This window comes from Dermacentor albipictus, unplaced genomic scaffold (assembly GCF_038994185.2).
Source record: "Dermacentor albipictus isolate Rhodes 1998 colony unplaced genomic scaffold, USDA_Dalb.pri_finalv2 scaffold_105, whole genome shotgun sequence".
NCBI lineage: Eukaryota > Metazoa > Arthropoda > Arachnida > Ixodida > Ixodidae > Dermacentor > Dermacentor albipictus.
Window position 1 is genome coordinate 1 of NW_027225659.1, and position 236,000 is coordinate 236,000.

At 46.7% G+C, this 236,000-nt stretch overlaps 1 protein-coding gene and 1 long non-coding RNA gene across 3 annotated transcripts; one reads left to right on the top strand and one right to left on the bottom strand.

Moving 5' to 3' along the window:
* The first annotated feature begins 24,770 nt into the window (after positions 1-24,770).
* Positions 24,771-229,906, top strand: LOC139053376 (uncharacterized). The gene is made up of 3 exons (XR_011510446.1): positions 24,771-24,857; positions 150,532-150,598; positions 229,773-229,906. It is a non-coding gene; the product is annotated as an uncharacterized lncRNA (long non-coding RNA).
* LOC139053375 (uncharacterized) lies at positions 46,117-50,369 on the bottom strand. 2 transcript variants are annotated; one of them, XM_070530386.1, is made up of 2 exons: positions 48,902-50,369; positions 46,117-47,840 (listed from the first exon to the last, which is right to left on the bottom strand). In XM_070530386.1, exons 1-2 carry the CDS (start codon positions 50,211-50,213, stop codon positions 47,524-47,526), a joined length of 1,629 nt encoding a protein of 542 aa, XP_070386487.1. In that variant the 5' UTR covers positions 50,214-50,369; the 3' UTR covers positions 46,117-47,523. The 2 variants fall into 2 exon arrangements, with proteins under 2 accessions (XP_070386487.1, XP_070386488.1); XM_070530387.1 differs by having other exon boundaries at positions 46,121-47,840; positions 49,916-50,369.
* Positions 229,907-236,000: the final 6,094 nt, after the last annotated feature.

The window sequence follows — 236,000 nt, forward strand, 5'->3', positions numbered from 1 at the left end:
GCAGAACAATATTTAAACACTATTTAATTTACACTACCCAAAATATTGGTATAGGTGCTCAAGAAGGTTATGTAGGTCTGTGCAACATCTTCAGAACTTTCTTTCAAATCTATTTATTGTATATTCCTCATACATGTCAGACAAAGTGCTATAAGTGCTTCGGAATATTTCGGAAGAGGTCGCATCAAAGAAGAAATGTTGCTCTGTACAGCGTCTTCAGAAAAATATTTAAATTTTTTGTTGTACGTTCCCCACAAATATCTAATAACAGCTCTAAGTGCTTGGCATAGCTCCATAGTTGCTGGCGCAAAAAAGTAATATACAAATGTGCAACGTCATGTTCTGAACTTTACTTCAAAACTGTATTGTATATTCCTCGTAGATATTTCAAAAACAGCTACAGGTTCTTAAACATAGCTGTAAAGATGTTGGCTAAAACAAGCAATGTATGTATGTGCAGTACCATGTTCTGAACAATATTTCAAAAGAAATTATTGTGTCTTCCTCATAAAAATTGGAATAAGAGCTATAATGCTTGGGCTTAGCTTTAAAGGGATTTCCTCAAAGAAGTTACATGGCTCTCTGAAACAGCCTCTCGAGAAAATTATGTGAGGAGTTTTATGGCAAAAACACTATAAGTACCTGTATAGTTTCTTTAAATCTTGGGCATACCTTTAAAGGTGTTGGCTCAAGTAATTATGGTAGGTCTCTGCAATGCCATGTTCAGAACAATATTTCAAGACAATTTATTGCATATTCCTAATCAACATCGGAATAAGAGCTCAAACGCTTGGGCGTAGTTTTAAAGGGTTTTCCTCAAAGAAAATACGTACCCCTGTGCAACAAACTCTGGTGAAAATATTTCAAAAGTTCTTATTGTATATTCGCGATAAATATGTGAATAATATCTATAAGTGCTTGGCCATAGCTCTGAAGGTGCTGGCTGAAAGAAATAATGAAGCTACCTGCAACAACTTCTGAATAATAATTGAAAACTATTTGCTGTATACTCCCCATGAATATCTGAAAAAAATCTATAACTGCTTGGACACAGCTTTAAAGGCATTGATTTAAAAAGGTATGTAGGACTGTAGGCCTGTTCAAAATATTATTTAAAATCAATTTATTTTACATTATCCACAAGTATGGGAATAGGCACTATAAGTGCTGAGTCGTAGCTCAAGAGCGGTTGCTTAAAAACGCAATGTAGCTCGGTGCAACAACATGTTGAAAACATGATTTCAAGCTACTTAGTGCAAATTCCCACTAAATATCTGAATAAGAGCTATGGATGCTTGGGCATAGCTCTAAAGGCATTGCCTCAAAGAAATAAACTAAGTCTGTGCAACAGCATCTTCAGAATATTATTTTAAAATTATTTGTTACCTAATACCCTAAATATCGAAAGAAGCTATACGTGCTTGGGCGTAAATCTACAGAGTTCACCTAAAAAATTAACGTAGTTGTGCACAAGCACTTTAGAACATTATTTCAAAACTATTTATTTTATATTCCACATAAATATTGGAATATGTCGTATAAGTGCTTGGGCATAATTATAAAGGGTTTCCTTCAATGGAGTGATTAGGCAATGTGCAAAACATCTTCAGAATATTATTTCAAAGCCATCTAGTGTGTATTCCTCATGAATATCACAATAGGAACTGTAAGTGCGTGTGCAAAGTTCTAAACGCATTGCATGAAGATAGTTTTCTAGTTCTGCGAAACATCTTCAGAACGTTATTTTAAATTATATAATTGCATATCCACGATAAATACATGAAAAAAGCCCTATAGGTGCTTGGACATAACTCTGAAGGCGTTAGCTCAAAGAAGTAATCCAGGTCTGTGCAAAAGAATTTGGAGAACGCTACATCAAAAATATTTGTTGCATATTTGCCATAAATATCTGAAATAAGTTTTGGGGCTGCGGCATAGCTGTAAAAGTACTGACTCAATAAAAAATGCAATTGTTGGTAACGCCAACTTGAGAAAAATACTTCAAAACTATAAATTTTAAATTCCCCATTAATATCTGAATAAGAGATATATATGCTTGGGTGAAGATATAAAGGTATTGGCACAAAGAAATATTGTAGCTTTATGCAACACCATCTCGTAAAACTACTTATTGAATATTCGCCATACGTATGTGAATAAGAGGTATACCTGCTTGGCCAGAGCTCTAAAAATGTTGCTTAACAAACTAATGTAGCTCTGTCCAACGGCATCTTCGGAACTTCATTTAAAACCTATCCAATGTAACTTCTCAATAAATAACTGAAAAAGAGCTATACATGTTTGGAATTAGCTCTGAAGGCGTTGGCTCAAATATGTAATGTAGCCCTGTACAATGACACCTTCGGAACTGTACTTCCAAAATATTTATTGTATATTCACCATTAACAACTAATAAAGAGTATAGCTCCTCTGGCATAGCTTTAGAGGCGTTGGTGGAAAGAAGTATTGCAGCTCTGTAAAACAGCATCTGCAGAACAACATTTCAAAAGTATTTTTGTTTACTCACCAAAATATCAGAACAGGCGCTACCGGTTCTGGGACGTAGCTCAAAATTGTTTGCCCCAAGGAAGTAATGTAGCTATAAACGACATTTTCAAAAAAAAATATTTCAAACTATTTAGTGTGTGTTCCCTACAAATACCTAAACAAGAACTATACATGCTGGCCAATTTCATTCCTAATGTGTTGACTGAAAGAATCAATGTGCTTTGAGCGACACCACGTTGAGTACAATTTTTCAAAACTATCTGTTGTGTATTCGCCATATATATCTGAATACAAGCTATAGTTGATATGGAATAGCTCTAGAGATGCTCACTCAAGCAAATAGAACTACTTTGTACCACACCATATAGAGAAAAATATTTCAAACCTACTTATTGCATATTCGTGATATTTATCTAAATAAGAGCTGTAGCTGCTTGGGAAAAGCTCCAGAGGTATCGCCACAACGAGGTCATGTAGCTCTTTACACAAACATTTTAAGAACAATATTTCCAAACTAATGCTTTTGTAATCTCTATAAATACACATTTATGAAGTAAATGGCTTGAGGTATAGCACTACATATCCTTGGTCAAAAAAATATCGTGACTGTGTACAGCACCATCTCGAGAACATTGTGTATGTATTGAGAACATTGAGAGCATGTATTGAATATTCGCCATAGATATCTCAATAGTAGCTATAACTGCTTGGACACACACCTAAAGGTGTTGGCTCAATGAAGTAATGTAACACGGTGCAACGCCACCTTCGGAACATTATTTCAAAGTTATGTATTGTACAATCCCCATAAATATCTGAAAAAGCGCTATAGGTGCTTGGACATAGCCGAAAAGGTGTTGGCTCAAAGAAGTTTTGTACCTTTGTAGAGCAGCATTTTCACAACAATATATCAAAATAATTTATTAATTAATTTTAATGCTTAGGTACAGCTCTAAATGCATTTGCTCAAAGAAGTAAAATAGGTGCGTGCAACAGCATCTTGACAAAATCATTTGAAAAAGCATTTAAACTATTTATTTATCTTTCCCATAAATATCTAAATAAGAGCTGTATTTTCTTGGTTATAGCTCTAAAGATGTTTACTCAAACTAATAATGCAGCTCTATACAACATCACATCAGGAACAATATTTCAAAACTATATGTTGTATGTTCACCCTTAATATCGGAAAAAGACCCATAGGTGCTTTAGCATAGGTCTAAATTCGTTGGTGCAAGGAAGTAAGGTACGTCTTTGCAACAGCATCTTCAGAACATTATTTGAAATGTATTTATTGTATACTCCTAATGAATACTGGAATAAGAGTTATAATTGTGTGGGCATATTCCTAAAAGGGTTGCCAGACAAAAAGTAATGTAGCTGTGCAAAATAACACCTTCACAAGATTATTTAAAAATATATTTATTGTATATTCACCATAAATATCTGAAGAAGAGGTATGGATGCTCGGGCATACTTGTAAAGGTGCTGACTGAACGAAATAAAGTTGCTGTGTGTAACGCCACCTTGAGAACAATATTTCAAAAATAACAATTTTAAAATCTCCATAAGTATCTGCATAAGAGCTATAGATGTTTGTGCATACCTCTAAAGGCGCTCCACAAAGAAATATTGCACCTTTGTACAACACCATCTCGAGCCTGTCATTTCAAAGCTATCTATTGAATTTTCGCAATACAGATCTGAATAAGGGCTATAAGTGCTTGACCATAGCTCTCAAGATGTCGCCTTAACCAAGTTTTGTAGCTCGGTGCAACTGCATCGTAGGAACATCATTTGAAACCCACTTAATGTGTCTTTATAAATACCCAAAAAAGAGCTATAGCTCCTTCGGCATAGCTTTAGAGCTGTTGGCGCAAAGACGTAATGCAGTTCTGTACAACTGTATCCTCGGAACATTATTTCAAAAGTATGTATTGCATATTCACCACAAATGTCGGTATAGGAGCTATAGGTACTGCGGCGTAGCTCAAGAGTGGCTGCCTAAAAGAAGTAATGTAGTTACGTACAACAACATTTTCAGAGCCAAATTTCAAACTACTTATTGTATTTTCCCTCTAAATATCTGAGCAAGAGCTATAGGTGCTTGCGGATTGCTCTAAAAGTGCTTACTCAAAGAAATAATGTAGCTCTGTGCAACTCAGTCTTGAGAACGACATTTCCAAACCATTCATTCAATCAATAAAATAAATATGTGAATAACAGCTATCGGTGCTTGGGCATAGCATCAAAGGTGCTGGCTCAAAGAAATTATGAGGCCCTGAAAAACACCATCCTCGGAAAAGAATTCAAAACTATTTATTGCATTCACCATATATATCGGAATAACAGCGATAGCTACTTGAGCATAGCTCTAACGATGCTCACTCTAAGAAATAAACTAGCTCTGTGAGCGCCAACCTAAGAAAAATACTTCAAAAATATTTCTTCCATATTCTGATAAATATCCTAATAAGAGCTATAGATACTAGCGCATATCTATAAAGAATGCTCAGCCAAAGAGAAATGTGGCTTTATGCATCGCTACCTTGACAACAATATTTCAAAACTAAGGATTTTATAACTTCCATAAATATCTTAACAAGCACTATAGTCTTGGGTATTGTTCTAAAGATGGTTGCTTAAGGAATTGATGCAGCTCTCTGCAGCATCAAGCCGAGAAATCATTTCAAAACTATTTATTGAATATCCACCATGCATATCTGAATGTGTGCTATAACTGTTTGGGCCTAGCTCTAAAGGCATTGACTCAAAGATGTAATGTAGCTCTGTGCAACAGCATCTTCAGAACATTATTTCAATCTTTTTTCATTGTACTTAAGCCATAAATATCTGAGTAAGAGTTATGGGTGATTTGCCTTACATATGAAGGTGTTGACTCAAAGAAGTAATTTGGGAAATATTTAAAACGTTTAAATATTTTAAATCTATTTATGCTGTGTGCCCCACATATATCGGAATGAGAACTTCAGGTGCTTGCGGTAGTTCTGAAAGTGTTTTGTCAAAAATTATCTCTGTACAACTACATCATCAGAAGATAATTACAAAATGATAGTATATTGTTACGAGGATGTTAGGAGTATATACATATCGTATATACAATATATATGCATGATGAGTCAAGGTAGACAAGATAGCGGACAACCAACAACAAGCAGCAGCCAGCGCCTCGCGATCTTCTTCCTCGGTCTTCTTTCATCCTTCCGTAACAGGATCCCCAGGTGGTAAAGCGCCGTCTCGGTGCATGGTAGGCGAAGAAATGAGAGCGAAGTATGGCTTCAGTCGCGAAACGTGCACGACGTCAACAGGCGTCACACTTGATGGTGCATCAAACTGTAGCGGCGAACTCTCGTAATTTACGTCTTTAACTTGACATAGGACTTCCTAAGGCCCTGTGTAGCCAGAGAGAAGCTTCTGAGAGAGGCCATCCCGATGAAATGTTGACAAAAGCAGCACCCAAGCACGTGGCGCGAACTTGGCATCGCGATGGAAGCACTGATAACACTGCTTTTGTATATGCTGTGAGGGTAATAAGCGAGATCGGGCGACATGATGTGCCATATAAGCGCGATCAATGACTTCACGGGCGTACTCATAACAACATGTGGCACAGAATGGCAAATGGCAATGTGGGGGTCGCGACCATACAAAATATAATAGGGTGAATATCCTGCGGTGTCATGTCGGGACGAGTAATGCGCGAACATCACGTAGGCCAGCATGGTGTCCCACTCACGGTTATCGTTGGAGACGTACATCGACAGCATCTCTGTGATTGTTGGGTTGACACATTCCGTAAGAGCGTTCATTTGTGCGTGGTAGGTGGTGGACAGCTTGTGCTCAGTAGCGCAAGAGCGGTGGAGGTCATCGACAACTCCAGACAAGAACCAGCAGCCGCGTTGTGCAAGTAGCGGTCCAGGCGCACCAAGATGGAGAATAACGTCATAAAGGAGAAAATCGGAGACGTCGGTTGCGCAACTAATCGGTAACGCCTTTGTTGTAGCGCAGCGTGTCGCGTATTCAGTAGCAACGGTGATCCACTTATTCCCTCTAATCGTCGTCAGTAAAGGGCCAAGCAAGTAAACGCCTACGAGAAAGCACGGTTCAAAAGAAACTTCAATTGATAGAGTCGTCCGACAAGTGGCAGGGGAGGTTTCTTCCGGTGCTCACACAATACGCAAGTTACAACATAGCAACGCACGGAGTGGTCCCGCATCGTACGCGCTAGTATGTACACAAAACTCCAAGGTGTCCCGCCGTCGGTGCATGATGAAGTTGTTCGAGAGCGACGGATCGCAGATGACGAGGAAGGACAAGGAGTGACTCAGGGTCGTCAGGAGCCTTATTGCAGTCGTAGAGGATGCCGCCGTCCAGCACGAACTTGCGGCAAGTCTTGTCAGTGCTACCAGACTGCACTCCGGCGACGATGGACTGTAAGGACTCGTCGCGTTGTTGTTCAGCTCGCATGTTGGTCATGTTAGTAAAAGGCATCACGCAGGTCAGCAGATTATGCGCAGCAGGACCAGTGGGATCTACGGGCTGACGAGTGAGCTCGTCAGCATCCTTGCGGAGGCGTCCAGTTTAGTAAGTGACAATAAATGACAATTCCTGCGGCAGTAAAACCCAGCGACCAAGCCGTCCAGTCGGGCCCCGAAGGGAAGACAGCCAGCAGAGTGCGTGGTGGTCTTTGACGACCGAAAACGTGAGGCCCTACAAATAGGGCCGGAACTTGGCGATAGCCCAAACTAAAGCCAAGCACTCCCGCTCGGTAATGGAGTAACTTCTCTCGGCAAGTGACAACAGGCACCTGGCGTAAGCTATCACGCACTCGGTACCATTATGTTGTTGGGCGAGAGGAGCGCCTATGTCATGGCCGCTTGCGTCAATGAGGACTTCAGTTAGTGCCGATGGATCAAAGGGGGCAAGTATGAGAGGGGGGTTCAGAAACCCGCGGAGGGCGGCGAACGATTGAGCCTTCTCCGGGTCCCGTGAGAATGGCGTGTTTTTCTTTAGAAGATCTGTCAGAGGCCGAGCAACGTCGGCAACGTTTTTATCAAAATGACAAAAGTCAGAACACATGCCAACAAAGCAGCACTTGTCAGAAGCAGAATGTAGCCCAGGGAAACTGCATACGGCGCGAACCTTTTCCGGGTCTGGTTGAACACCGGATCTGTCAACCAGGTGTCCCAACACTGTGATCACATGGCACCCGAATTGAAATTTCGTGGAGTTCAATTGGAGGGCGGCTTTTCAGAAGACCGCCATAATGGCAGCCAGTCCATTAATGTGGCTGCCGAGCGTGGGAGGAAAACTACAACTTCGTCAAGGTAACAAAGACAGGTGGTCCATTTGTAGCCTCGAAGAAGAGAATCCATCATATGTTCAAATGCCGCAGGAGCATTGCATATGCCAAATAGTATGCCTTTGAACTGATATAAGCCATCCGTGATGATGAAGGCCGTCTTCTCACCGTCCATTTCATCAACTGAAATCTCCCAGTAGCCGCATCGAAGATCGATGGGCGAGAAGTATTTAGCTCCGTGCAAGCAATCAAAGGCTTCCTCGATGCGTGGTAGTGGGTAGTAAAGTACCAAGTACCTAAATTCTTTTTCACAAGGATGACAGGTGAAGCCGAAGGGCTGGCTGATGGCTCGATGACCCCTTTGCGGATTATTTTGTCCACTTCGTATTGGATGACTTGACGTTCAGCATGAGATAGACGATAGGGGTGCCGACAAATAGGATTCATGTCTCCAGTGCTTTTACGGTGGTGAATAACAGATGTTTGATGGCCTGTCGCCAAAATCAAAGATCTCCAAGTAAGATTTAAGCAGGCCACGTATGTCCGTGGCCTGTGCCGAGGTGAGGACAGGTGCAATCATTTTAGCGAGGTCATCCGTTAAGGAACCAGAGCTGCGAGCTGTAATTGGTACAAATATAATACTCTCGGCATTCAAACACTCTATGTCAAATTCGGAGCCATTACAAACGCTGGCCAAGAACATGCCGGTTGGAATCACTTGAGGGTAAAGGCTGAAATTCAGCAGTGGTAGAATGGCGTCGTCATTACTAACCGTGACCAGCGTACGCGGTACAACAACATCCCGGTTCTAAAGCACGTCGATGATGGGGCGAAGCACATATTCACCATCAGGAACCTGTGGCTGAGTGGTCAAGGGGACGTAAGTAACTGCCTAAGGTGACAGACGCACATCGTGAAATGACCACAAGTGGGTGGGGTGGAGCTCGAAGCATCGGCGAGTTGAGGCAGTTCTAACTGAAGAATGCCGGTCGTGCAGTCAACGAGAGCAGAATGAGTGGATAAAAAGTCTAATCCAAACGTAACGTCATGTTGGCAGTTGTCGATCACAGCAAACATAGCACAAGTAGGGTGGTCGACTATACTTAAACGCGCAGTACACATTCCAAGAACAACTACCACGCCACCGTTGGTCACACAAATCACTCGGGCAGCTGCTGGGGCGAGGTCCTTCTTTAAACGTCTACGTAAGCTAGCAGTCATCAAAGAAACGTGGGTTCAAATGTCGACTAGTGCTTGGACAGGTACGCCGTCTATTTTAATGCCAATTACTCTTCTGCTTGAGGACACAGACCGAGGATTTGCTGCAGTAGTAGGCAATGCAGCACCGTCTCCAAGGGCTGGGTTTCTAAGTTTTCCGAAATGTTGCGCCCAAAAACCACAAGGGATGAAAGGCGACGTGGCTGTGGAGAACGGGAAGATGGGCGACGTGTTTGCGGTGAGCGCGACTGCCGTCCTCGCACCGATGGTGAGCCACTGTACTACCTGTTCCTAGCAGAGTTGTGGGCGCTGTGGGACTGGGCCGTGGGCGAAATATTGCGTGCATTTCCACTAAAACGGCTGAGGATGCACTGTGCGCGAGGTGTTGAAGTTCATGAGCTGCGACAGTATCAGGTGACATGAACAATGCGGTGACAAGTGAACATGTCGGCTGGTCGTCCGCAGTTCTCCACTCAGTAGGGTTGAGATAACGCAGAGAGAAAAGTCGGAGTGGAGCGAAAATAGAAGATGGGCGCTCGGTAGCTCTGGGATTGGCGACAGCACAGACAGGATGCAATCCAATGTTTTCAAGTTCCTGGCGAACAATGGCTTGTACGAGGTGAACTGACAAAGTGGTAGCATCAGGGCTACGCGAACCGCAAGCTGCAGGTGCCATAGCTTCCAGTTCACATCGAACGATTCGCACCACATCATCTGATGGTGAAGCACGCTGTTGCGCGGGTTTATCTGCGCACTTGGACTTCGTGGCTGCATTGGGGAGTGTGACGAATGTTTGCAAGACGCGTCGGCTTTTTGCCTGCTCGTACCGCCGGCACTTTACATGAAGAGATCAGCGGTAGAACAGCTTTTGCACATGAGCAGATTATAGAACTCGTCGGCAATGTCCTTAAGCACGTGCCCGAGCTTTTCAACTTCTGTCATATCGCGATCGGCTTTACGACAAGGTGCCTGCACTTCTTGGATGTGCGAGACATATGACTCCGTGGGGGATTGGGCACGGGAAGCTAGTTCCTGCTTTGCGGCAATTTTATGACCGGCTGGTTTTCCAAACAACTCTGTCAACTTCTCTTTGCGTTGGTCCCAGGTGGTGAGCTCCTCTTCGTGGTATTCGTACCACGCCTTTGCCATGCCTATTAGGTAGAACAACAGGTTGGCTAGCATAAGCGTAGGGCCCCATCTGTTGATCCCACTCATTCCTTGATACATCACCCCCCCTCTTCAACGCCATCGCCATCGGTCCCGCAGAAAGTGCGAGGATCCTTCTTTTGTACAACAACCGAACGTTGGAGGCGGCAACGACATCGATCCCGCATGCTCACCGTCATATGTGATGCGGACGGTGATGCGACGTCCACTGTGGAGCTCCGTTTCCAGCCGTGCTACCCCGCATCACCCACCAATGTGTTACGGGGATGTTAGGAGTATATAAAGACTGCATTTACAATATATGTATACCGGGTGAGTCAGCGCAGACAAGATAGCTGACCACCAACAACCAGCAGCAGCCAGGGTCTCGCGATCTTCTTCCTGTGTCTTCTTTCATTCTTCCATAACAATATCACACATAAGTATCTGAATAACAGCCATGGGTGCTTCCCCATAGATCTATGTTTGTTGGCTCAAGAAACTAATGCAGCTCTGTGCAACAGCATCTTCTAAACAATATTTGAAAATAAGGTATTGTATATTCGCCATAAGTATCTCAAAAAGAGCTCTAAGTGCTTGGGCGTTGCTTCAAAGGAGTTGCCTGAAAGAAGTAATGTAGCTCTGTGAAACAACGTATTCGGAACATTATTTTCAAAATATTTATTGTATCTTCTCCGATGATACCCTAATATGAGCTACAGTAGGTTGGGCATTACTCTAAAGGTGAGAAATTATGTAGCTCTGTCCAACACCATCTCGGTAACATGATGTCAAATCTATTATTTCATATTCGCCATAAGTATCAGAATAGTAGCTATAAGTGCTTGGGCGTAGCTCTAAAAGGGTTGCCTAAAGATCTAATGTATTTATGCACACCATCAGAGCACCATTTCGTCACTATTTATTGTATAGTCCTCAGAAATATGCTATAAGAGCTACAGGAGCTGCGGTATCTGCGGAGCTGCGGTAGCTCAAGGTGCTGACTCAAAGAAATATTGTCGCTCTGGGCAACACCATGCTTAGATTTTTTTTCAAAATTATTTATTGCATAATGTGCACAACTATCTGAATAAGAGCGATAGCTGCTTGGGCATACCTCTTAAGATGCTCCCTGAAAAAATAAAGTAGCTGTGTGCAAGAGCACCTTGAAAACAGTATTAGAAAGCTATTGCTTTTATAATCCTCATAAATTTCTCAGTAAGAGCTATTGTTACTTGGCCATAGCTCTTGAGTAGCTGTTCAAAGAAGTAATATAGCTATGGTGTAACAGCATCTGTAGAAGCATCATTAAACTATATTTTTTGTAAGTTGCTTAAAAAATAACTGGATAAGAAATCTAGGTGCTCAGGCTTAGCTCTACAGGTGCTGACTGTGAATAATGTAGGTCTGGGCCACACCATAGGGAGGACAACATTTCGCATCTAATGATTGTATAATCAATCTAAATATCAGAATAACAGCTATAAGTGCTTGGGCATAGTTTTATAGCGGTTGCCTCAAAGGAATAATGTAGCTCTCTAAAACAACAATTTGAGAAGATCAGTTCCAAAGATTTTTTGTATATACCCCATAAATGTCTAAAAAAGACGTATACGTGCTTGGACTTAGATCACAAGACGGTGGCTGAAAGAAGTAATGCAGGACTGTTTAAGAGCATCTTCAGAACATAATTTCAAAACTACATATTGTATATTCCCCAGAAATATATGAATAAGAGATATAGTGGCTAGGCAACAGCCCTATAGGTGTTTGCTCAAATGAGTAATTTAGCTCTGTGAAACAGCATCTTTTACACACAACTTCAAAACAATTTACTGTATATTCGCCAGAGGTATCTCAATAAGAGCTATAGGCACTTGGGCGTTGTTCTGAAGGGGTTGCCTCGAAAAGCAATGCAGCTCTGTAGAACGACTAATTCAGAACATTATTTCAAAACTATGTATATTATATTCTCCATAAATATATGAATGAGAGATATAATAGCTTTGGCATTGCTCTTAATATGCTGAATCAAAGAAGAAAGGTAGCTCTGCGCGACACCAACTCCATACCATTATTTCAAAGTACTTTTTGTATATTCGCCATATGTTTCTGAATAAGTGATATGTGCTCGGGCGTTGCCCTAAAGTGTTTGCCTCGAGGATGTTGTGTATTTATATAGAACAATATATTCATAACAATATTTCGAAATATTTTTTTCATTCCTTATAAATAAAGTAATAACAGTTATAGAAGCTGGAGTATTGCCCTAAATGTGCTGACCTAAAGGAATAGTGTATCTCTGGGCAAATCCATATTGACAAACTACTTCAAAATTATTTATTGAATATTAGCGATAAATATCAGAATAAGACTAATAGCTGCTTGGGCGTAGCTCTTTAAGCTTCACTCAAAGCTTCACTCTGCAATGGCAACTTGAGAACATTGTTGGAAAACTATTCATATCATAAACCACCCAAATATCAGAATAATAGCTATTGGTGCTTGGCCATAACTCTTGTGGTACAGCATCTTGAAAACTATTTTTGAAAACTATTTGTGTATGTTGTTAAAATATCTGAGCCACACCATCGTGAGAGCATAATTTCAAAAATATTCGTTATAGGATCCCTATATATATCCGAATAAGAGCCATAAGGGCATGGGCATGGATATAAATGTGTGGACTCAAAGAAAAACTCTCCTCTGTGCAACATTATCTTCACAACAATATTTAAAAGAATTTATTGTATATTTTCCAAAAATATGCTAATAAGAGCTATCGAAGCTTGGGTATTTCTCTAAAGGCATTGGCACAAAGGAGTTATGGAGGTCCGTGCAACAGCATCTCCACAACCATATTTTGAAGCTATTTATTTTATATTTACGAGAAATATTGAAATACAAGTTATAAGTGCTGGGACGTAGTTGAAAGGTGGTGTCCTCTAAGAAGTAGTGTATCTCGGTACAACAACATAAATGTGTGAATAAGGGCTATAGTTGCTTGGGTATACCTGTAATATTGTTGACTTAAAGAAGTATTCCAGCTCTGCGGTACACTATCTTGAGAACAATATTTCAAAACTATTTATAGTATATTCCCCATAAATATCTGAATAAGAGGTATATGTGCTTGGCCATAGTTCTAAAGCTGCAGACCCAAACAACTTATGCTGCTCTTCAAAAGACCATCTTCAGTAAATAATTCCAAAACTATTCATTCTAAAATTGGCACAGATATTTGAATAAGAGCTACAATTCTAAAGGTGCTGAGTATAAGAAATATTGTAGCTGTGAACTACACCATGTTGAAAACAATATTTCGAAAGCTTTTATTGCAAATTCCCCATAAATATTGTCTAAAGCAATATGCGCTTGGGCATAGCTCTAAAGGTGCTGATTCAAAGAACTTATGTACCTGAGTGCAATGCCGTCTTGAGAATATTATTTCAACACTATTCATTCAAGAATTCCAATATATATCTGAATAAGTGCTGTAGTGCTAGGGCATACCTCCAAAGCATTGGCTCAAAGAACTAGTGTAGCTCTGAGCCACATCTTGAGAACATTATTTCGAGTTTCTTTATTCTCTATTTCCCATATATAACAGAATATGCATTACAGGTGCTACGGCATAGCTCTAAATGTGTTGGCCCAAGGAACTAATGTAGCTCTGTGCAACCGTACCTTCAGAACAATATTTCTACACAGTTCATTGTATATTCCCATTGTATATTCCCAAGCTTGGGCATAGCTCTGAAGGTGCTAACTCAAAGATGTATTGTAGAGCTGCGGTACACCATGTTGGGATCATTATTTCAGAACAATTCGTTTTATATTACTCATAGCCATAGCCACAAGGTTGGAATCATTCAGAGCCGCACCAGAACCTGTAACGAATCATTCATTCCTAGGACCTCTCAGGAATGGAACCACCTTCCCGGCGCAGTTGTCGCAATCAAGGACAACTCAAAGTTTCGTTCGGCGTTAACAGACATCATTACTCCCGGATGCAATTAACTAACCACATTTGTTGTTTATTGCTGCTTTGTTTATTTATTTGTGTATATTTTTTTACCCACTCCCCTCTGTAATACTTCGGTCTTGAGGGTACAATAAAATAAAATAAATAGATAAATAAATGTGTGAATCAGATCTATAGGCGCTTAGGCATATCTCTAATGCCCTCGGCTCGAAGAAGCAATGCAGCTCTCTGCAATTACATCTTGACATAATTATTTCGAAAGTATTATATTGTCGCGTAGAAGTGACGTTGAATAATACAGCGGCAGAATTTATGCGCGAAACTAAATCTTTATTGGGCGAACTTCTGCCCTCAAGGTCATTTTGCACTTAAAGGACAATGACAGCGGCAAACACAGCCGGCAATCATGGGAAATTTTATCAGTGGGTCCAGCGCGTCGGCTTTTATACAGCAGTCGTCAATTGTTCCAGAGTAATCGCTGGCACCGGCGTGCCTCGCACAAAGTTCCACACTATTCGCGCCACGCATACATGGAATTAGATTGCAATAGGTTCGGTGACACAGCTGATGCAACCAGCGATAACATTGCAGAAACTTCCAGCACATGAAGGCGCGTTGTGCGCTTTTCGGTGACATTTACTCGGCGGTAAAACGTGGTCACCCGATAAAGAAGTACGCGTGTCGATTGCCCCACTCTTAAGAAGCATTAACACAATGCTGGAAACAGACGAAAGTAACAAACAAAAACATTCGTAGCAAAGAAACATCAAATTAAGGAAGTTAGCCAGCGGGCGTAAAATCGCTTAAAGCCTGTTTCATATGATGCAATTTTCATCGCACCGGAAGTGCGATTCCCGTCGTTTGCGATGAAAATCGCAGTTGCAGTGGTGACCCCGCGATTTTCGGCTGCGACCAACCGGCTGGTCGCACAGTCGCACCGTCGTACCGATCACTGCGAGTTTCCGTCGAAATGGCGCGGAGAGCAGTCAACGGAGCTATTTCGCCGGTTTGCTTTGGAAAATGGCGTCTTGCACGACAAGTGTAATGCGCAGAGACGTGGATCGTTGGATTCGGTAGGTACGCGAAGGGAGAATAAAAGGCTTGCACCGCACATTGCATTCTCCGATTGATATGCGTTTGTTGACACGCTACACAGCAAATGAAGTGCATTTTCACATTTGCTTCGTTCGCCTTTGCGAGTTGTCAGTGCTAGGAGGCGTTCGATCCCCAGCAGACGACGAGGTCGTCACAATTTCCTTTTGTTGAGCAGCATGCAAAAATCGCGCTTACGGAGCCGCTTGAATTATTTGAACCTTGGCAAGGGCAAATGACAGGACACCAAAGTACCCGAAGTTTCAACACTGCGCTGAACGCGCTACCGTTCAGGTGCATTGTCTTGTCGGTTTTCAAGCATGAATTTCCCGATGCATCTTGAAAGCTTATCTTGCCTCTTATTAAATTTTACAGAGGAAAAGTGTACGCTATCGTAATGAATTTGCTACAATAGCATTAAATCCGTGGCTTGAATAAAATAATACATGCACGGTAAGTTGCACCTCTTCTCTGGAGATTTTTTTCTTTTTGCACAGAAACCAATAAACATTGACTCTGTTGAGGACTTTGTATCCCCACTGCATCTGTATGAACACTTGCTCTAAAGGTAATTAAGTGTACAGCTAGTAGATTAAGTAAATTGCTTGCTATAGTGGTGCAGTGACAACGTACCCTCCTGCACAATCATGTAGAACTCATGAAACAATCCGAAAAGCAGGCAAACGGCCTGTTCTTGTGGGGATAAAACAGTATAAAACGACACGCTCAAGAAAAGTAAATCACAGCTGTGCAGTGAACTCAGCCAGTACAAGCAGTTCTTGCACGTTCCCAGCTGATCAAGTGTGCAGAAACATTCATGCCTTACATGTTTCTAGTAAGTTTCTAATAAGTTTGTGATCACATATATTAGTGTGTAAACTCATATAACGATATCCGATGCGATTACTATATTTATAAGTAATGAAATACCATGCTACTTGCAAGAACATATATCACTCGAATATCTTAGAACAAATTTCTGCATTTCAACTATACACAATATGTGGTTTATTCAACAAAAGGCCGCAAACTGGGCTTTTTTGCAATGAAAAACTTATTCCAAAGTTTACTTACATACACGCAAGAAAAAACTTATAGACAAATATTGTTCTTCAGTTTGTTCACCTGCCACTACGGCTATAACATTCTGCTGCTAACACAAGGCGAAGGGTTGATTTGCCAGTCATGGAAGTGGCATTTCGATGGGAGTCATAGGTGAAAAAAAAAAGTTCGTGCACTTAGATTTAGTTCACCCTTTATTGAACCCTTACAATTCAAGATACTATTGCATAGGGGGGCATGCTTATGCAAAATCTAACACGCAAAAGGCCGAATTGTAAAAGAACCATCTTTCGTGATAATTCAAGTGTGTAAATATTCATTGCATCAATATGTATTGTTCAACAGCACTGCACAAATAAGCATGATCAGATATTGCAAGTACTCTGTCAGGAAGCTGGTTTTTCAGATGTATGAATGTCAAGGCATGAATGCTCTTACTACGTCACACACATAGCACAAAGAAAACATTTTTCAAGAGTTGTCCCTTCGGGCAGATATCAGTGGGCCATAAGCAGCAGAAACATTATTGCAGGACATTGTGTAATACCGCTTATGAAAGAATGAAGAGGGTGAAGAGGCTTTTAACAGCAGTACCTCATGCTGCTCTATTAAGAGGAACGATGAGCAAAAGCATTTCTGGTAGAGCACTTCAACAGTAACTTTATGAAAGACAGAAAATTCCAGGTGAGGGTTGGAGGTACATTTCGCCCACACCACACCAACAACACGGGCATACTACAGCCTATAGTGTATTACAGTCTACGGGAAAGCTATCTTATATAGAAATAAAGAATGATGCAACAAGCCCTCGACAACACTGCAGACTTTCTTGGCCAGTCTGGCCTCTCACTTTCTGAGAAGTTAGCTCATATCAACGTCAGAAAAAAAGAAAGACTAGAATTAAGAACTACCCTAGATTGCACATTGTGATCCACATAGCTGGACAAATATGCCCGCAAGTCAACATCCATAAATCCTCAGCTAGTGTAAGCCCATGACAATTATGCAATGCCTGGATGTAACTTCCACACCTGGTGAAAAGAATAATCTCGAAATAATGGGGGTGGACGAGAGGATACTATAGAAAACACAGATGCTGTGCTTGTGTCCAAGGTATGGTACGGTATGAATTACCAGCAGCACACAAAAAACACAACTCATAGAATACAGGCATCGGGTAAGTAACAACAGGTCTTTCCAACTTTACCATGTTTGAAGACCTCTACGGGAAAGAGCTAATGAACAAGCACCTAGACAGAGTAGAGTTGCAGCCTGCAGCACAAATTCTTTGTCTCAAGAGCTCAGAACCTCGTCCCAAGATACCATGCCAGGTAGCATATGAGATGCAAAGACGACTACCCCTCCCTTCAGAAACACAACCTCGGGAGTACCGGAACTTGAAACACAACTGGCCCATACCATGAAATATGGGGGCAAACAATTAGGCCAGGAGACTACATGCAACTGCCAAACACACAGAGGAGGTTGCTAATCATGAAGATGCGAGCAAACATAAGGCACATATAGTACACTGATTGGGCAATAGCAGTGTAATAGTAGTATGACACTACACAAAACTAAACCCCATATAAGTGAGTACCATTCCAGGTCATCCTACACCTAGAAAAGCTGAAAGGAAAGCAATCAAAGCAGCACTTGTAGTGCAGATTACACCCTGCACAACACCCTGCATGGATTCACCAGAAACTGTCTGGGCCTGCACATCACTCAAGATTGTCAGGAAAATCAGGAGATTGACACGCGACTTCCAAGCACATGGCCAGGAATTAAATTACAGGATACATAGCCATGCAGACATCCCAGGACACAAGCGAGCTTATATGCCCGACATAACAACTGAAAACTGGTTGAGTTTGTGTGTATTCATTATTAACTAAAGTGCAACAGATAGACAACAGACAAGAACGAAGCGCTCTGTGTGTTCACTTCGTTCCTGTCCATCGCATTTCTGTTGCACTATAGTTAATGAATTCAGAAGGCTGCACAGGAGAAGAATGATACCTCTGCCCAAAGGCTCGATCTCACATCCAAATCCAAGCGTGTGCACACACACACACACACAAATGTTGCAAGAGTGCATAGCATGAAGCAGTATCAACAGGATGACACTAGATATGGATGAGGACTAACTTTCAACTAAGGTTCACTTGTAAAAATGTGGCGTGTTATATAAATTACCAGAAAAAAAAGGACGATGAGAAAAACGAGAACAAGGTGAAAGCATGAGCCAACGTTTCGACAAGTGGACTTGTCTTCTTCAAGGTCCACTTGTGGGAACGTTGGCTCCTACTTTCACCTTGTTCTGATGTTGCTCATCGTCTTGAATTTCTCTCCTGCCTTCCCCGAGTTTTTCCCGAAAAAGAAAGACATCTTTGAAGGATAGGCAAAAGTTGGTGCTTGATACAGCCAAACCTAAATAAAAATGCTACAGAAAGAAAATAGAGAAAAATTATAAGTGCACGAAAAAATCCTTACAATTGCCAATCCTGCATGCCAGCACCTTTCAGGAAACACTGTTATTCCAATAGACAGACTGACAGCTTGCTTATGCAAGCACATTCTTCCAGTTCCATGCCAGTGGGAAAAAAATGAGTTTCCTGGAAGGTAGCCACATGCACACGTGGTGGTCACAATGTTTTTTTCCCTGAAATTGTATATCTATATGTATTTTCTCTCTTTCCTGCTTTTATGTTTGGTTTTTATGTTTGGGTTTTATGTTGGTTGACATTTCTGGTGGATGTGCTGGGTAAGGTCGATGTTAAGATCTCTAGAGCATACCCAAGACCTAAGCCCGGTGAGTAGTTCAGCCGAGCTTAACCCTGTGCACGTACGTAGCAGCCGACGTGTCCAGGGACTCCAGCCACAGCACGGTCTGCTACCCGAACGAACTAGAATGACGAACCAACCACCTCCCGCCACTCCTGCAGCATCACACGTTGTTGTCAATCACATCCGGACGCCGAATCTGTTCCACGGAAGTGCTTCAGAGGATGCCGACGACTGGCTTGACCATTTTGACCGGGTTGCCAACCTCAACGACTGGAACCACGAGGGTAAGCTACGCTACGTGTACTTCGCTTTTCAGGATTCCGCGAAAACATGGTTTGAGAACCACGAGGTGACACTCACGTCATGGGAAGAATTTCGTAGGCAGTTCCTCAATGCCTTCGCCAGGGCGGACAGGAAGGAGAGGGTGGAGTTAGCGTTGGAGGCAAGAATTCAAGGCCCGAATGAGCGAGTGACGGCGTACGTAGAAGACATGAATCGGCTTTTCAGACGTGCGGACACTTCTATGAGTGAAACAAAAAGGTGCGCCATCCCATGCGCGGCGTCAAAGAGGAAATCTTTGCTGGCCTAATTCGAAATCCGCCGACGACACTTGCTGAGTTCCATGACGAAACCACTACTATGGAAAAGGCCCTTCAACAGCGGGCGAGTCAAAACGACCGCGACACCGTGATTTCCAAGGAGCTATCTGCCGTTACCCTCGGTAACGACGTTGGCGCCTTGCGAGAACTCATCAGGGCTGTCGTCAAGGAGGAACTGCAGAAGATGCAAATGACCACTTCCCCTGTGGGACAACTTTCCATTGCGGAAATGGTGCGCGCCGAGGTCCGACAGGCCGTCCATGTTCCTGGACAGTACGAGGCACCACAGCAGGTACCGCACGCCGAAATGAGCTACGCTGAAGCAGTACGCCGTCCGCCACCCTCAAGTGCGTGCAGCATGGTACACCTAACTCAACAAATGGACGTAAGCTTCAGGCCGCCTCGCAGCCCACCGCACATCACCGAAGCAAGGACTAGGAAGAGCGACGTCTGGCGCACCACAGACAACAAACCCCTTGGTTTTCATTGTGGCGAAGCTGGGTACATCTACAGAATGTGTCCTTATCGTCATGTGGGGCTTCGTGGATTCTCGCCGAATGCATTTCGTCCACGACCTGGTGAGCGGCCGCCGGAAATAGAGAGTTTCGTCGAAAATCGTCGCAATTTTGATCAGCAATGGCCGGAGCCCCATTAGTCGTCTCCTGCTCGTTACAGGTCACCATCCCTAAGCCAAGCCTTTACTCGCGGCGCTCTGAGACGCCGCTCGCCTAGCCCGGCGGGTCAGAAAAACTGAGTTCTGCGACCTCCGGAGGTAAGGCCGCTGACGACGACCGTACACAATATTCTCCACTACGACGACAACGACGAAAACAGAACGACGCAGACGTACAGACGGAGTCGAACGCCTTACGAGAGGTAGTAACGTCGAACATTCCCGTCACCATAGACGACGAAGAAATAACGGCGTTAATCGACACTGGTGCGGACACCTCAGTTATGAGCATGGACCTTACCTGCAAGCTGAAGAAAGTTTCTGCCGAGTAGACAGCGTCGCAGATTCGAACTGCAGGAGGACATCTGCTAACCCCGGTAGGAAGATGCACAGCGCGAGTGAGCATTCGTGGCTTTATGTACCTCGGAGATTTCGTTATCCTCCCAAGCTGCTCGGGGGACCTAATTCCAGGAATGGACTTTCTGCAGGCTAATGGAGCTGTGATCAACTAACAAATGTCACGGGTAACGTTTTCGACGGCGCAGGCCTTAGCAGGGAGCAGCACTGACGACACGTATGTCAACGTCTTGAGGATTGTTGACGAGAACATCACGGTGCCGCCAAGGAGCAGCGTATTGACCTTCGTTACCTGCGACGCATTCGACGGCTATGAGGGTATTGCCGAAGCAAATACTCGCTGCTGCTCGAAAAACACATCTGCATCGCCCGGGGCCTTGTTCGAATACAGCATAAGTGCTCGCAAGTTTTGTTGACAAACTTTAGCCATGAATATCAGCACGCCCCTCAAGGCACAGCTGTGGCACTCCTGAGCAAAATTGCTGACTTCTCCGATATCCGCGCGTTACAAGTGACTTCACCGGACGCAACAACTCACGCCAGCCTGAATACCCGCGTCCACATTAATGCTGACTTAGCAGATGTCCAGAAGGATGAGCTGCTGGGCCTAGTGACAGAATTCTCCGGCTGTTTTTCCACGGAATCCAAAGTCCAGCGCACTTCCGTTACGCAACATCGGATAGTTAAAGAGGAGTCGGCGTGGACTGTTTGTCAGCATCCGTATCGCGTGTCACCTATGGAGCGGGAGGCGATTAGGCGTCAAGTTCAAGAAATGCTCAATGATGACGTCATCCAGCCGTCGACAAGTCCGTGGGCATCGCCTGTCGTACTAGTAAAAAAGAAAGACAACGCACTCCGCTTTTACGTTGACTACAGACGGCTTACCCGAGTCACGAAACGCTACGTTTATCCCCTGCCACGGATCGATGATGCTTTGGACCGTCTGCGTCATGCTCAGTTCTTTACTTCCTTAGATCTAAAGTCAGGCTACTGGCAAATTGAAGTGGATGAGCGTGACCGTGAAAAAACCGCCTTCGTGACTTCCGATGGGCTGTACGAATTTAAAGTGCTGCCTTTCGGTCTCTGTTCCGCTCCCGCTACGTTCCAACGAATGATGGACACTGTACTCATTGGAATAAAGTGGCAGATGTGTCTAGTGTACCTAGACGACGTTGTTGTGTTTTCCAGCACGTTCGATGAACATCTCGCCCGGCTACGAAGTGTCCTTACCGCAAAACGCAAGGCCAACCTCACCATCAAGCCTGAAAAATGTTACTTTGGCTTCCAGGAACTCAAGTTTCTAGGCCACGTGGTCAGCTCCCAAGGAGTACGACAAGACCCAGAAAAACTTGCTGCCATTGCCGAGTTTCCTCATCCTAAAGACAAAAAAGCTGTTCAGCGGTTTCTGGGCCTCTGCGCTTACTACCGTCGTTTCGTTGAAGGCTTCTCAAGGATTGCTGAACCACTCACGAGACTGACACGACAAGATGTGTCCTTTGCGTGGACGGAAGACCAAGATCAGGCCTTCACCGAATGGCGTAAACGCCTTCAATCCGCTGCAGTGCTGGCGCATTTTGATGACTCAGCGGTAACTGAAATACACACCGACGCCCGCAACGTATGACTCGGGGCCATTCTGGTTCAATGGCAAGATGGCGCAGGACGTGTTATTGCGTATGCCAGTCGTAGTCTGACAAAAGCAGAAGCTAATTATTCAACGACCGAAAAAGAATGCTTAGCAGTCGTGCGACCTTACTTATACAGCCGGCCATTTCGAGCGATCAGTGATCACCACTCGCTCTGCTGGCTTGCCAATCTACGAGACCCGTCAGGTCGCCTCGCTCGTTGGAGCCTCCGCCTCCAGGAATACGACATAACTGTTGTCTACAGATCCTGCCATAAGCATAGCGACGCTGACTGCTTGTCACGATCTTCTATTCCCTTGACATGCTCCGACTTGGAGCTAGATTTGCAGTTGCTTGGTGTCGTTGACGTTGAGCTGCTTCCAGTCATCCGATATCTCGAGGGAGCTGACGTTGTTGTCCCACGCTCATTTTCACGAGGATTTACGTCGTACTGCCTGCGAAACGATGTCCTGTACGGGAAAAATTTCGAGAACAGCCAGGAAACGTTGCTTCTCCTCGTTCCGACGGCACTGCGCAAGGAAGTTTTACAGGAGTGTCACGACGATCCCTGTGCCGCCACTTAGGCTTCGCGAAGACATTAGCGCGCATATGGCAAAAATACTATTGGCCACACCTATTTTCGTCGGTTCAGCGCTATGTGCGAACATGCCGTGACTGTCAGAGGCGTAAAGTTCCACCCGTCAAGCCTGCCGGCCTCCTTCAGCCTTTGGATCCGCCTCCGGCGCCGTTCCAGCAAGTGGGAATGGACCTTCTTGGGCCGTTCCCCGTGTCCTCCTTGCAAAATAAGTGGATAATCGTGGCAACTGACTATTTAACTCGCTATGCGGAGATGAAAGCTGTGCCGCGGGGAACTGCTGCTGAAGTCGCCAGCTTCTTCGTCCGCAACATTGTGCTTCGCCACGGTGCACCCGCTGTACTCATTACTGACCGCGGTGCAGCGTTTGCAGCGGAGTTTTTGCAACAAGTCGTCACACTGACGCACACCGACCACCGAAAGACCACAGCCTATCATCCCCAAACTAATGGCTTAACAGAGCGCCTAAACACAACATTAGCCGACATGCTCTCCATATACATTGATGTGGAACAGAAAACATGGGATGAAATTTTGCCATACGTCACGTTTGCTTACAATACCGCTGTGCAAGAGATCACCGAGTTTACACCATTTGAGCTTGTTTAAGGACGTCGCGTTACAGCCCCCTTAGACGCCATGCTCCCGGTAGACCACGGAACCACAAGGAGTGACAACACTGATGATTTCGTCGAGAAAGCCGAGGAAGCTCGCCAGCTTGCTCGGAATCGCATCCGCACCCAGCAGAATACCAACGCCTACCGTTGCAACCGGACCCGACGGAATGTCCACTACTTACCAGGCGACCGCGTGTCGGTGTGGACACCTATCCGACACCGTTGGCTCTCAGAGAAATTGTTGCGCCACTACTTCGGCCCTTAGGAAGTTGCACGCCGCCTCAGTGATGTGAACTACGAGGTGGTGCCTCAAACCTCTGATCCTGGTTCGAACCCACGCCGTCCCCGTGCTGAAGTCGTCCACGTAGTACGGATGATGTCGTACTACACACGCCAAGGCTAAGCAACCCCCACAAACCGCTTCAGCATTGGGTACAGTCCTGTATGTTTTTTTTTGTCTTTTCATAGTGGCACTCTTGCCCATAGTGCGCGCCCGCTGCCCTTGAAGCGACCGGGCCGGTTGCTTTTGAGAGGGGAGCAATGACGCGAAATAAGTTTGCACGTGCTGACACGGGACCCTTAAGGCGAGAACGACGAAGTACGTCGTTGCGCGCAGGCTCTCCGAGGACCAGCCATCACTACAGGCAGACATTTTTTTGCCAATCTGTATTTTGCCAAACTGCTTTAGTTGTAATAGCTGGGTGACAATATATAGAAATGCACATCTCGTTATGTAATACAGCTTCATTTGCTACACATTTTATTAACTGGCAAACATTAGGTGTATTTCTTATGGTTCATTTTCCTATTACCATCAATCTGTTTGCTTAATAACGATATATTTTACTGATGACTTTGATACGAGAAGTTTCACATTGTTTATTGCAGACATTATAAGCAGGTATTCTGCGAGTAAAAGCAGAGCCTTTCTCTTCGTTTCATTCATGGGCAAAAATGGACATAACAAACCATTCGCTATATTATGATGGATATTATGGCCAAGTTCTTATTTCATTGAGCATTTTTATTTGACAACTTGCAACAACTTAGATTCTACAAAAGATGTTTAAAGTTTAGTAAAACCATAGCGTTCGCCGCTAACATCAATGACCTATTGTTCCCATATTTATGTCACTTACTATATAAATGCGGAAGCGTTATATCCTTCAGATCTCTCTATCTTGCAAAAGCTATGCAGCCAGCATGTGCCCTGTTTTTGATGTGCCTGCTGCCTATCGTCCCGCCAGTCACATCGGTAAACTACTCGGTAAGAGTGGTGACAGCGGTCTTTTATTTTTTCAGTTAAATTTATAGGTTCTTATTGCCAAATAGACCCATCTTGCAGCACGCATCTTGCTTTCTTTCTACATTTGAAAAAATATATTAGGTATGGGGCTCTGCATTTCGTGGCAGCTCATCCTTATACTTAGATTCCAAGCATTTATAAAAACCGAACTATAAGAACTTTTGTATAAGGTTTACCGGGATATAACTTTAAATCTTTATAACTTTATATAACTTTATATAACCTACGTAGCTCAGTGCTCTTCGCAGAAGGCTTGGCAAGGTCCCATTTCATACTCTCTATATGTTTCTCTACGTTGGGCTGCTTTCGTTTGAGGCTTCCGGACTGCATATCTATTTTTGGGAACTGGGGGCTCTACATTTCGCGTCGTAGGAAGCAGGAATGTGGTGGAATGAACATCATTAAACGTATGCAACTCAGCATTGCGCAAGAACTGCAGCAGTCTCTCGTCAAGCTTGATGCTCACAACAGAATATGTGTATTCGTACGCAACAGTTATAGCCCGAATCCATCGAAGAAGTACTTCCTACTCCCGCGGTTAAGTTACACACAAGGAAGCAACACATGATGGAATGATGGTGCGTGTTTTCGTTGGTGGTTATGTTTCAATAATTAGTCAAGAGCACTCGTATCGAATGGAGCGGGTACATGTGTTTCAGATGAAGTACACCGTCAAACCCGTTGGTCTCCTTTGCCATTGAAACATTTCCTACCATATTCTTTCCTCCACTGCAAAACATCACTCAAATGTTAGGAATGGCAGAGCCTCCAGATCTTTCGTAAAATTAATAAAAATTTTCCTCCTTCTGGGAGGTTCACTAAAATAAGCAAGCCAGTACAAATTTTCACTGTTATAATGTTTCCTGCTGTACTAACTGCCTTTATTACATCGTGTTTCACTTGCAGTTGAAGTAGTAATGTAGTAGGCATTTTTGTTTTCTAGGTAAGAGAAGATTTAAAATAGGCGATGAGATACACTCATGAAGGTGACTCGTTCACCACGTGAGGAACCGGGTACATCTGCGAAAACAAAACAGTGACGCTATGAAATAATATTCTCGCTAGACATTTCGCCGATTACATGTCGGCGAAGTGTTGGAGTTTTCTTTTTGTTGATAGGTCTGTAATACCATGGGGGGAGGTCGTTTTTGGCATACTATTGCAAGGCTGTGCAACAAATAGCGATGTAACTGCCGATATCGCGATATTTTGCGATAGCTAATTTTGGCTACTAGTCTTACTATCGTTACAACATTGCTTAGTCATATATTTTACCTTAGGCCACAATGTGACAAAAGGAACATAGTAGAAGAATATGAATTTTTGCACGTCACGTAGTTCCTGTGACAAGAGAATGGATACGATGTTGAAGACAAACGCACAAGTACACATCCATGAGGAATTGCACCGTTTGATGCAGATGTCTCACCGCCTCTTCACTAGAATACACTGAGAATGTCCTTGACTGTGAAAATGAACGCACAAATTCTGTTACATTGAGAGGGAAGTTTATTATTTGCACGTTCAGAAAAACATTCTCCGGTTCGATGTGGTCACGCGCTGTTGCGAGTTTAGTAGCAGGAAATCATAACTTTAAAGCGATGACTGCGTAACATCATCTACTCAAATTAAACCTACAGTCCTCTACGCCTAAGTGCTGCTTAAAACGAAGCTTAACGTAGTCATTTTTGTTACGATGTTCAAGGCGCTGCGATAGGCTACTGTTTAGCATCTACCGAAAGAACTTATCATCATCATCAGCAGCAGCAGCCTGGTTACGCCCACTGCAGGGCAAAGGCCTCTCCCATACTTCTCCAACAACCCCGGTCATGTGCTAATTGTGGCCATGCCGTTCCTGCAAACTTCTTAATCTTATCCGCCCACCTAACTTTCTGCCACCCCCTGCTACACTTCCCTTCCCTTGGGATCCACTCCGTAACCCTTAATGACCATCGGTTATCTTCCGTCCTCATTAAATGTCCTGCCCATGCCCATTTCTTTTTCTTGATTTCAACTAAGATGTCATTAACTCGCGTTTGTTCCCTCACCCAATCTACTCTTTCCTTATCCCTTAACGCTACACCTATCATTATTCTTTCCATAGCTCGTTGCGTCGTCCTCAATTTGATTAGAACCCTTTTCATAAGCCTCCAGGTTTCTGCCCCGTGGGTGAGTACTGGTAAGACGCAGCGATTATATAGTGTTCTCTTGAGGGATAATGGAAACCTGCTGTTCATGATCTGAGAATGCCTACCAAACGCACCCCAGCCCATTCTTATTCTTCTGATTATTTCCGTCTCATGATCCGGATCCGCCGTCACTACCTGCCCTAAGTAGATGTATTCCCTTACGACTTCCAGTGCCTCACTGCCTATTGTGAATTGCTGCTCTCTTCCGAGACTGTTAAACATTACTTTAGTTTTCTGCAGATTAATTTTTAGACCCACTCTTCTGCTTTGCCTCTCCAGGTCAATGAGCATGCATTGCAATTGGTGCCCTGAGTTACTAAGCAAGGCGATATCATCAGTGAATCGCAAGTTGCTAAGGTATTCTCCATCAAATTTTATCCCCAATTCTTCCCACTTCAACTCTCTGAATACCTCCTGTAAACATGCGTTGAATAGCATTGGAGAGATCGTATCTCCCTGTCTGACGCCTTTCATTATTGGGATTTTGTTGCTTTCTTTGTGGAGGACTACGGTGGCTGTGGAGCCGCTATAGATATCTTCCAGTACTTTTGCACATGGCTCATCTACACCCTGATTCCGTAATGCCTCCATGACTGCTGAGGTTTCGGCAGAATCAAATGCTTTCTCGTAATCAATGAAATCTATATATAAGGGTTGGTTATATTCCACACATTTCTCTATCACCTAATTGATAGTGTGAATATGATCTATTGTTGAGTAGACTTTACGGAATCCTACCTGCTCCTTTGCTTGACAGAAGTCTGAGGTGTTCCTGATTCTATTTGCGATTACCTTAGTAAATAGTTTGTAGGCAACGCACAGTAAGCTGATCGGTCTATAATTGTTCATGTCTTTGGCGTCCCCTTTCTTATGGATTAGGATTATGTTAGCGTTCTTCCAAGATTCCGGTACGCTCGAGGTCATGAGGCATTGCGTATACAGGGTGGCCAGTTTCTCTAGAACAATCTGTCCACCATCCTTCAACAAATCTGCTGTTACCTGATCCTCCCCAGCTGCCTTCCCCCTTTTCATATCTCCCAAGGCTTTCTTTACTTCTTCCGGCGTTACCTTTGGGATTTCGAAGTCCTCTAGACTATTTTCTCTTCCATTATTACCGTGGGTGCCACTGGTGCTGTATAAATCTCTTTAGAACTCCTCAGCCACTTGAACTATCTCATCCATATTAGTAATGATATTGCCGGCTTTGTTTCTTAACGCATACATCTGATTCTTGGCAATTCCTAATTTCTTCTTCAGTGTTTTTTCGCTTCCTCCGTTCCTGAGAGCATGTTCAATTCTATCCATATTATACTTCCTTATGTCAGCTGTCTTAAGCTTGTTGATTAACTTCGAAAGTTCTGCCAGTTCTATTCTAGCTGTAGGGTTAGAGGCTTTCATACATTGACGTTTCTTGATCAGATCTTTCGTTTCCTGCGATAGTTTGCCGGTATCCTGCCTAACGGAGTTTCCACCGACTTCCATTGCGCACTCCTTAATGATGCCCACAAGGTTGCCGTTCATCGCTTCAACAATAAGGTCCTCTTCCTGAGTTAAAGCCGAATACCTGTTCTGTAGCTTGATCTGGAATTCCTCTATTTTCCCTCGTACCGCTAACTCATTAATCGGCTTCTTAGGTACCAGTTTCTTCCGTTCCCTTCTCAGTTCTAGGCTAATTCAAGTTCTTACCATCCTGTGGTCACTGCAGCGCACCTTGCCGAGCACGTCCACATCTTGTATGATGTGAACGTGTAAAGAGCTTATATATCGCTCCTTAGCGAGATTGGCCGGCGACACATAAAGCTTGTAGCTAGTTTGTAGGTTTCTAGAATCAGTACGGCAAATGATTGGTTCCATTCTGCTGTAATATTATGTTCGATCCATACATCACATATAGTCAACAGTAGCGCCTAAACGGTAGTCCCTTGTATATTCTTAAGGAGCAGCTCAAAAGGAGTGATATTCACCCAACAACGGAGCTGATGCTCCTTTCTTCAATAGCTAAAATGAGCTCAATATTCGCAAAAGGATTACGGATGCTCTTTGTGCCTGTTACCAGTTTAGCATTTAGATAAACCGGAAGCTTGACTTATTTTGCAATGAAATTGCCCAGGAAATTTACGCGAAGTGTCGACAAAACCGGAAGCGCTTTATTGTTATGCAAGGGAACAATAAAATGACGACAGTGTATAAATTGGCGTAAATAACTTACTTTCATCAAGAGAGACCCAGTCTCGAAAACATTTGATACTCAACCAGCGGGGTCATGAGAGTTGGTTTTAAAACATTTCACTCCTGCTTTTACAAGATCCCGAAGTGTTCAAGCGCTGGAAGTCTCACCTTTATGATTAACCATGAAAGGAAGTAAGGCGTGCAGACGCGTACACGAGGAAACCAGACAACCCAAATGCCAACTAAAATCTGAAATGGCCCACCGTGACGGAAAAAGCGCTGACACAAAATTTATCGTTTCTGTTCTTGTGTCCGTGAGTGCACACCTTACCTTCATTCACAATGAATCCATACCAAGGAGCTAAAGTTTCTGTCATTCTACAAAAAACTCAAAGCTCGCCATCGCGACACTTCGATCAATAACTCAGAAGCTTTTGTCCTATAGCGGAGGACTGATTGCAGCATTCGAAAAAAAAAACCGTTTGGAATAGCTTTACGTTATAGTGTCCCAGTGTCAGCAAAGACAATAGCCAAGACAGCAGCACATCGGACTTTACTCGTAGCCGCTGGAAATCGCCCCTTGCAGGCGCAGTCAAACGTCACACATGCTGCTACCGTGGACTAACCTCAGCAGCTGACGCCACGGACGAGCGTGGGCCTCACCAACTCACGCAACCCTGCATCCCCCTCCCACCCCTCAAAAGCGCAATGAGATAACTCACGGAGCAGCGGGTGTCGTGGCCGCCCCAGCTCAGCGTGTGCGCAGGCAGTTTCAGTTTCCACAGGCCCCGCACACTCTCACGTTCAACAAATGGCTACAGAGGGCGAAAAAACCGACCGCGCGGCACTGCTAAAGAAACAGGCATGGTACACCAATTAAAAAGGCTCCCCCTTGAGCACATTATCTCCCACTAGAGGCGCCGTAGTAAGCGCAATTTTAACCTACAAAGTTTCTTCAACAGTAAACGAAGCGTTTTTATTACATGATAACGACTACAAAATTATAATTCCTAGTTTTACATTCTACTTTTCATTACCAACTTTGTTGTATTTTGTCATTTTAAACGCAAACTAGCGTTCAGCATCATCGACCTCCCACGTGACCTCTGGCCTGGACTTAAAATTTTTACAGGTACGTTCGCGTGCAAGGCAGGTACGGATTCCTTGGTTCGTACATTGGTTGGTTATTTTGTGCTAACGCCAGTTTATTGTGCTTCGATATCTCGCGTTATTTAACTTGGGGTGTAAGCCCGAAAGCTAGGTTTCAGTCGTAAGCCATTTGGAACGCGTCTGCATCAAAATGGGAGCCGGGTCCGGCTGCGTCTGGGGACAGCAATACCGGTGAGTCGTTTAACATCGCTTCTTCAATGGCTGTGTAATTTATTCGTCTCATTATCTTACAGGCGGAGGCAAGTATACGAACTAGATGCTGAATTGCATATGGGCAGTCAGGACCGTCCGTTGTTGTTTCTGAAATAAACATTCAGTTGCGAGGCCACCATTATATATACATTCACGAAAGAGAACGATATCGAAACGCGCGTCACATTTTTCATCTCGTTGTAGCCGTAGCCATAAGTGACTGAGTTGCCTTATCAATATATATATTTTTTTCGGGTCCACCGGCAACTTCTTTTGTTCACAGAACCGAATAACCTTTTGATAAAGTGAACCTAAAGTACTGAATTTAATGTATTAAACAGTTGCACACATGATAATTCACCCATATTTCGTACCTGTTGGTTCGAAATGTTCTTGCTGTTCAGTTTGGCCTACCTCAGGACATTTATTTTTGCTGTAGTGAAGTGGTGCATCACGTTCATGCACAAAAAGAATTCACCATTTCTAATAGCTTCATGTCTTTTATCTATTTGCTCGGAAAATCAGCAGTGTGATCTCTTCTAGTGTATAAACGAGCGCACAAATGTTATTTGTGATCTTAATAATACTTAACCTGTTGACATGCATTGTAGTTACGCAGACCTCAATTTTACGGAGAGTAACCATATTTATTTACCATGCTGCTTAGGCACCCTAGAACAAACAGTGTACATATGCATGTGTTCTGTAGTCACAAACCATTGCAATGTATATGTCGCACCTTTTCACATTTTATATTGCAAAATTGTGCTTATTCAATTTCTAATGCAGTCAAAATTTCTGTTCCAGGCATGCAGTAATGAGGATGGCACCAGTATAAAGCAACACACTCCATGCTCTAAAAAGAAGCTGCTGCTGGCTACAACAAGGTCATTGTGTGGACTTTTGCTTCTACTACAAGGTAAACAACACCTGGTTGAGAAATATATATGCTTGATATATGCTGTATTGCCTTGCTAGTATTGAGTTACATGTGATTTGTTTGTATCAGATGATACGAACGTTTGCTCATGTTTACAGTTCAGCATAATTGGTTCGAATATGAAAGAAAACACTACATGAGTTTGTATAATCTCTGCTGTATCTCTGGTTTCATTGTTCTGCCCCAACACAGTATGTGCCAAATACATCTTGGTCACCACGGGAACCCCCACCTACACCAACAGGAAGGGGCTGGAGCTTAATTCGCAAGACCACGAACAAAGAAGCCATTCCAAATGGTATTTCGATGAGATATCAAGTCTACGGACGACTGTTTCAAGAGTGAAAAGAGCCGACGCCATCACTGCACCAGCGCGGATATTGGCCGAGTCATCCAGGTACATCAACAACAAAAATTATTTGTCTTCAGATGTACCTGCAACCTCTGAACAAGCACCGACGATGCTGGCTAAGAGTGTTCTGTCAGCTTGCCCTTCCTTAGTAAGCTTCCTGGCCTTGCCAATTCGTGCCAAGTATACTTTTGTTTCAATTAATGCAAGCTTCTTTCATTCCACATTTTTGCTAGAGATCATTCCTATTCCTCATCCAAACATTAAAGGTCAACCGATTCTTTGCTCATACTTAATACCAGTCACTGCCTAGAAGCATAACATATCTGTAGCAGTACATTGTATTGTATGCTGCCATGTGCAATTCCTCTCCTGAAATAGCTAATGCGGCATTGGCGTGTGTCTTGCATTAACCTTTACACTGTGTGCTATGTAGCATTTAACTTTTTTTAATGTTTTTGGCTTTCAGTGCTTTAAAGGCAGGGTGGCTTCTTTCTTGAATGCAAGCTTTCTCATTCCCATATTGAATTCCTAGTTTCATTCAGGATTGCTATTCTTGCTCCATAGCCTGTGTTTTTGTGCAAGCTACATTGAAGTGATTGATTGCAGAATCTAGTTTCGCTGCTGTCTGACTTGGTACTTGTTACCATGTTACGTTTCTCATAAGTGGGAGCCTGGTCAGTTGCATTGGGAAACAGTTTCTCGAGGCAAGCACCTGCTCCTATAGTCCGCACAGTGACATAGACTGCGAATTTACACGCGCCGTGGTTGGTGCTCCCCTTTCCATCCTTTCCTGCTGTTGCCGTGTACAAATTTTGCTTGTGGCCTTCCTGAGCCATAATTTGGCATCAACGGAGACTGTCATCACATGGTTCTAAGTGTATGAAGTGTATATTCACATGCGTGGAAAGGCCTGGAAAAGTGGCTGCAAAATGGTGATGTCCCAATACCAACCATGTCCATATATATCGAGAATGTGGGGGACCAAGTGTGAATTACACATAAGTGGCATGCAAAAGAACAAAAAGAAACATGCTGGTTGGAAAGGCGGTAACGCTAAAATTCCTGGCACTCCATGTCGCTGTGTTGGCTGTGGCAGCAGATGCTTGCGTCACCCGATTGCTTCGGAATACAAGTTGCCCATATTCAGCGCCCACTGTCGGTGCAAATACGTGGGACACACTGTCCAATCTGCTTGCGCTGCTGGTTGTTGCTTTTTACCAGACTGCTGTGTGCGACGAAGGCAAGCACTATGCCTACAGTCGGACGGCTGAATGTGCCGCAAGCAACCCGTGTGCGTGTATGCTCACTGTTGTCATGTAGATAGTAGCCAATGTATAATCCCAATGTATAGATTGCGCGTTATGTTAGAGTATGCTGAAGTGATCAGATTGCAGAATCTTGTTTCAATGTTGCCCACTTGGTCATGGTTGCCATGTTACATTTCTGGGATGTGGCAGCCTGTTCAGTTGCATTGCCCACGGCCTCTCGAGGTAAGCACCTGCTTCTGCAGTCCGCACAGTGACACAAACTCCCTATTTACATGTACTGCCATTGGTGCTCCCTGTTTGTCCTTTCCTGCTGCAGCCATGGGTAAAGTGTGCTTGTGGCCTTCTTTGGCCGTGATTTGGCGTGAACAGAGGCTATCATACATAATTACATGGTTTGAAGCGTATGAAGTTGATATCCACATAGGTGGAAAGGCCTGTAAAAGTGGCTGCGAAATGGTGATGCCCACGAAACAGACCACAACCATATTGAGAGCAGGTGGGGCACCAAGTGTAAGCGACATATTAGCGGCCACCGAAAGAACAAAATGAAACGTGCATGTAGGACAGGAGGTAACGCTAGGATGCCGGGTAGTTCATGTCGCTGTGTTGGCTATGGCAGCTGGTGCCTGCGTCACCCGATTGATTCGCAGTGCAAGTTACGGCGGCTGTCAGTGCAAACAGGTGGGGCACTGTCCAATCTGCTTGTGCTGCTGATTGACACTCGTTACTAGACCACCATGTGCGATATAGGCAAGCACTGTGCCTGAAATCGGATAGCTGAATGTGCTGTAAGTGACCTGTAGTGCGTGAATGCCCACTGTCGTCATGTGGATCTTAGCCAATGTACAGTGTATTGTCTGAACCTTATGCGGTGATTGAATACAGAGTCTAATTTGATAATGGTCGCCATGTTATGTTTCTACGATGTGGCGACCTGGTCAGCTGCACGGGCAACAGTCTCCCGAGGTAAACATCTGCTCCTGCAGTCCAGACAGTGACAAGGACTCCCAATTTATATGCAGCGTAATTGGTGCTCTCCCCGTTCGACATTTCCTGCTGCAGCCGCCGGCAAATTATGCTTGTGGGCCTTTATCGGCCGTGGTGTGGCGTGAGCGGAGACCAGCACATGTTATTACATGGTCCGAAGATGATAGCCACATCAGTGGAAAGGCCTGCAAGAGTGGCTGCAAAATGGTGATGCCCATATTGAGAATGTGGGGCACCATGAGTTACACATTAGCGGCCCCCGAAAGAGCAAAAAGAAACGTGCAGGTTGTAAAGGCGGGAACGCTAAAATGCCGTTTAGTCCATGTCGCTGTGTTGGTTGCGGCAGCAGATGCCTTCAGTCACCCGAGTGCTTCGCAGTGCAAGTTACGGCGACTGTCGATGCAAACAGGTGGTGTACTGCCCAATTTGCTTGCGCAGCTGATTGTCGCTGGTTACCAGATCGCCATGTGCGACGACAAAAGTGAGCAGTTTACGAGATCGCGTTAATGGTTTCAGCGCATCTCGCCATGCAAATTTTATTTCTGATCTTGTATGAGAAGGTGCACTGCTTTGCTTCTGCCAATAAAGTCGCACGTCCTGTTCACTCACTTGTGGCTCGTTTATATGGGCGTCAGTAGAGGCTCTTTGGTCTCCTGGCCATTAAAACGCGGCAGCTGCGGCATGCCGCAAAGCCAGCGAGGCGAGCACGGCACGTACCCAGCGCCCAGCGTACACCAGCCACCGGTATAAAGCGGCCATATTGGATATTGCACTTAAAAAAAAAAGACATTTCCGCTGGTTGGATGGATGGATGTTATGAGCGTCCCCTTTGGATCGGGGTGGTGGGTTGCGCCACCAAGCTCTTGCTACTATACTGCCTAATGTTCTACCTAGGTTAAACAATGAAAAAAGACACAAAAAAACACTATGAACTACCACGCCCAAATTTTCTGATCCCCTATTGCGAACTGTGCTTTTGTACGTGCCCGTCTTTTGTCCTTTCCCTACTTTTCTTCCACCAAACCTCCAGTCGCCTCTTACTAATGTCTATCGCAGACATGTTTGCTTTACCACTGCTCCCTCTGAACCCAAGGGCTTCAAGGAGGCCAGTGGTGCCTAAATCGACTGCTGGGTAGACGTCTTCACATTCTAATAAAACATGCTCCATAGTTTCCCTCGCTTTACCACAGCAAGCACATGCTTCTTCTTCCTTCTTATATCTCGCTTTATAGGTGCGTGTTCTAAGGCATCCTGATCTCGCTTGGAAAAGTAATGAGCTTCCCTTTGAGTTATAAATGGTTTCATTCCTGACTCCGCTTCCTGTTTAAGTAGCGCCATCTGTCGGGCCCCCCGCTAACTTCCATGCGCTGCCGCTTCTTATTTTCGAACCACTGTGGAAGGTAAAGTTTCCCTTCTCTAAAGTTGTTTCTTTATTCTAAGCTTTCCATCCTCTTCCACTTTCTACCTCGTGCTTTCCCTGCAGCCGCCTCCTCCATTTTCCTACTCACGCGCTCTGCTTTCATGTACGGCTGAAGTCCGCGTTCATATACGGCAGTGCTCCGTGTTCTGCGCTCCACGCTTGAAAAAATGGAAGTGGACGAGCCACGCATTGGTGTAGGGCATATAACAAGTGGACCATGTGATTTATGAAACCGAGGCCAAGGGAAGTAAGTGCCACCGGCAGAACGAATGTCGGTGAGGAGATGAAATAAGGAAATTTGCAGAGGCAATCTGGAATCACCTAGCACAAGACCGGGTTATTGGAGATCGTTTGGAGAGACTTTCGTCTAGCAACACACATACAGATGGTGGTGGTGATGAATATAGACTCTACTGTAGCGCTCTCACAGTTCGACACATATTGTTCATTGTGCATTATTCGCCATTTATTTCGTGTTCTTATACTTCATGATAAATTTTCCTAATAATTACAAGGAGGGTATTCAAACATAGCGTCCAATTTCTACTTGCTGCTTGGGCTGCAGTGAGCGAAACAATTTAGGCGCCATTTATTTTTCTTACTTGCAGAAGTTAACGAACATATATAATAAAACAATAACGGGCATGCTATTTTGGTATACCTAACGGCGCTTATGTTCGGTTTTCTGATACTCTATAAGATTATCAGCTTTTTGTGTTCCTTGACATAATTTTCTGTTGAATAGGACTTTATTTATTTATTTATGCAGTTTACCCTACAGGCTCGGAGGAGCATTGGGTGGGGGGTTACAGAAAAATGACAAATATTTATCGCAGAAAGGGGAACTAGATAGTAAAGAAACAAATAAGGTTGTGCATTGGGAAAGAAAAAAACACTAGTAAACGTTGGACGAAACATACAAATTGAAGGGGATGCAATGGATAACAAATTCGGAAAATGGTACAAAGGCGAATACAATACAAAGCTCTACAACATAGTCAAGCGAACATGTGAAGTTCGAAATGTTCACGAAATTAGCAAGGATGCTTTATTGAGACCATATTATGTGGAAGGCTATTCCATAGTGCGATGGCGCGTGGTAATGCAGTGTTATTGATTGACGGTTTGCGGCAGAAAATGCTCCTGAAACTGAGATGATTATGAAGTCGTGTAGATGTGCGAGCAGGAATTTCCAGCGACAAACGCCTGGACCACGAGTTATGGTAGTATGTAAGAATGAGGCATAGAAGATCAATAGAGCAGCGGGAATCCAAGTGAGGCTGGGGAACATCGCGTTTAATATGGGTAATGCTAGATTGACGACTGCAGTTAGAAGTTATAAAGTGGGCAGCATGGTTTTGGATGGATTCTAATATATCTATTAGGGATTGTTGAGGAGGAGAACAGATCGATGAAGGATATTCAAGTTGAGAGTGTTCAAAAGTTTGATAGGCCTGTTGACGGATGGTAGATCGCGAAAGGTGGAGATAACGACGTAAAAATCCTAAAGTACTTGTGGCTTTAGCGCGTATCTTCTCGATGTGAAAGCTCCAGGCAAGATTAGTACTAAAATAAACGCCAAAATATTTGTAAGTAGAGTCACGAGGAACTTCCAACGAGTAGATTTTGTAAGAAAACTTAGGATATTATTTCATACGAGTGAAAGAAAGCACACAGCACTTAGATCTGTTACGTGTCATCTGCCAACAGTTGCACCACTGATGAACTAAGCGAAAGTCATTTTGCGAAGTCAGATGATCATCATGACAGTTAAAAGTTCTGTAAATTACGCAATCATGCTCGAAAAGTCGTATGCAGGAGGAAATGTTGCTCGGAAAACCCTTGACAATAATTAGGAAAAGAAGATGGCCCGAAACGCACATAAATGTCAATATTGACACGTGTACTTATCTTTATCGGGCGACCACGTTTAGCCGCCTAACAAATGTTATCGCAGAGCGCGGGACGCGCTTGCATGTATCCGAACTTTCTGGAAAGTTATCGATGCTTCTATCCGCTGTCTGTTGTCGCCGAACCTTGTGTTATTTGATTTCATCGCTTGACGCGAATGGTGTAGAACATTGTAGAAGGCATGCGGGTCCCAACGATTAGTCTGGAACATTCGATGACTGCTGTATAAAAGCCGACGCGCTTGACCCGCTGATGAGACTTTCGACGATCGCCGACCGTGTTCGCCGCTATCGTTTTGCTATAAGTGTAGCCTGTTTTGTGGGCACTGGTTCGCCCAATAAAAGTTAGTTTTGTCGTTCACAGTATCGCTACTGTGTTATTCACCGTCACGACCACGTGACATTTGGTGGAGGTGCTTGTGCGTTCATGTACCGAACGCCCCCGCAAAGCCGCGATCCAAGCCCGAAGCCCAAGGACAAAACCAACGTCGCCCAAGACCAGCGAGCTAGCCGCCGGCTGCAAGGACTGCCCCCAGAGCACGGACTCCTACCTGACACGAGCAGGAAGATTGCCACCAAGTCCTCCTCAATGGCAGCCCCAGCATCCCCCGTCGTGCTGCAGCAGCCCAGGGAGCCCCCCACGTTCCGCGGTTCAACATTCGAGGACCCGGAAACCTGGCTCGAGACGTACGAGGGGGTCGCTGCATTTAACAGCTGGAACAGCGACGACAAACTGCGACATGTCTTCTTCGCATTGGAAGACGCTGCCAGGACGTGGTTCGAGAACAGAGAAGCCACGTTAACGACCTGGGACCTTTTCCGAAGCGGCTTCCTGCATACATTCACAAGCGTCGTACGACGAGAACGAGCCCAAGTACTACTGGAAACCCGAGTGCAGCTGCCCAACGAGACCACCACGATTTTTACAGAAGAAATGCGCCGCCTATTCCGCCACGCCGACCCGGAAATGTCCGAGGAAAAGAAAGTCCGGCTACTAATGCGTGGTGTTAAGGAGGAACTTTTCGCCGGTATGGTACGAAACCCACCGAAGACTGTCGACGAGTTTCTTCGCGAGGCCACTAGCATCGAGAAGACACTCGAGATGCGAAACCGGCAATTCGACCGCCGCACCAACGCTACAAACTATGCCGGAGTTCAATCACTGGCCTCCAAAGACCTGCGCGAGGCTATCAGGGCAGTCGTACGAGAGGAGCTTCAGAAGATCTTCCCGTCGTCGCAGCCTCAAGGGGCCTCGATCGCTGACATCATCAAAGATGAGGTTCAGCGGTCGCTTGGAGTTCCGGAGGTGCAACCTCAATTACCGCAACCCCAACCCGAAGCGATGACCTACGCCGCCGTCGTACGCCGTCAAGGCCCTTCTCAGCGACCACGCCAGGGCCCTGCAACGACGCAATTCCGTCGTCCGCCGCCACCGCCGACAGCGCGCCCACCCGTCGCCCAGCGGAGCTACCCGAGGAAGACCGACGTTTGGCGCGCTCCTGACCACCGCCCGCTCTGCTACCACTGCGGGGAAGCGGGTCACGTATACCGCCGATGCCCATACCGGGAGATGGGACTGCGAGGTTTCGGCGTTAACGCGCCGCGGCCACAGATTGGCGAACGACCTCGCGATATCGCCGACAACCTCGCCGCCACTCAGTGGAGCCATCGACGAGCTTCCCGTTCGCCGTCACCAGGTCGCTACCTGTCGCCGCAGCGACGACCATACACTGGCCCAGCCCGCGGCCGGTCCGTCAGCCCATATCCGGAAAACTAAAAGCAGCAACCGATGGAGGTGCGGTTGCTGTTCGTCGAACTGACGAAGATCCTCCGCCGCCGACGAAGACGACGAAGCAACCATCTCGACGACCTAATGACGACACGCAGCCGTCCCGACAAAGTCGGGAAGCCAAGGCTACACCGACGAAAGACGACATGACGACGCGACGTTCAAGCTTCCGTTTAACACGACGCAGCCGTGATCCGACGCCAAGACCCAACTGCAACGCCAGACAAAGAACCACCGACCTCGACGTGCTTCTCGACGGACACGCAGTCACCGCCTTAGTCGACACAGGGGCTCATTACTCCGTCATGAGTGGACACATCGCCGCCCAGTTGAAGAAAGTTAAGACTACGTGGGAAGGCCCTCAAATTCGTACCGCCGGAGGACACCTCATAACGCCGACTGGAATGTGCACGGCAAGAATTACCATTCACGACCGGACTTACCCTGTCACCTTCGTTATCCTCCAACAGTGTTCACGCGACGTCATTCTCGGCATGGACTTCCTCAGCCTCCGACGACGCTTCGTCGAGTACCAGCCCGGCGACCGTGTTTGGGTATGGACCCCTATACGCCGACGAGGACTGAGCGAGAAGCTATTGCGCCGCTATTTCGGACCTTACAAGGTCATTCGACGTATTGGCGCACTGGACTATGAGGTCGTGCCAGACGGCATCTCGCATTCACAGCGGCGCCGCGCACGACCTGAAGTGGTCCACGTGGTGCGTCTTCAACCGTTTTACGGACGCTAACGAACTTCCCTTATTTTGTTGTTTTCATTGCTACGAGTGCTTATTTATTACTTTCGTTTGTTTGCAGCATCGGGTCGATGCTTTTTAAGAGGGGGGTAATGACACGTGTACTTATCTTTATCGGGCGACCACGTTTAGCCGCCTAACAAATGTTATCGCAGAGCGGGGGACGCGCTTGCATGTATCCGAACTTTCTGGAAAGTTATCGATGCTTCTATCCGCTGTCTGGTGTCGCCGAACCTTGTGTTATTTGATTTCATCGCTTGACGCGAATGGTGTAGAACATTGTAGAAGGCATGCGGGTCCCAACGATTAGTCTGGAACATTCGATGACTGCTGTATAAAAGCCGACGCGCTTGACCCGCTGATGAGACTTTCGACGATCGCCGACCGTGTTCGCCGCTATCGTTGTGCTATAAGTGTAGCCTGTTTTGTGGGCACTGGCTCGCCCAATAAAAGTTAGTTTTGTCGTTCACAGTATCGCTACTGTGTTATTCACCGTCACGACCACGTGACAATATTAACAAATCAAATCTATGCTTGTATCTCGCTCTCTAAGTGGCAGTACTAACGCACTTTCTTATTTATTCAGTGGTGCGAGACCATACTTTAATGGCTGCTACAAGTATCTTGGGCTTTATATTGCCAAAAGCTTTCTATAAAAAAGGTGCACAACGACTACGTGAATAAAAATTCCAACCGTGCCCTACGGTACTTACACCGCAACTTTATAACTGTTCTAAGTAAACATTAACTAAACTTCTGCGATACACTTCTTCGCTTAAAACTCGAATGTGCTTCGGAATTCCTGGAACCTTCTCAAAGTACTCAAATGCAACTCAATAAAAGTGTTCAGAACCGCTATTATTGTTCAATATTGCCACGTGCGTTTATTTCAGCTTCTAGCGACGCGAGGTACGCAGCTCCCGTCGCTGCGACGCGACCGGCGTCGCTGCGACGCGACCGGCGTCGCTGCGCCGCAGGCGGCGTCGCTTGACGAGTTTCGATCATGCACGCGAAACGTATAAATGCGGGACCAGCGCCTGTGCTGGCTCTGTCTGACGAACGCCCCAGACGTGCTTGCTGCTTTCGCCGTCACCGCGTTGTTCACTTGATTTCGGGCACAAGTTCGCCCATTAAACTCTTTTTACATCTAACCTCGACGCAGTGTTCCTTTCTGTCTGCCTGCGTGCCAGGTAGCTCACCGTGACCTACGTGACATTTTGGTGGAGGTGTGGGGTACGAAGATGTACAAGATTGGCTGGAACGTTACGAACGAGTTGCAACCTTCAACAAGTGGTCTGACGAAGACAAACTTTGGAACGTCTTCTTCTCTCTCGAAGACTCTGCTAGAACCTGGTACGAGAACCAGGAGCTGTCCCTGACAACGTGGGAGGCTTTGGAGAGGCACTTATCTGCAACTTTCGCAAGTATTCTGCTCAAAGAACGAGCTGAGGCCTTGCTTCAAACTCGCCAGCAGCATCCAAACGAGTCCGTAACTGTCTTTGCGGAAGAAATGCAAAAGCTCTTCCGCCACGCGGATGCCAACATGACTGAAGACAAGAAGCTTGAGTACCTTATGAGGGCCGTCATGGAGCAACTTTTCGTTGCTCTCATTCGCAACCCGCCGAGGACCGTCGCCGAATGGATTAGCGAAGCGGCCACTATCGAGAAGACGCTCGAGCTACGCGCAAAGCAATACGACCGCAACTTACGCACTCCTCCGTGAGACTGCGACGACTCCCGAAGTACCTCCGCAGTGGCCCTTCGAGATACCATCCGTGCCATCGTGCGCGACGAGCTGCGCAAGTTGCTACCGGGTCCGCAACCACAAATATCCTCGCTCGCCGACATTGTAAGGGACGAGGTACAACAAGCGCTGGGCACACTCGATCCTGCCGAAACGGCGCCAACCATATCGCCACCTTGCCAGGAGCCACGCGTTTCAACTTACGCCGCCGCTCTGCAAAGCCAAGAGAGGCCGACCAGCTGGCGACGGGAAACGTACGCGCCACCTCAACGCAGCCAAGCCTACCCGCCACCGCCGCGTCCGCAGCAGGCCGTCCGCTCAAACACGTTTCGGCAAACCACCACGAGGAAGACTGACATCTGGAGAACCCCAGATCGACGACCGCTTTGTTTTCACTGTGGTGAAGCCGGCCACATCCTTCGAGATTGCCCCCCTACCGTCAGATGGGCCTCCGCGGGTACAACATCGACGCCCCACGACCTCTTCCTGGCCAACGGGCTCGAGAAATTGAAGCCTATCTTCGAGCGACCGAAGATGCCGCCCCACGTCGTTTCAGGTCCCCTTCACCCTACCCACGCCGTTCGTCTTCGCCGTACCCAGGACACGCGAGGGAGAGGTCACTGAGCCCTCGTAGGGGAAACTAAAGCCAGCGACGTCAGGAGGTGACGCCGCTCTCGAGCGAAGACCGAAAAACCCTCCTACAACCACGACGCATTCCGCCGCTTCGACGCATTCCGACGCCTCGTTGCATTCCGACAACAAGACGCGACCCGACGCACCGACGCCACAAAACACGAAGCCGCAACCCGACACCACAAATTCGATGACGCGGCTGAAGGCCACAACAGCACGTTGCCGCGAGGCTTCCACCCGACGCAGCCGCGACCGTGCGAAGCGACAGACCGCACAGTCGGTGACCGATCGACATCGAACACCAAGTGCCGACTTACAAGTTTACAAGTGCAACCACATTCAGTGGTTGCACTCGTCGACACCGGGGCCGACTACTCCGTCGTTAGTGGACGATTTTTGTCACAACTCAAGAAAGTCAAAACCGCATGGGAAGGTCCTCAAATACACACCGCAGGAGGCCACCTCATAACCCCGACGGGACGATGCACTGCGCGAGTGGCTGTTCACGGTCATACCTACCATGCGAACTTCATCATCCTACAGCACTGCTCTCGCGACGTAATCCTCGGGATGGACTTCCTGAACGAAAACGGTGCGGTGGTCGACCTGCAGACGAAAACCACAACACTGACGACAAAACGGTCAGAAAGAATGCAAAGCAATCATCATCGCGCCACGTTCACCATCCTCGACGAACAAGTGAGCTACCCGCCAAATGCTGGCGTCATCGCACTCGTCGAAACAGACGCACCCTCAAGCGGCGATGCGATTGTCGAAGCGAACTTGCAGCTGCTTCTGGATCGCCAAATTTGCCTCGCACGTGGTGTCGTCCACCTGCGTGAAGGCAAAGCGGCTGTGCTAATAACCAATTTCAGCACGGAACACAAGCACCTCAACAGGAGTACGACGGTCACTTTCTTGGAAGAGTTCGCCGAAATAAGCGACGCATTAGCGCTCTCCGAGTCGTCCCATGAGGCGTCGTCGACGGTGGCTGATGAGGTGAGCTTCGACATTAATGCCTCCCTGCCTCAACAAAAGCAAGAAAAGCTACGTCGCCTTCCTCTGCGATATTCCGAATGTTTTTCTAAGTCGTCGAGGATCCGGCAAACGGACATAGCGAAGCATCGCATTATAACCGATGAATCGACTCGTCCCGTCCGCCGAAGTCCCTCCTCGTTTCAGCGCGAGAACTTGAAACAATCAAGACACAAGTTGAAGAAATGCTTCGCGACGACGTCATTCAGCCGTCCAAGAGCCCGTGGTCTTCCCCGGTGGTGCTTGTAAGGAAGAAAGACGGTACCCTACGATTTTGCGTCGATTATGGGCGTCTCAACAGCGTCACAAAAAAAAGACGTCTACCCGCTTCCGAGAATCGACGACACGTTAGATCGACTGTGCGGTGCCAAGTATTTTTCGTCGATGGACCTCCGCAGCGGCTACTGGCAGATCGAGATCGATGAAAGGGACCATGAGAAGACTGCCTTCATCACGCCGGACGGTCTTTATGAATTTAAAGTCGTGTCATTTGGACTATGCTCAGCGCCGGCGACATTTCAGCGTGTCATGGACACCGTGTTGTCTGGGCTGAAATGGCAGATATGCCTCGTATATCTCGACGACGTAGTCGTTTTCGCATCCACCTTCGACGAGCACCTTAATAGGCTGGAGACCGTGCTAGAGGCAATTAGGGTGTCGGGACTCACTCTGAAACCAGAGAAATGTCCTTTCGCCTACGAAGAGCTCCTGTTCCTCGGTCACGTAGTTAATCGCGAAGGCGTGCGTCCGCACCCCAAAAAGACGGCAGCCATCGAAAGTTTCCCGATACCTCGTGACAAGAAAGCTGTCCGTAGATTTTTGGGGCTCTGTGCGTATTACAGGCGTTTTGTCCGAGATTTCTCTCGAATTGCAGAGCCTCTCACTCGCCTTACGAAAGCCGACGCACAGTTCACATGGAAGAAGCCCCAAGAAGACGCTTTTCGCGAACTTCAACGACGCTTGCAGTCACAGCCCGTACTCGGCCATTTCGACGAGAGCGCTGACATCGAGATCCACATGGATGCAAGCGGCATAGGACTCGGTGCTGTGTTGATTCAAAAGAAGAACGGCCTGGAGCGAGCCATCGCCTACGCGAGCAGATCACTGTCGAAAGCCGAATTGAACTATTCGACGACCGAAAAGGAATGCCTCGCTGTCGTCTGGGCGGTCACAAAATTTTGGCCGTACCTTTACGGGAAGCACTTCAAGGTTGTCAGTGACCACCACGCTCTGTGCTGGCTCGCTAACCTGAAAGACCCGTCAGGTCGCCTCGCTCGTTGAAGCCTGCGACTACAGGAGTTCGACGTCACCGTCGTGTATAAGTCGGGCCGAAAGCACACAGACGCCGACTGCCTTTCGAGAGCCCCTGTTGAATCCGCCCCGACCCCTGACGATGACGACGATGCCTTCCTTGGGCCCATAAGCTCTAACACCTTCGCACAAGATCAAATAAATTAATTAAATTATGGGGTTTTACGTGCCAAAACCACATTCTGATTATGAGGCACGCCGTAGTGGAGGACTCTGGAAATTTCGATCACCTGGGGTTCTTTAACGTGCACCTAAATCTAAGTACACGGGTGTTTTCGCATTTCGCCCCCATCTAAATGCGGCCGCCGTGCACAAGATCAACGTGCCGATCCTGATCTACGCTGTGTGGTTCAATATCTCGAAGGGAAGACCGATTCAGTGCCAAAGGCATTCAGACGCGCGCTTTCATCGCTATGCCTGCGCGACAATGGGCTTGTGAGAAAGAACTTCACGCCGTACAAAGCGGCATATCTACTCATCGTGCCAGCCAAGCTAAGGCAAGAGATTTTAGAAGCGTCTCACGATGAGGCGACAGCAGGACATCTGGGATTCACTCGAACTCTCAGAAGAATTCAAGAAAAATACTACTGGCCGGCCCTGAACGCAGACGTCGCACGCTACGTGAAAAGCCGCCGAGATTGCCAACGTCGGAAAACACCGCCTACAAGGCCAGCCGGCCTCCTGCGACCAATAGAGCCACCATGGAAACCATTCCAGCAGATAGGCATGGATTTGCTTGGCCCCTTCCCGACGTGTACTTGCGGGAACAGGTGGATAGTGGTAGCAACGGACTATCTGACGCGCTATGCCGAGACAGCGGCGTTAGCATCGGGAAATGCAATCGAGGTCGGCAGATGCCTCTTAAAGAACATCGTTCTCCGTCATGGTGCACCCGAGGTCCTTATTACAGACAGAGGTACGGCATTCACAGCTGAACTTACGCAACACATTCTGCACTTGAGCCACACGAGCCATCGGCGCACTACAGCGTACCACCCGCAGACAAACGGCCTTACGGAGCGTTTAAATAAAACACTCGCCGACATGCTCGCCATGTATGTCGACGCCGGGCACAAGACGTGGGACTAAATCCTTCCGTACGTGACGTTTGCCTTCAACACCGCGCCACAGGAGACAACGCAGAAGACGCCATTCGAGCTTGTCTTCGGTCGCCAAGTCGCCACGATGCTTGATGTGATGTTGCCTCATGTTGAAAACGACAGCATCCATGCAGACGTTGCCGGCTTCCTTCAACGTGCCGAGGAAGCTCGTCAGCTAGCCCGAATGCGTATTAAACACTGCGCTTGACGCAGGCGAAGCAGACACACGCTGACAAGCTGGAAGAATGGGCGTTTATTTGCAGTGTACGTCGGAATATAAAGACAGGTTAAGGAAGGAGGGGAAGGGAAAGTAAGTAAGCAAACATAAGATAGGCAACGAGATTGGCACGTGTAGCTGCAGACTTCAACTGCGAAATGATAAGAACACTGCAGTTATAAAATTTCTCCATCAATAATACTGAAGACGCTGCACAGGTCTGCGCTCTCGTGTTGAGCGCCGGAGTTCCGTGGCCACTGTAGGTTCACCGTTTGTCTCATGTGGTCCCAGGGGTAGGGGTGATGACTGACGCTGTGGTGGTGACGTTTCACGAGTGTCGGCTGTTGCCTTTGGCTTTGCTCCGAAAGTTTCTTCCGGGGTTCTCGAGATGGACGAGCTTTCACTCTCCTTGTGGCCTTTGGTAGCTGTTGGGTCTTTCCTTGTGTGAACTTGATCAATGTGTCGCCGAACGAGGCCCTCAGGCGTTTCCACTGTCACCATCCTAGCTCCGTCTGCTGACTTTACCGTGCCCGTTTTCCACGTATCACCTTTACCAAAGTTACGGACGTAAACATTTGTGTCTGGTGCAAGAGTCCAGTCATCCGATGTTCCCGATCTTTCTGCAACCAAAGGAGGAAGACATGTGTCGAGGCGGGACCGGATTTGGTAGCCAAGAAGAAGTTCCGAAGGAGATTTGCCCGATGCAAGGGGTGTTCTCCGGTAGTTGAAAAGTAGTCTGCAAAGGCAATCTTCTAATCTGCCCTGGTTCATCTTCTTCAGCCCATCTTTAACAGTTCGGACGGCTCTCTCTGCTAGGCCATTCGACTGTGGATGAAACGCAGCTGTGCGCAGGTGGGTTATGGTATTGTTTTTCGCGAAATCAGCAAATTCTTGGCTAGTGAACTGCGTCCCATTATCTGAAACAATGGTGCGAGGGATGCCGAACCTGCTAAAGAGGCTGCGCAGGCAAGTAATAGTCGAAGATGTGGTCGCCTGTTTCATTGGTATGGCCTCAATCCATTTTCTGTGAGCATCTACGAGAACAAGGATCATGTTTCCTTTGAGAGGCCCCGCGAAATCTAGATTCACTCTTGACCAGTTCTCCTGGCAGGTCGGCCAGTTAACTGGCGGAGCAGATGCCGGCATTGGTCGATTTTGGATGCAGCTTGTGCACCCCGCTGACAGTTGTTCTATGTCGTGGTCCATTCCTGGCCACCAAAAAGCTGACCGAGCGATTGATTTCATCGCCGATGATCCTTGATGTGTCTCGTGCAACATGTGCAACATTCTATGTTGCGCGTTAACTGGAATGACAACTCTATGGCCCCAATACAGCAAGCGGTGGGCCAATGACGGTTCCTGTTTGCGGTCGTAAAAGGGGAGTAAGCTTCGTTCTAATGCTTTAGAGCTTGGAGGCCACCCGTCTCTTGTGTACTTCACGACCTTTTAAAGTACTGCGTCACCTGCTGTCAGCGCCTGCAGTTCTTCTACCGAGACCGGCCCCTCCTGGACACATGCGAGTGCCAGAACGTAGTCAGGTGGCTCCCCTTCCGTGGTTGGCTCCAATGTTTCTTGTGGCAACCTACTAAGTGCGTCCGAGTTCAGGAGCTGCTTGCCTGGTGAATACTGTAACTTGTAGCGAAATCCTCCCAAATACAGCGCCCAGCGCTGTATGCGAGCAGCAGCCAGAGGTGGAGTGGGCCGATCCGGTCTCAGCAGGCCCAGGAGCGGCTGATGATCTGTGACCAGGATGAATTCTCGGCCTAGAAGATAATCACGAAACTTCATTACTCCCAATACGAGGGCCAGTGCTTCACGTTCAAGTTGCGAATAATTTTTTTCTGCTTTCGACAATGTCCTTGAACGAAATCCGATAGGCTTGTTGACGTTCCCTTTCGTGTGAAAAAGCACTGCGCCGATACCTTTTTGCGATGCGCCGCACTCTAGTTTCAGCGGTTGTGAAGGGTCGAAGTGAACCAACACACCTGCTTGCTTCAAACACCGTTTTGCTTTATCGAACGCCGTTTGTTGCTCTTGTTCCCAGAGCCAATGTCTGTTCTTTTCCAGCAGCCGATACAGTGGAGCGAGCAGAGACGATATGTTCGGCAAAAACTTCGCGTAGAAAGTGATCATGCCAAGAAAAGAACGAAGCTCAGCTAGATTTCTCGGGCTAGGTGCTTCTGTGATAGCTTCGACATTCTTTTCTATTGGGTGCAACCCTTGCTGATCGATTCGATGGCCCAGATATGTAACGGATGCTTGCCGAAATTTGCATTTGTCGAGGCGCAATTAACACCATTCTCGCGGAAACGCTGTAGAACGGCTTTTAGCACGTCGTCACTTGCTGCTCTTTCGGACACCAAGACATCGTCCAGATAAGCTTGCGCGCCTGATAAGCCTTGTAGAATTGTTTCCATTCTGCGTTGAAAAATGGCTGGCGCAGAGGCAATGCCGAAAGGTAATCTGTTGTAGCAGAAAAGACCTTTATGCGTGTTAAGCACGCATAACTGGCGCGATGCCTCATCGAGAGGGACTTGGTTATATGCGTCACGTAAATCTAGTGTACTGAAATGTTTTCCACCGCTTAAGGACGCGAACATGTCATTGATTACCGGCAATGGGTACTGCTCCAGCTCGCATGCCGAATTTAAAGTGACTTTGAAGTCGCCACAAATTCTAACGGTGCCGTCCTTTTTAAGGACGGGTACAATGGGCGTAGCCCACTCGGAATGCGGCACTGGTGACGAGACGCCTAATGCCACGAGCATATCAAGCTCTTCAGATACCTTGTCGCGTAGAGCGAAGGGAATAGATCGGGCCTTACAGAACTTGGGCGTGGCTCCCTCCTTCAGCTGTAGGTGTGCCGCGGGTCCATTAATGAGGCCCAGCTCCGAGCTGAAAACATCTGGAAACTCGGCAAACACGTCAGCAGTGACCTGCGTTGTGGTAGACGGCTGTGTGGTCAGCGGCTTGGCTGAGAGGCTGAGGACAGGGGAGCCTGCGTCGCTCAGAAGGGAAATTAGGTCTCGACCCCATAAACTTGGACCGGGGCAATCTAGCACCACCAATGTGCATTCCACAGTTGTACTGTCATACGACACCGGCAAGAGGAGCTCTCCACAAACTGGCAATTTTCCGAGGTAGCATGATAACTTAGTACGTGAAGGCCGTAGCGAAGGCCAAGTGTTTTCGTGCTGCTCAAAAAGCTGTCGGGACACGACGCAGACCGGGGAACCCGTATCGACAATCATTGATACGTCCACACCTCCCCATGTGAAGGTACATCGCATTGGGGGTTTCACATTTACCTCCTGCGTCGATTTTAGCGTCCAAATATGCATGCTATCCTCTATGTCTTCATCTGCCTCCCCATCCTTAACAACCAGTACCCTGCCACGGAATCCCCGGGCTCCTTCTCTAGTTCGAGATCTTGCGCTTTCTTCGTTCCCGCATTTTACTGCTAGGTGACCACGTCGACCGCAGTGATAACAACGAGCATTACTCCAACGGCAGGCATTACTGTTGTGCTTTATGCTGCCACAACGCCCACATTCGGCCAGTACCTCTTTCGTTGAGGCTGACTGCGCCTTAATTTTAAGCACCACCGACGTGTCTGCGGCCATTTTATTGGCGTCCTTATCTGCAGCTTCAGCCGACAGTGCCATTGTTTCAGCTTCCTCTACGGACAGATCTTTCTTTGTCAGGAGTTGTTTCTGCAGTGCATTCGATCTTATGTCGCACACAATTCTATCCCGTAGCATTCGGTCGAGCATGGTACCGAAATTGCAGTTGTCCGCAATTCGAAGAATTTCGGTAATGAATTCTTGAACAGACTCACCGTCAAGCTGGCAGCGGTTGAAGAAGCGGAATCTTTCGGTAATCTCATGCCGTTTGGGATCAAAAAACTCGTCCAAGACTTTCACGACGTCTTCGTACTCCAAAGAATTCGGCTTCTTCGGCGCTACTCTTCCTGCTAATATTTGAACGGTGCGCGTGCTTAAAGCTGCCACCAAAAGCGCCCGTTTCTTTGCAGATTCCTTCACGCCCGTCGCCTCAAAGTATGCCTCTGCCTTGATAACATAGGCCTTCCAGTTGTCTCTTTCGTCGTCGAAGTCGGGCAGTTGCTGGTGTGCCATCGTCGAGTCGTCGCTCCGTAGCGTAGCTGCCGTCCTGTGCTTCAACGTTTTGCCAGGGGTTTTTCTTTCCGTTTCTCGTCGCCACTGTTACATCGTAGGTCGGACACTGCGCTTGACGCAGGCGAAGCAGACACACGCTGACAAGCTGAAAGAATGGGCGTTTATTTGCAGTGTACGTCGGAATATAAAGACAGGTTAAGGAAGGAGGGGAAGGGAAAGTAAGTAAGCAAACATAAGATAGGCAACCAGATTGGCACGTGTAGCTGCAGACTTCAACTGCGAAATGATAAGAACACTGCAGTTATAACAGTGTCCAACACACATGCAGTCAGATTACGTAAAGTTGGGTCACAGACAGTGGATGGAGCCATCGATAACGTTCCAGAAACTTCCAACACATGCAAGGCGCGTCCTGCGCTGTGCGATAACATTTGGTAGGTGGTGAAACGTGTCGCCCGATGAAGACAAGTACACGTGTCAATATGCATTTTAGAGTAATTCATCTGAATCTTCTGGTTTGTTTTGTGCTGGTGTTGAACCTTTCTAAGTTTCGAATGTCCCATTGCACGCATTCGGTCATTCAGCATAACAGCAGAAGTTTCGCTCTACATAAATCACAACAGTCATTTTAAAATTGATAATGTACTGGTGCGTTTTAGCTGAACATTAGGCTAAGCAACTAGACACAGTCAGTATTAGTACCGCCATTCAAATCCAATGTTTACGCATCTTTTGATTTGTTTTATACTTGTTCTGGAGCTTCATTAACTTTCGAATGTCCATTGCAGACATTTGATCATTCAGCATAACAGCAGACACTTTGCACTACATAAATCACAACATTCACTTTAGAATAATTATTGTTGTGGTGCGTGCAAGCAGAAAATTAGTCTCCGCACTACAGGCAGTCAGTATTGGTTCCGTGCTTCCAAACCAGTGTTTAAACATCTCTTGATTTGTATATATACTTGTTTAGAAGTTTTTCACTTCCGAATATTCATTGCGTACGTTTGGTCTCTTAGCATAACAGCAAGCATTTTGTTCCTGATAACTCACAAGATTCATTTTAGAATAGTTATTGTAGTGGTACAGGTAGGCAGAAAATTCGTCTGCACAGCAACGACAGTCAATATTAGTACCGCCCTTCAACATCAGTGTTTACATGTCTTTTCTTTTGATTTGTTTGTATATTAGGTTTGAACTTTCAAAACTTTCGAATGTCCATTCGCAACACTTGGTCATTCCTCATGCCAACACACTTTTTCCTCTACATATCTCACAACATACATTTTAGGATAATTATTGTAGTGGTGCGTATAGGCTGAAAATTAGTCTAAGCAACTATAGTCAGTCATTATTACTACCACCTTATACATCTATGTTGGTACACTTATGATTTTTAATATACTTCTTTTGAACCTTCGAATGTCCACTACCCACGATTATTCATTCCGTATACCAGCAGACCTTTTTCTCTACATACCTCACAACATACATAATAGAATGCATTTTTTTAATGGTGTGTTTAAGCTGAAAAATAGGCCTACGCCCTAGTGACAGTGAGTATTAGTACCGCACTTCAACACCAGAGCTTAAATAGCTTCAGATTTTGTTTATACTTTCTTGCAACATTTTTAGCTTTCGAATATCCGTTGCACACGGCTGTTCATTCAAGATACCAGCAGACATTTTGCTCTACACAAATCCGAACATTCATTTTAGAATAATTTTTGTAGTGTTGAGTACAAGCTGAAAGTTAGGCTAAGCAACTAGAGACAGTCAGGGTTAGTACCGTGCTTCCAAACCAGTGTTAAAACATGTTTTGATTTGCTTTTACACTTCTTTGGGACATTTTTCTTTTTACTTTCAAATGTCCATTAGGCACGTTTCGCCATTCAACAAAGCAGCAGACATTTTCCTCTATATACCACACAACATGCATTTTATCATTTTTTACTAGTACGTATAAGCTGAAAAATACTCTAACCAACTAGAGACAGCCAGTATTGTAGTACCTTCAGCATCACTGCTTATACACTTTTGAGTTGTTTTTACACTTACTTGGAACATTTGTTACTTCTCAATGTCCATTATGCATGTTGGCTATTCAACAAGACAGCAGAAATTTTTCTCTACACAACTCACAACATTCTGTTTAGAATAATTATTTTAGTGGTGCGCACAAGCTGAAAATTTGTCAATGCACTAGAGACAGTCAGCATAAGTACCGCGCCTCATATTCAGTGCTTAGACATCCTTTGATTTCTTTTTATACTCGTTTTGAACTTTGTTACCGTCCAATGTCTATTACGCACGTTCGCTCATTCAGCATACCAGCAGACATTTTGCTCCACGTAACTCACAACATACATTTTAGAATAAATATTGCAGTAGTGCGTATAAGCTGAAAATTAGTGTACCAAACTGGAGAGACTCAGTATTAGTTCCGCCTGTCAGCATCAGTGTTGACACGGTTTAAAATTTTTATGCTTGTTTGGAACATTTGCAACTTCGGAATGTCCATTAGGCATGTTTGGCCATTCAGCATACCAGACATTTAGCTCGACATATCTCACCCCATGCATTTTATAATAAATATTGTAATGGTGCGTATAAGGTGAAAACAAGTCCTCGCGACTGGAGACAGTGAGAATTAGTACCGCCATTCAGCATCGGTGTTGATACACTTTTAATCTTTTTTATGCTTGCTTAGAACATTTGTAACTTTGTGCTGTCCATTAGACACGTTTGGCCATTCAGAAAAACAAAACACATATATTGGTGTGTATGAGCTGAAAGTAGGTCTGCACACTAGAGACAGTGAGTATTTGTACCGCCCATCAAATCAAGTGTTTACATAACTTCTGGTTTGTTTTATATTTGTTTTGAACATTTTGAACTTTCGAACGTCCATTGCACACTTTTTGTCATTCAGCATAGCAAACGTATCGCTGTACATAAATTACATCATTCTCGAATAATTATTGTGGTGGTGCGTACAAGCTAAAATTAGTCTAGCATTTAGATAGAGTCAATATTAGTACTACCCTTCAACACCAGTGTTAACACACCTTTTGATTTCTTATATACTTGTTTGAACAATTGTAACTTCGGAATGTACATTACGCACGTTTGACCACTCAGCAAAACACGAGACATTTTTTTCTACATAACTTATCAGATGTAATTTACGATTATTATTGCAGTGTTGCGTATTAGCTGAAAATTAGTCTAAGCAACCATAGGAAGTACGTAGTAGTACTGTCCTTCAACATGAACAATTACACAGCTATTGATTTGTTTTTATAGTTGTTTGAAAGATTTGTAACTTTGGAATGACCATTACGCGAGTTTGGCAATGGAGCATAACAGCTGACATTTCGCTCTATATAACTCACATCATGCATTTTAGAATAGTTATCGCAGTGATGCGTATAACGCGAAAATTATTATGCGCAACTAGAGACAATCACTTTTAGTATCATCCTTCAACAGCAGTGTTAACTCATCTTTTGATTTCTTTTACACTGTTTTTCAACAATTGTAACTTCGGAATATACATTACAAGTGTTTGCTATACATACTCATTTAACATATAACACTCATATAAGGCTCATACTCATACAGGCCGCCATTGGAATATGAACCTGGCAACGTTTAACGCTAGAACGTTATCTAGTGAGGCGAGTCTAGCAGTGCTATTGGAGGAATTAGAAGGCAGTAAATGGGATATAATAGGGCTCAGCGAAGTTAGGGGGCCAAAAGAAGCATATACAGTGCTAAAAAGCGGGCACGTCCTGTGCTACCGGGACTTAGCAGAGAGAAGGGAACTAGGCGTCGGATTCCTGATTAATAAGAGTATAGCTGGTAACATACAGGAATTCTATAGCATTAACGAGAGGGTGGCAGGTCTTGTTGTTAAACCTAATAAGAGGTACAAAATGAAGATTGTACAGGTCTACGCCCCTACATCCAGTCATGATGACCAGGAAGTCGAAAGCTTCTATGAAGACGTGGAATCGGCGATGGGTAGAGTGAAAACTAAATACACTATACTAATGGGTGACTTTAATGCCAAGGTAGGCAAAAAGCAGGCTGGAGACAAGGCAGTGGGGGAATATGGCATAGGCACTAGGAATATCAGGGGGGAGTTATTGGTAGAGTTTGCGGAATAGAATAATATGAGGATAATGAATACCTTCTTCCGCAAACGGGATAGCCGAAAGTGGACGTGGAGGGGCCCGAACGGCGAGACTAGAAATGAAATAGACTTCATACTCTGCGCTAACCCTGGCATCATAAAAGATGTGGACGTGCTAGGCAACGTGCGCTGCAGTGACCACAGGATGGTAAGAACTCGAATTAGCCTAGACCTGAGAAGGGAACGGAAGAAACTGGTACATAAGAAGCCGATCAATGAGTTAGCGGTAGGAGGGAAAATAGAGCAATTGCAGATCAAGCTACAGAACAGGTATTCAGCTTTAACTCAGGAAGAGGAACTTAGTGTTGAAGCAATGAACGACAATATTGTGGACATCATTAAGGAGTCTGCATTGGAAGTCGGTGGTAACTCCGTTAGGCAGGATACCAGTAAACTATCGCAAGAGAAGAAATATCTGATCAAGAAACGCCAATGTATGAAAACCTCTAACCATACAGCTAGAATAGAACTGGCAGAACTTTCGAAGTTAATCAACAAGCGTAAGGCAGCTGACATAAGGAAGTATAATATGGATAGAATTGAACAGGCTCTCAGGAACGGAGGAAGCCTAAAAACAGTGAAGAAGAAACTAGGAATTGGCAAGAATCAGATGTATGCGTTAAGAGACAAAGCCGGCAATATCATTACTAATATGGATGAGATAGTACAAGTGGCTGAGGAGTTCTATAGAGATTTGTACAGTACCAGTGCCACCCACGACGATAATGGAAGAGAAAATAGTCTAGAGGAATTCGAAATCCCACATGTAACGCCGGAGGAAGTAAAGAAAGCCTTGGGAGATATGCAAAGGGGGAAGGCAGCTGGGGAGGATCAGGTAACAGCAGATTTGTTGAAGTATGGTGGGCAGATTGTTCTAGAGAAACTGGCCACCCTGTATACGCAATGCCTCATAACGTCGAGCGTTCCGGAATCTTGGAAAAATGCTAACATAATCCTAATCCATAAGAAAGGGGACGCCAAAGACTTGAAAAATTATAGACCAATCAGCTTACTGTCCGTTGCCTACAAACTATTTACTAAGGTAATCGCAAATAGAATCAGGAACACCTTAGACTTCTGTCAAGCAAAGGACCAGGCAGGATTCCGTAAAGGCTACTCAACAATAGATCATATTCACACTATCAATCAGGTGACAGAGAAATGTGCGGAATATAACCAACCCTTATATATAGCGTTCATTGATTACGAGAAAGCATTTGATTCTGTCGAAACCTCAGCAGTCATGGAGGCATTACGGAATCAGGGTGTAGACGAGCCATATGTAAAAATACTGAAAAATATCTATAGCGGCTCCACAGCCACCATAGTCCTCCATAAAGAAAGCAACAAAATCCCAATAAAGAAAGGCGTCAGGCAGGGAGATACGATCTCTCCAATGCTATTCACAGCGTGTTTACAGGAGGTATTCAGAGACCTGGATTGGGAAGAAATGGCGATAAAAGTTAACGGAGAATACCTTAGTAACTTGCGATTCGCTGATGATATTGCCTTGCTTAGTAACTCAGGGGACCAACTGCAATGCATGCTCACTGACCTGGAGAGGCAAAGCAGAAGAGTGGGTCTAAAAATTAATCTCCAGAAAACTAAAGTAATGTTTAACAGTCTCGGAAGAGAACAGCAATTTTCAATAGGCAGCGAGGCACTGGAAGTCGTTAGGGAATACATCTACTTAGGGCAGGTAGTGACTGCGGATCCGGATCACGAGACAGAAATAATCAGAAGAATAAGAATGGGCTCGGGTGCGTTTGGCAGGCATTCTCAGATCATGAACAGCAGGTTGCCATTATCCCTCAAGAGAAAAGTGTATAATAGCTGTGTCTTACCAGTACTCACCTACGGGGCAGAAACCTGGAGGCTTACGAAAAGGGTTCTACTCAAACTGAGGACGACGCAACGAGCTATGGAAAGAAGAATGATAGGTGTAACGTTAAGGGATAAGAAAAGAGCAGATTGGGTGAGGGAACAAACGCCAGTTAATGACATCTTAGTTGAAATCAAGAAAAAGAAATTGGCATGGGCAGGACATGTAATGAGGAGGGAAGATAACCGATGGTCATTAAGGGTTACGGACTGGATTCCAAGGGAAGGGAAGCGTAGCAGGGGACGGCAGAAAGTTAGGTGGGCGGATGAGATTAAGAAGTTTGCAGGACGGCATGGCCACAATTAGTAGATGACCGGGGTTGTTGTAGAAATATGGGAGAGGCCTTTGCCCTGCAGTGGGCGTAACCAGGCTGATGATGATGATGATGACTCATATAAGAATCATTTGGCTATACATAACTCAGAACATTGATTTTACAATAATTCTGCAGTGGTGGGCAAGGGCTGAAAATTAGTCTGACCAACTATAAAGATTAATTACTAGTCCTGCCCTTCAACATAAGTGACTACATAGATATTGATTTCTTTTGTACTTGTTTCGACGATATCTAACTTTGGAATCATCATTACGCGCGTTTAACAATTCAGCGTTACTTCGCAACCGCCCAAACTACGGCCGCACGCTCTCGCTCAGTGATGGAATAGTTGCGCTCCGAGGGTGAGAGGAGCCTGCTGGCGTAAGCAATAACACCGTCGTTGTCGCGCTGGCATCGTGTGAGTACTGCGCCAATTTCGTGACCGCTGGCATGAGTACGGACTTCGGTAGGCGCAAATAGGCCAGAATCTCGCGACGGCTGTATTGGCACTTCAACACGTTGAGTTGCAGATCGGCTCGACGAAAAACATCCACGACTACTTAGAGGCGCCCGAGGTGCGTAACGAAGTTTGGGGAGAATAATATAACGTCGTCCAAATAGCACATGCACCTGGACCATTTGAAACCGTGAAGGAGTCCATGATGCGTTCAAAAGTGGCAGGAGCGTTACACAGACCGAACGGCATCACTTTGAATTAATAAATACCATCGGGTGTTAGAAAAGCAGTCTTCTTGTTGTCGAGATGGTCCACGACAATCTGCAAGTATTTGGAGTGAAGGTGAATAGAGGAGAAGTAGAGAGCACCGTGGAGGCAGTCAAGGGCGTCATCAATCCGAGGTAGGGGATACACGTCCTTTTCGGTAACCCTGTTAAGGTGCCGATCTTGCACGCAAAAGCGCCATGAGCTATCATTCTTTTTTACCAGTAGAACAGGTGACCGTCCATGGACTACATGACGGTTCAATAAATTCCTTGGCAGGCATTTTGCGAACTTCTGCGTGAATAAATTGATGCTCACCCGGTGACAGCAGGGGCATCGCCAGTATTAAAGCGATGTTTAACAGCTGTAGTCTGCGCCAAAGGACGATACTTAAAATTAAAGATATTGTGGTGGGAAAACAGAACGCGGTAGAGCTCACGAGCGTGCTCGGACGGCATGTCGGTAGCAATGATTTTCTGTAAGTCGGCGATGGTACAACTTGCCGACTACGATGGTAAAACAGGATCGGCTTAATTGTCGTCTACTACAATAGATGCTACTGAGTTATACTCGAATGAGCAAAGCCGGGCCAGAGACATCCCGCGTGGCAGCACTTGTGTCGTCAAGCCAAAATTGACCACTGGCAGGCCGACGCAATTCGCCGTAGTAGATAAAACTCTATGAGGTACTGTTATCCCGTGTGTAAATAGGACGTGTCGCATAGGAGCCGCGATGTAGTGACCGTCGGGCACTGGTCTGGATGACACTAATTCAACGTAAGTCAGCGCCGAAGGTGGCAAGCGAACGAAGTTGACGGAATTGAGGCGACTGGACTTCAGCGGGTTCCAGAACGGGCAAATCAAGGCAGAGAGTACTGGCGGAACAATCGGTGAGAGCAGAATGGGCGGAGAAGTCTAAGCCGAGGATGATGCTGCGGGGACACTGGGTGATGAGTGTGAATAGCACGATAGTGGAGCGATCGGTGAAGGAGATGCGGGTGGCACACATACGAATCATGTGGGCTGGGCCGTCATCGGCGACACGGGCAACAGGCGTCGTGGCGGGCGTGATTATTTTCTTCAGGCGGTTACGAAGGTCAGAGCTCATTACCAGCAAATGCGTCCCAGTGACTATAAGACCAGATAATGAAACACCGTCGACTTGCACGTCATGAAGTTTCAGACTCTTTTAAACTCTTTTTTTACTGTTTTAAACAACCAGAGTTGTTTTCTGTAATGCTGCTTCTCTTAAGCTTTGAGTTTGTGCTAAAACGTTTCTCCAAATTCTCATAAATTTTGATGTCGTGCATAAGAGTAAAGTATTTCCCTTTTAATGTTAACTTCAACACATTTAGTTTTATTCTTCAAACGTATAGTTTTAGCATTGTAATCTTGTCGCATGCGAACATTTGCTGTCGCCCCTCTGAAAGTGCACCTATATGGTACTGACCCCATCGCACTTCTTGCTTTTAGTCTGTGCCCCCAGCATTTTTATATGCTGTGATCTACCGTAATGCTGAAATAAAATCAATAAATGAATGAATGAATGAATGAATGAATGAATGAATGAAGGAAAGAATGAATGAATGAATGAATGAATGAATGAATGAATGAATGAATGAATGAATGAATGAATGAATGAGTGAATGAGTAGGCAACGTCAGTAGACGATTTGGCCACGTAGGGTGCAATGTAGTGTCACCTCGAGGCATTGCACTGTCGAGTTTTCCGGCTGGGAGTGGCGTCCGAAAGGAGTTGGGGAATAGGAGCGATGCGACTGGGGACAGCGAGAATGTCGTCGTTGGGGTGAAGGCGAACGAGAATAGGGGCGGTTCGGCGCAGCAGAATCAGTGGTGGCAGTATCGGAGCGTGCGGCATAGGGACGAGAAGGGTCCCCTGAAGAGCGAGAGTAGGCAGTATAAGTAGACCGGGTTGGGGAACTCCAGGGAATCCAACAGTGCTTAGAAAGGTGCCCAATTCGACGGCAGTGAAAATAAATGGACTTCTCATATGCAGTGCGCCATTCCGATGGATCGCGGAAACGTGGTGGGTAATAAGATGCGGGACGGGGCGGAGTCAAAGGAGCCGGGTGGGTGTCAGGGCGACGCGCTGAGCAGATGTGAAGACCCATGTTTGCGAATTCCTGGCGGGCAACTGCCTGGCTCAGGGAAGCCGTGGCTGCAGGTACGTTGGAGGAGCTGGAGTCGAAGGCAGCCGGATAGGCGGCCTTGATCACACGCCGGAGGATCCTGGTAATGCCGCCAGTGTTGTTGGGACGAGGAGAGTCGGCACAGGAAGATGTCGTTGGGGTGTTGGGCAGACGGGCAAACTACTGGTCGATACATCGGCTTTTAGCGAGTTCTAGGTGGCTGCACTCTTTTAGAACTGCATCCACTATCGCCACGTCGTTGAAAACAAGCAAGTTCAAGGCGTTATTGGAAATGTCTTTAAAGATGTGGGAAACCTTGTCGTATTCAGTCATATGTGCGTCAGCTTTGCGGCATAGATCCAAGACATCCTGAATGTACGTGACGTAGGACTCCGTTGACGACTGTACACGGTTGGATAACGCCTTCTGCGCGGCACGTTGGTGACCATGTGGTTTGCCGAACAAGTCTCGGAGCTTTTGTTTAAGCGAACCCCAACTGGTGAGCTCATCTTCGTGCGTCCGAAACCAAACACGAGGTGTACCACTACGTTGGCAAGCATGATAGTACGTTCCCGCCAGTTATTGCGGCTGACGTGTTCGTACAGGCTGATCCAGTTCTCGACGTCTTCCCCATCTCTGCCCGAGAAAACGCCAGGATCACAGGGAGCGGGAACAGTGATGTTGGTCGTCGAAGTGGCAGCAGGTGTCGGAGGCGGCTGAGTCGAGTTGTCGTCGCCGGGAGCCATGAAGGAAGGCTCGACATACCATCCAGTGCGAAGCTCCGTGTCGAGGTACAGGGAACGTCCACCTCCACCAGATTTGTTACGTAGGAAGACGCAGACCAAAACTATATACAAGTATATTTACAAGACAATACGCCGCACTTGGCCAAGAGGCAACAGCCCGCGCTAGCCTCCAATAGTCGTCGTCGTCTTGTCACTGTCGCCTCTTCGTCGTTGAAAATACTGTTCCGTAGCAATATTCACTACTCTTTATTAATCTCTGGCACTTCCATGGAATGGGTTCTAAGGTGACTCGTGCAACGCTATCTTTGAACTTATTGGCTGTTTTTATTACTTCATATATAAGATGTTGTTCCCGACACCTAAGTGGCTGCATATTGTATGTAGTAGCTACATATTGTATGTAGTAGCAGCTGTATGCAGCTACTACTACAACATGTATGAAGTTACATATTGTATATATTGTAACGACGTGGGATCGACGAGTATGGGTAGCAGCACCGCCAAGAAACGCACTTTATCAGTCATCCAAGGGAACAACAACGTCCTCTTCGTTTCCCCCGCTTCACCTAAAAACCCGCGCTACTTCAGCATCATCCCCACTGGCGCATACCTGCTGAATTATAGTTCTGCCAAATATAGTTGTGTCATTTGCTCCCCCTTTAGAAAAGATCATCGTCCCGATGATAGAGGCTTGGAAAGCAGCGGTAAAGAACTGCGCAGTCTTGGCAGTCCTCATAGTACGGCTTCATACGCAGCACGTGAACGACCTCGGGTAAATGCCGTCGGCGCTTCGAACAGTGCGAGCTGTCTGGAACGACTTCGTAGTTGACGTCACTGATGCGTCGGAGAACTATGTAAGGCCCGAAGTATTTGCGTAGGAGCATTTCAGAGAGCCCACGCTGTCCAATAGGTGTCCAGATCCACACTTTGTCGCCGATGCTGTATGTTACGGCTTTGTGCCGAAGATTGTAGCGTCTGGCGTCAATGTCCTGTTGTTCGCGGATTCGCAGACGCGCAAGCTGCCTAGCTGCCTCTGCTCGGTGTGTTATCTCTTCAGCACCCGTCTCGTTGTCGTCAAATTCATGAGGGAGCATTGTGTCTATTGTTGTTGTAACCTCACGGCCGTATCCGAGACTGAAGGGCGTCTTGCGAGTGGTCTCTTGACGAGCCGTATTGTACGCGAAGCTGACATAAGGTAAAACCTCGTCCCACTTCATATGCTCTACATCTACGTACATGCTTATCATATCAGCCAATGTCCTATTGAGTCGTTCTGTCAGTCCGTTCGATTGAGGGTGATACGCTGTTGTCTTCCGGTGGGCGGTACCACTTAGACGTAGAAAGATATCTAAAAACTGGGCCATGAACGCAGTACCTCTGTCCGTGACGACTACTGCGGGAGCGCCATGCCTTAAAACGATGGATTCCAGGAAAAATCGTGCCGCTTCATCTGCTGTTGCCCGTTGCAGGGCACTTGTCTCTGCATATCTAGTGAGATAATCCGTGGCAACAATTATCCACCTATTACCAGTAGTGGACGTTGGGAAGGGGCCCAGAAAGTACATGCCTACTTGTGCAAATGGTGTGGCCGGCACGTCAACAGGGTGCAGTAAGCCGGCTGGTTTGACGGATGGCGGTTTACGACGTTGGCAATCCAGACATGTCTGAACATAACGTTTAACGACCGCAGTAAGTCTCGGCCAGTAGTAAATCTGCCGAATCCGTGCCAATGTGCGAGTATAGCCCAAGTGCCCAGCAGTCGGCTCGTTGTGGCAGGCGTGTAAGATTTCACGACGAAGCGGTGATGGAACAACAAGTAAGTAGTTGCTGCCGCTAGGCGAGAAGTTCTTGTAGAGGCAGTTGCGACGCAAGCAGTAGGATGCCACCCCTCTTGTAAAGAGTCGCGGCATGCTGTTGGTCCGTCCTTCGAGGTAATCAACAAGCGGCAGCAATTCAATATCATCCCGTTGCTGGCGTGAAAGATCGGCAGTATCCACGAGTCCCAGAAAAACCGTGTCGTCATCGTCTTGTGCTGCCGGCTCAACAGGAGACCGAGAAAGGCAGTCGGCGTCTGCGTGCCGTTTTCCCGACTTGTATGTAACAAAGTCGAACTCTTGGAGTCGAAGACTCCAGCGTGCGAGCCGGCCGGAAGGATCTTTCAAATTAATGAGCCAGCAGAGGGAATGGTGGTCACTAACGACGGTGAAAGACCGACCATACAAATTTGGACGAAATTTCAGAATTGCCCATACCATTGCGAGGCATTCTTTTTCAGTGGTGAAGTAGTTAGCTTCGGCTCGGGATAGTGTCCTACTGGCGTAAGCAATCACTTTTCCGCTGTCGTCCTGCCATTGTACTAGGACCGCCCCTAGACCAACATTACTAGCGTCTGTATGCAATATCGTCGGGGCTTCCTCATCGAAGTGTGCTAATGACGGCGATTGCATGCGTTGCCGGAGCTCGTCGAATGGCCGCTGCTGGTCCTCGCCCCAAGTAAAAGGCATATCTCCTCGGGTGAGCTGTGTTAACGGCCATGCGATAATCGATAAATTCGCAATAAATCGCGGGTAATATGCACAGAGTCCCAGAAAACGTCGCACGGCTTTTTTATCTGATGGAATCGGGAAATTAGCGACGGCGGCAATTTTATCCGGATCAGGTCGGACTCCTTGGCTACTGACGACGTGACCGAGGAACTGGAGCTCATGAAAACCAAAATGGCACTTCTCAGGCTTCAAAGTAAGACCGGCAGAGCGTATCGCTTCAAAACAGTTTTCAGCCTTCGTAAGTGTTCGTCGAACGTTGCGGAAAAGAGAATCACGTCATCCAAGTACGCCAGTCCGGAGAGCACAGTGTCCATTAAACGCTGAAATGTTGCTGGCGCCGAACACAAACCGAAAGGAAGTACCTGAAATTCATAAAGTCCGTCAGGCGTCACAAAGGCTCTTTTCTCATGGTCTGTCTCATCCACTTCGATCTGCCAATAACCGTTTTTCAAGTCCATTGAGGAAAAGTAGCATGAGTTTCGCAACCTATCCAAGGAATCAATACGTGGCAGTGGATATACGTCCTTCTTTGTGACCTGATTGAGCTTCCGATAGTAGACGCAGAAGCGCAGGCTACCGTCCTTCTTCTTCACTAACACTACAGGTGATGCCCACGGACTATTAGATAGTCGAATAACGCCATCTTCTAGCATCGTCTTCACTTGTTTTTGTATTGCTTCGCGTTCCTTTGGGGCCACACGATAAGGGTTTTGTCGGATGGGTCTGGTGTGGACATCAGTAATGATGCGGTGTTTGGTAGGTGGCGTTTGAACAGAGAGAGAGAGAATAACTTCATTGAATTGGGGAAATGGGGATAGGGGATTAGGAGCTTGATGGGTGGTGCCCCAACTCCAGGGCTCCACTGGCTTCTGCCGCTAGCCGAACGTGACCAAGAAGGGCCTTCTGCACCTTCGGGTCTGAGCTGGCGAGTTGTGCCTCCCATTACTCCAGTGTGTTGGTTAGATTATACCTAACTAAGTAGGCATTTAAATTCGGCGGTCTATTTTGGCATCCCCATGAGATATGGTACAACGACGGTGGTGTGTCGCTACACCACGGACAGGCACGCCCGTACATCGTTGGGAAAATTTTGCTTAATCTTAATAAATTTGGGTAGACCCCCGTTTGAATCCTGCGGAGATCTATTGCGCCTTCCCCTTGCAAAGATGCGTGGGGGCGCCGTATTTTTGCCGCATGCCGCGCTGGGGAGCAAGAATATCGCGTGGTGCCATACGTGCCGGATCGTTATCCTCCTCCTCGCATCGGCTCTCCTGTGAAGTTGCGGGTTGTGAATGGGAGGGCGATGGTTGCTCCGCTCGGTTCGTGAGCTCTCGAGCTAGAGCGTCAGCCCTCTCATTCCCCTCCAGGTCTGCGTGTCCCGGACACCAGACCAGTCTGTATGTATTCTTGAGTTCTTGACGCAGAGGAGAAACAGCCCTGGTACTGCTTGATGAGCTCAAGCAGATGGTTCCGCTCAACGGCCAGTAACGTCGGATTAACGTCTACAATATATGTGCAGCTGTGTGGATTGTAGAGGCCGACTCCTGCGCTAAGTGGCAGTCTTTTCTGTCACTTCGTCGAAATAGGCGACAGCAGTGCCTCTAACGATGTGTCGGCGCTACCTACTAAAATTTGTCAGCAAGAGTGCGGCGCTTCCATCGATTACATTTATAAGTGCTCTGGCAATGGACACACCGCAATTCAGTGCTAGCGCACTGATGTGTTCAGCTACACCAGTCCCACTTTGCAGGCTGTCACAGCGAACCTGTACGAGAGAGCAACTCCGCGGCAAAAGTATGACGTCGTCCGCGGCAATACGGAAGTGAGGTTGTTGTGGCTTCTCATGGGTGACATTATCCGAACTCGTGGCAAATGTAACGCTTCTGTCACGGATGTTAATCACGGCGCCGTACTCCCGTAGGAAATCCATTCCCAGTATGAGTTCTTTACAACACTCAGTAAGGATGACGAGGGTGACGACGAAGGTTGAACCGGCGATTAAGAGTCGGGTCGTGCATTTCCCAACAGGTGTCATCAACTGACCTCCGGCGGTTCTTATGTTGGGCCCGTGCCATGGTGTCTTCACCTTCCTCAGTTTGTCAGCGACCTTTAAGCTAAGGATTGAAAAATGGGAGCCAGTGTCAACCAGAGCGGCTATTTCGTGGTCGTCAATGCAAACGATGAGCTCGGCGCTGACGATGTCAGTTACGTCTTTCGTACTTCTATTCGTCGTATTCGTCGTTGTGCTGGGCGTCTTTTTCGTCAATGTAGACTTCACGTCGTCGTTCGTCGATAACGGGGGATGTGGAGCAGTTAGAGTATTGGCAACCTCACCCCCAGAGGTCGCTGCGGCTAGCTTCCCCGTCGAGGGCTAGGCGATCTGCCCCTAGTGACGTCAGCAAAACTGCGACGAGTCGGCGAATTGTAGCGCGCCGGAGATGGAGAAGGAGAACGCGGTCGGGGCGTCATCGTATTAGGTGGCTGACTGTTCACAGGAGCGTCGTTGTAAGCGCGTCGACTTTCGTGCGGAGAATAGGCATAGTTGGCAGGAAAGCCTGGGTGTTGAGCGGCGCGATAGTTGTTCCATTTGCGGCAAACTCTATAGACGTGTCCAGCTTCACCACAATGGTAGCACACTGGTCGACGGTCGACGGTGCGCCACAAATCGGTTTTCCGACGCTGGTAGTTTGGCTCTCCATGGAGCCAAGGAGTGGCGTGCGCATGTCGAAAATACGGCGTTGTTTGTGCTGGCATGATCGGCGGGGTCGGTAGAGTCGACGAGGGTGACGATGTCGGCTCTATTTGTGGCGTAGGTGGTGTTGTAGTTATGGGAGTCAATGGCGTTGAAGTTTCGTTGAATGGACGGCGAACAGCTTCCACATAAGTGAGGCGCCGCGCAACGTAGCCACAGTCTGGCGCTGGAAAAGCTTGCCGCACTTCCTGCCGGACTACATCAGCCACAAAAGATAATGCTGGCGTCGGTTCCGTAGGCGCTACCACAAAGCCGAGCTGCCGAAGCTCTTCTCGCACCACTTCTCGCAAAACTTCACGCAGAGACATGTCGCTACTCGCAGCCAGTACGGAAGTGTTCGCCGTCGAGTTGCCCATGTCATGCTGGCGGTATCTTTGATGCAGGGCCCGTTCAATGGCTGTAGCCTCTTTTGTGAACTGTGACACTGTTGTCGGTGGATTTCTCATAAGGCCGGCAAACAGTTGCTCCTTCACTCCTCGCAGGAGATATCGCTCCTTTCTTTCCTCTGGCATGTCTGGGTCTGCCCTACGGAAAAGACGGGCCATGTCTTCCGAGAACATAACAACACTCTCATTGGGCTTTTGAACGCGGATTTCAAGGAGACGCTGCGCGTTTTCCCTCCTGTCGATGCTTGAAAAGGTATCCAGCCGCTGTGCGTGGAAGTCGTCCCACGTGGCAAAGCTCCTTTCGCGCTTTACGTACCACGTACGAGCATTGTCCTTGCAATAGAAATAGACACTCGAGAGTTTGTCCGCCGAGCTGGTCTTATGGTTATACTGGGCGACGCGCTCGAACTGGTCTAGGCAATCTTGGACGTCTTCAAAGGCATCACCATGAAAGCTCTCCGGGACCATAGGATTCTGTAGTGTTAATAGGGGGCTGGACTAGTACACTAGTCCAGCCCCCTCCAAGGGTTAGGGGGCTGGACTCGGGCGCTAAGCCTAGCAGGCGACGACTGAAGTGGTGGACCGGTATTTCGATGCGCGATGGTGATTCCGGGCTCAATCATCGGCTCCGCGAAGGGGTGCCAAGCATGAAGAATACCCAGCACCTCCCCCAGTGTAACGACGTGGGATCGACGAGTATGCGTAGCAGCACCGCCAAGAAACGCACTTTATCAGTCGTCCAAGGGAACAACAACAACGTCTTCTTCGTTTCCCCCACTTCACCTAAAAACCCGCGCTACTTCAGCATCGTTCCCACTGGCGTATACCCGCTGAATTATAGTTCTGCCAAATATAGTTGTGTCAATATGTAGTAGCTGTATGTAGCTACTACAACATTGTAGCTGTCGCCATTCAACAGATGGCGACCTATTCACAAGTGGGTGAGGTGGTGGGTCACCACACAGATGCAGTTTTAATCTTTAGCGAGTGGGATCGAATACCGGCCATGGCGGCCACATTTCGATGGGGGTGAAATGCGAAAAAAACCGCGTGCTTAGATTTGTCCTCAGGTGGTGGCAATTTGCGGAGTCCTCCACTACGGCGTGCCTCATAATCAGAAAGTGGTATTGGCACGTAAAACCCCATAATGTATTTTTTAAAACTTTATTTATGTCACGCAATGTGGCAGGTATTCGTATGTTATTCCTTGTGAATCACCCCTATATTGGATGTCTGAGACCCACCGTCAGAGATGGTCTGCACAAATGGCTCAGCGGGTGACTTAGGTTCGAACGACGCAGACACTGATGTACGAAGGAACAAAATTGGATTTACAAATATTTTAAGAAGTTCAGTTACAAGATTGCATAATTTCGGCAGTACATCAGTTACAAAGAGTTTAAGTGGTTTCGATCAGATAGGGCGACCGTCGGCCCTATAACGTAAAACTATTTGAATATGTTTTCATTCCGATCTCCCGACGTCAGATTTGCGCAACCGCCAACGCAATCACCGGGCGGTCACCCGCAGAGATTTCTCAATAGACCAATCAAACGCTCTTCTTGTTCATAGGAGGTCACTTTTGCTTGCTTCAAAAACGAATAACATTGACTACGCTGAGCGGCTTCTTTTATCTAATTGGCTGACAAGAGGTGAGGAGCCCACTCAAGTGTATAGGAAATCGATAGGGCGGAGCCACTGCACTGAAAGTCGATAACTGAATGAAGAAGGTGATACCGGCGTCTGCAACTGGTCCACTTTCCCTCATTTAGCTTACGGTGGCTGGTCGAAAATTGCGGTGGCATGCAACGGAAGCTTAACAATGACGCTAAAACGGATCCTCAGCAATGAAGAGTTGGCAGAATGAGGTAGTAAATGTTAAAAAAGGGCTCGAAGAGGTTACACGACCACGCAATAAGTTTTATTACACGCAAATAAACCCATGCTCTCAGGAAGGTGCTAGTAGTCAGCGCCTGAGCGATCGGCGGCAGCCATCTTTTATTCCTTTTGGTACGGGACAGCCTGCGGCTATTCAGAAGAAAATTGAGTTTATTTCGGCATATTGATACGGAACAGCCGCCAACATGTGGCTGCACTGAGGAGGAAGAAGATGGCATGGGCACGCTTGACATAGCGTCGCCATCTTTGCCACCGTTGGTCTACGTGTAAATATATTGTAAATAGACTTGTACATCAGCTACACGTAACATTAATTTGGTGGAGGCGGACGTCGTTCCCCGTCCGCGTCGTGCAGCTCCGCAGTGATCGCAACGGCGACAGTGTAATTTCGGCTCCAGCTGGCGGCACTTAATGTTCGCAAGAGTCTCCACCTGCAGCCCCAACCTGCGTCGCCATTTCGCGCCCTCGGGATCCTGGTGTTTTCGCCGGAGTCGGCAGTCCAGGTGTTGACGACTGGCTGCGCTTATACGAACGTGTCAGCATCAGTTAGAGGTGGGATCCGGCTATTATGCTTGCCAACGTTCTGTTCTACCTCGATGGAGCTCCACTGGCATGGTTCAAGACTCACGAAGAGGAGATTTCGAGTTGGGATCTCTTCAAAGAGAAGCTCCGCGGCCTTTTTGGCAATCTGTTTCGTCGCCTAGTCAATGCTAAGAAAGCCCTTGCCACCAATGTACAGATTTCTGCCGAGTCCTACGTGTCGTACACTCTCGACATCTTGGCCATTTGTGCCAATGCTGACCCGACAATGTCTGAGGACGACAAGGTTAATCACGTCCTCAAAGGCATTGCAGACGACGCCTTCAACTTACTGGTGTTTACGAACGTCACCAGCATCGGTACGATCCTCAAGGAGTGCCACCGTCTCGAGCATGCTAAAAGCCGCCGGGTATCCCAGCACATCACGTGACTTCCAAACACAGCTGCTACTTCATCTTGCGAAGACCACTTCCACCAGCCGTCGTGATGTAACAACTTGACCCGCATTATTCGTCGTGAGGTCGAAGCTGCACAACCAATGGCCCCTTCATTCCCGTCACCTGATCAGTCTCAGGTGGCAATCTCCTTAATCCAGGCCGTCGTCCGTCAAGAGTTGACAACGTCGGCCTGCAATCCATTCTTTCCGCACCCTCGTAACCTCTGTCTCCACGCACGTCCCCACCCCGCTCTTACTCCTCTTACGGACAGCGCAACTCCTACGACTGTCGAAGCGTGGACGACAAGCCGGTCTCTTTCAACTGCCGACGCATTGGACGTGTCGCTCGCCCTTTGCGCAGCCGCTGGACTTCTACGACGCACTATTCTCCTGATTACCACCCTCGCCCCCTAGGGCGTTCTTTACTTTCGCTCCTTCTATGGCCGCCCCATCATCGGACCCTGCGACACCTTTGACACCCCCCCTACTTCCACTCGCCTTCTCCCTTCCGCCGTCAATCCCGTTCGCCCCCGTCACGTCGTGATTATTTTCCGACCTACTCGCCGCACCCGCAACCGGAAAGCTAGACAGTGCTGCTTCTGGAGGTGAAACTGCAATGACGACATTGGCACGAAATCCTCGCTTCACCTTACCCAGGAACAAGAATCTTTTGGACGTTCTCGTCTATAATGTTCCTGTGTGCGTGTTCATTGACACCGGGGCGCATGTGTCCATTATGAGTGCTGCTCTTCGCCATTGGCTCAAGATAGTTCCGACGCCTGCCCCGAACCGAGTTGTACAAGTCGCCATCGGTGGGACTGACGCTATTGTTGGCATGTGCTCTGCCCGGCTCCATTGCTGAGAGACACACCGTCGTCCTCTTGACCATCATCGAGCATTGCTCTCACGAACTGATTGTAGGTCTGGATTTCCTTGCCAATCATTCTGCCCTCACTGTGTGTTGGGCTGACTCCCTTTGCCTTGAGGTGCCTCTTCTCGCCGACCGTTTGGGCCCGCCTACAAGCCATTTGAGCTGCACGAATTTTATTCTCCTGCCGCCTCTCTCTGTGACACACGTCGCCTTATAGTCCTCACCAGCTGTACCTGATGGCAATTACGCGGTCGCACCAATTCCAGCCGTAATACATACACATGGTGTTACCGTGTCGCACACTGTGCTGAAAATTACTGACAACCATGCCTGCCTTCCCCTTGTCAATTTCGCGCTAACGGCGCAAGTTCTGCCTCAGGGGCTCTCATTGGCTATAATTAGCGCTTTGCAGCATGATGAGGTTGAGCCATTCACAGTGAAAGATTGTTACAGCTCAGTCCATACCGTGACGTCATCGCACAGTACTTACCTCGATATTCAAAAATGGTTTCCTCTTACCTTTCACCTGCTCAAACTGAAACCGTTTGCCGCGTTCTTGAAGGCTATCGCGACATTTTTTTTTTACTTTGACAATCGACCCTTAGCTCAAACGTCCTTGTGACCCATCCCATAAATACTAGCGATGCGAACCCTATTCACCGACGTCCATATCGTGTTTCTGCGTCGAAACAAGCTATTATCCAACAGGAAGTAAAAAAGATGGGTGAAAAGGACATTATAGAGCCTTCCCGTAGTACCTGGGCTTCTCCCGTCGTACTTGTCAAAAAGAAGGATGGAAGGCGGCGCTTTTGTCTAGCTTATCGCCACCTGAACAAAATCACAAAAAGGACGTGTACCCTTTGCCACGTATTAATGACGCTCTGGGCTACCTGTACGGTGCCATCTATTTTTCTTCTATCGACTTACGGTCCGGCTACTGGCAGATATGCGTAGCCGGACCGTAAGACGATGTGGTCCCGCTTGATATAGCGTCGCCATCTTTGCCACCGTTGGTCTACGTGTAAATGTACTGTAAATAGACTTGTACATCCGCTACACGTAAGAATATTATTGCATCTTTACTGCGTACATGTAACTGACGCGATGGACTCTTGTGGTTTTGTGACGTCGCGTTACGGGCATGCGAATTAGGTGAAGCCCGAAATTTTTCACCGATAGCCGGGAGGCTGATGGCAAAAACGCGTCGAATCAGAAAGGACCATTTTTTCGGTCAAATCATGCATAATAAGCGTGTTCACGTCATATCAGATGGGTAGCTATCGCGGTTTTCGTCATGTCGCGTGAAAGACAGCTGAAGTTGGGGTGGTCCAAAAATGTTTTTGACCAGTCGCGGAGGGCTGACTGCAGTATGGGAATAGAACAGGTTGGAGTAGTTTTGCGTTATAGCGCCCAACAACTCCAATCAGAATTCAGCGGCTGCATTTTCTTGACTGATCGCTTTCCCAAAATCTTTAATGGCGAATTACTGATGTTTGGTGTCACAACTGGGCAATTCGTTGACTAATCCTTGCGTTTGACAGATATTCCATGCGTGATTGCCAGTCGAACAACCAACCATCTCCGAATCTTTTCTTAGTACAGTTCCCTATGTAGAATCTTCACCCAAAATCCACAATATACAACAACAAAAGGACGAGGGTCACTCTAGCCACACAAGGCCCAAGTTACGAGACACAGCTGGACAGCAAAGCTGTTGTAACAAGCGCAACAAGCAAAATACATGCGCAAAACATAAACGCCAGGAAAAGTTGGGATCATGCTGTCAGTCCTCGAAAACGTGCGCGACGCGACCAGATTCCAAGGAGCCGAAGATAATGTGGCGCGATACACAACCACTTGTTCGCGAGTCAAACTGTTAGTGAGGAGCACAAGATAACTGCCCACCAGCCCAAGATCGAACACGTGTCTGGACCGTAAGCTAAACAACACATTCTTACGGCGCATCACATCCTACACGAAATCGTAGGCTCTACTTCGGTTCTAAGAAACCACATTCCGACTCGAGCGCGGTGGCGCACCCATAAAAAGAATTGGTGGTTGCGAATGTGGTGGCGTCGCGCGATCCCCAAAGCCCATGTCCAGACTCGCACGACGCATCCTCCAAGGACGCCCACCAGAGCACTACTGGAAAAGTCAGACGCGCAACGGTGTCATTTGCCCCCCTTTAGGGGAAACCACTTGTAATGTCGTTCGCACCCAACCGCCGGCCGTGCGCAAGGAGACCGCCTGGGGTAGCTCCGAGAAAGAGCACCGCAACTGGGATTCGAAGCGCCCTGATCGCCGTCGAATGCGACCACGACTGTGGCGCCAGTGGCCTTCTCCGCTCCCCGAGCTCTGCGGCAGTGAGGATAGCCGGCAGCGTGTTTGCTTGCATGCAAAGTCCCGCTCTGTGTCAACCGTTGTCAGCCATTACTGGAATGTGCGCAAGAAACTAATTGAGACGCAAGCCCACTGTCCAGATTACCCTTGCTGTGCTTTTCGGTTTCTTTTACCGCGGCCTATGGTGGGGGACTTACAGTAGTCATTTGTCCTGCCACTCCCATACATCGGGGGTGTCTGAGAAAGGAATATTATATGTCGTAGCTCGGAAAGTGAGCCCACGAGCTACCTTTTTTGCTGCCTAGATTAAGTTATCCTCTCCCGTGAAGTTGGCAGTGCGGGTTGTTTTGCCTGCTCTGAAAATTCGCACTGCCTCTGAGGTGATCGTGCTATTTGCAAAGTTGCTTGAATCTCTGGCTATATAATAGGCGTCAGTTTGGGCTATGACCAGTGCTGTAGCTGTTCCTTCTGCTCTTTCAATATTTTCCCTGTTTAGTTCACTATGGTCGACTACTGCTGCGACAAAACAGCCTTTCTCTTTGTAGGGGTGGAGTCTACGCAGACCGCCCTTTTGTTGTTACCGAAGCTCTTTATCATGGTTTATGCTATGCAGTCCCTTCTTCCTTCGGGGTTTACGGAGTGCATGTTTTTGGTAATGGTGGGACTGTGAGATTAGCTCGTATGTCTTGCGGAATATCATATTTAGTGCCATATGGTGTGTGATAATTGTTGCGTAGTTTTTGTAGGATGTATTTACAAGCCTTGGTTTTCAAGAGGCGATTGTATTTTGAAATACGTTGCACCTCTATCAGTTCATAAAGTGTGTCACGTAAACCCAGCTCTAGGAGCCTCTTTGTATTTGCGGTTTGCATGAGTCCTAGCCCTTCTTTTTATACTTTCCTGATCAAGTAGTTTAATTTCGTCTTTTCTTTTCTTTATGCGGCTACATACGTAGTTTGGCTAATGACAAACATTCGGATGAGCCTTATGACGTTTGCTTCTTTCGTGCCAGTATGCTTGTAAGTTATTTAAGATGAAGCGCATCATTTGATAAACCTTCACTTCTAGATTGCTAACTATTTCACCGTTGGTGCCCAGTACCCTTATCTTCTCAACAATAATTATGGAGTGTCCATCATGTGTTGTGTATTGTATGTCTGTGTATCTGTATGTTGTGGTGCTTGGGAGTTCGGCCTTTTTATGTTGGTCTACATAGTAGGAGCTCAGATTTTTCGACAGAGCCCAGTGCCTTCAAAGTATTGCTCGACGGTGTTGATCGCTTTTTGTAATCGTTGTTCAATTGACCCATGACAGCCATTGCTAAACCAGAGAGTAATGTTATCTTCATCGATTGTGTGTTATAAACTTTCACCAACGGGGATGTTCGCCCAGCAGCACCAGTTCTAGGTGGGTACCGGTAGGCTGAAACAAGCAGGTTCTATAGCGAAACGCGAAAGCAAACGCTTCTCGTCGTCTTCCTCTCTTCGCCAGCATCATGCACACTACCCAATGCATTCAGTACAATCACTCCTCACTGAAAGACTAGCCATCCTGGTGACTTAAGGACAGGAGAACACAGGGGGGGGGGGGGGAGGGGTCATGGATCTGTTTGAGCCGGGAGACGTGGACAATTTCTTGAGCTCGCCGATGCTGGTCCGAAGACGCTTCCATTGCCTCGATGATGTAGTTTTCCGCGGATGTTTGTTGCAGTACACGATAAGGACCATGGTACTAGGAGAGCAGCTTGGAGGAGAGGCTGGAAGGACTAGATGACACCCATAACCAGACTAGCGGGCCAAGAGCGAAGCATGTAACCATAGTGCATGAATCGTGGTAATACTTGTGGGCACCAGGTGGTCCTGGGATTTTAACGAACGAGCGAGCTGGCGACATCCTTTGACGTGAGCAGCCGCTCAAGAAACAGTCAGCCACTCCGAAGCATTTGGCTGATTAGGTAGAATCGTTTCCATAGTACATGAATGTTCATGTCCGTAAAGGTGAAAAAAAGGGGAGAACCATGCGGTGCTTTGCGTGGCAGTATTGTAAGTGTAGGTGACGAAAGGGAGAATGTGATCCGAATTCGAGTGTTTAGATGAAATATACATTGCCAACGTGTCTCCAAGGGTGTGGTTAAAACGCTCTGTCATCCGATAAATTTGAGGGTGATATGCCGTGGTAGTGTGATGAACGATGCGACACTCCTTTAGCAAAGCTGAAATCAAGTCAGAGGGGAAAATGTGACCGCGGTCGCTGAGTAATTCTCGAGGTGCTCCAAGGCGTGTAATCAAGTTTTCAAGGACAAAACTGGCGTCTTTTGCTGTGGCAGAAGCTAGGGATGAAGTTTCAGCGTACCGTTTGAGGTGGTCGATAGCAACAATAACCTAGCGGTTGCCGCTTCGAGTAATGGGAAAGGGACCATGCAGGTCAATGCCGACGCGGCCGAACGCTCGCGCGGGACCTGATAAAGGTTGCAAGGGGGCTGGCGGCATGTTGAGGTGGCGTCTTGCGTCGTTGGCATATATGGCATGACCGAACATACTGGTGAATGAAACGGTACATACGACGCCATTAGTACCAAAGCTGCAGGCGAGAGTATGTCTATTGCACCAGCGTGGCCACACTGTGGGTCGTCGAGGAACGTGGCGCAGATGTGGGAGCGGAGTTGTCGGGAACTAACGAGCAACCACTTGGGGCCGCTAGCAGTGCTGCGGTGCTGCAGCCTGCACGGCGCCAGATATTTATGCTACAGGGCAGTGCCGCCTTCGTGTTGGGTCGTCGTCGACGGTGGCCGAGCTTGCTGCGATCGACCTAGCAGCTGATCTCCTGCTTCAACAGGGCGGTGTTGTTTCTGCCACGATCATTTCGGACTCGCGCGCAGCACTGTATATGCTCGCGAAGGATTACCTTCGACCTCCGTTGGTGCAGCGCGTCGGCTCAAAGCTCCGCCATCTCGTCAGCAAGGGCTGCAATTTGGCATTGCAATGGGTTCCAGCGCACATTGGCCTGCAAGGGAACGAGGCCGCCGACGGTCTCGCAAAGCAGGCTCACTCCCTGCGCTTGGTCGGCACTTAGTGCTCGCCCAGAGCAGACGTGCTCAACGAAAGCTCCGCCGAAATCTGAGAGCTCCCTGTCATCGCCTGGCGAACTTTGGCCCACCGCACAGCACCTCGCCTAAACACCGGCGGCCTCGGTCGGCCCCAGCACAGGGCCCCCCGACCCCGTGTCGCACTACAGGCACTTCGCCGCCGCCGCTGCCGTGCTCGGCATGGATCCGCCGCCCTCAACAGCAAAGACTGCCTCGCAGCCTGCGCAATCCACCACGCTGAACCCACAGGGCATGGACTTTGGTGACGCTTCACAGGGAGCATTTACGTGCGTGACCCCTTCAGCACCACGGCAGGACGAGGCCACCACCATAGTTGTGAAGTTGACAGATGGCTTCAAGCTCTCCACAGTAACACCAATCGAGTTGAGCCTACAAATTCGTCGGATGACCCACCTTGCCAAGTTCGACAGGCAGGACACAGTAATGAAAATTCGAACTACCCAAAATTTCATCGCCATTGACACGTACCGTGCATCGGCCACCACCAAACTACTCGCCTTACAGTCCGTGGATGTCTGCGGAAAATCGCACCCTGTGAGTGCGTACTGCGCCAACGACCCACAGAACGCCCGCGCCGTCCTGCACGCCTGTCATCGCCTGGCGAACTTTGGCCCACCGCACTGGACTCGACTGGACTGGACTGGACTGGACTGTACCACTCTCCTTTTCTGAACATGCCGTACAGGAAGAACTCCTTATTCCGGGCCGAAAAATCCTGTCTTTTCGGCGACTTGGCAAGACGGCGTCTCTCATCATCATGGTAGAGGGGCTTGAAATATCAAATAGCGCCATCCTGTTTTCAGCGGTCTACCTGCTTTCCCCACCCAAGCCGAAATGCCTTCAGTGCTGGCATTGTTACAGTCTGAAACACAGATCTGATATCTGCCCCAACGCCTCGACATATTCGTGCTGCAGATCTTGTGGGCAACATTTCCCCCCTGGAACTGACACGTCAACTACTCCTCACGAGTGCGATATGCGCTGCTGCAACTGCAGGGGAGACCACCCGGCTACGGACGCAAACTTCCCACACCACCGCACTGCAGAGGAGGCACTTTGCCGGCGGAAAGCACCGACACGGATCAATTCAAATCACCGAGCAGCCCACCACCTCCCACGACCGCCTACTCGAGAAGACTCCGGTGTGCCAACCACCAACCGGTTTTCGGCACTTGACACCGACTGCAGCCGTAGCCGTAGCCGCAGTCGCAACCAGAGTCAAAGTCACAGCCGCAAGCCCAGTCAAAATGGGCCAAAACAAAAACCGAAGCCCGCCCACAAGCAGAAGATGGACTTCAAACAGAGCCAGACAGCTAAATCACAAAGTGATCAACACGATCTGCGCCGTCCTTCGTGGCAGCAACTACCTAAACCCAAGCCTGGTGCTGACGAGCCTAACTGGCCTGCGCTACCTAACCAGCGACAGACGCAGTCCACGTCTTTAAAGGTGAGTGGTACAGCTCTCCCAGAAACTGCCCCCGCTCCGCAGCCCTCCCCATTGAGCTCAGACCTTCTGTCAGAGGAGTTATATGCACGTATTCGTCGCATCGTGCAACAAGCGATCGAATCTACTATCGCAACTATAATTACTGAACAGATACAACGCGCCATTCTGACCGCTCTAACCCCCTTGTCAAACCAATTTGCGCAAATTTCCGCCCACCTCCAACATATAGAGGACACTATGCACCCACACAAACGCCCCATCCCCCATAACCCTTCTGAATCACAACATGGCCACTAACTCTAGGGAAACACCTCCGATCCCAAGCCCACCATCCCCATCTCTCACGATATGGCAATGGAACTGTCGTGGTTTCAGATGCAAGAAACAACATTTCCTGCAACATATGCTATTCCTGAAAACAGAACCGGACATTCTTGTGTCGCAGGAGACCCACGGTGCCTTTCCCCTCACTGGCTACGAACATTTTGTTGCTCCTAGTATTACATACAAACAACGGGGCACGTCAGACCCGCTTACTCCTATAGTGACGGTGACTTACGTCAAGAGCTCCTTGCCCACAATCCAACTCGACACTACGCATATGAATACACCGACTACTGAGCACGTGAGCACGAGGACAGACCTTCATGGTCACAGTCAAGATATTTTAAACTGTTATTGGACGCCAAACCAAAATATCTGGCCGTTATCAAGCTACAACCCCTCCCAGCAACGCTTAACACCTCACCATACTGTCCTAATCCTCGGAGACTTCAACTGTCGACACCCCTCTTGGGGATATGACCAAACATCAGCGCTCGGCCGCAAGTTAGACACCTTTATGTCAAACTACAAAGTCTCTCTTCTAAACGACATTACCACTCCCATCAGGCTGGGGAACTCACGTGAGAAGGACACAAACCCTGATCTCACTTGGTCAATCAGCCGCTACAACATTCAATGGGAGAATACCCAAGACACTCTGTGGAGCGATGACACTATTGTTGAGATCCGCCTTCCCTTGCGTACACAAAGGCCAAGTCGGGCACCCCGCCACAAAACCATCTGTTTCGTTGACTGGAACAAGGCACGTAAACGACTCGAACTGGGCGACATTGATGAGAACACTGACCCCACAAAATGGACAAACAATGTACTGCAGGTTGTGTCCTAACATGTTTCCCGCATTGCCGCCACAGTGGATTAACCCCAGGTCGACGCTCACCCCTTAGCCCTCTGGGAACGACGCCGCAGACTGGTGAGCTGGTGGCGCCATGCAAAGAATAATAGGATGCTCCACCAATGTATAAACACCATAACTCAGGAGAGCCAGGAATGCGCTGACCAACTGGCATCCCAGTGGTGGTGGCAAACATGTGAAGACCTCAATGGCCAGCTTCACACACCTCATCATCATCATCATCAGCCTGGTTACGCCCACTGCAGGGCAAAGGCCTCTCCCATATTTCTCCAACAACCCCGGTCATGTACTAATTGTGGCCACGCCGTCCCTGCAAACTTCTTAATCTCATCCGCCCACCTAACTTTCTGCCGCCCCCTGCTACGCTTCCCTTCCCTTGGAATCCAGTCCATAACCCTTAATGACCATCGGTTATCTTCCCTCCTCACTACATGTCCTGCCCATGCCCATTTCCTTTTCTTGATTTCAACTAAGATGTCATTAACTCGCGTTTGTTCCCTGACCCAATCTGCTCTTTTCTTATCCCTTAACGTTACACCTATCATTCTTCTTTCCATAGCTCGTTGCGTCGTCCTCAATTTGAGTAGAACTCTTTTCGTAAGCCTCCAGGTTTCTGCCCCGTAGGTGAGTACTGGTAAGACACAGCTGTTATATACTTTTCTCTTGAGGGATAATGGCAACCTGCTGTTCATGATCTGAGAATGCCTGCCAAACGCACCCGAGCCCATTCTTATTCTCCTAATTATTTCCGTCTCATGATCCGGATCCGCCGTAACTACCTGCCCCAAGTAGGGTTGTTCATATAGGAGGTTGTGGCCAAGTACTGCACCAGGGTGGCCAATCCTGCTCTGGTGAGGGAGTGCGTTACCGGTTCTGGTCACCGGGATCAGGCCACACTCCAGGCCTGTTTGTGCAATTTTATCAACACGCGGATTCTTTTTTTTAATTTTTTTTAATCCGGTGGAAAATTGCCGGCACCGGGATTCGAACCACGGACCTCTTGCACGCGAGGCGGGTGTTCTACCTCTACGCCACCGCTGCAATTCACACACCTAGAGTATGGCAAATCTTTCGCCCTCTCATGGGCCAAGCCGAACCTCGCTACGCCCTCCAACGATATGAAATGCAGACCGGGCGCTACACAGGAGAAATTATCCTAGAACTGTGAAAGACATTTTACCCGGAGTTCTACCCACCACCATTTGCACCCTTTCCGCATTCACCAACTAAGCCAGAAGGGATTGACTCCGCATTTACACTCCAGGAGCTGCGATCAGCACTCATGCAGCTCCGACGAAATACAACTCCGGTTCCGGATCAGATAACATATACCATGCTCCGCCACTTGCCCGAAAACCACCAGAAGCACCTTCTACACCTGATTAACCATGCATGGGAGACGGGGAACATTCCACAGTCATGGAAGGAAGCTTTAGTTATTTTCCTTCCCAAACCTGGCAAACCTCCCAACACGCTTAAAAACCTTTGACCAATATCGCTCACATCGTGCGCGGAAAAATTATTCGAAAAGATGGCCCTGACGAGACTAGAATGGCACCTTAAGAGCCAGGGCCATCTCCCAGACACACTCATCGGCTTCCGCAGGCATGTTTGCGCCCAAGACGTGGCCCTGCAAATTACCACACGTGTCTACGATCACCCTAGCTCGGCACAACTCCGGACAATTGTAGGCGTGGATATCAAACGTGCCTTCGATAATGACCTGCACCAAGCCATCATTGACAACCTCGCAGCCACCAAACCCGGAGAACGCATGGTTCACTACGTCTGCGGCTTCCTCAGTGCTAGGCAAGTGCGCTTCTTGGGTCCGGACACCCAGCCATCCATGTGCTTCCCTATAAACCGAGGGACGCCACAAGGTTCTATTCTGTCACCGAATCTCTTCAACTTGGCGATGAAGGACCTCCCCGCAAAGCTCAACCTCGTTACAGGTTTACGCTATGCAATATACGCTGATGACATCACACTTTGGTGTGCCAGCGGAAACCCAGGCGAACAGGAAGCCACACTTCAAACCGGCTTAGACATCATCGACACCTACATACACCAGCTAGGCCTCGCATGCTCCCCGGAAAAATCAGAGTACATCATCGTACTGAATTACTCTACGCGCAAAGCAGCTGCTGAACGCGCCCACATCACCTTGACTATGACCGGCGAACCTATCCCGCGCAGAAAATCCGTCCGCATCCTAGGATTTCAGTGGCAAGAGAATGGACGTAGTGCGGAGTGGCTACGACGTATTCTCCATCAGGCAAGTCAGGTCATACACATGATGACACGCATAAGCAAGCGCCACACAGGCCTGCGTGAACACGAACTCCATAAAATTGCTGAGGCAGCAATCTACTCCCGAATCCTCTATGGCCTGCCATACGTTGCACTTACACACACCCAGACCAAACGACTCGAGGCTTCTTTGCGAAAATGTCACCGCATAGAAATGTTCCCAGGTACGCCCGTAGCATCGAAGTTGGACGCGCAACATTGCACAACACCTTGGATGTGAAGGTCCATGCACACGGAGGGTCTCAGCATCTCCGTCTGAGCACCTCGTCCCAAGGACGCGCCATCCTGCGAATGTTGGGACACGACCCTTCACCACTTCCTCCTCTTTCCATCGTCCCTCCACCATGGTTAACTATCCCTCGAATCGAAGTCCAACCGATACTCTGGAATATGCACTCCGAACGCAACACAGGCAGGTGACAGGCGCGGGCGACCCATCTAACTGACCCAGCGCATGAGACCCACTATGTTGACGCCGCCATCTCGCCGACCGCATCCAAGACGGCAGTCATCGGCCCTCAGGGTGACATCACTCGTAGGCATAGCGGAGTACTGTCTCCAACCGACGCCGAGATCCTTGCCATATCGGAAGCCATTACTATTCCTCCTCACTCCACGCCAACCATAACCGTTCGCTCAGACAGCCAAGAAGCCCTTCGTTCTTTCGCAAACAACCTACTTACCTGTCATATTGCGGCATCCATCGCGCTACACATGCAACAACATCCCTTACTACACGTCCTCTTGGAGTGGGTGCCGGACCATCAGGGGATACAGGGAAATGAGCGTGCTCATTCCCTCGCTCGCGAGTCTGAAATACCGAGCGCCTCTATTCCATGGTCTGACACCTATTGCGCCAGAATGCACCGCGCTGAACACCGCAAGCAAAGCCGCGCTAGGTTCCGCGAACTGCGCTCGTCTGCGTGTACCCTTCCGGCCGCCGATCCCTCCTACACCCACCACGAGGGTTCCCTAATTGGTCAGGCTCAAACTCTAACATTGGCGAATGACGCCATGCAACACATTATTGAACAACGCCACGGTCACCCGGCATGCCCGGTGTGCGGCGTAGGCGCCGCACACCGGGCACACCGTGTGGCGAACGTCGGGATAGGTCCCGACGTTCGCCACACGTACTGGACCTGCCCCCGTGCATAGTTCTCGCCTTACTATCTCCTCACCTCTTCCCTGAGCCCATCTATCCCTTTCTGTTGGGAGAGCTGGACCACTCCGCGTGAACCCCACAGAGCAGATTTTTGGTCGCTCCTTGTGCAGCACATAAGGCACGTCCAGGGCGCCACCACAGCCCCCGCTCCGGGTGCTACTACATGATCACACGGCACCGAAGTGGCGGACGGTACGCATGAAGAGCCGTTTCAAATAAAGTTGAACCCCCCTCGCCACTTCTGTCAGCGGTGTTGATGTGGCCAAATCAACCATTCTGCGCACGCTCCCCGCGCGGCACCCGGACGAGTGCATCGCCGCATGTACGTCACTTTGACTCCTCCCCCGCGTGGGCTTCTCTCGGGCGGACCGCTCCTTCCTGCTTCGCCTGCGCGTCGGCTGCTGCAAGACGGCTGCTAGAATGCAGAGGCGGCAGGGAATTGGCTGCCCTGCGTGCAGCAACTGCGGCGATTTGGAGACGCTCAACCACTTGCTACTTAACTGCCCTGCCTTCGGTGTTCAGCGCACGGACTTGTGTACAGACTATCGGCGATTGGGACTGACTTCCGATACGGCGACCGCACTGCAATTCCCTGCAGCCCACTCGTCCATCGTGAAGCACGCTCTTTCGGCACTGCTAGACAACTGCAATGCGACGCACTTGAGAGCGCGGCTTTGAGCCCCGCACTCGCATTTTCTTTTTTTTTGCCATGTCACGTTCCTCCTGTCTTTCTCTCTTTCATCTTTTTCTCCCCATTCCCCCTTTCCCGTGCAGTGCTGTTGAGGTGACCTCCTGTAAGAGACAGCTACGGCACTGCACTCATCTCTTCCGTCTCCTTTTCTAAGATCACTTCACAGTTGCGGCGGTATAGCAGATTATCCCAAATGATGAAGTGCGCGGCTTGGCGACGCAGCGTCTGTGAGGTCGGTGCCAGCGATTGGCTTTATTCGAAAAAGAATAAGCGAAGATATCCATGGGTCTTTGCGCTACTCTAATGGCATGTTGGAACGGTTGAGGGCGAAGGCACCGCAGGTGGAAATAGACCAATGGACAGAACCAGGGGGCAGGGGTTACCGAGATAAAGCGTCCGCGTCTGAATGATTTCGGCCGGAGCCATAAACAATGCGGATGTCGTACTCTTCTAGGTGCAATGCCCAACGGACGAGCCAACCAGTTGAAACTTTTAGTAAAGATAACCAACCTCGGGCATGATGCTCGGTCATGATGTCACATGGACGCCCATACACATGAGGACGAAATTTTCCTATAACCCAAATGATGTGCAGACAATCATTGTCAGTAACTGAGTAGTTCGCCTAAGCAATGTAAGAGTGTAGCTAGCATACGCGACGATGTAATCTTCGAAAACATCCTTGCATTGCGCAAGAACAGCGCTGAGCCCGAAACCACTAACGTCCGTATGGATCTCAGTTGGAGCAGAGGCATCGAAGTGTCGTCTTAGTGGAAGCAAGGTTAGAGCGCGTCGCGTACTTAGAATTTGTCTTCGCACGCCGGAGACCGGATCATCATCATAATCAACCTCATCATCATCATCGGCCTGTTACGCCCACTGCAGGGTAAAGGCCTCTCCCATACTTTTCCAACTACCCCAGTCCTGTACTAATTGTGGCCATGTTGTTCCGGCAAACTTCTTAATCTCATCCGCCCACTTAACTTTCTGCCGCCCTCTGCTACGCTTCCCTTCCCTTGGAATCCATTCCGTAACTCTTCATAACCATCGGTTGTCTTCCCTCCTCATTACGTGTCCTGCCCATGCCCCTTTCTTTTTCTTGATTTCAACTAAGATATCATTAATTCGCTTTTATTGCACCACCCAATCAGCTCTTTTCTTATCCCTTAATGCTACACCTATCATTCTTCTTTCTATAGATCGTTGCGTCGTCCTCAATTTAAGTAGAACCCTTTTCGTAAGCCTCCAGGTTTCCATTCCATTTCATTCCATTCCTTTATTTCAACATTCAACTTTAGATGTTCAAGTGCTAGGACAGGAACAAAAAGCCACTATTTTAAGCGGCTTGACAAAGGCCCCTACCCCTACAGTATTTGGCAGCAGACAGTTTGGGAACATTTTTCACGCAACTATACACGAGTACATAAAATATATCTTCAGAAACATGTCTAGGGGAATGATAACATGCGTTTTTGAAAACACACTATAACCAACATTTTTTTTAACCAGCATTCTCTTAACAGAAAAATACAGATTTATGTAACGTGGTGAAACAATACATTTTTCCAAAAACATAATAGTATATAAAAGCACTTTCACATACAAGACAAACACAAAAACAATTATATACTTAAGTTACCACCAACAAAAGGAAATGCAAATACAACATAATCTAATCACATGCAGGCGCACGGCTAATGAAATATTCCTTCAAAATTCTACGCGAAACAGTCCTAAGATCCATGTTTTCTTTTTTCAAGACTTTTCAGTAATACCGATATGTGGTACGGTAGTCTGTCCTTACCGTGATTAGTTCGTGAAAAAGGCACGGCCCATGTTTCTCGCTCCCGAATGTCGTAGTTGAGTAGATGAAGTTTGCTCCCGTTTGCCCCGTACGTGAGTACTGGTAAGACACAGCTGTTATAAACTTTTCTCTTAAGGGACAATGGCAACCTGCTGTTCATGATCTGAGAATGCCTGCCAAACGCACCCCAGCCCATTCTAATTCTTCTGATTATTTCAGTCTCATGATCCGGATCCGCAGTCACTACCTGTCCTAAGTAGATGTATTCCCTTACCACTTCCAGTGCCTCACTACCTATCGTAAACTGCTGTTCTCTTCCAAGACTGTTAAGCATTATTTAGTTTTCTGGAAATTAATTTTTAGACCCACCCTTCGGCTTTGCCTCTCCAGGTCAGTGAGCATGCATTGCAGCTGGTCCCCTGAGTTACTAAGCAAGGCAATATCATCAGCGAATCGCAAGTTACTAACGTATTCTCCATTACCTCTTATCCCCAAATCTTCCCAATCCAGGTGTCTTAATACCTCCTGTAAACACTCTGTGAATAGCACTGGAGAGATCGTATCTCCCTGTCTGACGCCTTTCTTTATTGTGATTTTGTTGCTTTCTTTATGGAGGACTACGGTGGCTGTGGAGCCGCTATAGATATATTTCAGTATTTTTACATACGGCTCGTCTACACCCTGATTCCGCAATGCCTCCATGACTGCTGAGGTTTCGACTGAATCTAACGCTTTCTCGTAATCAATGAAAGCTTTATTAATGGTTGGTTATATTCCGCACATTTTTCTATCACCTGGTTGATAGTGTGAATATGGTCTATTGTTGAGTAGCCTTTACTGAATCCTGCCTGGCCCTTTGGTTGACGAAAGTCTAAGGTTTTCCTGATTCTATTTGCAATTACCTTAGTAAATACTTTGTATGCGATGGGCAGTAGGCTGATCGGTCTATAATTTTTCAAGTCTTTGGCGTCCCCTTTCTTAGGGATTAGGATTATGTTAGCGTTTTTCCAAGATTCCGGTACGCTCGAAGCCATGAGGCATTGCGTATACAGGGTGGCCAGTTTCTCTAGAACAATCTGCCCACCATCCTTCAACAAATCTACTGTTACCTGATCCTCCACAGCTGCCTTCCCCCTTTGCATAGCTCCGAAGGATTTCTTTACTTCTTCCGGCGTTACCTGTGGGATTTCAAATCTCTTTAGACTACTGTCTCTTCCATTATCTTCGTGGGTACCACTGGCACTGTATAAATTTCTATAGAACTCCTCAGCCACTTCAACTATTTCATCCATATTACTAATGATTGTGCCGGCATTGTCTCTTAACGCATACATTTGATTCTTGCCAATTCCTAGTTTTTTCGTCACTGCTTTCAGGCTTCCTCCGTGCTTGAGAGCATGTTCAATTCTGTCCATATTATACTTCCTTATGTCAGCTGTCTTACGCTTGTTGATTAACTTCGAAATTTCTGCAAGTTCTATTCTATCTGTAGGGTTAGAGGCTTTCATACATTGGCTTTTCTTGATCAGATCTTTCGACCTATGCGATAGCTTACTGTTATCCTGTGTAATGGAGTTACCACCGACTTCCATTGCACACCCTTTAATGATACCCAAAAGATTGTCGTTCATTGCTTCAACACTAAGGTCCTCTTCCCGAGTTAAAGCCGAATACCTGTTCTGTAGCTTGATCTGGAATTCCTCTATTTTCCCTCTTACCACTAACTCATTGATTGGCTTCTTATGTACCAGTTTGTTTCGTTCCCTCCTCAGGTCTAGGCTAATTCGAGTTCTTACCATCCTATGGTCACTACAGCGCACCTTGCTGAGCGCGTCCACATCTTGTATGATGCCACGGTTAGCGAGAGTATGAAGTCTATTTCATTTCTAGTGTCGCCGTTCGGGCTCCTCCACGTCCACCTTCGCCTATCGCGCTTGCGGAAGAACGTATTCATTATCGGCATATTATTCTGTTCCACAAACTCTACTAATAATTCTCCCCTGCTATTCGTAGTGCCTATGCCATATTCCCCCACTGCCCTGTCTCCAGCCTGCTTCTTGCCTACCTTGGCATTGAAGTCGCCCATCAGCATTGTGTATTTTGTTTTTACTTTACCCATTGCCGATTTCACGTCTTCATAGAAGCTTTCGACTTCCTGGTCATCATGACTGGATGTAGGGGCGTAGACGTGTACAACCTTCATTTTGTACCTCTTATTAAGTTTCACAACAAGACCTGCCACCCTCTCGTTAATGCAATAGAATTCCTGTATGTTACCAGCTATATTCTTATTAATCAGGAATCCGACTCCTAGTTCTCGCATCTCCGCTTTTGCCCCGGTAGCACAGGACGTGCCCGCTTTTTAGCACTGCATATGCTTCTTTTGGCCTCCTAACTTTGCTGAGCCCTATTATATCCCATTTACTGCCCTCTAATTCCTCCAATAGCCCTGCTAGACTCGCCTCACTAGATAACGTTCTAGTGTTAAACGTTGCCAGGTTCATTTTGCAATGGCAGCCTGTCCGGAGAGAAGAGAACTGCCGGTGAGAAGCTGCGTCAAGAACCTGATGATATGGACAAATATATGGACGAAACGTCGGAAATAAGCCATTGGCCGATGAAGCTACGCGGCCCTCTCATGGTTGTTCGTTTAGAGAACTCGGATACGGCGTTAAGTTTTGTGGGGTCCGGGAGGATGCCGTCTTTTGAAACTACGTATCCGAGAACATTAAGTGTGCGAGCGCCGAAGTGGCATTTCTTCAAATTTAGTTGCAGTCCTGCAGGGAAGAGGCACGCAAGGACTTGGTCAAGGCGGGTGAGGTGTGACGCAATGCCGGTGGAAAAAGTCACAATGTCATCTAAATAATACAGGCACGTTTTCCACTTCAGCACTCGAAGAATGGCGATGCGCTCAAAAGTGGCAGGTGCATTGCAGAAGCTGAACGGCATGACAGTAACTTCAATAAGCCCATCAGGTGTTACAAATGTTGTCTTTTGGCGGTCGGCCTCTGCCATTGGCACTCGTTAGTACCCGGAGTGCCGGTACAGCGAGAAAAAGAATCCCGCTTACTGTAGACTGTTAAAGGCATTGTCGATGCGCGCCAGAGGAGAGGCACCCTTGCGTTATTCGGTTAAGGCTGAGATAGCCGACGCAGAACCATATGGAGCCATCTTTTTTTTAGCGAAGACAACCAGAGATCACAAGGGACTGTTAGAGGGCTGAATGATGCCATGATCAAGCATGTCGTCAACCTGCTGGTTGATGATGTGACGTTCAGCGACCGACGCACGATACGAACGCTGGCGCTGTGGTCTTTTTTTGCTGGTGTCGATACGGTGCACGGCTGCAGACGCTCGGCCCAATGATGGTTGGTCAATGTCAAATGAAGCACGAAAACACTGCAGGAGCTTGATCATTTCTTTGTGCTATGCAGTTATGACTTCGCGTCGAGCTTATAAATCTACAGGGGCATCGGTCATGGCGGGCGGACTGACGACACGAATCGGAAGTGTTGCCGTACCACGCAACATGGTAACCGAATGGAATTGAAATCCTCGGAGGTACTCAGGCACTCGCTGCGGAGACGGGATAATGTGCAGGCAGACGGATTCCACACGTAGGGGGCAGCAAAACCGTCACCAAAAGTGACGACAGCAAACGCAAGCAGAAAGTTCCGGCAGCGTGCAGAAGTGGCCGAAGGAGTAAAGAGAACAGGTGATTTCGCTGCAGACTTACATAAAACAGGAAATAGAGTGGCGGGGAACAGTGTGATGCTGATGTCAGAGGCGGCAACAACTTTAGGAGAGTAGTGGTCATCGGGGTCCAAACACGGCACTGATAACGCAAGTTCGGCGCGAGCGCAGTCGACATTAGCTTGATTGACTGATAAGAAATCCCAACCAAGAATAACGTCGTGCGATGAGCCAGATAGGACGACCGATTTGATAACATACATGGCACCATGAATGACTCCCCGGGCTGTGCACGGCGCTGAAGGCTGAATGCTACGCGAGGTTGCCGTACGCAGAGAAAGAGAGGTTGAGTGGTCACTTTGTTCAAGCTGCAGCAAAGCTTCTCACTAATGGAAACGGCGGCACCGGTGTCAATAAATGCGTGTACGCCGACGCCGCCTAGGGACAGTTCAATTTCGTTCGCTGGGGGTGACTGAGGCATTGAAATGTTAGTAGGAAACGCAGTTCCTTCATCTGGAACTGCGACTGTTAGTTTTCCTCTCGGGCTACAGGGCTGGGTAGGCGAAGAATGCGGGAAATGTAGGAGCGATGTGGGGAAGGCGACCGGCGTGAATTGAAGAGGGGCGATTGCAAGACAAGTCCAGAGGAGGGTCATGACGCGGATGTCGAGCAAGCCTGTAGCTTTAGGCACCCCCACTCTCAGGTAAACGGAGGCTGCGACGGTGGCAGAATCATGCTACGTGGCCCGGAAAATGGCAGGAATAGCACATTTGCCGGTTGTCAGGCGTCCGCCACGGGTTGAGGACAGGGGCTCCTGTGGCCGAGTGAGGTACGAGAATCGGGCGAGAAGGTGGCAGAGGCACATGGAAGGTGCTGCTGGCCCAGTAGGCGTCAGTGGCTGGAGGAGCATAAGGCCGGGCGACCGCGTCAGCGTAAGTTAGCGATCCAGCAGCAGGCTGTGGAGGAGGGGAAGGTGTCAGCGCGGCAAGAACGTGCCTCTGAATTATTTTACGAAGCGAAGGAGCTAAGGTTGTCGACGACTCGGCTATGCTAGTCGCCAGAGAGAGTTGGCGTGCGACTTCTTGGCGAATCGACTGCTTCATCTCGAGCAATAAAGCAGAGATATCGGCAGCGTTGGGATCTAAATCCAAGGGAGATAGATCCGCGGCGTGCTGCTGAGTAGCGCATGTTGGGGCACGTTGCTTGCGCAGCTCATCGCACTGCTGACAGAGCTGTATGGCCTCGGCGATCGTCTGGGGACTCTTCGCGACGAGCATCTGGAAGGCATGGTCATCGACGCCTTTCATGACGTGCTTGGTCTCGTCAACCTCGTACATAGATGAATTCATTCACTTGCAGAGCGACAGCACGTCTTCGATGTAACTGGTGGTCTCATTGAGGCTTTGAGCTCAACCACGCAAGCGCTGCTCAGAGCGAAGCCGGCGAATGGCGGGGTGGCCGAAGACATCGGCCAAGTTGACGTGAAAGCCGACGGTGTTAAGATCGGATTCATAATTACGGAACCATATATTTGCCAAGTCAGTCAAGTAAAAGATCACATTAGTGAGCTTGGCGCAGTTGTCCCACTTAATATGGGCGCTTACATGGCCATATTTGTCGAGCCAGTCCTGCACGTCTTGGTCGTCTGTGACGCTAAATATAGCAGGATCGCACTGCCGGATGATGCAGAGCATAAAATGGCTGAATGCACAGGAGCAGCATCCTGGGACGGTCCCGGATGGTCTATTTCACTAGCTGGTGGTATTGTACGACTGCCAAGTGCCATGATGTCGAAGAGAAACCCAGCGCCCCCACCAAATCTAACGGGGGTATTTGCCCAGCTGCACAACTTCTAGGTTTGTAGTGGTAGGCTGAATCAAGTCGGTTCTATAGCAAAACGGGTCAGCAAGTGGTTTTCGTCGCCTATCTCTCTTCACCAGTGTTATGCGCACTATGCAGTGCATTCAGTGCACTTCATTCTTTTTAATCTGTTGAGGCAATCTAGGGCTAAGTTAATGAGCATAGGCGATATCACCGATTTTTGTGGTGTGCCTGCACTGCCTATGGATACCTCCTCGGATGTGGGGTCCCTTACGGTGATTTTTGCTTTCCTATTCTTGCTCCAAGTCCCTTCTCGATTATTCCGTGTTCCTACTCGTGAGGAATTACCGGATGTATTTGTATGTACACTCACCCAAGCCTCATTTACTAATATTTTGAGATCTAGTCCGAGGATGCCTCGAGTTGATCTTCAAGGGTCCTCTATGAACTGGCGTTTTCATCATCATTAATTTTTCCTTAAGGACCCCTGTCGGGCTAGTACATAAGGGGGGTGACAGAAGATAATGATAGAAACAAAGATATGATTACAAAAATATAGTCCGAGGATGCCTCGAGTTGATCTTCAAGGGTCCTCTACGACCTGGCATTTTACTGTGACATGGCCTCTTGTGTAGATAGAATCCTCCCGAATCCAATTCATTGTCTACTAAGTAGTTAATGATCAGGGTGAGGAAGTCGTGTTCCATCAGCTTACCCACATGAGATGTTTGTGATATAGGTCTTGGGTTTTCGAGCTTAGGCGCTTGCCATACTTGCCTATAAGAACGAAATGCGCCCTTTTCTATATTTTTCGGTGTGTGCCCATATAGCCAACATTAATTATTGTCTGAAATTAACAAATTCTGGTAATTTGCGAATAGATTCATCTATGTTCCGAGTGTTTCGTTTCCAATTGCGCCCGGACCCACTGCCGATTCAGCATAGACGTTGTGTAAAACAGCTCTTATCCCTGCTTTACTGAATTCATCATCGTTATAGGTATTCGGTGCTCTGACGCACTCGGGTTTAGCACATGGGGGAGTCTGAGATGTGTTTTTACGTTCCAACTTCTTTCACAAGGACTGCTTCTGTGCCTTTATATGCATGACGAATTTCGTCTACATTCTGCCTACGTAATATTTTTGTGTACCCCTGGTGAGGGAATTATCTGAGTAAGTTCCATGTCTTGCGTAATCAAAATTGGTTGTCCATGGTGGTACATGTCTCCTCCACTTGTTGGAGAGAACGCTGTTGTAGGTATTGTTCAGTGTCCTTGTTTAGCGCGGCTTTGTTTCCCTTGGTGTTCTGTCCGCTTTCTGTATTTGCCACTTTTTTCGCAGCCCTTCTTTTGCTCCCCACATATGTAAGAGCCTACTGTCCACCATTTCCAGATGAGCTTTCGGTGGAACTATTGGTGTTGCCTTTGATATATATTTGCTTAGGTTTGCTGACAATGGGTAATGCCTAACATCTTCTGTATTACTCTGGCCTATGTTTCGGAATCTAACCCCGTGAACGAGCCTAAGGTGTTTGCCCTTGCGTTTGATGCGGCCCCTGTAAGCTGGATTTGAAAAATGGGGTGATCGCTCCCCAAATACTGTGCACAATATACCATCGCACTGATTTCGTGTCCTTTGTTAAAGTCAGGTTTGGTGTGGAATGGCCACAGACACTGTTTTCTTGCTTAGTGGGCATTACCGGGTCAGTTATGAAAGTTATACCTTCCTGTTGCGAGTCCATTGAAAGATCCCTGCCCTTGGGGTTAACGTCTTCATCGACTCATGTGGAATGAGGGGCTTCTAATCAACCCGATGTAGACAATTCTGTCGCCCGCGATGGTAAGCATGGGTTTAAAGAGTGTTAAGAATCAATGTCGTTTATTTTCGGGTCACTGGAGACGCTGAGGATCCTGATACTGTCGGCTGTTTTCCTTGTGGGTATTATTTCAATTACTATATTATCTATATTGTTACGGGGAGAAAATCTATGTATTTCAAATATATACAGTTGCAAGGGTGCAGCTCAGGGACCAGGGTAACACCATCAATCGATCTTCGAGACACTTCAAACGCCTTTTCACCTGCCAACATCATTTTGTTCACAGTGGCACAAACTCTTACCTGATATTATCGCGCGGTGGCAGAAGCATCATCTCGATGTTTTTTAGGGCGTCGAATCAGCGTGTGAGTTATTGGGATTGAGTCGAGAAACGTGCGCGATATCAGTTCTTGGCGCGGTGGAAGACGTCGAAGACGTAGGTGATATCTCGTATATGAGGCTGGTGACTCGGCGAAGAACTCGATACGGCCCGACGTATCGCGGTAGCAGTTTTTCGCAGAAGGCGACGCGACAAGAGGGTAACCAAACCTGGACAAGTGACCCAGATCTGAAATGAGCTTCCCCAAGATGACTGTCGTAACTATGCTTTGGATAGTCTGAGACGCCAGAAGACGATCACTGGCAATGCGACGTGCTGTGGCCACGCGTACAGGGGCGTCGTGAGCGTAGAACGTAGTAGTGTTGGCATCGAAAGGGAGCAGCGAGTCAAGAGACAGGAGTGGGTCACAGCCATATAGTAGATGGAACGGAGAATAGCCAGTAATATCTTAAAGCGATGAATTGTATGCAAACGTCACGAATGGTAAGGAGCAGTCCCAATCCCGGTGATCATCGGACACGCACATGGATAGCGTGTCCGTGAGTCTACGGTTGAGACACTCGGTAAGTCCGTTTGTCTGTCGCAGTTGTAAGCAGTCGTGAACTTGTGGGACGTTGAGCAAGAGCGAAGAAGGTCATCGACAACCTTAGAAAGAAAACAGCCGCCTCTATCAGTGAGTAGATGACATTGGGCACCATGTTGTAGGATCACTTCATGGAGAAGAAAATCAGCCACATCAGTTGCGCAGCTCGTAGGAAGGGCCCGGCTTCTGGCATAACGTGGTGCAGTCCGTCGCAACGGCCACCCACTTGTTGCCCGAGGATGAATTTGGAAATGGGCCGAGGACGTCCAGGCCGACGCGGAAAAATAGCTCACTGGGGATATCTATAGGCTGAAGGTGCCCCAACGGGAGACAATGAAAACTTCTTGAGGCATTGGCAAAGTTCGCAGGCAGCGATGTAGCTTCAAACATGGCGATATACCCCAGGGCCTAAAAATTGCCCGCGCACACGGTCGTACCTACGGGAGACACCCAAATGACCAGCTGCGGGCAAATTGTGTAAATGCGAAAGAATTGTCGAGCGCAGATGCTGGGGAACGACGAGTATCAGCTCAACACCATGTGGATGCGTATTGCGTCGGTATCAAGTCCCGTCCTGGAGAACAAACATACGGATGGAAACATCCTGTTACTCAGTGGTATGGCGTTCGATAATGGGTCGCAAATATGGTTCACGATGCTGCTCGTCGGTGATGCGTGAGAAGTCGCAGACTGGCAAAATCCAGGCATCTGTACCGGTACCGGTGCCATCAAGTGGGTCGGCAGGATAGCGGGAGATGCAGTCGGCATTATGCAGACACCCAGATTTGTAGGACACAGGAAAGGTGTACTTTTTCAGGCGTAAAGCCCAGCGGCTAAGAAGGCATGCCGGGTCTCTGAGTGAGGATAGGCTATATCAGGCATGATGACCTGTCACGACGGTGAAATGCCGACCGAACAGGTAAGTGCGGAACTTAGCAATGGACCAAACAAATACCAAGCATGCCCGTTCTGTTATGGAATAGTCGGTTCTGGTGCTGCAAGAAGACGCCTAGCATACGTAATCACGAGATTGGTGTTCCACTGTCGTTGAGAAAAGATAGCGCCAATGCCATGGCCGCTTGTATTAGTGCGAACTTCAGTGCAGGAATGCGGATCAATATGACCCCCTAACACGGGAGGATTGATAAGACGACTGATAAGCGTGGAAAATTCTGCAGACCGGTCAGTTTCCCAACGAAAAGTGGCGTCCTTTATGAGGAGGTCTGTGAGAGGACAAGCAATTTCGGCAAAGTTCTGGATAAATCTCAGAGAATAAGAACACAGCCATAGGAAACTTTATACATCGGTAGAAGAACGCGAAAGTGGGAACTCACGGCACGGTCTTTATCAGGATAAGGCTGGACCCCTGCAGGGTCAACCAAGTGACGAAGTACTCGTAAGTGGCGGTGGCGGAAATGGCATTTCGCAGAATTGAGTTTTAGGCCAGGCAGTAGAAAAGCAGCAAGAATAGCTGAGAGTTGGCGGAAGGGGCTCTCAAACGTTGGTGAAAAACAACAACGTCATCAAGGTCGCACAGGCATGTGGTCCACTCGAATCCGCGCCGAAGAGAGTCAAGCATGCGCTCGAAGGTAGAAGGAGTATTCCACAGTCCGAAATGCATCACTTAAAAATTGGTAGAGACCATCTGGGGTGACGAATTCGGTCTTGTCGTGACCTCATTCATCAAATGCGGTTTGCCAGTAGCTTGAGCGCAAAATAATGGACGAAAATTAACTGGCACCATGTAAGCAATCCAGCGCGTATATAATACGCGGAGGCGGATCCACGTCATGTTTGGTAACCACATTAAGGTGAAGGTAATCGATACAAAATCTCCAGGTGCTGTCCTTTTTTTAGAATCAGAATGACAGGTGACGCCAACGGACTGCAGGAAGCCTCAATAATATCTTTGGAGAGCATTTTGTCTACCTCCGTTTGGACCACCTGGCGTTCAGCCGCACACAAACGTAGTATAGAAGGACCGCCGGTGTATAGAAAGAGCGTACCCAGTGTGGATTGGATGGGTGACGACACGGGTTTGACCTAGCAGGCCATTGCCAAAATCAAAGATGCCTGCATAGGACATCAGAATGCGGCGAAGGGCGTCGGCTTAAGCAGGTCGTACATTAGTATCAATCAATAATATAAACTTGTTGTGTTAAGTATAATGAGCAGAAGCTGCAGCAGTGTCGAATTGTGGTTCGAGCGTAAGAACAGCCAATTCACAGTCTCCTAAAAGGGATAGATCAGCTAGATACACCCGCAGGAAGCACTTGCAGACACGAACCAAAGTTCAGAATGGAAGCCACGGTCAACTGTTGGCAAGAGTTACAACTGAGCTTGGTAGGGCTATTTGACGTGACAAGAGGACGTCGAAAAGTGGGGACAGCACGTAAGGGCCATCTCGAAGTGGTGGAGAGGGCGACATTAGGAGGTAAGTCACAGCATCAAGTTGCCGTCGAACAGATTCAGTAGATAGAAATCGGGATTTCTGGTCGTCGGTCGGGTGGGCAAAGTAATGCGGCAGTGCAAGGCGAAAGGTGCCGGTTGCACAGTCAATAAGTTCTTAATGAGGACTGAGAAAGTCGATAACAAGGATCACTTCGTGGGGACACTCGGCCAATAAAGTGAACAGAACTAACACTGGATGGCCGGCATTGGTAACATGGGTGGCGCACATTCTCACCAAGGCTGTTGTAATGCCGTTAGCTACTCGGACAGCAGAAGACCAGGCAGGTGTGAGGACTTTACGAAGACGGCTACGAAAATCTGATCGCATAATTGACACTCCAGTGTCATTGTCGAGGAGGGGTCAGCAGAGGCTTTGCAGTCCGAATGGTCAATGCAGGCTCACCTACGGGGGCTGCATTGTTTAGTTTCCTGAGAAGCGGTCCGCGTAGGACGGGGACGAAGGATGTCGATGTGTAGGCGAACGGGATTGACGGCGTTGTGGCGAAGGCGAGCAGCTAGGGGTGTTTCCCCGAGAGTGAAGGCCGGCATGGTATTGTTGAGAGAGGCGTGACCAAGCCCGAGGGTCTCGGTCGAAGCAGCGGTCACCATATGGTCGAGGCGAGGTGTACGAGCGGATACTACTGCAATGGCGGGAAATGTCGCCGACCCGGAAACAAGCAATGCAAATTACCCTGTCATCTGGTGTTCGCCACTCAGAGGGGTTCCGCTATCGATTTTGGACCGACTGTCGAGGGGGCAGCAGAGGCAATGACAGGGGCGGTAGGGGTTGGACGTGGGCGGACGGCAGACTGAATATCCATGTTTGCAATTCCTTGGCGGACAGCAGCTCGAATGAGTGAGATGATCATGTTGTCACGCGCATGGGAAGAGTGAGATCTTGGAGCGATAGCCTAAATTTCGCGATGGATGACCTGTGTCAAGATTGCCGTTCTAGGCGGATGTGACGCCAGAGGGTCGTTGTGCGACGCGGGCGGGGGGTTGCAGGAGGAATGGGCCACCGTATGCTGAAGTAGGTCGAAGCGTTGCACTATGCGTTTGCTCTTCAGTTGCTGAAAATTCCTGCATTCCTTAATGATGGAGTCAAGAGATGAGCATTTCCTGTAAAGCAGGAGATTGAACACAACGTCCGCGATGCCGTTCACGATGTGTCCGGCCTTATCGCCCTGCAGCATGGCTGTGTCCGCTTTACGGCAGAGAGCCAGATGATCTTTAATATACGCGTCGTACGATTCGATTGATATCTGGGAACGAGATGTTAGCTCTTGCTTGGCCTCTATTTGACGTACCACAGTTCTTCCTAAAAGATCGCGTAGCTTTTCTTTGCAGGAGCCCCAGCTTCTAATGTAGGCTTCATGCATCCCGAACCATACCTTCGCTGTTCCTTCCAAGTGAAATATCACGTTGACCAACAAAAGTGTGGAATCATACTTGTGCTTACCGACATGCTCGAGCGACGCAAGCCAGTCTCCGACGTCGACCCTACAGTGCCGATGGAGATTCCCGGACGCCGTAGCTGGGTTAGCACTACTTCCGCTGGTTCTAAGGCAACAAATGTTCTGAGACACCAAATGGAGCAAATTAGGAAACTGTGCACGCCGCCCACCCAGTACATTTCGCAGGATAGAGGCGGTTCTTCTTCGCCGAGCCCAGACCGGCCAGTTTCTATCACCAGCAAGGCTACACCTCATCGACCCGCACTCACACCCGAGCCCTAAGTGCCCGGCATGCCCGGCCAGAGGTACGGCCGAACATTTTCTGTGCAGCTGCTCTGACTTTGGCACGGTCCGGGAAAGGACACTACGCTCCCTGGGCGGGAACCGACCTGGCACCCCTGCAGGAGTGGCTCGACCCGCCATCGCACATTGGGCTCAAGGACGCAGTCCATCTTTGGAGTGCTTTTTCAGACTTTTTCAGGGGCAAGGAAGGGCCTGGCCGCCTCTTTGCAGAGCCGACCTCGGGACCACTCCACCTCGAGCAACAAGAGAGCACCGGTCCCCCTCCCCCTCCCCCATAGAGCACCCCTTTTCTGCCGCAAGGCTTGGCCTAATAAACGCAGAAATAAAGACGTATTAAAAAAAGGAAACGGTGCACAATGTTTTGTGTTTTACAGAGATAATTCCTACAAAGAACTCAATTGCAGGATAATGTTGCCTTCAAAAGTTATTTCAAGCTACTCAAGTGTTTTTTGTTCCCGCTTTATTTCTACGATTTAGGTGTCTATTGTTGTTAAGTTCCAACATTTCTCATAATTTCGTTGCTTCCTTAACGTTGATATTTTTTCCATTCATTCTGTTCTGTACTGCATCCATGTGAGGTAGCATAAACGCATTACATGGAGCGATGGCAATGTTTGTCGGCTTTATTTTTGCACATGTGATGGGCGAATTTTAAACTTAGGTTGACTAGAAATTCAAAACAACGTTTCATTAGGAGTGATTACATTGAAAATGTGATACTACATATTTTATTACACTTTATCTAAATGAACAAAATTTTGTATAACTGCTAAATCATTGTCGATTTTACTATAGTGGCGGAACGCGATTACACCAGAAAAAAAAAGGAAATCCGAAATAAAAGGGTGGTCTTCGCATCAGTAAAATGTTGCTATCGGAGGAAGTGAGCACAGAGCGGAAAGAATCACTAAAGTCGGCTGTTTTACATTATTTATTTTTGGTTAGGTTAATTGGTAGCACGCCACCATTGCTGGCATGCTGCCTGCAAAACAGTCACATAGCCTGCTTGAATTAATCAGTTATGCCATACAAGCTTTTCATACCATCACTATTTATAAATCTCCATAATGTTTTTCGTCTTCCTCTTGACTTGTATATATGTATATATATATATATATATATATATATATATATATATATATATATATATATATATATATATATATATATATATATATATTGTAGTGCTGCCTATGCAAATGCTACATGGAGCATGGAGCTGGGTGTAAAAAGATGAAACTGCAATGCAAATGCCCATTGTATAGGAGGAGGAAAAACTTTATTTGCTCTAATAGTGTAGAAATTAGCGGTGGCAGATGTGGTCGGGCATCTTCACGGTCTTCTTCCCCGTCTGCGCAGGGTCGACGCCCCTATTCCAGGGCACCACTGAGGGTGCCCATTGTATAGATGTCAAATGGCGCGCAGCCCACATCGCAAAATAAGTGGCAATATAATTGCTAATGATGATGATGTTACTTGGCATCCACTCTGAAACGTGGTGGTGACATAATCACCTAGCCAGCTTGATGTAATTAGGTACATAATATATTTTTCTAGCATTCTTTTAGACATATCCTAGAACTCTTTCTTTTTCTTCCTCAAACTTTCTCTCACTAATTTGTATAACTACCTGTGCATCTGCTACATGGCCTTCTACGTGGTGTATTAACATGCTACTATACTGCAAAGTGGGCACCTATTGACGCTACCTGGCACGCATCTCAAATCCAAGACAGCTGGCACATACAATGTAAATGATGGTGATGGTGATGCTTTACTGTCATCCTCTCAAAACGCGGTGGTGATATAGTCAACGAGCAGGCTTGAATGAATCAGGTGCACAATGTGTGTCATTAAATCAAGGCTTGATATGGCTAGGTGAAACGGATATCCGTCTATCGGCGCCTGTGTACAGAAAACTGTCATCATCGGCAGAGTTCGAGCGTTGTCGTCTTCTTCCACAGCTAGTTCGTAGGCATCCCTCGGCACAACTCCGCGAAAGCGCTCGTGCGACTGCTCGCATGTTCGTCATCGACGTCTTCCACAGCAGGTTCCGTTTCTGCTCATCATTCCAGCATAGCATTTTTTTTCTGTCGTCGTTATGGGAAGGCCGCGTTTACAAGGAATCAGCCATTGCTTAAGGGAGTGTGAACCATTCATTGTCTCACGTGGCGGACAGATTTAATTTTGAGGCAATTTAAGTTCAAGAATCACAAGCGCCAATGACGAACGGATGCTGCTAACCACGTACAGCGTCGACCAAACTCGAGACACCGTACTGAAGTGACAACGGCGGCCTGCGGGCATACTAAACTGACGTCTTTCTCTCCATCGCAGCCAAAAGTGTGGGTCACCTCACTAAGAAACCCAAAGAGGTAACCAATTATTGAGAAATACGTCAATGTACCATCATAATAAACCCAGTGTAAACACCGGGCAGCACGTTTCAGTTTCGCTGGTTGACCATCTCTACGGAGTACACGGGCGGGGAATTTTTTTTCGAACATTCTTGTATACATCTCCTCAAGCATCTTTTCTTCATCAAAGAATCTCTAACTACCCTGTACCGCTAACTGTGCATCTTCTACACGGGCTGTATCTATTCCAATAATATCCAGAATGCAATGCGAAATGTGTACGCGTCGATGCTAGGCGGCACGCACGTCACATCGGTTGTCTCCTTGGGCGCTAGGACACATTTATAGGGCATACTAGAAAGCGTTGGCGAGGCGAAATGGTAGAGTAGTTGACTCTCGCCCAGCGGGCCTTAGTTCAATCGCGGCGCGGACTTGGTATTTTTTTCCTTGTTCCCGGTGATAGCTGCTATGCGTACCGAAAACCGGCGGCAACGGTGGCCCTAGCAGCTTCCATAGTCAATTAAACGGCTGTTCGAACGAGCCGAGAGGCCGGCATATGGGCCGGCAGACCAATAACAAAGTCGCAGTTCCGCCCTTAAGGCGAAGCATTGATTGCGAAAGCAAATTATTAGACAACTACACGAAGTAGGAATTGTGGTTTTATCAGCGCTATAAACTTGAAAACATTTGCTTAGTAACTATCTTTACAAGCATGTCAGCGCGCCAACTTAAACATGAACACATCACTCTCGATATCCACGGACGCTTGCTGCCAAAACGCTGACATGAGGAAGCGCGGCAAATGAAGCAGCGAGCGAGGTTATCTTCGTGCTGTCTATCGTTTGAACGCAATCTGAACGGCGAAAACACAACACACACAAATTATGGGCAGACTGCAGCAGATTGCTCTCGATATCCAGCGAGCGCGATCTTGTGCGGCCGGGCGAGAAGCGCAGCTACTCCCGAGGTAAACACCGTCCTCCCTTCCGCGCTGCCGCCCCACTTTTTCTCCTTGCATGGGCAGGGGCCAGCGAAATGTACAGAAATTAAAAGAAATATTCAGAAGCAACAAGAACAACACAAAAGCGTTAGCTGGCAGATTAAAGATGACCGCGAGACCTCTATGCATCCAAAGGAACTGTCGAAGTTTTACAACAATGCACCCACACATAAAAAGCTAACTAAAAGATAAATGTGATCCTATGTAGCGTTGCCACAGGAAACAAGGCGGCCGTGCGCTATTCGAGGTTAGAAGAAGATCAATTTGGGTGAGTTTCTAAAAATTCATACTTGACCTAAAGCGCAACAAATGTGACACAATGAGGAAGACCGGACAAGACGAGCGCAGTTACCCAAGTTACCTCGGTAACGTATTCGATAGTACCGAACATTTCCACTGGCTTCAATACTACACCAGAGCAAAGGCAACAAACAAAACGCCAATCTTCTGTGTAAGTAAGGCATGATTGCACCGCATGGAACTGCAAATACCAGATTTCTTCAAATATTTCAGAGAAATTATGGCACAAAAGCAATGCCCGCATGGCCCCCTGCCAACGGTTTAGGTCTCTATGCAGAACACACACCTAACTGGCAAGAAACTGAATAACCCCTACCAATGACTCGGTCGGATGCAAGCACAAGCCGGATGCATTCCCATTCTAGCGATGGGTGTTTATCACGCAGATATGCTACTGCGACAATTCTCGGTTCATCTATTCTTATGGCCGATCATGCTGCTGTTCCCTCGCCCACATCACGGTGAACATGGCTTCGTCTCTATTTCATTGTATTCTGCACTACTAAATGCTGCCGACATGCTTTTATTTAGCAGCAATGTGTAATCTCGCCTAGTCCCCACCGCTCGTTCTCAGCGCAATACTGCCACCCAGTACCGGCTGACCGATTATAAAACACCCGAGGTTACGGAAATTTTCACAGAACTCCTGAGCGGTCGAACGAAACAGGCTCAGGATGTTGCTGAAATCAGAATGAATCCATCATGTGTCAACGCAAGAATTGAGGCTGAAACCTCATGTATCTGCTCTCGAGTCACCCTCAACGTCTAGAAGTGCCCAGGTTTCTAATGATAACCTGCACATTCAGATGCAGCAATTAAGGACGTTATCTCTACACTCTCTTGCAGAAATGACGATTCGGTAAACAAGGCACTTAGAAAGAAAAATTTTATGCGTACCCTGAGCCAGGGCGCAACCAAAAATATAAAACATTTTTTTCAGCCTTGCTAAGGGGCTCAACATCACTTATTCAGCTTGCAAAAGGTGTCATAGACTCGGAAATAAGTTTATAGGCCGGCCACGTCCCATTAAGAATCCCTGGCTCCGGACAGGCCGCCATTGGAATATGAACCTGGCAACGTTTAACGCTAGAACGTTATCTAGTGAGGCCAGTCTAGCAGTGTTATTGGAGGAATTACAGGGCAGTAAATGGGATATAATAGGGCTCAGTGAAATTAGGAGGACAAAAGAAGCATATACAGTGCTAAAAAGCGGGCACGTCCGGTGCTACCGGGGTTAAGCGGAGAGACGAGAAATAGGAGTCGGATTCCTGATTAATAAGGATATATCTGGTAACATACATCAATTCTATAGCATTAGAGAGAAAGTGGCAGGTCTTGTTGTGAAACTTAATAAGAAGTAAAAATAAAGGTTGTACAGGTCTACACCCCTACATTCAGTCATGACGACCAGGAAGTCGAAAGCTTCTATGAAGACGTGGAATCGGCAATGGGTAGAGTGATGGATAGAGGGAGTAGAGGAATAGCAGGGGAGGTTTATTAGTAGAGTTTGCGGAACAGAATAATGCGCGGATAAGGAATACCTTCTCCCGCAAGCGGGATAGCCGAAAGTGGACGTGAAGGAGCCCGAACGGCGAGACTAGAAATGAAATAGACTTCATACTCTGCGCTAACCTTGGCATCATACAAGATGTCGACGTGGTCATGAAGGTGCGCTACAGTGACGATAGGATGGAAAGAACTCGAATTAGACTAGACCTGAGGAGGAAATGGAAGAAACTTGTACATAAGAAGCCGATCAATGTGTTAGCTGTAAGAGGGAAAAAAGAGGAATTCCAAATCAAGCTACAGAACAGGTATTCGGCTTCAAATGTTGTGACCTTAGTGTTGAAGCAATAAACGAGAATCTTGTGGGTATCATTAAAGGGTGTGCAATGGAAGTTGGTGGTAACTCCGTTAGACAGGATACCAGTAAGCTATCGCATAAGTCGAAAGATCTGATCAAGAAAAGCCAATGTATGAAAGCCTCTAACCCTACAGCTAGAATAGAACTTGCAGAACTTTCGAAGTTAATCAACAAGCGTAAGACAGCTGATATAAGGAAGTATCATATGGATAGAATTGAACATGCTCTCAGGAACGGAGGAAACCTAAAAGTAGTGAAGAAGCAACTAGGAATTGGCAAGAATCAGATCTATGCGTTAAGAGACACAGCCGGCAATGCCATTACTAACATGGATAAGATAGTTCAGGTGGCTGAGGAGTTCTAGAGAGATTTATGGAGTGCCAGTGGTACCCACGACGATAACGAAAGAGAGAATAGTCCAGAAGAATTCGAAATCCCACAGGTAACGCCGGAAGAAGCAAAGAAAGCCTTCTGAGCTATGCGAAGGAAGAAGGCAGCTGGGAAGGATCAGGTAACAGCAGATTTGTTGAAGGATGGTGGGCAGATTGTCCTAGAGAAACTGGCCACCCTGTACACGCAGTGTCTCATGACCTCGAGCGTACCGGAGTCTCCGAAGAACCTTAACATAATGCTAATCATAAGGAAGGGGACGCCATTGACTTTAAAGATTATACACGTATCAGCTTACTGTCAGTTGCCTACAAACTATTTACTATGGTAATAGCAAATAGGGTCATGAATACCTTTGACTTCTGTCAAGCAAAACACAAGGCAGGATTCTTTAAAGGCTACTCAACATAGACTATATTCACACTATCAATCAGGTGATAGAGAAATGTGCGGAATATACCCAACCCTTATATATAGATTTCATTGATTACGAGAAAGCGTTTGTGTCGAAACATCAGCAGTCATGGAGGCATTACGGAATCAGTGTGTAGACGAGCCATTTATAAACATACTGAAGGATATCTATAGCGGCTCCACAGCCACCATTGTCCCCAATAAAGAAAGCAACAAAATCCCAATAGAGAAAGGCGTAAGGCAGAGAGATACGATCTCACCAATGCTATTCACAGCGTGTTTACAGGAGGTATTCAGAGACGTGTATTGGGAACAATCGGGGATAAATGTTAATGGAGAATACCTTAGTAATTTGCGATTCGCTGATGATATTGCCTTGCTTAGTAACTCAGGGGACCAATTGTAATGCATGCTCACTGTCCTGGAGAGGCAAAGCAGAAGTGTGGGTCAAAAAAATTAATCCGCAGAAAACTAAAGCAATGTTTAAAAGTCTCGGAAGAGAACAGCAACTTACAAAAGTTTGCGAGGAACTGGAAGTGCTAAGGGAATACGTCTGCTTAGGGCAGGAAGTGACGGCGGATACGGATCATGAGACGGAAATAATCAGAAGGATAAGAATGGGCTGCAGTAGGTTGCACAGTAGGTAAACAGTAGGTTGCATTATCCCTCGAGAGAAAAGTGTATAATAGCTGTGTCTTACAGTACTCACCTACGGGGCAGAAACGTGGAGACTTACGAAAGAGGTGCTACGCAAATTTAGATCGACGCAACGTGCTATGGAACGAAGAATGATGGGTGTAACGTTAAGGGAGAAGAAAAGAGAAGATTGGGTGAGGGAACCAACGTGAGGTAATGACATCTTCATTGAAATCAAGAAAAAGAAATGGGCATGGGCAGGACATATTGCTACGGGGTCGTATTCCCATTGACGAAGAGCCGCGCAGGAAGAAGACGAAGACGACGATTGGAAGCTAGCGCGGGCTGTTGCCTCTTGGTCAACTGCGGCGTATTGCCTTGTAAATATACTTGTAAATAGCTTTTCGTCGGTGTCTTCCTACGTAACATATTTGGTGGAGGTGGACGTTCCCTGTACCTCGTCACGGAGCTTCGCAGTGGACGGTCCGTCGAGCCTACCTTCATGGCTCCCGGCGACGCCAACCCGACTCCACCGGCTCCGACACCTGCTGCCACTTCGACGACTTACATCACCCTCTCCGTTCCCCGTGATCCTGGCGTATTCTCGGCAAAAGATGGGGAAGACGTCGAGGACTGGATCAGCCTTTACGAACACGTCAGCCGCAATAACCGGTGGGACCCAACTATCATGCTCGCCAACGTCGTCTTTTACCTCGGTGGCACACCTCGAGTTTGGTATCGGACGCACGAAGATGAGGTGTCCAGTTGGGACTCGCTTAAGGAAAAGCTTCGAGACTTGTTCGGCAAACCCTACGGTCACCAACTTGCCGCGCAGAAGGCGCTTTCCGGTCGTGTGCAGACGTCAACGGAGCCCTACGTCACGTACATTCAGGACGTCTTGGCTCTATGCCGCAAAGTTGACGTACACATGACTGAGTCCGACAAGGTCTCCCACATCCTCAAAGGCATTGCCGATGACGCCTTCAACTTGCTCGTGTTTAACAACGTCGCGACGGTGGATGCAGTTATAAAAGAGTGCCGCCGCGTGGAATTCGCTAAAAGCCGACGTATCGACCAACAGTTTGCCCGTCTGCCCAACACCCCAGCGACATCTTCCTGTGCCGACGCTCCTCGTCCCAACAACACTGGCGATGTTACCAGGATTGTCCGGCGTGAGATCGAGGCCGCCTATCCGGCTGCGTTCGACTCCAGCCCCTCCGATGCACCTGCAGTCACTGTTTCCCTGATCCAGGCAGTTGTCCGCCAAGAGTTCGCCAACATGGGTATTCACACCATCTGCTCGGCCCATCGCCCTGATCCCCACCCGGCATCTTCGATTCCACCCCGTCCCGCACCTTCTTACCCTCCACGTTTCCGCAACCCCTCTGAATGGCACACTGCAGACGACAAGCCAATTTGTTTTCACTGCCATCGAATTGGGCACATTTCTCGGCACTGCCGCAGTCGCTGGAGTTCCCTGAACCAGTCTACATATACTGCCTACTCTCGCCCCCCAGGTGGCCTTTCTCGTCCCTATGCTGCCCGCTCAGATAATGCCGCCACCGATTCTCCTGCGCCGAACCGCCCCTATTCTCGTTCGCCTTCGCCCCAACGACGACAATCTCGCTCTCCCCAGCCCCGTCGTTCCTATTCGCCGACTCCCTTCGGACGCCGCTCCCATCCGGAAAACTAGACGATGCAGCGCCTCGAGGTGACGCTGCATTGCTCCCAACGCCGCCAAATCCTCTCCTGACGTTGCCCACCCATCTGAACCTTCTTGACGTGCAGGTCGACGGTGTTCCTGTATCAGCTCTCATAGACACTGGGGCGCATTTGTCGGTAATGAGCGCGGATCTTCGTAACCGGCTGAGGAAAATAATCACGCCTGCCACGACGCCTGTTGTCCGTGTCGCCGATGGCGGAACAGCCCCCGTAATTGGTATGTGTGCCGCCCGCGTCTCCTTCGCCGATCGCTCCACTACCGTGCTATTCACAGTCATCGCTCACTGTCCCCACGACATCATCCTCGGCCTCGACTTCCTCTCCGCACATTCTGCTCTCATCGATTGCTCCGCCAGTACTCTCCGCCTCGACCTGCCTGTTCTGGATCCCGCTGAAGAACACCTTCCTCGCCTCAGTTCCGTCGACTTCGTTCGCTTGCCACCTTCGGCACTGACTTACGTTGACTTCGTGTCATCCCCGCCAGTGCCCGACGGTCACTACATCGCGGCTCCTATGCAAGCCGTCCTCCTTACACACGGGATCACACTACCTCATACTATTTTATCTATTACGGCGAATTGCGTCTGCCTGCCAGTGGTCAATTTTGCCTTGACGACACAAGTGCTGCCACGCGGGATGTCTCTGGCCCAACTTTGCTCATTCGAGGATCACTCTGTAGCATCGATTTTAATAGACGACAATTCAACCGATCCTCCTCTACCATCGCAGTCGGTGACTTGTACCATCGCCAACTTACAGAACATGATTGCACCCGACATGCCGTCCGAGCACGCCCGTGCGCTCTACCGCGTTCTCAATTCCTACCAAGATATTTTTGACTTTAACGATCGTCCTTTGGCCCAAACAACAGCTGTTAAACATCGCATTATTACCGGAGATGCCCCTCCTATTCATCGCCGCCCGTATCGAGTATCACCGGCTGAGCGTCAAGTGATTCACACCGAAGTTCGCAAAATGCTTGCCAAGAACGTTATTGAGCCGTCATGTAGTCCATGGGCGTCACCGGTTGTGCTGGTAATAAAGAAGGATGGCTCATGGCGCTTTTGCGTGGATTAGCGGCACCATAACAGGGTTACCAAAAAGGACGTTTATCCCCTACCTCGGATTGATGACGCCCTTGACTGCCTCCACGGTGCTCGCTATTTCTCCTCTATTGACCTTCGCTCCGTCTATTGGCAGATTGCCGTGGACGATCTCGACCACGAGAAGACTGCCTTTGTAACACCCGACGGTCTTTATCAATTCAAGGTGATGCCGTTCGGCCTATGTAACGCTCCTGCCACTTTTGAACGCATGATGTACTGCCTTCTTCACGGTTTCAAATGGTCCACGTGCTTGTGCTACTTGGACGACGTTATCGTATTCTCCCCAACGTTCGCTACGCACCTCCAGCGCCTCTCAGCAGTCCTGGACGTTTTTCGGCGAGCCGGTCTGCAACTCAACGCATCGAAGTGCCAATTCGGCCGTCGCCAGATTACCGTCCTTGGACATCTCGTTGACGCGAACGGAGTGCAACCGGACCCAGGCAAGATCCATGCTGTTACGCACTTCCCTGTTCCGAAGTGTGTCAAGGATGTGCGCAGCTTCATCGGCCTTTGCTCGTACTTCCGCCGTTTCGTCAAAAATTTCGCGGCCATAGCACGACCACTAACCGAGCTTTTGAAAACGCCCCTTTCCAGTGGGGCGATAACGAGGCCTCTGCATTCTCGCTTCTCATCGATCTTCTCACAACGCCCCCCGTTCTGGCCCACTTCGATCCTTCTGCGCCTACCGAAGTCCGTACTGATGCCAGCGGTCACGGAAGTGGCGCAGTACTGGCACAACGCCAGCGTGGCCACGACCGTGTTATCGCTTACGCCAGCAGGCTCCTCTCGCCCGCGGAGCGCAACTATTCCATCACTGAGCGTGAGTGTCTGGCCCTACTTTGGGCGGTTGCGAAGTTCCGCCCATACTTATATGGCCGACCCTTTTCCGTTATCACAGACCATCACGCGCTTTGTTGGTTATGCTCATTGAAAGAACCTTCAGGAAGACTTGGTCGCTGGGCCTTACGGCTCCAAGAATATTCGTTCTCTGTCACCTACAAATCTGGCCGACTACACAAGGACGCTGACTGCCTGTCACGCTACCCGGTAGACGAGCCTGACGACGCCGACAGTAGTACCGCCGACGGCATTTTCTCTGTGTCTGCCTTCGCTAACATCGCCGATGAGCAGTACCGAGACCTATCGCTGCGAGTACTCATCGAGCGTCTGCGCTCTGCACCTACCGACGCATCCGTTCGCCGATATGGCCTCCAGGGTGGCATTCTGTACCGAAGGAGCTTCCTCCCTGACGGCCCTGATCTTCTTCTTGCCGTGCCACAACATCTACGACAGACTGTGCTCTTTCAGATGCATGGCGCACCCACTGCAGGACATCTTGGCGTAACCCGCACGTACGACCGCGTCCGCCGCCGCTTCTATTGGCCTGGTCTTGCTCGCTCCGTCCGACGCTATGTTGCTGCCTGTGGTCCCTGCCAGCGTCGGAAAACGCCTCAGGTGCTACCTTCCGGTCATCTCCAGCCGATCGCCGTCCCTGTGGAACCGTTTTTTCGTGTTGGATTAGACCTCCTCGGTCCCTTTCCCACGTCATCCTCTGAGAACAAATGGGTAGCCGTCGCAACTGATTACGCCACCCGATACGCTATCACGCGGGCTCTAGCTACCAGTTGCGCCACTGACGTCGCGGACTTTCTCTTGCGTGACATTATCTTAGTGCATGGCGCCCCACGAAAGCTGCTTACTGACCGCGGTCGTAACTTCCTCTCGAAAGTTATCGCCGACATTGTGCGTTCCTGCTCTATTCAACACAAGCTGACTACCTCATACCATCCTCAAACAAATGGCCTGACAGAGCGCTTAAACCCTACCCTTACCGACATGCTGTCCAAGTACGTTTCAAAGGACCACCACGACTGGGACATTGCCCTTCCTTACGTCACCTTTGCTTACAATTCTTCCCGGCACGACACCGCCGGATTTTCTCCATTTTATCTACTCTACGGTCGCGAACCGACCTTGCCCCTTGACATGGTACTTCCTCCTGCTGCGACCTCAACAACCGAGTATGCGCGCGACGCCATCGCCCTCGCCGATCATGCACGCCAGCTTGCCCGTGCTCGACTGACGGCCTCGCAAACCACGCAGCAGCGTCAGTACAACGCCCGCCACCGTGACGTACAGTTTTCGCCTGGTGCACTCGTGCTGCTGTGGTCGCCCTGTCGTCACGTTGGACTTTCCGAAAAGCTCCTTTCGCGATACACAGGGCCCTACCGCGTGCTTCGCCAGGTGACGCCTGTGACTTATGAAATTGCTCCTGTGAGCTCAACCTCGTCATCTACTCTGGCGTCCAGTGATGTCGTGCACGTCAGTAGGCTCAAGAGCTACTACACTGCTTCAGAGTCCAGCCTTTAGTCGCTCCGGGACGGCGCTTTTGCCGCCGGGGGTAATGCTACGGGGTCGTATTCCCACTGACGAAGAGCCGCGCAGGAAGAAGACGAAGACGACGATTGGAAGCTAGCGTGGGCTGTTGCCTCTTGGTCAACTGCGGCGTATTGCCTTGTAAATATACTTGTAAATAGCTTTTCGTCGGTGTCTTCCTACGTAACAATATTATGAGGAGGGAAAATAACCGATGGTCATTAAGGGTTACGGACTGGATTCCAAGGGAAGGGAAGCGCAGCAGGGGGCGGCAGAAACTTAGTTGGGCGGATGAGATTAGGAAGTTTGCAGTTATGACATGGCCACATTTAGTACATGACCGGGGTATTTGGAGAGGTATCAGATAGGCCTTTGTCCTGCAGTGGGCGTAACCAGGTTGATGACGATGACGGTGACATCCCGTTAACATGAAGCTCCTATATCTTCAGGATAAGGCGCCGTTGCTGAAGAATTTCGTTAAGCTTTGTGTTTTATAAGGCTTTTCCCCTTAGGTTCATACTATTCGCAAATTGATCTGGGAAGCGTACATGATGTTACGGTGAAGGGAAGGAAGAAGTTGGACTGGACGAGAGGAAGACGAAATCTGGCAGTTGCCTGAACGTCATTAACCTCAGTTGTAAATGTACTTTATTTTAGACTCGTATTTTACACGTTTTGGTGGAGGTGCAGGGTACAATAACGGAACTTCGCAGTGGACGTCGTCTACCTGGCGCCACAATGGCAAATCAACCGACACAAGCGACGACGCCTCAGCAGCCCGTGCCAACGGTCATCCTGATTTATCCGCGGGACCCAGGGACATTTTGTGGCACGGCCAATGCCGACGTCGAAGACTGGCTTACAATGTACGAGCGAGTGTGCGACACCAACCGGTGGGATCCAACAGTGATGCTAGCAAACGTGATATTTTTTCTAAGAGGAGCTGCGAAGCAATGGTGCGACACACACGAAGGTGACCTAACGAGCTGGGATGTCTGCAAAGAAAAAAGTGCGGGACCTGTTAGGCAGACCTGTCGGTCGTCAGCTGGCAGCAAAAAAAAAAAAGAACTTGCGTGCCGCGCTCACGCGTCCAAAGAATCATATGCCATGTACATACAGGATGTGCTGGCACCCTGTCGAAAGGCTGATGACAACATAAGCGAGGCAGACAAGATTGGTCACATACTGTAAGGTATTGCAGACGATGCATTCAATCTCCTGATATGTAAGGATTGTGCCGCTGTGGATGCAATTATAAAGGAGTGCCGGCGCTTCGAACAAGCGAAGGGCCGCCGCGTCGCTCAATCTTTCGACCGATTGCCCAATACCGCCACGACATCTCCTTGCGAAGACGCGCCGCGGTTCGTTCAGCCCGCGGGACCTGAAGACATCACACGCACCGTTCCCCGTGAGCTTGAGGCAATGGCTCCGGCTCCAGTTCGTCCCGACTGTCGGGAAAGCGTGCCCGCTATCTCCCTTATGCAAGCGGTCGTTCGGGAGGAAATAGCAAGTTTGGGCATTCCATCTCTCTGCTCGGTCCGCCATACTAACACCTACCAGATTTCTCCAGCCGCTCGCTCCCAGACGCGAAGCTTTCCGCCACCCCGTCGCAACCCAGATGAGTGGCGCACAGCGGATGATAAACCGATCTACTTTAATTGTTCCGGTATTGCACACATCGCCCGTCATTGCCGCAGCCACTGGTCGTCACCTCCTGGGTTGTCGTCTCCGAGTCACTACCGCCACGTACCAGACAATCGCACTTTCTCGCCCTATACGCCTACTAGTAACATCAACGCCGACAGTGCTCCACCAAGATCTAGCCGTTCCCCATCTCCGCAAAGTCGTAGGTCCCGTTCACCTCTCGTTCGCCGCTCTTCGTCCCCTTCTGCAACCGGTCGCTTCGCTTTTGGAAACTAGGTGGTGCAGCTCCCGGAGGTGAAGCTGCAACTACGACCCGGCTCACAAATCCTCTGTTGACCCTGCCTACATGTGGAAACCTACTGGACATTGAAGTTGATGGCGTTCCTTTTAGATCTCTCGTTGATACAGGAGCGCAGCTTTCAGTTATGAGCGCTGCTCTCCGCCGAAGGCTCAAGAAGGTTCTGACACCCGCCGTACTGGGCACTGTGCGAGTCGCCGATGGGAGTACGTCACCTGTCCTTGGAATGTGCACAGCACGTGTGACCATCGGGGGCCATTATACCGTTGTTCTAATTATCGTCCTTGAACACTGTCCGCACGACCTAATTCTCGGTCTCGACTTCCTTTCGAAACACTCTGCCTAAATTGACTGCTCCGCAGGTGTTGTACAGTTGGATCTGCCGCTTCCTGCCGACACAACAACTTGTGCTTCACACCGCTTATGTTCTGCTGAGTTTGTAAGGCTGTCTCCTGAAGCGGCTACAAATGTCCTCCTGACGTCCTGTCCCGTACCTGATGGCGAGTATGTCGTGTCGCCGCTTACTGACGTGGTTTTGTCGCGCAATATTGCCCTGCCGAGCCCCGTAGTCCGGATCCGCGAAAACTGCACTCGCATGCCCATCCTCAATTTTGGATTTTCATCAAATGTGCTGCCACACGGTATCGCCATAGCGCATATCCCTCCTGTTTTATCCCTCTCCAGCGTCCTCCATATTGGCGACGAGCAGCGCAAACATCCTGTTGTTCGAACACTTACGTAACGCCTAAGCTCCTCGCCCAATAACCCGTCGCTCCGGATGTTCACCTTGCGCAATGGAACTTTATACCGTCGTAGCGTTCGTCCTGACGGCCCGGAGCTCCTCCTAGTCGTTCCCAAGCACGTTGGACTAGCCGTGCTCCAGCAACTTCACGACGCTCCTACTGCTGGACATTTGGGCATCACTCGTACATACGACAGCCTGCGGCGACGCTCCTTCTGGCCCGGCATTTATCGGTTTGCGCGCCGTTATGTCGCTTCTTGCACCCTGTGTCAGCACCGGAAGACGCCTGCTATGCCTCCCGCTGGTTTGCTGCAGCCAATTGATATCCCTACAGAGCCCTTCTTCCGGATGGGCCTAGACCTCCTTGGCCCTTTCCAATTTCCATCAAAGGAAACAAATGGATTGCTGTAGCAACCGATTATGCCACGAGATATGCCATCGAACGAGCGCTACCAACCAGCTGCGCTAGAGATGTCGCCGACTTCTTAATATACGGCGTCATCCTGCACCACGGCACCCCTCACCAGTTGCTGACGGCTCGCAGCCGCTACTTTCTATCGAAGGTCGTTGATGATCTGCTCCGCTCCTGTTCTACAGAACACCAGATTGCTACTGCGTACCACCCTCAAACGAACGGCCTCACCGAGCGACTCAACCGCATGCTAACTGAAATGCTGGCCATGTACGTTTCCGACGACCACCGCGACTGGGACGTCACTTTACCATACATCACTTTCGCATAGAACTCGTCCCGTCACGACACTGTCGGATTTTCACCATTTTACCTGTTGTATGGCCGCGACCCCACCTTGCCCTTTGACACGTTGCTACCTTCCGCAGTAGAATCACCCAGCACTGGTTACGCTCGCGATGCTATTGACTTAGCCGCCCAGGCCCGAGAAGTCGCCCGTCATCGCCTCACAGTCTCGCAAGCTTCTCAAAAGCGATTCTACGACCTTCGGCACCGAGACTCCCATTTTGCACCTGGTTCCCTTGTCCTTCTCTGGACGCCTTCTCGTCGCGTCGGCTTGTCGGAAAAACTACTTTGTCGTTATTCTGGTTCGTACCAGATCTTACGCGAACTGTCCGACGTGACATACGAGATCACCCCAGTCGGTCAGCCTTCAGTACCTCCCAACGTCACCAGCGATGTTCACGTCACCAGGCTGAAGCCCTATGTCCCCCAATTAAGTGATGCTCTATAACTTGCACCGGGACGGAGCTTCTCCGCCGGGAGGGTGATGTTGCGGTGAAGGGAAGGAAGAAGTTGCATTGGACAAGAGGAAGATGAAGTCTGGCAGTTGCCTGAACGCCATTATCCTCAGTTGTAAATATACATTATTTTACACGCGTGGGCCTGCTTTCTTCCTGCAAAAATATCTTACGGACATAGTAGTGCCTATGTGCAACTTCAAATTGATGTATTCAGAGACAATAAACGAGAACAAAGTGGTTTAACCGGGGGGCCCGATTTTTATTAGTCATGTCACAAGAAGCCAACAATCACTGACACCAAGGACGACATAGGGGAGATTACCTGTGCTTATTAAATTAAATAAATCAAAGATAAATTAATGTAAATGAAAGTGGATTGCAAGATAACTTGCCGCAGGCGAGGCACAATTCCGTATCCTCTGCCAAGTTATGTCAGTGGTGGTGCTGGCTAACACCCCCAGGGTTCTACTAGGAAACCTAAATCGCAAAGAAAGTGGATGGGGAAACGGCCCTGCGGTACCTCAATTGATAGAGCATCACACGCGCAATGCGAAGGTTCTGGGATTGTTCCCTCACCTGTGGCACGTAATTTTTTGATCCACTTTTGTTTCAAATTATTTATTGTTTCTTTGCTTCATTTATTAAGCACAAGTAATTTCCCGTATGTTGACCTTGGTGTCAGCGTTCGTTGGCTTCAAATGATATTTGCAGACAATGTACTGTACGATTAAGTGGAAGGTTTAGCTCGAGCGTTCATATCCGAACACATGTTAAAGGAGATTTCTTATTTCTCGGCAACCACTACAGAAAATATTAGGACGTCTGTTGCGTTTAAAAGGAAAACTTGAAATGTAGTGACTGTTCGTTTCGAATTTTTAATTTAGATTGTAATTTGTTTGTTAAACATTGGCAAAAATTAAAAATTTTCAGAGAACGAAACTACTAAGTTTACAACTCTGTATCTCGGGAAGGAAATATGCTATCACAATCTTGTGAATTGCATCTGATAGTACACCTAACGCGGACAAAATTGATATGGTACACATGAATTTGAAAAAAAAACTGTAATATGGAAATAGAGCTTTTGCACAACCCTTGTAGAAAACGTAGAAAGTTTACACTAGATTTAATTGACACATAGAGTTTGTCAGCTTGGAATGATCTAACGGATGCCATTTGCAGAACCTCGATATCTGTTCTTGATGCAAACTAATACTTTATAAACTTCATGCGGCTATTCATAAACTTCATGCGTGTTCTCCAAGTAATTCTGAATTCGACCTGGAATTAGAGCAGCTTCGTGCGATTCGCCATCGTTCTGAAAGAAGATATCGACGCACTAAGTCAATTCAGCATCTAGGAACAGCCCGGCGAATGCAATAGAAGGTACAACACCGCATGGATAAACTACAGGCTCAGCGGTGGTCGAAGTATTGTGCGTCGCTGGATCCCCGCAAACCGCTGTCTCAAATATGGAGAACTGCGCGAGGTGTACGTTCTGTTACGGAACAGCGTTTTTCGTTTAATGCCCTAGCACTACTCCAGCGCCAACAAGACATTGATGTGGCGGAAGACCTCTGTGCTATGATTGCGGGCCAGCCAACTTGCCAGATTCGCTTATATTGAGCCGTATTCCAGACTCCCAAGATTGACGGTTGGATCTGCCTTTCACGGCAGAAGATCTTCACGTGGCACTGGGCCTTTGTAATTCGTTCCTGGTCCCGATGACATATCTTGCCATATGCTGCCACTTTCGTGAACGGGCATGAAGCACGCTCCATAATATCTATAACGAGTCCTTGCAGAAGGGCAATGTTCCTCACGATTGGAAGATCAGCCTACCGGTACTGCTTCTTAAGCCTGGCAAGTCTGCCTTATATATTACTTCATACACTCTAAAAACAAGGAGAGTTCCGGGAACTCTCTTTGAGGGAGTAGCTGCTTGTCCCGTGTTTCACTCTCTTTTCGAGAGTAAATCGACCCTCTATGAGAGAAAGTAGCTCAACTCCTCCTGACAGAGTCTTGTTGCTCCACCGCAAGGGATTGCTAGTACTCTTCCGCAGATTCATAATGCTCTTCCCACAGGGAGTACTAGTACTCTTCCGCGGAGTGCTAATACTCTCCCCGCAGGGGTAATAGTACTCCGCGTGACCGAGTACTTCTACTCCTTCAAACAGAGTACTTCTACTCCCCCAAACAGAGAGCTAGTACTCTTCCCAATACCCTCTTAGTCAAGTCCTAGCCACGCATGCAGGCAGGAAATCAGATCAAATTAGGGTCGCTCATATACCGTTCCCTAGGCGGCTCCGCAGAGCCAGGTAACTATAAAAATTCAAACAGCGCATAAACGACGGGACCAGAATGAGGAGGAGACAAACACTGCGCTGAACTTACAACTGATTTATTTGAAGCAGGAAATCGAACATTTATACGTACAAAACTGGGCACGCATGCGCCCGGTCAATACATCAATGATCACATACAAACTCCGCACAGCAAACATTCGCACGCGTTGTACCTGCCCAGTAATCTACCCTTTTTGCAGCAATGCCATTTCTTTCACCGACAAGATTAAAGATGTTTTGCTAACGCAACTATTAGATTTTCTGGTGATATGAAATGCTTCAGCGACTTCTCTGGTAGTCTTGTCAGTATGAAAAAATAACAATTTTGTATCGTCAAAATAAGGTACGCATTTGCAAATGCTGCAATGTTTAGCCAGGTTAGTGTCTTTTTTTTCTAATGAATTAGCATGCTCCATTAGTCTAATATTGATGCAACGGCCTGTCTGGCCTATGTAAGTTTGGCCACAAGATAAAGGAATTTGGTATACAGCACCCTTCTTACAACTGATGTACTTGTTAACATGATTTACCTTGCAAGCAGTATTCCGTTTCACGCCTTCCTGCTTCCTCTGAACTGCTGCCCCTAACTTACCCAGCTTCATCGGAGCAGAAAAAACGACCTTCACACCGTATTTGGCCCCTACTCTCTTAAAACGATGTGACAAGGCGTGCTCATAAGGCATGACAACAACCTTTTTTCCCGCGACATTTTCTTTGGGCTGTTCCGAACACTTCAGCGTTTTTATAATCTTATTAGCACCAGCCACAATTACAGAATCTGGAAAACCGGCCTCTCTGCATCTCTGGGCTTGGACCATCAGGCTACTGGACATTTGATGAGCACACGATTTCTTAACAGCCATACCAATACATCCTGTTACAATTCCGAATTTAACAAGTTTAGAGTGACAAGACGCGTAGTTCACAAGAGGTTTTTCACTCCTGGGAGCGTATCTCCAGCATACATGGTTAGACAGAAAAGTCAAACTAAGATCCAAGAACTGCAGGACGTTGCTCTGTGGGATCTCATGTGTGAAGCTCAGTCCAGAACCATGCTTAGAAAAAACATCGAGTAAGCCGGGCACACATTCAGCACCCTTAGACTTAACTAGAATTAGGAAGTCGTCCACGTATCGAAAAATTCGAATAAACCTTCCATTTAGGTCATTCTCTACTTTCATGTCAACATAACTTAGAAAAATGTTGCTAAGTATAGGTGCAATTTTGGAACCAATACACACTCCCGACTTTTGCTTGAATACTTTATCTTCCCACATTACATAGGTGTTCTCTAAATAAAAGGATAAAAGTTCCATAAAAGACCCACTCGAAATGCCACAATTATTTTGGAAAGCGCACTCATCATTTTGGTCTGAGATGCAATTCTGCACACATTGCAGAAGTTGATTATGGGGAAGTGAATAGAATAAATCGACCACGTCTATGCTAAAACCAAAGCACGAAGCCGGGTTGTCCTTCAAGAGAAACTTTACAACTGCCTCCGAGTTAGGCACAACAAACGGGTCAGTCACGGAAAGTGCTGACAAATGCTTATTGAGGTAAGATGATACCACCAATTGCCAAGTTTGACGTTCAGAGACTATTGCTCGAAAAGGAATGCTGGGCTTATGCGTTTTCGCGGAGAAGAAAATTTCAAGCAAAGAGCGCTCCGATTCTTTAACTTTGTTTGCAAAACTTATAAGCCCCATGCCTTTCAATAGCGAAACGGCTTCCTTCTTAATCTTTACCGGTTAAACATCTTTAATCTTGTCGGTGAAAGAAATGGCATTGCTGCAAAAAGGGTAGATTACTGGGCAGGTACAACGCGTGCGAATGTTTGGTGTGCGGAGTTTGTATGTGATCATTGATGTATTGACCGGGCGCATGCGTGCCCAGTTTTGTACGTATAAATGTTCGATTACCTGCTTCAAATAAATCAGTTGTAAGTTCAGCGCAGTGTTTGTCTCCTCCTCATTCTGGTCCCGTCGTTTATGCGCTGTTTGAATTTTTATAGTTACCATGCAACACCAACTCGCCCAATCCGCTGCCCTTCTCCGCAGAGCCAGCGGCCCCATTCCAAGCGGCCTTCAGAATAGGCGTGAGCAAAGCTATGCAGGATTTTAACGTCATTTTTCCTGGCTATTTCCTGCCTACCATAAGGCGTGACTGCTCTGAAGCGGCCTATGCGTATGCATCCCGAACGCCACTGCGGAGAAAAAAAAGCAAATTAACACACCTAATACGCAATTATCTTGGCAAAGGTCACAATCAGGAGTCACATAATCTAATTAGAACGCAATTGTCCAGGGAATTACGTACTTATGAGGAATCACAACGTTCTATACATCACGTGGATGCGAAACAGCGTACACTCGCATCTATACAATTCAAAGCATACATCCTAACCATTATACCGCAGCGCCACCACGCCCAATCGTGTTCTTTTAAAGGTTATATATATACCAAATGTATTTGAGGAAGCAGCTGCGGTCTGTAGAGGTTCTCTGCAGTGTGCTGTGCTGATGAGTACTGGAATACGTTTGCATTTGCAGCATTTCCATTCCGTGCTACGACTAACGAAAGAAGACAACGAGACGACAACGTGAGAACTATTCACGGTTTGTCGTTACCGCAGGAAAATAACAAATGTGCCGTTAGGCTCACGATCGAGGGCTTCTCCAGTCCATGCATCGTATGTTCTCCGAAAACACGCAGATACAAAGTATCGCGCCAACCATCCACGTATGTGAATTTATTTCACGCGTATACTGGTGAGCATTTCTGTTTATTTTTTCCGCTAGTTCCATTCGTATATGATCAACTGCGACGCCTGTACCAGACATTTCGACGTGCCTCACGTTGCCGTGTAGGCGTTCTTTTCAAGTGCATTAGTTTAGAGTGTGGTTCAGCCCGCTGTGAGCTGTTTTCCTGCATAAGCAGCGGATCGTTAGCGTTTTGAAGCGCATGCATTCCAGCATTTGGAGACTGCTTATGCCGATAGCCGTGTCACATGCATTCGCACGCATGTTTAAATGACTAATGTGTCTACTTGTTACGCGTGAACTGCTCGTATCCTGTGGCAGTGCTCGTTTTAAAAGCTTCGAAAACCATCTACACTCATGCTTGTGTTCAATATATATGCACAGGATGGACTTGCCGGCTAGTTGGTTGAGCATTTTAGAATAAAAAGAACAGCGCAACACAAAAATGACACAAGAACATGGACCACACCACGAAGCGCTGGTGTGTTTGATGCTTTTTTTCGTCCTTGTGTTTACGCTGTTTCTGCTCCCACGATACATGCACGCCACAGGTACGCGAAAGTGTGGGAGCATGGGGGGTTAACTTCGTTTTCCCCGTTTCCTCTCAGTGTCGATGGCACAATGCATTTCTCCGAATTGTACACGCTAGCCCCCATATTCAGAAATGCATCATAACTTGAAGCCCATGATTCACTTATTCCAAATGATGCAAGTCGTGAATGCACCAAAGGAAACGCAGTGAGCGTCATGGGGGGCGTTCGCACCAGACGTCATTTATAGCAAGTAAAGCATGAGCCTTGCACTAAGGTGCATTTCTGAATACCGGGGTTAGTCATCTGCTTCTCACAGAAAATGTCGGAGAAATGCCCGCCAAAACCAGGCACATTCATAAACTTAAATAGGCAATACGAAGCTCCATAGAAAAAAAGAAGTGTGGTATTAAGAGCTTTCAGTATTTTTCCTTACTCCAAGACGGTTGCGCTCTCGTGGCTTCAATGTACAGACACAGTGGAGCGTTAGCTAAAAAGCATGAATTTCTGAACTCCATGCCAAAATGAGCTTGTAAAATTATTTAGGTGCTAGAATCCAGGGTTTGTAGCAATCCTTGAAAACCGTTGAATTTTGAGAAATACTGGGAAGTCCTTAAATTTGTACACTTGGCTAGACTTAGCAGATATTGCTCAGCGTTTTTTTCCCTTCTGCGACGCTCTCTCGCATGTCACAGATAATTGTCTGTGGAGGTGATAGAAGTAAAGCGACATCCTTAAAGTCCAAATTACAAAGGAGCTGCAGATACCAGTTTTAGGCACATGGAACCGGTGACAAATGTACTTGGAGGAGCAGAAGCAGGAAGCTCAAAAGTTGATGCATTCGAAGAGAAGCCGTGAAGAGTCAATAGAGAGCTACAGACACAATAAAAAGAAATTAGAAGTGACTATTGCTTATTTAATGATGAAAAGCTGAGGCAACAGATGACATCACATACACTGTCAAACCAAACAGTATTCAAAAACTGCAAATGTTGCAGGTCCAAGCTGTTATTTGTGCTATTGCAGAAAAACTTTGAGCGCTTTCTTGAAATGCTTCCTTGCGTGAGTTTAGTTTTGGGCGGTGAAAGGTATATTAGCAGTCTTTCAATCGTTTCAAATCAGTGAAATGCGATTTGATATATTTTCTTGTTTGAAATAAAGTTAATGATGTTGTTGAATAAGTCATTGCTTGTCCAAACTACTAAATACATCGCACGATGTCCTTGCAGTTACTGTGTTGGGGCCTCGAAAGTCCTTGAAAACCTATAAATGTTTTTCTTCAATATTGCTGCAAACCCAGTAGAACAACTGTCATGGAGTAAAAACCTTAGCTGAACAGGGTCTTGTACGCAGAGCACAGGAAGACTAGAAATGCAGTAGTAGACATGGCCGGCCCTGAAATGTGTGCCACAGCTGCTTGTGTGCCTTCTGTTGTTGCACTGTCTGACGCAGAAGTGCACTTTCTCTTCTACTCCAATAAACGCAACATTACCAAGTCCAGTACAGGGCAGTTCTTCAGGCAATGCAGAACTCTTTCTGTAAATCCCAGTCAGCTCTGTCATTTGTCAGCTCTGTCACTGTTTAACAAATCATATAGGATTTGTTAAACTGGTTTAGGGGAATGTGAGCAATATAGTGTTAAAGTAGCTGTTTATTAGTATGCACAAGTTCAGGTCCTCAGTTTCGTGGCATGACAAATTTCCACACCTCAATTGATACAAGAAACAATTTTATTACAGTTTAACAAAATTTAAACAATAATAATCATCACAACAATACAATGACATGTATTTCTTTTGCTACGTATACAGCCCATGTCTTGGCACTGTATAAATTCAACTATACATCAGAAGTATTGTGTCCTGACCACTATTTTTCACAGGTGTAAAACCTTCACAGGGCTTCTTCAACAAATATCACAGTGATTAGTGGCATACATGTTGCAACTCTCTTGTAAAAGCTTATTACAAACATGTGAGCACACAGAAAGCTTGCACTGGGCCTACAAGGAAATACCACTGCTTGAGTACTAATGTACGAATTCACATGTGTAAAACCAACCAAGCAGTTCTTTAATAAATATCAGCGTGCTTAGTGAAATACAGTTTGTAACTGGCTCATAAAAGCTTAATACAAACACAAGAACATACACAAAGATAGCGGTGCACCAACATGGAAATGTGGCCATCTGAGCACTATTATTTGCAGGTGTAAACTCAACAGAACAGTTCATTATAGTGACGCACATTTTGCAACTGCCTTATACAAGCTTAGTGCAAGCACGTGAATGCGCAAACAACTAATAAAAAAGGTTGCTCTATTCATAGACAAACGGATCAACACAACTGGTAAACACCGCTTTGAAGACACATGTGACTGCGGCAAAGCGCAGTGCTGTGCCAGTTGACACTGCCATCCACAAAAGTATTGGGCAATGGTTCAATCACATGCAATAAAGTGATAAGAGACTGCGTCTAATGTACCTACTTTAATTCAAATTTCTTGAATATAGGGCTCTCTTGCAGATGAGGCATCTGATCAAACTGACGTGATTTTAAACTTGCTACATGCATACAATGCACTAGGATATAAGTAACTGGTAATAATAAATATAAAAGGCGTTTAGAAACTTGATAGTGTGACGAAGATGTATGACAAGAAAAGTTCTGTCCCCCTTTAGTTCTTAAAAAAGTTCAAGTATGACACATTTTATTTATTTCTCAGTTCCTGCAATAATGAACATCCGGGAACCTCAAACCCACACAAAAAAGATACTGCTGTGGTAATAGTGTTATGAATAATTTTTTGCGAAAGCATTTTTTACAGACAAGCTGCGGTTTCTTTTCTGGAGGTTGAGCTGTACCATGCAAAATAACATGGAAAGTGGTCACATGGGAGCATGACATTATGCCAATGCTTCTTTCAGTTGACTCTGTTGCCATAAAAGTCGCTGCTCACTGTGGCCAGTGATGCAACAGCAGTGTCTGTAATTTTCATCACACTTTTGTCCTATGCCATCTGCACTGCATCTAATTCTTCACTGCTTGGCTAATAACTGTCATCTTTAAAACCGAATTCTAAACCCTTTTGTAGGAAGCTGTCTTTAAATAAATGTAGGATATACCTCAAATTATAAATAAAAATGCCTATCTACACTGTTCAATGCTTCAACACCATGAAAAAATTACTGAGAATACACAAACGTTCCATTCATCACCATCATAGCCTTTCCAAATTTTGAGGAGCTTGCTTTTTGCCAAGCAATGAGGAAATTTTTCTTCCTTGTGCACCACACTCTGAACTAGTCCCAGAGTTTGTCCAAATACAGAGGGATGTGAGGTTTTTTATGTAATACACCATGAGACACAAAAGGAGAGCCTTTGCAAAGGACGAATCCTGGAGCTCAATAATCTCATCTGGTCTCCCACAACAGAGTGCTTTTGTAGACAATCACCAGAAAGCACTTGGACCAGGAACTGCTGCATGTTTGTCAGAAAAGTCTTCCTGAAATCGATATCAAATGCACATGGAGCATACTCTACACACATGAAACTTGTCACTTTATTAAAGACTGAGCCACAACTTTATTTACTGTACATTTGTTTGAGAGAACAGCCATTGGAATGTAATTGACATGTTCTTTATGTCCTGCTAAGCCATGCGTTTTAGGGCAATGCAGGTAAAGTATGTTTCAAGAAATTTATCCCGATACGATTGGAGAGATATACATGTCTTCACAAAACTACTTCAGACATGACTGGAGGCATGGTAGAATATGATGGCTTTGCAAGTAGACCAGTAAGTAACCACACGCACATCTTTCTAACCATAACAGACACAAGTGAACCATCTCCAATTAAAGGAGCTCCTCATACAGGCAGCTAATCTATATTCATTTTAAGATTAGCAAGAAAATGATGTTGGCAATTTCTAAGGTGCGATGATGTTTGGCTAATTTCACATGCATAGCCTAAACTAAAGGATACTGGCTGTGGCCTTTTCCGATTTCAAGCGCAACATCACTGCTTGCCTTCTGCTCCTCCTTGCCTGAGAAGGCAAGGAGGAGCAGTATTGTCATTGTCAAGTGCTGACCTTTCTTGTTTTGTTGCTGTGGCTGTTGCACTTGACAAAATAGCTTGCACATACTCATCCAGAAATGGAAGGGAAACCAGCCGTAGAAGGCATTAGGAAAGAGTGCATCAACGCTTTTTGGTAATCACTCACTGTGGTCGCTTTGACACTTGAGTTCGTATTTCTTATGTAAAATTAGCCAGACTGTATCTCTCCATACAAATCAGCCGCATCAGCTTCCACAAACCCTTAAACAGGCATGAATTTTCTTCTCAAGGGCATCCAATGATGCACTCTTGCTTCATTGTGCCTGTGCTCTGAATAAAATATCATAGTTTGATGTTCTGTGTGCTACCCAACCCAGGCCTATTTTCAGATACCTGTGCCTGTTACAAAAATGCTTTCCACAAAATGCATATGTACCTCATCTTCTTAGTACTATAAGATCTCCCAATATGCATGCTTTCAAGTTAGGGTTGCCATCTGTCCAATTTTCGACCAGTCTGGCCGGTTTTTGATAACAGGCCGGTTGCCACATAAAACCGACCGTAGCATACTAGTTTTTCGGCCAACACAAACCTTCTTTGTGTATGTGAGGTCACCAGTCTGGTACAGTCAGATACAAACAAGAGCTTTTTATGGGCTAAGTGTGTGCGATTACTTTCAGTGCAGCACAATAATTCACAGCAACAACCCAAAACTTCAGTCAGCCTTAGTGCATACATTCGCTGGTATCTTTATGCCAACCAGCCTAGTAGTTGGTTAGCTTAGCGTAGTGTTTTTGTAAACATATACAGTATGTTGATTTGTTATTTTTCCAGAATATATTCAATGTTCTGTATAAATACCTCTCCTTTTCAAAAGGCCAGTTTTTTTTTCTGGCAATGTTTGCAACCCTAGTTGCAAGTCCAGAATGTAAAAAAAATGTGAATAACAAAACTGAGAGCCTTACCAACATTATCAGTGCATGTTTGGCATGTTTACCTCTCAGGTAGTCATCAATATCAGAGAAATCCTTTTCACGATCGCACATTTTGGATATAAACTGATTTGCCAAGTGTAGACACTCCAACAATTTTGACATTTTAACCTTGAATCGAAGCTCTAGCCTCCACAGTGATCTCAAAGCATCAAACAATAGATTTTAGAAAAGCATCAACAGTATTGACGATAGTATTAACTGTTGATGCTATGAGACACGGACACACTCTCTGTATCCACCTCATGGGATGACCAACCAAATAAGTTTGAAACTCATTCACAAAATATATTTCTAGGGCTCACTCAGACTCATTCGCTGAGAATCCTACTCTGCCTACCCCACTTGTACACACACTCACCAAAGTTTTCCGAAGCCAAGCTTGCTCAGCCTTGTAATTCAGTTTAAATCTAAATCCGCGTGCTAGAAAACACGAGGCATTTTGCTGGTGCCTGGCAAAATGAAACTTAGTACACAACCACCTTTCGCTTCATTGTCTTTTCCTAGTTTGCATATCAGACATGAAACAGTACCACTCGTTTATTTTTTGTGACACACATGGCCCTGCAAGCAGCTTGGCAGGTATGTACAGCATCTGTAGAAGCCAGAGAGCAACACTGAGCATTTCAAGAAATTTTAGTGATGTCTTGGTATTACATGCAAGTTGAAACAGGTATGTTGCTATGGCTGCTTATGTGGGTTAAGGACGTGGTGAAGGATGGTGGCATGAGATAAGCAATTGCCTGCCTGTGTGCAGTGCAGCGGTGTGGGGGTGCGGTGTGGCGGTGCAGCGGTGGCGTAGAGGTAGAGGTGGCGTACCTCTACGTATACCTCTACGCCAGCGGTGGCGTAGAGGTAGAGGACGTGCAAGAGGTCCGTGGTTCGAATCCCGATGCCGGCAATTTTCCACCAGATTAAAAGAAATCCGCGTGTTGATAAAATTGCATAAACAGGCATGGAGTGTGGCCTGATCCCGGTGACCAGAACCGGTAACGCACTCCCTCACCAGAGCAGGATTGGCCACCCTGGTGCATTACTTGGCCACAACCTCCAGTATGAACAACACAAATAAACCCCGGCCCTCAGTCCCCAGCAGCTGTAAAGCAACTGGCCACGGCGGCGGTCAGACCTGCGACGCAGAAGAGGGTGCTAAGACTCACTGGCTCCGGACAGGCCGCCATTGGAATACGAACCTGGCAACGTTTAACGCTGGAACGTTATCTAGTGAGGCGAGTCTAGCAGTGCTATTGGAGGAATTAGAAGGCAGTAAATGGGATATAATAGGGCTCAGTGAAGTTAGGAGGCCAAAAGAAGCATATACAGCGCTAAAAAACCGGCACGTCCGGTTCTAGCGGGGTTTAGCGGAGAGACGAGAAATGGAGTCGGATTCCTGATTAATACGGATATAGCTGGTAACATACAGGAATTCTATAGCATTAACGAGAAGGTGGCAGGTCTTGTTGTGAAACTTATAAGTACAAAATAAAGGTTGTACAGGTCTACGCCCCTACATTCAGTCATGAAGACCAGGAAGTTGAAAGCTTCTATGAAGACATGGAATCGGTGATGGGTAGAGTGATGGGTAGAGTGAGTAGGGGAATAGCAGGGGAGGTTTATTATTAGAGTTTGCGGAACAGAATAATATGCGGATAATGAATTCCTTCTTCCGCAAGCGGGATAACCGAAAGTGGACGTGGAGGAGCCCAAACAGCGAGACTAGAAATGAAATAGACTTCATACTCTGCGCTAACCCTGGCATCATATAAGATGTGGACGTGCTCGGCAAGGTGCACTGCAGTGACCACAGGATGGTAAGAACTCGAATTAGCCTAGACCTGAGAAGAGAACGAAAAAAACTGGTACATAAGAAGCCGATCAATGAGTTAGCGATAAGAGGGAAAATAGACGAATTACAGATCAAGCTACAGAACAGGTATTTGGCTTTAACTCAGGAAGAGGACCTCAGGGTTGAAGAAATGAACGACAATCTTCTGGCTATCATTAAGGAGTGTGCAATGGAAGTCGGTGGTAACTCCGTTAGGCAGGATACCAGTAAACTATCGCAGGAGACGAAAGATCGGATCAAGAAATGCCAATGCATGAAAGCCTCTAACCATACAGCTAGAATAGAACTGGCAGAACTTTCGAAGTTAATCAACAAACGTAAGAAAGCTGACATAAGGAAGTAGAATATGGATAGAATCGAACATGCTCTCAGGTACGAAGGAAGCCTAAAAACAGTGAAAAAGCAACTAGGAATCGGCAAGAATCAGATGTATGCGTTAAGAGAGAAAGCCGGCAATATCATTACTAATATGGATGAGATAGTTCAAGTAGCTGAGGAGTTCTATAGAGATTTATACAGTACCAGTGGCACCCACGACGATAATGGAAGAGAAAATAGTCTAGAGGAATCTGAAATCCCGCAGGTAACGCCGGAAAAAGTAAAGATAGCCTTGGGAGATCTGCAAAGGGGGAACGCAGCTGGGGAGGATCAGGTAACAGCAGATTTGTTAAAGGATGATGGGCAGATTGTTCTAGAGAAAATGGCCACCCTGTATACGCAATGCCTCATGACGTCGAGCGTACCGGAATCTTGGAAAAACGCTAACATAATCCTATTCCATAACAAAGGGGACGCCAAAGACTTGAAAAATTATAGACCGATCAGCTTACTGTCCGTTGCCTACAAACTAATTACTAAGGTAATTGCAAATAGAATCAGGAACACCTTAGACTTCTGTCAAGCAAAGGACCAGGCAGGATTCCGTAAAGCTACTCAACAATAGATCATGTTTACACTATCAATCAGGTACCAGAGAAATGTGCGTAATATAACCAACCCTTATATATACCTTTCATTCATTACGAGAAAGCATTTGATTCTGTCGAAACCTCAGCAGTCATGGAGGCATTACGGAATCAGGGTGTAGACGAGCCGTATGTAAAAATACTGGAAGATCTCTGTAGCGGCTCCACAGCCACCGTAGTCCTCCATAAAGAAAGCAACAAAATCCCAATAAAGAAAGGCGTCAGGCAGGGAGATACGATCTCTCCAATGCTATTCACAGCGTGTTTACAGGAGATATTCAGAGACCTGGATTGGGAAGAAATGAGGATAAAAGTTAATGGAGAATACCTGAGTAACTTGCGATTCGCTGATGATATTGTCTTGCTTAGTAACTCAGGGGACCAACGGGAATGCATGCTCACTGACCTGGAGAGGGAAAGGAGAAGAATGGGTCTAAAAATTAATCTGCAGAAAACCAAAATAATGTTTAACAGTATCGGAAGAGAACAGCAATTTTCTATAGGCAACGAGGCACTGGAAGTGGTAAGGGAATGCACCTACTTAGGGCAGGTGGTGACTGCGGATCCGCATCATGAGGCGGAAATAATCAGAAGAATAAGAATTGGCTGGGGTGCGTTTGGCAGGCATTCTCAGATCATGAACAGCACGTTGCCATTATCCCTCAAGAGAAAAGTGTATAATAGCTGTGTATTACCGGTACTCACCTACGGGGCAGAAACCTGGAGGCTTAGGAAAAGGGTTCTACTCAAATTGAGGACAACGCAACAAGCTATGGAAAGAAGAATGATAGGTGTAACGTTAAGGAATACGAAAAAGCAGATTGGGTGAGGGAACAAACGCGAGTTAAAGACATCTTAGTTAAAAACAAGAAAAGGAAATGGGCATGGGCAGGGCATGTAATGAGGAGGGAAGATAACCGATGCTCATTAAGGGTTTCGGACTGGATTCCAAGGGAAGGGAAGCGTAGCAGGGGGGGGGGGGCAGAAAGTTAGGTGGGCGGATGAGATGAAGAAGTTTTCAGGGACGGCACGGCCACAATTAGCACATGACCGGGGTTGTTGGAGAAAAATGGGAGAGGCCTTTGCCCTGCAGTGGGCATAACCAGGTTGATGATGATGATGATGATGTCTTATGCTAATACTAAAGAGTTGCATCTATAAACAAACCCATTCCTTTTTAACATTTTACAAATATTACCACATTTCACCTTTAAACCGGTTGCCTGAAACATTTCTTGTGAAGGTGCACTCTGAATGGACAAGCCTTATCTACTTTCTTATGAAACATTTAGCTGGCCACCCACATAAAGTAACAAAAATGGTTGTTGCATAAGCTAGAAATGAAGACCCTACAATGCTGAACCTCTCGATAAGCCCAACCGAAAGGACGCCGCAAGAGACCTATGAAAATTGTCACGCAGTGCTGAATGCAGATGTCATTGGCAGGCCCAAGCAGTACCAGAGTAAGCCATCATTACCACTGGAACATTTAGCGCAGCTGGATAACGTAGTCTATTTATCTTGCCAGAACTGCACTCCTCTGGTTTGATAAAAGTAAGGGTGTTTGACCGGTTGGGTGGCCTTTGATGATTAACTGAAGAAGTACTGAACGAGGCATAACATGTTCAGCTATGATTTCTATGTGCTGACCTAGGAAGCTTGCGTTATTTACGTTAAGGCAGTTTTGAAGCGCTGCGGAATTTCATAGCTGGCACGTCTTATAAACAGAAAAAGGGGTATTACTTAAAAAGCGTAGCTGAAGGTGTCAACAGTTTTCTTGGTTTAAAAATGCCCAATATCCTGATTTCAAATCGCATGGTTGCACTTTTGAGACCCTGGAAGTATGAATTATGCCAGAGTGCCTGAAGAATGTCAGTACTGTAGCAAATACAGTGTGTCTGCACTGATACCCTTGTTTCACTTGTGCAATGTGTAGGTAAAGAGCTTGGTCATGTCTAGGGGGCATGCATCACTTAAGTGGGCCACCAATGACAACTCAAGAGTGTTCCCTTGAGTCACTTCTTGGCTTCGGTGAAACTACAGAGTGCATGAAGTGACTTACAACAGTCACTTTGAGCCAATAGATGTGTTTAGCCACAATTCACCAATAGCAGACACAGGTACGAAATAGCGCAATGAGGTGACGCTTCAGCACCTCCGATTCAACAAGCCTTAACCATGCTCCTAGACCCAAGACCAACAGATGAACGCCACTCATCTCCTATCTGGCACATTCTTCAACGAAATGGGAGACACTACCGTCATCACCACTAGTATGAGGGCATGACAGCTGGCCACTATGACATGCATTTCCGTGACTTCATTAAGACTGACTGAGTCACATTGAAATCCCCATTCGCACTCTCACACCATCAACAAAGTGCCCCTTGCCACCACTACATTAGCAATTCTGTTCCCCACAACCCCCTTGCAACTAACTGATGCGGCCGATGGGATTCATGTCACAAGATAGTCACTTTCACGAGGACTTCCGTTTGCTGTTACATAAGAATAAGGCGTATGTTTCTACACATTGTACAGGTATGTCACTCATAGATACTGATGCACATATATTTCTCCTGCATCGGGTTTCAATAGGTTTGTATTTATGGAACTGGCACCTTACAAAAAAAGCAAAAGAAAGGGAGAGAGCCTCTGCGACTGGGTATTAGGCATGCAAGAGTATCTGAGCCTTTGCTTAAGGCTTACAATGTTCTCATTTAGGAAGCAGCATGGCAAGCAAGTTGGAGGGTTCATTTTCTATTCGTTTAGTGAGGCTCGTAGCAACACAATGAGCCTCTCCATGTCAAAATGCCCAGCTTGTCCAACAGCCACTTGAACCGTCTAGTGTAAAAAAAACACTAATTCAGCGGTGTAACCAACCCCCCTCAAAAAAGGCTCGAATGTTTAGAGTGCTGAGAAGGTGGCATGTTTAGGTTTGTAAATAAAATACACTGAGCTTGCCCAATCTGCCTCTTTTCGTACCGAACGGGTTGGCAAATTCTGTCATCATAATACAGATTGAGAAGAACAACATTTTCTTTGTGTTTGTCATAAATTGGATAAGAATGAAACATTCTTACATCACAGAAGTCAATAAGTACAGAGTCAGTCTGCATTCTGCAGGGCTTCCTCACATAGTAAACAATGTTTGGGTGCCTTAGCTCATTTTGAAGGCGGTCTGCAAACTTCACAACGTAAGCCTGTACATTCCCTGCGAGCTTTTCTATTTGCCTACAAAGACCACTTAATCTAGCAACCACACTGAGAGCCTTTCTGCTGTCTTCTAATGGCGGAGAGGTGTGTCCCACCATGTGTTCCACATTGTTCTCACTATTTGGTGCGGGCCAGGGAGGCAACACCTGTAATAGGTTTGCATATGTTAAAGTGAAGCTAGTACTATGTTATAACACCAAACGTAATCTTGCACTTGCTGCACAAGAACACTGGCTCACAGTCACGGTGAACAGCTTTTCTATATTGAGCAAATGAGTTGTATGCACTACAAAAAGTCACAATGGTAGAACACATGTCCTACCAGGCCTGGTGTGGTTCCTTCTGACCCTGCTGCAGATGCTGGCGTGCTGCTGCTTGCCTCGTGCACTGTTGCAGCTGCAGTAGACAGGGCAGTCTCTAACTATTGCTGCTGTGTCACCTGTCATGGTAACTTCAGGTGGTATCGGGCTAACTTTTGCATCAGAGATGTTATTTGACCCTTGAGGGCACTCGTCATCAGGGCCAATAATTTCGCAGGCGTCTCCTGCATCGAAGAACCAATAAGAACAGCCTGAATTAATAAACATAGCTCCAAAAATACGGACATCAAAGCCCGACAAGCACTGCACATCAGTGACCAGGCCTAATGAATAATACTTGTAGGTGGAGTTACACGATTGTGTGTGCACTATACCGTAAAACCTCATTAGAAGAAATAATAAAGTGGCACGGGAAACATGTCTCTTGAAGCGAAAAATGTTAAAACACGTAGGAGCCTGGCTAGATCACTTTAATATGCATCATCACTAATGTACGTTTAGCTATTTATGAACGAACAATTGCTCAGGGTTTTTAGAGGGCCCCTAAACCACCTCTCGATATTCTTTAAACATTTAAAATAAACATATGCATCGAAATCAGAATGCCGTAACGATCGACGATGCCAAATGCCACAGTGCGTAGCACTGCGGGAGCACCACAGTATGAATAAAACAACCTCATACGCCTCTCCGGACCTATCCTGCACCCCCCACTTTGTCCTGACGTCACCAGGCTCTCTATGATGATGTCACCAGTTTCCGGTGCTGCCGATTGTTCGAACGAGAGTGTACGACTACCAGCAAGGCCTGCAAGCAAATACACACACTCATTCTTTTTCGTCGAATTGCTCGCGACGCCATTGTGGGCAGCCAATGGGGGCAAAGAACAGAAGTGCCAGCAGAAGGGTCTCCCTATGAGGCTCTTCAACACGAGTCACCATACAGTTCCATTGTATTGGCGAGGTCATTAGCGCCACCCCTCGCAGGACGACGGGCCAGCGCGGTAGCAACAGAACTCGTTGGTGATGCTTTGTCCCGTGAAATTTTGAGGTTTACTAGGCGGGGAAAAGATGATACTTTCCAGATGGCGTGTACCAGATGAAAAAGTGAAATGAGCGGGGACTACTTTTTGATAACCGAACGCACGTAACTCCAGTATTACAGCCCCGTTTCGAGAAATTCTCATGGCTACGTGTTCGTTGCCTTATTATCTACGACTGCAACACAACCAAATTTCAACCACGGTGGTTTAGGGGCCCTTTAAAGAAGACATTCACAGCTTTTTAGTTACTATAGATTGTGTTAGCTTCCTTCCCAACTTCTGGAAGTTAATCACTTCATTTCGCAAGCCTCCTTATGGCTCGCCGTACCTTTGCGGCGCTCTTAGATGCTAGTCAGCTTCAACTGCGGACACTTTCTGTCATGCACTATCCTGGTTGCCCTCCGTTTCTAGTTCATGCTTAAGGTGACAGGCACCATTGACTTGTGTGAGGATTGCGTGATCTTTAAGCCCTTCGGAACACACAAGGTGCACGAAGTGAATGTGTCTGGATTGCGTCTCTTCGAAGTAGTGAATACTTAAAACGTCATCCTTAGTAACAAAGGTGTCTCTTGTATACAGCGTTGCTCACGTGGCAAACATCAGAAAAGCAACAAAACCCTTTTCAAATGTCTCTCACAACCAAGTGTATCTTGTAATGAGATTCTACTGTACTGAATATTTGTCATCTATGGATCGTCTGCATGTACAGTCGCGGACAGAATATTATGGACCATGAAATCTAAGAAAAAGCTGAATATCTCCGCAACCTCACAACGCAATCTGGTATTTGCATTTTGGACCTCGACTAGAATATGCTAACAACGTTGTCGTGGGCAGTTTTACTGGTTACTGCTACAGGCTGCTCGGGCACTGAACGTTTTCGGAGATCCCGTGGTCCATTTTGTTCTGTCCGCGACTGTACATATAGTAAAAAGACGTGTGGAATGCGAATCAGGAAACAGCTCGTACTCTTACTTTTTTGTCCCTAACATAAGCAGCAGATAACAATATGATAAAAAAGCAGGCAATGAGGCTAGCATGGAGGTTTTTGGGCCCACATCATTCCCTCATATGAAATAAGGAAACAACTTGATTGCAGTAATGGCTGCATGTGATCTGAGTTGATTGAAACAAACAATACGTAAGGTTGACCTGTATGTAATTTTATCAGAGGGCTTTTTAGATGTCCTCCTGCTGATTCTGGCTGCACGATGCTTCTCATGCTTTTTGGCACAATTCCTTTCTTTTCCACTCGACTATTTTTTCTGGCTTTCTCCCCTTTCCCGTACCGCTTGTGTAAAATAGCACACCTGAAGTATCCAATCTGTTCAATGAATGGGTGTATCAAGGCTGTTAACATGTGTTCTTCTCTGTGGTCTGTGTTGTATTTTTGCGCTGTACAAGTGAATTCAAGATAAAGGATGGAACATCCGTGCCTTAAGTTTAATTGTAAGTGTATCTATCTATCTATCTATCTATCTATCTATCTATCTATCTATCTATCTATCTATCTATCTATCTATCTATCTATCTATCTATCTATCTATCTATCTATCTATCTATCTATCTATCTATCTATCTATCTATCTATCTATCTTTCTATATATATATATATATATATATATATATATATATATATATATATATATATGTGCGTGTGTGTGTGTGTGTGTGTGTGTGTGTGTGTGTGTGTCTCGCTTGTGTCTCTCGCTTTGAAATATTCAGGATTGCCTGCATGCTCCTCTCCCCTGCTCCAGTGACGAAAAAAGGAGAGCCTTTCTATGTACCATAGCACGACATTCAAAGGTTTTCGCTGGGCCCATTACATAACTTATTATATGGATCTGTCACAATACAGAATAGCAGTGGTCCATAATACTAGCCCATCCCAACATAACTATACATTAGCACATACCGACATGCTGTGAAACAGCTGTTGCAAAGCCGCTGGTGCTCGCAACTTCCGCAGCACTGCAGGGGTACAGCTGAGCGCCACCTGTATAGCGACTAATGCATATGCATGTTAGCAACTCAGTAGTTGCTGATGGTTTCATAGGCTGTACACTACACAATAAAGTAATCTAGACAACTTTGTTGGAACAAATGCACATAATTAGGACACCATTTAAACATTAACACGATTGATTGCCCCCAATCTCTCACTCACTAAGGGATAATACTACTGAAACATCGGTGGAGAAGTCAGATTAACACAGCCCATAAAGGACAAGCTTTCTTTGAGGAAAACAGCTAAAACAGCGGTTAGTTTTCTTGATAATTTTATGTGCTAGCTTTGCTTTAAATGTCATACTGTACCATAAAATATGAAGTGCTGCATTTTAAGCAGCAGAAGGCGTCGTCAGCCTCATGGTACAACTGATTCTTGCACTGTTTGTGTCAGTGAGCCGACACATACAAAAAAAAACCGAAATCACACATACATATACAGTGACAAGTGCACTTCTCCTACCGAAAACGCAGCCACCTGTTCCAATGCTGCTGAAAGGAAAGGTTATATAGAGTGCGAGACTGCATGGAACTACCACTTATGACTGTAATTGTATGATCTGCTGATTGGAAAGTTAGTCACATGCTATTTCAAGTCTCTTTTAGAAGCATTACTAAAGGATGAATTAAAATGTATTCATAATCACGAATTTCACGCATTCACAGCTTGGCTAAATAACTTGTGAGAAAAAGACATGTTTACCTGGAATAGCAACCTTTTTTCCTGCTGCAAAACTTTCCTTCGAATTAGTGAAATAACTTTACAGCGTCATAATATATTGCGTTTCTCGCAGCTACTTGCCGGCAGTGGCGAGTTAGTGTTTATATCTGACTCATTGGGCGACAATACTGCCTAACACAAATGCTTCACGAACACGGGAGCACGTCCCTCGCAGAGAATGGCAACCATGTATGCCTCTGTGAGACATGAGCGCACCTCTGTGGTCAAAATGTACGTTCTATCGACATCACCATCTTATTAAAAAAGCCTAAGTACAAGGCAGCAGCCGATTGCATAATTTGAAATTGCAACTGATGTCCACTTACTCCTGGCCTGTGTTTGAGTCACTTCTGGCAGTTCACTGAGTGCTGAGAAATGCACGTACTGGGTTGTCCCTACAAAACATACAGGGTTATGTGAAATGTTGAAAATATATATACGCCGGCATTTCATAATTAAGTCGCAAAACAAACGAATAAACTAATAAACAACTGTAATGTAAACGGAGTAGACATCATAAGATAGGCTGTCAAGTGGTATTGCATTACGCGACAAACCTAATGCATAGGAAAGACTATATGCATACACACGAGTCTGACACACAATTTAATTTGCCCTAGGTTTTCCCGCGCAATTTAACATATTCAAATAATTATGCCTTATGGTTGGAGCAAAATTAGTGTATATTAAGCACTAAATTATGTACCCTGGAAAATTTTTCTTCAAGATGCACCTATGCGCACTTCGAATAAGTAGCGTTGTAAAATTTACGCACATGGCATTTACCATGGTCGCTGAACACGGATTTCCTTTGCAGTGTCGTGTACAGTGAGCTACATACACCTGCCCCCCCCCCCCTCTTTGTTTTACTAGCCATACTGCCTGCCACTGCACCTATACGCATGTCAGTAAACCTCACGACACAAAAATAAGAAGAAAGAAGCGCCAATCACCCTTTCCTGCATGTTGTACTGGGCCTAACCTAACCAAGTATGGGCTGTTGCTTTTTAAAGTAAACACAGGTACCGGGCTCATTGCAAGTATGTATCATGTCACTAAGGAAATATTCAATTTCATTGTGCCACTATTTTTTTTATCACATGGATGTGTCTGTTTAGAGGCAAGACAAAAAGCAGTCACTTCTCACAACTAATCATCTTTTGTTTAAACACATTTCTAACTTTTCAATTACGCTTGCTGCTATGTGTTTGACTCCAGAGAGCATACTTGATTTGACTTTCCAATCAGAGACATTACATCAATATACCATCTTAAGTTGACTGCCTAGAGCACGTGAGAATTTTCATCTTGGTGTGACAGACTGTATCTTGATTTTGCTGACATTTGGTCAAATGGTACACACAATATACCCACATACTACTTTTCGTGTACAATTTTGATTTTTGGCATTCGCTCCTCTGCACTACGTGAAGTCGCACTGCACTGGGTCTTTCACATCCTCGTGACCTTGCAGCTGCCTTTTTGCGTTATATAAAGTGGATGCCTGAAAAATACCTTGTGCAAAAGTCAACACAAGGGCATGGTGTGAAACAACATCAAGACAGTCAAGGTCGTAGCAGTAAAAGAAAATCTTAGCTCTTAGTCTTCCTAGTGAAATGCATGCAAAACATTCAGATGACTGCAACAGTCAACTGCTGAACTAATTTCAATTTTTAGATTATAACAAAAACGAAATAACCAACACTTCATCCTTGTTTGTCACCAATGTTAGAATAGTCCTGCTAATAAGTAGAATATTGGTCAATGTCAGACGTCATAGGTCTGTCATAAGTCTGGTGTATCGCAAACACTAGTTCTGGCATATCCTAAGCACGTGCCCAGTGTGCCTCCTGCGCCATCCCTGGTTGTGCCACTGCTGAGGCCATAATTTGAGCATCATAGCTGCAAACATGATGCTCAGGAGGGATGAAAATATTCTCCTTCAGTTCAATGGATATGACTGGATGTGCGTATAAAAATGGGCAACAAGACTTGTTATGGCAAGCTTAACAACATTCCAATACTAACAAGAAAGTTCACTGCGGCCTGTTTCTAAGCTTACTAAGAGGCATGAGCTTATTTTCATTTATAAAGTGCGCAAGAGAGTTCATTTTTGACAGACTCGACTACTGCTGCAGTTTGAAATCTAGCATTCTAGATTTTGAAGGCATGCAAAAGTTTCTTATACCAACTTATTGTTCTGTGTACGACAGACGACTGGTAACACGGAATTAAAGCAACATTTAATTTTGATATTTTATCTCTCTACTAAAATATTCAAGCGATAAACACATTGATCCGCTATGCAGTAGCAAAATGCACACATTACGCTTGTAACGACCAGAAGAAGGCTGATTTAGCTGTTCATATGACATAACTCTGACACAATAACTCATATTAGCAAATGCACAGCCATGTCCAAAACAATAAGCGCATACAAAGTGCCCTTGCAATTGTAATTCCACACAGAAGCCGTTATATTCGATGCCGCTGCATAACTAGCTGCTTGCGAATTCACCGAGTTTGTAGAAATAAGTATCCTTGCAGTTTCGCACCGTGCTCGAAAACCGCAACAGGAGACATAAAACCAGACCTACAATCACACCATTTCAATACATGAGCAAAAACAGTTCAGTCTTAGGGATAAACACTGTAAAAGCGATATAGTGCGTGAGGGCGACGAGCGACGGCTTCAAGCGACAAAACGGGCCGGCGCTTGAACAAATGGCTCGGTTGCGGAGCTCGTCGCCCGGGAGTGCTATGAGTGAGTAGCCTATACCGCGAAGCCGGAACTGGGTATACATCGCTCAAATACTACTGATTGTCGCGCGGAACGAGTAAATGATTCAATTTTTATACGTGCAAGGATAAGAACCTACTGCAAGGCCTCCGGAAATATTTTATGCTACTTTTTATAGTAAAATACATCAGCGTAAATTACTAAAGCTTGCGTCACGCATGATTGCAGCCCTCATATCAGCAAGACCGGGGAGGCGTCGCTCAACATCGTTGCTCGCACGGAGTACGACTTGTAGGCGACGAGCGAACGCGACAGCAATCTCCATCGCGTCGCTTGTAGCTGTCGCGGGAAAGATCGCTTATATGGCGTTTATACTTTATACAGCATAAAACATGGATTTTTCATGCGTTTTCAGTAAGTTCAAGATAACGGGCCTAATTGACATCTTGCATCATGCAGCTGAATGCCTGCGGCAAAGTTTCTAACTAGCACTGATGCTGCACGTAACATCAGTGGTCGCAGATTCCCTCTGGGCAAGTCACCGTCAAGCACGCGGCTTATTTATAACAAAAGCATGCTGCCACCAAAATGACGCCTGCTGTTGTCTGGCTCCTTATTTCAACAGCATTCCGTACACAGTAGACTGCATTGAATAAATTCAAACTCACAAAACGCACGCTAATCACGCTCCGCATAGGCTCGGAATCACGGGCTGGTGGACAAGCCATTTTAAGCGTCCTCTCGCTTGGCGTCTTATTGAACATACCATAGTTCTGGCAGTGTTTGCGATTTTCAAAGCTCTTACGAATAACGGTTTTTTCGATTGACATCGGGAGACAGCGCGCTTGCCTACTCAGTTGTCAATCACGTTGGCTAAGCGCAGCAACGACTTCCTTGCGATAGAATGTCATATACGGAGAATGTGAACCTAAGTTAGAATTAACTTACCCTGGATGACTTGTTGTTATATCTAAGGAATGACGAACGACTGTCGTGCTTTCACGGCGACGTGAGATGGCTGACACACGATCTCCCTTGGATGGCCTTTGTTGCGACCACGTGCCCCCTTTTGTGAAACAGTTGTGCCCTATCGTCCATACCTTCTCTCAAGTTATACAGCTCCAGCGAGAGTTCCATTTTCCCCATGGTGCTTGACTCAAGCAAAGGTTCGTCTAATGGTACCAGGAATACGAACAAAAGCTCAACTCTCGTCTCCAGCACTCAAGCAGCTTTCACTACTCTTGCTGTGCGAGACATACAACGGGCATCATCTTCTGTATACTCACGCTTCAACCACGGTGATGGGTCTGCAGGATCGGTGATCTTTCCTGCATATTCTCCACCATAAAAATTAGACTATCCCACCAGACTATATAGATGGCCGCCGAGCTTGCTGCTATTCGTTGTGCACTTCGTGTAATTTCTGATGAACTACCCAAGGAATGAAGCGTGTTCAGTGACTCCAAGGCTGCTCCTCACCCTTTGGTTTCTGCCTTACGTCTAGGACGCCACGAAAAACTAGCTCTAGAAATCAGACTTTTTTCGTGCATTTGAATAGGCCACGTCAGAGCATGGCTTCAGCTAAAGCTTGCTCTTAAGAGAGCATGTCGAATAGTTTCGTCTGATCATCTGCTGGCTCATCTACACCAGGCAAAACATTTTATTGCGCCAAATCTTCTTAACTACAGCGTACAGTCAATACGCTTTCAATTTTAAACGGCAATGGAAGAATTGTCAGCAATTTCTCTAAATTCATAATTTTAGTCTCGTCTCACTCCCCACATATTATCAGAGTCACTGGGACCTCACTACATGACAATGGGCATGATTGTGAAGCAACCCTCCCTGGCTTCAAAGTGGTTCGGGGAGACAGAGAATCCAGGAGAGGGGGTGGTGTTGCTCTAGTGCTCACCAGTCTCACCACCACTTTTCTGTACTCCTTGCCACACTTGATACTGAACCACTGCGGTGTAAGGTCCAACTAGAAAACTTAGTTTTGATTATCGGGGCTTTTACCGTCCATCTTGTTTTATTATTGCACATTCATGCAATCTAAGTATATTTTTGCATAGCTTTTCTTTATCAAACGTTATTTGCATGGACCATTTTAACGATCCTGGTTTATATTGATCATCCATGAAAGTGAGTGGACACGAAGTAGCTATCAGGCGGGAGATGGCTCACATTTATTTGTCCCGTGGCCTCCTGTAAATCATCCAGTATTTCACACGGCAAATTTATCCTTTATCTTGTTTTTCTTACAATATATCTTAATAATGCAATTTATGAATTCGATGTTATTGATAGAATATCTGACCACATCATCATCATCATCAGCCTGGCTATGCCCACGGCAGGGCAAAGGCTTCTGCCTTACTTCTTCAACTAGCACGAAAACTGCTCCTATAGTGCCGACAGCTGCAGTGATCAATAAATAGACGGCATTCATGACGCCTGTTACGACCCGTTCAGAGAGAATTCTTTATTTCTCAATCAATTTCCAATAGGCCTAAATTGGCAAGCACTGGGATTAAAATGTGTGGCATTTGGAATAAAATGGCTGGCGCAAGGAATAAATGAGCTGGCACGCGGATTAATTTGGGTGGCGCTGGGATTAAACGTGGTGGCGCCTGGATTAAATAATTGACACTTGTATTAAAAATGCTAGTGCTCAGAATAAATTGGCTGGCACCTGGATTATTTTCTGTGGCGTTTCGATTAAACTGAGTGGGAAAACCTTAGTGTGCGGAGAAACTTAGTTACAATTTTTTAAAGACTCATACATTCCACTTTGGAATTTCTCGCTGGGCGAGTTGGTGCATGGCGAAGTCAGGAAGAGTTGCGCGTATTAAAGAACGAACAGAGGAAAGAAAGGAAGTTCTTTTATACTCCCAACTCTTCCTAACATAGTTATAGATTCCAGTTACGTGGACGTAGTTATTCCTGTTTTTTAACCAAGTGGGAAATATCTTATAATTTTCTTACCACTTTGCTCATAAATTCGTGCTGTGCCTTTATAGTTTGCATCATATTACTTGGAAATATGTCTCGTACATGGGCGTCAATTATAGGGAAGCAGGCAGACGGTCCGCTTTACTTTTTCACATCTAGATGTTGGCAGTGAACACGAAGGACATCCAAAGAGTTTGACCGCGAACACGAAGAAAATCAACAAGTTGATAACTGTAAACTGTAGATAGTGTGCCGTGTAAAACTATGCCGCAGTACCTCATGACACCAGAGTAATCGCGAATAAAGCATGAAATGAAATGATGAGCCAATCAGTCGAAAGAATTTCATAAGGCACCGTCAGGAAAATACGCTCGTTCGTGACTTTGAAGACTCTCTCGCAACTAATGACGAATGCTGAATATATTTGTTTCGCAGAAACATATATCAGCACAAGAAATTCTACTTCTAAGCCAGTTTAATAGGAATATGAATTATGCATATTGCGCACTGGACCTCACGTAAATACCCCATTATGCCTTTATCCAGTGCATCTTCGTTGTTGAAGTCCTTCTTATGATCTATGTATTTGCATGTCAAAATAAAAAGTAAATGCTTTCAAGTATAACAGATGTGAATAAAAAGACAAATATTCGAAGTGACAGTTTCCTGTGGCGTGTAGTTGGCTGGCTTCCTATATCAAGCTCCATGTGGTATTGATGAAGGCATAAGATTTGTCGGCGTTACTGCGAATGGCAGTAAAATAAGAACAATGTTTCGCGTATGCATCAAAGCAACGGCTGGAATGTGATCCCACCTGTTGCGTACAATAAATTAAAATTGTAACTGGAGGTTTAATTTCACCTTCAGTTTACTTTGATTTTGGGAAATTATTTCTCCGATTGCCTCACGTACAACATTCAGCATGTAAAGCCCAGGTCGCTGCTCAATATTGACAATGAATTATCCCCATTCAGAAGCTGTAACATCATCGACCTATTTAATATACTTGAGGGAATCACAAACATGCCTTTTTTACAGTATTTAGAGTTGGTCTTCGCTCAGCGTGAAGTGTTGTCTGATTATTCAATGCGACCGTATTATCGGTTCCATTACGCGAAAATCCGGCATCGCAATCAGCGGCGTGACCCAGCAATGGTAGCGAAGATGATTGATGGCGCGAAGAGTAAAAAGACTAAAAGAATGGTCAGATTGATGTCAATTTTTCCAAATATTGACACGTGTACTTATCTTAATCGGGCGACCACGTTTCGCCGCTTAACTGTTATCGCACAGCGCGGGACGCGCCTGCATGCATCCGACGTTTCTGGAAAGTTATCGATGCTTCTACCCGGCTGTCTGCTGTCGCTAAACCTTGTGTTATTTGATTTTATCGCGTAACGCGAATGGTGTAGAACTTTGTGGAAGGCACGCGGGTCCGAACGATTAGTCTGGAACATTCGACGAGTGCTCTATAAAAGCCGACGCGCTTGACCCGCTGATCAGATTTTCGACGATCGCCGACCGTGTTCGCCGCTATCGTTGTGCTACAAGTGTAGCCTGTTTTGTGGGCACAGGTTCGCCCAATAAAAGTTAGTTTTGTCTATCACAGTATTGTTACTGTGTTCTTAACGTCACCACCACGTGACATCTGGTGGAGGTGCTTTGCGTTCATGCACCGGACGCCCCCGCAAAGCCGTGACCCAAGCCCTCACTCGGACGACACCAACGTCGACAAGAACCAGCGAGGTAGCCGCAGGCTGCAAGGACTGCCCCCGGAACACGGACTTTTGCCCGAGACGACTAGAAGGATGGCCACCAAGTCCACCCCAATGGCAGCACCAGCGTCACCCGTCGTGCTGCAGCAGCCCAGGGAGCCTCCGACGTTCCGCGGTTCAACTTTCGAGGACCCGGAAAGCTGGCTTGAGACGTACGAAAGAGTCGCTACCTTTAACAACTGGAACAGCGACGACAAACTGCGATATGTGTTCTTCGCTTTGGAAGACGCGGCCAGGACGTGGTTCGAAAACCGAGAAACCACCTTAACAACCTGGGAACTTTTCCGAAGCGGCTTCCTGAAGACATTCGCAAGCGTCGTACGTCGAGAACGAGCCCAAGCGCTACTAGAAACCCGGGTGCAGCTACCTAATGAGACGACCGCGATCTACACGGAAGAAATGCGCCGTCTGTTCCGCCACGCCGACCCTGAAATGCCCGAGGAGAAGAAAGTCCGCCTGCTGATGCGTGGTGTGAAGGAGGAACTTTTTGCCGGAATGGTACGAAGCCCACCGAAGACCGTCGACGAGTTTCTTCACGAGGCCACCAGCATCGAGAAGACACTCGAGATGCGAAACCGGCAATTCGACCGCCGCACGGCCTCGACAAACTACGCCAGAGTTCAGTCACTGGCCGCCGATGACCTACGCGAGACTATCCGAGCTGTCGTGCGGGAGGAGCTACAAAAGCTGTTCCCATCATCACAGCCTCATGTGACTTCGATTGCCGATGTCGTGCGTGAGGAACTCCAACAACAACTTGGAGTAGCCCCTGAATCGCCGCAGCCCGAGCCGCAAGCAATGACCTACGCCGCCGTCGCACGCCGTCAAGGCCCCCCTCCGCGACCGCGCCAGGGCCCTGTCACGCCACAGTTCCGTCGTCCGCCGCCGCCGCCGCCAGCACGACCACCCGTCGCCCAGCGCACCTACGTTAGGAAGACGGACATCTGGCGTGCTCCTGACCACCGCCCGCTCTGCTACCACTGCGGAGAAGCGGGTCACGTCTACCGACGATGTCCGTACCGGGAGATGGGACTGCGAGGTTTCGCCGTCAACGCGCCGCGTCCACAGCTTGGCGAGCGCCCACGTGACATCGCCGATTACCTCGCCGCTACTCAGTGGAGCCCTCGACGGCCGTCCCGTTCGCCATCACCAGTGTATGGCCATCGCCGCAGCGCCGACCATACACTGGCCCAGCCCGGGGCCGGTCAGCGAGCCCATATCCGGAAAACTAAAAGCAGCAACCGATGGAGGTGCGGTTGCTGTTCGTCGAACTGACGAAGATCCTCCGCCGCCGACGAAGACGACGACGAAACGATCTCGACGACATAACAACGACACGCCGCCGTCCCGACGAAGTCAGGAAGGCAAGACTACACCGACGAACGACGACTTGACGACGCGACGTTCCAACCTCAGTTCAACACGACGCAGCCGTGATCCAACGCCAAGACCTAACTGCAATGCCAGACAAAGAACAACCGACCTCGACGTGCTTCTCGACGGCTACGCAGTCACTGCCTTAGTCGACACAGGGGCCGATTACTCCGTAATGAGTGGACACATCGCCGCCCAGTTGAAGAAGGTTAAGACTGCATGGGAGGGCCCCCAAATTCGTACCGCTGGAGGACACCTGATTACGCCGACAGGGATCTGCACGGCAAGAATTACCGTCCATGACCGGACTTACCCTGCCACCTTCGTTGTCCTCCAACAGTGTTCACGAGACGTCATTCTCGGCATGGACTTCTTGAATCAGTATGGCGCAGTCATCGACCTGAAGTCGAAATCGATAACGCTGTCACACGATCAAGCGATACCACCGGAGACCTATCGTAGTCAACACGCCTTGAGTGTGCTCGAAGATCAAGTGAGCATCCCGCCGCGTTCAAGCATTATTATTTCCGTCGGCACTGAAACACCCGCTGACGTCGAAGGCGTCATCGAGGGTGACCAACATCTACTGCTCGACCGTGAAATTTGCGTCGCAAGAGGGATCGCTCGACTCCACGCAGGGCAAGTGGAAGTTATGCTAACCAACTTCAGCCAAGAGTTCAAGCACATCAACAAAGGCACGACAATCGCATACATCGAGGAAATTGTGGAAACCAGCAATGCCTTTGTCCTCTCGGATTCAGCCGCATCTACCCCGATGAGCATTGTCCCCGAACCAGGCTTCGACGTGAACCCAAGTCTTCCTACGAGTAAGCAGCAACAGATCAGAAGTCTTCTCCGACGATACAAAGACTGCTTTTCGACGTCATCGAGGATTCGACAAACACCAGTTGCAAAGCATCGCATAATAACCGAAGAGAGCGCTCGACCACTCCGCCAGAGCCCTTACCGAGTTTCGACGCGAGAACGTGAAGCTATTAGGCAACAAGTCGACGAAATGCTGCGCGACGACATCATCCAGCCGTCGAAAAGCCCGTGGGCCTCTCCTGTAGTCCTGGTAAAGAAAAAGGACGGAACCCTGCGCTTCTGCGTCGATTATCGTCGACTGAATAAGATCACGAAGAAGGATGTGTACCCCCTTCCACGGATAGACGACGCATTGGATCGGCTCTGCAACGCTAAATACTTCTCGTCGATGGACCTAAAGTCTGGCTACTGGCAAATAGAAGTCGACGAGAGAGATCGCGAAAAGACTGCCTTCATCACGCCAGACGGCCTGTACGAGTTCAAGGTCATGCCATTCGGACTGTGCTCGGCGCCTGCAACGTTTCAGCGCGTCATGGACACGGTGTTAGCCGGACTGAAGTGGCAGACGTGCCTTGTTTACCTGGATGACGTCGTTGTCTTCGCCGGGAATTTCGACGATCACCTTAGGCGGCTTGCGACCGTGTTAGAAGCCATCAAGTCATCAGGGCTCACTCTGAAGCCGGAAAAGTGCCGTTTCGCTTACGATGAGCTTTTGTTCCTAGGCCACGTGATCAGCAAATCAGGAGTACGCCCCGACCCACAGAAGACAGCTGCCATCGCAAAGTTCCCTCAGCCAACCGACAAGAAGGCAGTGCGCAGATTCCTTGGCATGTGTGCCTACTATAGGCGCTTTGTCAAGGACTTTTCACGCATCGCGGAGCCGCTAACACATCTAACCAAATGTGATGTCGCGTTCAAGTGGGAAACGCCTCAGGCCAAGGCATTTCAAGAACTCAAACGACGCATGCAGTCGCCGCCGGTACTTGCGCACTTCGACGAGAACGCCGATACCGAAATCCACACTGACGCCAGTAGCCTAGGCCTCGGTGCCGTCCTAGTCCAGAGGAAAGAAGGACTTGAAAGGGTGATATCGTATGCTAGCCGGTCGCTGTCAAAAGCGGAAAGCAACTATTCCACGACTGAAAAGGAATGCCTCGCCATCATTTGGGCTACAGCTAAATTCCGCCCTTACCTCTATGGCAGGCCATTCAAAGTCGTCAGTGACCATCACGCATTGTGTTGGCTAGCTAACTTAAAGGACCCTTCAGGACGGCTGGCGCGGTGGAGCCTCAGACTACAAGAATACGACGTCACGGTAATATACAAGTCCGGAAGCAAACACTCCGACGCCGACTGCTTATCGCGCGCCCCCATCGATCCCCCGCCGCCAGACGACGAGGACGACGACGCCTTCCTTGGGATAATAAGCGCGGAAGACTTCACTAAACAGCAACAAGCCGACCCGGCGCTAAAAGGTCTCGTCGAGTATTTGGAAGGGAACACCGACGTTGTCCCTAGGGCATTTAAGCGCGCGTTGTCTTCATTCACGCTACAAAACAACCTGCTCGTGAAGAAGAACTTCTCGCCAGTCCGCACCAGCTACCTTCTTGTTGTACCGTCAGCGCTGCGTCCAGAAATACTGCATGCCCTACATGACGATCCGACCGCTGGACACCTCGGTTTTTCCCGGACACTCTCGAGGATACAACAAAAGTATTATTGGCCGCGCCTGACCGCCGACGTCGCCCATTATGTCAGAACATGCCGGGACTGTCAGCGACGTAAGACACCGCCGACAAGGCCAGCCGGATTATTACAGCCAATCGAGCCTCCTTGCCGACCATTCCAGCAGATCGGGATGGACTTGCTGGGACCCTTTCCGACGTCAACAACCGGAAATAAGTGGATCGTCGTGGCGACAGACTACCTCACCCGCTTCGCTGAAACTAAAGCACTGCCGAAAGGTAGCGCAGCCGAAGTGGCGAAATTTTTTGTCGAAAATATCCTGCTTCGACATGGCGCCCCAGAAGTCCTCATCACCGACAGGGGAACGGCTTTTACAGCAGAGCTCACCCAAGCCATTCTGCAGTACAGCCAGACAAGCCACAGGAGGACAACTGCCTACCATCCGCAGACGAATGGTCTCACGGAGCGCCTGAACAAGACGCTTGCCGACATGCTAGCGATGTACGTCGACGTCGAACACAAGACGTGGGACGCGGTCCTGCCGTACGTAACCTTTGCGTACAACACGGCGGTGCAAGAAACAACACAGATCACGCCGTTCAAGTTGGTTTACGGCAGGAACCCGACGACGACGCTCGACGCCATGTTGCCGCACGTCACTGACGAAGAGAATCTTGACGTCGCTACCTATCTACAGCGCGCCGAAGAAGCCCGACAACTCGCCCGCCTACGGATCAAAAGCCAGCAGCGTACCGACAGCCGACACTACAACCTCCGACGACGCTTCGTCGAGTACCAGCCCGGCGACCGTGTTTGGGTATGGACCCCGATACGCCGACGAGGACTCAGTGAAAAACTACTCCGACGCTATTTCGGACCCTACAAGGTCATCCGACGTATTGGCGCACTGGACTATGAGGTCGTGCCAGACGGCATTTCGCTATCACAGCGGCGCCGCTCACGACCTGAAATAGTCCACGTTGTGCGACTCAAGCCGTACTACCAGCGTTAATGAACTTTGGGGCTTTCCGTGACTGACCTTTGCACTTTGTTTCTTTTCGTTGTTTTGTTACTTATGTTTAATAAGTGTCCTTTTGTGTTTCGCTCTCTTATATTTGTAGCATCGGGACGATGCTTTTTAAGAGGGGGGTATTGACACGTGTACTTATCTTAATCGGGCGACCACGTTTCGCCGCTTAACTGTTATCGCACAGCGCGGGACGCGCCTGCATGCATCCGACGTTTCTGGAAAGTTATCGATGCTTCTACCCGGCTGTCTGCTGTCGCTAAACCTTGTGTTATTTGATTTTATCCCGTAACGCGAATGGTGTAGAACTTTGTGGAAGGCACGCGGGTCCGAACGATTAGTCTGGAACATTCGACGAGTGCTCTATAAAAGCCGACGCGCTTGACCCGCTGATCAGATTTTCGACGATCGCCGACCGTGTTCGCCGCTATCGTTGTGCTACAAGTGTAGCCTGTTTTGTGGGCACAGGTTCGCCCAATAAAAGTTAGTTTTGTCTATCACAGTATTGTTACTGTGTTCTTAACGTCACCACCACGTGACAATATATTCCAGTAAGCAAAATAACTTAGGCTTTAAAAAGAACATTCGGAACATTTAGCTCTTTCTGGGAATCTAACCGGGGCCTCCGGGCTCAATACGAGCATGCTTCCTTCCCCCACGCCACAGAGGCTCATTAAAGGGGTTCCTACTGTGCGCCTCATTGCACGCTTCACGTCGCAGCCCTCTGGCTCGCTAAAGATAGGGTCAAGTGAGTGCGTCGTTAGGCTCCTGACTGGATAGCCAATGGACAAAAGATGGCACCACGTCATGAGTCTTTACAATGAGAGCATTTCCTCCCACGCGTCACTTGTTTTTCTGGTTTCTTCAATGACGTTTTTCTGACATCAGCAAACCCTGATTATTTATTACTACAAAGCCAATATAACTACAATAATATTTTCGCATTCATACACGCAAGCACTCTCAAGTGTATCTGTCAAGGTTTCTGTTTTACCAAGCTAAATATCTATAGCACTGTTACAGCAATTCAATGGAGATTTTCGTTCCTGAATGGAATTGTAGTGACCTAGTAGGGAAATATTATTCAAATGACTGGTAATGTCGAAAGACACAATACGTTATATTTCCTACGCATAAAAGAGCCATTGATTACGCCGATTTATATATAACAAATAATGATTTCTCATTCGGGTGCATTGTAATTACCTACAGTGAATATCTGGATAGGAACACGTTGGGAGGAACACGTGCAATTCCATTGTACAAAGCTCTATTCTTCGTGTTAACCATTGCTTCACAGTCGCAATTCTTTTGACTTTGCCACGCGACATATTTGATACGTCGCGTTTGTTTGTAACCGTTTGTGGCACTGCGAAAAATTCTGGGATATAAAAGTAGTATTTTGTAGAAGGTATAAAGAAAAATAAACTACTCGTTGTTTTAAAAACTGAAACCTGCGAAACTTAAAGCTTTGCTCAACTATTGGCAATACAGTTAGATACAACCGCACAATAACGCAAGATTACTACGTATGTGAGCCCGTATGGCTCGAAATTCGGCCTCTCGATCTTTTGATGTGCACTCGATTAATATGTTCATGACTACCGCTTCGTACGGTTGGTGCGACTGAAGGTGTTGAATAAGCGGCGTATGAATAAAAGTACTCTCATAATACCGATTTTTTTCGCTGAAGCACTACTGTTTAAAATATTGTTGGTGGATTGCTCGTTGATCAATAAAATTACATGCGTATGTTCTTTTAATAAATGTTTGTGAAGTTGACGGTAATGCGAGCGCATGCTACTAGTAGTATGTGTGCTTTTTATATCATTTGAAAGCGTATTTTAATCGCATTTTAGATGCAACCGTGAAACCCGTGTATGTTTAATTCTAGTATGTAATTCGATCAAAGTCAATCCACTGCCTAAAAGTTCAAAAATTTATAGTACAGTTTTAACATAATCAGCTCAAATGAAATGTCACTCACATATCTTGAGATATATGTGTCATGAAATAACGATCTTGAGCTCCATATATATTGCTAACTGCTGCGCTTTAGACGAGAAAAGCCGAGTAAGGCACAAAGATTAAAAAAAAAGTTATACAGATCCCACACACTATGGGAATCGACATAGGCGAAGCTTTCTGTGCTCCTTGATTTTACTGGCGATAATAAGCGGTGATGTTGACGGTGAATGTTTAATTTATTCAAAATTTTGTGCAACACAAGAGTGGTGAGTTCACTGTTGTTTGTCTGCGAAGTACACAAAACACATAGGGAGAGGTGTGTCTTGAGGCGTTGCTCTGCACCATATTTAATTACCTCTGAGAGGGTTGAGCATTATCATTGCCATACATGGCACATCGCATCGGGACAAGAACATTATACTTGAATTGGATTATGGCGTTGCACGTGCAAAAACCACGATCGGATTATGACGCATGCCGTAGTGGCGCACTTCGAAATAATTTTGGCCCCGTGCTGTTCTTTACCGTGTCCCTAAATCCAAATGCGTGAGCGTTCATTTTAGCCCCCACCGAAATGCGGTTGTCTCGGTCAAATCCGTGACTTCGAGCAATTCCGTAGCTGGAAAGCTGTCGCGGCGGGCACAGAAGCGCTCATTTTATGGGCGACCGCTTCTGTTGAGGCGCCTAGACCCTGTGGTGCGCTTTAATTGATGCGGCTCTTTTTCTGCACGACGTGCGTTTGTTCGCTAGACATATCGGCATGGTTTTGTTTTTCAGAAATAGCAGAAATGCGCCATACCGTACCTTGAACCTAAGTTTGTCCAGCCTATCCTTGCCTCCTTACATCATCTTTTCCTGTTTTCCTCCTCCCCCCCCCCTCTTGTATTTGTATCGGAACTGCGAAGAAGACTGACAAGGCTGTGTTCACTCGTTTTGCGACTGCGTCGGTTCTACCCATTCTCTGCCCCCCCTACCCTCCTTTCCACCATTATATTTAGATTCGCTCTGGATTTTCACGTTCGTAAAAGGGTAAGCGCTTGCGGGGGGTCATGTATAATTACAGCTGTCAAGAGGCTAATGCGGCGACGACCCCGAAGTTCCAGAGGGAACAGTGCAAATTCAACGCGGTGAAGTCTAAGTGAGGTCCTCGTGTCTCTTTGTTTCTCTGCCGTGCTCCTTCCATGTATATACACGATCTAAACCACAGCAGCAACGACCGCAGCAGCAGCAGCCGTGAGAAAGTCGAAGGAAATGGGAAAGAAAGCTTCGCTTTAATAACAAAAGAGGTCTATGGGCGCGGACAACTTTCTGTGGCCCTGAAGGGAAAGCTACAGGGACGTATATTCTGCACATGGGTCACCGAGCCAAGTAGTCCGCCAGCGTTCGACAGTGTTTTCGGTGCTCGGAAGACACACTGAATCGACGCAGCTGCCACGTACGACAGTTTCGCCCTGGCCCAGACGCGGAAGGCTCAAGTCGCAAAACAAGTAAACTTTTACATTCGGTGGTGTGTTTATCTTAATTAACTGTTGCTAATAAGGTTTTTATGTTTTGTCTTTCCCAGCTTGTACTAACGTCGATGAAAACATGGGTCTCTTTTCAGAAGCGCTCTGACTCGCGCGCACTTTGCCTCTGTAACTTTCTCTTCATAGCCACAGGAAGTCATCCGCGAGTATAGCACCATACATTTGTTGAAGAACCTTCCGTCTTCTGTACATCAACAAACAGCCACGTTGTGCCCCCTACCACACCAACGAATTGAAGAAAAGGTATTTCTCGTACAGCCCAATACACGGTGTTTTGACACACTTAGCTCCTTCGCTGAATATGGCATTAACCTGTATGAATTCCCGGCCATATATATATATATATATATATATATATATATATTATTAACCTCTATGAATTCCCGGCAATATATATATATATATATATATATATATATATATATATATATATATATATATATATATATATATATATATATATCTATTACAGCTTCAAGATAGTTGAAGGTGCACCCTAGTCATTGCATTGTGTATCCAAGTGCACCTCCCTACCATCTAGCGCTTCGTTCACTGTTCATCATCATCATCATCATCAGCCTGGTTACGCCCACTGCAGGGCAAAGGCCTCTCCCATATTTCTCCAACAACCCCGGTCATGTACTAATTGTGGCCATGCCGTCCCTGCAAACTTCTTAATCTCATCCGCCCACCTAACTTTCTGCCGTCCCCTGCTACGCTTCCCTTCCCTTGGAATCCAGTCCGTAACCCTTAATGACCATCGGTTATCTTCCCTCCTCATTACATGTCCTGCCCATGCCCATTTCTTTTTCTTGATTTCAACTAAGATGTCATTAACTCGCATTTGTTCCCTCACCCAATCTGCTCTTTTCTTATCCCTTAACGTTACACCTATCATTCTCCTTTCCATAGCTCTTTGCGTCGTCCTCAATTTGAGTAGAACCCTTTTCGTAAGCCTCGAGGTTTCTGCCCCGTAGGTGAGTACTGGTAAGACACAGCTGTTATACACTTTTCTCTTGAGGGATAATGGCAACCTGCTGTTCATGATCTGAGAATGCCTGCCAAACGCACCCCAGCCCATTCTTATTCTTCTGATTATTTCTGTCTCATGATCCGGATCCGCCGTCACTACCTGCCCTAAGTAGATGTATTCCCTTACGACTTCCAGTGCCTCGCTGCCTATTGTAAAGTGCTGTTCTCTTCCGAGACTGTTAAACATTACTTTAGTTTTCTGCAGATTAATTTTTAGACCCACTCTTCTGCTTTGCCTCTCCAGGTCAGTGAGCATGCATTGCAGTTGGTGCCCTGAGTTACTAAGCAAGGCAATATCGTCAGCGAATCGCAAGTTACTAAGGTATTCTCCATTAACTTTTATCCCCATTTCTTCCCAATCCAGGTCTCTGAATACCTCCTGTAAACACGCTGTGAATAACACTGTTAGGTGATCCTTAAAACATTTCTGTCTTAGGCAATCGTGTATCTTGCTTTGCCCCTGTCTTCGATAGCGGAACCCGTAACAGTCTGCAGTTCGTGCTCGCAGAAAAAGCAGCACTCAATAAGCTTGACAATAAGCCTTGACAACGTCTGTATTGCATTACTCTTACAGGTTCCATATTGGAAAAATCTGTGGCCGGAAGGCCGTGTTTACTACCAGCTTGGCTACCAAATAACTAGTAAGTCTACTTATTCAATATATATCTGTAGATATAAAGAAATGCGGGCTGTGTGCACTAGTGGTGCAGGGCTGGGTAACAGTGGAGCTACTTCCGGCTTATGCTAAGTATTGCTAGAATGTGCTAAGTTTTCCGAGCTTATACATGGTATGGTTACATTCACATGAAGGGTTGCTATAATTTGTTAAGTTTTTTGACATCATGCATGGCTTGGCTACATTATACCAAGCGTTGCTATGTTTTACTAAATCTTACAAGGTTATCTATGGCTTAACTATACTCATCATAAGTATCGCCAGTATTCCCTATGTTTCGCAAAACTTTGTGAGATCATACACGGCTAGGCTGGTAAGCCACACAAGCCCCAGCGAGTCACACGCACACAAGCCACAGTAAGTGAACCACAATTTATTATGTGCAGTGCTTCAGTATCAGTCGTCATCATCGTTGGTCTGGTCCTCGTCCTCAAAGTCCGACCATCGTCCTGGTTGTCGTCATGGTCGGAGGAGTTGGTGAAGGCTTCCCGAAACACATGCAAGGCAGAGCTCTTCTGTTCAAAATTCCGCACAGAACTCACAGGGGAGGGATTCACGTCGAACCAGAGCTTATCACAGATTCGGCAGCTGTGCCAGAACCCTATGCCGAGCAATTCGCGCTGGAAACGGCTGTTCGCACCTCCCATAGTTTCACAGTCAACGTTGTCGGTGATGCACAGGCCCGGAACTAATTCCCGGTGGCGCCGAGCATTCAGTCGGCAGCGTTCGTTGCCTCTGGCCCCGGGATCATCGGCTCGGCGACAGCGCTGGTCGGCGGCAGCCTCGGCGCAATGAGCAGGATCGGGTCTCGCTGAGCCATACTCATGGGCAGGATCGCTGTGCCGTGCGCCAAGCTTCCTTGTATGTCGCACATGCGACAACTTCGCCCAAAGACTATGCCCAGAAATTGGCGCTGAAATCGAATGTTTGCACTAATCCATGTCTCGGCGGGCTTGACGCTGGAAGATGTCGAGCCGTCGCTGGGCGGGATTGCTTTCTTAGCGACGTCGACTGTTCAGGCGGCGACTCCCCTTCTCTGTAGTGAAGCTTGGTATCCTCAACTAAGCGTCGCCTCTTCAAAGCCTCAGCTTCAGCGCAGTGTTGCGTATATGCTCGGCGGTGACGCACAGCTTCTCGCTTGGTAGTATGGCGCTGTTCCTAGTAAGCCGATTCTTCTTCGGGCGTCCGGGCTTTCTTCCGTCTTGCCATGGCAATGGCACGTACGTACGGCAGTCATGGAGGCACCTCAGCAGTTATGGAGGCATTGCGGAATCAGGGTGTAGACGAGCAATATGTGAAAATACTGAAAGATATCTATAGCGGCTCCACAGCCGCCGTAGTCCTTCATAAAGAAATCAAAAAATCCCAATAAAGATAGCCGTCAGGCAGGGAGATACGATCTCTCCAATGCTATTCACAACCTCTTTACAGGAGGTATTCAGAGACCTGGATTGGGAAGAATTGGGGATAAAGTTAATGGAGAATACCTTAGTAACCTGCGATTCGCTGATGATATTGCCTTGCTTAGTAACTCACGAGACCAATTGCAATGCATGCTCACTGACCTGGGGAGGCAAAACAGAAGAGTGGGTCTAAAAACTAAGCTGCAGAAAACTAAAGTAATGTTTAACAGTCTCGGAAGAGAACAGCTATTTACAATAGGTAGCGAGGCACTGGAAGTGGTAAGAGAATACATCTACTTAGGACAGATAGTGACGGTGGATCCGGATCATGAGACGGAAATAATCAGATGGATAAGAATGGGCTGGAGTGCGTTTGGCAGGCATTCTCAGATCATCAACAGCAGGCTGCCATTATCCTTCAAGAGAAAAGTGTATAATACCTGTGTCTTACCAGTACTCACATACGGGGCAGAAACCTGGAGGCTTACGAAAAGGGTTCTACTCAAATTGAGGACGAAGCAACGAGCTATGGAAAGAAGAATGATAGGTGTAACGTTAAGGGATAAGAAAAGAGCAGATTAGGTGAGGGAGCAAACGCGAGGTAATGACATCTTAGTCGAAATCAAGAAAAAGAAATGGGCATGGGCAGCACATGTAATAAGGAGGGAAGATAACCGATGGTCATTAAGGGTTACGGACTGGATTGCAAGGGAAGGAACGCGTAGCAAGGGGCAGCAGAAAGTTAGGTGGGCAGTTGAGATTAAGAAGTTTGCAGGGATGGCATGGCCACAATTAGGACATGACCGGGGCTATTGGAGAAGTATGGGAGAGGCCTGTGCCCTGCAGAGGGCGTAACCAAGCTGATTATTATTATTATTATTATTATTATTATTATTATTATTATTATTATTATTATTATTATTATTATTATTATTACTACTACTATGACGACGGAGTGGAGGAGGTGAGAAATGTGCCGCCGCACCAGCCCGTGCTTTTGCTCCCCTGTGACGTCATGACTTCGCCCTTTAGTAATGCGCCGGTGGCGGCCCATTGCTTCTCGCTTGGCAGTACGGCGTGACGACGAAATTGTGACGGTGATTTCCTGTCCAACTAGTGCCATCTTCGACTAGTCGTTACTGAGCGCTCTGGAGCGCTCTCGCGAGCGGCGTTGTCTTCGGCTGGTTGAAAGAGGGTGCCCGCCCTGTGTTCGGCTGGTTCTTCTCGATTGCTCTCCTCCACCTTCCAGCGCTCTGAGGCGCTCCGAGCCCTGTCGTCGGAGCAGTCGTCGAAATTGAAACGTCATCGCAGAGCCGCGTCGCTGCTGTTGGCGACGGCCCACCGTAACCTAGGCAACCTAGGCCACTGCGACGAACGCTCGTCCCGCCGGCGCGTCCGCCGGTTTTCCCGGCAGCGCCGGGAGCTTTCGATAAGCGAAACATCGGACGTTGGTAGTAGTCACGTGGTTTAGCATCTGCCATTGCCTCCTCCGAGAGCGAGTCGCACGTTTGGCTTGCGCGCTCGTCCTCTACCTCTGAGCTCGGGGAACGCCGGATCTGCCCGACTCTGCTTCGGGGGATGGAAGCGACCAGCCGAAGATAGCATAGGTGAACAAGGAACCCGTTCTCGGTTCCGAAACGTCAGAATATACTTCAGATTTGAATAGTGACCATGATACCCCTCATTTCGACTCCGCCCTACGCGCATGGAGTGCGAGGCGGTTACGTGGCTCAGGGTTCTCGTAGGTGGATGCTAGGCAACGCGAGGCGGCGCCCAGCTGCCCTTTCTCTCCTAACACTCCACTGCCCAACGAAAGCATAAGCATCTCCGTTGTTGAAAACATTGAAAGAAGATTATGCAGATATATATTATATCATCATTATCATCATCATCATCAGCCTGGTTACGCCCACTGTAGGGCAAAAGCCTCTCCCATAGTTCTCCGACTACCCCGGTCATGTACTAACTGTGGGAATGTTGTCCCTGCAAACTTCCGAATCTCATCAGCCCAACTAAATATCTGCCGCCCCTTGCTACGCTTCCCTTCCCTTGGAATCCAGTCCGTAACCCTTAATGACAATCGGTTATTTTCCCTCCTCATAACATGTCCTGCCTAGCCCCGATTCTTTTTCTTGAATTCAACGAAGCTATCACTAACTCGCGTTTGTTTCCTCACCCAAACCGCTGTTTTCTTATCCCTTAATGTTACGCCTATCATTCTTCTTTCCATAGCTCGCTGCGACGTCCTCAATTTAAGTAGAACCCTTGTCGTAAGCCTCCACGTTTCTGCCCCATACGCGAGTACTGGTAAGACACAGCTGTTATAAACTTTTCTCTTGAGGGATAATGGCAACCTGCTGTTCATGATCTGAGAATGCCTGCCAAACGCTCCCCAGCCCATTCTTATTCTTCTGTTTATTTGACTCTCATGACCCCGATGAACAGTCACTACCTGTCCTGAGTAGATGTAATCCGTTACCACTTCCAGTGCCTCGCTACCTATCGTAAACTGCTGTTCTCTTCCCATACTGTTAAACATTAGTTTTCTGCAGACAAATATTTAGACCCACCCTTCTGCTTTGCCTATCCAGATCAGTGAGCATGCATTGTAGTTGGTCCCTTGAGTTACTAAGCAAGGCAACATCATCAGTGAATCGCATGTTACTAAGGTATTCTCCATTAACTCTTATCCCCAAGTTTTCCCAATCCACGTCTCTGAATACATCCTGTAAACACGCTGTGAATAGCATTGGAGAGATCATACTTCCCTGCTTGACGCCTTTCTTTATTGGGATTTTCTTGCTTTCTTTATGGAGGACTACGGTGGCTGTGGAGCCGCTATAGATGTCTTTCAGTATTTTTACATACGGCTTGTCTACACCCTGATTCCGCAATGCCTCCATACTGCCGAGGTTTCGACTGAATCAAACGCTTTCTCGTAATCAGGCAAAGCTATATATAAAGGTTGGTTATATTCCGCACATGTTTCTATCACCTGATTGATAGTTTGAACGTGGTCTATTGTTGAGTAGCCTTTACGGAATCCTGCCTGGTCGTTTGGTTGACGGAAGTCTAAGGTTTTCCTGATTCTATTTGCAATTACCTTAGTAAATACTTTGTAGGCAACCGACAGTAAGCTGATCGGTCTATAATTTTTCAAATCTTTGGCGTCCCGTTTCTTATGGATTAGGATTATTCTAGCATTTTGCCAAGATTCCAGTACACTCTAAGTCATGATGCATTGCGTATACAGGGTGGCCAGTTTCTCTAGAACAATCTGCCCACCATCCTTTAAAAATCTGCGGTTACTTGATCCTCCCCAGCTGCATTCCCCCTTTGCATAGCTCCCAAGGCTTTCTTTTAGAACGGATTTAGAAAGGATTTAGAACGTCCTCAATTTCAGTAGAACCCTTTTCGTAAGCCTCCAGGTTTCTGCCCCGTAGGTGAGTATTTGCAAGACACAGCTATTATATACTTTTCTCTTGAGGGATAATGGCAACCTGCTGTTCATGATCTGAGAATGCCTGCCAAATGCTCCCCAGCCCATTCTTATTCTTCCGATTATTTCCTTCTCATGATCCGGATCCGCCGTCACTACCTGCCCTAAGTAGATGTATTCCCTTACGACTTCCAGTGCCTCGCTGCCTATTGTAAATTTCTGTTCTCTACCGAGACTGTTAAGCATTACTTTAGTTTTCTGCAGATTAATTTTTAGACGCATTCTTCTGCTTTGCCTCTCCAGGTCAGTGAGCATGCATTGCAATTGGTCCCCTGAGTTACTAAGCAAGGCAATACCATCCGCGAGTCGCAAGTTACTAAGGTATTCTCCATTAACTTTTATCCCCAATTCTTCCCAATCCAGGTCTCTGAATACCTCCTGTAAGCACGCTGTGAATAGCATTGGAGATATCGTATCTCCCTGCCTGACGCCTTTCTGTATTGGGATTTTATTGCTTGCTTTATGGAGGACTACGGTGGCTGTGGAGCCGCTGTAGATATCTTTCAGTATTTTTACATTCTTAGATTCTTAGATTCTTAGATTTTTATTCTTTCATTCTTAGATTTGAAGATGAACAACTCCGACTTTTTAGTCGAGCACTTGAGCCTCATGAGACCCAGCTACTCCTCCGTAAGCGTTACCACATGCTGCAGCCTAGCCTCAAGCGCTCCATCACTACCACCTACGCTCCATATAGTAATGTCATCCGCGTAGATAGAATAGCCAATATCCTGGACAGTAATAACATAGGCGAGAGTACGGAACTCTGCGCAGTACCACAGCAGCCCAATTTACTAACTTCCGACTTTATCTCCCCAAACATTAGACATGTCCCTCTATCCATAAGGAAATACTTGAGAAAATGGAAAAGCCGCTGCCGATAGCACCCGCAGAATGAAAGAATGTCGGATTTTATCGAAAGCTTTTTCCGCATCAAGTCCAATTATTGCCTTAGTAGCCCTTGTCCACCGGTCAAGGATCTGATGCTTAATCCTGATCATAGCATCCTGAGTCGAGAGGCAGGACCGAAATTCTTTCATCGAGTGCCGAAAGACCCCATTGCCCTCAACATAAAGCGTTAGCCTATTTAGAATGGCATGCTCAGAGACTTTCCCCAAACAGGACGTCAGGTAAACGGGTCTGAGATTTTCAAGCCCTATGGCCTTCCCCGGTTTGGGTATCAGAACAGTAGTTGCAAGTTTGCACTCTTCCGGGAAAGAGCCTCCCTTCCATTGGCAATTGATCTCCGCTCGTCAGGAACTCATTTGACCCATCGTCTAAATTCCGTAGCATTTTATTCGTAATATCATCCGGCCCTGATGCCGATCGACCACTAAGATTCTGCAGCGCCATCCTTATATCACTTTTAGTAAATTCCTCACCCATAGCTGCATTTTCGTCCCCACTATGTTCCAAAATTACGTCAGGTGTATTGTGCCAGGTCTCCAATGGAAGGTATCTCTCAGCCAAATCCGTCAGCAACTCCTGCGCCGTGGAGTCCCGACACGTCTGATGGACCAGCTTACCTATCACAGTCCTCTGATTAGACTTAGCGTTTGTCTCGTCTAGTAAATGTCTGAGCAAACTCCAGGCGCCTCCCCTTTTAATGCGATCATCAATAGAATTGCATACTTCAACCCATTGCTGCTTGCGCAGTACCCGCCAATAGTCTTCAATTTCCTGATTAACCACTGCTATACGCTTTCTAAGCCTTCTATTCAATCTCTGACCATTCAATCTCGCTAACATCGACTGTTTTGCTTCCAACAAATGTGCCAGGCGACTATCCATGTGTTCCGTGTCAATATCGGTCTGAACCTCTTTAGTGGACGCCTCAACGTCACTTTTAAGCTGACTAGTCCACTGTTCCAAGGTCAACTCATTTCCCTCATCTTCGATTGTCTGCGCTCTTCGTTTCCTAAATGCATCCCAGTCAACCATCCTGAATGTGCACTCCTTGTTATTTGCCAATACCAAAGTAATCATAAATATGTAGTGATCATGTTTCCTAGCCTGTCCTAAGCTATCGCTGTTACCGGAAGGTAAGCCGTTCCTATGTTCAGCTATCTCTTTGATAAGGCTGTCAATGGCTGCTTTTAAGCTACGAGTCTCTCTCTCCAATTGCGCAATCCTATCCCTATCCTTATTATCATCCACATGCTCCTAGTGCTGCTCGCGCGCTCGGCCGGTGCTGATGCTACCCTTGACCTCGTCAGCCCAGGTGGTCTGGCTCCCAGCTGCGCCGCCGCCGCCACCAGCTGCAGGAGCGTCCGCGTGAGTTTTGCGTTGTCCCTAGAGACTCCAGCATAAATTCTTTTTACTACCGTTAACACTACTCGCGTGACTTGCAAACTCAACGAGAGGGCGCATTGTCTGTCGGCCAACCTTGGCTACCAGGCTACTCTCTAAAATCTCTATGTAAGAATGAAGTGCGTATCTGCCCTCGTTATACGACGAAATTATCTTCTGCGGGCTGCAACGACTCTGACCACCACCTGTGCCGTCACCTACAGAACTCATGTTCAGTCCCTCATGCTCTGCAATTCGACAACGCTTTTCAATGAGGGCTCGTTCAGCCTTCATGGGAGCTTGCTCTTGCTCATGAGCTGCTTTGGCTGCTATGCGTATATTTTCTTGTTCCTTCGCTCTTTAGTACCACATTTGGTTCTGGTCAGCGCTCGTCCAGGCTGCAACGTCTCTGCTCTCCGCCCCATCCCCTTTCTCTTTTCAGCGTTCTCTTTTCACCCATTCTCATTTACTGCACGCAAACAACATTTATTTATTTATTTATTTATTTATTTAGGTATTTATTTATTTATTTATTTATATTTACCTACAAGGTAGAATACACTACATTCCAAAAGGGGAGGAGGAATTGCACATCACAATATCAATCTCATAATAGGCAAGGAATAATTAGGAAGATAACATCGGTTATACAAGTTAGCAGCAATAAATAAGCATGCAAATACAATACATACAATAAATCTATAATACAACACGCAGAAATACAATAAAGAGAATAGAATTACACAATGGTTAAAGACCGGCTAATCAACTGCTAAGGCGTTTTTAAAACATACGGGGTCGGGGATGCCTGTTATAGACCCAGGGAGCTGGTTCCAATCTCCAAGCCAAAAAGGACAATGAACGGATAACTGTGTTAGCTTTGGGAACGTGAGTCTTCTGATGGTGGTCGAGGCGCACTGATGTGAAAGGTGCGGCATGTATCAATAATGAAAACAGGTATGGGTATGGTAGTAAATCTTATGAAAAAGACATAGGTGAGAATATTTCCTGCGAGCGGGAAGTGAAGGAAGTTGTAATGGTGCTTTCATGGAGGTTACGTTGGATGTTATATGCAAATAAATCACAAAGAACTTGCGGCACGGTTTTCTACTCCTTTGATGTGTTGCTTTAGTTTAACATGGTGGGAGTACAGCGCTGGCGCATATTCAAGCTGTGGCCGAACATGTGGCCGGCGACAACTCACGAAGATCGCAACCTAGGGACAATCGGCGCGGATGGCAACTCGGTAGGCTTCGAGCAATAACGACCCACAGTAACTGCGCCCTGGCAAGAACTGCTCAGCAGGCTTCGTCCTTGGTCCCGTAATCGGCCTTTGCATCCGGCCACAATGCTTTTTCTTATACGAGGCTAGTGTAGGCGCATGATGGTCACACGGCCGTAGCAGGAACGGCACGAAAGCTGTCCTTCCCAGCCACGATATTTTCTATGCACCGAACACAGCTTCGTTGCTCGAGCTCCGCCGCACGTTCTCCGCATAGCACTCTTTTTTTAGTTTTTTTATTCCTCGAACTCCCTCTCTACCTTCCCTAAGCTCGCCGCATTAGCTTTCCTTGAAGTTTATTTCTAACTCATAAATCCACTCAGTCGGCAAATCACGGTGTACAAGAAAAACGTTAGTATGAAGAATACTATTGTGTAATTTCCCCCAAACCATGGTCGTTGCCTGCCTCAGTCGCATGTCTTTTGAGCCAAAACACTAAATGTGTCTGCCTTATTTACCTCTAAAATGTTTAAGATGGAAATAGAAATCTCTTTACTATAACATCAAATGAATCTCCGCAATGTTTGGTATAATCCTTCGTTGTAAGCGTGTTGTTTTTGAAATTTTCAAATTGCTCCATTTGTGTGACCTAGACATTGGGCTTTGCTCACAAGCATTTGAAATCGTACACTGAACGTATGTAACATTGGAAAATTGACGTGTTTTTTGTGAAACCCACAGCTTAAGAAATATTAAGCCGCGCCGCCAAAAATTTATCTGGAGTCAAATTTCCTTTGGTGAATTTTGTTCAAAACAATATACTTTGTTTGTCACCTTAAGGAAAGGTTACAGTTGTGTTTGGCGACGACTGCACAAGCAGAAAGAAAATGAAAGCTCTTTAAAAAAGATGGTCGCAGTCTATACGTGTAGTTTGAAGTATCTTTTTTAAGCGCTAAAGCTAGCGTTCCCCTTCACTGCGCATTAGAAGGATCCATTGTGTGAATCAATACAAATCAAGAAAGTGCTACTTTACGTACTTTATAGACTTGCAGAATGAGAGTGGTTATGTGCTATGAAATGCATTCTGTACGAAACATTACCTGTGTTGGTCACACTTTTGAGTTTGTTGTTCTTTATTCCCCTAATTACCGCACTTCGCGTCAAAAGTAAATGTCCTCGCTTTAGAAAATGTTGCGTATTTAGCATGAGTACAAGCATAAATGAGATTAGTATCATGCGTCTCTAAATTTTGAAACAGTTATATAATATATGCCAGCGGTGGCGTAGAGGTAGAGCACCCGCCTCGCGTCCAAGAGGTCCGTAGTTCGAATCCCGGTGCCGCGTAATTTTCCACCAGATTAAAAAAAAAGAAAAAGAAATCTGCGTGTTGATAAAATTGCATACACAGGCCTGGAGTGTGGACTGATCCCGGTAACCAGAACCGGTGACGCACTCCCTCACCAGAGCAGGATAGGCCACCCTGGTGCAGTACTTGGCCCCAAACTCCATTATGAACACAACAATCAAACCTCGGCCGTCAGTCCCCAGCTGCTGCGAAGCAACTGACCACGGCGGCAGTCATACCTGCGACCCAGCAGAGGGTGCTAAGAATCCCTGGCTCCGGACAGGCCGCCATTGGAATATGAACTTGGCAACGTTTAACCCTAGAACGTTATCTAGTGAGGCGATTATAGCAGTGCTATTGGAGGAATTAGAGGGCAGTAAATGGGATATAAAAGGGCTCAGTGAAGTTAGGAGGCCAAAAGAAGAATATACAGTGTTAAAAAGCGGGCACGTCCTCTGCTACCGGGGCTTAGCGCAGAGACTAGAACTAGGAGTCGGATTCGTGAATAATAAGAATATAGCTGGTAACATACAGGAATTCTATAGCATTAACGAGAGGGTTGCAGGCCTTGTTGTGAAACTTAATAAGAGGTACAAAATGAAGGTTGTGCAGGTCTACGCCCCTACATGTAGTCATGATGATCTCGAAATCGAAAGCTTCTATGAAGACGGGGAATCGGCGACGGGTAAAATCAAAAGAAAATAAACTATACTAACGGGTGACTTCAATGACAAGGTAGGCAAGAAGCAGGCTGGAGACAAGGCAGTGGGGGAATATGGCATAGGCACTAGGAATAGCAGGGGAGAGTTATTAGTAGAGTTTGCGGAACAGAATAATATGCGGAAAATGATTACCTTCTTCCGCAAGCGGGATAGCCGAAAGTGGACATAGAGGAGCCCGAACGGCGAGACTAGAAACGAAATAGACTTCATACTCTGCGCTAACCCTGGCATCATACAAGGTGTGGACGTGCTCAGCAAGGTGCGCTGCAGTGACCATACGATGGTAAGAACTCGAATTAGCCTAGACCTGAGGAGGGAACGGAAGAAACTGGTACATAAGAAGCCGATCAATGAGTTAGCTGTAAGAGGAAAAATATAGGAATTCCAGATCAAGCTACAGAACAGGCATTCGGCTTTAACTTAGGAAGAGGAGGTTAGTGTTGAAGCAATGAACGACAATCTTATGGGCATCACTAAGGATTGTGCAATACAAGTCGGTGGCAACTCCGCTAGACAGCATACCAGTAAGCTATCGCAGGAGACGAAAGATCTCATCAAGAAACGCCAATGTATGAAAGCCTCTAACCCTACAGCTAGAATGGAACTGGCAGACCTTTCCAAGTTAATCAACAAGCGTAAGACAGCTGACATAAGGGAGTATAATATGGATTGAATTGAACATGCTCTCAGGAACGGAGGAAGCCTAAAAGCAGGGAACAAGAAACTAGGAATTGGCAAGAATCAGATATACGCGTTAAGTAAGAAAGCCGGCAATGTCATTACTCATATGGATGAGATAGTTCAACTGGCTGAGGAGTTCTATAGAGATTTATACAGTACCAGTGGCACCCACCAAGATAATGGAAGCGAGAATGGTCTAGGGGAATTCTACGCGACCTTCCCACAACAACTGCTCAACACAAAGGAAATGCGCTGCTTTGGGGTATTCATTGCTAACGTGGATATGAACAGTTCATGGTAAACTTTTGGACATGTTTCAATTAAAGTTGTTTGCGTGATTAGAAATATTGCACGCAATGATCGCTTTCATTACTGAGTGCTTGTAGCCTCTGTCTAACGGGGCTATGAGCCCCGACAGACAGCGACGGGTATGAGTGCTTAGGGGTTATTAAGCTATTCATCATGATAGTTTTTGCTGATGTATACAAAAAATACACGGAATCCTAACACCATAGAGCTTCGCTGTAAAATCAGAAGTTATGGAGTGCGTGGTTATAGGCGATGTCCTCTTCTGACGCTACCACAGTATAGAACGGCAAAACTTCAAGCAACTTGTGGCTCACGATGATCTCCAGAACACAGCTATGAACATTGCACATGAGAGTCTTCTATCTGGTTATCAGGCGTAGAGGCGGACTTCATGCCGTATCTCTGAAAAATGTATTGCCTGATGTACAGCCGAATGTCAAATGTTTTCTAGTCATGTCATATATGTATATGAACAGCACGTAAACGCATTCCGGTTGAGTTCCGGTGGGAAATATGCCTGTCACCGACACACCATTTCAGCGGGTCCCCGTCGACATTATTGGGGCCCCTTGTCCCAAACTTCAGCAAACGCGAACAGATACGTTTAAGAAGGTGTATGTTGCTATGCGCTCTCCGGACGTGGTATCACTACTAAAATGCTGAGCTGGAGCGGTTAGCAGAAGTGAAAATAGAAATGTTTCCCTGGTTCGATTTCCAAGAGAAATAGTGAGTGAACGTGGAAATTCATTACCATCAAGCTTTATGCAAGAACTGAGGTGACCACATTTATTTCGACAACCGCCCACAAATCTAAATCATCCCGTGGCAGTGGTATTTGTGGGAAGATTGAATGGCACTCTGAACCAATGCTCAGCCGCATGCTTCAAGAAGGCCCTCAATAAAGGGATAGATAATTGGCGCCCACGCTTTGCGCCTACGGTTAGAATGTCAAAAAGTTATATTTTGAAACAAACATCCTGAGGGGGAATTGTTGTGGTGTAAAGAGAGAATATTATTTTTCGTAATTTCTTTTTGTACGTCTATGTCAACCGCGATTTATCGACATTACCTTTAGGAGTGTGAAACAATCTCCCAGCAAATCGAAGGAGAAGAGTTGAGTTATAGCTGGGCGAGTCACGCGCAGGCACTGCGCTTCTCCGGCGGCTAAAAGCAAGAACTCGCCCCCTTTTTTTGCAGCGCTGAACACCTTCCGAGTTTTAGGATTGGTATGGTCTAAACGAAGTCGCCTTGACCCGCCATGGCCTTTTTTCGGACGTTACGTGCAGCCTCAATGTACCCCACCTACCGACGAAACACACCATATCAACTGCCGAAGCGAAGCTTATTGTGCTGGACCACTTGAGCACTGTGTTTCAAAGTCATCTGCAAGTGTACACAGATGGTTTGGTGAGCGCACAAACAGATAGCTGTGCAGCAGCATTCTGCATACCATCCCTTGATGTGTCATGGCCTGGCCGACTGGATCGCGTAGTTTCCTTTGCAACAGTAGAAAGCGCCGCAATCACCGCGGCTTTGCGGAAACTACGGGCCTTTTCTGCACGAGATGTCGTGGTGCTGACGGATTCCAAGTCAGCATTACAGAGTTTTCATCGGGGCCTACCTCTAGAGAAATTTACAAGGCGGTCTCTGGCACTGATTGACGACCTAACGAGCAAAGAATTTAACATAAGGTTTCTGTGGATTCCATCACACGTAGGAATTGATGGAAACGAGGAAGCTGACGCTCTTGCACGCCTAGCGCTGACATGTGTCCCAAAAGTGAAAGCTCCAAAAGCTTTTCAATACCCTTAGGGTGCAATCCGCCTTCACTTTAGAGAGATGCAAAAGAATCCACACGAAGCCTGTGTGACTCATGGATTTACACGCGAGAGAGAGCGTAAACGTTTATTTCAAATCAGCTAGATTTGAGTCCAGCGTCTTTTAGTGGGTCTGGGCACCCGCCGCGGACGCGGTTCCGAGACCTTGTCTCGAAGCGGCTTCCTCGGCGCGCTGGACGGCCCAGAGTTGTGCTGTCAGGTCAGAGCTGAGCAGTGCGGTCATCCAGCGTGACTGGAGGCTGGCGGTGGAAGAGACGGAGGGGTTGGCACTGCCCGTCTTGTTTGTTAGGTCCCGACACTCCCATAATATGTGATTTAGTGTGGCAACCTCGCCACACGATGTGCATCTGTTTGTAGTGTACATGTCTGGATACATGGCGTGCATGAGTCGGGGGTTTCTGTAAGAGTCTGTTCGTAACTGTCTGAAGTGTACTGCTTGCGTCCTGTCTAACTTAGCGTGAGGGAATGGGTATATGCGTCTTTGTAATTGGTAGTGTGCCATGATGTCGTGAAAACGGGTCATACGATCCTCCCATGCCAAGACGTTTCCAGTACCCCGCGGGGTCTCTTCCTCCGATTCTGCTCGGCGAGTCAGGCCTCGAGCAACGCCGTGAGCCGCTTCGTTAGGGGTGCTAATTCCAGTGTGTACCGGGATCCATAGCAAATGCCTTCGGTTATCAACGTCGGCCTCTCCCTGGTGTATGGGATGTCGCTGGAGTATCTGATACGCCTCTTGCGAGATGCGCCCATTTGCAAAATTGCGAATTGCCGTTCGCGAGTCGCAGATCACGTATGTAGCTTTGGTTTGTGTGAGGGCTAGTGCTATGGCCGCTTCCTCGGCCGCTTCGGCATGTGCCGTGTTCACGGTGACGCTCGTGAGGTGGTTGCCTCGGTGGCTAGTAACTGCCAACACGAAACTCTTCCTGTCTCGATAGCGGGCTGCGTCGGTGAAGACGGCCTCCTTGTCGTTAGAGTAACTTTTGTTCATTTGTTGTGCCCTGGCTTTACGCCTCCCCGTGTGGCGTTGGGGGTGCATGTTGCGAGGCAATGGGGGTACGTATAGTTTCTCGCGTATGTGTCTTGGAATGTCTACTTTGACGCCGTGTTGCGAGTGGTATGTGATGCCGAGATTTTCAAGTGCGTGTCTGCCCGGGCGGGTCTTGGATAGGCGTTCAAGTTGGGACACTTGTTGCGCCTCCAGGAGTTCTTCGAGCGTATTGTGTAGGCCTAGTTCTAAGAGCTTGGTGGTGCTAACTCCAGGCGCAAGTCCCAACGCACATTTGTACGCCTTGCGTATGCGTTGAGCTTGTACGCCTTGTACGCCTTGTACGAGCTTGTACGCCTTGCGTTGCGTTGAGCTTGTTTTTTTCCGCAACCGTCCAGTTGTGAAACGCTGCCGTGTACCTTATCTAAGAAATGACGAAGGCTTGTATGAGTCGGATGACGCTGCCTTCGCCCATGCCCGCGTGTTTGTTGGTGATGCGTCGAATGAGCTGCATCGTGCTGGTGGCCTTTGCCGTTATCTTGCGAAGTGCTTCGCCATTGCCACCCTTATGCTCTATCATCATTCCTAGTACCCGGATATTCTCTACTATTGGGATGGGTAGGCCATTTGATGCCGTTAATTGGATCTTTTGCTTTTTCAGGGGGGTGTAGCATTTAGATGGGCGCCCCTTTCTGACTGGTCTATATAGCAGCAGTTCGGATTTTTCGGCCGAGCAGGCGAGTCCCGTGCCCACGAGGTAGTTTTCTACGCATTGGATGGCCTGTTCGAAACGTTGCTCGGTCGCTCCGTCGCTGCCCGTTGTCGTCCAGATCGTAATATCATCCGCGTATAGCGTGTGATGCAGTCCTTCAATTTGAAACAATCGGTCGGGCAACCCCAGCAGGACGAGGTTGAAGAGCATTTGCGAGATCACTGAGCCTTGCGGGCTGCCCGAGCTGCCGATGTTGATTTGCTCTGACTGTAGTTGCCCCACTCACATGCGAGCGGTTCTTCCCGTGATGAAGTCTCGGACGTAGTTGTACGTGCGCAGGCCGAGATTTAGCTTGTCCATTTGTCGCAATATGGCATCGTGGCGAACGTTATCGAAGGCCCTCTTCAGGTCCAGCCCGAGGATGGCTCTCGTCGAACGCCCCAGATTGTCTATGATTTGGTGTTTTAGTTGCAGAAGGGCGTCTTGCGTGGAGAGATGCCTTCTGAACCCAATCATGGCGTGTGGAAATAAGTCGTTGTCCTCGAGGTAATCCGTGAGTCTATTGAGAAACGCGTGCTCCATTAACTTGCCCACGCAGGACGTGAGGGAGATGGGGCGCAGGTTCTCCAGCTGTAATTTCTTGCCGGGTTTCGGTATCAGTGTGATATTTGCTTCTTTCCATTGCCGGGGTAGCTTGCCGTGCGCCCAACACTCGTTAATGTATTTTGTTAGTTTCTCGATCGATCCGTAATAGAGATTGCGTAGTGCCCTATTGGGTATTCGATCGGGGCCAGGGGCCGACTTGGTGTTCAGATATACGAGGGCCGCCTGGATTTCGGCAACGGAGAATTCCTCGTCAAGGGTGGCGTTGCTTTCTCCTGAGTAGTCTGGATATATTTGCGGTGGTGTTTGGGATATGTAAAGGCATTCCGCATCCCGTAGGAATTGTTCTTCCGTTCCCCCATAAGCATGTATGATTTTGTATATGCCTTGCATGTGTGCTGTCTTGGTGTTGGCGGGATCGATCAAGTACCGCAGTATCTGCCACGTGCAACGCGTGGTGAGTTGACCATCCATCTCCGCGCATTTTTCTTCCCATTGTTGATGTTGCAGGTTAAGCGCGTGCATTTTTATTTCTTTGTTGAGCTGTGCTATCCGTTTACGCAGTCTCCTATTGTGTCTTCGTTGCTTCCATCGGTGCTGCAGGTTAGGTTTGGCTTCCCACATGTGCAGCAACCGGGAGTCTATTGTCTCGAGCCCAGCTGTGGACGGGATCGTTTGGGCCATGTGCTCGATATCCCACCGCAGTTGGTCGGTCCACTTTTCTATATCTTTGATGTCTTCCATCTGTTGCTCATCACGATGTTTGCGTAGCCGATTCCAGTTGGTGATCTTCATTTGACGACCGGCATTGTGTTCTTGCGGACCGCCTTCTGCTTCTATGGAAATTATGTAGTGATCGCTCCCCATGTCTTGCATGGGGTTTGTCCAAGTGACTTTGCGAGTGTTGCACGTGAAAGTAAGGTCCGGCGTCGTGTTAGTGCTCACGCAGTTGCCCTGCCTTGTTGGTGCCGCGGGGTCGGTGACCAGCTCGAGTCCGGCGTATTGCGCCGTTGCCCATAGATGGGTGCCTTTGGGGTGATCGTGCTCGTAACGCCATGCCGTGTGCGCCGCGTTAAAGTCCCCCCCAATGAACAGCTGTTGCCCCTTGGCGATGTCGATTGCCCGTTTGAAGAGGACATGGAAGCGGTGCTGGCGGCATCTGGGACTGCTGTAGACGTTGACTACGAAGATGCTATTGCGGGTCTTGCGTGGTGGAATTAATTCTACGAGAACGTTTTCAATGTCTCTGATTTTGGTATCGTGTTCGATAACTGTGTGCCCTCGCTTGAGCAGTGTGGTGACGTTTGGTTTCTCCGCCTTGCCTGTTATGGACTGGTACCCAGCGAGTTTGGCGGGACCATTCGTTTCCTGCAGTATGATGACGTCTGGGTGTTTGGGGATCGTTTTCAGGTATTGCTGTAAGTGCGCTCGTTTGTTTTGGTAACTTCTGCAGTTTCACTGCCATACCGTGTGTTTTTGTTTCGATGAGTGTCGGGCCATGCTTATATCTTGTTACATGTGTTGCGCCGCTTCCATATGCGACGGTACGATCATGCTGTTTGCGGCTTCTAATCTCGACAGCCTGAGGTGAACACTCTCCAGGCTCCGCTGGATGGTACGCGTGATGGACGCGCTGATAGTTTCCTGGAGATTGCTTAAGCGAGCCTCGAGTGCATCTATTCGCGCGTCGCGTATCGCTGCGCGCGTGCGCTTGGGTCGTGTTGCCTCTGTAAGGGTAGGAGTGGGTCTTCGTTTCGTATCGGGGAACTCGACTTCGTCATCCTCTATGGGTTCCTCTTCTGTTCCGTGCGTGGCCTGAGTGGTCTGTGAGGAAGTGGGTCTGCGTTTAGTGTCGGGGTATACGACTTCGTTGTCCTCTATGGGTTGTTCTTGAATCTCATGCAAGGCCTGTGTATCGGTACCTTTCTTCACGGCATGCTGCAGTTGTTGTATGAGGTCGTCTTTTGCGGAATCTGTGTCTGCATGTGTTCTATTTGCTTCTGCAGCGCTTATATCGCCTGTGTTAATTTAGTTACCTCCATCTCTGTTTTAGCGGGTGCTTTGTCGCCAGCCTTCGCGGTTGGTGCTCGTTTTCCCGTGACCGCATCTGCCCAGCTCACCTTCTCGGTGGTTTCGGTGTCTCTTGTTGAGGTCCTTCTGGGGGTGCGGCTGCCAGACCGGCGTTGCTGCTGCTGCCGTGGGTTTGGGGTGCGGCTCCGGGACCGGGAGCGGCCTCGGCTGCGGGTCCTGGATCTCGAGCGCGGCTTGCCGGCGGGGCTGGTGGCTGTGGCGGCCGCCTCCGCTTCCTCGGCGGCCCTGTGTCATTCCCATTGCCTCTTTGTCACGACGTAGGGGGTCTTGTACCTTGCGCGGCAGTTGCGATCCGCTGTCATGTGTGTTCCCCCGCACATCTTGCAACGTGGGGAGCACTGGTGGTCGGGGCCCGGTTTGAGGGCGTCACAACCATGGCACACTTTGTCCTGAGGATTGGGGAACACGTCCATGCAGTGACCGAGTCTCCCGCAGCAGTGACACATGTCGACTTGCTTGCGATACAGGGCGCAGCGAAGTAGGGCGCCGCCATACCTGACTTAGGAGGGCGCTCGCGGTCCTGTAAAGGCCACTATGACCGTCTTGGTATTACTGAGCCGTTTGGCTGCCAGGGCGTGGGGGTTGCGGGCGAGAACGATGTTGGCGTGAATGGACTTGGCGTCCTCCTCCAACGGGATTCCACTGATGATTCCCTTCACCGTGTATTCGGGGGCCGTCTCATAGGCACTGACCTCGTGGCGGCGATCACCGATGGTGATGGCTTCTAGTTGTCTGTACTTAGCGGCGTGAGTAGTGTGAGGTGTACTCACGACTACGATGTTTTGGCGATTGTTGGTGCACACCGTGTTCTCCCCTGCTTCTTGCCCCGGTACGTTGGCCGCCCGGTAAATGGCCGATGCGAGGAGCACGGTTCCGGTGGCGGCAACGTCGAGGCCTCCTCTTGGTCGTATCACGACCAATTTTACTGTTCCTAATGACTTGCTGCTTGACGTTCCGCTGTCTTTGACGCGAACGCTGTCGGTCGCCATTCGCTCCCTCGCCGGTGCGGGAGTGAGTTCCGTTCTGGGTGTTGCTTTGCGTGGCCTCGCGGTTGAATTGGGTCTTGTATCGAATGGTGCACCATCCATTGCCTTGGAGAAACTCTTCAGGGGAGATGTCCTCCCCGTTCACTTGAACTTCCATCACTGCTCCGGCGAAGCGAGCTCCGGTGAGGGTTAGCGTGAAGCTGGTCAAAAGCCTCTGTGATTGGGAAGGAAGTCGTTTCCCACCTTGAATATGGTGCCAGTAGAATTTTGGTGACTTCCTGCATACGCTGGTGTTACATTCAAGAAGTGAATGAGCGATAATCACAGCGAAATTCTTGGAAAACGGAGCCGACGTGAAGTGCGTTCGCTCCCTTCGGCGACTTCTTCTTCCTCCTCTTTTATACCGCTTTTATACCGCATCAGGACCGACTCCGCGTACACCACAGCTTGGTTATTCAAGACTGGGCTTCGCGCTTCCCCACTCTGTGTTTTCTGTGGTGACATTGGCGTCATCGAACATTTCATTACGCTATGCCCGCAGTTTGACACAGAAAGAAAAGCGATGGTCGACAACCTACAAAAGAGCGGTCTTACGCACAGAACCTTTGAATACGTTGTTTTCCCAGGAGGGCCCGGAGCATTCAGGAAGAGAGCGCAACGACTGCTGTTAGGCTTCCTGCGAGACACGGGGCTCATCGACACCTGGTGACACACCCCTGATCTCAACTCTAAGGAGGATCAGGCGGAACAATTGCCGGCTATGTATGCCAGGTTAACCCCGCCTGCTTCAACATCACCACCATCACCACTACCACCGATTGGTAGAAAGGAGTTGAATGAAAATAAAGTTAGCAAACAAAGGAAAGCCATTAGAAAAAACTGATGAAATTAATCTTTTTAATTCGTTTTCAAATGAACATGGTTCCCGTGTAAAGAGAAATAAACTATACAGGACTCGCGCCACCTCAATAAACGGCCTATGTTGAACTTTCCAGCGCAAATGCGCGTTACGCATCGCATGGTCTAAGACAACTGTGTACCATGCTTAAGTGCCACATGGAAAGAACTGGTTTGTAGAAAACGTACGCATTGAAAATGACAAAACAGATCAAATTCATTGTTTTATTTTCCTCAAGCATGAACATTCTATCCGCGTAAAAAAGTCCGTAAAGGACTAGGGCCCACTCAATAAACAGCCTAAGTCAGGACTTCGACCGCACGCAAACCGTATACATAGCATGGTCGAAGGCAATTTGGTGCCAAACTGAAGTCCTACGTCAAAAATGCTATCTCTTAGTATTCCTCAGCAAAGAAAACCGAAAAACAAATTGATGCCTATTTTCTTTCTTTTCCTCAAAAATGAACATTGTTTTTCGCCAAAGAAAAACATGGTATAAATAACCATGGGAAATTCATAAAAGTGCTTCAGTTGGTCGTTTGAGCACTCGCGAGCTTAAAATGACAGCATGGTCGAAAGCAAATCCGTACCAAACTGAAGTGCCACGTGAAAAAAAATCGCTCTCAGTATTTCTTACCAATGAAAATAGAAAAGCAGAATAAATTTTTATTTTCTTTTTTTTTCCGCAACAATGAACGTTGTTTCCGCGAAAGAAAAAGGAGTTCAGGATTCGGACCCACCCATCGCAGGGATTTAGTTTGGCCTTGGAGCGTTCGCGAACGTAATGCATTGCATTGTCGAAGGCAAATCGGTTCCAAGCCGAAGTACCAGGTGAAAAAAGGTGCATTTTAGCATTCCTTCGCCAATAAAATAGAAAAATAGATGAAATTTTAATTTCCTTGTGGTGAAAAATAATCATTGTTTCGGCGAAAGACAAAATAAAGAATGCAGGACCGAGGCCACTCTTAAAAGGGGTTTAGTTGATCCTTTGGGTTTCACGTATGTAATGCATTGCATGGGTGAAAACAAATCGCCATCAAGCTAAAGTGCCACATGAAATAGCTGGTTCTTAATATCGCTTAGGAAAAAAAAATTAGAAAAAGGGATGAAATTGTAATTTTCTTTATTTTTCTTCAAATATGAACACTGTTTTCACGTACGAAAAATAATGCATACATGACTCCCGGGCCACTCATAAAAGGACATTAGTTAAGCCTTTGAGCGCTCGCGAAAGGCATGCATTCAAAGGTAGATGGGACATCGCTGCCAAGCTGAAGTGCCACATGCTAAAAGCTGGCTGCTAGAATTCTTCAGCAAGGGAAATAGAAAAACAGATCAATCCTTTTCTTCATTTTCCTCAAAAATGAGCATTTTTTCCGGGAAAGCTAAATAACGTATACAGGACTGAGGACGACTCATACAAGGACTTTAGTTAGCCTTATGAGCACTCGCGAACGGTAGGTACTCAATGGTCAATGGCGATTTGGCGCCAAGCTGAAGTAGCAGATGTGAAAAGCTGGGGCGCTATAATGTAAAACTATTCCAAACTTTTCTATTCCAATTCTGCTATCAGCCCTCCACGATTGGTCAAAAACTTTTTTCGACCACGCCCACTTCACCTGTCTGTCACGCGACGTCACGAAAACCGCGATACCTCCCCATCTGATATGATGTGTACAGACTGATTATGCATGATTTTACAGAAAGAAGAATAACCGCTATTTCTGATTCGACCCTTTGTAGCCATTAGCCCACGGCTATTGGTAAAAAATTTTCGGGCTGCAGCCACGTCACCTGCCTGTCACGCGACGTCACAAAACCCCACAAACTCACTGCGTCCAAGTGACGTGTACGCGATAAAGCTGCAATAATTTGCCGAACAAAACTGAATTTTCTTCGGAATAGCCACACGCTGCCCCGTTCCGAGAGGAATAAAAGATGGCTGCCGCCGATCGCTGAGACGCTGGCCACTCGGACCTGCCAGAGAGAATGGGTGCATTTGCGTATAATAAAACTTCTTGCGTGGCCGGGTAACGTTTTTGAGCAATTTCGGCCCGTTTACGTCCTCGTTCTGCCAACTCTTCTTTGCTGAGGGTCAGTTTTAGAGTCATTCTTAAGCTTCCGTTACATGCCGCCGCGGTTTTCGACCAGCCACCACAAGCTAAGTAAGAGAAAGCCGGCCAATCGCAGACACCGGCACCACCCTCTTCATCTGGTTATCGATTTTCAGTGCGCAGGCTCTGCCCCAGTGAATCCCTCTCCACTTGAGCGCTCTCCTCGCCTCTTGCCAGCCAATTAGATACGACAAGCCGCTCAGTGTAGGCAATGTTATTCGTTTTTCAAGCAAACAAAAGTGACCTCCTATGAACGAGAAGAGCGTTTGATTGGTCTGTTCAGACAAGCCTGCGGGTGACCGCCCGGTGCTTGCGTCGGTGGGGACGCAAATTTGACGTCAGGAGATGGGAATAGAAACATATTGGAATAGTTTTACGTTAAAGCGCCCCTGGCTCTAGTATTTTCTTATAAAAAAACACACAAAAAGTATTAAAGATTTTTTTTATATTCCTTCAAAAATTACCATTGTTTCTGCAAAATAAAACTACACCGGACACGTGACAACTTATAAAACTGCTTTGTTTGGGCATTTGAGCGATCGCGAATATTATGCATTGCATGGTTGAAGGTAAATAGGGGTCAAGCTGAAGTACCATACGAAGAAACATGGCTCTTAGTATTCATTATAAAGAAAATTGGAAAGGAGATGAAATTTTAATGTTTCTTCTTTCCCTCAAAAATGAAGATTGCTTCAGTGAAAGAAAATGAAGTGTACAGGACTCGGGTCAACTCAGAAAAAAAGCTTTGGTGTGGCCTTTCAGCGCTCACAAACATAATGCATTGCATGATATACGAGAAATTGGTGCCAAGATAAAGTTCTATGATAAAAAACTAGTTCGTAGTAATCCTCAACAAACAAAATTGAAAAAGATACAATTCTAATTTTTTTTCTTTCCCCAAAAATGAACATTGTTCGGCGAAAGAAAAATAAGGTACACAGAACTCGGGGCCACTTATGAAAGCGCTTTAGTTAGGCTTTTGAGCGCTCGTGAACGGTATGCATTCATTGGTTATACTGAAATTTGTGCCAAGTTGAAGTGCCAGATGCAAATGCTGTCTCTTAGTATTCCTCAGCAAAGAAAACAGAAAAAGGGATGAAACTTTAATTTTCTTTCTCTTCCTCGGAAAACGAGCATTGTTTTTGCAAACGAAAAATATGGTAGACAAGACCCAGGCGCACTCATTTAAGGGCTTTGGTTAGGCCTTTAAGCGCTCGCAAATGGTATGCATTCAATGCTCGATGCAAAAGTGGTGCCAAGCTGAAGTGCCGGATGCAGAAAGCCGGCTCTTAGCATTCCTTATCAAAGAAAATATAAACACAGATGAAATTCTAATTTCTTTCTTTTCCTCAAAATTGAACATTGTTTACGCCAAAGAAAAATAAGGTATAAAGGACTACGGGGCACTCATGAAAGTATTTCGGTTGGGCCTTTGAGCGCTCGCGAACGTAATGCATTGCATGGTTGAAGGCAAATCTGTGTCAAACTGAAGTGTCATGTGAAAAAAGCTGGTTCTTAGTATTGCTTAAAAAAATAGAAAAAAGAAGGTGAATATTTTATTATTTTTCAAAAATGATCATTTCTTTCCCGTAAAAAGAGTAGGCTTCTGTTTAAAGGGCCCCAGCCTTCACCTTCGTGTACACACCGACGTTTACATTTGATGGTGCCAGACAAATCAGTGCCAAGCTGAAGTGTCGCGTGCCAAGAGCTAGCTCTTACTATTTCTAAGGAAAGAAACTGGAAAAATTAGGGATAATTTTATTTGTGTTTATTCTTCTCAAAAATGATCATTTTGTCCCCGTAAGGAAACGTAAGCTTTACAGGAATCACGCCCTTTGTTTAGAGTGCCCATGTCTTGGCCATCGCACGCACACCAACGTTATGCATTGCATCACCATAGTCATCATCAGTCTGGTTATGCCCACTGCAAGGCAAAGGCCTCTCCCATACTTCTCGAACAACCCCAGTCATGTACTAATTATGGCCTTGTCGGCCCTGCAAACTTCTTAATCTCACCCGCCCACCTAACTTTCTGCCGCCCCCTGCTACGCTTCTATTCCCTTGGAATCCAGTCCGTAACCCTTAATGACCATCGGTTATCTTCCTTCTTCATTACATGTCCTACCCATCCCCATTTCTTTTTTCTTCATTTCAAGTAAGATGTCATTAACTCGCGTTTGTTCCCTCACCCAATCTGATCTTTTCTTATCCCTTAACGTTACACCTATCATTCTTCTTTCCATTGCTCGTTGTGTCGTCCTCAATTTGAGTAGAACCCTTTTCGTAAGCCTCCAGGTTTCTGCCCCGTAGGTGAGTACTGGTAAGACGCAGCTATTATACACTTTCCTCTTGAGGGATAATGGCAACCTGCTGTTCATGTTCTGAGAATGCCTGCCGAACGCACCCCAGCCGATTCTTATTTTTTTTATTATTTCCGTCTCATGATCCGGATCCGGCATCACTACCTGCCCTAAGTAGATGTATTCCCATACCACTACCAGTGCCTCGCTACCTATTGTATTTTGCTGTTCTCTTCCGAGAATGTTAAACATTACTTTAGTTTCCTGCAGATTATTTTTAGACCCACTCTTCTGCTTTGCCTCTCCAGCTCAGTGATCACGCATTGCAATTGGTCCCCTGAATTACTAAGCAAGGCAATATCATCAGCGAATCGCCATTTACTAAGGTATTTTCCATTAACGTTTACCCCCGATTCTTCCCAATCCAGGTCTCTGAATACCTCCTGTAAACACGCTGTGAATAGCATTGGTGAGATCGTATCTCTCCGTCTTACGCCTTTCTCTATTCTGACTTCGTTGCTTTCTTTATTTTGGACATTGGTGGCTGTGGAGCCGCTATAGATGTCTTTCAGTATTTTTACAAATGTCTCGTCTACACCCTGATTCCGTAATGCCTCTATGACTGCTGAGGATTCGACAGAATCAAACGCTTTCTGGTAATCAATAAAAGCTATATATAAGAGTTGGTTATATTCGGCACTTTCCTGTATCACCTGATTGATAGTGTGAATATGATATATTGTTGAGTAGCCTTTACGGAATCCTGCCTGGTCCTTTGCTTGACAGAAGTCTATGGTGTTCCTGAATCTATTTGCGATTACCTTAGTAAATAGTTTGTAGGCAACTGACAGTAAGCTAATCGGTCTATAATTTTTCATGTCTTGGGCGTTCCCTGTTTTATGGATTAGGATTATGCTAGCGTTTTTCCAAGATTCCGGTACGCTCGATGTCATGAGGCATTGCGTATACAGGGTAGCCTGTTTCTCTAGAACAATCTGCCCACCATGTTTCAACAAATCTGCTTTTACCTGATCCTCCCCAGCTGCCTTCCCCCTTTGCATAGCTCCGAAGGCATTCTTTACTTCTTCCAGCGTTACCTGCGGGATTTCGAATTCCTCTGGACTATTCTCTCTTTTATTATCGCCGTGGGTGCCACTGGTACTGTATATATCGCCATAGAACTCCTCAGCCCCTTGACCGATTTCATCCTTATTAGTAATGATATTGCCGGCTTTGTCTCTTACCACATAAATATGATTCACGACTATTCCTTATTTCTTCTTCACTGCTTTTAGGCTTCCTACTTTACTGAGAGTAGTTTCAATACTATCCATAATACTCTTCTTTATATCAGCTGTCTTACGCTTGTTGATTAACTTCGAAAGTTGTGCCAGTTAAATTCTAGCTCTAGGGTTAGAGGCTTTCATACATTGGATTTTCTTGATCAGATCTTTCGACTTCTGCGATAGCTTACTGGTTTCCTGTCTAACGGAGCTACCACCGACTTGTATTGAACCCTCCTTAATGGTGCCCACAAGATTGTCGTTCATTGCTTCAACACTAATAAGCTCTTCCTGAGTTAAAGCCGAATACTTGTTTTGTAGCATGATCTGGAATTCCTCTATTTTCTCTCTTACCGCTAACACATTGAGGGGCTGCTTATGTACTAGTTTCTTCCGTTCCCTCCTCAGGTCTAGGCTAATTCGTGTTCTTCCCATCCTATGGTCACTGCAGAGCACCTTGCTGAGCGCATGCACGTCTTCTATGATACCAGGGTTAGCGCAGAGTATGAAGTCTATTTCATTTCTACCCTCGCCGATCGTCATCCCCCACGTCCACTTTCGGCTATCGCGCTTGCGGAAGAAGGTATTCATTATAGGCATATTATTGTGTTCCGCAAACTCTACTAATAACTCTCCCCTGCTATTCCTAGTGCCTGTGCCATATTCCACCACTGCCTCGTCTCCAGCCTGCTTCTTGACTACCTTGGCATTGAAGTCGCCCATCAGTATAGTGCATTTCGTTTTTACTGTATACATCGCCGATTCGCCGTCTTCATAGAAGCTTCCGACTTCGTGGTCATCATGAGTTCATGTAGGGGCGTAGACCTGTACAACCTTCATTTCGCACCTCTTATTAGGTTTCACAACAAGACCTGCCACCCTCTCGTTAATGCTGTAGGATTCCTGTATGTTTCCAGCTATATTCTTATTAATCAGGAATCCGACTCCTAGTTCTCGTCTCTCCGCTAGGCCCCGGTAGCACAGGACGTGTCCGCTTTTTTGCACTGTACATGCTTCTTTTGGCCTCCTAACTTCACTGAGGCCTATTATATCCCATTTACTGCCCTTTTATTCCTGCAAAAGCACTGCTAGACTCGCCTCACTAGATAACGTTCTAGCGTTAAACGTTGCCAGGTTCATATTACAATGTCGGCCTGTCCGGAGCCAGGTATTTCTAGCACCCTCTGCTGCGTCGCAGGTCTGACCACCACCGTGGTCAGTTGCTTCGCAGCTGCTTGGGACTGCAGCTTGCAGTCTTGCATTGTCTTGCAGTGCATGGTCCGAGACAATTCAGTGCCAAGCTGAAGTGTCGCGTGCAAGGAGCTGGATCTTGGTAATCCTTAGCAAAGAGGAGGAGGAGGAGGAATGAACATTTATTGTGAGAAACAGCGAGAAAGTGTTCTGTATTCGCCCTACGTGGGCGCGTTACGTTTTCGCCGAGCAGGGCTCTGAGCTGAGACAGGAACACGACGGCGAACGACGAACGAGGGTATTTTAATCCGCTATAGCTGCTGCCGGTCGATACAAAGCACACACGGCGTGGCAGCGCTGTCCTTTTTAGCAGTCTCGCCTTCACAAAGAAAGAGGGAAACACAACGCTCCTCACGATAACAACCATGCATGACAACACCTTGTCTCGCTGACAGGCTCACCGGGCTTCGGCACTTGGTGTAGGTAGAGGCAAGCACGTGAGCGCAACAACTCCTACCCACGGAAAAAAATGGGGTGGGGGGGGTTCCTAGTAGATCCACACTGCAACACGAACGCACTTTCGAATGTTTGTCGAAGTTGTCAGAAAAACAAATCCGTGTTTCCTTTTAAGCAGTTGAGGCGGGCGAAGTGTCGGAAGGTGGGACGAGGGTACGAAGTGATTCCGGCGTACTGGGCGCTACTGATGCGTAAATGGATCAGCCGCCAGGACCTCTGGTGACCCCAAAGGTTGCCCATTGCCAAATTGGGCACATTCTTGACAGATGAGCCCTTGGTGTGAATTGGTTCTAGAGTCTTGAGCTACTGTTCTGTAGATGGATCGGGCGACCGGTTCTCAGGGGACGCCAGACATCAGAGCGTTGCTCACGGAGGCGTCCATGGACAAGCTCCTGGTCATAGGCAAGAAGGCTAGCCCCCGCAAGCGCCACAACACCCACCGGATGTGGCCCGGCCCGACCCTAATACTTAGAAGGTTTTGAAGCCTTTCTAAAAGGAACAGAACTGACGACCAGAAAGGACCGCCAACAGGGGCAGGCTGGATAATGTATACAGAATGAATGCTTTGCTGCATTACTGCCTAGTGACGCCGAGTGAGAAAAGGTCCTGCTCAGGCCATCTGCATGCATTTGCATGTAGACACCTTGCGTTTTACCGTGTACGCGTACGGTTGCAAAGCCAGGCTCCAACGTAGCAATCTACCGTTTTTGTTCGACATTTGTTGAAGCCATGTGAGCGGCCTATGATCTGTAATTAAAAATAAATTCTGAACCCGACAAGTAACACGGGAGTTTCTCGACAGCCCACATCAGGCACGCGCATTCTTTTTCTGTAGTACTGTAGGTTTGTTCGCGAGCAGCCAGCTTTCGGCTAACGTAAAGAATCAGATGTTCATGCCCGTGCTCGTTTTCGTGGCTTAATACTACACCTACCCCTTTTTCGCTGGCGTCACACTGCACAAGAAAATGCCTTGAGTAGACCGGGCTTGCGAGGGCTGGCTTTTCTGTGAGTGCTGCTTTCAGTTTGCAGTTTGTTTGCTTCGTCCCACTCTACACAATTAGGGGCGTCTTTCTTTACTGCATCTGTAAATGAGCTAGCAGCCTCTGATAACCCCTTGATGTAGTGTTGGTAATGACCACCCTGCCTGAAAACGTGCGGATTTCTGTTTTCGTTTTTGGTCGGGGAAACACCCTGATCAACTCAAGTGGGCTTCGCTGCCCTTGGCCTAATCTGTGTCCAAGGTGGTCAACTTCGGAACAACCTAACCTACATGTCTGAGCTTCTAAAATCAAGCCAGCCTTTCGGAGCCTATCTAGGATTTCGCGCAGTTGGTTCACGTGCTGAGGTCAAGAAACCGAAAATACGGCGATGTCGTCTAGGTAGGGTAGTGCGAATGCCTCCGCTCCAGCTACGATTTGGTCTAATTGCGTTGAAAATGCTAAGGGGGAACTTTCGAGCCCAAATGGTAGAACCAAAGGTCGGAAAGTGCCGAAACGCGTCACTAAAGCAGCTAAGTGTCTCACCTGTTCACTCAGCGGCATTTTCCCGAACCCTCGCACTAAGTCGAACGTGGAACTAAACTTCGCTTTTCTCACTTTTTCAAGACAATCTTCTACGTGCGGTATGGGGTACACTTTGGTAATAGTCACTGCGTTAAGCTTACGGTAATCGACACATGGGCGGGGCTCTTGACCGCTAGATCCCACAATTATCTTTGGGGACATGAACTCTCCTACATCCCGTTCGGTCACATTAAGCGTGAACATCTGTTCAACGGCCTCCTTCATCAGGTTTTCTTGCCGAGGTGAACATCGGTACATTACGCCACTTCTTTCATTGAACGAGCCACTGCCCGTTTTTTGCTTGAAAACGCTTTCACGGCATTTTTCCAGAGTTGAATCTTTCTTTTGTTCCTCGAATAACGTACCCTTATCCACGAAAGACAACGCCTCGAAATTGCAGCCCTTGGGGGGCACGCAACTGATTTCAAGTTCGCTGTCTTCGTCGACGGATTCCCGCGAGCCCTAACTTCGGCCGCCGTTGTTATCTGCCAGGCCGTGATGTTGGTCCGCAGCGCCGCGAGTGATAGCGCGCGGGAGAAGCTACGGTTGAGTTTCAGCTTTTTTCGCCATCGTCCTAGTAACAATCATTACAGGGTTCATGTCGAGTGTGACTCCAGACTTCAGCAGTTCTTTTAAAGTTCTCTTTGGTAACGAATATGGACACCTTGGCAATATTTGGTCCGAGATGGCTGCTTGGGTCTCAATTTCACCTAACGAACCTTTCAAAGGTACTTTAGCTACTGGTAGGATCAGCGTACTTTTTTTCCCAAGGCATGCCATAAGCACACGTAATCCCCTTTGAAATCTGCTGTTTTACTAGAGACCAGTGCACCACGTCATACGTTGCACCTGTTTCGCGCAATACTTCACATTCCGTTAACTTCCATGTCACGAAGGTACGGATGCAGTAGGTCTTCGCTTGGCTCGAGAATGAACTTGACCGGGGACACTTTCGGAACCCGGCCTCCCGCGGCTATGTGTCAAGATTTCTGGCAGTTAAAGCTGACAATTTGTTTCGGTGCCTCAAACGACTTGTGCCGTAAATTGAAGGATTCCTTTAGTTCATTCTCATCTTTCTTTTCTGGCTTACAAAATAATCTCGGCTGTGCTGTGGAGACGTCTGCTACAGGTCCGCTTTTTCGGGATTATCAGAACGCTGTTTAGCGCAGTAGTCATCAGCGTACTCGGCTGCCTTTGATGCAGTTTTCACGTCTGACCTGTCGAGCACCCATTCCCTCAATTTAGTTGTAAGCGTGGAATAAAACTGCTCTAGGCGGATTTCCTCAAACATTTTCATCTTGTCATCAAACGCGTCGGCGCCTTTCAGCCCGTTTTCCAAAAAAGTCAGCTAGCTTGTATGCAAACTCCGAGTAGCTTTCATCTGGCTGTGTAGTTGCTTCTCTAAACTTTAACCGGAAAGCTTCAGGCGACAAGTTATACTTTGCTAACAACGCTCATTTTACGTTCGCGTAAACCTCCGCATCTTCGCGGCTCATCCTGCCTAAAATATTGGCGGCTTCCCCCGGCAACAAACTCATAAGTCTCTATGGCCAGGACGATAGCAAAAAGCCCGTTCTTGTGCAAGTGTGCTGAAAATTTGTCAAAGACATCCCAATTCACTACCGATGGAAAAAGTCTGAAGAAAACCTCCAATGTCATAGTTGACAGGTCTCTGTTCTGTCTTGTTTGCCAGTGTTTGTTTAAGTTGTTCCAGTTGTCAATGCCCAAGTTCTTCGTCTGTTTATCTGGCTCGGCGTTTCTTTTCGATTACATACACTGCTTCAGTAATTTCACCGTCTTTGGCCCCGCGAGGTAAAATTTTGCCCACAATTTCGGGTTTCCGAATAGCTTTGCTACATTCGACACCAAGCTCTTCTGCTACGGCTAAGAAATCTACTTTTAGCAAGCTATTAAAATCCATGGCTTCCCGCAACTGTGACAAAGTACCCTCCACTCGCCTTTCCTATTTCGTGCTGATGCCAAGAAATTATAACCCCCGAAGTACCAGAGTACAAGACCAAGAGCCTCACTGACTGCTGCCGAAGAGCCTCCGGGAATCCGCCATCCCACCACTGCCCCCAGCTGTTACGTTTTGGCCGACCAGGGCTCCATGCCGAGACAGGAACACGACGCCGAACAAAGAACGACGGTAATATAGTACGGCATAGCTTCTGCCGGTTAATACAAAGGACACTCCGCGTGGCTGCGCTCTCTTTTTACCGGCCTCGCCTTCACAAAGGGAGAGGGAAACACAACCCTCCTCACAATAACAACCATGCGCGACAGCACCTTATCTCGTGACCTGCTCGCCGGGCTTCGGCCCTTGGTATAGGTAGACGCATGCGCGTGAGCGCAACAGGCGGCTCTCTTAGTCCGAAAAGTCGTTGGCTAATGCCGCAGCCCGGGTCCGCGCCACCAGACTTTCATTTCATTTCATTTCATTTGCCTAAAGACCTCCTGTAGGGGTTTTGCATAGGGGGTGAGGGTCAGAGAAAGCTTTAGCTCGAGTCATCATCTTCATCATCATCAGCAGCAGCAGCAGCAGCCTAGTTACGCCCACTGCAGGGCAAAGACCTCTCCCATACTTCTCCAACTACCCCGGTCATGTACTAATTGTGGCCATGTTGTCCCTGCAAACGTCTTAATCTCATCCGCCCACCTAACTTTCTGCCGCCACCTGCTACGCTTGCATTCCCCTGGAATCCAGTCCGTAACCCTTAATGACCATCGGTTATCTTCCTTCTTCATTACATGTTCTGCCCATCCCCATTTCTTTTTTCTTCATTTCAAGTAAGATGTCATTAACTCGCATTTGTTCCCTCACCCAATATGCTCTTTTCTTATCCCTTAACGTTACACCCATCATTCTTCTTTCCATAGCTGGTTGCGTCGTCCTCAATTTAAGTAGAACCTTTTTCGTAAGCCTCCAGGTTTCTGCCCCGTAGGTGAGTACTGGTGAGACACAGCTATCATATACTTTTCTCTTGAGGGATAATGGCAACCTGCTGCTCATGATCTGAGAATGCCTGCCAAACGCTCCCCAGCCCATTCTTATTTTTCTGATTATTTCCGTCTCATGATCCGGATCCGGCATCACTACCTGCCCTAAGTAGATGTATTCCCTTACCACTACCAGTGCCTCGCTACGCACTGTAATATGCTATTCTCTTCCGAGAATGTTAAACATTACTTTAGTTTCCTGCAGATTAATTTTTAGACCCACTCTTCTGCTTTGTCTCTCCAGCTCAGTGAGCACGCATTGCAATTGGTCTCCTGAGTTACTAAGCAAGGAAATATCGTCACTGAATCGCAAGTTGCTAAGGTATACTCCATCAACTTTTATCCCCAATTCTTCCCACTGCAGGTCTCTGAATACATCCTGTAAACATGCTGTGAATAGCATTGGAGAGATGGTATCTCCCTGTCTGGCGCCTTTCTTCATTGGGATTTTGTTGCTTTCTTTGTGGAGTACTACGGTGGCTGTGGAGCCGCTATAGATATCGTCCAGTATTTTTACATATGGCTCATCTACACCCTGATTCCGTAATGCCTCCATGCCTCCGTGGCTAACCGAAGACGTTGCATCTCACGACATCGCGCTTCCACCATCGTTCGTTTTATTTAGGAAAGATAGGGCTGATTCTCGACGAGGAGGAGGAGTGCTCATTGCGATTAACAAAGACTTCCATGCATCTCTTACCCCTATCGACTCTCCCGTAGAAATAGTCTGGGTTTCTGCTCAACTTGGTCATAAGTTCTGCATTATTGGCGCCTGTTATAGGCCACCAAGTAGCCTACCTGAATTCATTGAACTGTTAAATGACGCTATCGAGCAGATCCTTGTTAGGCACCCGAATTGCCTCCTATTTTTAGCTGGCGACTTTAATTTTCCCGCGATTAACTGGACGACGCTAGCTGTCGGCTCCGACAATAACCGACAGGAGAACATTAACTTTCTTCATTTACTTCAATATCACCAGCTCACCCAAATTGTTCACGAGCCCACTCGCGGTAAACACATCCTGGACCTCATCCTAACAACCCATCCTGAGCTCTCAGACATTCACGTCTTGGAAGAAATAAGTGACCACAAAGTTGTGCACTGTTCTCTTCTACTCCCACGGACCGACAAAACAAAAAACACGAAGCTTATCTACAACTACGCACGTGCGGATGTTGAAAAAATGAACATGTTGCTGGAAACTTTCACAAATAGCTTTCAGACCAATTTTCATAACCGTACGACTAACGAAAATTGGAAGTTGTTTCGTGACAAACTCAAAGAAATTGAAGATTCCTGCATGCCAAAACTAACGATAAGTACGCGTACCAACGATCCTTGGTTCACCACAGACGTCAACAGGGCACTAAATAGGAAAAAAAGAGCATTTAGTAAAGCGGTTCGATCGAAAGAAGCTACAGACTGGGAAAACTATAAAAACATTTCCAAAATAGCTGAAAAACTAATTTCTGAAGCCAATAACAAATATTTTAATTTTACGCTTCCTAGTTTGATGAAAACCAACCCTAAGAAATTCTGGAACACTGTTAATCCTAAAACCGCTAGTGCCGTTCCTGTTCTTTTGGACGCCCACGGCAGCACTCTGCCTATCGAACAGTGTGCAGAACAATTCAATAGCCACTTCTCACAAGTTTTTACGAACGAATTGCCCATTTATAATCCACTGTTACTTCCTGAGGCCGATATACAGATTCCGTTTTCACCCATTCACATATCTGCGCTTGGCGTGGCTCGTGCAATTGAACGCCTACCACACCACACCAGCCCAGGACCCGATGGTATCAGCGCGAAACTCTTAAAAATTACCTGCCAACACACAGCTTTCCTGCTATCTCTCATTTTTCAACAGTCACTCGATACGACATGTGTGCCAGAAGATTGGAGATCCGCTTATGTAATGCCGGTATTTAAATCTGGTGACAGATCCGTTCCTAATAATTACAGGCTAATTTCACTAACATCGATATGTTGCAATGAGCTCGAACACATATTATACACTAACATTATGACTCATATTAACCAGAACAACTTGCTTCATAACAACCAACATGGCTTCCGCAAACATTTATCGTGTCAGACGCAGTTATTTGAGTTAATAACGGACCTTCATCAAGCAATCGACTCTTCCTTCTACATTGACTCCATCTTTATTGATTTCTCTAAAGCCTTTGACCGCGTGCCTCATAACCGCTTGATGATAAAGATACGCAACCTGCAGCTGGACCAACGTACTACGCAGTGGATCAACGCATTTCTAACAAACCGCTTTCAGTCAGTTAAGTTAGGAAGCTTCTTATCAAGACGTACAGGCGTTGCTTCAGGAGTACCCCAGGGTTCGGTGCTGGGTCCACTGCTTCTCTTAATATATATTAATGACATCATGTCGAACATAACATCATCAATACGGCTATTTGCAGACGACTGCGTAATTTACCGAGCAATATCAAGCCCTTGCGACATCATTGCTCTCCAGACTGACCTTGATGAACTAACTCACTGGTGCGCCAGGTGGCAAATGGTTGTTAACGCAGACAAAACTAAACATGTCAAGTTTACTTCCACTGCTAACACAAGTGCTAATGCCTACACTGTTAATAATACTATCATAGAAACTGCAGCGTCGGTAAAATACCTCGGCGTAAATCTTACCTCTAATTTATCCTGGAGCACTCATATAGAACTGATTACTACCAAAGCCTTAAAAAAACTTGGTATTCTTAAATACCGACTACACCAAGCCAACCAGGATACAAAACTTCACGCATTCAACATGCTAATCAGGCCTGTGATAGAACACGCCTCAGTGATCTGGAACCCTCATTATACCTATCTCATGAACATGTTAGAATCTATTCAAAACAAGGCTGCACGATTCATCCTTTCCCGTTACTATCGATATCAAAGTGTAACATCACTGAAAATATCGCTCCATCTCCCGCCTCTGGTCATTCGCAGAAAATTCAGCCGATTATCCTTTTTCCACACTCTCTACCACAATAACACACCGTTTGCAAGTTCACATCTTCTCCCGGCGCCGCACACATCGGCTCGTGTAGATCATATGAAGAAGATTAAACCTATTTTCGCTCGAACAGAACGATTCAAATACTCACCATTGATCCTGGCTATCGAAGAGTGGAATTCGCTTCCTTCTAGCATTGCGGCTATCGCTGAAACATCATCATTTCAGACAGCTCTTTGGTCATACTTAGAAAATTCCAACATAAAATGATGTGCGTCGTTGTTTTTTTCCTTTCTTTTGTTCGTTTTTTTTGTGCGTGCCGGCCGTATTGTTGCGTGAAATGTTGGATGCCATGTTTTGGAACTTCTGAAGGTGCTTTTTGTTCTTTTTCTTTTTTTGGAATTTGCTACATGTGCAATTTTAAAGTTCCTGTTCCTAGCCATTATTTCTTGCTTAATAACTTGTACCTGGCTTCTTAACTCGTTTATTTCTGTATTCAGACATTTATAACCTATGTGTATATTTATAAGTTTTCTTTGATGAATCCCCCCTATGTAATGCCCGCATTGGGCCTTTAGGGTATTGAAATAAATAAATAAATAAATAAATAAATAAATAAATAAATAAATAAATGACTGCTGAGGATTCGACTGAGTCAAACGCTTTCTCGTAATCACTGAAAGCTATATATAAGGGTTGGTTATAGTCTGCACATTTCTCTATCACTTGATTGATAGTGTGAATATGGTCTATTGTTGAGTAGCCTTTACGGAATCCTGCCTGGTCCTTTGGTTGACAAAAGTCAAAAGTGTTCTTGATTCTATTTGCGATTACCTTAGTAAACACTTTGTAGGCAACGGACAGTAAGCTGATCGGTCTATAATTTTTCAAATCGTTGGCGTCACCTGTCTCATGGATTATGATTATGTTAGCATTCTTTCAAGATTCCGGTACGTTCGATGTCATGAGGCATTGTGTATATAGGGCGGCCAATCTTTCTAGGACAGTGTTCCCACCATAATTCAACGAATCTGCTGTTACCTGATCCTCCCCAGCTGCCTTCCCCCTTTGCATAGCTCCTAAGGCTTTCTTTACTTCTTCTGGCGTTACCTGTGGGATTTCGAATTCCCCTAGGTTATTCTCTCTTCCAATATCGTCGTGGGTGTCACTGGTACTGTATAAATCTCTATAGAACTCTTCAGCCACTTGAACTATCTCATCCATATTATTAGCGATATTGCCGGCTTTGTCTCCTAACGCACACCCCTGATTCTTGCCTATTCCTAGTTTCTTCTTCACCGCTTTTAGGCTTCCTCCGTTCCTGAGAGCCTGTTCAATTCTATCCATATTATAGTTCCTTATGTCCGCTGTCTTACGCTTGTTGATTAACTTCGAAAGTTCTGCCAGTTCTATTCTAGCTGTAGGTCTAGAGGCTTTCATACATTGGCGCTTCATTATCAGACCTTTAGTCTCCAGCGATAGCTTACTGATTTCCGGTCTAACGGCGTTACCACCGACTTCTATTGCGCACTCCTTAATGATGCCCATACGATTGTCGTTCATTGCTTCAACACTAAAGTCTTCTTACTGAGTTAAAGCCGAATACCTGTTCTGTAGCTTGATCTGGAATTCCTATCTTTTCCTTCTTACCGCTAACTCATTAATCGGCTTCTTATGTACCAGTTTCTTCCGTTCCCTCCTTAGGTCTAGGCTAATTCGATTTCTTACCATCCTATGGTCACTGCAGTGCACCTTGCTGAGCACGTCCACATCTTGTATGATGCCAGGGTTAGCGCAGAGTATAAAGTCTATTTCATTTCTAGTCTCGCCGTTCGGGCTCCTGCACGTCCACTTTCGGCTATCCCGCTTGCGGAAGACGGTATTCATTATCCTCATAGTATTCTGTTCCGCAAACTATACTAATAACGCTCCCCTGCTATTCCTAGTGCCTATGCCATATTCCCCCACTGCCTTGTCTCCAACCTGCTTGTTGCCTACCTTGGCATTGAAGTCGCCCATTAGTATAGTGTATTTTCTTTTGACTTTACCCATCGCCGATTTCACGTCTTTATAACAGCTTTCGACTTCCTGGTTAGTGGTAAGGGGCATAGACTTGTACCAGCTTCAATTTGTACCTCTTATTAAATTTCACAGCAAGACCTGCCACCCTCTTGTTAATGCTATAGAATTCTCGTATGTTACCAGCTATTTCCTTGTAATCAGGAATCCGACTCCTAGTTCTCGTCTCTCCGCTAAGCCCCTGTAGCACTGTACATGCCCACTTTTTAGCACTGTATATGCTTCTTTTGTCCTCCTAACCTCACTGAGCCCTATTATATCCCATTTACTACCCTCTAATTCCTCCAATAAGGCTGCTAGATCGGCCTCCCTAGATAACGTTCTAACGTTAAACGTTGCCAGGTTCAGTTTCCAATGGCAGCCTGTCCGGAGCTCGAGTGCTCCTGCCTAAGCACTTTTAAAAGGAGAATTCGTTTTTCTCGGCAACCACTGCACCAAATTTCACGAGGTTTGTTGCATTTAAAAGAAACACTTAGAATGTAGTGTCTGTTGGTTTCGAATTTTTGAGTTAGGTTGTCTATTTTTTATAAAAAATTTGCAAAAATCAAAAATTGTCAAGAAACAAAACTATCAAGTTTAGAGCTCTGTAACTCAACAACAAAAAGTGATAATGCATTTCTGTGAATTGTAGCTAACAGTACACCGAAAGCGCACAAAATTGGTACGTTACACATGAATATAAAAAATGTAAATAAAGGGAAATACAACTTTTGTAAAATCATTGTAACCAACGTAATAAATCCACGTAAGATGTAAATGACATACTGAATTTGTTCTCTTTGAAAGATCTAATGGATGCTGTTTACAGAACCGTGATATCAGTTCTTGATGCAGAGCTATGAATTTGTAAACTACGTGCTTCTATTTTTTTTTCAAAGGTCAAATATTTGAAATTTGTTTTAGGAAATTCAAGCCCTAAATCGAAATTCCGCTTTCCACAGTGACTAGAAATTAACTTTCTCTTTCAAATGTAACAAATTTCATCAAAATCGGTGCAGGGGTTGTCTAAATATAAAACATTCTTGCGTTTTACAAGTATTTGAATAGGCCGCGTCGGCGTTGGGCCCGAGCTAAAGGTTTCTCTTAACATGAGAAAATTAAACATTTGTATTTCATGATGCCAGGTGGGATGTAGCTTTTTCTAGGCAGGTTGATGGACAGGTGATGGCTGCAATTTCGTGGGGAAGGTCGTTCCAGTAGCTTGCTGTTCAGAGGAAAAATGACTTGGAAAACGTAGTCGTACGGGCACGTTGGCGTGAAACTTTCAGCGGATCACCAATTTGGTGAGACGTGCGTGATGGCGGTGCGCAGATGTATGGATGCTGTTTGAGCTGGGAATAATATAATTTGTGAAATTGGCGCAGGCTAGAAATACGGCTGCTTTACGGTTAAAAGAAAAACGGTTACTTTGCTGCTCTTCCAAGGTCTGCCCCTTAACATTACCTTCGAAGTTTCTTCTATCGCTTGTAGTGGTTCTGAGGCGTCATGCTGGCAGTTTTTCTCGTGGTATGGGCACAGCAACAGCATGTGTTGGGGGGTGTCTGGTACATCACAATATCAGCATAGGTATGAGAATTTAGTGAGCTGCATCCAGTGCATGATAATTATCTGGACCTACGTAATCGTTTCTAGTCTGCGGAGGCCGGTGGCTTCTCCATTGCTTCATTTTGAATGTGGTAGAGGATAAGCTCTTCTTTCCAGTTGGTAATGTTGCAATATTATGGCGTAGTTGAGGTGAATGACAACCATCCTCGTCGCTTTCTGGAGACCGTGTGGCAGGAAATCCCGGCTGGTATACTCTCGGGCGACTGCATGCGCTGCTTCCTATCCTGCCAGGCGTTCGTAGTCTGCGGTCCGTTTGACATAGGTTTCGGGTAGTACTTGGCGTCTTGTTATTTCTTCTAGAATCTTCACTGCTGCGGCACAAATTCGGCGTTTTCGCAGGTTTCTACATGCCGTTTTCGAGTCACTCAAACTGTTTGCTGTGTCTTTGCATGTGGCGATTCCGAGGACGATGGCCACTTTCTCCGCCGCTTCCGGATTTCTGGCCAGTATGGTGGCCGCAACTACCTCATTCCCTTTGTTGTTGGTCAGGGTAATTGCGCATGCTCTTGTAATTAGGTATTTTGCCGCATCTCAGGGGCGTAGCCAGGGGGGGGGGCTTATGGGGCTTCAGCCCCCCCCGAAATTTTTTCGTGCTGTCCATGCACCGCCGACCAAAGCGACCCCCGGCGCCGGAAATCACTCTGGATTTTGTCTAGAATGTCTTTTTGACGCTCGAAAAAACATTTACCCGCGAAGGTTGCGAACTCGGACTGGATTTCGTGGCAACGCCCATACACCGGCAGTCACATAACGCCAAGCAGTCCCATCCGAGCACAATGTTTCAAGGGCGCTTTGATGGTGAGCGGGCTCGCCGCGGCATCTCACTGAGGCCACGGAAACTATGGAGCGCATGGATATCAAGTGCGAAACTTTATGGGTATAAATCTCATAAGCTCTTGATGTGAAACGTGCATTGACATTTCCAAAGTTGTGCTTTAAATTTTCAATTGCGGAACTTTGTGGGTTTAATGTTATAAACATTTGACGCCAAAGGTCCATTGACTTTTCTTAAGTCTTACATCGGAACATACAACGAGACAAGCCAAATCGGCACACTAGCAGACGAGTTGACAAAGCATGCAGCGAGGTCCAATGAGTCGCGATGCGTTGGGGTGGTTCATTTGTGCCGTCATGTCACATAAAAAAATATCAACACTTTTTTAACCTACGCCAGAACAACCATGTCAAGACACTAAAGCCAGCCAAAGTAACTACGTTCTTATTTATTTTTTCTACTTTGACTTTTATTCGCCGAGAACACATTGAGGCTTTTCAATTTTTTTGTTCTCGCTACCCTACCCGCGGGCTGCCAGAGCGAGCCAGAGCGCCTATGTTTTTCTCGTATGGCCCCGACCACCGCGCGGTGCACTTCAATGGGTGTTCGGTTTGCTCTGGCCGAGTGGATTTTCACCTGACAGAGTTTTGGAAGCTTTCTGGCTAGCAGACGAGAAAAAAAAAATGGTCGCTCGCCGCCATCACTGTGGGGACTCGAAGGATTGCACCGCGTTCCTTGAGCGGAACCTTTCCGGAAAGTCTTGTTTCGCCGGTGTAGGGTACTGAGCAATATGCGTATGGTTCTCAGTGCGCCAATCGTCTCATGTTTTCTTCGGTATTAATTCTGTAGCCCCATTAGGTGCCCGATGTAGGCATTCGATTCTGGCCAACATACTTTCCTATGCGTTCTTTTTTCCCATTTCGGTGCCTCCGCCCCACAGAAAAAAAATACATTGTTGCGGCACAGCGAATTGTCGCATGGTGAAAGTTCGATTTTGATACTTCTTTTGCGGAAAGTAATGGGCGACGGGACGCTTCAGTTGCCGGATACGTTTATTGTATTATTGCGAAAGCAATTATATGGACACTCCAGGCGCATTCCTGCCGTCGCCGTCGCCCTCATGTTTCGTATAAAGTCCAAGGGTGATAACATCGTGACCACGCGCTGCATGCTGTATGTGCGAGTGAAAGCGTAGGGGGGAGGTGGAATGGGTGAGCCGACGATGGTGGCTCAGTCTTGTGTGCGCAAAGGAGAAAAGCGGGGAGCAAGCGCGCCGCCTTCCGTCGCGCGCAATACATCGGGGGGAGTGGATGGAATGGGGGCGGAATCTAGGATTCTGTGAATCTATGATTGTGCAACATGTTTATTTGCCTTGTTTGACGCATTACATACAGTTACTTTTTCTTACACACATAGACTCATTGGAGACTTATACGTATACTTAAATATCTTGTTGCGATGTTTTGTGTATACATGCAGTGAACTATGTTTCCAGTGACACTTTTTTGTCCTTTATCAAGCCGTATTTTCACATTTGTATATCCCATTGTATCTTTGCATTTCTAATGTACGAGGGCGAGTCAAATGAAAGTGCGCCTTCCCTAACCGCGCAATAATGGTTCGGTTCATTATCTGCGAGGCATGCGCGCAGGAGAACGGCATGTCTCATTTACAAAAGTGACACGCAGGTGTGAAGATAAATGTTCTTTAATGCTCTCATACACTGGGTTGAATATGGTTGCGTCACATAATGGACACTTCAAAAGTTGAACAGCTCGGTGTCGCGAAGTTTTTTACATATGGCTGCCGTTTACGTTGAACACGGCATTTCATTGACCACTGTGAAGCCTTGGAGCAAACGGTTTATAGGACGTTGTAAAGACATTCCAAGACCGGGCCAAAACCATCGTGCAATCACCCCCCACACAATTTCAAAGGTTCATGAGCTGATGAAACAAGAACGGAGGATAAGCATCGATGAACTGGCAGACCGTCTGAACATCAGTCACGGTTCGGTTCACGCCTTAATTCATGAGCTTCTCGGTTATCGGCTCTTTGGTGCGCAATGGATCCCCAAGATTTTGATCCGAGAAGACGGAGAAGTTTCGCGCTGCCTTGACTCATCTGATCGGGTATCACAATGAGGATGATGACTTCATGTTTGCAATTATGATCGGGGACGAACCTTGGTGCCACTACTACGAGCCTGAAACACGACGGCAAAGCTTACAGTGGAAACATTCGAATTTACCACGCCCAAAGAACGCAAAGGCCATCATTTCCGCTGGAAAGGTGTTGTTGACTTTTCTTTCGGTCGTCAGGGTGCATTACTAATAGAATTTGCTAAATCTTGAGAGCTTATCAATTGTTTCCGATATTGTGAAACGCCAGAACGGCAGTGTGTCGCAATCAAGAACGAACAACGCGGAAAATTGACGAATGGGGTCATCTTGTTCCACGACAATGCCTGTCCCCACGTCGCTTATGTGGTTAATACAAACCTGGCAAAGTTCAAGTGGGAAACGCTGCAGCATCCGCCATACAGCTCAGACCTGCCACCTTGCGACTTCTACATTTTGTGGCAACCGAAAAAACAGCTCAAGGGAACCAGATACAGACTTTTTGAAGCAGCAACCCAAGGAGTTTTATAAGACGGGAATCGCGCGACTCGTTAGTCAATGGGACCAATGTCTAAATTCTCATGAAGACTACTTTTAAAAGAAGTACCCCGTTGTTGGCTCACATTCATTTGACTTGCCCTCGTATATCTTGCAGAATTCCTGCTTTTTATACGTGACCTCTGTTGGGACTGATTTCGGTGCAATTACTCACGATACACGACCGGTGACACCTGCTTCTGCGTAATACATTAAAACAAATTACAGCGTCATTGAGATTTTTCACCGGCCATTGCATATATACAAGAATGTAAGCACGGTTCTTGAATGACAAAGTTTCATTAACATTTTTGTCCTCAACTTGTTCAGTTCATTGCCTTTTAATTTTTCATATCAGTGGCATGCACTGCTTTCCTAAAGTTCTAAAGTTCGTGTGATATTTTCTTTACTTAAATAGACAAAAATATGGAAGCATTGATATCAGTTATTTTGGGCAATATTTTTGGCACATACGAGTATATTCTTTTATGAAAAAATACATATTTTATTATTTTGTCTGGTAGCGTTCAAGAATTAGTTTACAGCATCTTTGGCAATGACAATGCAGTTATTATTCATGGATTTGATCCCTTGACAAATTGTTTAAGAGGAAGCTTTAGCTCGGGCCCAATCCGACGCGGCCTATTCAAGTACTTGTAAAACGCAGAAACCCTTTTCTTAGATAATCCTGCTAATCGCTTTTATTGAAATTCGTTGCATTTGAGAGAGAAACTTAAATCCTAGTTCTGTTGGAAACAAAACTTCGATTTAGGGCCTGAATGTTGTTTAAAATATTTTGAAAAATTCGAAAGTTTGAAAATATAGAAGCACGACGTTTACAAACTGATAGCTATGCATGAATAACAGACATTGTGGTTCTGTAAACGGCATCTATTATAACAGTCAAAGCGGACAAGTTTGCTATGTCAATTTGTATCTTACGTGAATTAGTTACGTTGTGTACAAGGGTTCTGCACAAGCCGTATTTTCACAATACTAATCTTTTTTTGAGATTCATGTGTAACATATCCATTTTGTCCGCTGTAGATGTACTATTACATGCAATTCACAGAATTGGGGTATCATTTTGCATTGTTGAGTCCGGAGTTTTAAACTTGATAGTTTCGTTTTCTGAAAATTTTCGATTTGGCCAATTTTTAATAAATAATTGACCACCTAAATAAAAAATTTGAAACCTGTAGTCACTAGAATTAAACTTTTGCTTTTAAATGCAACATCAAAATTTCTGGCTACGCCACTGGCCCCATGCGTGTATATATATATATATATATATATATATATATATATATATATATATATATATATATATATATATATATATATATATATATATGGGGCCAGTGGCGTAGCCCCCCCCCGAACAAATTTTCTGGCTACGCCACTGCCGCATCTGTATATGTTGTGTTGAGGTTCATTGAGTATTTCTTGCTGATCGATTTAACTAATGCTTGTTTTATAACTTTGTGGCATGTTGCAAGCATATTGCGAGGTATTGTAGTGACCGAGATAGAGTCACAAAGAATTGCTGGCAATCGCGCTTTCGCGTCTGAGTCTGCTATGAAATTTTCGCTGTATGTGAGTTTGCGAAGTACTGCTCAGCCTGTTTGAGTCAGTTTAAGAGGTTCCAGCTGGCTGGCTCTGTGCGCTTCACTCATTTCTTTCCAGGTGGTATGGAGGTCAAGTTTGAAGAGTTTCGTGGTTGAGGTCGTACTGGGAAGTCCTAGTGCACTCTTGACTGCTTTTCTGGGGATGATGAAGTTGAGTTTTCAATTTCAGCCATCTACAGGAGTAGATACGGCGTGCGATATGTGATCCGGCCTATAAGAAGTGGTTGGAATAATTGGACGGTTTCTTGCTCTTTAAGAACTTTTCTTTGGGTGGTTACATGCTGAATGAGATGGGTCACTTGTGTCAGTGTCTCCTGAAGCTTCGGAAGTGTAGCTGCTCCAGAACCGTCTTTATGTATTGTGAGGCCAAGGGCGCGGAAGGAGCCTACTTGAGGAATATCGATTTCATTGAGTCTGACGTTGGCATCTGAGGCGACGTAGGATGGTGGTCTTCCCAGGGTCCATGCCTTCTGTATACGTAGCTCTGATTTTTCTGGGGTGCACTGGCCCGCATCTTGAGAGGTACTGTTCTATCTGATGCATTGCCTCTTGGAGTGTAGTTTGCTGTTGGCCGGTTCTGGGCGCTTTGGTCCATAACGTTATATCGGTGGTGTATATTGCACGGCTTAAACCTTCGATGCCATCGAATTGTTGCAGGAGCTTAATGATGGCGAGACTGAACAGCAAAGGTGAAATTACTGACCTCCATGAAGTTCCTTTGTTGAGTATTTTGAACCTGTCGCTCCGGATGTTGCCGATCTTTGAGAAAGTCATGTACGTATTGGGGGTGGGGGTAGGTACGGATTCCACAGTTTGTGTCTTGAAGATTCTGGAGGATTGCTTCATGCTTCACATTTCCGAAGGCTCCTTTTACATCTATTGTTAAAATAGAGAACTTCTTGTGGCGTTTTAGGTAGTCCAAGAGGTCTTCCTTGAGCTGTACTAGTATATCTTGTGCTGAAACGATTAGTCGGAAGCCAAACATTGTGTTTGGCTTCCGACAACAGTTCTGAGTCTTCGAGGTATGCGGTGAGGCAATCGTGAGCCATGTGTTCGAGAAGCGTTCCAGCACAGCAACTAAGGGAGATGGGCCATAAGTTGCTGATTTGTTTGGGCTTGTTGTGTTTCGGGAACCTAATGACTTCTGTGTACTTCCATTCTGCCAGTAGCTCACTTTTTTACCAGCAGTTATTCACGTAGTCAAGGAGTCCATTTAGGGCCTGATCTGGGAGGTTTCGTAGGATCTTGTTCGTCACCTTGTCATTTCATGGCGATGTGTTGCGGGTCAATTGGCAAGGGCGCTATGGACATCAGGAAGCGTGAAAGGGCTGTCGAGGGTGAGCTTTGGTTGGCCTTTGCACGGTCAACCCCTATATATAGCTTTCATTGAATACGAGAAAGCTTTTGATTCAGTCGAAACCTCAGGTTAGGATCATTCCGGAGAGTGAGTTGATTCTGTTGCCCCGAATTGTGCACTCGGGCTCCTTTCTCGGTCGTGCGCTGGTAACCCCATGCCTAGTGGGGGGGGGGCGGGCATTAAAATCCCCCAATATTACGAGTTTCTGGCCTTCAGATAGTCTCCTGTCTTGCGCGATGAAGTTTGCAAAGTCGGATAACAGATCCCTGGGTGGACTATTTAAGCATAGTACGTATAGTCTGTAGTGTGTCTACTTCTCAGGTAGCACATCCACGAGGGTTTGTTCCACGGTTGTTCCCTGGATTGTGTGATCTTGCTTGGTGAGATTTTTCTTTGTCAGGATGGCTGTTCTCTGAGATCCGGTGTGTGTACCACACCCCTGTATACGCAGATTGGCGTGATAAGTTTCTTGGGTAGCGAAGATATCTGGTTTTTACAATTTGGTCAGCTCTTGGAGGTTTGTGTTTTTGGTTCAGATTGAGTGACAGTTCCATTGCCACAGCTTCATTGGTAGTTGTGGTAATCTATTCATTGTATTACTCGCCATCTTGTTCCATACTTTTGTTTTCGCCCAGGGCAATGGATTCCGGTCTGGCTCTATTGTGGATGTCTTTACGTGCTTTTTGTGAGCCGTGTCGGTGCTGTTGATTAGCTTTTCTACTGTGGCATTCGCTACGTGGTTATGCTTGGCACAAGACATGAAATTGCTGAGGTCATGGAGGGTAGCATGAATAGGGGCGAGCTGAGTGGTGATGTGTTGCAGAAGCTGTTGTGTTGTCTCCTTTGCAAAAGTGGTCATGGCCTCCTGTATCTGCTTCTGCACCTCAATTGTTTGAACTTCCTTGATTCTTTCTGCCGTAAGGGGCGGTGGGATTTTTTACATTTCTAGAAGGTTCGAGGCTTGATTTGCGCTGTGCTATTCTTTGCACCTTAGTATGAACTTCTCAATAAGGGCTTGCTGATTTTGGAGCTGTGCTCGCAGATCTCGCTCGGTTCGGGTTGGTTCTTGTGCTCATGTGTTTTCTCCTGCAGCGTGTGCATACGCGACTCGCTTTTCTGGGTTGCGTGCACGGGATCCACACCATGATCTTAACCGGCTTTCATCGTTTGCTTGACCGTTTGTTCATTTGGAGTCACATCTGCATCTGCGTGGACTGTGTAGTGAGGTATTGCTTGATACGGATAGTGCCGGGAAGTCTCAGTCTGAATTTGATTTCCATCTGCGTTGCTGCTCTTGTCTCTTTTTTCCCATTGCAGTGTAATCTTGTACGGTGTTGAATTTGGTTTCAGTTTATGGCGGCAGCGCTTTCCTGCTGTCTCGTCTGGTTGTCGACAGATGTTACAACTGGTTTCGCAGTCATGGTCATCCAGTTGATTATGGATCCAACATATATAGCAAGAGTTGATAAGGCACTTCGGGGCAGAGATCTTGTTGCTGGTGTCCTAGTTCTCCGCAGGTTCTGCAGTATTGCAAGGATTTCCTGTATGTTTTGCAACGGTAGTCACAGCATCTATATATGATGTTATATGGGATGTGTGGTCCGTCGAAGTAGATGAGTGCTGTTGACAATCTTCCCAGCATGCGTGCTGGGAGAACCGTGTATCTTGCGTATACTTGTAGCCGTTGTATTAGTTCTACGCTCGTGCATGATGGGATGTTGTAGATTGCGCCTTTGCTGATAGACTCTGGTGTCCTGACATATGCTTTAACTTCCCTAAGTGGACCCTCCAAGCTTAATGCTGCTGGTCTTGAGCAGCATGTCGTACGCTATGTCTTTGTTTGGTATTCTTGCGATTATTATATTCTCGACATGTTGCACATGAGCATGGATGTTGTCATACAAGGATTCTTGGGAAAAATTGCTAGCTCGGCTGATGGCATGTGTCACTGTCACCATTCTCCATTTGGAGAGTTGTAATCCCGCCTTGGGTCTGTAGATGATCTTCCCGTCGTCTACTGGCAAGGGCGGAAGTCTCGGTTATCTATCATGTGGCACGTTTCCGGCAATTGGTATTGTTTATCTGGCTTGCTGCGTTCTTACTTGGTCTGCTTCATCGTCTGTGGGTTTTATATGCACCTGAGTCTTCTTTCCCCCCCTCTCCCATGTGTGCCTTTCTTCCTCCGTGTTTATCGCCTTTCCGCTGCTCTCGGCATGCGTTCACTCCGCTTTCAGTTGCTGCTCTTGCATTCTCTCCACCTGCATTTCAAAGCTGTTGTTTTCCTGGGACAGTTCTCTTGTAGTTGTTGCTGCGTCGAAGGCGTCAGTCGTTGGCACTAAACGGCAGCACCGAGTCGCTCTCCTCGAGAGCGAGTGGCGGCTCACAAGAGCTCACGAGCCAGGGGACACGCTACGCGGGTCACAGGTCACGCGCGTTCGGCTCGCCGATTAGCCTTCAAGGGTTAGCTCCGTTAGCGTGGCGTGCAACCATCAAACGGCAATAATGACAGTAATTCCATGTACCGCTCATAAACTTGATATCCTCCGGCACCATTTCTGTGCGATTCGTTCGATGCCAGAGTTTTTGATGAATAAAAGCAGGTGTGCGGGAAATCGCCGAAAAATGCAGGAGCCCATCCTAAGTGCATCAGTACTGCTTAGCGAAGAAACAGGAAAATAATGAGAACTTCTATTTTTGTTCATTCTTCCAAAAAATTATCATTTTTCCCCGTAAAGAAAAATGGGCTACACAGGAATTGGGCCATTTGTTTAAACGGCCCAAGTCGTGGCCTTCGTGCGCACACCAACGCTATGCATTGCATGGTCCCAAGTCAATTCCGTATCAAACTGGATGGTCGCGTGCAAGGCTCTATATATTCCTTAGCGAAGAAACAGCAAAAGTAGGGGAAATTCTATTTTTGTTTATTCTTCACAAATGTGATCCTTTCTTCCCCGTAGAGAAAAATAGGCTATACAGGGCCCACGCCTTCTGTTAAAAGGGCACGAGTATTGGCTGTCGTAAGTGTACCAACGTTATGAATTGGATGGTCCAAGACAATGCAATGCCAAGCATAAGTGTCGCGTGCAAAGAGCTGACTCTTACTATTCCCAAGGAATAAAACTGGAAAAATAGGGGAAATTCTATTTTTCTTCATTCTTCCAACAAATGATCATTTTTAGCGGAAAAAAATAGGTCATACAGGAATCACACCTAATGTTTAAAGGGTCCAGGTCTTGGCCGTAGTGTGCATTCCAACGTTATGCATCGTATGGTCCAAGACAATTCAGTGCCAAGCTGAAGTGTCGCGTGCAAAGAGATGGCTTTTACTATTCATAAGGAAAGAAACAGGAACATATGGGAAAATATATTTTCGTTTTTTCTTCTCACAAATGATCATTTTTCCCCGTAAAAAGAAGACAATAGAGGAATCACGTCCTCTGTTTAACGGGCCGAGGTCTTGGCCATCGGGCGCAGACTAACGTTATTTATTGCATAGTAAAAGTCAATCCCGTGCCAAGCGCAAGTGTCGCGTGCAAGGCTCTTTGCATTCCTAGCGAAAGAACAGGATAAGAAGAGGACGTTCAATTTTTTGTTTATTCTTCTCAAAAATGACCATTTTTAACCCTTAGCCTTTACACGAATCACTGCCTCTGTTTAAAGGGCCCAGGTCTTGGCCGTGGCGCGCACATCAACTTTATGCATTGTATGGTCCACGTCAATTAAGTGCCAAGCCGAAGTGCCACATGCTAAGAGCTGGCTCTTAACATTCCTTAGCAAAGAAACTAGAAAAAAGCGGAAAATCAATTTTAGTTAATTTTTCCCAAAAATAATTATTTCTCCCCGTAAAGAAATATTGCCTATAGAGAATTCGCTCCATCTGGTTAAGGGCCGAGGTTTCCAATAAGTGAAGCGCCAATAGTGACGGCGCAGAAGAAGAAATAGGGACTTGTGTGCCGTCACTATTGGCGCTTCACCTATTGAAAGCCATAAGCAAACCAGCCCCACAACGTGTTTTACTAATGGGCCGAGGTATTGGCCATCGTGCGCACATCAACGTTATGCATTGCATGGTCCAAGACTATGCTGTGGCAAGCATAAGTGTCGCGGGCAAGAAGCTGGCTCTTAGATTTCCTAGGGAAAGAAACTGGAAAAGAAGGGAAAATTCTATTTTTGTTTATTCTTCTCACAAATCATCATTTTCCCCCGTAAACAAAAAATATCATATAGAGGGATCACTCCTCTCTGTTTAAAGGGCCCAGGTCTTGGCCGTCATGGGCACATCAACGTTATCCGTTGCATGATTCAAGACAATTCAGTGCCCAGCACAAGTGTCGCGTACAAATAGCTGGCTCTTGGGATTTCTAAGGAAAGCAACTCGAAAAATAGCGGACATCCTATTTTGTTTTTTTTCCTATCGAGAATGATCGTTTTCCTCATAAAGAAATATAGCCTGTAGAAGATTCACTCCCTCTGTTTAAAGGGCTGAAGTTATGGCCGTGGTGCGCACATCAAAGTTATGCATTGCATGGTCCAAGACAATTCAGTTCGAAGCTTAACTGTTGCGTACAACGAGCTGGCTCTTTCCCTTCCTAAGGAAAGCAACTGGAAAAATAGGGTAAATTCTATTACAGTTTTTTTTCTGATCGAGAATGATCGTTTATCCTCATAAATAAATATAGCCTATAGAGGATTCAATCCCTCTGTTTAAAGGGCTGAAGTTATGGCCGTGGTGCGCACATCGAAGTTATGCATTGCAAGGTCCAAGACAATTCAGTTCGAAGCCTAACTGTTGCGTACAACGAGCTGGCTCCTACTATTACTAAGGAAAGCAACTGGGAAAATAGGGTAATTTCTATTTTTGTTTTTTCCTATCGAATGACCGGGACACATTTTCACGGATTGTAATTCCTAAACATCTGGCTGTTGGTGCCTGTTCGAGGTTGACCTTCTGAAATTGGAGTGTTAGCTGAGGGTGGATAATTGTTCCTTTTGATTTAAACACTAGATCGTTTTAGTTATGTTTATTTGGAGTTTAACTGCATTTAGCCACAAGCTTAGTTGCTGTAACCAGATGATAGGTTGCTCAAAAAGATTTTCTATTTCCCTTCCTGAGAAAAACACGTTAGTATCATGCGCGTATAATATAACATTGGAACAGCCTTGAATATTGAGAATATCATTAATATAGAGTAAAAATAATACAGGCCCCTAGACGGATCCTTGCGGCACGCCGTACTTAATGTGCTGAATTTCGGAACTAACTCCGTTTATTGTTGTGTACTGTGTTCTAGAGCTGAGATAGCTCTTTAACCCTTTAAGGCGCCTTGTACACAATTGTGTACATTGTACTTCTGGTGTTTTTTTCGCGTTTAGGGCGCGCAATTTTCTATTAGGTTGGCTTTAGCACATTCCCAAACTCTAAACTGACAACCATGTGCATTTTGGGCACTATCTGTCGCGTTTCGGTGAAGATGTTCATATCAAAAGAAGAAATGGCGGACGCCGGAGCAGCAAAGAGCGGTGAGTCAAGTTCTTATTTTTTTAGAGCCGCTTTTTTTATTGTGGCAAGCGAAAAAAAATTAGACGCGCTTGTGCATCATATGAAGTAGCGAGGAGTGATAATTTTATCCTTTCTGAGGAGATGACCGAACGCTAACGCTCGCACGCGCATGTGTACACGATTGTGTACAAAGCGCCATGGTCGCTGCAGAAATGAAGAACGCTGAGAGTTGCTTTGATTTTCTTTCCAGGTTTTTTGGCCATTCGTCGTTCTTTCTACAATGCAAACAAGTATAAGAAAACCCAAAAGACAGCTGAAAGGCTTTTGGAGCTCATTGCTGATAAATGTTTCAGACGTTGGGGAAAGTTACGAAGAAGCCACGTGCGAAGCGACCGACGCCTGCGTTGCAGCTGCGTTCACCAACCTCACAGAAGAGGAAGATGCTGCTGCAGGGGAAACGCAAGCTGAAGAAGTGGACACAGAGTGTTTTTTCCTTTTGTGAACCTGGGTATCTGCAATTCTTGGCTGGACTACCACCGTGACAATCAAACGCTGCCTGGAGCTAAACTCCTATATTTGATGAATGTTGGCTTGCATGCTTGCAAGCTGCCGAAGCATTAATTAAGTCGGTACTACCCGAGAAAAAGCGTGGAAGGCCTTCTCTTGCAGAGATCCAAGCACCACAACCAAAGATAGGGCAAAAAAGCAAGAATATCGCTTCCTTGCACCGACGCGCACTACGACTCCTTTGACCATTGGACCGAATCCCGCGACCAGAAGGTGCGAATTAGGTGCAAGCTCGAGAAGTGCACACGAGGCACCCGGATATTCTGCATGAAATGCGCCGTGCAATTGTGCCTGACGAAAGAGAGAAATTGCTTCCTCGCATTCCACAAGTGAATTTTGTGACCACCGAGGCGCTGTGTACACAATTGTGTACGATGTTGCAAATAATAAAGTTTCATGATAACTTTCAAGAATTCGATGGTTTTGTGTTTCTTAGGTCCCAAAAAGAATGTTTATATATAAAAAGATTTTTTTCTATGCATAATTGCAAGTGGCGCCTGAAAGGGTTAATAAGGATAATGCGACACCACGAATTCCATACAGAGTTAGCTTTTTCAAAAGGACATCATGCTGCACGCAATCGAAGGCCTTCCTAAATTCTAGAAAGATACCTAGAGTTAACATTCGGTTTTCTATGTTGTCAAGGATTTGTTCCTTTATTTCAAGTAAAGCGGTTTCTGAAGATTTAGCCTTACAGAAACCATATTGCTCCTAAGCTATTATTTTATACGTGTTTAGAAACTCACAAAGTCTTCTATTAATTACACGTCCAGCAATTTTCGCGAAGACAGAAAGAAGGGATATTGGCCTGTAGTTATTCATGTCGTTAACTGGGCCACTTTTATGAATGACAGTCACTCAGGCTAGCTTCATCTTATCTGGAAACGCACCGTTAGAAAGAATTAGGTTACAGATATGTGCAAGAGGCGTGCTTATAATTTCACTGACGGCTTTCAACGGCTTCACTTTTATATCATCTTCACCTGAAGCACAACTGTCTTTCAACGATAACATTATGGTCTGTATCTCGTGCTGCTCAGTAGGCGCCAAGAACACCGTAGAAGAACATCGATTTAATATATATTCCGTGCAAGAGACTGGTGTATCATTTTGTGAGAGCGAACCAGCATCAAGAAGATGAGAATTAAAAGTATTTGCAACCCCAATATCTAAGAATTCACTATGCTGAAATGCAACTTTTCTTGCGAAAGTGCCTTTGTTAATTACTTCATTGATCGCTTTCCACATGAGATTTGAATTTCCCATGTTAGCAAAAAACTTGTTCGAGTAATATTCTTGTTTAGAGCGTTTAATATCAGAATTTGATTTGTTACGCTCAGATTTGAAAGACCGAAAGTCATCTTCACTTCTGCTACTCAAAAAAATTTGGTAGAGCTTGTTACGACATTTTATCCTGTTGTAGAGCTCACGAGTTATCCAAGGCTTTCTAGCTTTGTTGGGTTTCTTAAACTTCTTAAGTGGAAAACATCTGTTGTATAAGAATGCGAAGGTAGATATAAAAACATCGTAAGCCTGGTTTACATCAGTTTCCGCGGTCACTTCGTCCCATCGATAACCAGAGACTAGTTCAAGAAATTTCTTAACACTTTGTTTTGAATTAATTCTTTTTAAGCTTTCAGGGCATATATTGGATGGCTGTCTAAGAGGCAGCAGACAGTATATAGGCAAGTGATCACTAAGATCGCACATCAGGACTCCTGCTCTTACATATTCAGGAGAAAAACTCGTCACACAGAGGTCAAGTGTTGTCTGGCTTGTAGGTGTGATGCGAGTAGGCACGTTGATGACATTTGAACACCCGTATGATCCAAAAGTATCCTGAAAACGCGTATATTCTAGGTTGTCAGGGCAAGCATCTATATTAAAATCGCCCATTACTATTGTTTCGAGTTTAAGTTCGGTGCTGAGTTCTAATAATTATTCAGAGAATTCTAAAAACTTAAACATGGATCCAGATGGCGGGCGGTACACAAGCGAAATCAAAGTATTCATGCACTGAAGACCAATACATTCATAGCATTCGTTAACAATCTTGAGCTCGGGAATTACACTGTACGATAAACCGGAACAGACATAAACAGCAATTCATCCTCCTCGTTTTTTCGTTCGATAAACAGAGATACAGTCAAATCCAGAAATAGAAGCGCATTCATCCTCTGATGTAAACCACGTTTCACTAAAACAAAGCAAGTCGACGCAGTACTGCAGCTCAGACAGATACAAACTGACTTCATCAAACTTATTTCTCAAACTTCGCACATTAAAATGAACTATTGAAAGTGGACATTGGTTCTTTAACGACGTGACCTCCCTAGTAAATTGGAATTCCAGGGTCGCCATTGTGGTTTAGTAAACATAAGGCATTTTTTGCTATCTCGTATGCCGCCATCACTTCGAGGCTGTAAGACTGGCCAGATCCTCTTCGCCACGCATGACAACAGCTTGGTCGCCACTGCTTTTTCGCACCAAAACTTTACCGTTTGAGTGCCGGACGTATGTGTATCCTGAGGTCTGGGCCCATTCCTTCGTCTTTGATAAAATAGCACGTGATAGCCCTGTCATATTTTCACAAAAAAAAACACGTGCCCATGGTCCTTTAGTTGCTTCTTGGTAGCAAGCCAGGAATCGCGAAGTTCCTGGAGAACAAAACGGATAATGATCGCCCGTGTTTTGCCTGGTTTAGCGAAAGCCTCTGTATAGCCAGAACATCACTTTTATTCAATAGTGTAGGCTTAATTTGCATCGCTACTTCTTTTACCTTAATCATTAGGTCTTCGTTCTCGCTTTCCGTAATGCCGTGTATTTCAATATTTAAACTGCGGCTAAGGCATTCAAGATTATCCAGATCCCGTTTGATTTGGGACAATTCACTGCTCGAATCTGCATGTTCAAGCTGATAAACTCTGTTTGATAGTTGCGTGGTAACTTTTTCCTGAGCCGGCAGCCTCGTCTGAAATTCATGGAATTTATCAGAAGTATGCTGCACAGACGATTCCAGTTCCACCAGTTTAATTGGCAGAACCAAAAGGGTATCTAGCTTGGTTTCGATTGCTAGAAGTCGAACTGCCATTTCTCTCTGTGGCGGTTGCCGCTCAATTTCAGCATCCGCCCCTTGTCCCACCCCCCGACATGTTTCACATTTCCATCCCTTCTTAGACATGTCGCGCTTTCCAGTAAAAGCCTCTTCCGTTATACCGGAGCACGAACCAAAATGAAATTTAAATTTGCACTCACAACAAGTCATGTACAAGCCATTGTCTGGCACCGCGGAGCGGCACACTCAACAACGCGACTTTTCAACACGTACTAGTAACACTCGTAAATCTCAAGCAGCGTTGGCAGCAGCGGCTGGCACATACAAAAGGTAACTGATAGAAACCACCAACGTGTAATATTTCAAAAACGTGTTTCAGTGGACATGCGTCAGATGCTGCCGCTACTGCCAAAGTGCACAAGAAAACGGGAAAACGATTGTCAGGACTTGATATAGCCACTGGTCCAGGGGGTGCTCCAAAAAGTGCGTTGATAGCAGATCTATGGCAGGGAAATCCGCGCGGTGGTATGGGCTCGCAGTATCGGCAATGAGGCTGTAATATTTCAAAAACGTGTTTCAGTGGACATGCGTCAGATGCTGCCGCTACTGCCAAAGTGTTTATTCCTATCGAAAATGATCGTTTTCACCTTAAAGAAAAATACCCTATAGATGATTCACTGCCTCTGTTTAAAAAGGCGAGATCTTAGCCGTCGTGGGCACATCAACGTTATGCATTGCATGTTACAGATAATTCAGTGCCAAGCTTAAGTTTCACATACAAATAGCTGGCTCTTAGTATTCCTAAGGAAATCAACTGAAAAAATAGGGCAAACTCTTTTTTTGTTGATTCCTATGGAAAATGATCGTTTTCACCTTAAAGAAAATACCCTACAGAAGATTCACTCCCTCTGTTTAAAGTGCCGAGATCTTAGCCCTCGTGGGCACATCAACGTTATGCATTGCATGGTCCAACACAATTCAGTACCAAGCATAAATGTCGCGTACAAAGTGCTGGTTCTTACTATTCCTAAGGGAAGCAACTGGAAAAATAGGGAAAACTCTATTTTTGTGTATTCCAATCGAAAATGATCATTTTTCCTCGTAAAGAAAAATAGCGTATAGAGGATTCACTCCCTCTGTTTGAACGGCCGAAGTCTTGCCCATCGTGCACGCATCAACGTTATGCATTGCATGGTCCAAGACAATTCAGTGTCAAGCTTAAGTGTCACGTACAAAGAGCTCACTCTTACTACTCCTGGGTAAAGCATTTGGAAAAATAGGGGAAATTCTATGGTTGTTTATTCCTATCAAAATTGATCGTTTTTTCTCGTAAAGAAGAATAGCCTATAGAGGATTCACTCCGTCTCTTTAAAGGGCCGAGGTCTTGCGGACATCAACGGTATGCATTGCATGGTCCAACACAATTCTGTGGCAATTTAAGTGTCAGGTACAAAGAGTTAGCGTTTAATATTCCTAAGGAAAGCAACTGAAAAAAAAGGGAAATCCAATTTTTAAATTGCTATCGAAAATGATCATTTTTCCCCGTAAAGAAAAATACCCTATAAACGATTCACTCCGGTTGTTTAAAGGGCCGAGGTCTTAGCTGTCATGCGCACATTAACGTTATGCATTGCATGGTCCCAGATATTTAAGTGCCACGTATAAGTGTCGCGTACATAGAGCTGGCTCTTTCTATTCCCAAGGAAAGCAACTGGCAAAATAGGGGAAATTCTATTTTTGTTTATTCCTATCGAAAATTATATTTTTTCCCTTTAAATATTTAAGCTATAGAGGATTGACTCCCTCTTTTTAAAGGGCCGCAGGCCAGGCCGTCATGCGCAGAATAACGTTATGCAGTGCATGGTCCAAGTCTATTCAGTGCCTAGCTTAATCGTAGCGTACAAAGAGCTGGCTCTTAGTATTCCTAAGAAAGCAACTGGAAAAATAGGCGAAATTCTATTTTTGTTTACTGCTATCGATATGGTCGTTTTTCCTCGTAAGCAAACAGAGCCTATAGAGGATTCACTCCCTTTGTTTAGAGGGCCAAAGTATTGGCCGTCGTGCGCACATCAACGTTATGCATTGCATAGTCCAAGACAATTCTGTGCCACGTTTATGTGTCGCGTACATAGAGCTGGCTCTTACTATTCCTATAGAAAGCAAATGGAAAAATACAGGTAATTCTATTTTAGTTTTGTGCTATCGAAAACGATCCTTTTTCTTCCTAAAGGTAAATACCTAATTGAGGATTCACTCCCTCTGGTTAAAGGGGCGGGTTCTTGGCCGTCGAGCGCACATCAACGTTATACACTGCATGGTTCAAGACAATTCAGTGTCAAGCATAAGTGTCGCGTACAAAGAGCTGGTTCTTACTATTGCTAAGGAAAGAAACTGGAAAATATATGGGAAATTCCATTTTTGCTAATTCCTATCGAAAATGTTCAGTTTTCTTAGTAAAGAAAAATAACATACAGAGTATTCACTCCCAGTGTCTTAAGGGCTGAAGTCCTGGCCGTCGTGCGCACATCAACGTTATGCATTGCATAGTCCAAGACAATACTGTGCCAAGTTTAAATGTGGCGTACAAACAGCTGGCTACTACTATTCCTAAGGAAAGCAATTGGAAAAATAGGGGAAATTCTATTTTTCTGTATTGCAATCGGAAATGATAGTATTTTCCGTAAAGAAAAAAATCCTATAGAGGATTCATTCCCTCTGTTTAAAGGGCCGAGGTCTTAGCTGTCGTACGCACATCAACGTTATGCATTGCATAATCGAAGAAAATTCAGTGCCAAGCCTAAGCGTCGCGGATTGATAGCTGCCTCTTACTATACGTAAGGAGATGGAACTGGAAAAATAGGGAAAATTCCATTTTTGTTTATTCCTATCGAAAATGATTGTTTTTCCCCCTAAACAAAAAGAGCCTATAGAGGATTCACCGCCTCTTTTTAAAGGGCCCAAGTCTTGGCCATTGTGCGCACATTAACGTTGTGCATTGCATGGTCCAAGACAATTCTGTGTCAAGCTTAAGTGTCGCGTACCAAGATATTTGGAAAGCGTCGTCCATAATTCCGTTTAGGATATGCCTCATCCTGTCGGCTTCTGGCACCGTTGCGTCGACTTTGTTGCAAAGAATAACGACGACTTCAATGTAGCTTGTGAAATTCTCACGTGGTCGCTGGGTGTGTCGCGAAGGCTTTGTTCGGCCTGAAGTTCACAGATTGCAGGATGACCAAAGACTACCGTGAATTTGGTCTTGAATGCCGACCATGTGGGAATGTCGGATTCGGGGTTCCTTTACCACGAATGTGCAACGTTGCTCAAGTAGAAAATTACGCTGTTGCGCTTTGGCCCTATTGTTCCAGTGGTTCTTGCACGCTGACTCTGTCGTACGCGGCGAGCCGGTCCTCGACGTGCTGATCCCCGGTACCCGGAAAAATAGCAGCCTCCCGCTGACGCTACCGTTAAGGACAGACGAGAATTGGTGCCTTGACTGTAGCTTCTTGAGCTGGATCCATAATCACGGTAAGAGAAGGCTGGGCAGGATCGTCCGGCATGGGCTCAGATAGTTTAAGAGTTCGGCTTCGGAGCTCTAGTCGTACGACGCACTCTCTTCCCACTGTCAAGCTGTATATTGAAAAGGTACGCAAGGAGTGAGAGGTCGAACTCGGTGTGGTAGTCGAAACCCTGCGAGCAGTCACAATCGGCCCCATGCGTAAAGCACTGGTGATGCGCTCGAATAACCCGAACTTCATGGCCTTTCAAAAGCTGGCGATGCGCTGGGCTAACATGAGCTTGTTCTTCATTATATATGATTGTTAAAGATTGGTTCCCCGGGTAACTGCCTTTCTTCTCGTTTAATACATAACAAGGTTCCCGCATGCGGCAACAATGATGCTTTCAAGTAGCGTGTGTGGGGTTTGTGAACCGGTTGCTTTCATCCAAAAAGATCACGTTCTCGTGACGCCTGAAACGAAAGAATGTTCCACATCTCCCGCCAAGGTGTGGGAGCGGTGGTACTGGCTAACACTCTCAGTGTTCTACTAGAAAACATAAATACGGAAGAAGGTGGATTGGGCAACGGCGCCGCGGTAGCTTAACTGGTTGGTCATCGTACGCGTAATGTGAATGTCTGAGATCGTTCCCCACCTGCGGCAAGTTGGTTTTTGTTTAACTTTCATTTACATTACTTTATCATTTTTTATTTCATTCATTAGGAAAACGTAATTTCTCCTTTGTTGTAATTGGTATCAGTGTTGGTTGGCTGCTGATATTATGACCAATAAAAACCGGGCCCCTCGGTTAACCTTTTTTCTTCTCGTTTATTACATAGCGATGGTCTGAAATCAGACAACATTGATGCCCTCAGGTAGCAGATGTAGGTTTATTGACCGGTTGTCTTAAGGCAGAAAGGATGAGGCAGAAAGCCTGAGGATTAACGGATGTTCGACATCCTTTAATCCTCGCGACATCCTCGCCATCGACATCCTCGCGACATCCTCGCCAAGGTTTGATGTGGAGGCACTGACTAACACTCCCAGGGTTCTACAAGAAAACAAAAATATCTAACGAAGTGTATGGGGAAACCGCGTCATGGCCGCTCATTTGGTGGAGCACGGCACGCGTAATGCGACGGTTTTGGTGTCGTTTTCAACCTGCCGCAATTCCTTTTTGCATACTCATTCATTTCCAGTAGTTTATCATTCCTTTATTGCATTTATTAAGCACACGTTTTTTCCCCAATGTTTTCCTAGGTGTCAGTGTTTGCAGGCTTCTTAAGATATGATAATAAAAATCGGGTCTTCTGGTAACTTCCTTTGTTCTGTTGTATTACATAATGAGGCTCCCGAATCCGGCGAATATGATGCCTTCAGGTAGCATGTGCGGGTTGATTAACCAGTCGCCTTCATCCAAAAATATCGCGTTCACGTGACGCCTGCGGCCGAAACAATATTCCACATCCACCGCAAAGGTTTGGGCGTAGAGGCACTGGCTAACCCTCCAAGTGTTCTGCTAGAAAGCATAAATACCCAAGAAGGTGGATTGGGAAACGGCGCCGAGATATCTCATCTGGTAGAGCATCGCGCTTGTAGTGCGAAAGTTTGGGATCGTTCCCCGCCTGCGGCAAGTTGTCTTTTCATCATCTTTTATTTCAATTACTTTAGAGTTTCCTTATTATATCTAAAAAGCACAAGTAATTTCCCCTGTTTTTCTTGGTGCCAGTGTTTGTTGGCTTCTTATAATAACACAAATAAAAACGGGCCCCTCGTTTGACCCCCTTTCTTTCTCGCCTAATATATAAGGGGGGTCCCTAACCCGGCAAGAATGGTGCCTTCAGGTGGCAGGTGTAGGATTATTGACCGACAGCGTTCGCCCAAGAAAGTCATGACCTAGTGATTGCAGCTTAAAGAATGTTCCACATCCGCCGCAATGGTTTGTGCGTGCTGGCACTGGCTTAGACTCCCAGTGTTCTACTAGAAAACATAAATACCCAAGGAAGTAGACTGGGAAACGGTGCCATGGTAGCTCAATTGGTAGAGCATCACATGCGTAATGCAAAAATTGCGGGGTCGATCCCCAGCCGTGGCAAGTTGTTTTTTCATCCACTTTCATTTCCATTATTTGCGCCTTCCTTTATTTAGAACGTACAATTCTTTACCCATATAATATTCTTGGTGTCAATGTTTGTTGGCTTCTTATGATATATGTCAAGGAGTTTATTGCAGGGTAAGCAAGAAGGGAGAGGTCGATCTCGGTGGGGTAGTCGAAACCCTGCGAGAAGTCAGAACCGGCCCCATGGGTAAACCACTGGTGATGCGCCTGACTAACCGGCACTTCTTCGTTGCCTTTCGTACGCTGGAGATGCGCCGTGCAAACCGGCACTTCTTCATGACATTTGTCGCCAGAAAAAATAGCCGCCATACTGGTGATCTAAGCATAACGTAGCATAGCGGGATCATAGAAGGGCTTGAGCTGACCTACGTCAAAAGTTTCACGACCGTGACGGCGCTGATCAGAAGGCGGTGACTCAGGCTCGACGACATAGTTCACGGGGGAAGTTTGTGCAATAACACAGCAAGTTTCGTGATATCGCTGGAGCTGCTTAGAAGAAAGGCCGAGAGCTACAGGTGGAGCTCACAGCCAAACCAATTAATCGGATTGGGAGATTGGTGGGTCAGAGCTACGACGACCAAGCTTCTGGTGTGTCTTATCTGCAGGAGTAAGACAGCGGGCGAGTGGTCTGCATTATTCAGCATGCTGCGCAGCTTGAAAGACAGGAACACATTCTGATGTACAACGCTGGTAGGATAGAATGGTTTCGACGGTGAAGGTAGCTTTGCGGCAGTAAAGTATGAAAAACAGGGAAAAGTCTGTGGTGGCTTGAGTGGTTGTATTATAGGCGAACGTGGCGAACGGAAGCACAGCGTCGCATTTGGAATAATCGGACGCGACGTACATGGCGAGCATGTCGCCCAGAGTACGGTTTACATGCTCCGTCAATATGCTCGTTTGGCGATGGTAGGTGCTAGTGTTCCTGTGTATGATGCGATGCTCCTTCAGAAACAGAACAGCGTGGTTTTGACGGGGACAAGCAGGGATACACGACACGGACGAGCGCTGACTTGCAACTGTTGTAAGTCAGCGTTCGTCCGTGTTGTTCCTCCCTGCTTGTCCCCGTCAAAACCGCGCTGCTCGGTTTCAAATATGGCTAACCAACTCGCCCAAACGTACGTTTTAACGAGCTCCTTCAGATGCGACGTCAAGACTTCAGATATAAAAGCGCGGCCTCTATGACTAAGAAGTTCCCGAGGGGCTCAGTGACGAAAAACAAAATACCGCAGTATGAATGATTCCACGTCTTGGGCCGTGGCAGATGGAAGTGCAGCGGCTTCTGCATAGCGTGTGAGATGATCCACTGCAACGACAATTCATCCACGTTACAACGACGTGGACCGTAAAAGTCCATTCCTACGCGATAAAAAGGACGGGATGGACAAGGAAGCGGCTGCAAAGGTGCGGCATGTGTGGTAGGGTCCGACTTTGGGCACTGGCAGCCGAGGCAGCAGCGGACGTACTTGCTAACGAACTTTTACATGACAGGCCAGTCATACCGGAGCCTAAGGCAGGCGCAGGTATTTAACATGCCAACCTGTGCATGTTGGCGATCAGTGTGGGACGATGCGCATAAATCAGCCCGAAGATGATGCGGTAATACGAGGAGCCATTGCCGACCCTCGGGAAGATATTGCGACGGTAGAAGAGATGGTCGCGAACAACAAATTGATGCGCCTACCACCGCAGCGTCCTATATGTTGTAATAGTGGCAGAATGAGGGAGAAACTCCAAAAGCGAAGAAATGTACGGGTCTTTGCGCTGCTGCGAGCGCATGTCATCGACGGCAAGTGCTGACAGGACAGATTTGAGTTGGAAAGACTGTGCTCGTCAGGTGATATGGGTGAGCGATAGAGAGCGCCTGCATCGGTACGCTTGCGTCCAGAGCGGAACACGACCCGGATGCTGAACTCTTGCAAACGGAGCGCCAGGCGTGCGAGGTAGCCCGAGGGGTGTTTCAATGAGGAGAGCCAGCACATCGCCTGGTGGTCCGTTACTACATTAAATTGGCGGGAGGTTGAGTAAGGTCGAAACTTAGTAATCGCCATGAGTATGGCTAAATACTCCTTTTCTGTAACCGAATAGTTTATCTACGACTTTTCAGTGTGCGGCTAGCATAAGCAACGACGTATTCCTCAAGACCGCCTTTGGGTTAGGCAAAAACCACCCCAAGGCCCACTCCGCCAGCATATGTATTGACCTAAGTTGGGGCAGCGGGGTGAAAAATGTCTCAAAATAGCAGGAGAGGGAAGCAGACGGCAAAGGATCGTGAACGCGTCATCGCATGTTTTCGACCAGGTGAATGGGGCATTGTCTGCAGCCATCAGTTGATTCAGAGGGGCGAGGACCATAGCGACGTTCTCCACTAACCGCCGAAAATAGGAGCAGAGGCTGACGAAACTGTGTACTGTCTTCTGGTTGGTGGGCTTGGGAACTCCGCAATTGCACGAAGTTTTGCAGGATCCAGAAGCACGCCGTCTTTGCATGCGACGTCGCCTAAGATGGTCGACGTCACCTTTAGGAAGCTTTAAGGAAGAAGCATGTTAAGCTGCAGGCCAGCCTTACTAGAGCAGCCGAATTTGTAAAACAACTTAGTCGTTGGAGATGAGTTGGGAAATCAGGTGAGAAGGCAACGACATTATCTAGGTAGCACAAAGATGTGTCCCACTTGAGAGGGCGCAAGATATTGTCCATCATATGCTCGAAAGTAGCCGGTGCATTATAAAGGCCGAATGGCATGACATTAAATTCGTATAATCCGTCCAGAGTGATGAATGTCGTTTTCAAGCGGTGAGTCTCTGCCATGGGGCTTGCCAATATCCGGACGGCAAATCCAAAGAGGAAAAGAAACGGCACCTTGCAAAGAGTCATGGGCACAGTCTATGCGCGGTAAGGAATATATGTCGTTGCACGTAATTTTTAAGGCACCTGTAATCTACGCAGAAGCTCATTGAACGATCCTCCATTTTTACGAGGATGATTGCCGACGCCCACGGGCTATGGGACGGTTGAATCACGCCACGGCTAAACATATGCTTACTTGTTCGTCGATGACAGGGCATTGAGAACCTGAGACACGGTAAGCATGCTGCCGGAGTGGGGTGTGTGAACCGGTGTCGATGCTGTGCGATACTGTGGTGGCGCAGCCGAGAGACTGTTGATGGCAGTCGAAGGAGGCGGTAAATTCGCATAGCAAGCTGATAAGTTGTGTGCGTTATGTGGTTGTCAGATCACCGGAGATGGACAGATGGAAGCATTGCAACGGTGGTCGATTGGCACTGTCTAGGGCGGCGAAGGACGGCGAATGTGCGTCGTCGGGAGCATCGAAGAGCATTGAAGAATTCAGTTTGCACGTAACTGGGGCCCTCTACGCGATGCCAAATAATCGACAGAAAAGACACATTGCACACACACAAGACACCACGGCCAACACTGAGAGCGACGACAGCAAAGGGCAATAGAAGGGAACGACAACGGACGATGAAGTCACATGGCATGAATAGCACGGTTGCGTCACGTGCTGATGCGCAAGGTACGAAGACGACATCGGCTGACTGAGGAGGGATATCTGTAACTTAGGCCACAAGCATTTTTCGTAGATGTCACACGATCTTAGTTCTTCGCTGCATCGACAAGAAAAGACAACTCCACCTCGGCACGGGCACACTCAATAATGGCATTGTTTGACGAAAGGAAATCCCCGCCTAGGATAGCATCGTGCGAGCAGGACGACAGCACAGTGAATGCAATGATTTTGTCAAGTGGTAGTGACTGTAAAGAAAGCAGCCAAACTGAGAAGGAGAAAACTAGAGTTTTGTTGGGCGAATTTGTGCCCTCAAGGACAGGCTACACTCAATGAATGGCGACAGCGCAGAATACATTCGGCGATGGTCGAAAATCTGATCAGCGGGTCAAGCACGTCGGCTTTTATACATGAGTCGTCGAATGTTCCAGAGTACTCACTGGGACCCGCGTGCCTACCAGAAAGTTGTACATTATTCGCGTCGCGCACACATGCGATTAGATTACACAAGGATCGGTCAAAGACAGGGGATGGAAGCATCGATATCATTCAAGAAACTTCCGATACATACAGGTGCATCTTGCGCTATGCGATAACATTTGTTAGGTGGCGAAACGTGTCGCCCGATAAAGAAAAACAAGTACACGTGTCAATATGAAGCGATTCCTCGATGACAACGCGCGCAGTGCAGGTTCCCATGGGTTCGACAGGTTGTGCGTTCGCAGTACTCAAATACACTTCGGAAAGTGACGTCGTTTCGTGTCCTATTCGTGGGCAAAGTCCTGCGCGTAACGCCGAAATTGCTCGAAATGTTCGAAATACATCGACGTATACCTCAATGACGTTGCAGGGGTTATTTCGAGGCCTTTGACAAGTCGAAAGGGACGCATTTCTCGCCTCGGGAACGGCAACACTTAGTTTCCTGGAGGTAAAGGGCTTGGCCTGCGTCTCATCGGTGATATGGTGCGGCGGCGTGGGGATGAGGAACAACGCGCACGGTTGAGAACACGGGTTTATGCTGGCGGCACATGAGATTGTAGCTGTGGAGAGGTGTAAGTGCACTTGGGTCGGCGGTTACACTAAATAGGCAGCATATGCCATCTACAAAGGCGGGAAACGTGTCCCGACATAGCAGAATGGTAACAATTTGGGCGGTTGTCCGCGGTGCGCCAAGGATTTGGCTGCCGTTGTAGCTGTGGTGCAGGCGGTGAGAAGGGAATCGGCGGCGGTCGCGCGACCGCATTTCGAGCTGGCCATGAAGCGAAGGGTGGTCTTGCAGCGACGTCAGCGTACGTAGGGGTGCCTCAATGGTAGGCGGTTGAATAGCCGCTGGCAAGCACTCGGCGACTTGCTCCTTGATAACGCTCCGTAAAACTGGTGTCAATGGAGAGTATGGTTGCGCGTGCGTAAAGGGCACCAGGCAAAGCTGGCGAGCAACTTCTAGTATGAATTCCTTTATCTCGTGCGTCATAGGCGATTCATCAACACCTAGCGTGAGACCTGATACATCGGCGAATTCTCAGGACGGTTGTCATGTGACAACTCGCCGCCGACACTGCGCAATGACAACAGACATGGTGGTCAGATTTTGGCCGACCAACATCTGGAAAGCGTCGTCCTTAATTCCCTTGAGAATATGCCTGATCTTATCGGCTTCTGGCATCGTTGCGTCGACTCTGTTGCACAGAATAACGACGTCTTTAATGTAGCTGGTGAAATTCTTACCTAGTTGCTCGGCGCCTCCGCGCAGGCGTTGCTGGGCCTGAATTTCACGGACAGAAGAATGACCAAAGACTTCTGTATAGTTGGTCTTGAACGCCGACCACGTCGGAATGTGGGATTCGTGGTTACGACACCAGAAATGTACAACGTTGCTCAGGTAGAAAATTGAAGTAGTTTTGCCGTCAAGCAGCTTTGCCGTATCGTTCCAGTGGTTCTTGCGCGCTCACTCTGCCGAACGCGGCGAGCCGTTCCTCGACGTCCTAATCCCCGGTACCCGCAACGCTGACGCTGAGCTTCTTCTTCATAACATATAATTATTAAAAATTGGGTCCTCTGTTAACTACCTTTCTTCTCGTTTAATAAATAACGAGGGTCCAGAATTGGGCAACAATGATGCCTTCAGGTAGCACGCGTGGGTTTATTGACCGGTTGCTTTCATCCAAAAAAATCTCGTTCTCGTGACGCCGGAGGCAGAAAGGATGACATCTCTTGTCAAGCTTTGTGAGTGGTGGTACTGGCTAACAATCCCAGTGTTCTTCTAGAAAACATAAATACCGAAGGAGGTGGATTGGGCAACGGCGGCCGCAGTAGATAAACTGGTAGAGCATCGCACGCGTAATCGTAATGTCTAAGATTGTTCCCCACCTGCGCAAGCTGTTTTTTTCATCCACTTTCATATACATTACTTTATCGGTTCTTTATTTCATTTATTAAGACCAAGTAATTTCCCCTATGCTGTACTTGGTGTCAGTGTTGGTTGGTTTCTTATAATATGAAGAATAAAAATTCGGCCCCTCGGTTAACCTCCTTTCTCCTCGTTTATTACATAGCGAGGGTCTCAAATTCGACAACATTGATGCCCTCAGGTAGCAGACATGTGTTTATTGACCGGTTGCCTTCACTGAAAAAGATCGCGTTCTCATGACGCCTGAGGCAGAAAGGATGTTCCACATCCCCGCGAAGGTTTGTGAGTGGCGACACTGGCTAACGTTTCCAGGCTTGTACTAGAAAACATAAATACCCAACGCAGAGAATGGTGAAAATGCGCTGCAGTAGCTCAAATGGTAGAGCACCGCACACGTAATGCGAAGGTTGTGCAGTCATTCCCAATCTGCGGAAAGTTGTTTTTTCGTCTTTTTTCATTTTCGTTAGCTTATCATTCCTTTATTTCATTTATTGAGCACAAGTAATTTCCCCCTATGCTGTCCTTAGTGTCTGCGTTTGCAGACTTCTTATGAAATAACTAATAAAAATTGGGTCATCGTTTAACTTCCTTTTTCCTCGTTTATTCCTTAACGATGGTCCGGAAGGTGGCAACACTGATGAATTCTGGTAGCATGTGTGGGTTTATTGACCGGTTGCCTTCATCGAAAAAGATCACGTTCTCGTGATGCCTGATGCAGCAAGGATGTTTCACGTACCCTGCCAAAGTTTTCGAGTGGTGGCACTGGCTAACACTCTCAGTGTTCTACTAGAAAACATAAATACCGACGAAGGTGGACCGGGAAACGGCACCATGTTAGCAGAACTGGTAGAGGATCACACGCGTAATGCGAAGGTCTAAGATCGTTCCCCACATTCGGCTAGTTCTTTTTTCATCCAGTTTTATTTCCACTACTTTAGAGTTATTTTATTTTATTGATTAAGCAAAATCAATTTCCCCAATGTTGTACTTGGTGTCAGTGTTTGTTGGCTTCTTATACTATGACTAGTAAAATCGGGCCCCTCGGTTAACCCCCTTCCTTCTCTTTAGATACATCTGACATCATTCATGCCCTGTGGCGTGAGATGTCGGTTTATTGACCGGTTGCCTTCACTTAAAAAGATCACCTTCTCGTGACGCCTGATGCCGAAAGGATGTTCCACATCCCCCACCAAGGTTTGTGAGTCGTGGCACTGGCTCACATTCCCTGGGTTCTACAAGAAAATATTTTTACGGGAAGAAAGAAGCGTTCGTCTATTTACAAGTGGCTTTTAATGGCTGAGCCAACAAGCGTAGAGCATCGATACTGTTAAACACTTCTTCATCGTTTCTAAAACCACCATCAGCGTCGTCTTCTTCCCACATTACCGACTGTGACATCACCCCCGTCGGAAAAAGCACCTGATTGGTGCGGCTCATCTGTCCGAGAAAGGTAAAGTTTGAGACGGCTGACGTGGATGATGTCAGAGAGAGGTGAAAGTACCGTGGCATCCAGCGGAGACACTTCATACGTGACAGGCGTCACCTGGCGAAGGATGCGGCCATAGTATCGCGAGAGGAATTTCTCCGAAAGACCAACATGCCGAGTTGGATACCAGACTAGCACAAGGGCGCCTGGTTCATAATGCACGTCATGATGGCGCTGGTCGTAACAGCACTTCCGGCGTATCTGTGAAGCAGAAAAACGAATGCGGGCAATCTGGCGTGCTTGGGTCGCTGTGGTTATGACATCCCGAGTGTACTCTGTCGGCGAATCGAGCGTGGTCGAGAGGAGTGTCTCGAAAGGCAAAGTTGGCTCACGGCCGAAGAGGAGATAGAAGGGGGAATAGCCAGCTGTGTCGTGGCGCGAGGAATTGTAGGCGAACGTGAAAAATGGTAGAGCAATGTCCCAGTCGCGATGATCGGAGGAAACATACATTGCGAGCATGTCAGTTAATGTGCGGTTCAGGCGTTCGGTAAGACCGTTAGTTTGAGGATGGTAAGTGGTAGTAAGTTTATGTTTAGTAGCACATGATCGAAGTACCTCGTCTGTGACTTTGGAAAGAAAGTATCTGCCGCGATCGGTGAGAAGTTGACGAGGTGCACAGCGGTGCAAGATAACGTCGTGTAGCAAGAAATCAGCGACGTCTGTAGCGCAGCTGGTCGGTAGGGCTCTAGTAATGGCATAGCGAGTTGTATAGTCCGTAGCGACGGCAATCCACCTATTTCCGTCATTCGACATAGGGAATGGTCCGAGAAGATCAACGCCAACACGAAAAAAGGGGTCGGCCGGTATATCCAAAGGCTGCAGCAGTCCGGCAGGAGGCACAGCTGGTTTTTTCCGGCGTTGACACGACTCACACGCGGCAACATAGCGGCGAACGGAGCGGTTGAGACGGGGCCAGAAGTACCATCGCCGCATTCGGTCATAGGTCCGCGTAACGCCAAGGTTTGCAGCGGTGGGAACGTCGTGCAGCTGCTGCAGTACAGTCTGGCGCAGATGAGACGGAATGACGGTCAGGAGCTCGGGCCCGTCGGGATGCATGTTGCGGCGATACAGGATGCCATTTTGTAGCACGAACATGTGAAGGGATCGGTCAGACGGATCAGAGAGCAGGCGTTCGATACTTGGGTGTAACGACTCATCGCGTCGTTGTTCAGCGCCAATGTCTTGCAAGGCAGAGAGCGAAAGAACGCAGATCGGTGCGGCATCCACTAAGCAGTCCGGTACATCGACGGGATTTCGAGACAGGCAGTCGGCGTCCTGATGTAGAAAACCCGACATGTAGACCACAGTGTATGTGTATTCCTGCAGCCGTAGGGCCCAGCGACCGAGGCGTCCGGTGGGATCCTTAAGGGAGGAAAGCCAACAAAGGGCGTGGTGGTCGGTTGTAACTGTAAATGGCCGACCATATATATAGGGTCTGAACTTGCCCACCGCCCTAATGAGGGCGAGACACTCGCGCTCGGTAATCGAGTAATTGCGCTCTGCGGGAGAGAGGAGGCGGCTGGCGTAGGCGATGACGCGGTCGTGCCCACATTGGCGTTGAGCTAAAACTGCGCCGATGCCGCAACCACTAGCGTCAGTGCGGATTTCAGTCGGAGCGGAGGCGTCAAAATGGGCGCAAGAAAGAATGGACGCAAGAAAAAAAATGGACGCAAGAAAGAAAGCAGACGCTTGTTCAGATCCCCAAGAGAAAGGAACGTCTTTCTTCAGGAGGTCCGTCAGGGGACGGGCAACATGGGCAAAAGTTTCCACAAACCTGCGGAAGTATGAGCATAGGCCAAAAAAGCTACGAACATCTTTGGCACAAGTTGGTACAGGGAAATTCTGCACAGCGTGAACTTTAGCGGGGTCGAGGCGAATGCCTGATGAATCGACGAGGTGTCCGAGCATAGTTATTTGGCGGTGACCGAAGTGGCACTTGGACGAGTTGAGCTGCAAGCCAGCGGTGCGAAAAACAGAAAGAACAGATGAAAGTCTTTCAAGATGAGACGCAAAAGTTGAAGAGAATACGATGACGTCATCCAAGTAGCACAAACAGATGGACCATTTCAAACCACGCAAGAGCATGTCCATCATCCGTTCAAAGGTCGCCGGGGCATTGCACAAGCCAAAAGGCATTACCCGGAACTGATATAGGCCGTCTGGTGTGACGAATGCGGTCTTTTGACGGTCCATTTCGTCCACGGCAATTTGCCAATATCTAGAGCGAAGGTCTATAGATGAAAAATAAGTGGCACCATGGAGACAATCCAGAGCATCGTCAATGCGGGGAAGTGGATATACAACTTTCTTGGTGATCGTGCTGAGATGACGATAGTCAACGCAGAATCGCCAGCTGTTATCCTTCTTTTTGACGAGAACAACAGGGGACGCCCACGGGCTGGAAGAGTTTTCATAATCCCTTTGGCAAGCATCTTGTCAACCTCGCTCTGGATAACTTGTCGCTCAGAGGGCGACACCCGGTATGGGCGTCTGTGAACAGGCGCTGCATCGCCGGTATGTATCCGATGTGTCACGACCGTAGTTTGACGCAAAGGACGATCGTTCAGATCGAAAATGTCGGAGTAGGGCTCGTGGAGGCCACGGAGCTGTGCGGCTTCTTCGGTTGAGAGGTGCGGTGCAATCATCTTTGTAAAGTCGTCGGTCGATGCTGATGCAGAAGGCGCATAATGAGCATTAGTCGAAGACGGCGCAACAGATAGAGCAGAAATGTGGCACTCGTGCGTTGGTGACAACATGGCAAGAGACATGCCTCGAGGAACTACTTGTGGGCACTGTCCGAAATTTAGGATTGGAAGACATGTCTGATTGTCCGCAACAGAAACAATGGTTTGTGGGAAGGAGACATTGCAAGAAAGCAGGACTGACGTCGAGGGAGTAAGGACATAGTCTCCGTCAGGTACAGGTGGGCTGGCTAAAACAGGGATGAAGGTTTCTGCAAGAGATGGCAGGCATATAAAATCCGCGGAACAAAGTTGAGCTGAAACTTGAGCCGGAAGGTCAATGGGAACAGGTAGGGGTATGTCAAGTTGTACAACACCGGCGGAACAGTCAATCAGAGCAGAATGGGCAGACAAAAAGTCGAGTCCGAGGATCACATTATGAGGGCAATGTTCAAGCACACTAAACAAAATGGATGTGTGGCGACCGGCGACACTGACACGAGCAGTACACATTCCAAGCACAGCCGGAGTTCCACCATCGGCGACCTGTAGCAGTCGAGTCGGAGCTGGGGTAAGTACTTTTTTCAAGCGCGTTCGAAGCTCCGCACTCATGATGGAAATTTGGGCTCCAGTTTCGATGAGTGCTGTAACGGGCAAACCATCCACGTCCACGTCCAGAAGGTTCCGATTAGTAGGCAGGGTCAGCAAAGGAATTTCAGGCCGGTGTTCTAGAGCACCGTCACCTCCAGTAGCTGCCCCAGTTAGTTTCCCGTCGGAGAGCGGCGACGGTAAGCTGGGGATGGAGAACGACGCGGCTGGGGCGAACGGGAGCGGTGGCTATGTGGTGATGGCGATCGGCTGGTCGCGGTGGCTCGAGCGTTGTCACGTGCGTCTTCAACCTCGGTGGAGAGTGATGGCGGGCGAGCATTCAGTGGGGAGCGGCGGTAGGCGGGAAAGCTTGGTCGTGAGTGGGCTGGCCAGGAACTTCGACAGTGGCGAGAGATGTGGCCCACACGTCCACAGTAAAAGCAGATGGGTCTATCGTCATGGGTGCGCCATTTGGCCGGGTTGCGATAGCTCGGATATGGACCGTATTGGCTCCGGTGAACAGGGGCAGAGGCAGCAGACGAAGCAAAGTCAGGACGGCTGGCGGAGCAGATGGAAGGAAGACCTACATTGGCAAGTTCTTGGCGAATGACCGACTGAATGAGGGACACAAGCGGCCGGGAATCGTCAAAGCACTGCGTGACTGGCGTGGAAGGAGCCGCTGCTTCGATTTCTCGCCGAACGATACGTACGACGTTCTCGCTGGAGGTGGACTCACGTGGTGGACAAATGTCTTCGCACGTCGACGAAGCTGCGGTATTAGGTAGATGAGTAAACTGTCGAACTATGCGGCGACTCTTCGCGTCTTCAAAGCGGCGACATTCGTGAATTATCTCATTGACCGTTGTGATGTTCTTATAAACAAGCAGGTTAAACGCGTCGTCCGCGATGCCCTTTAAGACGTGGCTGACCTTGTCTGCCTCTGCCATATTGTTATCTACTTTGCGGCAAAGAGCGAGGACGTCCTGTATATACGCCACGTAAGATTCAGTGGACGTCTGTACACGGGTCCCAAGGTCCTTCTTCGCAGCACGTTGGAGGCCGACGGGTTTGCCGAACAAATCTCTAAGCTTCTGTTTACACTGGTCCCAACTCGTAATCTCTTCTTCATGTGTTTAGAACCAGACCCGTGCTGCTATCTTGAGGTAGAATATTATATTAGCCAGCATAAGCGTGTGATCCCACCTGTTGTGTGCGCTGACCCGTTCATAATTCTGGAAACAGTCGTCAACGTCAACGTTGTCAATCCCGGAAAACATGCCTGGGTCGCGAGGCTGGCCAGGATGACCGTCGGTGGCGACGCCGGGGCCGCGGTTGAACTCTCTCCTTCGGATGACATCGCGGCCAGGTTACGTCCGCTGCGTAGCTCCGTCTTGCTCAAGTGATTACCCCGCACGTCCACCAATGATGTTACGGAAGGAAGATGCGTTCGTCTATTTACAAGTGGCTTTTAATGGCTGAGCCAACAAGCGTAGAGCATCGATACTGTTAAACACTTCTTCGTCGTCTCTAAGACCACCATCAGCGTCGTCTTCTTCCCACATTACCGACTGTGACAATATAAATACCGAAGAAAATGGAAGGGGAAATGGCGCCGCGGTAGCTCTATTGGCAGAGCATCGCACGATTAATGCGTAATTTGTTGGATCGTTTCCCAGCCGTGGTAAGTGGTTTTTTCATCAACTTTCATTTCCATTATTTACAATTTCTTTATTTATTTAGTAAGTAAAATTATTTTCCGTTATGTTGTCATTGGTGTCAATGTTTTTTGGCCTGTGATGATATGATTATTAAAAATGGGGTCCTCGGTTAACTCCCTTCTCGTTTAATACATGACGAAGGTCCGGAATCGGGCAACCATTATGCCATCAGCTAGAATGTGTGGGTTTATTGACCGATGTGCCTTCACTGAAGAATACAACGTTCTCGTGACGCCTGCGGCCGAAAGGATCTTGCACATCCACAGACAATTTTCGTGTTTGGCGGCGCTGGCTAACACTCCCAGTGTTCTACCAGAAAAAATAAGTACCCAAGAAAACGGATTCGGAAATGACGCCGCGGTAGCTCAACTGACAGAGCATCGCACGCGTAATGTGAATGTCTGAGATCGTTCCCCATGAGCGGCAAGTTGTTTTTTCGTTCACTTTCATTTACAATACTTTATCGTTTCGTTATTTCATTTATTAAGCACAAGTAATTTTCTATATGTTGTCCTTGGTGTCTGCGTTTGCAGACTTCTTATGAAATAACTAATAAAAATTCGGTCCTCGGTTAACTCTCTTTGTTTTCGTTTAATACACAACGAACGTCCCGAATCCGGCCACAATGATGCCGTCAGGTATCATGTGTGGGTTTATTGACGGGTTGCCTTCACCCAAGAAGATCACATTCTCGTGACACCTGCGGCTGAAAAATGTTGCACATCCACCGCCAAATTTTGTATTTGGTGGCACTGTCTAACACTGCCAATGTTCTAGTATAACACATAAATACCCGAGAAAGTGGATTGGGGAAGGCACCGTGGTAGCTGAACTTGTAGAGCATTGCACGCTTAATGGAAAGGTTGTAGGATTGTTCCCCACCTGCGGCAAGTTGTTTCTCCATCCACTTTCATTTCTATTATTTTATGGTTTCTTTATTTCATTTATTAGACACAAGTACTTTTCCCTATGTTGTCATTGGTGTCCGTCTGTTGGCTTTTTGTGATATGACTAATAAAAATCGGATCCTTGGTTAACCTCCTTTGTTATCGTTTAATACATAACGAGGGTCTCGAATGCGGCAACCACGACGCCTTCAGTTGACATGTGTAGGTTTATTGACCGGTTGTCTTCAGCCGAAAAGATCGGGTTCTCGTGACAGCTGCAGCCGAAAGGACGTTCCATATCCGCTGCCAATGTTTGTGAGTCGTGGCACTCGTTACACCCCCAGTGTCGTACAAGAAAACTAATACCCAACAAAGCGGATTGGGAAACGGCGCCGTGGGAGCTCAAGTTGTATAGCTTCGCGCGCATCCTGCGAAGGTTTTGGTTGTGGGACCGTTCGCCACCTGCGGCAAATTGTTTTTCATTCACCTTAATTTCCATCATTGTATTGTTTCTTGATAGCATTTATTAAGTATTAAGCATGAGTATTTTCCGCTATATTGTGCTTGGTGTCAGTGTTTGTGGGCTCTTTACAATATATATATATATATATATATATATATATATATATATATATATATATATATATATATATATATATATATATAGTGGTGCTACATGGTAACCAGAACAAGCATTTAATTTCGACAGTTTCGATCGGTGGACCGATCTTCATCGGGGTTTACAAAAAAATGGCAGTTCGGCCCTGGTAGTGAAGACACCAGACCGGGTGCCCGGTCGTTCTTACATACATCAAACCGAGCGGAACAGTTGTGACAGTGATTGATTTTCGGCGCCTTGGCAGATTTACAGCGGCCTTTGGCAGCTATGCAGTGCAAGAGGAAGGCGGAGTCACATGTATGTAGAGCAAGGAGGTCAGTGAGGAAAAAAAAGGAAAAAAAAGAAAACGGAAAGAAAAAGAAAAAAGCACACAGGAGGAGGGAGACGTAAGACGGAGAGGGAGGGGGGCGGGAAGTAGCGGCAGCTAGGTTCCCGTGCACCCGAGGCAAGGAGGGAGAAAGCGGTCGCTCCGCAGCACCAGTGCGTGGGCTGCCGTTGTAGCGGGAGAGAGGGCAAGTTGAATCGGGTTGTGGGGGGCACAATTGAAAAGGGGCCCAGAAAGAAGACAGAAGAGCGGCAACTTGTAGAAAGAAACACAGTGTCACAGTGCACATATACAAGGCACGGCTCGTTCCAGCAACTTTGTGGTCCAGCTACGGTGCGAAAAAAAGAAAAAAATATAGATCCACAAAATAATATATGCATGGGATTCGCAAAGCAAGTGCGCCCATGGGCTTAGATTTACGGAGTCGAGTTAAATAGCCTCCTTGTGGTCCAGTTTTTGAACGTTTAACAGACAACTCACATCAAGTCAGCACGTGCGTATTTCAAGAAGGGCAATAGGTCACTCAGAATGACCACTTCAGTGGCAGGGTCCAGGAAACTGAATTTATTGGCTTTGCGCTCGCCCCCTTAAGGCGCATGCGGAGGGGTGAGCAAGCAGTGAATAGCCAGCGTCCCAATTTCAGAGTACAGAGCATGTATTCGCGTTTCCCATTCACTTTCACGGCATATCCCGGAGGCACGTCATCCGCCCCGGACTCTCATTAATTCCTTCAGTGTACGTTCCAAATTTATGGATGAAAAAAGATTCTCTCTGCTTGCGTGCACGGGTGTGTTGGAAACCAGATTGCAAGAGCACAACGCTCACGCGTTCAAAGGAGTGATCTGGCAGCCGAACGTGCCTGGAGAAGGGTAAATTGGGGAGACTTTTCACATGCGCGCGGTGATTGTTAAACCGCAGGCGGAAAGGGGTCTCTGTTTGGCCGATATATTCCTGCTTACACATTTCGCATCGAATTTTGTACGCGACGTTACTGGAATCACAGTCAAGATTTTCGGTAATTTTATATATGAAGGGCGAGTTCGATGCTTCAGCCGTGTCTGCTGTTCTCATGTGACGGCATATCTTGCAATGAGGTTTCCCACACGGTCGACAGCCCTTGGGCGTGTTTGACTTCTGTGTCCTCGCCCTGACCAACAAATCCCTGAAATTTTTGTTTCTTCTATACACAACCCGAGGCGGCTGCTTGAATATAGTAGCGAGTCGGATGCTCTGTTTCATGATATTAAAATGGCGGGCGAGAATGGCATTGATCCGCGGAGCACCGGTGGTGTATGTGAGGACCAAGTTTGGATGTGATTGTGTATTGGTATTGCTAACCTTTTCTCCCATTATCTGTGCTCGGTCTAAGCTGCGGGCGCGTTCAATGGCATCGCCTACTATTTTTGGGGGATATTTTTTGCGTATGAGAGCAGATTTCAGTTCCTCCGCATGTCGCTCAAATTGCGCAGATTCGGAACAGACTCTTCTGTATCTGTGGGCCTGGGAGTAGGGAATGCTTGTCTTGCAGTGATGGGGGTGGCTACTATAAAAATGCAGGTATTGCTGACAATCTGTCGGCTTTTTGTATATGGACGTGGAAATGTGACCGCCACTCAGTGACAGAGTGACGTCGAGGAAGTGAATACTATTTTGGGAGAAGTTGCACGTAAAGCAGATTGACGGGTGCAGAGAATTGAAATTGGAAATGAAGTCTAAGAGACTTTGTTCATTGTCGGCCCACACAAAGAAAATGTCATCCAGGAATCGGTTATAAAATATTGGTTTTACGGCCGAGTTTGCGAGGAAGGGTATTTCTAAAGATGCCATAAAGATATTTGCATAATTTGGCGCCACCTTCGTTCCCATGGCGGTTCCACTGATTTTCAAATAATGCTTGTCCTCGTACTCAAAGTGGTTATCGTTATTATTTGCAAATCAGTGTAACCGCAAAGGCAACCCCAATCTTCTTGGTCTTCTCAGGTAGAAGTCCATGTTCCGGGGGCAGCTGTTGAAGACGGCGGTTTGCTCGATGGTCCGGGACTACGTTTGTATTGTCTTTGCGGTTCGGGCTTCAATTACGGCTTGTCGTGGGCGTCCGGTACATGAACGTAAAGCACCTCCACCAAATGTCACGTCGTGGCGACGTTGAAGAACACAGTAGCAATACGCAGTACTGTGAAAGACAAAACTAACTTTTATTGGGCGAACCTGTGCCCACAAAAACAGGCTACAATTACAGCACAACGATAGCGGCGAACACGGTCGGCGATCGTCGAAAATCTGATCTGCTGGTCAAACGCGCCGGCTTTTATAGATCGGTCGTCGAATGTTCCAGATTAACCGTTGGGACCCGCGTGCCTGCCACAAAGTTCTGCACCATTTACGTCAGGTTATGAAATCAGATACCATAAGGTTCGGCGACAACAGAAAGCGAATAGAAGCATCGATAACTTTCCAGAAACTTCGGATACATGCAGGCGCGTCCCGCGCTGTGCGATAGCATTTGTTAGACGGCGAAACATCACCCGATAAAGCTAAGTACACGTGTCAATATCTTGCCTTACGTGACGTTCTCATATAATATTACATTACGAGAAACGACGCGCTTTACACCGTTTCCTTTTCTTTACGGCCGCGAAAGTGAGACGCTGCTGACGCAAAGCCGCCGTGTCTAGACGACGAGCGTTTAAATACTGACGACGAAGTATTTGTTCAGCACGTTGAGGAGGCCGAGCTGAGGATGCTGCATATCGGTCAGCAGCAGCGCACACAGATGCATGGGGTTACAACATCCGACACAGACAAGTATGCCACAACCCTGGCGACCACATGTAGGATAGACTCAAGTTTGCCGCCATGGCCTTATAGTGGAAAGTTGCTCATCTAGTATTTTGGGCCGTACAAAGCGCTGCGCCACAATTAGTGACGTGAACTACGAAGTGGTTCAGGACACTATGGCTCAAACACGGCGTAGATAACAGCCTAGCCTCGACATCGTTCGCTTTGTGGGCGTGAAGGCATATGCTGCGCATTCATGATTTGTTTTTCTTGATTTATTCAGATTTATATTTGCGGTCATATGTGCGGCTTATGCGGTTACCTCCCTGTATCTTTAGACTCTGCGCGTCACTGGTAACCTCTGCTGTAGTTGTGTCTTTCCTTTGGCTGTCAGTGTGCACTTTCCGCCAGCATCTGCATTGACCATGTTTTTATTTCCCTTCCACAGCTTCTTAACCGTCGAGCCAATTGTCTTTGCGAGTAAGGGGGGAAATGCCACCTGCAGTAGTGGGGACAGTGCAAAAGAAGAGATAAGAACGAAGAAGTATGCCTGCTACCCCCGCCCGCTTGATAGCCTGGTCCCGCCCCCTTTGTTTTGATGATGACGATGATGATAATGATGATGATGCCTCAATTAATGGCACAAACACACTATGTGGGATAGGCCACGAATCAGGTGGTAATATGATTGAATAAATAAAAGAATTTAGCTAATAAATAACTAAAGCAAAAAGTAAAATAAATATATAATCCAAGATGAAAAATAAACTGTGGCTGCATGAGTGAAAGTAGTGACCAATACTATGGTAAACCTTGCATTGATAGGAATACTTAAAAAAAGAAGAATAAAAAACTCACTTACCTAAATTTGAATAAGCTAAGTTTCTTATTGATACTACTAGAAGGGTTTAAACTGTGCATTTGTGCTTTTACTTTGTGAATTTCCTAGTCTGAAGTAGAAGTGCATCAATTGTGGAAACTAAGAACTATTAACAAGGCATTCTTTTTGTGCCACATAGAAAATTAAAAATGGCTAAGCAAACGTTCCTGTGGCTGTAGCCCAATACTGGTGCTCCAAGGGATAGAATAGCAGTGCTGTTTAGAGGCAATCCTAAATATTGAAGTGCGATTTCTAGATATAGTTTTCGATGTACAAAAAATTGCCGACAGGATAATAAAAAATTATCTATAGATTCCGGTTCATTGCAGATGTAGCATAGAGGGGATAGCGCCAGACCACACCTGCGCAAGTAAAAATTAGGTGTTGGAATACGGCAACGCAGCCTAGTAAATGAAACTTCAAATTCCTGGTTAGGACACTATTTCCGGTTCCAAGAATAATTTAAGTGCAAAAATCTGTACACTTTGCTAATGACAGGGCTTTTTTGTCTTCGCTCAAAGAAAATTGTCGATATCTGGCTGCAGTGACGTGCGCCGTTGCCGGCAGCACAGATAGCACAGGACCTGTTCAAGAAGCTTGGGCCAACGAATCGGCTATTTCATTATTATGAATGTCTAGGTGGCCTGGGACCCATACCATATGAACTAAACTTAAATGAGGCGGAGCTATTGAATAAAACGTGTTCAATGTTGTCGATTTTGTAGAGGCAGTAAGTGCGCTGCATGCAGATAGAGAATCTGTGACGATAATAACTCTTGTAGTATCAACGGGTAATTTCCTCAAGGCAAGAACTATTGCCAGAAGTTCGGCATGAAAAATTGATGTGTAATCTGGTAGGCGAAGAGAAAAAGACCAGTCGAGGGATGGTGAGTAGATACCCAAGCCTACCTTCTCTTCACACGAAGAAGAATCACTCGATATTACATTTATTTTGAAGCGGGCCAAATATTCTTGTAAACGGCCATTCAAATATGTTGTGGGCAGAAATTTTGCATTGTGAAGAAAAATGTCTGCAAATTCAATTTCGAGCAATCCTGTAGACCTAAGAAGCGGAATTACTTCTCTAAGGCTAACTTTTAAAGGCGTTAATTGTGCTTGCACAAATACAACTTGTGGGGTATGCAACCATGACCACGTGTTCTAAAAAAATGGATTTGGTTCACTAGTAAATGCGTACTGTCCACGTCGTAGGGAAGATTCATAAGCTCTTAAGTAGGTTTGAACCGTAAGCATGCGGAATCGCGTGTGAAGTGTAGGTAGGCGCGTTTCCTGGTATAACACATTATTAGCAACAAATTTAAAGAGAGCTAAACATAGTCGAAGAGCTTCTCGCTGTAACAGGTTATGCGGTCTTAATTTGTATTTTGCACTTCCAGAGAATAAAACACAGCCAAATTCTAGAATTGGTCGTACATACATACGATAAATCATAATTAGTCTGTCACTTCGCATACCAGAACGTCGGGGAATGAATCTACATAGTAAACCTACAGCTCGTGTCCCCTACGTTCCAATATTCTCTATGTGAGAAGGCCAGCTAAGTTTTCCGTCATATATGATACCCAAGTATTTAAGCGACTCTACCTGAGGAATGGTTCTCTGTTCATATACTAATGATAACTGTACCGGCCCGGGAAGTGGAAAAACAAGGACTGCGCTTTTGTTTACGTTTAGTCAGATGCAGATCATGAAGCGACGTCTGTAGAGTACAGAGCAGAGTGGAGTAGAGTTCAGAGCTAGCTATCCCCATTAAACATCACCCGTCCTAGTGAAGGCACATGACAATATGAATTTAAAAAAGTAAAGCAAGTATGAAGAATGAGTGGTATACATTTATTTTTTCCATTTTCTCCACAGCAGGCGGATATGAACCATTTTTTCGGGACTTCATGAAATATCTTACGCTACTGGAAGAATATACTTGCCTACGCTTTATGAGAAGGAGGTGGAAAACAAAAATAAGCATGTATGCACCTAGAGTTAATAACAGGTAAGTGAATCAAATTTCATTTCGCTATATTCTAAAAAGCAAAGCCTGCGAGAAATAACGTTCGAGTGCGATTGCAATAATGAGTAGGTAATACTAATGAGTAGGTTAATGTTAACGTGTGGATCAAAGAAATGAAAGAAGTACCGAATATTTAGTAAAACAATGAACGGGACTAGTTGCTTGACGGTTGCTTGCGCTTAATTATAAACTGACCGAAGAATTAATGGACGACCACAAAGACGCAAGACGTGGATCTACGTGGCGTAAACTACCTGCTCGTGTATAATTGATTTATTTCTTGAACGCATCGTTTTGTAAGTCAGTCGCTCAAAAAACCGTGCCTACTTCAAGAGTATGGTGGCGAAGGTCTGTGAAAAAATGTTGCTGGAAATCGGGGTGAACCGGAAGAGGAAAAAAAAATAAAGCACCATGAAAAATAAAAAAAAAGCGCGTGGTGTTTCCTTACATGGGTATGCTGTCACACTAAATAAAAAGACAGCCCAATGCCATTACGTTCAAGTACAATTCTCTGCTCGGTAAAAACTAAGGTACATGTGCAAGAGGGGGAACGCAGGAGCAAAATAAGAAAAAAAAACAAGTACAACATTCTTTTTAAACTAAGTACATGAAAAGATATCTAGAATGGGCTAGTTGTGTGGCTTACTACATCCCACTAGAATAGTGGGAATTGTGTATTGGGCAAACTTGATGCTAAGACAGGTTGCGGCAACGCAAATACACGCACCAGCTCTTGGCATCGCCTAGCAACATCGCAGGACAGTGCAAACAGAGCGAAATATATGGAAAACGCTTGAGATAACAAAAGAAAATGAGAAGCACTCGGTCCAGCACGGTCATCGATGCTTAGGTAGAGTATAACCGGGCCGACGAGTGCAAGTGAACGCTGCTTTTCCACAACACCACATCATCACATGTCGTATAGTTTCCCGATATTGTATTTCACCTACGCCTTCACCTTCTAGATAAGCATGCTCTCTAACAGCATTAAACAAGTTGGCATATTGCGCCACGTGGGTCCAAGTCTTCGTTTATGTTCGTCTATTAGTTCTTCCCTTAGTGTTATACTAAGCCCAATGCAATCCTAATTAGGAAATATTTCTTGATGAAACTCCGCTTTAACAATCATAAATCCCACGCTAACACGCTGCTCAACCTGCCCATCTCAAGACACCTGCATCTTCCTGACCACTCATTTGATAAACTGAGAGTCATGCTGCTTGAATCTGGATTTCGTTCAAATTATGATAGAGAAGCCCGCGAATCCTTCCTTATCTATAAGTTTGATACCGTCGCGTGTGGTATGAATGAATGTGTAGGAAAATTGAGTTGCCTGTCTTTGTAGCCCAGCATAAACATTGGATGCTGATCCGGTAATGCTCGCCATGAAGATCTCACATCGCATTATCGTCCACGTTCGGTCAGCAGCATTGGCTATGGTTTCTTCTCATGTCCCCAAACCGCATCCAGCCTGGCACGTCGTCAACGATGGAACCTAATGATAGCAGCATTCCGTGGAAGATGGTAATCAATTATTCAGGTAATATTGCGCACCCAGAAAAACGCCACGCACGTAAGAGGAGAAGACACACCAATGGGGTTGGAGTTCTTTTCTACCACGCGATGAATCCGAGCATCTCTCCTAGACCGCTAGAACCACTCCTGTTTCTGCACGGTTGCCAGAGCTGGGCAGCTTCATAATCGGCAGCGTCCCTTGATTTATATGCGAAATACCTATCGCCAACGTCAACACTTCAGCCTCCACTTATAAAAAATCAAGAGCGGTCAGACGCATTTTGTTTCGACGGCTACTATGAGCCACCGGAACGCGGTAATCTGCTAATGATCGTTATTCAGGTGTCATTTCAGATGATAATCCTCGCTGTGTAGCCTAATTAGGTATGATTTTTACAGATGAACCCAGCAATACCGAGCCGGGTGCGTCGACCATAGTGGCACTAGGTTTTACACGCGAGGGAACAGAGCATCTCTCCCAGACTGACGAAGGCGTTCCTGTATCTGACTACTTGCTGGTACTGCACCCCTTTGTAATTGGCAGCTGACGGACTGCATATTTCTTGATTTCGCTAAAGCTTTTGACAAAGTGTACTACATATTACTGCTATGCAAAGTGAAAGCACTAAACATTAATACTAATGTAAATAATTGGATACATGCATTTCTAACACACCGCATCCAATTTGTAAGCGGCAATGAAGTTAATTCAACTCTAACAGCCGTAAAATCTAGCGTTCCGCTAGGGTCTGTTCTTGGACTGCTGTTGTTTTTGATCTACATTACCGATTCACCTGACAACATTTCGTCTAAAATTTGTGTTTTTGCAGATGACTGCATAATATATTGTCAAATTACTATTGACGCTAATATTTCATCTCTTCGGGACAACTTAAACATACTGCATAACTGTACTATAAAATGGCGCATGCAGCTTAACGTCAAGAAATGCAAATCGATGCGAATATCCCGTACCAATGAAGATTGTCCTGCCTATTTACTTGATAACATTCTTTTAGAGAGCGTAAGAAACTACATATATTTGGGCGTCCATATAACCTATAACTTATCCTAGAAGTACCATATCGAATTCATAACAAGCAAAGCTAACCGCACACTTGGATATCTTTGCAGAAACCTCTCGCTCACACCATTATTTCTTAAACATTTGTTACACACGACCTATGTCTATCCACAGTTGGAATATGCATCATCAGTATGGGACCCACAATATGCCATCTCAATTAACTGCCTTGAAAATGTCCAGAATCGCTCTACTCGGTTTACACTAGCTAATTACCATCGTACGGCAAGAGTAACACAAATGAAGGCTGCACCTAGCCTGCCTTCGCTGTTAACCCGTAGGAAACAATCGCGCCTATGCATATTTCATCACATTTACTACCAGAACGCAGCGCTTCTGTCAGCATGGATTAATCCAGCACCATTCATCTCCTCACGTATAGATCATACGCATAAGGTACATGTGCCTCGCGCTCACACACTAAAACATTCGCAGTCATTTTTGCCCAAAACATGCAACGAATGCAACGGTGTCCCAGCCTTCATTGTTAGTACAAGTAATCCTGTTCAATTTAGCAAAACTTTAGTTCACTACATCTAAATAATGAAACTTGCGTTCAATATATCATGTGTATTTTCATTGTATAAATACTATATTTGCAACTTAACTATGTAGGTATTGACCTATCATTCCCAATTCGTTTTATTGAAAAATGTATCAAGAAATTTCTATGTAAACTACCACTATTATTTTTTGTCTATGATGTGTACATCAGTGACCGAGCTTAACTTATCATTATTACTTATACTGTGCCTTTACTGTACATCATTTTTACCTCCTGTATGCTGCCTATCCCATCCATAAGGCACACTTTCTCTGAGGGTACTGTAAATAAATAAATAAATAAACTAATAAATAAAAAATCGACTTGCAACCACGGTACCTATCGCCAGCGACGTGAACTCACCCTCCACTTATAAATGAGCACGCGCGGCCAAAACCATTGTGTCTACCCAGCACTTATGTGTCAACGGAATGCGCTAATGTGCTAACCTTCGCTATACAGGTGTCACTTCACATGTTCGTCCACGTTCTCTCACCTGCGCTGGCTACGGTTTCTTCGGGTGTCCCCCAAGCCCATCCTTCAAGGCACATCGACAATGATGGAACTGATCTGTACCATTCGATCAATCAGAATATCTCTCCCAGGCCGTTGACGCCTCTCCTCTTTCTGGATGCTTCGCAGAACTGCACCCCTTCATAATTAGTAGCGTTGCTTTACTGGCAACAGGAAAACCTATAGCCAATCATATGAATTCACCCAAGAACAAAAAAAGATCAGGCGCGACCAGAAGCGGCTTCCACACCCTGCTATTGTGCATCATCGTAGCACTCTAATCCGCAAATTTTCGCCATGAAGGCGTGAATTGCATGATAATCGACGTTCTGTTGCCTGCCTTGGCTGCGGCTTCTTCAGATGTCTCGCAACCACATCCAGCCTGCGACGTTGTTTACATTGGAAATATCTTCTACCGTGCGATTGACTCCAGCATCTCTCCCAGAGCCGTGGCACATTTCCTGGATCTGAAAGCTTGCCACAACTACATTCCTTCACTCGTAGTAGCGTCATTCGACTTGCAAGCGGAAGACATATGCCACCGACACCAAACAATCAACCAGCTTTAGAAGACCAGCCGACGCCGGATGCATTTTTTCTTGTTGCTGCGTGTCAGTGGTATGCGATAAATCGCTAATGTTCCCCATACAGGTGCAACTTCGAAGAATCGCTGACGTTCATTCCCCTGCCATGGCTATAGTTTCTTCAGATGTCGCCAAACGTATGCAGTCTGGTACGCCATTTACGATGGAACTAGTTTTAACCATATGACAGATTCTAGCATCTCTCTCAGAACACTGGTGCCTACCCAATATCTGCCTGTTTGACAGAACGACGCCCCTTCATAACAGGCAGAGTCACTCGACTTGCGACAGAAGTACCCACCGCCACCGACACGAGCTCAACCTCCAGTTTTAAATGTGCCGGTGTGGCCAGAAAACGTTTTTCTACTCAGCCGCTTTGCGTCAACACAGTGCGCTTATCCGCCATTGTTCCCCAACATAGGTGTCACTTCACATAATCGACCACGTTATGTGGCCTGCGTTGGCTGCTGTTTCTTCAGATGACCGCCAAACTCATCCAGCCTCCCACGTAATCCACGAAAGAACTAGTTATAACTCTAGGAGAAATTTCAGCATCTCTTTCGCACCCTTGGCCCCGTTCCAGGATCTGGCTGTTGGCAATGGAATGCACCCCTTCGCACCTGGTAGTCACTCAACTTGAAACTCAAATAGCTGTGACTAGCGCAATCAATTAGCATGGCGGACATAAAAGAACAGGCGCGGCGAGAGGCGGTTGCTGGCTCGGCAGCTGCGCAGCAACGCAGCGCGCTTAACCGCCAATTATCCCCATGCAGATTTCATTTCGTGTGATCCTTCATGTTCTCTCACCTGCTCTGGCTTCCCTTTCTTGAGATGTCCCCAAACCACACTGAGCCTGGCCCGTCGTCTACGATAGAAGTAGTTTGTACCATGCGATGGACTGCAGCATCTCTCCCAGAGCGTTGGCGCTGTTCCGGCATCTAGATCCTTGCTAGAACTATGCTCCTTCTTACCTGGCATCGTCACTCAACCTGCAACTGGAATACCTCTTTTCACCAACATCAATTGAGATGCCAACTATAAAAGAGCAGGCGCAGCCACAAAGGTTTTGCTGTTCCGACTGCTGCGCTTTAACACTGCTCGCTAATCTGCTCAAGTTCACTCATAAGGTGTCTATTTGCATTATCGTCAGCATGCAGTCGCCTGTCCTGTCTATGATTTCTTCAGATGTGTGTCAACCGAATCTATCCTGTCATGTCGATCACAATGTAAATAGTTTTTACCTTGCTATAGAATAAAGCATGTTTGCCTGAGCGTTCGGGTCGTTCCCGGATCTGGCTGATGTGTCTTCAGTTGGCGACCCGGGATGTCATACGAGGTACTGGGCACGTAGCGTGTAGGTCATGGATCTTCTATGTATATCCTCGGGAAGCGAACAATAAACGTTCCATTTTTCTACGTCCACCATGTAGTCATTTCTTGTACAAGGCACGACCTATCAATAGTGACGAGGAAGAAGACCAACTCTTCGGGCTCACAACGCAGGGAATAATGACCCTCGCAAAACCACCTATGTTCGGCGGTACTGATGGCACATGGAGTACTTTCAAGGTATGAATCGATGTCTACATGGAAGTGCAAGAGATAGCAGGCGAAGCGAACCGACGTGCCATATTAATTTCTGCAGTGCCAGGGTAGGCAGTACGCGTCATACAAATACGATGTAACTGAACGTTAATCAAAGCCCTTGCATATCAGGAAGCCATCGCATACATAGAAAACTAATTTGCGCTGGAAATCAATGAGATCGCCACAAATTACGCATTTTATAGTGAAGCTGTAGACCTCTACCGTCCAATCAAATTTTGATCTCGTTGTG

Bases quoted from the DNA above. Each gene is read 5' to 3' on its own strand.
- LOC139053375 (XM_070530386.1), bottom strand. From the start codon at position 50,213: ATGGCACACCAGCAACTGCCCGACTTCGACGACGAAAGAGACAACTGG. The intron at 47,841-48,901 runs GTAAGGCCCGAT...ATTATCTTCTAG, and splicing joins GGGAGCCACGCCCAAGTTCT to GCCGAGAATTCATCCTGGTC.